The 250,439-nt window shown below is 36.0% G+C and overlaps 12 protein-coding genes and 2 long non-coding RNA genes across 20 annotated transcripts; 8 read left to right on the top strand and 6 right to left on the bottom strand.

Annotated features, from left to right (window-relative positions):
* Nucleotides 1–23,512: 23,512 nt before the first annotated feature.
* Nucleotides 23,513–32,583, bottom strand: LOC148959301 (uncharacterized). Its single transcript, XR_016144153.1, has 2 exons — nucleotides 30,602–32,583; nucleotides 23,513–23,834 (listed from the first exon to the last, which is right to left on the bottom strand). It is a non-coding gene; the product is annotated as an uncharacterized LOC148959301 (long non-coding RNA).
* Nucleotides 32,584–36,821: 4,238 nt separating this feature from the next.
* LOC135687431 (uncharacterized) lies at nucleotides 36,822–42,948 on the top strand. Its single transcript, XM_065203991.2, has 3 exons — nucleotides 36,822–37,591; nucleotides 40,017–40,215; nucleotides 41,467–42,948. Exons 1-3 carry the CDS (start codon nucleotides 37,330–37,332, stop codon nucleotides 41,618–41,620), a joined length of 615 nt encoding a protein of 204 aa, XP_065060063.2. The 5' UTR covers nucleotides 36,822–37,329; the 3' UTR covers nucleotides 41,621–42,948.
* Nucleotides 38,438–39,222, top strand: LOC148959300 (uncharacterized). The gene is made up of 2 exons (XR_016144120.1): nucleotides 38,438–39,147; nucleotides 39,181–39,222. It is a non-coding gene; the product is annotated as an uncharacterized LOC148959300 (long non-coding RNA).
* A 722-nt stretch (nucleotides 42,949–43,670) lies between the features above and the next one.
* Nucleotides 43,671–81,614, bottom strand: LOC135687395 (GTP cyclohydrolase 1). 6 transcript variants are annotated; one of them, XM_065203956.2, is made up of 9 exons: nucleotides 81,498–81,541; nucleotides 81,131–81,230; nucleotides 78,412–78,492; nucleotides 75,053–75,268; nucleotides 72,126–72,235; nucleotides 68,066–68,121; nucleotides 67,667–67,698; nucleotides 65,958–66,042; nucleotides 43,671–44,072 (listed from the first exon to the last, which is right to left on the bottom strand). In XM_065203956.2, exons 3-9 carry the CDS (start codon nucleotides 78,425–78,427, stop codon nucleotides 43,946–43,948), a joined length of 642 nt encoding a protein of 213 aa, XP_065060028.2. In that variant the 5' UTR covers nucleotides 78,428–78,492; nucleotides 81,131–81,230; nucleotides 81,498–81,541; the 3' UTR covers nucleotides 43,671–43,945. The 6 variants fall into 6 exon arrangements, with proteins under 6 accessions (XP_065060028.2, XP_065060037.2, XP_065060015.2 ...); XM_065203965.2 differs by lacking the exon at nucleotides 81,498–81,541 and adding an exon at nucleotides 75,640–75,745 and having other exon boundaries at nucleotides 81,131–81,376; XM_065203943.2 differs by lacking the exon at nucleotides 81,131–81,230 and having other exon boundaries at nucleotides 81,498–81,614.
* Nucleotides 81,615–87,173: 5,559 nt separating this feature from the next.
* LOC135684646 (radial spoke head protein 9 homolog) lies at nucleotides 87,174–91,830 on the top strand. The gene is made up of 6 exons (XM_065200285.2): nucleotides 87,174–87,486; nucleotides 87,953–88,124; nucleotides 89,521–89,650; nucleotides 89,843–89,931; nucleotides 90,998–91,058; nucleotides 91,601–91,830. The coding sequence occupies exons 1-6, from the start codon at nucleotides 87,260–87,262 to the stop codon at nucleotides 91,759–91,761; spliced, it is 840 nt and encodes a 279-aa protein (XP_065056357.1). The 5' UTR covers nucleotides 87,174–87,259; the 3' UTR covers nucleotides 91,762–91,830.
* A 3,656-nt stretch (nucleotides 91,831–95,486) lies between these two features.
* On the top strand, nucleotides 95,487–97,059 carry LOC135684637 (uncharacterized). Its single transcript, XM_065200272.2, has one exon. It carries the CDS (start codon nucleotides 95,600–95,602, stop codon nucleotides 96,473–96,475), a length of 876 nt encoding a protein of 291 aa, XP_065056344.2. The 5' UTR covers nucleotides 95,487–95,599; the 3' UTR covers nucleotides 96,476–97,059.
* A 72-nt stretch (nucleotides 97,060–97,131) lies between these two features.
* Nucleotides 97,132–102,078, top strand: LOC135684657 (tetratricopeptide repeat protein 9C). Its single transcript, XM_065200296.2, has 4 exons — nucleotides 97,132–97,659; nucleotides 99,095–99,147; nucleotides 100,364–100,487; nucleotides 101,467–102,078. The coding sequence occupies exons 1-4, from the start codon at nucleotides 97,377–97,379 to the stop codon at nucleotides 101,556–101,558; spliced, it is 552 nt and encodes a 183-aa protein (XP_065056368.2). The 5' UTR covers nucleotides 97,132–97,376; the 3' UTR covers nucleotides 101,559–102,078.
* A 3,060-nt stretch (nucleotides 102,079–105,138) lies between these two features.
* On the bottom strand, nucleotides 105,139–144,117 carry LOC135684618 (uncharacterized). The gene is made up of 33 exons (XM_065200256.2): nucleotides 143,407–144,117; nucleotides 137,683–137,752; nucleotides 133,582–133,707; nucleotides 132,722–132,871; nucleotides 129,252–129,307; nucleotides 128,613–128,731; nucleotides 128,172–128,241; nucleotides 127,601–127,673; nucleotides 127,029–127,096; nucleotides 125,337–125,437; nucleotides 124,887–125,021; nucleotides 123,914–124,011; nucleotides 123,429–123,509; nucleotides 122,377–122,499; nucleotides 121,829–121,948; nucleotides 119,743–119,794; nucleotides 118,713–118,957; nucleotides 118,136–118,281; nucleotides 117,567–117,665; nucleotides 116,966–117,058; nucleotides 116,382–116,486; nucleotides 113,953–115,653; nucleotides 112,857–113,087; nucleotides 111,729–111,760; nucleotides 111,311–111,381; nucleotides 110,569–110,648; nucleotides 109,737–109,799; nucleotides 108,708–108,804; nucleotides 108,314–108,356; nucleotides 107,654–107,733; nucleotides 106,947–107,024; nucleotides 106,407–106,484; nucleotides 105,139–105,501 (listed from the first exon to the last, which is right to left on the bottom strand). The coding sequence occupies exons 1-33, from the start codon at nucleotides 143,457–143,459 to the stop codon at nucleotides 105,400–105,402; spliced, it is 4,839 nt and encodes a 1,612-aa protein (XP_065056328.2). The 5' UTR covers nucleotides 143,460–144,117; the 3' UTR covers nucleotides 105,139–105,399.
* Nucleotides 144,118–145,697: 1,580 nt separating this feature from the next.
* Nucleotides 145,698–162,045, top strand: LOC135684630 (proton-coupled amino acid transporter 1). Its single transcript, XM_065200264.2, has 10 exons — nucleotides 145,698–146,530; nucleotides 147,541–147,618; nucleotides 148,635–148,725; nucleotides 152,974–153,062; nucleotides 153,741–153,827; nucleotides 154,309–154,393; nucleotides 155,391–155,651; nucleotides 158,819–158,985; nucleotides 159,478–159,644; nucleotides 160,594–162,045. Exons 1-10 carry the CDS (start codon nucleotides 146,445–146,447, stop codon nucleotides 160,920–160,922), a joined length of 1,440 nt encoding a protein of 479 aa, XP_065056336.2. The 5' UTR covers nucleotides 145,698–146,444; the 3' UTR covers nucleotides 160,923–162,045.
* Nucleotides 162,046–168,689: 6,644 nt separating this feature from the next.
* On the top strand, nucleotides 168,690–175,864 carry LOC135690340 (uncharacterized). The gene is made up of 6 exons (XM_065207861.2): nucleotides 168,690–169,446; nucleotides 170,888–171,074; nucleotides 171,906–172,102; nucleotides 172,492–172,651; nucleotides 173,407–173,552; nucleotides 174,583–175,864. The coding sequence occupies exons 1-6, from the start codon at nucleotides 168,977–168,979 to the stop codon at nucleotides 174,692–174,694; spliced, it is 1,272 nt and encodes a 423-aa protein (XP_065063933.2). The 5' UTR covers nucleotides 168,690–168,976; the 3' UTR covers nucleotides 174,695–175,864.
* Nucleotides 175,865–176,303: 439 nt separating this feature from the next.
* LOC135690330 (uncharacterized) lies at nucleotides 176,304–193,694 on the bottom strand. Of its 2 annotated transcripts, XM_089110452.1 has the most exons (15): nucleotides 192,739–193,694; nucleotides 190,025–190,125; nucleotides 188,778–188,855; nucleotides 185,701–185,844; nucleotides 184,836–184,954; nucleotides 183,676–183,781; nucleotides 182,590–182,903; nucleotides 182,050–182,241; nucleotides 181,699–181,781; nucleotides 180,935–180,968; nucleotides 179,933–180,046; nucleotides 179,009–179,137; nucleotides 178,439–178,562; nucleotides 176,982–177,056; nucleotides 176,304–176,584 (listed from the first exon to the last, which is right to left on the bottom strand). In XM_089110452.1, the coding sequence occupies exons 2-15, from the start codon at nucleotides 190,055–190,057 to the stop codon at nucleotides 176,489–176,491; spliced, it is 1,641 nt and encodes a 546-aa protein (XP_088966578.1). In that variant the 5' UTR covers nucleotides 190,058–190,125; nucleotides 192,739–193,694; the 3' UTR covers nucleotides 176,304–176,488. The 2 variants fall into 2 exon arrangements, with proteins under 2 accessions (XP_088966578.1, XP_065063923.2); XM_065207851.2 differs by lacking the exon at nucleotides 192,739–193,694 and having other exon boundaries at nucleotides 190,025–190,714.
* A 1,047-nt stretch (nucleotides 193,695–194,741) lies between these two features.
* LOC135685299 (DNA-directed RNA polymerase II subunit RPB9) lies at nucleotides 194,742–207,601 on the bottom strand. The gene is made up of 6 exons (XM_065201198.2): nucleotides 206,990–207,601; nucleotides 199,187–199,241; nucleotides 198,252–198,325; nucleotides 197,659–197,733; nucleotides 197,086–197,137; nucleotides 194,742–195,656 (listed from the first exon to the last, which is right to left on the bottom strand). Exons 1-6 carry the CDS (start codon nucleotides 207,061–207,063, stop codon nucleotides 195,597–195,599), a joined length of 390 nt encoding a protein of 129 aa, XP_065057270.1. The 5' UTR covers nucleotides 207,064–207,601; the 3' UTR covers nucleotides 194,742–195,596.
* Nucleotides 207,602–208,662: 1,061 nt separating this feature from the next.
* Nucleotides 208,663–219,847, bottom strand: LOC135685269 (proton-coupled amino acid transporter 1). The gene is made up of 9 exons (XM_065201152.2): nucleotides 219,570–219,847; nucleotides 218,232–218,322; nucleotides 216,446–216,534; nucleotides 215,337–215,423; nucleotides 214,675–214,759; nucleotides 213,478–213,741; nucleotides 212,809–212,975; nucleotides 212,064–212,233; nucleotides 208,663–210,559 (listed from the first exon to the last, which is right to left on the bottom strand). The coding sequence occupies exons 1-9, from the start codon at nucleotides 219,773–219,775 to the stop codon at nucleotides 210,240–210,242; spliced, it is 1,479 nt and encodes a 492-aa protein (XP_065057224.2). The 5' UTR covers nucleotides 219,776–219,847; the 3' UTR covers nucleotides 208,663–210,239.
* A 2,031-nt stretch (nucleotides 219,848–221,878) lies between these two features.
* Nucleotides 221,879–223,421, top strand: LOC135685290 (metalloendopeptidase OMA1, mitochondrial). Its single transcript, XM_065201186.2, has one exon. It carries the CDS (start codon nucleotides 221,983–221,985, stop codon nucleotides 223,264–223,266), a length of 1,284 nt encoding a protein of 427 aa, XP_065057258.2. The 5' UTR covers nucleotides 221,879–221,982; the 3' UTR covers nucleotides 223,267–223,421.
* The last annotated feature ends 27,018 nt before the right edge of the window (nucleotides 223,422–250,439 follow it).

The following is a 250,439-nucleotide window of genomic DNA, read 5'->3' as shown; positions in this document are numbered from 1 at the left end:
GACGACGGGACTTGGGCCCTGAAACGTTCAAATTGTTCAGTCAAACACTTTGCCCTTTTAAAAGGTTTTCCAAATTTTCCAGCAAATCCAACACGCAGTTGAAACAAAATATCTTGATATTAAGCAGTGTACACTTCCTGTGCACCTTTTCCGTATAGATAAAGAAAATTGGGATTTTTCTTTTTCGCAACTTCCAACATCATCCACTGTCTTCCCATTCCAGCAGTTGTGCGGCACAGTAATATAACATAGTGTTTACAGACTTTTCGTGCCGCACAAATATGTGAAAACTTGAACTTTGATTGGTTAGATTTGGTAAAATATTTGCATAACAAAGAGCCCTGCATATTTGTGCGGCACGGGCGACATGCTTAAAAATCATACTGTTTACGGTCTAGGATGGTCTTTGAATTTTTTCTATATTGAATTAAATCGTAGCATTGTGCGTGATATCGACCAAGTTCGGTCCTGTGTTTATTGTGTAAAAAGAGATAAATGTATTATCTATAAGGAGGGAAATACAAGATTGTGGTAAACATGATTGCCTTATTTCAATGACTAAAGACTAAAACTATATTCTGAAAATCTGACGGTCTTCCGTGTAGGCAGGGCATTCCTCTGAACCATCGACCGCATTGCCTAACCTTTGTTTTCTCGGCTGATTATGGAACAATATGGTATAATGAATTATTTAAGCCCTTACAACATTTTCAAAAATTCATTAAAGTCACGTTACCGATGACGTCAAAAAAGTTACGTTTCCTAGACTCAAAACCATTGTAACTTCTCAAGTATACGTCTGACTTCAATATAAATGCTAGATTCGGGCTCGCCTGAAGGAAAGCTTTCTAATGATATATACACATCAGTATTTTAATGATGTCAGCAATTTTCAATGATGACGTCATCACTCTCAAAATGGCCGTCGAACAGTACATTTTTAGACAAAAGCTCTGATCTAATCAACTGCATTTCTGGATCGTTTTGTGGCAATGTTTTGTCAGGTAGTTATTCTGCATCACTCAATTTAATGTTTAAATCCTCGAATTGCCCCCTCCCCCTCAAAAAAGCCCCCACCCTAGCACTACAAAATGTCAATAAGCCCCCTCGAATAAGCCCCCACTGCTACCATAAATTCTCGAATGGGACCCCTCAATTTGATGATTTTTGCCATCTGAGGTTGCCTACGGCGTTTTATTGAATAACCACAACAATTCATACGTTTGGTAGTAATTAATAAAATGCTCATAAAGAAATTGCTATTAAAATAAATGACGTCTTTTACTAATGTCTTCTTAATGTCTACAATAATTTTATAACCCCCCTCGTATCAGCCCCCCCCCCCCCCCACGAATATGCCCCCATCCAAAAATATAAGAAATAAATAAGCCCCCAGGGGCTTATTCGAGGATTTACGTTATATATTTGCCTCAAATCCATTTACCGCCAGAATCCTCCGACGAACTGAGGTCATAAACTTCCCGTTCACTCTCTAGTTCATCAGAAAGTTCAGTGCTACTTAGGTCAAAGTCTACCTGGTCTGTTGTTTCCTTGTATTCGTTACTAGCACCGATTTCGTCGACACTACGGGCCTATTTCGGTACCTCAGTACATCTCTTGTATTTCTTTGGAGCAGGGAGATTTTCACTGCCACTTTCGACATCTGCCTCAACGTCTTCTGAAAGTCGGCTCTTGTTTTTCCGTCTTGACTTCAAAGAAGGAGGCAGCAAGATTTTAAGGAAGACTCTTCAGAAGACCCTTCCAGCCACAACTTTCGAAAGAAAGTCTTGACGGATGGTTCTACGCAACGCAATCAGCAGTAGGCTATCTTCTAGGAATGTGAATCAGAAGGGAGTTAAATGTTACTTTCATTTTGTTATACATTTTTAGTCTTGTTTCCACATAGCTTCTCTTGACCTTGTCAGAATACATTACCATTTGAACAAACTTCTGAAAATCTTCTATATCGCTATCACTAACCACTTTTCCTTCTCCAAGGCTGTCAAGCAGTTCAAGGTATCGCGGGCTCTTGATGACTGTCTTCAGCAACCTTACCTTTCCTACGTTGCGGAAATAGGATTTAGAATTACACCTAGATAAAGCATGTAAAGCCTGTAGATTAAGGCAAACATCTCTTCCGAAATGGGAACCATTTGCGTTTTACATGGAGAAAAGCAAAAGCCCAATGTGTCTTCCTTCAGAAATCAGTCTTATGATATCAATTTGCTTCTAATTTTGATATAGGAGCTCGTGGCATTTATATCCTTGCAACATGTTTCGGTAGTACACTTCTAAATGACCTCTTGGCCCTGGTTCACCAACTTATACCCAGCTTCAGGAGCAACAAATTTGATAAGGTTGCGCGTCCGCGCTCGGTACGTTGGCATCGGCTTGATGGAGCGAACTGCTACCACTCCGTCTACTATCCAAACGGCAGACTTCGGAGGCATGTCTTTGATCCATTGCCACTCTTCGAGCAAGAGTCGTTGCAAGTTACTTTGTCTGACTGACACAAAGTTAAACCAGCTGTAGCGATAGCAATTGAAAGAGGAACGCTTGTCATGGGATGAGTGAATGCCTCTTCCAGACTTCCTGTCTTCAAAATGAGTAGTTAAAGGCCTGTTTTTGTGTTCCTTGGCCACGGTAGGTGTCCCCTTGACCTTTTCCAGATCTGCCTTCAGCTTTGATTTTTTTGATCGGCGTGAAGAATTAAACGCTGCCATTAATCAGGCGATCATTTGTGAAGCGATGCATATTTCCTTCTCCTATGATCGACGCTGCAAGGAGGTCAGTAGAACTTTATTGTTCTAGTTCTTCACCAGTTAAAGTCGATTTCGCAGGTGTAACAAAAAAAACCGATTGGTGCCATAGTTTCGAAGAGTTCTCTAAGGCTACCATTATGCTTCTGAAGGAGCTTTGTCCTACCTGGAATGCTGTACTTGTGAATTGATGATGACTTTACGAAAAAGTATTTTTTCAGAGCCTCTCTAAACTTGCTGTGAATGTGGGACGTAGCAATCCAAGTGTTAACCGCATTAACGTTTGCTGAAGCCAGACCTGTATGGACCTGCAGTCCCTTTATCTTCTTGATTAAATAGCTCTGTATGTAAATCGCAATGAATTGCAGAGAATTTGTTTTGAAATTTCCGCCAAATTCTTTTTTGTTCCAATCTTGGAATGCTGTAGTTTGTTCACCCTCACCCTGTAATGATTAAAGTGCAATGGAGAAGCAGATGTTGGTATGTCCAGTAGCGGGCATAGTTGATGTGATTCAATGCAAATGTAAGCAGAATCATATTTCGCACTGCTTGCAAAAGTAGCTTAGTGTTGCTTTTCTGCAAAGCTGCTACCATGCTCAACAAAGCAGACAAATCCTCCAGTTTAGTGATTTCAAGCGACTTTTCACTTTTTTGACGATTTTCAAGAATCAACAGTTTTTGCATCAATCTGCCATTGCTTATGGGCATTGACTGTGTGTGTTTTTTTGGAAAAGACGTTGGCGAACCCATGAGTTGATGAAAGCAACCCATCAGCACCTTGATCTGACTATACAAGTCAGCATTCGTTCACATAATTTGGTTCATCTTTGCCTTCCCCATTTCATCCGCATGAACAAAAACATGAAATATGTCAAGATCATATCTAAGAAAGAATCAAGGTATATTCCTTGCATACTGGATAGACAGGCACCTTATGAGTGATTGGCAAGGTATCTAGCCCTGTCAGAGGTATTAAATAAAGGCTTTAAAGTAATAAATCATATAATAACTGTTTCCTCCTGTCTCCTGGCAATGCCAATAATCTAAGCCCTTGGCCTTTGTGCAAAGCTCGATTTCGTACCGACGGCTTCAGGTCCGGTCTTCGGAAACAATTATTGTAGATTTAATTAATAAAATTAAAAGAATAATAATGAAAAACTGTGGATGGCGAAGGAGCAGCTTTTTCTCCCTTATAAGAAAGTGTCAAGCAAAACCATGCATGATGTCAAATTGCGATAATGCCAAATTGTGCCTAGCAAAATCAGAGTCAGCTCGCTGGTCGACGGCCATTTTGAAAGTGATGACGTCATCATTGAAAATTGCTGACATCGTTAAAATAGTGATGTGTATATATCATTAGAAAGCTTTCGTTCAGGCGAGCCCGAATCTAGCATTTATATTGAAGTCAGACGTATACTTGAGAAGTTACAATGATTTTCAGTCTAGGAAACAGAGCTTTTTGACGTCATCGGTAACGTGACTTTGATGAATTTTTGAAAATGTTGTAAGGGCTTAAATTGTTCGTTATACCATATTGTTCCATAATCAGCCGAGAAAACAAAGGTTAGGCAATGCGGTCGATGGTTCAGAGGAATGCCCTGCCTAGTGCGACCTGTGCGACACCCTGAATCCGCCCCTGTGCACAAAGGTATATGAAAAAGAGGGAGGGGGCAAGGATACATTAAGGACCAATAGCAAATGATTTTGCAAAAGTCCTCCGTCGTCAGGTTTTGAAATATCCCAAGTTTGAAGGTGAGAGCTTATTTAGTAGCAGCAGACAAATCTTGTAGCAAATAAGAAACACCGCAATACAATACCGTGATCCTCGAATTACCCCCCCCCCTCGAAAAAGCCCCCCCCCCTTCGAATAAGCCCCCACCCTAGAACTACAAATTGTCAATAAGCCCCCCTCGAATAAGCCCCCCTCAAATAAGCCCCCCTCGAATAAGTCCCCACTGCTACCGTAAATTCTCAAATTGGAACCCTCAATTTGATGATTTTTGCCATCTGAGGTTGCCTATGGCGCTTTATTGAATTACAACAAACAAATTCATACTTTTGGTAGTAATTAATTAAATGCTCATAAAGAAATTTAACAAGGAAAGTAAATGAGGTCTTTCAATAATATCTTCTTGATGTCTACAATAATTTTATAAGCCTTCCCCCTCGTATAGCCCCCTCGAAAAAGCCCCCATCCAAAAATATATCAAAAATAAATAAGCCCCCCAGAAGGCTAATTCGAGGATTTACGGTAAATACACGTAAGTTAATGAAGGCTAATATTTCGCCCCGGCATACGGGGCTTCATCAGGGCCAAAAAACTTCATTAAAGTTTTTTCCTCTATTTGAGGTTGGCGAGTGTGCTTAAAAATGAAGATATATTGGGATAAACCCATTTCTGTCGAGGCAATACCTGCGTCAGTGGAGGCTTATTTGAGAGTGGGGGCTTATTTCACAGAAAGTATATTGGGGTGGAGGCTTATTCGATGAAGGGGATTATTCGAAGATGGAGGGGTAAACACAGACGCAGTGCAGACAATGCAAATGCAAACACGTCTGAAGTTGTTTGATAGCGTTCAACGTTGATGCCGATAAAAATTAGGAGTTATGTTGGATTTCAAAATCCGAATTCGGAATGCAACATTGAAGATTGACATTGCGACAGGCACGTAAATAATAGGAGCGTGTGGGGGCCTGACACCCAACCCCCCTCAAAGTTTGGAAAATCTTATTGCAGTTGGAAAACTAAATAGTTCACTTGGAATTTTTTCTTACACTTATGACCAAATATTTGACGGGGGTTAAGTTGAATTAAATAATTTTGAACAGGCAAGGTGAATTTCCGGATAACATTTCTAAATCTTACTATCAGTATTAATTGAGCCTGCAGCTTTGAAAAAATTATATTCTGTATAGAGCAGAAAAAATGAAAGTAGGAATATTTTTAGAATTTACGAGTAGTCAAATTACGAGAAAGTGGGAATATTTTAAGAATCTTCCATTACTACAAATTTTCAACTCTTTTTGACGAGTGTATGCTAAGCTCAGTGGCGGACACTTGGGGGGGGGCGAGGGGGCGACCGTCCCCCCTACTTTAGAAGACAATGGTCTTTTGTTCTAGAACAATGGGACATGTGACGTCATCTTATCAAAACAATAGGCTTGCCCCCCAATATTTGAACAAGTGTCCGCCCCTGGCTAAGCTCTCCTTGTTCCTTGTAGACTTCTTTAACGCTCATCATAAATTGTTATGATAAAGCTGATGAGAAACCACAAAGCATTGCAGAAGCTGCAGCAGAATTATTTGATCAAAGAAGAGTTTCCATCTTACGAATCTTACGGGCAGATGCACTTGCCCCTAGATCACCATTTTCAGGTGCAAAAAACGAAGGAAATTTAGCTCTCTAAAAATTGGAAAAAGTTTCCTTAATAAAATAAAATAAAATAAAATAAAATAAAATAAAATAAAATAAAATAAAATAAAATAAAATAAAATAAAATAAAATAAAATAAAATAAAATAAAATAAAATAAAATAAAATAAAATAAAATAAAATAAAATAAAATAAAATAAAATAAAATAAAATAAAATAAAATAAAATAAAATAAAATAAAATAAAATAAAATAAAATAAAATAAAATAAAATAAAATAAAATAAAATAAAATAAAATAAAATAAAATAAAATAAAATAAAATAAAATAAAATAAAATAAAATAAAATAAAATAAAATAAAATAAAATAAAATAAAATAAAATAAAATAAAATAAAATAAAATAAAATAAAATAAAATAAAATAAAATAAAATAAAATAAAATAAAATAAAATAAAATAAAATAAAATAAAATAAAATAAAATAAAATAAAATAAAATAAAATAAAATAAAATAAAATAAAATAAAATAAAATAAAATAAAATAAAATAAAATAAAATAAAATAAAATAAAATAAAATAAAATAAAATAAAATAAAATAAAATAAAATAAAATAAAATAAAATAAAATAAAATAAAATAAAATAAAATAAAATAAAATAAAATAAAATAAAATAAAATAAAATAAAATAAAATAAAATAAAATAAAATAAAATAAAATAAAATAAAATAAAATAAAATAAAATAAAATAAAATAAAATAAAATAAAATAAAATAAAATAAAATAAAATAAAATAAAATAAAATAAAATAAAATAAAATAAAATAAAATAAAATAAAATAAAATAAAATAAAATAAAATAAAATAAAATAAAATAAAATAAAATAAAATAAAATAAAATAAAATAAAATAAAATAAAATAAAATAAAATAAAATAATTCAATCATGTCTTCTAAAAAAACTGGGCCGAACATAAGACTTACGTTGTGTTCAATACAAAATAACAATTTTTGAATCAGACGGTATCGTTACTTTCCCTCTTCCCAAGGACATGATTGAAAGGCTATAGAATAAAATCGAATATAATTCTTTGTTGATAAAAACATCCAAAAGGGTTTGGAGATCAAAGGATATTTCGTTCTAGATAGCTACTTTACCAAGAAACTTAACTATTACACATGCAACTGACAAAAGAACATTAACGCTTTATTTCTTTGGTAATTTTATATACATGGACGTTCTTTAAGGGCGATGATATGGATTGGTATTCACAAGTGTGACAAAATAATTCAAATCTAGGAAGCAAAAACAAGCATTTAAAAAGAAGGTAAGTCAAGTATTTTGGAAGATGGGAAGTATCTGGAAAACTACCCTGGGTACCAGAGCCACAAAACTCCAAGAGCGGGAATAAAAGATAGGAATAGAGAAGCGGAGAAGCGGAGAAGCGGAGAAGCGGAGAAGCGGAGAAGCGTTTATCTGAAAAGATTGAAATATCTTTTTTCCAAATAGCTTTCTATCCCCTGGTATCTTTCTTCAAAGCTAGAGGCTCATTTACTTGGCATAATGTCTACGTGCTCGAAATTTGGGGCTCTGGTACCCAGGGTACTGAAAAACGTTTCCTCAAAAATACTGGTGTCTTAAAATAGCGATGGATTATAAAACACGGGTGATTACGAAAGAAAACCAAGTTTGCGATCAGGGGCGATGCCAAAAATTATTTTTGGAGGAGTACGGAATTGTTTTTGCTGACAAAAGGGCGTGTCTCTCTTCTTAAGGGTGTGGTTGTAAGATAGATAATCTTATATGCTGCTTTTATGCTTTTCTATTAAAAAATTCATAATTTCGTGCCATACTTTGAAATTTCAGCTACTACAGAAATGTTAATGCGTTATAATTGTTGCAAAAATGTTACAGGGTGGGAAAAAATGTCTTCTTTTGCTAAGCAAAATTCTTTATGTACCGACTGACAAAGTGTTAGAGGGTGTTACCACGCCCCTAACCCCCTTTCGGCGACGCCCCTATTTGCTATACCAAGCACATAGCCAAGAATATAAAAACTTAGATATTTAAAAATGAAATTTGTACTGCAAACGTAAAAAAGGTGGTTTACTTTTGCTTTTTTGCCTGGCATACAGATGTACTCAATCGCTGATCAAATATTCATATAACTTTCGAAAGAATATTTGTTAGAAATCCTAACTAACTTTCAATATAGCAAATCTTAAATTATTACAAATTTAAGCATCTCAATGAAATTAAATGTCAACTGTTAAAATCGATTGTAAAACAGAGAGGTTTATACACCAAAAAGCAAGCAAGTAAACCTATATGGGCAGCACACATTTCTTACTGTAAATATGCCAAGCTGAAGATTTAGCTTTTTTGTAGAAGCCATAATATAGCTAAATTACCTCATATTTAAATAGCAGTTGCAAAAATACACTGCTTTACTTATGACGAATACAATAATTATATCACTTATGTAAGACTTAATTCCAATTTATACTAAAAAATTGAGAAATAAATTACAAATAAAAGGATAAATTTAGCATTATTCTTTCAAGGACATAACTCTTAGATAGGTTGGTTAATCAAGGGAGAGACTGCCATAAATAAATTATTTTTTTTCCTATGATATAATTTTCTATAAATTCCACGCTTGTATAAAAATTTTCAATTTAAAGCGAATTTCTTTATTTTGATCTGGAAACATCAAAGATTATTAAAGGCTGAAATTTAAAGAAAAGATTTGATACTATAAACGAAAACCTCGTTACAGATGGCAAATAAACTCTTCTCTCACCGATGTACAAATTGTGCTTGTTTCTTCTTATTCTCTTTTCGCCCAGTTTGAAAGCACGATCTTTACCCCCATCTTGTTTGTAATGCAGAAACCACGCACCGGATATCAAGTTTGGAATTACGCCTAATATTTCATAAGATTGTGCTAGATTTGCAAAAATTATGCTATATTTCAAATCAAGGCCAACGAAATAGAAGCGCGGAAGGGGCTAGATGTCTAACTGGCCATAATTGCCCATTGAGCTGGTGAGGCAAAATCACTCAAGCGGTAAAAGGGCAAAAAGACGATTCCGCATAAGGGCTCAGTACGGGAAATTGCAAGTTAGACGAAGAAAAATCAAGATTATTCAAAATTAGCATAATTTTGAACTGTTAATTATACCTTGCTAGCTTGCCGTATTAATTTCAAAAGTTTTAAGCCATTAATTGTGTTGTTAAATGGGATTTCAAGATTTTTGAAATATTTATTGCTGCGGTGCTCGTACGGCCCACTCTGGCCTAGGCAATGTTTACCTTTTCAGGAAGGCTGTTTTCGGGTTTATTTGCAAAAAAACTAAATATAATTTTAAATTTGGGCTTATTTTGTATTTTATAAGTAAAATGGTAGATGTAAGCAAGTACTCTTATATCATTATGACAACTTGTGAAAAGAACGCTCCCCTACTTCGGCATATGACTTCTTGGAAAAATTTCAGATGTAAGGAGTGAAAAATTTTATGATAACTATCCATTTCAAGTTTTTCCTATGACAAGACCTTCCCTCTAACATTCATCAGCAATCAGACTTATATTTACGGATATCAGGATGTTGTAGGAAGGGGGCGTGGCTGAATCAGAATTGAAGATGACCTTTTTTAACACGGTTCCCTAATGTTACGATAAAAAATTAACACAAGATGTTGTCATAAGCACGACATTTTTGTAAATAAGCCCAAAAATAATCTTCCAAGAAATATAAATGTTCTCTAAACCAGAGTGCACTTATCAACGCCACGGTAAAAATTTCAAAACCCGTGTACAAACAAAAATTAGGGCATAAAACCTTCTAAATGCACACAGTAAGCTGACAAAATATGAGTTACCACCCTAAATTAAATAGATTTTCTGAAATTTTGGGTTTCGTTTGCCAGCTTCGGAATTTCCCATACTGAGCCCTTATGCGGAATCGACTTTTTGCCCTTTTACCGCATGAGTGATTTTGCCTCACTCGAGAACAATAGAGTTAGACATCTAGCGACCCTGCTCGAGAAAGAGGCTAATGCATGCTCAGAATATCAAAAGTGGCCAGAGTTGCAATTTGGCCTTTTTGACTGCCCAGTGCACTCATTCTTCGTAAACAAAATGGCAATTTAGATCCATTGTTTGATAGCCAAATTTATCCATTTTGGCAGTTTCTCGAAACCCCTTGGCCGTCATAAATTGATTTGGCCGAAGAAGCTAAATTTGGCTGAATTCTGGCGGCATGTTGCATAAAACAACGAAAATGCAAAGGAAACAAAATTATTGCACAGATAATATTCAAAAAAATTTAAAATAATTTCAAAATTGCAAATGATGAATGATGAAACAAAGTAAAAGATAACAGACAGTTTTAGATAAATGCAAGTGAAAACTTTTGTAACCAACAAAGAAAATTTTGATTACGGTATCACTCCCAATAATTAGCAAAAGTTTAGCTTTTTGTATACTGCGTTTAGCTGGCTGCATTTGGCTGCCAACCACAAAATATGTGGCTGCCAATCATTTAAAACAACTGGCAATATCCTGAAGGTGGAAAGTCACAATTTACTCCCAAAATGAAACCACAGCTGCTGGTGTGAAGTGTTTTCATTTGGTAACGATAGACAATGGAAACAATGATTATTTTAAATGATATCAGAATTATGCCAGAGTTATGCTAGGTTCCAAATTATGCTGGATTATATGCTAAATGACGATCTTTGGACAATGTTATGCTAATATTACGCTAGATCAGGTCACACTGGCACCAGCCCTCAAGGGAGTGGCTGGAACGGGACTAGAAGGCTTGCCCCTAAATTTTTTTTACGGCCACGCTCTTTGAAACACCGGAAAAAACCCCTTTCAAAAATATTTGCTCCTTTCTGTCCTTATTCATAAACATAACGATTTAGAGAAGATTTCAATTAACATAAAAATGCAAAACCGAGTTAGATAAAATACAAATTTGTCTTTGACCATACAAGATAAAGCACCATGGAAAAGAACAAAAACGTGTTCCCAGCAGAACTGCTACTAATGCGTTCGTTAGCGTAAACTTTAAATGCATTTTCTAACCTATTATTGCAAAAAAATTGGGGAGGACTATAGTCCCTGTTATGCAACATTCCCAATTGAATGTTCCTCCCACCTCCCAGCTTATCATCGTTCAGCTGTTGTAGCCTTGAGAGGAATCTTTCCAGTGCTTCTCCAATTTAAAACACCTTAATTGAATTGCTTTATAACTTTTTCTGAAATCTACTGAAAGATATCACATAAACCCCAAAATACATTACGAGCAGGAGATCATAATATCGGTCTTGGTCTCTAGGCTCAGTGTCTTTTTTGAAGCAAATCATAAAAGCAAACTAAATTGAGATGATGTCTTGAGGTCAAAGCTGTATACAGAGCCCATCTTACTTCAAAATAGCACACAACAATATCATAAAGCGCAATTGATTTTTCTCCGCATGTGCTGAAGCTTCGAGCACTGAAGTTTCTTATTTCTTCTTTATTGTCCATTGTTTTTTTTCTTATCGCAATTTTCTTATACAAAATGAGTGTAATACATAAGGCTGGGATTGTGCATTCACTTAAAATTGAAAAAATGTTCCCATTTTTTTCTTAGGCGTTTGGATGGTATTTTATGCTGCACTTTTAAGAACATGCATTATTTACAAATACACACTTTCAATTACAGTTCCACGATGTCAATTTACAACTCCACAAAGTGAGTCAGATCCACGCTTATTTTAGGCCCTGGTATAACATGTGAGTACCGAAAAACACTGAGAAATGGTGCCTCCCTAGTTTGCCCCCTCATTGTAAGTTGTCTTTATTTATGTTTTGAGCTTGTTTAGTTGCCCCAAATTACAAGTTTAGCAAAACAAAAGTAAATATTTTATCTGGAACTTTGGATTCCCCTCCAAGGTGCCAAATGAACACAACAGTTACAAAGAGAACAAAAACCTCATTTTACTACATCGTAGGGGTTACTCTAAGAATTTCCCCAAACATGTTCTTGACACATTTTTATTTAGTTATCTGCTTGGGTTGGCTTCGAAGAGACAGTCAATTTTGTTAGTGAGTCGGTCCAACTTGTCCTGACACCCCCATAAAAAATTATCATATTTGGGATCCTGTTCTCACGTGGGGGTCAGTCTATCCTTGACATAGAAAGTTAAAAAATATAACATCATTACCAGATTGCCAATCTTTTCAGAAAAAAAGACAATAATGATGGTTATGAAGGGCGCCATTTTGCTTTTTGCCCTTCCAGGCGAAAAAGGCCAGATCGCCTCTGAGTAGAATCGATGCTGGAGAGAATAAACTGACACAAACAAAGGAATTAACTTTTTTTTACAGATTGTCTACTTCCTCCTTCCCTCGGTACCTCGTGTTGCACTAGCTTACTTGTAACAAACAGAGCGTTCGAATCAGGGGTGTCTTCCTAAAAAGTTGGGAAAGGGGGCTTTGCTGTAGGAAACATCTAGAAGCCAAACCAAAGAACACATCCATGCTCACGAATTGCAATTTGTGAATGAAGGGGAGGAAAGTATGTAAGAGTCGTTGGAGAGGAGAGTATGATCCAGTGAAGTAGACTTTCTGTCAGTTAACCCAATGACCTCTTAGAATCACCTCTGGGCAGACATTTTGTTGGTCGAAGAAATTTGCAATCTATTATACGACAAAACAAACAAGGATAAAATGCAATTCTACGTCTGAAAAGATTTACTGTTCGTGTTACATCGTTTTGAAATTTTCTCAATTTTCACTATAGCATGCATATATTAATTTTTTTATTCGATATTTTATTATATTTATTATTCATGAGCTGTGATGTTTTGAATATTTTTGTAGCCAAGATTTATCGTATGCAATAGTTACCGGAGGAAGGTTAAGGACTTTTTCATTGGTTTTGGGAAAGCGTTTCACTGTGTAGACCACAAAATACTGAAACAGAAATTGATAGCAGCAGGGTTCACAGGTCAATTACATCAGATGATTGAGAACTACTTGGAAAACAGACAACAATACGTAGAGCTAGATGGAGTAAAGTTTGATATGGAAATATTTTCAGTCTGGTATGAGTTGGTTTTCACTTTAGGCTGGACACCATTAGCACAATTTTCAATAGGCAAGCGGCACTGATTGGGTAACCCAAATATTCATGTGCTAGCGTTTCTGATTGCCATAGAGATTGACATTTCCTTTCTGTGAAACAAATATTTCTCCAAGTAAAGGTCAATGATGAAAAATTTCAAGATCTTTATTCGTATAAAAATCTCTCGTTATCATCTACTCTACTTTCTGTGAAACAAATATTCTTCCAAATAAGGGGCAATAATGAAACATTTCGAGATCTTTGTTCGTATAAAAATCTCTCCTTATCATCTACTCTACTTTCTGTGAAACAAATATTCTTCCAAATAAGGGGCAATAATGAAAAATTTCGAGATCTTTGTTCGTATAAAAATCTCTCCTTATCATCTACTCTACTTTCTGTGAAACAAATATTCTTCCAAATAAGGGGCAATAATGAAAAATTTCGAGATCTTTGTTCGTATAAAAATCTCTCCTTATCATCTACTCTACTTTCTGTGAAACAAATATTATTCCAAATAAGGGGCAATAATGAAAAATTTCGAGATCTTTGTTCGTGTAAAAATCTTTCCTTATCATCTACTCTACTTTCTGTGAAACAAATATTCTTCCAAATAAGGGGCAATAATGAAAAATTTCAAGATCTTTGTTCGTATAAAAATCTCTCCTTATCATCTACTCTACTTTCTGTGAAACAAATATTCTTCCAAATAAGGGGCAATGATGAAAAATTTCGAGATCTTCGTTCGTGTAAAAATCTTTCCTTATCATCTACTCTACTTTCTGTGAAACAAATATTCTTCCAAATAAGGGGCAATAATGAAAATTTCCAGATCTTTGTTCGTATAAAAATCTCTCCTTATCATCTACTCTACTTTCTGTGAAACAAATATTCTTCCAAATAAGGGGCAATAATGAAAAATTTCGAGATCTTTGTTCGTATAAAAATCTTTTCTTATCATCTACTCCACATTTTGTGAAGGAAATATTTTTCCAATCAGAGGGCATAATGGAAGTGTTAACGATCTTCATTCCTCTAAAGATCCTTCCTCACCATCCATTCTTCACTTTCCTTGACCTTCCGGCAGAGGGCTAGGCAACCGGGGGGAAATCATGGAATCCCAGATTCAAAAAGACGCACAAACATTACGATTATGACAGGGCATGAATTTCACAAATAAGAGCGAGCAGCTAGTTAGAGCGGGATTAATATTTTTTTCGGGGGACTTTCATTTATAAAAAAATGACTTCAAAAGACAAAAGACATATATTAAGAATGTTCCTTTTTCGTGATATTTCTATATTCTCAACGTTCTAAACTTTTCTGAGTAATAAAAAATGCGTTTAACCATTAAACAGTTTAAATTAATTTAACCATTAAACAGGATAGAAACCATTTTTACTTTGGTAGGGTAAGTCTTTGCTAGCTTTCAGCTTATCGCTCGTGTCGAAATTTAAAAGTAATTTTTCGTATTGCCATGAATGTTCTAAGTTTTCTTCATGTTTTCTCCTTTTTTCTGCGGGTTCTTGGATTAATTGCAAAAACTTAACTATTAAGGGATATTTAATGGTCCAAAGAAAAAGCACTATCATTCAAGAGAGACAACACAGGGAATATGCACAAAAATAGGCAATATTCGAAAATCACCTTCCTAAATTATCATTTTAACAATTGGCCATAATGACCGTTAACGTGCCCATACACAATTGCCAACTTTTCAATAATTTTCTTCAACAGTGTAGTGCTAAATTAATTTCCCAAAGTGCGAACCCTCTCAATAATTCGATATCAGGCACTCGATATAATTCGCATTAGTCAAAAGTAAAAAAACTAATATGGTTTATATGGCTAGCCATTCAATTGAATAGTAGTTACACAGTTGGCAAAAATATATGCGAGTCAGTTTGAAAAAAGTGCAAGCTAGCCAGGTTTGTATTGACACTAGGCCTTCTCGTTGCTGCCACATTAATAATATTGCTGTCAAAAACACGAAATACACATACGTTTGAAAAGTATTGCACCACCCGCCACAAAATGGCAGCACTGTCGCTAAATTTTTTAGCTAACCGAAATTTAAATAGATATGACAAGTTAAATTAATGTTTTAAGATTACTGTTTTGGTGGAAAATAAAGGAAAATTTTTCAGTGAATAGTGTTGAAAATGAAAAAAAAAATTACGCTTGATACTTTCTTATTTCCAAACCATGTCGACCACTGCGAGAACACGAAAAGCGGGCTGTGATGATCGGAGTACCTGTAAAATAATTGCAATAAAAATGCTTTTCTCAGCACGAGCTTGTAAGATTTCATTAAGGCGAGCTCGGAAACATTCACTTTCTGCTTGGGTCTTCAAAACTGTTAATTTTCTAGACCGATATTAAAGAATTTCTTAAAAGTCTTGGTAGCACGTTTTTTACTGCATCAGGCCTAATTTCGAAGAGCATTTTGTAGCATCTTGAAAGAAAATACCAAAATTTATGCGATAAACAGTCACAAACAGAGACACGCAAATGCTCCAAAGGCAGCAAAAGAGTCCTCATTAAAAACAGCTGTTAAAGTGCCATATTCTTCAAAATTCATGATGATCATCATCTGTGATCTTGCAAATGTTTTTTAACTTCATAATATGGCATAAAAAATTACCTGCCTCAAAAGTTTTTGATTAAATTTAGCCTTACAAAGTCGTACAAAGGTTTTAAAGCTTCGAGACTGGCCAATAAAAAGTTTACATTTTTGATATTTTAAAAATATATTTTTTTTCAAAATTTAAACTTGAAGTGTTTCCAATGTTTTGAAGTTATATTTGATTGGTTTTGAACATTAAACTGACTTCTAATGGCTTCACAAAAGTGGTTTGAATTATGAAGATAACATTGTTTAAAACTCCGTCGCCATTACGCGTTTGTTGAAGTGGTGCAATTCTTTTCGAAGATAAGTGTATGTTCTTGTGCAGATTTCCGAAAACCATGGAGAATTTGTTGATCGCTTTCGATGCATTAATAACGACGATTTAAGGAAACTTTGCAATCAATCTCAATATTGCTCAATTCGCGAAGATTATTTGCTTTTGAAAGTTTTCAATTTTTTTGAAAAATGTAACTTGGGGCAGGGACGCACCGGGAAGTTTCCCGGTGTCCCGGTGGGCCAGTCCGCTTTCCTGTGAAGTTCTTTTTTCATCGGTTATTCCAATTTCCCGTGAAACAACTATACTCCCAACTATGGAGTCAGATGAAATGTCAACAATATCTTTTCTTGTAAAGATCTTTTTCCATCAGTTTTCAACTTCTCATTTAAAACATATTCCTCCAATCAAGGGATCAGAATGAAAATGTTTATGATCTTCTTTTGCGCATAGGCCTTTTCTCGTGGGACAACTCAATTTTATGTCAAACAACTATTCTTCCAGCTATGGATCTAGAAAAATTGCTAACGATCTTCTTTATTGTAATGATCTTTTCTCATCAGCTATCTGAATTTCTAGTGAAAGGGATATTCGACCAGAATGAAAATGTCTTTGATCATCTTTTGCGCATGGGCGTTTTCTCATGGGACAACTCAATTTTCTGTAAAACAACTATTCTTCCAGCTATGGAACTAGAAGAATTGCTAACGATCTTCTTTCTTGTAATGATCTTTTCTCATCAGCTATCTGATTTTCTAATGAAAGGGATATTCTTCCAATTAAGGGACCAGAATGAAAATGTCTTTGATCATCTTTTGCGCATGAGCGTTTTCTCGTGGGACAACTCAATTTTATGTAAAACAACTATTCTTCCAGCTATGGAGCTAGAAGAATTGCAAACGATATTTTTTCTTGTAATGAACGTTATTCATCAGCTACTTGAATACTTGAATTTGCTACTTGAATTTCTAGTGAAAGGGATATTCTTCAAATAAAGGGATCAAAATGAAAGTCTTTTTGATCATCTATTGTGTAAAGAATTTTTTTTCTTGCAAATCAAACATTCTTCCAAATTACCACTGAAACACATTTTGTTGCATCTGATAATTAAAATTCTTTTTTTGCAAGGATCTTCATCTGTCAGTCATTTCAATTTTCTTTGAAAGAAATAATCTTCAATTTAAAGGATATAGAAATGTCTTTTCTTGTACGGGATTTGTGCTTTAAAAATCTATAGAATTTACATTTTTTCTCTATAACATCATTTAGCCCAGTTTATGATGTCATGTTTTTTATAGTACTGTGATTTGTCAATTTTTGCCAAAATATTAACTTTTCATCCCAAAACTTATAGTTTGTTTAGAGCAAACGGTGATTTAAATAAATTTTAATAACTTATTTTTGCGGAAAAAGAATTTTATGGCAATTTCTTTAATAGGTAAGTGTATTTTTTCGGCAAGAAATGAGAGGTGTTAAAAAATTCAAGACGGGGTGATTTGTAGCTCAAATAGCCTGATGCATATTTATCAAGCCTGATGTAATTGGACTGGAGCAAAGGCTAGATGTAATTTGAGATAGGTAGTTTAAGAAGTTATTATCAATCAAGCAGATTTTTCAACAATTCAGGATAATATAGACTGATATTTAGTAGTAAAAGTTGAGCGATGCGGTCATGAAATACCTTTTTATTCTTCTCCACAGAAAAATATAAACGAATTCAAATCTGATTCTGGACTTCAATACTCCATTCTCACTTTAAAGCTTCAATTAATATTTATTTATGCCAGAAGGTACAAATCAAAGCTTTCTAGAGAGTCGTTTCTTAAAAATTGGTGGTTGCGTAAGATAGAAATACAAATACTTATTTCTAATGCCACAGGACATTCCCTCTACTACTTTTTTCAGCTCTATTAATCTAAGTCATATTGATTCAGTTCCTCTCGTTCGTTCCAAATCTAGAACTTTCCTCCTCCATTGCATCATCATAACACATCCTTAATCAGCAAATTTAATTTTTAAATTTCCTTTTGTATAAAAGTATCTTAATTTGTAAGAAAGTCAGTAAGTTTCCACTTTCAGTAAAGAAACACAATAACACAATTGAGTTGCTTTCATTGAGTTGATGGCCTAAGGCAGCGCAACCCCAGAATTGCATTGAAAGATAAATCGCAATTAAAGTCTCAATCTATATAATCACTTCGAAAACGATAAAAACCTAAAAGGCTGGGGCCTTTTTTGTTTTGGTCATCCATATAAAAATTTTAGTATAAAAATTTAAGAAATTTTAAAAATTCAACCATATAAAATTCCTTAGCTGCTTTTCATGAAAATGGCCACGAAACGATCGGGACTATTTGCTCTTTGAGAAAGATTTTTTGAGCTCATTTTCTCACCAGAATTTAATTGGCTGTAAAATTTCAATGCAAACTGTTTCAACTTAGGGCCATAACTGTTTCCAAACAAAATGTGTTTTGAATTTTGTATTACAAACGGAAATTCTTTAACAGTGGAAGCAACCTTTGAACGCATTCTAAATAAAAAAAGTGGTTGTCGTAAACTAAAATTTGCACAATTAAAAAAGCGTGACCTTATTATAGGTTTTTCTTCAAAATATAACCTTTTTGCTATTGTTCACCTTAACATATGTAATTGCTATTTTCAATCGCTTCACACAGGTACCTTATTTCATTCATTTTGCTTCAAGCAGAAACCTAATATCATTCATATCGCTCCACACAGGAACCCTAATTTTATTCATATCACTCTACACTGGAACCTTATTTTTATCACGTATTCATTGTGTTTTGTTGTCTAGTTCTATTCATCAAACTACAGGGTCTCAATAATCATCTTCTTTCGTGTTGCAATCGATGTCTCTGTTCAACTTTGAAGATAATTGCTCCTCTTACTTTCTTTTTGCAAACATCAAAATCATCTGCGCAGTGGCACGCGCTTTGCTCTCATCAGTTTTGCTGATATTTAATCTCCTTATATTCAGGACGCCCAATTACCGTGTAGTTTCAAGAAGCTTTGCATCTGTTCATTTCAACTCGGTTTCTTATTGACTGTTTTTAATTGCTTAGATAATCATATTTTCTATTTACATGAATGAATATCAATCTATTTTCAAACAGCCATTCATTTTTTAATTTCTATATGAATATTGTTTTCATACTTTGCCTTGCGACATGTATCTTTGAAACTTCATTAAATAAACTTCTTTAATTCCTTTTACCATTGGTTTTAGAAAATGAACATTTTACTGTTTTCTTAGACCTTACAATCTATTAGGTTCGGTTTTACTTTCTTCAGCAGAAGACAAGAAAGCTTTTTACTTTTATCATTATCAAGTTTTATGCACGTTTTCATATTTTTTTAAAACATATAAGAAACTATTTTAAATTACCATTTTTAAGAAAGAGTCCAAAAGTTTTTATTTTGTTGATTTTTCTTTGGAAAAGATAGAATACTCTGGATTTCAATCTGCTTGGATTTTTTGGTGACAATTTGCGTTTATGTTCTTTGTAATGTAAAAGAAGCAGTTTTAAGTCCTGAAATTAAGAAACTAATTAAGAAACTTTTAGAAATTAAAGACCAAAATTTGGATGCTAAATTAAGAAACTTTTGGTTCTTAGTCCTGAACCAAGTTTCTAATAAATTTAAAAACAGTGTAATCATTTTTCATTCTCAATAGACAAACATTCACCTGAATCGCTTTGGAACAGCATGCCAAATTTGCCTGCGGATAAAAAATGAGTTTACCTGTTTGGAAAAGTAAAAATCATATAAGAACCTTTAAATATCAACAAGGTTTAACTTTCGTCCCAGTTTTATGTTTCAACTTGACCACTGGTATTGTTATTTGAAATTCACTAGTCTCTGTCTAAGCTACTAAAAATCTACTAAGGCTCGATCCGGGATAAATTTTAAGTATAATTTCTTCAATATAATTTAATCCCTGATCACGTGTTTTGCGAGCTCTCAGGAACCAATATGTTTACCGCTATCACTGCTTCCATAATCGATTCGTTGACTTGATGGCAAAGACTTTCGTGGTTATTACTTGCAGCTTTGGCTCAGTGCTAGGATGGCTCATCGGTTGGTCTGTCACTGACATGACAAAACTTTGGCTAAAAGTGCGGGGATTCGCCAGCTCTCTGAAATTCAAAGTTAGCATTGAATACTTGGTAGAAGCAAGTATAAAAATTTACAATAAAACTGCTCGCAGATTTTGTTAAATTTGCGTGACCTAATATGTTAAAACATTTAAAAAAATACCATTATAGATGTTTATTATTATGGATATTATACATATGTGACTAAATTTAAATTATTTTGTGAGCAGATTCTTTTCCCTCCTTTTACAGGGCTAATTGTAAAATAAGTCTTTTAGCACTAACTTCTAACCCTGTAAAAGTAATATTAATTTTGGGAAATACCCAACAAACTTCTATCAAATATCAATTCTATAATTCAGGTGGTTATCGGGTTGGCTTTTGACAGTGACACGTTCGTGCCGTTTTGGGGTCTTGAAATTAGTCTCAATGCAATGATATATTCTTCTAGTTTTATTGATTTTTTTGGATTTGAATTTTCCATTTTTGTTTCGCTTAATTCAGAATCGTCGATGTTTTCGAGGTCCGAGATTTGTAGCAAGTTATCTCTTGGCTAGGCAAGGGTAGGGTGAGACAAATCACAACTGAAGGGCCCCATGCTATTTTATTAGCAAAATCCAAAGTGGCTAATTAACGTAGAGGGTTGCTGAAGGTTTTAATCCAGATGTGGCGTGCAAGGATTTCTCACAAAAGCAGCTGCTTTGACAAAACACGTATGGTTGATATTTTTCACGCAGAGAAAACTGCTCATCAGCTAACGAAGAGTGTCACAGTAAACAGATTTTGCGTTGGTGCATGTCAAAAAAGCAATGAATCATCACAATAAGCATGAAAACTTCCACATTCACTGGTACAGGATTGGTCATCGTTTGGAGTACCTTCTAAATCAATTTTGGGGTATTGATTTTGGCCAAATCAAATACGGTCATAAATTTTATGATTCATTTTAGCTTTTATTTTTAGATAAGATTTGTTAAAAGAAAATAAATATGTTTCCACTTACTTGGTTGAGATGCTGAAATTTTGGGCTCGCATTAAATTTTAATCTCAAATTGGAATTATATTTAAGGGTATGCATTTCATATGGTAACTGAAATTTGGGGTAAGGTATTTTGGGAAATTCAATAATTTTAGGGTATTTCTCATGTTTCAAATAGCACACTCGTCCTGCGCAAGGTACTTTATGTCAACATGTATGTTTTCATGATTCTAATGTCCATTATAGTGATTTTGTAATGACATAAAATTAAAAAATTCATGACTTGACCTGATTCTATACAATACAGATATCGAGACGTAACTTTAGATTAGATTTATAACAATTTGAATTACTTGACGCATTTCGTAAACCTTAAAACCGATAATATTATTTACCTACTAATGTAAAAAGAAAAATAGCAAAAATTTTCGTAAATAAAAATCACAGACATAGCCAGAAGGAGAAGGAAAATACTTGAGGCTCTCTTTTCGGGGAATGTATCAAAATAATGCTACCCCGAGTATGAAATGAAAGACGATATGAAGATTGGTGAAGCAAAGGTGATATGAAGATCGGTAAATCAAAGACGATATGAACATCAGTGTATGAAAGATGATATAAAGATCAAATTTGAGCCATGTTAGAGGCAAAGACACTTACATCTTTCTTCAGCATAAAGTGACATTCTCGACCTCTTGAAGGAAACTTAATGGCATGAAGAAAAGCATAAACCGGTAAGCAATATCTTAATAGGTCAATTAAATAAAAAGAAATATTCACTTTCTAAAACACATGGGAAAATGAAGGAAAGAAAATCATTTACCTTTTACAGCTAAAAATGAAGACGTGGCAGCTGGAATACAAAAGTTAATTGCATTCCTTACTGAACCTTACTGCCATGTCTCAAGGTTGAGTATAATGATGATATCCATAATGAAATTAAAAAATGAATGGATATTTGAAAATAGATTGATATTCATTCATGTAAATAGAAAATGTGATTGATAATTGAAAACAGCCAGTAAGGAGACGAGTTGAAATGAACAGATGGAAAGCTTCTAGAAACTACATATTAATTAGACGTCCTGAAGATAAGAAGATTAAATATCAGCAAAACTGATGAGAACAACGGGTGTGCCACTGCGCAGATGATTGTTAGTTTGCAAAAAGAAAGTAAGAGGAGCAATTATCTTCAAAGTTGAACAGAGACATTGATTGCAACATGAAGAAGAAGATTATTGAGACCCTGTAGTTTGATGAATAAAGCTTGTCCTTCAAAGTCAATGGATACATGAATAGAATTAGGTTCCAGTGCAGAGTGACATGAATAAAGTTGGATTCCTGTGAAAAAAGATTGAAAAAAGTAATTGCTTATATAAAAGTAAACAATAACAAAAAGGCTTTTTCTGGAGGAAAAATTTTGATCAAGTCACGCTATTTTTGTGTGTAAAAAGTTGTAATTTGATTGCACAAAGATACGAATGAAGACAGCAAACAAGTTATAATAAAGTCAAAAATAAACTAGACTCTTATGTAAAAGGGGAAATGGACATTCTTTAATAAGAAAATGAACAAATATGGTACCAATAACTGTGTGAATTGCTATTTTAAAATGAACATTTGATTTTACTCTAAAGTTGAAAGAATATTTGGTCATTGATAAATTGAAATGAAAGACAAAAGAATAAGTTTGTGTTGAAGAGGCTTGCTACCACCCTTATACTGACCTTATTGTAGGAAGCATTTATGCTTTACACTGGAAATGCAAAGGAGAGATAATAGGAAAGTAATTTAGCAAATATGCCAGAAGATCGCTATCATCATTGATTTGACACTTCATTCAATAAACCTCTTTAATTCATTTTTCCATTGGTTTTAGAAAATGAACATTTTACTGATTTCATAGAACTTACAGTCAATTAGGTTCGGTTTTACTCTCTTTAGCGGAAGACAAGAAAGCTTTTTACTTTTATCATAATCAAGGTTCCTTCCAGTGAAATCTCGAGAATGTTACAGAAAGGCAAAGTTTTTTTTATATCATCGAAAGAAATAAAGCCAAGGGATATTACTTCAATTAAATCAAGTAGTGATCTTCTTTGAACAAAATGTTAAGAAACTAGAACAAGGATGTCCAAAAATTTAATCTTGATTCGCTTTTACGCAGCTTGCAAATTTGCCTGCGGATAAAAAAATGAGTTTACCTGTTTGTGAACGAAAAAATCATATAGGTACCTTGACATAACAAAAGTCAACAAGGTTTAACTTTCAACTTGACCACTGGTATTGTTATTTGAAATTCACTAGTATCTGTCTAAACTACTAAAAATCTACTAAGGCTCGATCCGGGATAAACTTTAAGTATAATTTCTTCAATATCATTTAATCCCTGATCACGTGCATTGTGAGCTCCCAAGAACCAATATGTTCACCGCTGTTACTGCTCCCATAATCGATTCGTTGACTTGATGGCAAAGACTTTCGTGGTTATTACTTGCAGCGTAGGCTCAGTGCTAGGATGGCTCATCGGTTGGTCTGTCACTGACATGACAAAACTTTGGCTAAAAGTGCAGGGATTCGCCAGCTCTCTGAAATTCAAAGTTAATATTGAATACTTAGTAGAAGCAAGTATAAAAATTTACAATAAAACTGCTCGCAGATTTTGTTAAATTTGCGTGACCTAATATGTTAAAACATTCAAGAAAATACCATTATAGATGTTTATTATTATGGATATTATACATATGTGACTAAATTTAGATTATTTTGCGAGCAGATTATTTTCCCTTCTTTTACAGGGCTAATTGTAAAACAGGTTTTTTAGCACTAACCCTGTAAGAGTAATCTTAATATTGGGAAATACCCAACAAACTTCTGTTAAATATCAATTCTATAATTCAGGTGGTTATCGGGTTGGCTTTTGACAGGGACACGTTCGTGCCGTTTTGAGGTTTTGAAATTAGTCTCAATGCAATGATATATTCTTCTAGTTTTATTGATTTTTTTGGATTTGAATCTACCATTTTTGTTTCGCTTCATTCAGAACCGTCGATGTTTTCGAGGTCCGAGATTCGTAGCAAGTTATCTCTTGGCTAGGCAAGGGTAGGGTGAGACAAATCACAACTGAAGGGCCCCATGCTATTTTATTAGCAAAATCCAAAGTGGCTAATTAACGTAGAGGGTTGTTGAAGGTTTTAATCCAGATGTGGCGTGCAAGGATTTCTCACAAAAGCAGCTGCTTTGACAAAACACGAATGGTTGATATTTTTCACGCAGAGAAAACTGCTCATCAGCTAACGAAGAGTGTCACAGTTAACAGATTTTGCGTTGGTGCATGTCAAAAAAGCAATAAATCATCACAATAAGCATGAAAACTTCCACATTCACTGGTACAGGATTGGCCATCTTTTGGAGTACCTTCTAAATCAATTTTGGGGTATTGATTTTGGCACAATCAAATACGGTCATAAATTTTATGATTCATTTAAGCTTTTATTTTTAGATAACATTTGTTAAGAGAAAATAAATATGTTTCCACTTACTTGGTTGAGATGCTGAAATTTTGGGCTCGCATTAAATTTTAATCTCAAATTGGAATTATATTTAAGGGTATGCTTTTCATATGGTAACTGAAATTTGGGGTAAGGTATTTTGGGAAATTCAATAATTTTAGGGTATTTCTCATGTTTCAAATAGCACACTCTCGTCCTGCGCAAAGTATTTTATGTCAACATGTATGTTTTCATGATTCTATTATCCATTATACTGATTTTGTAATGACATAAAATTAAAAAAAATGATAACTTGACTTGATTCTATACAATACAGATATCGAGACCTAACTTTAGATAAGATTTATAACAATTTGAATTACTTGACACATTTCGTAAACCTTAAAACCGATAATATTATTTACCTATCAATGTAAAAAAAAAATAGCAAAATAAAAAGACTTGAGGCTCTCTTTTCGGGAAATGGATCAAAATAATGCTACCCCGAGTATGAAATGAAAGACGATACGAAGATTGGTTAAGCAAAGGTGATATGAAGATCAGTGAATGAAAGATGATATAAAGATCAAATTTGAGCCATGTTAGAGGCAAAGACACTTACATCTTTCTTCAGCATAAAGTGACATTCTCGACCTCTTGAAAAAAAACTTAATGGCATAAAAAAGAGCATAAACCGATAAGCAATAGCTTAATAGGTCAATTAAATAAAAAGAAATATTCACTTTCTAAAACAAATGGGAAAATGAAGGAAAGAAAATCATTTACCTTTTACAACTAAAAATGAATACGTGGCAGCTGGAATACAAAAGTTAATTGCATTCCTTACTGAACCTTACTGGCATGTCTCAAGGTTGAGTATAATGATTATATCCATAATGAAATTAAAAAATGAATGGATATTTGAAAATAGATTGATATTCATTCATGTAAATTGAAAATGTGATTGATAATTGAAAACAGCCAGTAAGGAGACGAGTTGAAATGAACAGATGGAAAGCTTCTAGAAACTACATATTAATTAGACGTCCTGAAGATAAGAAGTTTAAATATCAGCAAACTGATGAGAACAACGGGTGTGCCACTGCGCAGATGATTGTTAGTTTGCAAAAAGAAAGTAAGAGGAGCAATTATCTTCAAGGTTGAACAGAGACATTGATTGCAACATGAAGAAGAAGATTATTGAGACCCTGTAGTTTGATGAATAAAGCTTTTCCATCAAAGTCAATGGATACATGAATAAAATTAGGTTCCAGTGCAGAGTGACATGAATAAAGTTGGATTCCTGTGAAAAAAGATTGAAAATAGTAATTGCTTATATAAAAGTAAACAATAACAAAAAGGCTTTTTCTGGAGGAAAAATTTTGATCAAGTCACGCTATTTTTGTGTGTAAAAAGTTGTAATTTGATTGCACAAAGATACGAATGAAGACAGCAAACAAGTTATAATAAAGTGAAAAATAAACTAGACTCTTATGTAAAAGAGGAAATGGACATTCTTTAATAAGAAAATGAACAAATATGGTACCAATAACTGTGTGAATTGCTATTTTAAAATGAACATTTGATTTTACTCTAAAGTTGAAAGAATATTTGGTCATTGATAAATTGAAATGAAAGACAAAAGAATAAGTTTGTATTGAAGAGGCTTGCTACCACCCTTATACTGACCTTATTGTAGGAAGCATTTATGCTTTACACTGGAAATGCAAAGGAGAGATAATAGGAAAGTAATTTAGCAAATAAGCAAGAAGATCGCTATCATCATTGATTTGACACTTCATTCAATAAACCTCTTTAATTCATTTTTCCATTGGTTTTAGAAAATGAACATTTTACTGATTTCGTAGAACTTACAGTCAATTAGGTTCGGTTTTACTCTCTTTAGCGGAAGACAAGAAAGCTTTTTACTTTTATCATAATCAAGTTTCCTTCCAGTGAAATCTCGAGAATGTTACAGGAAGGCAAAGTTTTTTTTATATCATCGAAAGAAATAAAGCCAAGGGATATTACTTCAATTAAATCAAGTAGTGATCTTCTTTGAACAAAATGTTAAGAAACTAGAACAAGGATGTCCAAAAATTTAATCTTGATTCGCTTTTACGCAGCTTGCAAATTTGCCTGCGGATAAAAAAATGAGTTTACCTGTTTGTAAACGAAAAAATCATATAGGTACCTTGACATAACAAAAGTCAACAAGGTTTAACTTTCAACTTGACCACTGGTATTGTTATTTGAAATTCACTAGTATCTGTTTAAACTACTAAAAATCTACTAAGGCTCGATCCGGGATAAACTTTAAGTATAATTTCTTCAATATCATTTAATCCCTGATCACGTGCATTGTGAGCTCCCAAGAACCAATATGTTCACCGCTGTTACTGCTCCCATAATCGATTCGTTGACTTGATGGCAAAGACTTTCGTGGTTATTACTTGCAGCGTAGGCTCAGTGCTAGGATGGCTCATCGGTTGGTCTGTCACTGACATGACAAAACTTTGGCTAAAAGTGCGGGGATTCGCCAGCTCTCTGAAATTCAAAGTTAGCATTGCATACTTGGTAGAAGCAAGTACAAAAATTCACAATAAAACTGCTTGCTGATTTCGTTAAATTTACGTGACCTAATGTGTTAAAAGATTGAAGAAAATACCATAATAGATGTTTATCATTATGGATATTATACATATGTGACAAAATTTAGATTATTTTGTGAGCAGATTCTTTTCCCTTCTTTTACAGGGCTAATTGTAAAACAGGTTTTTTAGCACTAACTTCTAACCCTGTATAAGTAATATTGATTTTGGGAAATACCCAACAAACTTCTATCAAATATCAAATCTATAATTCAGGTGGTTATCGGATTGGCTTTTGACAGGGACACGTTCGTGCCGTTTTTGGGTCTTGAAAATAGTCTCAATGCAATGATATATTCTTCTAGTTTCATTGATTTTTTTGGATTTGAATTTTCCATTTTTGTTTCGCTTCATTCATAATCGTCTATATTTTAGAGGTCCGAGATTTGTAGCAAGTTATCTCTTGGCTAGGCAAGGGTAGGGTGAGACAAATCACAACTGAAGGGCCCCATGCTATTTTATTAGCAAAATCCAAAGTGGCTAATTAACGTAGAGGGTTGCTGAAGGTTTTAATCCAGATGTGGCGTGCAAGGATTTCTCACAAAAGCAGCTGCTTTGACAAAACACGAATGGTTGATATTTTCACGCAGAGAAAACTGCTCATCAGCTAACGAAGAGTGTCACAGTAAACAGATTTTGCGTTGGTGCATGTCAAAAAAGCAATGAATCATCACAATAAGCATGAAAACTTCCACATTCACTGGTACAGGATTGGTCATCGTTTGGAGTACCTTCTAAATCAATTTTGGGGTATTGATTTTGGCACAATCAAATACGGTCATAAATGTTATGATTCATTTAAGCTTTTATTTTTAGATAACATTTGTTAAAAGAAAATAAATATGTTTCCACTTACTTGGTTGAGATGCTGAAATTTTGGGCTCGCATTAAATTTTAATCTCAAATTGGAATTATATTTAAGGGTATGCATTTCATGTGGTAACTGAAATTTGGGGTAAGGTATTTTGGGAAATTCAATAATTTTAGGGTATTTCTCATGATACAAATAGCACACTCTCGTCCTGCGCAAGGTACTTTATGTCAACATGTATGTTTTCATGATTCTAATGTCCATTATACTGATTTTGTGATGACATAAAATTTTAAAAATTCATGACTTGACCTGATTCTATACAATACAGATATCGAGACCTAACTTTAGATTAGATTTATAACAATTTGAATTACTTGACACACTTCGTAAACCTTAAAACCGATAATATTATTTACCTACTAATGTAAAAAGAAAAATAGCAAAAATTTTCGTAAATAAAAATCACAGACATAGCCAGAAGGAGAAGGAAAATACTTGAGGCTCTCTTTTCGGGAAATGGATCAAAATAATGCAATCCCGAGAATGAAATGAAAGAGGATATGAAGATTGGTGAAGCAAAGGTGATATAAAGATCAAATTTGAGCCATGTTAGAGGCAAAGACACTTACATCTTTCTTCAGCATAAAGTGACGTTCTCGACCTCTTGAAGGAAATTTAAAGGCATGAAAAAGAGCATAAACCATTAAGCAATAGCCTAATAGGTCAATTAAATAAAAAGAAATATTCACTTTCTAAAACACATGGGAAAATGAAGGAAAGAAAATCTTTTACCTTTTACAGCTAAAAATGAAGACGTGGCAGCTGGAATACAAAAGTTAATTGCATTCCTTACTGAACCTTCCTGGCATGTCTCAAGGTTGAGTATAATGATTATATCCATAATGAAATTAAAAAATGAATGGATATTTGAAAATAGATTGATATTCATTCATGTTAATTGAAAATGTGATTGATAATTGAAAACAGCCAGTAAGGAGACGAGTTGAAATGAACAGATGGAAAGCTTCTAGAAACTACATATTAATTAGACGTCCTGAGGATAAGAAGATTAAGTATCAGCAAACTGATGAGAACAACGGGTGTGCCACTGCGCAGATGATTGTTAGTTTGCAAAAAGAAAGTAAGAGGAGCAATTATCTTCAAGGTTGAGCAGAGAGATTGATTGCAACATGAAAAAGAAGATTATTGAGACCCTGTAGTTTGATGAATAAAGCTTGTCCATCAAAGTCAATGGATACATGAATAAAATTAGGTTCCAGTGCAGAGTGACATGAATAAAGTTGGATTACTGTGTAGAGCGATATGAAAGAAATTAGGTTCCTGTGAAAAGAGATTGAAAATAGTAATTGCTTATATAAATGCTTGTCAATAACGTGATTGTTTTTTCTGAAGGAAAACTTATAATCAGGTCATGTTTTTTGTGCGTATAAAGTTGTAATTTGATTGTACAAAGATGCCCATGGAGACAGCAAACAACTGACAAAATAAACTTCAAATTCAAAAATAAAATTCAAAAATAAAGTAGGCTCCTATGTAAAAGAGGAGATGGATATATTTTAATATGAAAATGAACAATAATGATATCAATAGCTGGGTAAATGGTTATTATAAAGTAAATATTTGAGTTAACCCTAAAAGAGAAAGAATATTTCTTCATTGACAAATTGAAATGAAAGACAAAAGAAGAAATTTTTATTGAATGCAGCTCAGAGATAATAGGGACTTTTCTTATAAAAAGTGCAAAGAAGATCATTACCATCATTAATTTGACACTTCTGCGAAAAATAGATCTGTTTCATGTTGAAAAGAAAGACAAAAGAAGATATTTACTTTTAATAAACGGAGAAATTGTTACAGCAATTATGCTGAGTGGATATTTCGTGTGTTTTGTTTCATTGTGGAACTAAAACGAAAGAAAAATAAAGATCTTTACTTGGAAGAGACAGAAAAACGGTTGATACAATATTTTCACTGACACTTAAGTGCCAATTGACTGGTGGAATTGAAAAATGAAAAAAGAAGGCAGTCACTTTGAGAACATGGAAAGTAAGATTGATTCCACTAATATCCTGGCACTTCATCAGGAAGTATGTCTGTTTGCTGGTAAAATTTCGAACGGAAAAAAGCATTCTTATTGTGATAATGGTTCAAAAGAGATTCAATACATGGAATGGCCGTTGATTGGGCAATTGAAATGAAAACCATATCAAAAGATCCTCAGTGGGAAATTGCTCCCATTTTTGAAGTCAAGGGAAGGCATTCAATTGAAATGGACAAATTGGAGTACAACGAGGTAATTGACTATTTTACGAATCTTTAGAACTCATCTTCAAGTCAAGCGTGAAATTCAAAATCTTGGAACTCAGTTCTTAGTATACCTTTGAATTTCAGCATTCAATTTCTCCCTCGAAGCGGCCTTCTCTCGCTCACGGTGCCCAATCGAATTTTCTGTCATTAATAATACTAACCAGGCTTTAAACCGAATCGTAAAGACGAAAGTTTCTAAGTTACGATTCCCTGCATTTGTCGTAAGGAAAACTTCGATTGTTTGCACATGGAAATGATTCCAGATTCTGCTTTCAAGCTGTGCAAATAATTTTCAAACTTGGTTACCGCAACATCAGAACAGCATTCTGGGTAAATATCTGTTTATGAGATTTAAAAAGAATAAGTTTTTAGCCCCTAGCGATTAATGTTCTAAGGTTATCTTATACTAACTTTAGCATATACCGCAAATCCTCGAATACGCCTTCACCTTCAAATAAGCCATTCTCTTCAAGAACCGTGGATCATATTGCAGATTGAGGGGTCTAAAATGTTTTAGGGGGCTTAACATGCTAAAACAAAGAGCAAGGCGACTTTCTGTATGGTTTAAAGTACATTTTGGAAATTATTGGGGGGCTAAAGCCACCTCAGCCGCCTCGGCTCCCTGCTTCCGCGGTCTTTGCCTCGAATAGACCCCCACCAAAAAGTATGATTTATGAAATATGTGATCCTCTCCTTCAGAAGAAAAAACTTCATATAGGTTACCACCTTACTCAAAGACCAATTTCACAAGATATAGCTGTATTCACTATTTTCAACTGTATTCACTAATTCCTGTCCCATTTTATATCTAAACCTTACATTTTTCTATCTTTTCGTTTTAGTTTTTCGACAAGAATAGTTGCCATTGTTTTTGCAGTTTGTTACATCCTAATATTTTGAACATAGCTGCACTTTTAAATAGTACAGAACAGAAAAATTTGCGTTGGAAATATTTTTGGCTGCTGCTAAATTAGCCCCCACTTTCGAATAAGCCCCCCTCTTTGAATAAATCTCCACCTGAAAATATATTTTGCGAAATAAGCTCCAGGGGGGCTTAGTTGAGGACTTTCTAAGGAAAATACAAGACAAAAACCGCTACACCGAGGTAAGATTAGCCTCAGACGAAAAACGAGAAAGAGGAAAAGCTATTTGTGCTTGAAAATTTGCTCTCGTGCTAGCAAAACAAATCAGGTTTTATTAAATAAACAGCTGTGCCACTAAAAAGGTCTAGTCAGGAATAACTGTTTTTTAGTAGTCTCAAAAGCAATGGATAGAATGTTGTTCAGAAACATCAATTTTGAAAAAGACCGACATTAAGAAACTTCGAGCCTCAAATACTCCAGAAAATAGGAGCATCTAGCCTCGGCTTGGGCTCTTTAAGAGACTGTAATTTGATATTAAGAGGGGATAGCTTATTAAGGATTATCAAACTCCAATATCGAATAAAAAAGAGCATTGAAATTGAATTAAATCTTGTGAATGTCTAGTTTTTTAAATGTTCAGGTAAAGGTGTGTCATAGTATCGAAGCTAGATGGCAATGTGGAATAGGTCCTATCATGTTTATTAGCAAAACGAAATGTCAACTAGGCCCAGACTGCACAGAGACACCGAGGGAGTTGTAGGGTAAGGAGGTAAAGAGTCAAGCAAAGTGCCACAAAGGGGGCAAAACGGTAGCAAAGTAAACAGAATTATCAAATTTAAAAGGGGCAAGGAGTAACCGCCGAACCATCGATGTGTGCCCCCTGCTCTGGAGTAATTGAGAAAGCAGGCTCTTCACATGAGGTGGTCACTGCAAATTTCACACGAGCATGCGTGTTTGCATACTTCTATTTTTTAATTCACTAAACAATGGCAGAATAATATTTACCAAGGTTCCATTGCTGACACCTGAAGCAAGATCAGATATTCCGTTTATTAAGGCACTGTTTCAACAGTTGAGCAAACAAATAATAAGCCAGGACTGTTCAAAATCCCTTTTTTGTTTTGTCTAAGTACCCTTTGTGTTACTTGGATATATATACGTACTCATAAAGTCTGTACCTCGGCTTCACCCGATTCGAAGACCCCTGAATGCAAACAAGACCTTCCCTTTGATGATGTTATATAGTCTGTACTTAGGGGTGGGGGGGGGGGGGGGGGCGGGTGCATAATCAAAAGCGTTAGCGCATACTTTCTTTAAAACTCCTTCCTTTCGATTTCTCAAAGAACTTTCTGTAACAAAATAATGCAACAAAATATAAAGACTCTCTTTTTTTACAAAATAACACATTCATCTTTTCAGCAAAATTCTACTAGCATGAAAACTATTTGAAAGTTTCTCACAGAGGGGGTGTTGTCTAGCATTTAGCCAGACCGTTTATTTATTTCAGTACATGGCAGATCATGTTTGAAGTTCCAAGGGTTGTCAGGCTTGACCAGTTATAGAGTTGCTCGGCCAATGAGTATTAGGGAAGTCACATAGAAAGGTACAAACGAATTAATAACTGTACCAGAACCTCTTAGTATTTTGCATTCAAAGGATTTTTTCTAAGTTCCTATGCAAATTCACAAGCTTAATTTAATTGTCACAGACATTATGCTTAATTTTTCAAAAATCCGAGGCTACGTTGTTCTTAATTTGTTCATAAATAAATAGAGTATAAGCAGTGCGAATGCTAGCTTTTTCGCTCTAGAGTGGTGTTCAGGCCTCAATTGCCAACAAAGTGAGTGAGACAGCCTCCATTTGCCGGCAAATTTGACATATTCACTGAAAAAACACCTACACATGTTATTCATAATTCTTATTCAAAATTACATTTTACAGTAGCTCAGCCTCAGCTTGTTCTTAATTTGTTCGAAAAATTTTGACCAATTTTGAGGCTCGTCTTCTTATAAAGCTATTCTTATAAAAAAGAGTTTAATATAGTCTGCGCGTTTTTAGTTTATTCATTTGGTTGCCATGGGCGAAAAGACGTAAATTAAAATGTCATAATGCTATCTATTTTGACTTAGTCCTAAACGGGTTTAAAATATTCGCACATAAGTCCTAAACGGGTTTAAAATATTCACACATTACTGGAAAAATCTTCGGCAGTAAAATTGACACTCAATTAGGTGTTTCTTATTTTGAAGGGAATTAATCAATCAATTAGATCAGAATAGTTAATTTTTGTCAAATAACTTGCTCTTGAATAATTCATTCTTGATTTGAATTCAAATAATTCATAGCTAAGTGTTCACTCGACTACACTTTTATCAGCTTCAGACAAAACAAATACGACAGTGCCTTTTCTATTCATATCAATTTTACAATTAATGATTTCCATTAGAATCACGAGTGATAAACTTTCCGCCTCTTGACTTCACTAATTGAAAATCAAGAGCAAACTGCACAAATGCAAAAACTTATCGATTTTCTGATTGCTTATTTGAACATTTGTGTAAATAGACGATAGCTTTATCGTTGATACGAAAGCCATTTGTGTGGATCAAATTGTTTGCTTTTCCCGTTTTAGAATAGAATTGACATTAACAAATATTCTGCAGGAGGGCTAATTTTTTCTAACTTTTTTGCTTGTAGTGTGCTGTAGCCGCACAAGAAATACACCAAAAAGGACCATATCATAAGGCCTAAATTTGGTCCCCAGCAGCGGATCTTCCGTTTGGCCTTGTACCAACAAGAAAGTCATTAATATAATAAATATTAACATCTGAATATTGTTCATAAGAATATTGTTCATAAGAATATTCAGGCTCAGAATAATCCGATTTTTAAGGATATTATTAAAATATTGCTCATTTGTGACTCTTTTTCCAGCACTTACCTGCTTTGCCATTTTCATTACAGAAAATCGCATGAACGCCACAACTCATCTGCTCAAAAAGCGTGGTTTCTTTTTGCTGCCCCCCCTCTGACATAATATCAGATATAGAAATTCAAGAATACTTTAAGAATATTCAGGCACAAAACGAGAATTTCTCAAGAATATTGAGGCTGGACAAAATTTATGGTATTCCTATAAAAAAAGAGTGAACCAGGCAACTTGAACATCTAAGGAAACTTTGCGATGAAACCAAATTTAAGCGATATTTAGGTAACTTGGTACCTTTGTTGAGTTTAAAAACTTAGAATGTTTTTAGAATGAGACTCACTTCTTACAGAGGAGGCTGCCGAAGGGCATCAAAAATTATAAGAACAAATTATGAACGTGTATGTGTGTTGCTTAAATTATGGTTTTTAAACTCAACAAAGATATCAAGTTATGGTTTTGCCGTATAACACAAGGGATCTCGTAAAATCATTGGCTCAAAATACCAGCGACCAAAAGCATAAATTCAAGGTGCTCATTAAAAAATGACTTTAAACGCGACTTGAACCGCTTAACCTATATACAGAAGTGATTACAGCAGCAAATGATATTCTATTCACACTTCAAAGTTCGCCAAACCCCACTTATTTTGAGTTGGTAGAAAATGCATCAACTGTGCAAGGAAAATAAATTTTTCGCAAACATTTCTCAAGATTCAAAGTTCAAGCATTAATCAATAATTCATAAAAAAACGCGATTCGTATTGTAACCAGAATGTTCTATTGCATAGAATGTTCAAATCAACGGAATTGATAATGAGTAATAGACAAATGGGACATTTTATGATGCAATGCAGCAAATCTTCGACAAGTTTCCTTCGAAATGTTTCGGTTCAGGCTTGTTGTCAAAATCTTTAGGCATAATGATAATGCAAGAAAGCTTTCTTGACAAACAGCAAAAGTTGTCGCAAGAAGCCAAAGGACTCTTTCAAACAAACAGGCATAAGCAATTTCTTGTTGAAATAAGTATTAACGGCGAATGCATTTGTTCTGCAATCATGACAACGCTTGTATCTTGAAGCAAGCTTTTAATAGCACTATTTTCATCTCTTGTGTGTTACTTCTCATCTTCTGAATTGCTTCTTGCAAACAAACAAACGCGTAACCAAATTCATCTGGTTCAATTACACTTCTGTTTGTTATGATAATCGAGAAAAAATTAGTTTCAAATGAAACAAATTTCATTGAATCTCCACATCTCAGTTTGTAATCTTCAGATACGAAATTGATTAACATATCTACACGACACGCGATTAGGCAATAGGAGCTGAGTAAAGTTTCTAATACTCTGACAAACAGCTTCGACGCCGGCGGCACATTTTATTAATAATCCCTTTATCCAAGTGAGCCAGTAAACAGAAAAGCAATCGAAGTAACATTATCCTATATCAACTTTGTTATATGAGGAAGAAAGTCAGAGACACTGATTCATCTGGCAATTCATCCTTCTTGTTATGAAAGAAAAAGCAAAAAATTGTAGGGTTAGGCACAAGGGTTTTTTTCTTTAATTTTCTTTCCCGTAGCAATCTGTAAAATACAATTTTTCGCTGGGATTGTCAAAGAGATAAAAAGGACGTACAAAAGTTCACGATAATGAAAAATCCTAATATTGAAGTAAAAGATGTGGAAGAAAAAGACAATGAAAAGCAAGTCAAAATATTCACAAAAAGATAAATTGTAAATAATTTTCAATAGATACAAAAGAAACAAAGACTATTACACAACGATGAAGTGCATCCTGCTCTACATACCAAGATTCGGAATTTCTGGATAAAAAAGGATTCTATGACCGCCTTCGATAAAAGTCCCATCAACTGTTACCAAAAACTAGTTAGAAAAAGTGTCAAGAAAGATTTGTTGATCAAATCGTCGAGAGCTTGAAGAAAACAATTTAGCTTTTATTCTTGAGACTCACAATTTAAGTAGATTATTTCAGGAAGATTAATTCTTCAGAAGAAAAATATCTTACCAGAAATCAACATTCAGAAGTTGTAGGCGCCTAAAGTTGCAATTCTATTTACTTAACAGAACACATAAAATTTGAAAACGAATTAATAAGGAAAACGAATTAAAATATAGCAAGTTCAAATCTTAGTCAAATTTTGTGACAGAAAGCATTGAAACTAGTGCAGCTTAGAAAATGGATCAAATTTCGCAAAATAAGTGGCATAACCAGGACATTTATGTTGGTTCTTCCACCGAGGTGAACTTTGATCTGTAAAATAACAAAAACAACAATGCACTCTCTTCTGTTTGACAAATGCCCGTTAGATTGCTTTTGTTGAGTCAGTAATTGCATAGGAATATGTGTAATAAACTGTGCCTTGATTTTTTTTAGGCGACGTACTTTCAGCTGGGACAACATGTTTACTCAAACTTTTTCGGTGCTTCAGCTTCATTAATTCGCTTACTTAACCGATTAGTATTTAAGGACTGATACTTAATTGATTTGAATTAGAAACTAAGCATCTAGTCTCGAAGCACTTGTCTCTGCAACGGTGATAATCTGTGTCAAGAATTCTTAAAACTGTTGCGTGACAACTTTGAGAAGACAAAATCTTCTAGGTTGTAGAGGATAAAGAAGAAAATAAGCCTAAATTGTTTAATTTCGAGGAGATATAAATCATATACCAAAAAAGAAAAGTAACAAAGACGTCAAGACAAAAGAAAACGTGGCCTTTTTGTCCAGTTCGATGCGAATAAGATATGCTTAACAATTAAAAAGAGCTGTTTATTCGACTTCTTGTACAAGAAGATCCATTGACTGCTTTGCGAGAATTGACAACAGAAGAAAATTGCAGGTCAAGATTGAAGTCGAAAGAAAGATATCCATTGTGGAATGATATATTTCCCACATAAAAGAAGGAACAAGAATCTTGAACCAAACGTGCTCCATTTGTATACTTCAGAAAGAAAATATCAGCTAGCAGAAAACTGAAAATATTCTGAAAATGCAGCGGAAGCCTTTTCTTTCTATTGATGACATTTTAGAATCCAACCCAGTACCAAGTCAATATTACACGTTGAATAAAGAACGACAAATTGCAAACAGACGTAGATTTTTCAAACAGCCATACAGAAGTGAGAGCAACTGTAAACTAAGAAAAGTGACATTTGTACCATGCCATTCAACATGCTGCTGTGGCAAAAATCCACAAATATACAGGCGAAATCCATTCCTGTACCAGCAATACTTAAATTTTGGCAACCTGGGTAAGTTTATGGTTGATATGTAACATGCCTAGCTGCACGATACAACGAAGCTACAATGCTGGGCAGGAGGTGTTGGGATCCCACACCTCCTTACCTTGCAATGTAATTAATGCAATGTAATTAATGTCGTGTTTTTAGCGATCCGTGTGTAACATTGAAAGCAAGAATGACCCGAGAATAAACAAGTCTTTACACTTTATACGAAAAAATGATTAAGAACAAACACGCATATTAGTTGGTGAACTTCGTTCGTTAAGCTATCAGAAATCGATCCATTTCCGTTCCGTCCAAACCTAAAAAACAACTCTACTCCAACTCAACTCAAATCTCTCTTCTTACGTCAATCTCCTACAGTGTTTCTTTGTTACTCAGCAATACTGTTATGTTACGGATTAATACTTTCTAATTGGAAAGCCAACAATATGTTATTGCATCGACGCGTGAAATTCAACAAACGTTAATGATAATCATAACAAGAAATACTGCAGCATACTACCTTCCCATCTTTATCATCAAAGTACCTTTCCCTATTTTTAAAGATAGCAGAGTAAGGGAGGAGGACGGATCTACATAAATGCTGATCTACACGAGTTGGTTAGCCCCCCAGAAAGCTGTGTTCAGGGTTTTAGGTGTTCTAGATCTATTCATCGCATTTTATTATAAAACTCAAGGCACGTTTTCTGTTATGGGTTTTCCAGTAAGTGTAGGTCGTTAAAGAACATTCTTGTAAATTAGCGAAGCTGTAGCAGCAAAATAAGTGACAGAAATGGCTCGAAGTTGCGAATTAGGTAGGTGTGGGTAAGCAAATATGTTTCTAGTTAGTTCGGATAAGGTAACCCACGCACAGGCACGTAAATAATAGGGGGGCGTGGGGGGCGTAACGCCCCCCCAAAGTTTGGAAAATCCAGTTACAGTTGGAAAACGTAACGGTTGACTTGGAATTTTTTTCTTAAGACCAAACTTGTGAATTTTATATTTTAAGAAGTTTTTTATTTTAAATATAAAAATTCTAAACATTAAAATTCACAGGCTGAAGCTGACCCATCCAATCGTTTTCTATTGTGAATCCCGTCTCCACTGGATCCAAATTGCACACTTGCCCCGTTTTCTTTTTCTTTCTTTCTGACGGGAGTTGAATCAAATTACGAACAGGCAAGGTGAACTTACGGATAAGAAACTTGAAACTTACAGTTTGGAATAATAATACCCGCATTGATCAGAAAATATTAGAGTGGGAATTTTTTTAGAAACTACGAGTAGTTAATTCAATAAAAGATTAAGAATCTTTCAGTACTAAAAATTCTCAACGCTTCTTATAAAAAACGAGTTTATGCTAAACTCCCCCTGTTATTTGTTAATGTCCTTGAGTCCTTATCATAAATTCCTATGACAAAACTGCTGTGGAGCAAGAACACATTGCAAAAACTGCAGTAGAAGTATTTGATCAAAGAAGAGTATTTCATCTTTCGAATCAGGCATATGCACAAGTTTGTTCTCAAATCATCATTTCAATTGTAAAGAATGAAAAGGCATTTGGCCCTCTGAAAAGTTTAAAGGTAGTTTTCTTCGATCAAGAACGAAAATAAAAGGCCCAAATTCTTGGTGCTTCTATATCGTGAAAAAATGTATTTTAGATAAAATTGATCAATTGATCTGAAAGAATACTACTAATCATTAAGTATATCTAATACTGGTTTTGCTTAAATGTTGCTTTACTTCTTACAGTATGTTTAATGTTTGTTTCATGTTAATCAAAATTTAGAGATTTAGGCTTTTATGCTTTAGGCTAATTATTGAGTAAAGATTTGGTAATTATAAAGAAAATAGAACTATGGTGCTCGGGCTATTTACAAATATCAATTTGGTAGGTACAACAGATCTACTGGTCGAATGAAAAATTTATCACTTGAAGTTGGAATTTTCATACTTCCACGCCCCCCCAAAATTAGCAACTTGTTTTCGTCCCTGCCCACGCATACTAATTTTAGTGGAAGTTGTTTTGACTAGCAAAATGCCATTCAAGCAATGGAAAATCAGGTAAGAATTTGAAAAGATAGGAGCAGCAAGGATGTATTTCGGTTGGAACAAAGGGCACCATCTCTTTTGTGACGTTTGCACATCTTGCGTTTCTTAATTTCTCTAATCTGCTCTTACTTCCCTTTATTTTCAAAAAAGCGAGCGGAAATTAGCAAAAAAGAACAGGTTGTCGTGTATGGGACATGCCACCTTAAAGATGCGTAATTAAAATCAATCTCAGAATAACTTTCAGTGAAGCCTCGCTCCCAGCAAAACCTCGGAACCATGAATTTACAAATCACGTCATCACCTCATTCTTCTTCAGCCATCTTGTCTAGGGTTCTTGGTCGATAGAAATTCTTGTATGGAAAATTTTCTAAATTATTACGATATTTTTTTCTTTTCATAGCGAGCCAGTTATATTTCCGAAGTCATTTTATCAATCAGCCGAAAAAGCGAATGCGGGCATCGTTTTCACATGACCAAGTGCTTGCCTTGCGGAAAGTCTTTGAAACGAAGAAATACCTCGGCAACACGGAACGGACAGAGTTGGCAAAGCAGCTGAACATGACGGAGCAACAAATAAAGATATGGTTCCAAAACAGAAGGTAATTAATTACTAAAACAAGGATCTTTAACGATGGATGTTTCAACGGGTATCGAATCACACTCGCATTTATTGTGGATTCTTACGAATAACACGATTGGCATTTGCACGATAGAGAAGATCGAAAATTTTTTTTGCAAGTTTGTACCACATGAAATTGTGAACCAAGGAAAGTAAATAGGTAAAATCATGAACATGTCAGGCTCTTAAAATTGCTTTGCAATAATGCAAACTAGGCTTAGTCAAGTGTGCGAAGAAAAAACTTTTTGATATGGAGGAAAGAGTTGAGGACCTTAAAGAATGGATGGACATAAATAACAGACTCAGTGGTCCTTGGCAATGACTTCCAGTCTTTTCTTCGTTAGAGACATTGACTCAAAAATAAATCGTTAAGTTTCAGCCAAACTGAGTACAGTAATATGCAAAAAGAAAACGCGAAAAAAACTATTATTGAAATGAATCTTCTTCGTTCTCTAAGTAAACAATCTTGCCAACTGATAATTGGTCATTTAAATGCATTTTGCGTAACACACAAACCCAAGTGTAAGTGATCTGTTTACTGTAAGCAAAAAATATGACCCAACAAAATAGTATAAAGCTTTGCCAAAATATCAAGCCCTGCAGTTCTATTAAGCGTTACGAATTTTAGATTTTAGACATATGCTTCCGTCCATGATAAACGCTGGACAACAACATTCATCCGTTTTAGATTTGTCGCTCTTCAGCTGACATTATTTTCTATTTACTTCCACAGCTGAAAACATGAGCCATGATGCTTAACTATTCTTAATAGAAAATTTTTATTGCTTTCAGGTTTCGAATGTCAATGCTGATAACATTACCAAATATGCATCACTTAGCTATTTCTTTATTCAACACTCAACAGCTTAATGCAATGGCGGCGCCAGCCACTAAGCTCTGGGGGGGGGGGGGGGGACAAATCAAACAAATTTAAGCCACGCCCTTTTAACCACCAGACACCAGAAAACGCCCTTTTACCAACAGGAAACGCCAATTATATCCGAAGGGAGAGCCTATGACAAACTTTTGTTTGAAAATTGGCAGTTTGAAAATCATAGGATTATATCACAAAAAGTACGGTGTCAAAATATTACCCCTCTAGTCCCCCCCATGGCGCCGCTACTGGCTTAAAGTCTAGGAAGCTTTGACCTTCTGATTGTGCATTTCACACCATTTTGTTCAAATATATGTTATGCTGTACTTTCTATTTACATATTTTCAACTATTGCAGATACAAGGAGAAAAAACAGCAAAAACTTGACGAGTTGTTAGAAGACAGTGGCGCGATGGAAGTGTTTGAGGATGACAGATTTGGAGAAGGAAATTCAGCAAAAGGCTATAACTTTGATACTGATAATGATGATTATCTAGAGGTTATTGACTAAAAATGAGCACTACGAAGTAATAAAGCTTATGGATGTTGTAAATAAATAGATGGAGTAAGTTAGACGATGCTATTTGAAGTTGAAAAATGAATTTAACAGTGAATAAGAATATGATGAATTTTAGAGCAAGACAGCAATTTAACTGACTGAATATTATCTTGAAGTGAAGAACGATAGAAAATTTGAAATTGCCCTTATGACTGGTTGGCAACTCTGCGATAATTTGGGCTTGTACAACAGCAACTGCAAGGAGTACGTGTGCTGACACATGAGATCATCTGACAGCTTGGTCTATTTACCACACTGTTTTACCAGTGACGTCATAATATTTTAAAATGGCCTTGAAAAAGTATTTCAATTTTGATCAAAGTTTACTTTTTTCAAATTGCTCAAAAATATTGTTGTATCTTTGTCCCACTTTATCAAAATCTTTCATTGACCGTTGGTAAAAAGGTAAGATTCAGCAAGATAGGAATAAATTTGATGTTAAAATTAGTATTCAGAAAAGATAACAGCTTGACAAATCTTCTAAGAGAAAATTACATGTATGGATTGTAAGAAATGTGAGAAGTACTACAAAGCCATACGTTCGTCAGTCTTTCTGTTGGTGTACTTCACTTCCTAGCAGCCAGAAACAGCCAGAAAGAACCTAGCATCAGATTCTTTCCGAAAGGAGGAAATTCATCCATTTTTTAAAAAACAAAAACTAACTGAAACAAGAACCTAAAGAAATTACATTCTCAGAACTTGCAAGACTCGGATTTAGGAATTCCAACCGTCATCAGATTCTGTGCAAAACATTTTTTCTAGGAATATCACTACCAAAGGACGTTCGTTTCACCTGTCAGGCCAAAGATTAGAGAAACCTTTTGGCTGATAAGGGCGTTAATTCAAAACAGCATGAAGCAGTGATATCATGGCGGTGTCTCAGTTCATCTGCGCTGTCATTCATTGCTCACCATGGGATACAAAAACTTGAAAATAATTAACAATCAATAATTTGAATTGAATACTTTGATACGCTTTCAAAATAAACATTACGAAACATTTCAAAATAATTCTTCATAAGAAATTGTTTGTCTTAGATTTCGATTTGCAATCTAAATTTTAGTCTGGTTTTTTCATGGTCAAGTTCCACATAGACCTTCAAACTTTTTCTTTAAAAAATCTTCCTCACTGGACCTTGACACATAATTTGCATCTAGAATGAATTTTTGGAGCGAAATTTAAAACTTTTATACGGGCCAAAAATATTGACTGTTTTTCCAAACAAAGCTATTTACTTGAAGCTGTAATAAAACTAAATGCATCATCCCATCTCAAGCAACTTACCTGAATCTGTCCTAAAGACAATGTTCGGGCTGGCATGATTTCAAGAAAGGAAACAGTGGCTATAGCGAAATTGCAATCTTCTCTTACATAAGAAATATAAGTCGCTCTTCTTTACGTTTTTCAACAAGCTTGAGGGAAAAGAAAACTTCAACATGGGTGCATTTTCTATGGTCGTCGCAATAGAGCTTCTGTACAAGCCATTCGCGCAAGATACAGGCATTCTGTCTGTGGTTTAATCAGGTACCTTGAGCAACCCTTCTGGTTGGAATTCTTTTACTAATTCTAGGCCAATAAATTCCTGGCGATGTGCTCTTTCGTGTGAAAGAAGCATAAATCACATATGGAAACCAACAGACGTGAATCGGCACTGACTAAGTTGGTATGGGAGACTGGCATTTGGAAAGAACGCAGCTTCTTTCGATACCATTGAAGAAATTTGAAGGCTGACCGAAAATCTTTGATAAGGCTCCATTTCGAATTTCCAAAGTTTTCTCAAAATCCCATGCATGCTCAAAAGAACAATTTCCCAAAATATCGTAATCCTCGCATCGTCCTCTCTTGTAAAAGCCCTTACTACCACAACAAAAAAATTTTTACAATACATGATGTTACTCCCATGACAAATAATATTGAACGAAAAATATATTATAAATTTCTAACCACACTGTGAACACGATGCCAAAAAGGTCGAAAAGAAACTCGTTAAAAAGCACAATAATTTTTCAATTGTAAAAAGCACTATTTCATGTCAATAGTTTCTTGTTCCTTTGACTTCATTTTTAAGGATTAATGGCTTGGTAACACAAATCCATTATTAAAACATCACCCACAAAATAAGAGTATACAAATCCATAGCAAAATACCTAATATAATATAATTAGCTATACCATTTCAAAAAGGCCTTTAATTGGATAATTTCAAGCGGCCTACACACCGTTGTTAATAATTTGAAAAAATTATCTGGCTAAAGAAGCTAAAATATCAAAGATCTTGCTACCGCCTTAATAATGTCAGGAATTCATCCCTACTTCTCGGGTCATCCCTCAAGGTACCCAGCATGCAACTTGTTACCGTCATAGCGCCAGGTTTCTGAACTCCACGCATTACCATACACATGTGACTAAAAGAAAAAGGGCATTCGTAACAAATAATCAAACTTTATTAATAATTACGGACATGTATTTCATTGCATTTTATTTTGTGCACCAATATAAAATTGCACTTGTTTTATGGATGAACCGATTATCGCTTATGTTGTAGAAGGATTTATGTCCCTGTTTTCTAAAAGGTCTTTAAGGTTGCGGTTAAATTTGCAGCGAGGATCAAAGCCACCTCCAGTTCGTAATAAATTGGAAAACGTTGCTACTTTATCTGAGTTAGATAGAAAAATTGATATTTAATTTAATTTTGATAAAATTTGACCGAAATCGAATGTTGCAATAACAATTGCTTCTAGACTTTCTCAAAAGCAGTTTCTAACTAGTTTCCGAGCAGTTTATCAACTCTGGGCACAAACGTAAACATATGATTCACGCCCAAGGAAAGCACATGTATAGAACAAGCGTTATCGTGAGCACACTCGAAACCAGGAGGTATTTCACAGCGGCAAAACAGCCCAGAATAATCATCCATTGAATAATTTATAACACTGTAGCGTATTAGTACAACTTTGGATGCAACAATACAAATAATAAATTTAAGATACAAAAGCAAAAATCAAAATAACGCTATATTCACAAACTGTACACCACAGGACTATGATAAGAATTAATCTTTCTTAAAACGTTCAGGTGCAGATCAAAAATATTTAAAGAGAACGTTGGCACCTTTTATTCGTCCTTCCTCTTATGTTTTTAATCAACATCTTGACATATTATTTTTTTAAGATATTTACTTTATACGATAATATTTCTTTTAAAGCATTTTTCTCAATTGTCTATATCTTTAGATATTACTTTTTATCAGAATGAACGGCAAGTCAAGATAGTGGCAGACATTTACACGATCATATTCAGGTAAAATTTCCATCATATTTTTTATGTGATCACAGACTGTGATCGTGTAAAAAACCTTAAAAGTTGTTTTAAGTTTCACGAAGCAGCAGCAATTAATCTTTTTTAATTGCCTGATAATTTGCCATCACAGATTTTTCATTTGACCAGCGATCAATTCCTGCTGCAACTTCAAGCAACTTTTAAGGTCGTTCACACGATCACAGTCTGTGATCACATGTAAAATGTGACGGAAATTTTACCTGAATATGATCGTGTAAACCGGCCTTTAGCATATATACAATTTCTGATAAGCTGTGGCCCAAAAGCAAGCTCCAGCGGTAGTATGAACAACTTAGCGGATGACGCAACCATTAGAGCAAATGTGCTATTTGCTGGTAAACATTGACAACACGATTAAGAAGCCATTAATTGTTTGAAGATTATTCACGAGAAGCGAATATCTGAAGCCAAAACGAAACATTAGTGGATCAGATACAGGCAATGTAAAGTTTTTAATTAATTGACATACACAATCAAGATGGTCGAAACTATCATTGTTTCGATTATGGCAACCAATCAAAAATCGCAGAGAAGAAGGAAGCAATAAACCTAGCCACCAAGACAGCAAGCATTTTAATGCGAAAGGTAGCCATTCTCTAAAACTGGGCAAAGTTGATTTTCGCTACAATGACAATTGTAGACAAGATAAAGACCCCTACGGGAACAATCGATTTAGTGGAAAATCCTGCCATTTAACCATTCAAATTCAATATTGAAAATTCTGGTTGCCTTGAAAGCAGCGTCGAGACAAAAAAGCAAGAAAGAACAAAAGGAAAAGGCAAAAGGAAGAATGAATAAGAGGAGCCAAAAACGAAGAAGCAAGAATGATGAAGCAAGAGTAAAGAAGCAAGAAGCAAGAATGAAGAAGCAAGAAGCAGGAAGCAAGAATAAAGAAGCAAGAAGCAAGACGCAAAAAGTAAGAATGAAGAAGAAAGAAGCAAGAATGAAGAAGCAAGAATGAAGAAGAAAAAGCAAGACGCAATAAGTAAGAACGAGGAGGCAAGATACAAGACGCAAGAAGCAAGAATGATGTTGCAAAAAATAAGAAGCAAGAATGAAGGAGCAAGAATGAAGAAGCAAGACGCAAAAAGTAAGAATGAAGAAGAAAGAAGCAAGAATGAAGAAGCAAGAATGAAGAAAAAAAAGCAAGACGCAATAAGTAAGAACGAGGAGGCAAGATGCAAGACGCAAGAAGCGAAAAAGATGTTGCAAAAAATAAGAAGCAAGAATGAAGGAGCAAGAATGAAGAAGCAAGACGCAAAAAGTAAGAATGAAGAAGAAAGAAGCAAGAATGAAGGAGCAAGGAGCAAGAATTAGGAAAAAAAAGAAGAAGAAAAAAACAATAATAAAGGGGCAAGAATTAAGGAGGAAGAATGAAATAGCAAGAATAAATAAGTAAGAAAAATAAGAATTAAAAAGCGAGAATGACGTAGCAAAAATGAAGTAGCAAGAATGAAGTAGCAAGAATGAAGAAGCGAGAATGAAGTAGCAAAAACGAAGAAGCAAGAATTGAGAAGCGAGAATGAAGTAGCAAGAATGAAGCAGCAAGCAAAATTCTTGTTTTATGGACTGATTTTCTCGTGGCTCACAACTATTTCAGTGTCTTTTCTGATGCAGGTAGTTAGAGGAGATATAAATCAGCAACATATAACAATTTTTTGGGGCTTTTGAACAGAACTTTAAAAAATTTGGCTCTTTTAGTTTACGCAGTTACGGGGGGAATATAGCAGTGGCTTGTCGTGTTTTTATGAGTTGAAAAAGTATGTGCTTGCAATGTTTATCTTCATATAAATTAGAAAGAACTATTTGAGTCTATTATCTAACAATATAGACCATTTAAAAGATATAATTCTTGAGTTTTTCTGTCTGTCGTTTAGAACCAAATATGGCATGAGTAGAAAAGAGCGAATTTTTTTATTTAGTTTGTCAATTTGAATTTGTAGAAATGAAATTTGATTTGAATCAAATTTCTTTTCTTTTGGTAAGAACAAATTAGTAATCTTTGTCGTGAAAATGTACCCCGAAGGTATTTTGTAGGCCTAAACTAAAGATACCGAGTGTGGTTTTGAAATAGTCTAAAAATATCAATGATTATATAGAATCAAAAATTGGTTACTATATTTAAACTCTGTTATTAATATCCAAGCATTGAATTATGACCTATTTTCAGCCTTTTCTAGAGTTAGGCCTAGATATTTCATAGCACTTTTTGTAAACCAAGAAAGAAAAAGTAACTAAATCACATCTTTGTACAAATGTGTTAAGAAAATAATGCATGAAGTGGCTAAAAATTGTTGCTGGATTCGTTTTAAAATAGATCAATCATTAGTTTCTGGAATTTCGACGAGACAGAAAACACCACAGCAAGCACCACGACTGTAAATACTTGGATTTTGCGAAATTCGGCTTATACTTCCAATATAAACATCAATTCATAAATTTAAGTGCAGTATAAGGCCACTCACCAAATTTCACATCGATATTAGAAAGAGAAGTGAACGAAATCAATCCTTACTTTTACCAAATTTATAAGGGCTCAGTATGGAGCAAGTTCCTTTTTGCCACTATTAAAAATGGCGGAAGTAAACAAATTTGCCTCACAGCTTAAGCCTTGGCCAAACGATTCGATCTTTCGCTCGATTTTTCACTCAACTTTTCACTGACGCCAACAAAATGAAGGCGCAAATAGGTTGCCGTGTTTATCTTACGTGCAAATATCCTTTCACAATCACTTGACAAACGCAAGCGAAATAAGACCATGTTCGTTCGTTCAATGCAGGAACCGCCATTAAGTACTTATTTCGATTAAGCAAATTACAATTTTCAGGCAAAATTTTGTCTCTTTTGATTAATTCCATTCTTAAAATGGAATTTATCACTTAAAAAGGTCCCCTTGACCTCGAGGCCCCAGGGTAGTATGCTTCCTTACCCAGCATAAGAGATGATAACTGCGCATGCGCACACTAGACTCACTCGACAAGGTGGCCAAACGATTCGATTTTCATTCGACAACACCTTTTTCACTCGATTTTTTTGATAGAGATCAAACTTCACTCGACATCATTCGACGCCAATCGACTTGCTCGACAAAGTGGCCAAACAACTCGATTTTTTGTCGAGTAAAAAATCGAGTGAAAATAGAGTCGTTTGGCCGGGGCTTTACCTGTGAGTTAGACATCTAGCGCCTTCGGCGCTTCTATATCATTGATTTGTTAGGAGTACTTTGCGAACGAGGCGTTATTTTGAATCAGAGGCATGGATTTGAAGGATTATTGCAGTGGACACCCATCGCATGCAAGGTGTTGTTTTTCAACTTCAGCCCTGAATAGATTATGCAGTTTAACAAGATTGATTTAGTTTTAAAAGGAGGAGATGATTAAAACAAGGATAAGCAAATACCCACGGACAAATGCTGGCCACCAGTGTAATTTGGATTAATCAACACTCTACGAATAAATGTTTTTGCTACAGCAGTGCGATTTCAATAAGATTAATAAAACCAGCAGACAAATCTTTAATGAAACTGTATTGCAGTATCGCTCATGATATTACAAAGTGACGTCAGATTTTCCATCAAGCAAAATAAAGAACAAGGACGACTAGAGAGGACACAACTGCACCGAAGGAACATTAAAGCAATTACTTTAAAGACTGAGAAGTAGTAATAAAAGCACAACGTTCGCAAAGACAGCTGCTGAAACGCTACAGACGCCATTTTGTTTAGTAGTTGATGGGCTTATCTCCAGAGCTATAATGGGTGTGTGGATTGGGTTTGGGTTTTATGTTTCACAGAACCAAAATCATTTCATTGGAATATGTTCATGAAAAGAATATAAATATACGGTCTAAATAATGTCATTAATTTCGCAACAACTTTGAAATATTGTTAAAGTAAATAATTTGTTTGATTTGATATGTCCTTGTGAGAAGGTCTTGAATTGGTATCGAGAAAAACCTTAAGTTGTCTTAAAAATACATTAATGCATATCATTGGCATTTCACTTAAATGAGCGTCAAATTTCTAGATCAGATAGTGCCAGAAAGGGACACGTGATCATATTTTGGAGTGGGATTGGGGGGAGGTGGCTTTAGAAATATTGGGGATAGAGTCCCCCAAGCGCCGGTGTGACTGGTAAAGCGAGAACAGAGTTGTCTTGCTATTACATAGACTTAAAATTTTTTACTTTAGATAACCGCTTCTTGATGTATAGCACAGAACGGTTCCAAGTTTCTACTCGGAGTTTCACGCTGACTGGATCATCAGGTAACATGGCGTATACAGCTCTGCCTATAAAACATCGAGCACTTTATGATAGCTCGGTGAACAGTAATTTTCATTACTTTAGTATTGATAATTAATGTGATATCTCAAATTATTCTAAAGTGAAAAAATGTCTTCGACTGCAGAATGAAGAACATAAAAGCTAATATTTATCTATAATTTTTTGTTAGAAAAATCGCTCTTGATTACAAGGTAACTATAAATTCCTAAAAATCGATACTTAACATCTCGTGTAATGGTCTATAAACACGCGTGTTAAATAATGAACGAGGATAGAAACGCAAGATACCGATTTCACGATACTTTGTTATGTAACATATGACACATGCTTGTCATTTTGAAATAACTTGGTAACACCTCGACTAGCAAACAGCGAGATGTCAAAATGAGCGCTCACATGTCAAGTCTTGTTATCATAGTTTAAGGTAATTATCGTTTCGAAAACAGATTGAAGAAGCCATCCTTGTTCATCACCTGAAAGTAAAACTGTTGACTTCTTTTCTCAAATCGTTCAAACGTATCAAAACCTGGACAATTTTTACAGCGATCACGTACCGAAATAACAAGAAACAAGTTACGTCTTTTTCAATTAAAAAACGCGATTAAATAACATTTGTCAATGGACAAGGCTTGGAGAAGCTATCTACATAAAAATAACACTTTTTGTTTCCTTATGTAAGCAGGATTGGCTAGACCTTAAGGTATCGAGTTTTGAGACACTGGATATTTGACTTCTTCGATATTTTCTCAATCTTTTGTTCGACTCCTTTAAGATCAAAGTTGTGAAGACATAAAGAAAATATTTTGCCTTTTTCAGGCCCTTCCCACTCCCTCAATTATTCCAATCATATTCTGTCACTTGAGAGTTCAGTATAAGGCATAGAAGGTTCTTCATCAACTAGAAAGGGTTCAAAACTTTGGAGAAACCAAAGAACTTCCAATTATGAAAGGGAATAGGCAATTTAATAAAGCGTATGAATACATTTTGTGACCATCAAAAATACAATTTGTGACCACTGCACCAAGTAAAGCGCATTCATCTTGTACCTATATTAAATAAATTTCTTAATAGAATATTTTCCGGAGGAAAATGAAAAGCTTTAAGTCCGAGTTACGATGCTAAAAGATAAAGGGTTCTGTATGCTAGAGGATCCTTGTTTTTCTTTTGAGTTGCTGACGTTTTCTCAACCCGAAACAAAATAATTAGAACAAATTTACTTGCAACAATTCACATAAACATATTTTTTATCTCTAACCTTGACACGAATATTCCTATAATAAAGGCGATAAAAAACACCACGACGAAGCAGACAATGGCGCTGTGAAATATCAACATCAGCAAAAATCTCGAGTTTTAAGGACGACAGATGCAAAGCATGTGGCAGTGTGAAGCTTTTTTACAGAAATTATCTTGATCACATTTTCATTTATGTGTTGTAGATAAGTTCAGAGGAGAGATCTGCGTTCGCTTCAAGCCTTAATAATTGCATGCAGCGCACCTGCGTTATGTGTGAGACACCTGCTTGATCACAAGAGAGGTTAAATCCCCTCTCAATAGCTATTTAAGTATCATGCATTGTCGACAAACCACAGTTTCATTTGCTAAGAGCCGAGAGGTTAGCTGAACTTGAAGAGACTTTCATACATTTCTAGACCATGACAAGCCCAATACTGAAGACCTTCTTGTCTTGGACAAAGAGAGGGACGCAGAGCAAAGAAAGGAGAAAAAGTGGTGAATCCAAAAAGCTGAAAAGAAGCTCATCGCGTAATTCTTCAGGGTCTGATAATTCGGATCACTGCAGCCAATTCTCAAGTGGCAGTGAAGAAAGTGTAGAATATTGGTCACCATCCTGTCGAATGATTCGGAGGCATGCAATCTGCGAGGAAAACCTACGCGAGTATTATACATACTGGTGTATTGGCGATACACACAACCAAACAGAAGAACACCTTCGAACGAGCCAAACAAATCAGAGAAAGGAACGATAACACATGTGATTTGCTAGGATTTATCGCTTTGGATTGGAGATTCATCCCTTCGCGTAGTTATTGGCCAATTGACAGGGGCTTCGAACACTTTGAAGTGCCACGAAGAAGAGAATCTGGCGGGATATTTGCAGACAGGCAATCCCATAGACAATAACCGCAAAGACAAAACAAAAAACATTAGAATCGCACTATGCGACTAAACTTCCCGAGATCGAGGAACATCCAAGAAGTCAAACTGTAAGTTTGAAGTTTTTAATGCAAAGTTTGGGAAAGAATAAAATTCATTTTTGTAATTATGTAGCTATGTAAATTTCATCCAGTAGTTTGTCATGTTGTAGTAAATTAAAACGAATTTTGAATGCTGCAAGTATGGTGCTTTGGTTAATGGAATGAGATTTTTTAAAGAAATATTGGCGATTTTCTGCAATCTCTCTACATATTTCCTTGAAGCAAGTAAGAAAAGGTGCAAATATCCACTCTGATGTCGCAGAACATAAACTGTTAAGCCTAGAAAATATTTTCAGGGATGTCTACTAACATACTACTTTTAAGAAAAATCAAAGAGCAGCTTTGTCGTTTGCAAAAATAACATGTTCACTTGCAGTTTGAATATATTCGATATGGAATTTCAACATAGCGAAAAATGGGCTCGAAATATTTCTTGAAGAACAAACTAAACAACGAATTTCAAAAACACTTTCAAGATACAAAAAAGGTTTCTTAAAAATGCATTCAAAGCCTTAAAATAAGAGTGAGGTCATCTTCTGATACTTTGAGTCTTCGAGCCATAACACTTGGTTGGTAATATAAGAATATTCGAAGAAATTCCGCAAAAGCTGAACATTTTCTGTCGCGGAGGTCTTCAATTAACCCAGTAAAGTTTGACTTCAAAAGTTTAGATTGCTATTCATTTGACAGAATACATTAGAATACATTTCACAGAAAAGATAAAGGGTAAACAATATTAAAAATGGCCTTTGTAAAGCTCCGATTCTTGATGGCTTCAATTATTAAATAGCAAATCTTCCAAAAATATAATTGTTCTATCATTTGAAAACTCTTCAGTCATAGCAAATTTTCTTTCTTGCTTTCTGCTTTGGCGAAAATAAAGTTACATTTTGACAGCAATCTCAATTTTCGACCAAATCACTGGAATTATTGTGATGACAAAAAAAACAGAAAACTCAAAATAAAATTTAAATTATTTCCAAAAATTGAGAATAATTTCTTTTCCATTTGATTAAAAAATGATCACTGCTCAACACTGCCAAAGTTGTAATAAAAAGTTCAGATTAAATTATTTATAATTTGTGATAAAAAATAAGACAAATTTTATATGTCAAATACAAAATACATGAAGGTTGAAAAAATGATCGATGTCTTATTTTAAATAAAACCATTAAATTCATAAAAAACAAACACAAATTTCAGATAAAAAATTCTTGAAGCTGCACATTATTTCCTCGTTGCCAATTCATCAGTAAAATATGATAAATGTTGTTTTCATCATGCGCTAAAAATGTACCTCAAAAAAATTCTGCCATCAAAATTTACAAATGTGCAAGTAATTGTATTAAAAACATGCTTTCCATGAAAAGAAATAACTTCAAAACAAATGGTAGCTTTTTTAATTCATAAGTTAATTATCTATTTCAAACTGATTATGACAAATTAAATTTTTTGGCCATATTCAAGACATTCTGTTGATAGGCGGAGATCTTATTCATCTATGTTGCTATCATGGTTTTAATAAGTGTGATGGCATTGCCAAAGACCAGTGCTAAATGGGGCTCACGGGGCAACCGCCACGGCCCTCTTTCTTTCGGCAGTATTTGCATACAATCGTGGTGAGAAAAACCGCAAAAATATTTGTAAACATCGATGACATCAAACATCGAAACAAGATGCTGGATTATCAGATCTGTGGAGCCATGCACGTAGTGACATTGACTTTAGAACGAGACTACTTCAAAATGTCATCCTTTTAATTTTCCAACAACAACAACCTATACACGCCATGAGAAGGGCATTTTCAAAACCAAATAAATGGTGTTACATTATATGACTGTTATGCTTTATTGATGTCCATAATAGATAGTTAATGAAGTCGTGTGATCGTGTGATATTTTGATTTATCACAAAAAGATGAAACATCTTATTTGATTAAAAACATCTAAAAAGCACTTAATATTAATTTTTGATTGAACGGCTTAAAATTTATTTCGCTTTTCGGTATGAAATACAATATAACTTTATAGCAAGGAATTATGAAAATGAAACTCTCAAATAATGTGAGGGTAATGATTTCTGAAGTCAAAGACAAAGAAGTAACAAAGATGCTCGAAGGGTTTTGGTTTTAAATGCTTTGGTTTTGGTAAGAAGAACGAATTGACCAGTGTGGAGGCATTTTATAGTTGATGTTGAAATGATATCGATATCCAACGGGTTATGACGTCAATTAAAGGCTTTCAGTGACAGGAAACTTGTACAAGACTGGTCTTTCCATTCAAAGGACAACAGGAATCAACTTAATAATTAACACTCATTTGTGGCCTCTGAGTCGTACAGACAATTAGGTACGGATTATCAATGTAAATAGTTTTCTTTAGTCCTGAATCAAAGACTGGGTCACCTGAGAAATAATTCATTCTTTCCTGAATGAGGTCGTAGAGATAAAATATGCTTCATCAGAAAAGCATATCTTGAGGAAAGCAAAAGGAGGATAGGATATATAAGTAATAAGATGAAAGCCACGGAGAAACTAAAGTTAATCAGCCTCTGTTTGAAAAATAGTTGAAGTCAAGAATGGTTTAACCAGTTACCCAGTTGACGTTGCAGATGAAATATGAACCATTTCATTTCATTTTATTTTCATTAATTTCATTTCAAATGTTTAAGGAGGGTAGCCCTTCAGCAATGCTGATTTTCAAGGGGCCCTCCACTTAAAATACTTACAGAAATTTTTATAAAAAACAAATTATCCTAATTACAATTCAATATTTACAATCTAAAATAAATCTTATTTTAACTTGAATTTAATTTTAATAATTATACTTGAATTTAATTATCAACAGGGGCGTAGCTAGCAGTGGAGGGTGTAGGGGGTGTTACCCCCCCCAAATATCTCATAAATTCGTCGGTAAATCTTCAATTTGTCTACAAAACTTGTTTTAGAAAGAGCAAAGAGCACCTAAATTCTTCTCAATCTTTTTGTTCGTCGGTAAATTTTTCTATTGATGACCCTCCACCCCCTAGTGTGGAAGGTCAAGCGACGCCACTGATAATCATCGTTAAATGAATCTCAACTATATATGAAGTTAAAGGTTCAGCTCAAATAAATACGAACAAAAGTAAAGAAGAAACCCATTTTTATCAAAGGTACTGTTGGCTTGTTCTACGCGTACAATTCAAACTTAAAATTACACAGCTGTTTTTAAGGGTCGTGGCTTCTATTTCGTAATAATCGTTTCTTGTTTCAGCTCTGCCAACAAAGTAAGCAGAAACTGGCTCTTACTAAGACAGACAGGTCAATATTAACTTTCATCCCATAAAAAGATAATCAGAAAGCAACCGAACGAGGTTTGAGCCAAAGAAATAGAGAGTCATAAGAATAAATGAGGATGGATATAAGGAGAAACAATCTGGGGTATAGGAGATTCAACAGGGATGACAAGGAATGAAAAGGAGGAAACACCATATGACAACCACTGCAGCAGGTCTCAATGCTGTTTCAACGTTCTCTGCATTTGGGTAGGGTGGGGGACGTATGGCAGAGGGAATCGCAATGCATCTTTAGGCATACATTTGGCATTTTTTGGTATACTTTTTGTATACTTTTAATGTACTTTTGGAATGGTGCGTAAAAAGCTTTGCACTTAGAACTGGTAAACATTTATGATAATAGCATGATTAGCCTAGCAGGCATTAGAGATCGAGATTTATAATTTTTGTAAGAGCTGTAGAATAGATCATAAGGAACATTTTAGTCTATACAGAAGAACGCGAACACGAGTTGACAGTCAAGTTTGGGAATGCACTTTGAGACTGACTGAATTCGCGCTTTAAAATGCAAACATTTTGCGTATCTATTGCAAGTTTTAGCTTAATTTAAAGATGGACAAAAAGTATGAAGTGATCCTTTTTAAAATTATTGAGTACGGTCTGAAATATTTGAAGATAGCTAAAATATGATGCACGGCACAGAATATAGTGCCAAGCATTGAGTGAAGGCAAAGGAATAACACATAAGGAAAAAGCAACACTCAAAACTGAAAGCCTCTCTTTCAGACTGAAAACAAGCAAGAAAATGAAAAACGAAAAAATCTTCAATTTACCTAAATTCAGTCAGTGATTTGCTAAAGTTAATTAATTTCACGTTAATACCCAATATTCTCCGTGTAAAACCTGCTATTAATCAAATGTTTGATTCCAACAATTTGACAACCTATATCAACCATACATTCCGGATAGAAAATCAAAAAGGATAGTTATTTAAAAAAAAACTAGATGGGCAACACTTCTTTAGATAAGAAAAGAATTACCTTATGTCTAATCAAATACTATTCAGGGCACCCTGCCTGCTGTTGTTATTATAACCCCTTTAATGATTTGGAGAGTCCCCATCTTTCAGAAATTGACAATCTATGCAATACAAAGTTGTGTCAATTTGATAGGACGCCCAACCATTCATCTCCTACATTATACCAGCTTTTCCTAGGTAGAAAACGATTTCTATAGAAATACCAAAACGCCTCACAAGGAAGACTAGTAAAACTAAATCCACGATTATGATAAGAGTGCGTGGAATTCTAATTTGTAATATATGGATTCGAAACAAAGAAAAATTCCATAAAACCGTTTACTCTCTCCACTTTCTATAATTGCTTCCCAGCAACCACTGTTCACACAACCACTCTTGCCTAACTCAAGAATTTCTCAAAATGGCATTGGTTAAGCATGGTGCTTAGACAGATATGACTGAAAAAGTGCAGATAATAGTTGAAGTATGAAAAAGTTAAGGTAAGGTTGGCAGCATAAATTTACCTATGGATTTTCTGCAAAATTAGCAATTTTGGCGATGAAATAGAAGATCGATAGTAATGCAATGAAAGAGAATTTCGAAAAGCTAAAAAGAGTACTTTGAAGGCCTACCACACCTGTCTTGCGAGATTATCCATAATGGGCAACACGCGTGGGCCTTAAGACCAATTACAGGCCTCGTTAACGCCAAAACGCTGAACAATGTGCAGTTAATTATTGTCTTCCAAAAGTACAGCAAGTCGACTTGATAATTAACCAAAACTTTGGAGACTAACCGTAGCGATATAATCATTGCGAAATTGGCTAGAAAAGACTCCTACTTTCACGGCTCAATTGTTATTCAATGATCTCATCAGGGTCTCAGGGACAGACTGCAAGGGCGGGATCTCGACAACACAAGTTTCCAGCTAACTGAAACATTTTCGACATTTTCTCAATGGATTCCATGTCCTAGCAAAGAGGGGCCAAAACAGAGCCAGACTAATATGCTTAGAATAGAAATGAGAAATGATCGTAAATAATTAAAAAAAAGGAAGCAAATTCCAATGGAAAAATCTGCTGGACACAACAAAGCTTTCTGTCACAACGCCGACATATCACGTCAGCTTCTACGGATGCAGTGACATGAGACTGTACTGAATATGATGAAAATCGGTTTGTGTTCATTGCTAAGTCTCCTAGCATGGTTGATCGGGGTTTGGCAAATTCTTGAAGAATAGGGTTGGTGTGTTGTATCTAAGACGAGTGTTACCCACATAAAAGGGGCGATTTAAAGAGAATTCCTTTTAAGAAGGGGTTCCCGTTCTGTCTTTTAAATAAAGGAAAAGAGGCATCACCACCCCCAAAAAACTGGGGTGGACAAAAAACTTTTACTTGACCACGATCTTCAGACTCTTGGGAAATCTGGGAAATGACATTTTTAGTATTTATGATCTACTTCGAAATTTTTGAAAAAGCAACTTCGAAATTGATCTGATCAACAACTAACCACCTCCCCCCCCTCCTGGTCTATTTTACAAAAAGGATCTACTACTGCGACGGTAAGCTGGACGTAGTAACAAAAATATATGATTTACTTCTCTCTCTAAAACTAAGGCGACAAGCACACTTTACATACTGCAAGAATTAATGCGTTACTTCGGTTGATAGAAACATTTTATGGTACAAAAAAAGAAATTAGCAAAAAGCTTCGCTTGACGTCTTAGACAAGATTATATCGATTCAATTTTAAAGGTAACCACTTAAATCATTTTTTACAACTTAACTTTTTGTAACATAAGTCAAGGTTGCATAATTTTAGAAGATCGCTTGCTTGAAGAAAATATTCTACAGATCTCAGTTACATTTATGCAAGACTTTCTGCGACATGCACGTGCCCAATACGCGTGATACAGTGCCTTTCTAAAGCAAAGAACAGTCTTTTGGTAGTAAATGCTCTTTTAACAAAGAGTAAAGGAAAATCTGGGAATCGTAATAATACTAAAGCACGAATAATGAAGCTATAATAGTTAACCATAGCATTGCTGAAATTGGTCTCTTATTGTGCCAAACAGGAATTTAATGACGACTGGACACCGGCTGCCAGAGACACAAAAGCTAGTTTGCAGGAAGGGTTTGGACAGCAAATAAAGTAGGTTTTGTTGATAAAAACCAAATTTTGTTTTCTTGCTCGTTCAATTGTGAAATAAATCATCGTTACCTATAATGGCGAGGTTATACTTGATTCTTGAAGAATATGGTACGAGCTCTAACACTGCACTTAAACAGTAGTATCACAGGAAGATCTCTAATAGCATGTTTTTGTCTTAAGAAAAAGACTGCTTATGGCTGTTTCTGTATCAGTAATGCAATGTTGCGTTGAAATGAAGAAGGTTGAGGCGATAAATTGCAGAGTATCGGACGAAAAGTACTTCAGTACGATATGTGTCGCGTTTCCGTGCAGTCTTTAAGTTTTGAGGTACCAAAAGCTTATTTGACAACAATGAAATTCGAACCTCTGGCTGTGACATTTAAATGTGATGGTACCTACTTAAAATAATAATTAGAAACATATTTTAATTTCTTTCTGGAAAATTGGCATTTTTTTAGTTTTTTAAAGATTTTTTTTCATGGATTTTTGTAAGGTTTAACTTGACCTTTATCAGATATTACTTGGAATGTCATGAAAATGTGTTCAAAAAATGACAAAAAGATATTTTATAGCAATTACATTTCTTATAGCTTTTTTATTAACAAGTTAATAGTTTTTTAATATTTTGTATACTCGGGGTCACAGATGTTTTGAAAAAAGACTAGTGATTTTTTGGAAAATAAAATTCGAAAAATCTACTTTTGAATACCGCACTTTGAGAAGCAGCTTACAAAAGTTTGTATACTGCCTGACTTCGTTGTAGCTTCTCCTCCGCTAAGTTTATTTTACTACAACAGTATGCTAAACAAGTTACTACGATGATTTACTTTTAACAATCGCTGAAAGCTAATGAAAACACAAGTAAACAGGTAAACCAAGAGATGTATTCAAACAAGGCGTATTCGTTATCCTGATATCAAGATTAGACAGTTTAGAAATAAATTATAGGTAAGGTCAATCGTGGGAGCCATTGTTAAGACACATGTGTACACTTGAGGCATAACTTTTTCAAAAAAACCTACAATCTTGGACAGTTTGTGTTTATATTTTGTGCACATGCCCTCCAAGTTCCTCACCCCTTAGTTCCTGTTAACCAGCTCAATAGTTATCTTTTTTTAAAATACACACTAAAAAGTATATTTGAATAAGGGAACTGGATTTTGATGCTGGAACATTGACTATGCTTGCTACCTGGGCCCACTAAGCAGAAAACGGGTTGGGGAGGAAGGGTAAAAAGTCTAAGAGGGGGGGGGGGCGAACATGCTAAATACAAAGATCAACAAGAGGCTCAATTGTATAGTTTGAAGTACATTCTGCATAAAGCTGAGGCTGCCGGGCATGTGCTATACCTATATGTTTGTGTGAACAGATGTGGCCAGGCTATATGCATCTTACACAGAGGATCACAACCATGATCTCGTCATTACGGAGCTAGGAGCAATTCAGTTGAGCATCAGTATTTCGAAAAAGCTCAAGATCAACTGTCAGTTCAAGGAAGCAAAGCACATTGCTAATACTCGCAAACCTAGGTCGAATATTGCCACTGGCAATGATACAAGATGAGTACAGTCCTGGCACATCAGCAATGAATGGAAAGTCGTTTCGATATTGAGTTGAAAGACGAAAAGAGCTGTAATGATGCTCGACAAAACAAAATAAAAATATAAAGAAAATTAAATGTTCTCCGTAAGGTATTTTCTTGCACAATCCAAACTCTTAACTACAACTCTATCAACTCCCTACTACAAAGTTACGCCTCCCTTTTCTCCTCTAAAAACGCGTGTTCTCCTCTCTCTTTTCTCTGTCTCGTTCCAGGCCTCTCAATGTTCACTTCCTCAGAGAGCCTCTGAAAGTCATAAAGCTTCTGGCCTGCTTTCTGCACAAAACATTATCTTTGGGCGAAAACTGAAAGTCACATCATGTCTGCTTGCATAGGAATTGTCTAGTTTCCATACTGCTCAACCTGTGAGAGTAGGGTTAGGGTTAGGGTTGGGGTTAGGGATAAGGTTAGGATTAAGGTTAGGGTAAACTAATTACGTCATCAGGTCGAGAAGTATGAAAAAAGACAGCTCCGTATGCTTAAGATCTTAAAAAGGCGACTGGCATCGTCCATAATTATAAGTTTAACTTCATCATTGCGTTCAAGAACAGCCGATGAGGTGAAAACACATGCAGATATTAACATACATATCATTTTCTGACACATCTTTGATTTTATCAGGACGGGCAAAGTGCTCCGATATCAAAAACAGCACGACAGCATCTCATTTATAAGACAACGCATTCATTTTATGACATCACATAGAATTCTGCGTCGACATCTAAGATTTTCGATAAGCTTTGCCATAGAAAATGCCACAGCCAAGTAGAAATCATTGTTGACGATAACGCCATATAACAAAAGGAGCATACGGAAACTGACTTGTGTTCGAGTGGATTCATGAAAGTCTGCATATAGTGTTCTCCATGACGCACATTTAGTGTATTCCTTTACCCGGGGAACTTTCACATACACTGCTATGGGATGTGCCATTTTAAGGAGTACCTTTTTTCAAGTAGACAATAAATTTTGGGGTATACATTATGGTAAAATCAAACAGTTGCGGCGTTAGCCACTAGAAATTCGCTTCCGTTGTACTTAGAAGAAGAAGTGTATTTTCATCCTGTGCGTAAATTTTAATACCAACCAGCAAATCATATTGATGGATTTTGACAAAAATTTTCTGGACTTTCTCAGAACTCAGTTGCTTTTTACATTTTTTCTTCGAATACTGAAGCTTCTAATTTTTTGCTTATTGTCCAGAACTCTTTGCTTATAGCGACTTTCTTTTTTTTACTGACAAGGTACAAACCTCTTCAAGTATTACGCTTATCGAAAATGAAAAGTTTATTACGAATGACAGTGAAATAGCTGAGATCCTTAATGAATTTTTTACAAATATCACAAAGACAATTGACATTGCCCCTGGTGAATGCATTCTCAATTCGACAGACCATTTGCTGGATCCTGTTGAAATTGCTGTTGAAAAATATAAACATCATCCCAGCATCCGCAAGATTAAGGATAAGGTAAACCATGGCACATTCTTCGAATTCAAACCAATTACAATGCAGGCAGTCAATGATGAATTATTGAGACTAAATACAAAAAAAGCGTCTACAATTGAAAGTATTCCTCCGCGGATACTGAAAGAAAACGAAGACATTTTTGCACCATTACTGACGACAATTTTCAATAATTCATTGCTCCAGAAAACGTTTCCTGAAGATCTTAAATTAGGAGACATAACTCCACTATTCAAAAGTGACAAAACTACAGAAAAACGAAACTATCGACCTATCACCGTTCTATCCGCATTATCAAAGGTCTTTGAACGGCTTCTATATGCTCAGATGGTCGACTTCGCGGATACGTTCCTAGTTCCCTACTTATGTGGTTTTCGGAAAGGTTTCAACACACAGCATGCGCTGTTGAGATTAATGGATATCTGCAAGAATTCCCTAGATAAAAAAGGGGTGGTTGGTGCCTTGCTAATGGATCTCTCAAAAGCGTTTGATTGCATAGACCATGAGCTATTAATTGCGAAATTAAATGCCTATGGTTTTTGTAAAGATGCTCAATTATTGATTTATAATTACCTGTCCGGTAGAAGACAAAGGGTAAAATTAAATGGTTCATTCAGCACTTGGCGAGAAACCTTTGCAGGTGTACCACAAGGATCAGTCCTTGGGCCTCTTCTCTTTAATTTATATATTAATGATTTATTCTTAATGGTAACTGATACTGCAGTATGTAACTTTGCTGATGATACTACGATTTTTGCAGCTGACTGTCAATTAGATAAAGTTTTAGAACGGCTAGAAACTGATGCTCTTATTTTATCAAAATGGTTTCCAGAAAACTTTATGAAATTGAATGCAGGGAAATGTCATCTTCTTACTTTTGGAACAAATCAAGATGACTTTAAGATCAAAATCGGTGAGGCCATTGTTGAAGAAAGCTCTGAAGAAAAACTGCTAGGGGTGATAATAGATAAAAATCTTAATTTCAAAAGTCACGTCTCAAATTTATGCAAAAGAGCCAGCCAAAAACTGCATGCTCTTGCTAGAGTTTCGCCATTTATGGGTTCTGATAAACTGCGTCTCCTAATGAACAGCTTCATAAAAGCTCAGTTTAGTTACTGCCCACTAATTTGGATGTTCCATGACAGATGTCTGAATGCTAAAGTAAATAAAATCCACGAAAGAGCACTCAGAATTGTTTATAAAGACAGTCATGCTGACTACGAAGCATTGCTGACTTTGGATAATGCAGTATCAATTCACCAACGCAATCTACAGTACTTGATGATAGAAATATACAAAACCAAACATAACCTGAACCCTAGTTTCATGAGTGAGATTTTTGAAACAAGAAATGTACATTATGATTTGCGAACTAAAAATAATCTTTGCATTCCAAAAGCCAGGACAACTTCTTATGGTATAGAAACTGTGAGATATTTAGGTCAAAAACTGTGGCAAACACTACCTCACAGTATAAGAGAGTCCCAATCATTGGCAACATTTAAAAAAGAATTAAGAGCACACCCTATAGAATGCGACTGTAGATTGTGTAAAAAATTTATTGCTGGGTTAGGTTTTATTTAGAACATTATACCTTAAACATTTTTAATATTGTATCATATATTTTTATTTCATACTAACTCTTATTAGATAGTTGGCCTTAATTAGCTTCTTTATAGCTATCAACCGTTCATTTAGTACGCCAACTTTAAACAAATTATTTATTATTATTATTATTATTATTATATTTTGAAAAAATGAGTGTATCCTAAAACTTCTGAGTATCTGTGAGATGGCCTACTTGCGGCATTCATTTTTCGGTAGTATAACTGCAAGAGCGACTTGGAATGCTGATGCATAAATTATATTCGACCAGTATAAATACTTAGAGACGGTATTTGGATCAATTAAGAGTGTCTAGTTCTATCTTAGCACGTACATACGACAAAGCTTATAATGTAGCACAAAACAGATGTCATTAATGTTTTGAAAATTTCAAAGCATCGTTTTGAAAATCACTAAAAAATTCCACATTAAATTTTTTGGTTAGATTTCTGTTTCACACCTAAAATCAAGGTTAGTTGTAGGTTTCTACACGTGAAAGCAAATTTGATATCAAGCGTCACTCGATATGACCTTCACCGTAAAGTTCCTTGAGATGTTTTCTAATAACTTACAAAATGAACGTCTTGAGAACTGGAAACAACAAAGCCTACATAAAGAACAAATTCTGACTATCTTATACATTGTTCCGACTTAGCTGCATAGATAAAAGGAACCAACACACAGCTGAACTTTGATAATGCAATGAGTGAATTTTACTACCATGCCATGGTAACAGCCGTTGTTTGCAACAAAAGAACACGTTAAGGGAACAAGTTGTTGGCAAAGCAGGCAGGCAACTGTTGTTTTCGACATAGAACCACTGACGCAAATTAAAAATATGCTGATTCGAGCTATGCGGACAAACAATAATGTTTTCCATGGTTATTTTCTTCCTGTACAAAGAAGGCCCATAGAAACTTTCTGATGACGAATTTTTGAAGACTTTTCCTACAGACATGACTTGATTTATTAAATTATATGCGCTAAAATAATGCTTAAAAAATTTGATGGGGCGATAAGTGTTACCTAATGACGAGATGACGTAAAAAGAAATCAATCAGCTATCTTACAGGCAATAAAAAGGAACAAAGAAAACGTAAAAACATGAATATTTTTTTGTACATTCATATATGAACTTGCCACAGTTGATAAAAACAACTAAAAAATATAGGGCGAAATAGTCCTAAGTTGACGTGATATATGACGTAAACAAGCAATAAATCTACTAATATCAAAATTTTCTTGATTCAATTTTCAAAAGCTTCCAGAACAGCGCCTAGATGATGATTTTCAATAGTAGATCATTCTAAATACCGCAATGTGTTATGGAAAGGGGCGACCGAAAAGTGTTCAACAAGCAATAGGGATTGTCAACAAAAGCTACAAAGATTTAATGGTTTATGGTTTGATAATAATAATCGTAATTTACTTGAATAAATGTCAATTTTTCATGATGAAAGTACAGGAAATATTGTTTTTTGGTAAATGATACGGCTTCTGGTTAGACTAGAGTTGGGAGGGTGGGAGGGGGGCGGGCTTTGAGTTTTAACTTGGTCTAACAAGTATAATCTTAAATCAAGTCCGGTATTCGGCGAAAAAAGCGCCACTGTCCAAGAAGAGAAGAAATAAATAAAAACTAAAGGAAATTGAAGGGAAGTTCCCAAAGAAAACCCTATCTTACCGATTAAAAACTTTAATGTATAGGAAGATATGACAAGATTAGTTGGTAAGGTTGTAGAAAGCCCAATTAACATGTAAACAGGAAGCGCTGGAAAATTTCAAGTGAAAGCAACACAAACATACTTTTTATGATTACGAATCACTCAATGCCTGCTTACTCAAACTACTAGACGAAATAACTGGGTGCTGATCAAAGGCTGTCCTTCAATCAGTGGCGTAACGGAGATGTCTTGGGCCTTTAAGGAAAAATGGGACAGGGCCACTTTTTACGGATGCAAGAAGGTTTTATCTAATTGTGCTGAACCTGTCAAACACAATAGCAAGACGTAAAAATGATGATTTTTCTTATTAACTGAGTTTAGGGGGGTGATTAGTTAAAGAAATAAAAGAACATTAAAGTTTTTGGAAATATGGTTATATCGAGCGAAGTCTTAAAAATATGGATTTAAAAGTAATTTGGGGACCTTTTTACTCAGGGACCCTTAGTTATCAAAGTAAAATGGCCTAAAGCATACAGAGATTGTGAAATATTAGAACAGTAAGATAAAGAGGACCAAAACAAGCAAGTATCATGGGCCCTGATAGTGGGCACCTGGCCACTTGTGACTATCGGTAGTGAGCCTCTGGCCACTTTAGACTATCGGTAGCGAGCCCATGGCCACTTGAGACTATCGATAGTGGGCCCCTGGCCACTTGTGACTATCGGTAGTGAGCCCCTGGCCACTTGTGACTGTCGATAGTGAACCCCTGGCCATTTGTGACTATCGATAGTGAACCCCTGGCCACTTTAGACTATCGATAGTGAGCCCCTGGCCACTTGAGACTATCGATAGTGAACCCCTGGCCACTTTAGACTATCGATAGTGAGCCCCTGGCCACTTGAGACTATCGATAGTGAACCCCTGGCCATTTGAGACTATCGATAGTGAACCCCTGGTGACTTGTAACTATCGATAGTGGGCCTACTTGAAACGTACTATGGCTTTCAAATTTTCATTTGAGACGAATTCTGGTACCAATGAAACTGATTGAATTTCTATAAACTTGTGACTTGCAAAGGTTCTTTACCACTGTCTTTGTGCTTGAAAATATCAGTTTCCTTAAAGGACGTCAATTACATATCTAACTGTTCTCTTGATTCTTATCTGGGTGACAGTTTCTGTATTTCTTTTAAAAACAGGAAAAATGGAAACAAAATGTTATAAATCTTTAGAGTACAGGTTACAACCAACTTTCCTTCCAACATTTAACTGCCACTCGGTTTATTCAAATTCCTTACTGAACATTACCATCATACTTTTATTCTACTTATCAAAATATCACGTGAGCTTTTCCCGCCAAAGCAGCATTTTTGGTCGTCTACAGCACATATTCGAATTTTTAGTTTGACATAATATAACCAAAATAACGAATTAATATAATGACGTTTCGAGCAAAGCCCGTTCACTTGATAATGGGCTATGCTCGGAAGGTTAAATAATTCGCTATTTTTTCCAAGTACAATTTAAATGAAATTCCTGGTTATATCAAATAGAAGTATAACGACGATGGTTGAAACTGGGCCGCCATTTTGTCAAAGTGGTGCAATGCCTTTTTAAATACTAAATTTTTCAATTTTAATTGAGTTTTTAGATGATAGTGATAAAAAATTTGACTTACCAGGCTTCAACAATCACCCCAACGCCAGTGGGACTAACGGCTTCTAAAACTGCCTTCGCGATATCTTTAGTTAGTCTTTCTTGAACTATAACGAAAAGGATATGAAATTAAATTCAATCTACATTAGATATAGGCTACAAACAATATATAGCTATATGTAAGCCGGAATTCACGGCAAAGCAACTGCAGTCGAATAAAATTTGGCCGTTTCTCGCTGCTTTTGTGGGAGTCAAGCTGTGGAGATCGGATACAAAACTCTGCAATAACGTTACAAGCATTTAAGAATTTTCATGTGTGATGATGAAAAATAAGTATTTATCTAAAATAGCTTCAAAATACGCTAATAGATTACTTTAATCTTGCAACGATAAATAATCAGGCGAGATACAAATCCGAATCGAATATAACTTCGCAAAAAATTTATAGCGACTCAAGGAAAATTTTGAAAACTGCGACCGCGAGTTAACTTACATGTTAAGCTTCGTTTGAGTATAATGGCAACTAAAATGCGAGCGTCTTTTTAAGAAAATGCATTTTATTCAAATTTAAGAAGAAAACATGTTCCAAAGTATTGTCGTTGTTTTGAAAGTCTCACTGCAGTTTATTGGTAAATTACCTGTAGAAAAACAAACTGGCGTAGCCTAAATCGAAGAGAAATAACATAAAGAGTCGACATATCCTGAGAAGTCACAAAGTTCATTGGAAAAAGCAATCTAGTTCAGAAATTTAGAATGCGTTAAGCGAAAAACAATGCATTTGCCACGCATTACTCAACATACACAAAATCAACAATCGGCGAAATCTGATAAGGAGAAAATATTGTTATGCAGTTATGTCAAAGTTAACAAAAATGTATGAGATGATGCAAAAATTTCCATGTATAACTGAGACAGATTTTATTTAAAGTGGTAACAAATGAATTTTAGTAAATTTGCGCTAAGTCAAAAAAACAAATGGAATGCTGTTCCAATTTCTAAAGTGTTGTTTAAAGGCAGCCTGTCCCCATCTTGATTGGCTAATTCTAACTTGAAAGCCTTGCTTTAAAAGAGGGTCTTCCTCTGCATTTTAAGTGTCCGTCCGACGTTAGTTGTTGTGGGTGAACACGACAAAAGAATGCCTAAGCTATATATCATCAAAGTTGACTCAGACGTTTGACACCAAAACAAACTTAACAGCAGCTCGCTCAGGGAAAGTACGCTATTGTAGTTCTTTATTCTGATTGGTTAGTTGTGCATTAAACCAACGATGCATGAATATCGTGGCCATGAAAAGAGATTCTGAGAACAATGGGGGGCATACTGCCTTAACTGGCAAGGAATACAATCAGTTTTCGTGAATCTACTTACTAACAAGAAAGGGAGGCTGGATCGCCAGGTGGAAAAGAGGCTGGATGAGACCAGCCGCCGGACCCTAGGAATCTTGGGATGCAAAATTTGATAACAATCAATGGGAAGGAACAACGCCCAATGACGAGGATCATTCCATACAAATACATCTAATTTGTAAAATAAAAAGTTTATGATTTTTCACCTCAGCATACGGGGCTCCGTCACAGTAAATACTGCAAGATATAAATTAACTTTACTTCAAGTCTAAATTTTGGCTTTTCAAATTTATACTGGATTGCACCTACAAGTTTTGAGAAATTCCTGTCTATTGCTTATTATAATATATCATAATATCCAAAAAACATAACATCATATACAAACCTTGTAATCGTCGACTGTACATTTCAACTATCCTGCAGAAAAATCAACCCCTTTTCAAACTTCAATCTTCAAGATACACAAAAAACCTCTTTGAATTCTCGTGAAGAAACGGAAAGCTGAAGTATGTTTGGAAATCAAACTGTGACTACTAAGTTTAGGGATTATCCATCATTATAGTACAAGGCACATTCAGCACAAAATAGTTCCCTTTGATGTTAATAAATTATTGGCTCTGTGACGTTGGGATTAGTTAACCTAGGCCCGGGATCAAGAGCAACTCATAGAACAAAATAAAATAGCTTGTAATCAACAGGGCTAAAAAATTACTTTATAACAGTAATATGAATATTTGGATTTACTGTGATTTATAGGACAGGGGTTAGTGATTGTTCTCCATACCTTGCAATCTTGCTAAGGCCGATGACTTTTCTATTTGGTAGATAGCAAACGTGAGCCTGGAAAGAAAGCATATTCTCAGTATAGATATCTATATTACGTACTGGTATTACGTAAAGTCCGATTACAAGGTTTGGACAATTTGTGAAACATTGACTGCATGTAAGAAGGTGCAAGACGATTTAAGGCATTTTATACTTTGCACGTTGTATCGAAGTCAATCATTACTTCGACAGTTGACCACCCTAGTTGTGATAATAATGGCAATAATCTTTATCGTTTGTGACGATACGAGCTGTTTGATTATGTAGTTTTTGCAATTTTCTTAGAGTTGTGTCATCAGCACATCCACAAACAGAGCAACGATATCTAAAATGCAGATCGATCATACTGAAGTACATTCTTTGGATGGTTTTAAATGAAAGATATGTCTCTTAGAATATTTGAGAATTCCTATTTCTGGTGAAACCTTCCCAATTGCAACATTGGTTTGCTCTGCCCAATTTAGTGCTGGATCAAGATATTTTAAATGACCCGTGGATTCAATCTCTTCGCTATTTCTTTAAAAGATGGGGAAATTGGTTGAATCATTGCAACCTAGTCTTCTGAGTTTAGGCACAGTTCCAAGAATCATACCTTGTGTTTTTTCTGACATTAAGAGACAATTTATTACCTGTCGCTACGAACTTAGATTCCGAAGATCTAAGTACATAGTATTGCAAAGGTCAGTGATTGATTTCGAGGAATAGGAGATGCTTATGTCATCTGCATACATTGTGATTTTGGTACTTTGCAAAGCAAACGGCAAGTCATTGATATAGATCACAGGCAGGAGCAGGAGTGGACCAAGGCAGGAGCCCTGGGGAACTCCACATTTAATGTATTGCATTTCTGATATGCTGCCATTTACCTTACTTAGGTGTGACATGTATCAGTCAAGTTCAACGCCTTCCATTTCATAGAAACGCAGCTTAGCCATGAGAATATCGAGGACGACAGTATCAAAGGATTTCTTTAAGCCTCAGGCCCGTAGGCACTGGCAGGGTGGGGGGCAGGGGGCAATGCCCCCCAATAATTTGAGAATATTTTGTTTGAAGACCTTATAACCGCAGCTTGATCTGACAGTATTTATTTACGCAGGTAAAGAAAAAGCTATATTTCTATCCATGCCCCCCCCCCCAATCCAGTTTAGATGTCTAGGGGCCTGAGTCGATAAAGGTGACTCCAGAAAAGAGCCCCTTTGTCGATGTATAGATGCCAGTCATTGGTAAACTATAGTAAGCATGTCAATACGGGGTGAAATATCCCAAAATCCGACTGGTCTGCGTAGAGAAATTCATTTACAGTAAACTAGTTATATAATTGATATAAAACTACTCTTTTAAAATTATTTTAAAACTACATGAATCACAGAAATGGGTTTAAAGATTGAGAATCACGGAGCAATGAAGTATAGATATAACTGAAAGAAACAGCTGATTGACTGAAGGAAGAGGTTGTTTTCAGTAGTGCTGTTATCTCTTCAATTAAAACTGCAGGAAATGGAAACCGCCGACTCATTGGGACAGGAAAGCTTCGGCCAATGATCCCTCTGACTGAGGCATGTCAACATGAAAAAACAATATTATTTCAAAATTCAAACAGAAATCACATTTAGCTGTGATAAAATCGTGCTCAACATAGAATGAAAGACCACATGTGTATAATGGGAAAGCACACCAGACTGTGTAAAGTTATGTAACCTTCTTCGGCAAAACATCTTCTAAATACTGTTAGAATTGCTTTTAATAAAAAACACATTTTAAGGAACAGGTTTAAAGTGCAAAAGGTTTTCCGCACACCCGCTTCCCTTTCCTAATCAAGTTCACCACCGCCCTCCCCCCCCCCCCTCTCAAGGATATGGAGCTCCATACTATTCAACCATAAAAAGAGGACTTCTGTCAAGTTAGGGGTGCAGAGCAGAAGCAACCATAATAACTGCTTCTCTCCCCATTGAAACAGGATACTGAAACAGTGCATTGCCGACAGATCTTTTCACAGCACAATTTTTTAAAAAATACCTTACTTTTGACGAGCCTCGGTATTCTTAAAAATTTCATATTCTGACCCTTCAATAACTTCAAAATAGTTCTATATCATTGCACGTTGTACGCTAACACATGCTTCACGGGTGTACCTCAATTTTTGCGAAAACCACGCTTTTCTTGTTCGCTAAACAAACTTAGATAGATAAGAAATTTAATGTTCGATTAAATATAATCCTTGCTATCACTTTAAATGGATGCATGAATTTCACCATAGTCGTGCCTCCTAAAAAAATGTTATTGAGTTTATTCTTATAAAAAGAATGTGTAGTTGTATGAAAATACACAACATTTCCAACACAATTTCTTACAAAGTATGTCCTCGTTGTATCCCTTCCATTGCCCCCAAATTGGTCAATCACAATTAAATTGCTCATTGAGTACCTTTCAATATTTGAGAACCTTTTACAACGTGAAAAGTAAAAAAAATGATTGGCCCTCTGGTAGTTCAACTATGAGCGGACGTTGGTCAGTTAAAAGTGCGACAAGCCGTTTAGGGGGGAGGGGTAGGCAGGACGGATAGTTCAGTAACGAAGGGCATTGCAGGCACCAAGTTCATGCGCGATGGACTGTTCAGGCATAAAGGAAAGACACGGAGGGAGGGCACGAATGGAGCGCGGGGAATGGAGCGCGGGGAATGGAGCGCACGAAGGGAGGTCACGAAGAGCAGGTATGAAGGCACGACGGGCAATTAAGGCACGGCGAGCAGTAAAGGCGCGACAGACTTTAGCAGGCCCCTTGCGCGGGCTGTTCGTTTCATTCTGATATAAAATTTTCGAGGAGAACCCCTGAAATTTGGTTTGCAAACGGTACCAGAAATCTTAACTTCCTTAATAAACAGGCCTATTGGGCTCAGATTAATTGTCAATGTGCTACCATTCAGAAAGCTGGGTTGCTAAACTTAAAAACTTTCCTTTTTAGCGCTCATCGATATATGAAATGGCAGATAAATGGCGGACATTAAAAAACAATTAAGGTTTAGTCTTGAAAATATAGGTGGTTATTGTGTGATAATGTCTGATAATTGTGGATAATGTAGGTGCAAAACACCTGGCTTTTGGGGTACACGGTAAAGCTGAACAGGTACTTGAGCATAAAAAGCCATACAAGTAATGAATATGAATGATTAACATTACGTAAAATGGATTGAATAAGCTGCTATGCTTTTCGCAGAACTCACAGCAATGGGCGTGACAGAGGGCAGACATTGGGGCTTGAAAAGCAGGTGGTAGCTTCTCAAACACAACCAAGTTAAATATTAATGTTGAAGGCCCCTTTCATAGAGCGATTAGCACAGGCAAAATAATGGCTAAACATTTATGGAAATATCCATTAAGCAAAAATCTGTAAACAAGCATGTGATAAATAGTAGCGTCCGATCCTGTATAATTCGATGATCTTTTTTGTGTGTTTGCCGGATAATTAAAATGATTTTATATCAATCATCAGGGACGCCGGCCGGAGAAGGGGGGCGCGGGGGGTGATCCACTCCTGTTGCCTTTTGATAGGAGGGGCAAGAGGGGCCAGTGTGCCCTTTTGATTTATGTACCTCTGATACCGCCCAATTGTAACAATTCGCATGAAATTTTGATTGCAGTTATAATTCATTAGGACATTTCTCAAAATTCGTAAAATAAATCCTAATGCCAAAAGTTAGCCAATTTTCAAGATACCTACAGAAGATCGAAATAAAATGGCAGTCAGTAGAAGGAATTATTAGAAGCTGGGAGTTATCTTTCAAAGGCTTTTTTACTCAAGCCTGCCCCCCCCCCCTTGCTCTTTGGTCATTCCGGCGCCCTTTCACTCATATTTGACTTTTCGTTTGATAAAATGTTGTGTTTTATGTAGGAGATAACATGTTAGCAGATAGTATCTTGGTGAAGAAGGAAAAAGTTAACAGAACGAGCCATGGAATTTGGTATATCGCTTTTTAGCACGGAAAACGTAAAAAACGGTTTGTTCTGAAAAACAAATCTTACCTTTCCAACAAATGGAACAAGATGGTGCTCACACATCGAGAATAGATCAATATCTTTCACTAAAACAAGCTCATCATGTTGTTCATCAAAGATGGCGTCATTAATGATATCTGTAAATTGGAAATACAGCGAAAAGTAAGAGTAAAGAACATGGAGCTTGTCTCTACGTCATATTAAGCGTGATAAATTTTTAGTATCTCGTTAATGACGTACCGGAGAAAATGAGGAAAAATTTTATTAACCTACCCGTTCTACGAGCCCAGGACCGTCGCTAAACATTTTCACTTAGGGGGTGCCCGTCACCAATTTGCCGACAAACTAGGGCGTGGTCTAAAATATATCAATTTTTGGGTGTGACATTTTCACGCAGTTGATTTTTATTTATCAAAGAGTATGCTCTCGTCAATCAATCATAGCTTCGATTTTCATGTTTTAATATTCTTTGCCTGAGTACCTTCTTTGATTTTACTCTAGAAGTCAAGTCAGCAATGAGATACCCTCATTTATTTATATAGTTCAAAACGTTTGAATAGAACCTTAGTATGTATGGGCAGATCTGACAGGCCGCCGAGAGGTTTTTCAGAGGCCGCATCACCCCCCCCCCCCCCCCCCCTCCCACTAGCGACGGCCCTGTACGAGCACCGTCACATATCTCTCAATTTTCAAACAGGACACAACTTCGAAAAGATTATCAAATAATTTAATCTGGTGCATTTCAGGCATGGGTTTACAAAACCACACTGCATTGTTTACCGCAAATGCAGAGGAATGCAGGCGTATGAGTGAGCGGAGCGTCGTAGTGTAACTGCTACCCCAAATATCACTGCGGAGTAACTGTTACTCCGCTACGCGCTGCAAAACCTATTGTTTACTCTGAACGGTTGACTGACGGGAACCGGCCTAATATCGTACTTTGTACTCTGGTATATCGTTTTTTTTGCATGCAGAAGTTAAAAAGGGTTTTTATGAAAAACACATCTTACCCTTCCAACAAATAGACGAGATGGTTTGAAAATACAGAACACATTAAAGTAATTAAGAAAACTGCCGCTAAGTATGAAGGTTGCGCAAGGGTCTTAAAAGACTTTTTCAATCAAAATAACAAAGTTTTCGTTATAATCAGACCAGTGTTTACCAGACTGTACAGTATTCTTACTGCGCGGGGAAAGCCAGAACAATAATTCTGAAATTTGAGGATAACGAACGTTTCCCCCGAAATCGTGCGCGGAATTTGAAGTAAAGGCTTTCGAAGAAACCTTGTATTTTTTCTTTTTTCTTGTTATCAGAAGTCAGAAGTTTGAATGGTGGAATATTCGCAGGGAACATGACCAGATAAACAAATATTGTGCGCGAGATCTACGGCAGAATCTTAATAATGCGCGGGCGGAATGAAGGATGAAAATTATTGCGCAGGAACGCATTTCCCGCGCAGATCAAACTTTTCTGTCTGGTGTGTTTATAATATGAAAAGACTAATAGAATATAGTCTATATGAACATCGCACTAATTTCGATATCATCGGTTATCGATGACATTAACAGTGGCGTTGTGACGTAATTAGCCTCGTATTTATGTTATGTTGGGCATGCGCCCGGTTTGTTATGTTATGTTATGCGTGAGAATACGAAATGAAGTATTGAAGTTCGAGTTCGGGTGTTCTTTCGTTGTTATATACCGGATAATCATACAGGCGTAGTGTCTATGCATGCTACGCTTGCGGCGCAAGCGAAAAAATTCGTAGACGAATTCTAAAATTCTTGCAACACTTCTATCGGTAATAAATACGTTGTAGTGTAAAAGTCAATGCATAGCATTTTCCGCAATAAACGGTTTCTCTTTCTGGTCATGAGCAGCATGCAGTGAACTCCAGCGCAAACATTTCCTATTTTCCAAGTGAACAGATCGCTTAAAATTCCGAGATTGGAAAAATCTGAAAAACTGAGGCCCCTCCACATCACTCTTTTTGCCAGTCTAAAATAAGAGAAGCATGCGATGCTCCAGTGCAGCTTCAGTGCAGCTCGAGAGAAGCTTTTAAGAGAAGTTAGAATTTTCCGGACTGGAGCTTGCGGTCGGCCTGAGCGCAAGCATTCCCATATGTTTGATAATCCACAACATTTTTCTGCTTATAAGCTGCTTTTTGCGAATATTCTTTGCGTGATACCTCATTCAAAATCTAATTATTTTCCTTTCTTTACTTTTGTGACTGTTGAAAAGAGAAAAATAGTCTAGTCTTTCCGTCATAGTCTATTTGTCATGATCTGCATTCCATAATTCAAGTCAAAAGGCTTGCCAGTATAGTCGGAATTCACCGACCAGGGCATGCGGTAGACCTGAGCGCAAGCCTTGCCAAATAGTTGATGATTTGCAGGGAATAACTTTCTGAAACCATTACACATGAAAGCATCTTCAATTCTAACAACTCTCACAGCCCATTATTGTCATCTTTGTTGACTGTCATCTTCTGTGTAGCAAATGAGCAGAAACTTTTGCAGTGTGTTAACAATTTCGCAATGTGGAGAGCTCCACCTGCGGGAATCCCCACATGCATCATAGCATCAACAATTCTTGCATTAGGTGGGCATTAGGTGATAACATTTTGCAAAACAATTGAGCATTTTTCAAAAACTTCCCATGGGTAATGATTTTTCCCTTGCCCCCCCCCTCCCCCCCCCATCCACTTTCCAATCTGTGTCGGAGTGTCTGTTGTAGAGAATAGACACCTAGATTGATCATATTATCAAGATTAATGTAGAGAATAGACAAAATCATATTATCAAGATTATTATTAATTGCCGCTTTTATTAATAAGAAGCTGAAATCACGATTTCATTCTTCAACATAACCGTATATTATATTCTACCGCATGTCTAAGTTCTGCGCTCACGCTACGCCACTGGACATTAAAGATAAAACTATATCAATTTTACCTGAAAGTGTTTGGGTATAGCCATTGGTGAAGAACATCATGGCCTTGGCAAATCTCTCTGGAGTTTTTACAAGCCCTTCTCTTTCTGGATTTTCACCAACACATTCTAATATACTTTTTACAGCAGATGACATTTTATCGACTTTTGCTTCCATTTCATCCTCTGTATCTTTCCGCGGTGATTCTAAAGATTCTGATGGGCTCCATCCCCGACAACCTGCGCATTTAGAATTAATCATACTGAAATAATTGTCCAGCAGAGGTTTATGCTGGTAAATTCTACAAAATGAGAGGTCTTCCTTGTTATTCATAACCCTTTTGTCATGTAGTGGTTTGTAAAACAATGAAAAATTTGATGCGCAATCTGGGGTTCTTTGTATCTGAGGACTTACGGGAAATGCTTTGACCAATGAATTCCCCAATATCATTATATTTACCTACATCATTGAAAAAGATACACTCTAAAACCACTACAAAGAATGTCACATTTCATCAGCATTGGCAAATTAGTACGAATTACGCATTATTTTAAACAATTCCTCAAGTCAATCTGGCCGTTCTTAATTAGTTTTTTGAAAGCTCGAATACCTTTTTATGGTCTTATTAACTGAATAGTAAAATTCTTCCATAAGCTTTAATGTCTGTAAGATGCTCTCCTGATGGATGTCCTACTTTGTCCTTGTTCAGTCTTTCACTGACAAACAGAATTAATTCAGGTATGAAAAACGTCTCCCATGCAAGTACTTTTCCATACCAAGTTTTAGAAAATGTGTTCTGAGTTTTTCAGTAATTGGATTCTCAGATCCAAGATATCCTCCCTTATCTTCTTTATTTCATAATCTTTAGCTAAAGCGAAATTATGTAGAAATGGGCAACATTAACATACAGGCTAACTATATCAGGAGTTTTGACAGATCCTGTTGTTGAATCATCCCCTATTATACAACCTTTTCATTACCTATTTCAGGTTTTAATAATCCCTTCCTGGTTCAAACCAAACACCAAGTGGAGAATTGGAGCCAAATTGGGTCTGATGCAGCACACAACAGGGCTTATTATTGGGCCTATTCATCATGTTTCTCATATTCTCAAAACTTTTTTGTCAAGAAGTTTCCTTGCTAATATTTTATCTTTTTCTGTAACATTTTGGGAGTTTGTCCATAAATGCCGAAGCTTTTAAAGATCGTTTTAAAGTTATCAGCCACTTTTTGAAAGTAGGTTTTATATAGTTATTAACCACTTCATGAAAAGATGTTATTCAACAGTTCAATGTGTAGCGCTCATCTTGGACAATTGCATTCTAAAAATTTATATTGTTAGGAAATTGCTAAGGGTATATTTAAGGGTATATCAAGCAAACTATTCTACAAAAAGTTAGACTACATTCATTCAACCTCTGCATAAAAAGAGTCTATTTGATTCTGCAGGAAGTAGGGAAATGGCCTCCAAGGAACCCTCTCGTTTTATTGACCGTGAACAATAAATCATACTCAAAGTTTCAAACTGAGTCCATCATATTAATCAATAGATTTATCAAAGGCTTAATTAATCATCATATACCTTTCCTATCATCAAATTAGCAAATATGATTGATTATAAAAGGTTTCCGCGTTTTCCGCGTTTTCGATATTCACCCTCGTACAAAATTGACAACGCGAAAAACGCGGAAAACGCGGAAAACGCGGAAAACGCGGAAAACGCGGAAATCGGTCCCTGCCGATTTCACAAGAAGTTTTCCTACAAAATCCTGTCTGTGCTTGATAAGAAAGCAAATCGGAGACATTTCATCATTACCTTCCCGGTCTAACTGGTGAAAATATTGGAAGATTTGTGCCAACGTAAGAGATGTTCAAGACAAACTGCGTTGTATTCATAACACAGCTTTGAATGGTGTTAGTTGCTCTTGCAGCCACATAATCCGTGATAAACTTTATTAAAGGCTTACTTTATCATTATATACCTTTCTTGTCATTAAAATTAGCAAATATGACTGATTATAAAGGTTTCCGAGTTTTCCGCGTTTTCGATTTTCACCCTCGTTCAAAATCTCATTCCTTTAAAAATAAGTTGCTTTGAAAAAAGCAAACATTTAGTAAACTAAAGCTTTTCGTCTGACACTCTTCAGAGTTTAAAACGTCAGAACATAGAAATAAGTTAATAAAAAAAATAAGAAATAAAAATAAGTTCTTATATCTCAATTCTTGAAAGAGCTCTGTTGCTCTGTTTATGTATTGGCATTCTAGAGGTTTAAAGCAAATTTCACTTTTCCGCGTGTTCCGCGTGTTTCGCGTGTTCGGCCTAAATTTGGCGTCTTCAACAAGAAAAGTACAAGGGTCCCGGAGGAGCTCGCCATTTTCCTGAAATGGGGCAACGATGACATTTTAGGCTATACTATTTAAGCCCACGACAATAAGCAATATGTAACAAAGATTTGGAGCTAGTTGTAGGCGAAATACCATATTGTCAGGCATCCATCATTATTAGGAGCTGCAGTTTTTATATGAAAGCCTTTGCAGAAGGCCTATGCTGGAAAGCTTCAAACTTAGAAAAGATCCCTGGCAATATTCATAAGTTTTTCTTTATCGCAATGCCATGAGATATATATATTGTTAAAGTTGTGTGAAAAGTGAAGAAATGACTTAAGAATGGGGTTTTTTGAAGGTTCCATATACTATGCAATTAAACCTTCGTAGAAATAAGACAAAACACCAATAGCACTCCATCACACGCCTAAAACAGTCTAGGGGTGCAAATTCCACACTTGTGCTAATTTATTCCCAGGAATGTTTGTATTTAGCTTTTTACAAAGAGAAAGATTTGAGTTGAAAGCACAAGGCTACGAAGTTGATCTTAGGCAATATTTTCAATCCAAATGGCCTACACGATGCATTTACTAGTCATTTGCTGTTACTGAAATGCATGATTAATAGTTTGTGAAAAGCATCAACCCCTTATTTATTCTGAATCTGAAATATGTCTTAAAATCATGCATAAGCAATACAACAATTAAAGTTCCCACTTTTTCATAAAACCAACTTCCTGAGCATCAGGTTGGGAGTGAAAACTTTCCTTCACTAGGTAACTGCTAGACAATCAAATTCTTACTGGAATTGTTCACCACTGTGACCAGGGTTCTGTTTTGGGAGACTTAGTTCCATATGTGGGAGACCAATGAAAAAGCTCCTGGTCTCTTACTGGGGGCTACCTTTCCAAAAGGAATTGTCCATTGATCACTTGATAAAAACATTTGCTTTTCTTTGAAAGCGGGTAAAATAAGATGCTCAATCTACTGGTGTGTAGGAGCTTTGAGAAAGGGTAAAGAAAATGTAACTGACTCATAATTTCCTTCAAAATACTTACAATATTCATTCATCATTGATGCAATGAAAATGTCATCCAAAGGTCTATTTTGACAGTGACCCTATCAGTGATGGTATATTCCTAGAATCAAGAGAGTGATAACTGCTGTAAAGAATGATAACTTCTGTTTGATAAAAACTGTGGACCCTTTTTGTTAATAAAAGGGCTTTCACAACAACAAAACGTTTTAGCTATGTTAAACATCTAATACCAGCTGTTTTAAAAAAGAGTGAAACCTAGTCCAAATACTTCCACTACTTCTTCTCCTAAAATATTGGATAAACCTAAATCATAGCAAAATTTATAATACTAAGAAATATTTGCTATAGTATGAAACCATTTACACCCAAAATGATTCTAAATATATTTATATCATATTTACAATCAAATCTTTAAAAAATCATAAATTCTAGTAATTTGATTCTCTAAAAATTAATGTCTGGCTATAGCTTCATTTTGGTTGCTATCAACATTGGTGCAGGCATACTGTTTCAGAATTGCTGTCCTATATCATATAAACAATTACCATTTGACACATCTATCACCAGGGGCACCTTAGAGCAATATTAGATTGGTATTCAAGGTACTAACAATCTACCCGATAAAATGCCACACCCAAAAAAATAAAATCCCCCAAATGCCATACCCCTTTATAAAGCCCTGCAAAGAGGATTTTCAAAATTGGCTCTCAAAATGATGTCTAAGTAGTTTTGATAAATTACTTCCACCTTGTCCACATTCCAATAAAAAATAGCAAGAAACCCAAAACGTCTGTGGTATGCTTTAGATCATATTTAAAATGTTTTACTTTATTTGTTTATTTGCTGAATATCTCAGTTGTCCAGGATCAACTTGCAAGAAAAATAGATCTCGTTTGTTTTATGTACCTTCCGCTTGAAAACAAATGCTTCGTTGCACTCTTGATATACACGTATGGAAGGTTATCGGGCAGTAAAAACTGAGGCCTGCATCCAAGACCAAAGCACGGCCAAAAGCCTTTCTATAAAGCCCCACCATATTCGAAGGTATTCAGTTTGGATTCTGAATAGTGTGGCCACAAAGCTGTGACAGTTTGTGGACTGAGGCAATGGCCAAATGAGGCATTTAAAAATGAAAAAAATAACCAGATAAGGCTAGCATTTTATTCTGATTATCTGTGTTGAACACACATTGAAACTTGCAAATTTCCAAGCAGTATTTGATTCCGAAAACACAAGCTAGACGGGGACATGTACGCTCAAGATATTCGGACAAGTTCTGAATACCTTCACTTTCAAAATTCTTTGTTTAGCCTCACAGTTATCTCCTGTGACTGACGTCAGGGTCAGTCAAAAACAATGCGAAACCTCATCGGAAAACAAAAGGGATTAAGAAGTCTCTATACCCACCGCCAAAACAATATCAAGGGTCATTGATTTTTTTAATGAAACTTCACCCACTTTGTAATGGCATTGTATGTGCAAAAAGAAAATTTTACTTGGATTTTGATTTTGGAACATATTAAAAGCATTAAAAGTTGTTTGGATAAAAGTTGGTATTTGTGAATACCTTGAATACCCCAGCTTGCTGCCTGTCTACCACTAAAAAAATCAGTGTAGAAATGGTATGCTAGGAAAGAAATAAAAGGCAGACAAAGTGCTTGTTTATGCTCAAGAAGGCTACTGTTTTTTACAGCAAATGTGTTAAACATCTGCACAGTAACCTTGCCTCAAGACTGAAGCTGAATATCAAATAGCAATAAAGAACCCCTTCGAAAAAGGGAAGAATCCTGACAATAATAAATTACGAATTTCTGACTCATTACATTATGAGTCTAATCAATTTCAGCTTTCAAAGTTTAAAGGAAAAGCTTCAGGTTCAATTTTTTTGCCTTCTTCTTTTTGATTGGCTTGTCTTGAGTTTCACAAGAGCTTGTCCTACAAAAACATATCTAAATATAACATTCATTTTCCATCCCTTTATTGAGTTATTGTAAATTTAATTCCCACTTTGCTGGAAATTACCCTGGGCAATTCAAAATATTTCCGGTATGTGATTATAGGTCACTGCAGGTTGGGTTGCAAAATTTTGCAGTTTTGCAACCCAACAGGCATCTCATTCTGCAGACCTGTACTGTGGAGTATGGCAGTTTTAAACGAGATCTCTCGTGTAAGATCAAAATTTCAAGTATGCAAGTGTGCACTTTGGTTTAGTGTGCACTTTGGTTTAGTGTGCACTTTGATTTGGTGTGCACTTTGGTTTAGTGTGCACTTTTCGAATGTGCACAAATTGTAAATGTTTGATAGTTATTTTGCTATCATATAAACTATCCATTTCGGGTTGATGCTCCGTTCCGGGTTGATGTCATTGATTTTGTATCTTGCTATCTATGGATATTTCTTAGAAATGGACTTCAGAATTGAAATCTTCAACTTTAAATTAGTTCATGCTTGTAAAGTTAGTTTAAAAAATAATGTTGTTACTTTTTCGCAATTACTTTAAAATGTATAGAAAAAGATAAATCTTGAAAATGGGTTAATTCGCTGTCTGATGGCCCAACGACTTGAAATTTTCAGCACAGGCTAATTTCAACAGGAAGATTCTAATTCTATGATCCATTTTTGGCAAATGTGAAGATAAAAAATTGCCTGGAACAGAGAATGCCAGATTTTCTTCACTTGCCCTAAGCATTAAGACATACCCATACCACGCCCAGATATCAAAATTCCACACCATTTACCAAGTGTGCTGGAATATTTTAGAATAATATCTCGCATGTTGCACTTGCCAAACGCTGCAGTCTGGCTGCCGACTCTCACCACAGCTTGCACCTCCTTCCCCTAGAAACAATCCGTAGTTGGACTAAAAGTATCGTCACCATCGTCCATGGAGTACTTGATCAATAATCTACTTATGCAACTGAAAGCAGTACTATCTGATACTGACAAGACAGAGAGCATCGCATCATCATTCGAAGATTGCCAGTTGGCATTATTGAAAAATGAAAAAGTACTTGGTAAGACAAACCATGACATTGAACTTTAGAGGTCAAAACGTAATAATGTATAACATGAAACAGGATTTATCGATAAATTGAAGAGTTTTACCTGATTCTACTTTACAAGATCCTAATACCTTGGAATGCAACGAGATACTCTTGTTGTTGTTGTTGCCACCTGTTAATCTTCCGTTGTCACGCAAAGAAATTTTGCACGTAGACACTTAGAGAAAAATATTAGATTTCACCGCAATTTCACACCAAGATGCCCGGGTCCATTGTGAACAGGCACGTTCAGTCCGGGGGAAGCGGGACTGTTACATTCCCATCCAGGGGTGGCGCTAGAAACACGGGACAGATTTAGCGGGGGGTGTAGGGGGTGCGACACCCCCCAATAGTTCTGTGTCATTCGGTAAATTTTGTTTCGTTCGATAAAAATCATTTGTTGGTAGTCAGTAGAAATAAATTAAAGCAAAGATTTTGCTTTTTTCAATTTTTATTTTTTTATCAGTGGCGTAGCGGGGGGATATTCTCAAATCTCAAGGGCATCGTCGCAAAAATGTTCTTCTCGCTTCGCTCGCAGGAGAGCCTCTGTATTCAGTAATTTCCCCTCGTTTTGGGGTTTGTATTGAAAAGTCTTTCACGTTCTTGAGACATTCCTCATAAAATAGAAACTAAAATTCTAAAGCAGTCCAATCCTTAAAAAACTGGATTCTGAAATGCTTGTCGTGGCTTTAGCTCCAAGGAAAGCGCACTTGGTTTAAAACTTTTGAATACTGTTAAATTTTTTAGATTTTTGATAACAACTTTAGAACTTTTGATTGCAACTTTGAAAAATCACGTTTACACGTAGAGATTCCTCGCCTTACACAATTCAGGATATAAACGTTAGTGGAATTGTGAAGGAAATAGACAGTTGTAGACTATGGTCAGCCACCTATGATCATAGGTGTACGGGGTGAGTTCAGGTAAGGGGGCTGAAACTTTTTTGCCCGAAAAATAATAACGCCTAAAATTTTACGGAGTATACTTAAACACATGTGAGCTTCTAATATTAATCAAGAAATGATTAGAATGCAACGGCATTAAAATAATGTTAGCTCTAATTAGCATTTTTAAAACTTCACACATTTTCATTAAAAAAGCGAATCTCTTCCACGACAGCGACCAAATATTTCGATTGTTCTATCGACATCTTTTTGTGAACATGATTTGTCTCATTTTCAGCAATTCACAAACATTTTTGCTTACTTGCCTATTCTTGTGAGTATTGAACAGTTTGTGTTCTATTTCTAGGTAGTCAGAAACACAGAATCCATTTGGTACACAGTGGTTGAATTCACTGCATTAGTTTGATAACCAAAGGCCCCGACCAAAAGAGGCCCGAGGTGCGAGGTACGTCCATATCTTTTAAAGCTTTGCTCCAGTTCAAATAACTTTTCAAAACTTTGAAAGTTATTCAACTGAAACTTTAAAACTCAGTTCCCCCTAGCTAACCAAAAAATGATTCTCATTTTTATCCTTTTCCATTGTGTTTGACATGCTCCACACCATTGAATGTGATCTTGCTGCATTCCGCAAATAGAAGTCCCGTTGCAGCTTTTGGCTTAGGGCCTCTGTTATGCCAAAGTGATAGTCATTATCACTAAATCGCGCATATATTTTTTCCAAAACTTTATCCATTACGTGTAGAATCAACTGAACAGAGCTTTGCTTTCTAGATGGGTTTTGGGGCCTTTATCCTTGCAAAGAAAATAAGTGTCTTCTCCACTGCCTTCACTGCACTGCCTTCACTGCACTGCCTTCACTGCACTGCCTTCACTGCACTGCCTTCACTGCACTGCCTTCACTGCACTGCCTTCACTGCACTGCCTTCACTGCACTGCCTTCACTGCACTGCCTTCATTGACTCACACTGACAAGCCCAGTGCGTTGCGCTTTGTCCCTATTACCTCTATGACAGTTCATATTCAACTTTTCTCTTGAAATTTCATGCTTTTTGGCCTTGGCCTCAATGAAATTATAGATACCTTGAATTACACCAAGTCCATATCTCATTGACTCACTTTCTGCAAGATTCAACTTACGTCCAAGGCAGTGGACATAGATGCTCAGCAGAGAACAGTCCTCCATTCGCTTTGACAAGCCCAAGAATTTAATTTAAGACTATTGATGCATTTGCAAACAGGTTTCTACATACGCTTTTAAGCCCAATTTGTACAACTGCTGAAGACTGAGTTTTGTAAAATTTAGCAAAAAACTTCCTTTGGAACACCATTCAGTGCAAAACTGACACAAACTGATTTTATTCGTGCTGACGAACGTCGGATGTTTCATAAATTATGAGAGCATAGTAGCCGCTTTCGTTTACTTCTTCAACAATCTTTTCAAGCATTTTTGGGCTGTTGCTGTTCTTGTCGCTTTTTGTGTTTTTTCACCAACAGATTTGTTCTTAATTAGGCTTGATATCAACTTCATCTTATTCAGCATATCGGATTGTGTACTTGTACCAAACGTCATGCTATTATCATAACATGCACAATTCTACTGCTATGCGTCTGCACTATCAGGAAACTCGAGAAAGCAAGTTGTTTGACAAAACGAAAAGTTTCCACAGCCATAACTTTTTGCTTATAGGTCAGATCACATTGCTCTTTTTAAATCTTTTGCTCAGTTTTGCATGCTCTTTCTGATAGTATCCTCAGATTTGAAAAATTCGAAAGTTGAAAATTTGGTTGACCGTGCATTTTTCATGCTTCCGGAAACGCATTTTCCGGTCATTTGCCAGAATGTTCCCAGGGCTCAAAATGATCAGTGGCCAGAAGCGGACTGGCCCACCGGGACACCGGGAAATTTTCCGGTGCGCCCTTTGCCTCCAAGTTATTTTTTCAAAAACTTGAAAACTTTCAAAAGGCAACTATAAAACTAAAACTGATTACAATCATAAATTGACCTCCTGTCTAAAGTACATTTCCATGAACAGTTAAGAAAATTCATAGACGACGAAATTTTGATTAGCAGTTTCTACAAGCATTTTTTAAAACCTTGAGATAACATATTTTGTTTTGAAAATGGCTTTGAAAAAAGCAAAAAATTTTAAACATACTAAATATTTTTCGTCTGAAACTCTTCAGAGCATATAACGTTAGAATAAGGGTCCAAAAGAACAAGATGGATAATTCTATCCACAAATAGGTATGTATTCTCCATTTTGTTCTTTCCGACCCTTGTTCTTTCTTACGTTTTATACTACAAAAAGGTCCATACAAAAGAGCTTTTAGTATGTTTAATATTTTTGCTTTTTTCAAAGCCATTTTCAAATTTAGTAGCGCCAAAAAATTGTTCATATTTTTTTTATTGACAGCAGTAACTGTGGTAGCAGCCAGAAAACCTACTTTCACTTCCAACCCTCTTTAGCTTTTAATTTCTTCAAGCAAGTGCGCAATACTTGAATTAATTCAATATCTGTTGAGGGGGTAGTAGGGGTTTTCACTAGCTAACTAGCACACTGTTTGTGAAACCCACGACCTTGAATAACCATATTAGTTTTTTGACCTATGATTAATGCGAATTATTTCGAGTATCTGATATCGAATAACTGAGAGGGCTCGCACATTGGAAAAATTAATTGAGCTCTTTACCTTGTGCTTTTTCCAATCAAAATGGTTATAACTGGATAAAACTATCGATGTAGTGGCCATTGGGTATGGTAACGTTCCCATATTACGTAATCAAAGATGGGTTGGGGAGGGGGGTTTTCACAATCGGTAACAGTCATTATGGCTATTTCTTAAAACTTGTTAGAATAATTATATAAGGAGAAGGGGATTTTTCAAATAATACAGTTTTTGATGACGTAATATGTGCATATTCCTTGTGTTGTCTATCTTGAATGATAGTCCTTTTTCTTTAGGCCATAAACTATCCCTTAATAGTGAAAACTGCTCTAGGTATGATAGAGGAATACTTTCTAAACGTCCTGTTGTTGGCAAGCTATTTTACTTTGCAATTCAACTAAAATCTCCTATGCATCATGCTTTTTGTACGTTACAACCAGGAGTTTTGTACCCTAAAAAAAACTATGACTAATTGAAGCCAAAAATCTTGACCAATTTTTAAAAAACTCTATGCAAAATTTGTTGAAGATTGATGCCCTCATGTAAGAACCTTATGTGAACTTGATGGAAAGTTAAACCGGCTGTTTTGATAAAACTGGTTTTAAAGTTTTATCATTAAAGTATTCCAATCTTCCTTCAAACTTTTGTCCCAGAAAAGAGACTGTGTCTTTTCTTAAGAAATTATTTATACGTTTTACCATGTCTACGCACAGTTACCCATACCGAAGGAGCCATCAATCTGCAAAATAATCAATTTGCGCAAAATGGACGGCAGCAAGATCTGTTAAAATCCATTTGTCCAAGATATGTTGTCAGATATTTTTCGGACAAGTCTACATTTTTAAGCACATATTCAATACCTGATCATAAATCATATCATTTGTAAATGATTTGCAACTGTAGCGTGGAAGCAGGAACAACACAGTCATTAGGCTAGCAGGTGTTGAGGTACCTCTTTCCGTTTTTTCAAAGATATGCTGCAAAACTTTCAAAAATTTATGAGAATGAAGTGATGTATTTCGTCAATTTTTTGAAGATTTCGAGATCGAGTTTAATCGAAAAAGAATCTCGTCTCCTAGGCCAGAGCAGTTGCTTTCTTTGTAAAATCTTGGAAAAAAGTGTCTCGCTAGGTGAAAAATGGCTTTGGGCTCTGGTCCAACTTTCAATATCTATCATTTGGTATCATCATTCAGGAACGGTCTTAGGGACTGTGGGGCGCGGGGCCCTTGTTCTTTACAATTTGTTTCTTTTTTCTTAGATGTAGGGCCCCTTTTGGCTACCATAATCGTGGGGCCTGGAGCTATGGTCCGCCTGGACCCACCTTAAAACCGCCGCTGTCAACATTTGATACCTAAAATTGAGGGCAATACATCATTTGATACCTACCAATTTTATTAGCCGTGTAGACGTTTCAAATACGGTCAATTTGACTGAGAATCTTCTTCATGCCAATGCCAATTGTGAATACAAAACTTTGATTTTCGAAATGGGGCATGTTCTGACATTCTAAATAGGGTGATTTAAAAAAATTTCCGATGGCCAGCCCCCGACCCCCCATTTTGTTTCCTATGACAGTGTTTGCAACAAACTGATTCTCAGGTAAAGCAAAGTTTTTCCGAGCCCGTATTACAAGACCAAAAGTTATGCAACTTTAGCACCTATTGGCGCCCTTTTGGCTAATTTCCCGGTTGGTCAAATGGTTGCCAATCCGCCACTGTCAGTGGCCTCTACTCTTATGATTTAAACTTTAAAAACTTCGGTTACCCAGTTTGCTAGATTGTTATGCAAAATTCCCTGTCTAAAAGCGCTAAGGGTTACGACCACTTGATTTTTTCATCTCAGAGTTTTTAAAACATGTTCAAAATGTAGTTTTTCTTATACTTTATGTTTTTGGAGAAGGCTGTTGCCCGAATTTTGCCCGAATCTAGGGGGGCTGACAGTGATAATGGCTACGCATTTGATAGGTATGACAAGCCCTGGGGCAAGACAGCAGAAGAGACTTTCCTGTCAGCGATGCGAGCAGAAAAAAATTGCGACCACCCCCTTTGGTTTAGCGCATAACTTGGTTGTCAATGATATTGTTTTATTGTTTGTTGTCAATGTTTGTTGTTTAAGACTTCGAAAGAGAGGTTGATGTGAAAAGGAGGGTGAAATGATATCGAGAACTGAGTAGTGTTGCTAGTGACAACATACTAAACGATTTTGAAGCCAAGGTGGAAGAATTTATCTGAAAGAACAGGTTGAGTCGATCAAAATGGACGCAGAAGCACTACACCTTGAAGTAGACTATGTTGCCAGTAGTGGTGTCATTCTAAGTGTTGAACAGAAAGCAGCTTTACAGTCGTCTCTTATTATTTTAAAGACACAACAACAGCTTTTAAAAATTCAATTTTGGGGGAAAATTCTTGGAACAAAAACAGACTACTTTATTGTACAAGGAGTTGGAAATGACGAGCTTAAAGAACGAAAGACCCTTTACAGGTTAGCCAAGATTATTCGATCTACGCATCTTAAGGCTTGAAATCTAGAATTCAAATTGTTCATGTGACAAAATAATCATTTTCATACATCATTGGAAAATCGGGCAAGTATGATTTCTTATATCCGATTTTTCTGACAATCTTAGCTCAAAATATTGGGTGCATCCCTAGGTGTAAAGTGTGCAAGACCACAGAATCCGTATTGAAGTATGCAGTTAAAATTTTGATGATATTCATTCTTCAGTCTTAATATTGAATCTAGAATTTATTTGCCATTATAGTCATGATCATTTAGTCCCCCATTTTTTGAGCTGAAAACCAGGGGTCCCAGGGGGCTTGATTGCTGGAGCTCCAAGAAAATAACACAACATATGCAGGATGAAAAACTGGCCCCTGAAACAAAGTAAAAAGCAGCTTTAATGTTAAGTTTCAAAGCTTTATCAAAAAGAAAACTTTCAAAATTTCAGTACTGATTGCATAAAATGGGCTCAACTGCAGTTGCCTGAAGAGGAAACAAAAAGGAGATGCCTCCTAATCAAAGGAAGGTTTACAGGAGATCCATCACACGAGTATGAATATGTAGAGCGAAGTACAGAGGCTGATGATGGAGAGCAGGATGAAGAAGAAAATACAAATATGGTATGAGTTTCCTTTTAATGAAAATTTTTATTTGTCTACTGTTTAATGCATGATGCAATATAAGTGGTATTTACATACTCATCTCAAAGTTAACTTAGAACCATCCAGAGGTGGCGCCAGAAATCTTCCAAAAGAGGGGTTGGAGCTTCCGACAGGGGGGCTAAAATGACTAAAATAAGCAGTTTTCGTGCGTTTTTTGTCAAATTTGCTCCGACATTAACCTAAAATTTCCTCTGATGGAGGGGCTAGATGCTTCCGACAGAGGGGCTGTAGCCCCCTAGCCCTACCCTTGTGCCACCACTGGAACCATCTTGTTCTCTACACCAAAGCCTGATTATATTTAAAATATACCAGATGGTAAGATGATTTTTAGGTCCATAGTCAAATGGCAGAGTATTCAAGATGCACACAAAAGTTTGTTGTATGTAGAATTGCTGATAAACAGTTCAAAATTGCAATCAAACCTGGCAATTGCCTTATCATGACATAACATGAATGTTTACATGCAGCTAATTTTGTTGAAATAACTGCACATGCAGGATCTTCTTCAGAACTACCTGCAGTGTGGTCTATAACCATACTTTCCTAAGAGAGGATCCCAGTCACACAGCTGCAAGGGGTAAAATTCCGTGAGATTTTTGCTTTGGCAAGAGAGGACATTTCTGAAAAGTAGGCAACCTTAAACCAGTTTAAGTTCAAAGAATCCCATCATGTCTTGAAATATTCGATTTTGATGTGTGTAGCTGTGCCGTCACAGAATGTAGAGCTTTGGCATAGGGTGGATGCCTTTTTTTATCTATGACAAACATTGATGCCCCAAGAAGGCGATGTGCACTTGTATCCTTTTGTGCAAAGTTTGTATTTTTATGCAAAGTTTTTTCAGTCCATCGAAGGCACAAATTTCTATTAGTAAATTTAGTTAAAAATGAAAACTTTGCAATATTACGATTAGTCCAAACTGTCCAGTAAATTTTAACAAACACTTCTGCTCCTTGTTTACATTGATGAAGTTAATTTTTATGTCAATTTTGCTTCCTGCTTGCTGAAAGTTGCTATATCCTAGCTGTAAAAGTGGCTTTTGTATATTTGGCATCATCACCCTTAACCAAAGGAATATTGTGATTAATACAGAAGAAAGAGCCGTAATCATTTGTTTTCTTTCATACAACATACAAAAATGCAAAAGCTTTTCACAGTGGGCACAAACACAAAATTTGTTTGATTCCAGATTGGTTTTCCTATTGAACGCTAGTTGTTTCATCCAAACAACTTTCGCTCAACTGGCAGGTTGCCACATGAGATGTGCTGTATGACACAGCCATTTTGATATGTAGAAGTGAGGAATTTGTGTTTAATTTTAATCTCTAACTTAAATCTTATTTCGTTTTTTCTACAGGTTTTGATAAAGGAAGAGGATCGTTTAGCCACTGTCATAACAGCTATTGACCAGGAAGTTGCCATTGTACCAAGAGGAGCATATATCAGAGTCCCCACTGGTGAAGTTCGAAAAAACAGGATGTTTGAAGGCAAGTCAATATCTTATGTGAAAAGCTTGATTTAATGTGAGCCCTAGAAGTTTACAAAATTTCCTCTGTTTACCATGATTGTTATCCAAAGTCACTTCAGTATCATTCAAAGGAAACTTTATCATTGATAATATTGAAATAATTTTCATTAACACTAAGTTAGTCTTTTAAACCATTCTTTCACCATTCTAGGATTGTCACCTGCTGAAGCTGGAAGACTTTCATCGTATTTTCATTTCAGAGAACCAATATTTCTTCAAGAAAAATCATTGTTGCAAAAGGTAGACATTTTTCTTTCTTTCTTATTGCCTTTTTCAACCAAGGTCCCTCAAAATTTGAAATGTTTTTGACATACCTGTTCAACAAGAACATAAATTGTTATTTTTATTCTCATCGCAAAATGCAGTCTATTAAAACCAGTGAAACATTTTCAGTTACCAAGAATTTCCATCCCATGGTCTTGTATTTATTAGCCAGAATTTGAAAGCAGAGCTGTCTCTTTTTGGCCACCCTCTGCACGCTACTGGGTGATTCCACCAACCTATTGTTATTAGCAAAGGGTGTAAACCTAATGCCCTGTTTACACTACACAAACTAACCTGGGTTTGCCCCACATTGAAACTAACCCAGGTTAGATTTTTGTAGTATAAACACAAACTAACCCAGGTTTACCCCAGGTTAGTCAACCGATTTTGAAAGGTGGGTGCATCCTTGGTCGAACCTGGTTTAGTTTAGATAAAGTGTAGTGTAAACGCAAACCTGGGTGAGCCTGGGTTAGTTTCTTCATGAATCATGTGCAGCAACAGAAATGGTGCCAAATGCAAAACAAAGCAAAGTGGAATGGAAAGTTTTCTCATTTTATGAAGCCCATCGCATAGGCTTCATAAAATGAGAAAACTTTCCCATGCTTGGTATAATTGTTTTTAGAGTTGATTTATTGTATTCTGTAAAGTTCACAAACTATATACACATCAAAAACCCATTATTTTGTTTATCCTTGCCTTTTTTTGTGTTGCACATGCGTCATTATCAAACTAACCCAGGTTTGCCCTTGATTCTGTTTACACTACAGTATCAACAGTTTAAAGTGTAAATGCATCAGGGCTTGATCTGGATTTCTTTTAACCTAGGGCAAACCCAGGTTAGTTTGTGTAGTGTAAACAGGGCTTAAGATTTTTAGAGCATCTTTTCATTATATTTGCTTTTGTAGTTGTTGATTGATAGCTTTGGATCTAATGTGCTTGTGGGTTGCTCTCTTTCATACTTTGCACTTTGATAGCTTTAGATCTAATTTGCTCTCTTTCATACTTTCTATGCACTAAATTTCATTCTTTCTTGTTTGTACAGGCTGATCTTGATAAGGCCATTGACTTTCTGGATCCAATCGATGCTGACATTCCTCAAAATGGTTAGTTTTAACCTTTTTTGGTTAGAAATGTGCCTATTTATGTTCATTCAAAAGTACAAAGGTCTTGATGGAATTAATTTAGGCATCTGATGAGATCCTATTTTTCACTTAAAACTGGACCATTTGGGTTCAGGGAAATTGCTGCAAATTCTTCTAAACTGTCTTCTTTTCCTAATGTTGTTTGAATTTTGGTGCATAAAGTGGATCTTTGTCAGATGGAATTGTACAGAGGGGTAATACCAAGGTACTGCAAGGACCAGTCCCTCCCCCAAACAATTTCATGTGGTATGATATTGCCAACAAATAGGCCAAGATCCTTAAGGATCTTCAATACCAGAAGTTCATCCCTCCCCCATCAAAACATGTCTAGAGGTTGAATTCTGTCGAACTATCAGTCACCAAGGGGTGGGGAATTCTCTGCTGCTAATATGACACCAAGTAAGTTGTGTTCCCCATCAAAATTTTGCATGTATGCCTATATTTATGTGAATTGCATTTTGCCATGTTTACATGCAATCAGAGCATTCTTCCTTGTTTTGCAGGGTCGTGGAGTATTCAATTTGAGCGAGGTAGTGCAATTGTTGTTCTACGCAGCCTTCACTGGCTTGGCTTCACATTCTACCATGTTCCAGCTACCAGGAATTTCGGATACGTGTATGTTGGTACGGGAGAGAAAAACCTGGACCTTCCATTCATGCTTTGAGAAGCTTCTAATCCTAATTTCTTGTATATTATGTAAGATTGATACTCTTATTTTAACAGCTTTACTTAACTGACTTTTATTTTCTCTCCACGCATCTTCATAATTTCGTTAAAAGGAGATTAGCAAATTCGAAAATTGGGCTTGAAGGGCTTGAAGTAGAGAGTGAAGGCCGAAACAAATGATTCTTATTCTTTTGGTAAAAAATGAAGGACAAATTCAAAGAGCATCGTTTTCTGACAAAAATCGTACAAATTCCAAAACATTTTGAAGCTCTTAAAAATCATTCGGTTTACTAGTATTCGAAGTGTTGCCTTTTTTACTTCATGCTTGGGTTTTATTTCTACTTTAATTTCCTTGATATCACCCTATCCATGCACTCACCTATTCTTAAAAAAACTTTTTTGAAAGGATGGAAAGTCAAATAGCATTTACAAAACTGCTCCACAGCGTTAAACATAATAAGTTTTGTCAGATCGTATCCGCCACTCGTCAACTGAAAGGTCCCATTTTCCTGCTTATGTTCAAAGATTTTAGCTACTTGTTTACAATCGAGTAACACAATGAAAGACGACGAAAGGAACATCTACCGTCTTGTGTTGAATATCATTGAATATATTAATGTTTTTATAAATGTCGAATTCAGCCATTGATTCGTTAGAGGCACAGCAAAAATTGTCCACAGGTTCATGTTCATTCTTTTCTTTATTCATCCAACCCAAAAGTATCATTTCTTACAAAAGCTATCGATTAGAATATAATGGGATCAAAGATACATCTTTCTCGCGATACCTAAAGTTTTTCTTCAGAGATTTCAATTAAGGAAATTAGCGCATTTCTATCTATAATTTCTATCTTGATTACTTATAAAGGGCAACACATATGCAAGTTTTGCATACTTTTGCGAGAATTAACAAACTTGATTTTCAGATTATGATAACTAAAGACTTGTCAACCCAACATTTTCAAAATCTGGAGGTTAAGATTTTGTCTTAAGACAAGCAGGAAGATTTGGCCAGAAACACGGAGAATACGGGAAATTTCTGTATTATGCAATCAACATACCTGTATAAGGTTGTGCTGGGCAAACAGTTAACGACAAAATTTATAACGACAACATTTCTTCTTAATGAATTCTATTGTCAGTTAATTCTTAAGCACTAACAAAAAATTTTGTCTCGAAGAATGTCATTTCTATCATTTTTATTATAAGAATACCTCTGCTAAAAGAAAGTAGAGAAACAGGGAGAAAGTTTTGATAAAACCGGGAGTCTGGGGAAAGCACGCAAAACCAGGAGTCCCCGCAAAATCAAAAGATATGATAGGTTACGCACGCACACACAGTTTCGTAGAAGGCCCTGTGTATGAGAGTTGCATATCTTTCAAAATAGCTCCTTTGTTAGTTTCGCATTTTTTTTGCCCTGCTCATTTAATTTTATAATTTGGTTGTGTTATGTACAGGATTTTGTCTCTCTAGAATTTTGTAGAATTCTGTATAGAATTTATGTTTAGAATCATTCACTTGGTTTCCGAAAACATGTAACAGAAATTCACTGATGAACATTTTTTACCTCTCTTTGCACATCAAAACCACTTGTCCATAAGCTTTTTCCAATTCCTCTTCCTTCATCTCTCGTTTATATATGAATATAAACCTGGTTGATATTTAACTAACTCTTTAATATCTTTCGTCTACATTTCTAAATGAAGATCATATCAAACATGCCATTGTAATATGTAACTCGTGAGTCACGACCATTTAATGTTGATCATAAGGATGAAACCAACGGGGTTTTTCTTAGGCTGAGTGAAGATATCCATGTTTTTTTCCGAAATTGATTTGAAATTTAATTTGATCTATGAATAATTAGCCGTTGAGGGTTGTATAATTTGTTAAGTGATTATCTGCTTGATCTATAATTAGAGATAATGTTCGCTGCAATAGCACTCTTTTATCCTTCCACAAACACTTGCAGGGAGCAGTTGCAACAAAACTTAAATACTTAGTGAAAAAGGTAACGATATTAGCAAGAACGTATTTATTATTGTCGCATTAGAAAATCCATCTATTCTCTTTTTTGTACCAACAGGACAACGTGCAAAAAAACCATTCAATCATTCATTCATAAATATAGCCAGCAATACTTAGTAGACTCAAACATGTTAGAAATAATGTCTTTACTCCCTTCTAATTATTATATTTTGATGCAAGCAAATGTCATGCTGGTCATCTGCTAGAAGTTTATCAAAACTGATGTCAGTAGAATGTCAGTCAATCTCTTTTGCAACATGCTTTTAAAGACAGGGCTGTCACTAGCTATTGTGTTCAAAGGTGTCCCCAGGTCCCATTTGCCGAAAAAGTGGATAAGGCTTCCTTTACTCCCATATTGCAAACTTCCCCATTTTTGCAAATGAATTTCTGCATTGGAGTGTCGCATCCTCAATGCCCATAAAGTCACAGTAATGTTTACAGGTATACATCTCAGCAACTCTAGCTAAATCCTAACAAAAGCATTTGATTTTTCTCATTTTTTCAAAGTTCATCAGAGGACCATATGATTTGGCATCGGCCTGAACTTGCTTCCTCTGGTTTTTAAAACTCTGTCTTAAAATAAGTTTCCCTAAAATATTGTTAAAGCATCAAAAATGGACATGTTATAAAATGATCTAGAAAGAAGGCCTTGAAAAATTTTCTTGGGCCTTCTTCAACTGAAAATAAGATTCTGTTTGTCTAGATCAGCCCATGGTTTTCATTTGTGATATACGATCATTCAGTACCAAGATTTTTGTTAGATTTACTTTCAGTAAAGCTCGGAAAAATTAACCCAAACGAATATTTTGGAAACAAATTATTATTCTTCCGAAATTGTCAAACGCAAGAAAAAACACTAGACTTTTAAAAACATTGCTTATAAGCATTGAAATAGCAAAAAAATCCCTTGATATTTCAAAGATATCAGAGCATGAAGGCCTGCCTGAAGCGTAAAGAGAATCCCTATTATAGATCTTTTATCTACAACAATTGTTTACGCATTGCTTCATCTAAAACTTATTAATAATCATTTTCAACCTCTGGTTCTTCTTAATTTTTTCTAAATAAGAACCCCATCTCATTGTCACTTATTTTTCTCATTCAAACTCTAAAACTCAAGAAAAAGTTCCAGACTGATCCTTACATCGAATGTTTTCTATTTCTTTCAACTATCTTCTTCCAATCGTACTAAGATTTCCAAGTTCGGTATTTGGAACTCTGGACGTAACCAACAGATTTGCTTCAATGGGCTAAAAAAATAACATGGTGACAAGATTTCCCTTTTAATTGTATCCAATCATAGCAGCTGTCAATTTCATTTTTAGGTTTGTCTGCCCACCGTGAAAACATAACCGAATTTTTTTCAACTGAAACCAAAATTAATTCACCGAAACTTTTGGTACCGAATTTTGGCACTAGTAGTAGCCGTAATGGTGCCTGCACGAAAGGAAGCGGTCAGCTTTTCGAAAGGAAGTACGTAAATCTTTCTTTTTTAAATCTTTATAGTTTTTCTTAGGAATATTCTAGATAGTTTGCCAATATCAGTCAATATAAGTTTATAATATTATTTTTATCGGTACTGTTTTGGGATAAAAACAATAAATTTTTTGGACTGTTTGGCTACTTCATCATATCAGTCAATAAAAAGTGCATAAAGGATCATTAAATGAACAAAGAATGCATGTTTGGAAATTAAAGTGTGAAAAGAATTACGCATGAGTCAAAGCAGTGCTGAGGTTTTAAGCCCTGAACAAAACTGCGAAGGAGCCAAAGAGCCACAACAGCAACACCATATATTTGTTATGGTTGATGAAGGAATCGAAAAGTAGAACGATGTTTCGAGGATTGGTTTGTTATGAAAGTGAAGATGAAATGCAAGATGACAAGGCTACTAAATGTACTGACTTGAGTGATGATTCTACGGAGGAAAATGGGAAAGAATGTGGTTGTGAACTGAAGAAAGAAACTGAAAGAAACGGAGAAACTGCGAAACAAAATGACTGTCTTGAAGAAAAGAAAAGCAGACATGATTTAGGTTTACAAGATAAAAAACAAAAACGCTTGGAAAGTTTCAAAGAGCGACTGCAGAAATTGAAAAACAAACACCCTAGTGTTAATAGTAACAGTGTTAGCATTGCATCAAGACACGATGTTGCCATAAAAATTGAGAGACCAAGAGACTACTGCTCAATGAAAAAAAAAATTTCTTTGAGCTATTCACCCATTTTTACAAAGAGTGCAAAAAATTATGAACTTGGGAAAATAGGTGGAGCCTCTAAAAGCAAGCAATCTGAGGAGAAGTCGAAAAATGTTGATCCAATTGGCAAGATTGTGAAAGATGTTTATACAAAGCAAAAGGTGAGGAAATGTGATTTTGATGTTATACCACAACTGCAGTGTCAAGATTTCCAAATATGTGAGCAATATGATCCACACGGAGCCAAAAAGAGCAAGATTGAAAAGGAATTAGATGAAGCAATCAAGCAAAATGACCTCGAGCTTGCAGAGAAAATTAGTGATGAAATCTCAGAAAGAAACATGGCCAAAAATATTTCCCAATCGTTTAAAGCAAATGAATTTTTGGAACAAAAGAAGTTTGCAAAAGAAAAACAAGATAGGAAAAGAAAGAAGCTAAAATGGATGTTTGATCACAAAGAAAGATGGGAATTGAAAGGAAATATGTGAATTGATTTAGTGTATATGCTTATAATATTTGTTTTCAATTTTTTCTTGTACAGAGTTATTTTGAATGCACATTGAATATCAGCAAAGCTGTTTATTTATCATTAAACAGGCAGAAGAGCTTATCTGTGTATGAATTTTCATAGTTAAACCTGGCTACAGCTTATTTCCATTTGGCTCAAAGCCAAATCTTTTTTCAACTTTGAAACTGAAATAGTCTCTTCTTCACATGCTTGTCCCTTCACAGGGTTTTAATCTGTGTAAAGTTTAGAAATTTTGGAGGGGTACTCAGTAATTATCTTTTAATGGCAAAAAGGATGTATTTCACTCTTTAGGGGAATGTTAATGATATGAATAATTTTATTGATATCATTTGCATACAGATTTTAGTGGCAAGGACTGGGGCCCACACATTTCAAGTGACTGGAAAATGATAGAGATTTTAAAAATTCAGCTTTTAACTTCAAGATAAAGACAATATGAAAGTAAGATAAATAAAGTAGAATTTTACATTCGATAAAATTTTTCGTGAAAATTTCCAATTTTATCATCCTTTTTGAAATTCTTCGACATTTTAGGAAATTTATATCTTTAACACTTGCGTGAAAAATAAAAGATCGCTCTCCCCCGGATTTCTCTGGCGGTAGGGCCTCGGGAATGCACTGTGGCTTGAAGGCAACCAAAACACACTGATCAGTGCCAAAACATTTGTGTTGCTGCTGCGATAGATGGTGACCTCGTTTCCGAGTCATTTTACGTCATTTGTAGCGGGAAGAAAGAAAGTGAATGTTCTGAAGGGGAAGCGCAAGTGAAGATTTAGGACCGTAAATGTTTCATGTTTTGTTGCATGTTTAGCCAATAGAGTACATTTAGATCTATGTTGATTTATCGACTACATATTTAAATGGCAGAGGCAGAAAAGCCCGCCACGACAATGGAAGAGAAGGTCGAGAAAGCGTTAGGCCTAAAAAGTGAAGGCAACGAACACTTCAAGAACAAAGACTATAAATCCGCCATTAGGAAATACCACAACGCACTACTTTATGTTAAAGGACTTTTAGATCGTGCAAAGACTTACCAATCATTAGGAACCGCTTTGCCCGAAGTAACGATGCAAAGTCCCCCAAGTGACGAGCTTGAAGAGAGGATAAAGGATCTGCAGTTAACGTGTTACAACAATTTGGCAGGCAAGAAACCAATTTTACCAATTAGCTTCTCAAGACAAATTTAGAAAAATTAATTTTTTTATGGTTTTCGACATACACTTCTTCAAAATATTAGTCAATGTTTAAATGTTTTACCATGACCATGTTTGATTAAAAAGTTAACCAAAATTCTTTCTTCACAAGCTACAGGCCCACATCAGCTAATGTCCACCCATTTAATGTCACTTTTTACATGCATTCACACTATACTTTACAGTCAGGAAAAAGAAGACCAAAATATGCAAAATTTACTTCTCAATTTAGCTCGTTTTACTAGCAGTCAAAGTTTGATTCTGTCAAAGCTTTTCACTTGAAATATTGTGTCAATTATAATCAGAGTCTAAGCTGCAGAAACCTAACCCAAATTAAAATATCTTAATTATGTCTTGTGAAATTACCATGCTCTTAATTAGTTTTAGGGAAGAGCTCAATTTTGTAATAAGGAAGACTTTGAAGGACCAACTTTTGCCAAAACTTGATGACAATTTCATCCCCTCACTCAGTCTTTTGGTAGTTCACTTCAATCTAGCCCTTTGGTAGTTCTGAACAAATTTCCTTCTTATCATAACTGTCATACTTCTGTAAATCTCAGTTGTCCATACAAAGGGAATATTCCAAAAAGGCATAGAGTCACGTTGCCCATTATGGAACAATTCAATTTTTTCATGAATTCTTACTGTGCAATGATAAAAATAAATATGAAGGAGTTTAGGTTTGTTTATCTTCAAAAAACTGGGGGATAACTTTTTTTTCTTTACTCTGAATTTAAAAACAAATGGCTCACATAAGTCTGATTTGATACTGAAGAATGATAAAGGTAGCAGGAAAGAAGACAGATAATAATTCCTGGTTTTTCTCCATTGTGCGCTTTTCAGCATGCCTAAATTTGAGTCATTCCATAAGGGGTGATGGCCTAAGTTTTTCACGATGAAAAGTAGCCTGTAGTAATGTTGCTAGTGCAGAAAGAGAGAAAAGCCGATAAGACTGTCTTTACACAAGCATGTAGGTTATACAGCAAAGAATGTGCTTGCAGTACTTTTATTTTATTAGGAAGTATCAAAAAGCTGAGGAAACAATTTTTGCTGAAATCGTTCCATAAGGGGCAACGTGACTCTAGTTTAGTCTAGACCAACCAAGGTACAAACAGCTCATGATCCAATCCAATCAAATCATTAAGCAACTGAGTTCATGCCAGCATTTCATCAGTTATTTTCACTACCTTGCATGCAACAACATTATGTATATTATATATATTTGCTTGTGCTACAATAATTGTTGATTATTAATATTTTAATTATTATTGAAAAGGTATTATCTTACCTGCTTCATTATCAAAATGATATCTGGTTAACAAGACAATGCTCTGGATTGATTTACTGAGTATTTGTATGATAAAAGTTTTTATTTTTATACCTAGCTTGTCTTCTTAAAACTGAAAAATATGACCGCGTTTTGGATTACTCGAACAAGGTAAAGCAACAGTTATTAAGTATTCACCTGATTAAGCATCAATGCATTCATTAAAGTGCAAACAACGTCTCCTAGAATGTTGAGATTTTTCAATTACCTAACAGTGATGATGTAAGAGTTTACAATTACGTTGTTAAAAGTTTACCTACTGGTGGTGTGGATGAGTGTTAAAAGCATAGGGCTCATGATCTGAATTGCAAATGGCTTTGTGTCTCTTTTGGGTCACTTCCACAAGCTCCAGCCAACTCGGTTGGCCAGTCTTTTGAGGTCTGTATATGAGCACCTAAGTAGGGGCATCAGGACTGGGGATAGATGGTTGTCACAATCCTCAATAGTTGCTTGAAAAAAATTTTAATCAAGGTCTTTTCTGCAGAAAGAACATTTTCGGGATATTAGAGATCTCCACATCTTAAAATCAATAAAGAATAAGGCAATGGTAGTTGCCCTGTTGGTTATTCTCTTGATTATATTCCCTTTAAGGTAGACAAGAATAGGCCTTAATAATTTCAAGATTTCTTGTTGGTACTCAATCTTAAAAACCATGCCCTCTTTATGTAGTCCTTCTAGAATCTTTAGGCACAAGCCTCAATTGCTTGATTTCTTCATCATTTGCCTGCTTGCTTGTTTGCTTCCATGCTGGCTCATACCAGAAATATTGAACCATAAACTTGATATTAGAACCAATGATTATGCAATTTTTACTTCCCTAGCTAACCCAAAATTTTTAATGTAATATATATTTTTGGTTTAGGGTAATGGCTGTGACATCAAAGTTTACAATTTTGACACATTTTATTGCAACCCTAAGATCTAAGATGCTTTTTAGAAAGCTGAGACAGGGAGAATCAGCTTGAAATATTAGACGAAAAATAGAGTGAGAGTATCTAATTTTTTGAATGATGATTTAATCTATATATGTTTGTTGCTTAAAAAATTTTAAAATCTTTTTCGAGCTTTTTATCCAAAGCTCCATTGTCCCATATACTATGATACATTTGTACCATGTCTTTGCAAGGCAAAAAACCTCTCAGACTCTCTCACAATGTCTCTCACAATAATGTGGCTCTTTCAACGAGACACAGATTTTATCCACAAATTTTCATATTAATATGTTAATGACATTGACTATTGGTCTATTTGTTCTGTTCTTTTTTCATTTTATGGTTTCCATCTTTCCCTATTGTCTTAAAATCATGGTATTGACATTATTTGAAAGGCACTTGGTATCGAATCAAAGAATACAAAAGCATTGTTTAGGAGAGGGACAGCTTATTACCATCTCAAGAACTTCCATGATGCTGAGAAAGATTTTACATACATCCTGGAGCTTAGTCCAAAAGGTACACATTCATTTATTGATCGTAAAATTGATAATCATATTTGGAAGATGTTGAAAAATGTTTTACCTTAATTTTTACATCTATGCAAGCATGGGAAATTTATATTGCCTCAGAAATACTGTCTTGTATTGATTGTGGTATAAAATAGCCAAGCATAGCTATCAAAAGCCAACTATTTATAAAAGCCAGCAATGGGAACGGCTCAAGAATAACGGAAACTGAATGATCAGAAAGCTGAGACATACGAAAACGGAGTAGTGGAAACAAGGATTCAAGTAGTGGAAACAAGGATTCAATGTCAAACTTCCATTTCTGAAAAAATATATTGATGATAGATTGTACTGTCAATTTTAAAGCTGTTTTTGAAATTTCAATGAAACCTTCATAATTGAACCTGCTAACAATACACACTTCAAACCCAACATTCCTTATCTTAACAAGACAACTTTTGACAAGCTAATAAATATGACCATCCAAGAAAATATTTGTTTTTTTCTACTAGACACAACATATTAAGCATATTCACAATAAAACTAGCAACAAATTTTTCATTTCAAAAGAACAGCAAATTATGGGCAAAGATATATAATATGGATAAAGAATGATTAGCATTCAGCAGGTACAGAATGCTATAAGGGCTGAAAAAGCTCAGGAAAAATACTTTTGGAAGTGCTTTGTGCAAGTGCTGGCTATAGTTGGTGCCGCAAGGAAATTCTGGAATTAGCCATGTGAAAGCTAATACCTTCCTGAAACATAACAGCAACTTGGGTACAAACAGGTGTCTGCTGTGTATATGAAACTGTAAAATCAGGTTTTTCTATGGATTAGTTAAGTTTTTACAAGACATAAAGTTTGGATTGCAAGTATAAAAGGCAGTAGAATCTTTTATGTCGAGTTATCTCTAATATTCAAGCAAATCTTGTATCAATTTTTAAAAATTTGGACTTTTTATTAATTTCCTCAAAATTTTTTTCTATAGAGACATCTGTTCAGAAGTATTTGAAGGAGATAGAACTTCAGAAAAGGAATTCATTGGAAAAACAAAAGCAGATGTACAGCAAAATGTTTTGATGTTTTTCTTGCAGAAATTCAATGTGGTCATGTATAAGAGACGATTGTATATCAATTTTATAAGATCAAACCAATTTTTGTTGGAATCAAAAAACGCATTCATTTACTAAGATATACTAGTTTCCATTTAGCTGCAAGCAGCTATTGAACTTGTTTCATTTAAATATTTACAATGACAAATTGTTTTTTTTTTGTAATTTTAACATGGTTTTCATGATCGACTCTTGTGAAGATCTTTGACAAAAGTTTCTGTTCAAATATGGTTTTAGCACCATCTTCAAAATGGTGGATTGTTTATTTCAAATACCAGTAACGTCCTTGTAAAGTTTGTCTATGAACACAGCCAAACAAAGCACAATTGGTTATGGAGGATTTTATGGGTAAATGTCTCACCTCTTTCTCCTAAGCTAAGCACATAAGCATATCAGTGTGTCTAGGTCATCAAGTAAATCAAGGATGTAATGTTTTTCTAATTCAAGGTATTGGCCATACATTAAGGTATCAGGCATGGATCCTGTGACAGGGTAGTTCAGTTCAGTTCATTCGATTTTAAAATATAAAAAAATTATATCTTAAAATGAATGACAATTCTGAATCCAGGAACTTTATAATCTGCTGGCAGCGTACATGTTCATAGGTGTAGTAGACATAGAAGCTAGGAAGGCTGCGGACCTGCCCCCTACATCATGATGAATTTATCGCACTTCAGGCTATATTTGAACAGGATCCATACAAAACCACCCTAAATGTTAGCATCCGCTACACCAATGCATATATTAAGTAATTTACCACCTTTATCTCCCTTAAATAGTTTCTTGTCAGAAGTTGTATTTCTTGTCTAGAGTTTCTTTTTTCCACTCCCATAACTGTCAACAGGGAAACATTAATCTTTTAGGTTTATTCTTTGCACACTGTTACTGAAGATTAGCTTTCATTTGTCTTGAGCATTATTCGTAACTAATTATTATTTTAAAGATATGTCACTTCATATGCATTGAAGAAGGAATATTCTACTAGAAAATATTTTAATTTCGCCTGAGGACGTATAAAACTGCAAAAACCTCTGCCAAAACATTGAAGTATGTGATGCCAACCTGCCATCGATTTTTTGCTTAACTGTAACAATGACAGGTATTTTAACGTGTATGGAGTTAAGGATATGGCGATGACATTCATTGACGTAACAATTGCTTTTGAGAGTATTGTTGATAAAGTTTTACATCTTAATAAGTATGGAATCGTCAGTCTTGAACGATTGATCGATCGTCAGTCTTGAACATAACATACATTTTTGGTTTGCATTAACTCTGCAGAATTGCATTATGTTATTCACATGTGATGCAATTGGCAACAAATCAGAATAACATCATCCAATTCCGGCGAAGAAATGGTGAAGTTAGATGACATCAACAATGGAGTGCGACAAGGCTCTAGTCTGAGTCCTCTCATATTTTTTGTCTGTGTTTATGAAAAATGAAAATCGCGTTACCATGTGTGGCAACAGTTTCAAGAAAATAAGAAGTCTTGAAATGTCATTATCACTCGAGCATCTGATGTAATTTATCTACCGAGAGTTCAAAAGATTTCCGACATATGATACCCCTTCATTTGCTATTTTCTTCTAAGAAATCAAAATCACTGGGAAAACTAGGTATTTAAGACTCTAACTGGCGCAAAATCTCCCTTGGAACGGTTATACTATATTTTTGTGTGCTAAGGTTTCCCGAACTTTATGATTTTCAATGTATACTAAGAAATTGATACCCCTAGAATAGAGTTGAAGTAGAGATATGTTTTTGCTTGTGCAAAATAACATATCATATCTATAAGTTTTTAATCACTTTGTCATTATTCCGGGCAGTTAAAAATACATTTCTAGTATCAACATCTAAGCTTGATTTCTGAAACCAAATCATAATATAGCGAAAATGTAAAAGATGTTGTAAATAACACAAGTTACGGAACAACAGCATTTTTATCCATTCTAGTTGAAAGGAGAATCTGGAAATTCGCACCGCATCACCTGGACTAAAAGCGTTTTTTCTAAATGGCGATTCTAACGCCTACAATCCTTGACAGAAGTTCTTGGTCGATGCAAGATTTCGGTAAAATAAAATTTTCCGGCCGTAAGATACATAAATACCACCACTCTCCCTCTCCCCCAAAATAATGTTGGTTGAAAAGCCTACTATTACCCTAGCTGATAAACTGACATTGGACAAATTTCAAGCTTTAAAACTGTTGTTATTCAACATTGTTTCAAGGGAGAGAGGTTGATGCTACTGAACTAATACGAAATTGTAGCGTAGTGTACCAAGACTTTTGGCAAGCATTGTAGATGTTTATTTCGGGAAAAGCCACGAATATTAATGCTGTGTAAAAAACATGTTTAACTAATTTGAGTAATTTAGAAGTTAACAGATATTCAAATAGATTTTATGATTAGTGGGTTTCTGACGACAGACACAGTACACTACACAGTCGTTTGAGACTTGAGAATTCTACGAGGATGCACTCACACGTGCGAAAGTAAAGGTTTCTCATATGGCAACCGATGATAATATAGAATTTTCAATTCTCTCTTATCTTCATGCAAGAACAGAGGGATAGCAGGGTATGCGTGTACGTGATGGTACAATAAAGATGAGTTTCAAATTCAGTAAGGCTTATTATTTGAAGTCTCAAGGTAGAGTAAAATCTGTTTGAATTACTAAATGTTTGAATAGCAAAAGGTTTACCGATATAGAAATAATTATAAAGGGGAAGAAAGTCTGCATGATTTAGGAAAAAATAATCTGACTTCCATGGGTATCTGGCTTTGGGTGCAAGTATTAAAGCCTAGCGAAAAGATAACTGTTGACAATGCTTTTTTTCTGAATACTGTCCCAAAGTAAATAAATTTAGCTTCCTTTTTCAAACAAAGACGTCAAATCCATGAGGGAATTAAACAATAACTCGAAATAAAGGAAAAACACAACATGGACCAAGAAATGAGCTGAACCAGGCAATAAAAGTTTTGTTCATTTCCCTTGGTTAAAAATTAGCAGTACCTAGGCCACAGTTTGCACACACAGAAAAATTCACGCAGATTCAAAATGTTCGCTTTCATGGTTAAAACAGCTTCACTACTGGTATTGTAAACAATTCAGATAAATTTATTCATAAACAAATGTATCGTAATTTCATCGAAAATATTTATCAGCACCTCGACTTGAATACCTACAATTTATGATTTTTTTCGAGATGCATCAATTAAATATTATTTACAGCTGCATATTAATAAAATAATAAGTTTATAATGATTCTTTTAAACCTGCAAATAGAGTTCTAAAGTGTGACGTCATCAAAAACCTTTTTTTAGAATTTTTGAATTTTAACCACATAGCGTAAAAGATCACCATGAAATACTTTCAAATACGCAAAAGATCACAATGAAAGATTTGAAGTTTGCTAACGAATCACTGTTATTTTGGCTCAGTTCATAAAGTTATGAACAGAGACCAAAATACAGAGGTTTGATGGGGAGAGAACCAATAAACATGTGGCCATATCTCTGCCATTTCGTAATACACTTGCCTGATTTTGCAAGTTTAGAGGTATTTCATGATGCTCTTTAAGGTTATGGGATCCAAATCAAAAAATTCTTAGAAAGATTTGTGTGACGTCATCACTTTAGAACTCTATTCTTAAAGCATGAATTTAATGATTTTTTTAATTATCATAAAAAGTTTTCCCAATTTTAGATTTTATAAAATATGAGGTGGATAGCGATTCCTTATATATAATAACTCCAATATTTTTGCAATTTAATTGTTTACTAATATGTCGATAATTGTTAACATTAGTTTAAAATGAGGTATGACCTCAGGTATGCGATGCTCAACGGCAGCCTCTTGCACAGGAAATTCAACAATGCGTTGGGCAGCGACCCTCCAAGGTTCACCTTAAAAAAATCAAAACAGAAAATTACAAGCAAATGAAGATGCAGTGAGCAAGTAAAGTTTACGTTAACTTAGCAGATTTATAATAAACTAAAGAGCTTTCAAATATAACAGCTAAAGTGCTTAATCTTTAAACATGTCTTATGCTTCATGAGGCTATAAAGGGGATGATAATCACAAAGAGGGTATTATGAATGGTCTTCTTTAGATCCTGAAAAAATTACATTTGATTTTGTTTGTAACAGAGGAAAACAACAGTTTAAAGCTAATTATTTAATGAAACAAAGAATATCTGATCAATAAACTGTTACTAAAGCAATTGATTTTTGCAACATTAAGCCCCCCACTTGAATTGTTGTACGATCCATTGATTAGATCCTGCTTTTGGTAGAATAGCTTTGATTTCACAATTGAAATTGTAGGTGGAGACATACTTTTAAGGAGGTTCGGTGTTTTTAGACAGGTTTTAAACCTTCAATGCAGTGAAGATTTCAGAAGCCTTATGTTTTTAATGAAGTATCAACTATTGAAAAATTGTATTCCGTTAGCTCGGACCTTCAAAAAAGGTAAGGACATGGTCCGACTTAGCGAACAAATATCTGAGTTGTGAAGCTGTTTAATGTGAATAATGTGAAAAAGGGAATAGGAAATCAGTTCGAATCAGAGAAAGTCAGAGTTATCCTGGGCAGGGCTCAACTGGATTCAAATGTACCAACAAGCATTTGGGAAAACATCGTCTTCATTACCAAAGAAAAAATAATACTGTTGTGTTGCTGCGCTTCACTGCATTGCTGGTATGCAATGTTGATTCAATATTTTCGATGTAAATACAATTTATAAAAATGTATCTCAACCTAGACTTGAAACCACACTAGCAGGTTGCTACGAAGGCAGAGAAAATAATTACCTTCACTATATACCACACCAAAGACCATTCATTGCAATCCACAAAGTGAGGCTCGACAGCCCAACCACTTGGAAGGAGCTTTAAAGAGATTTCAGAAAGAACTAGTTAGAAAGACAATATGAAGCAAATTCTAATGCTAGATAAAAATATACGCCGTAAGATGAATTTGGGTTAAAAATGTTGCTCCACTGTTGCCTCTTTGTTGGAAAGAAATTTCTATCAACATTTTATGACTTGAACCGAGAAAAAAGAACTTTGGTTTCAATATTTCAAAAATTTTAGAAATAAAGAAATTCAATTCAATATCTGTTTATATACACTGCAGTTGCTACGTAACATAAACGACTCAAGGAAAGTATGGACCTGTCTAGCTTGGGCCGTCAACGAAAAAGTATAGAAGTTTGCCAATGACAACAATAAACGGGATGGTTGATGTCATCCTTTTAAACCAAACGGTGTTAAGCCAAATGAAACGATGAACAAAAACATCAACTCAATTAACAACGTCATTTTGTTCGTTGATATAGTCAAGTGACCAACCTTCATTCGAATGATGTTTGGGAATTCAGGACAGTCGGGATGTTCGACGGACTGTGACGCGGCTATCATCATGTCACTCTAAAGATTAGAAAATACAAAAAGGTAAAAAAGGTAAAAATGATAAACTTATCCAGTTCTACAAAAACGTTTCATAGATAGATCATAAGAGGTTCGTTCCAATGTTGACAATAATTCCTAAAATAACAAGACGTTACGAAGATTTTCTTTAAGAGACTTCCTTATCAGAAATTACATGTTTTTCAAGTTGCTTTCGATTTGCAAGACCGAAAAGCCTATTCTCATTAGATACTTTACTACATACGATACTATATAATATACTATACACTATACAATTCGTATACGATGCTATTTACTATACTATATACCGTAATATGTACTTTATAATATACAATACTATATACAATACTATATACTTTACTATACACCATGCTATACACTTAAATATATACGATACTGTATACTATAATTTATGCCATACTATGTACTTTACAATATACAATACTATATATCATACTATACACTACACTATTGACAAGACTGTATACTATAAAATATGCCAAACCATGAATTTTACTGCATACTATACTCTATACCATACTTTACACCATACTATTAACTATACGGTATACTATCCAAATACTATACTTAATAGCAGTCCCTTAATAATAGTTCAAGTGATTGTTTACCTGGTCTCGTTCGGAGTGAATTATACAGGAATCCCGACTATGCCTCATGACGCAGACTCTACCCTCATGACGCATATAAACTATAAAGAAGATATTGATGATAACTCAACCAAGCAAAAATAAAAACTTCCCTTGAAAAACCAAAGGTCGCAATCGTAAAATTAAGTTTTTGCTGAAAGCTACAAATTATTTACTTCAAGATCATTGATAAAACACAATGTTGGAAGGACATAAAGAATGTCAAATTTAATTGCTATTATTATGCTGTAATTCGATTCAAATATGACGAGCACACGCTCAAACACTCGCGGAATCCATACATCTGATGTCTAGCAAAAGAAACACTCTCGAATCAAAAGACTTGGAGAGTGAAACAGTTACAACCAGCAACTTCTGAATAATTAATGCATTGAAACACAGCCCCTTCCTTCAAAAAATCTTGTTTCAGGTTTTAACAGCGTACAAAGAAAATATACCTATTCAAAAACTGGAAGACGCCTTTCCCTTACAGTAGTGAATCTGGCACAAAAGATTATCCATATGGAAGGAAAAAAAACATGTTTTTATTCTTTTATACCCAATGTTTAAGAAGAACAAAAGCCGAGTTAAGATTCAGGATGCATTGGCAGCTTAGTAACAAAAAATGTTATCAATCCGTACCAACTTTAAGATTATCAGCCACATGTTCGACAACGTTGATTTTCTAAAAAAAAGACAACAAATGACTACAGTTAATCCATTGTGATTTTGATTCTTAGTTCACAGTACCGGATTTCTTAGTGATCATATTGATCTCGCCATGCTGTGATACGTTGTGTTGCATAACATAATACAGAATTTACTCATGAATAAGAGATGCAAATTCAAAAATGGACTTGTACGCGTAAATAGCCAGCAAAAAATTCAAAGCAAGTTATTCAAAGCACACGAGCTATAGTCTTTTGACTGATGTAACGTGTAATTAAGTGAAACTTCAAAGGCATCAAGGTTTGGTGCCGTTTCAGTAGTTTCTTAAAAGACGTGGGTGTAGGATGAATTCGTAGTTTGTAAATACCTTCAAAAGATTGTCATAGATAAAACGGGACAGTGGATTTCGTACGGACTCCCAAACAACACGAGGTGCGACCTTGATCACACCACAGCCAATGAAGCTTAAAAACAATGATATCAGGTTAAAAATAGCATGAAAAGTAGCAGAATCGAATAAGAGTGCTTTGAAAAATTCTTTAATAATGTCAATTATGTGGTGTTTTGAAAAATATGTATATGACAAAGTTATGAATAATAATGACAATTTGGTCATGATGAAAAATAATATGTTATCATATTGTTTTTTGCTGAATATTTATAAATCTGTTCTGCTAAATTAAGGAGTATTAAATTAACAATAAATTTGTTAAAATTTGACAAAATGCATCATAATTTTGATAAAAATGCAGCAATTGCCAGCCAATTTAATAATAATGCCTAGAAAGACAGTAAACAACGAACAAATGATAATCTTTAGAGAGCATCTTAAGTGAAAATAGATACACAAATAGATAAATAGATATACAACATGTAAAATGGTTTGTATTTGGTCAAAATTTTTGGGGCTCAAAATCTAAGGTTGTTTGAGACTAATTATTCATGGGAAGGGTGGGTGTGGGAGCCATTTGCAATGATTATTGCACTTAATTTGATTTAGATCAGCGATTTCTACACTGAGTGTCTTTGTAAGTATCACTTTACAATAAGGGAGCACCAGGAGTCGGGGGAGGGGGGGGGTTGTATACTGGGGGCACGTGCCCACATTTTTGGCAAAATGCTCTAATCCATGAATTACAAGCCTCTTCTTCTAAGGAGTAGTACCCTTTCCTGTCGGCGCCCCCTGCGACTTTGAATCGCACCCAAAGTTCCTGATTGCAATTGGTATTATTTGTGCATGCTTAGTGCAAGAGTAGCCAGTCAAGCCAGTTTTGAATTGATGGTTGAAGCATGAAAAGAATGTTATGATGATAAGTAAACTGGAGCCTTTATATTGTTATATTCTTTGATAACTAGAAATGGGTCGGTGAGCAAGCAGGTTTAAATTAATATTTACCACTGAACGCCGTTCTTCAATATCTTTCTCATGACAGTAACATCTTTGTCTCTTCCTAAAGGTCTAGACAGATGAAAATTGACTCGTGGTAATGCTACGAGATTCTACGGTACGGTTACACTACAGGAGGCTAAAAGTTTTGATAACATCGAATTTTTGGTGATCACGTTTCTTTACCCATGCTTTAAAAGTCTATGTTGAATAACATTAGACAGACTTTATAGATTAATAAGGGACGCGAATGTGAACAAAAAAGGACGAGAATACGTAAATAGTCTGCAAAAATATAAAGCAAGTCCTTTGAAATCACTATCTTGAAGCCGAATCTGATTTGCTACCCAATACTAACAATCGAAATAAGAAAATATTCGTAATGCTATCCTAAAACGATAACAAGCCACAAAAAGCTAACTTTGAAGGCGGGATGGTCTGTGAGAAATTTAGTTCCGTGGTAAATTGAAATAGTATTGAATGCTCACAACATAAAACAGACAACAATAAACTTCAAAAGATGGGTGACCCTTTGATTGAATAACATCACAAGAAATGGGGGGCTGGGTGGGGTTGGGGGTTGGGTGGGGATTACTTTCCGTCGCACAAAGATGTCTATTGTTTCAGAATTTGCTGCCACAAGGCTTTTATAACAAAAAAAGAAATTATGAAATAAGCTCCTTGCTATTTGAGACTTTTCTGTGTATTTTCCAACCATGTCCCGATCTGTTATTGGGTGCGGGTGTTTTCCTATTTGTTAGTGCATGCTTAAATAAATGAATGATCGATTTTTTTAACAATTTGAAGAAGATTCTAATCGGATTATAAAATTACGACTTACCTCCAGCCGCCACATAATGGAGATTCTGAAGGGTCTACACCCTGTTCAACGAGATCGAGTGCATTTGAAGCCCAGAACACCTGTAAAAACAAGCAAATAATGTGAGTACCTTGATGTCAAGCAGAAGTGTAGAAAGGTTCTTTATAGTTGAAGGGCACAACAGTTCATGGACACAACAGTTGTGAGGAACATCAGTTGCAAGCCACAGCAATAAAAGGGCTCTATAATTACCCTTTTTTTAAACGAAAATCAAATTGACCTCATTAATGTTGTGTCATTCACCAGGAGTATTAGAAAAGTAGAACAACATAGTAGACGGGCCCTTTTTTTATTCTTTTCTATTAAAATCATATTTCTACACGATATCCCACCAGAAATTCAAGTATAAAGCTAATGTGAAAATCTAATAATGCAAGAAAAAAATTTAAAACTTATAAAAATTTAATACTATGATTGAAATAAAGTAGATGTCTGATCTTCCTGAGACTCGTGTTTTAGTTCGGGATTCCTGAGCTCTTCAAATGTGTTTTTAATTTTCGTTTGTCCTGATAGATCTATTGGTAAACGAAGGGATCTCCCTTAGTTCTATTAATACTTTGTACCAAGCATTAAGCCCATAGGGAAGGAATCCTTTTTTGTACTCTCATGCTTACATTTTGGGTTTCTAGATTTCTATTGTTTCATGTGTTATAACTAGAAATTTTAAGTGGCTAAAACCTCAGTGTAAATAATGAAGCAATACCTCTTTCTGCACATCTGCAGCAGCCTGGTTGCCTAAAACCTTCATCATAATCTGCCTTGCTTCTCTGTATTCTGAAATGACAACAGTTTCAAGCAATGTAGCAAGGTAAATGAAAAGGTTATTTTGACAAGGAGGATATTGATGTATTTAGAATAAAATGAGTTCATCGTACAAGTTCACGTGGAAAACGCAAGAGGGCTCGTCAACTTTGAGAGTAAGAGAATCCGGTCTTGCTTGTGTCTTGTGCTACGCAAGCATCCCATAATGCATTTTCAGACAGTCTGATATCAATTCTGGTTAATCCGTAAAGTTTACTGCCATTGTTTGGGTCGTCACCAGGACAATTTGTCACGCTCGCAAAGGCTCATTGTTAGCAATGAGTCTTTAAAGATATTTGTATCATAATTATCCTAGTTACCTTTGCCAATGATGACATAATCCTCTTTGCATCTGAACGAAGAAGAGAGCGCGTTAATAATGATGTATTCAATTTTGAAATGCAGTTTTAAGCGTTTTAAAATTAGCTGCTAGGGATAAGTTCAAAACGTACCCATGCGTGTGAGGGGGGGGGGGGGGAGTACAATTTCTATTGAGTAACTTTATAAAAAAGGGTTGAATATTAACTTAAAAATCATAAATGCATGTAAAGAATATCCTTTAACTTTTTGGTATATAAGTGAACAGCCTCGTTGACCCATGACCTCTTGTCAGTGAATCAGAGAGCTGAAAACCGTACTAGCTGCTCTAAAGTAGGAAGGGGTGTCGCGAATTGGTTGAAGCACGACAACAAAAAACTCACAAGGTTTGATTTTCCATTTCCATCTATTTTTTCCAACCAAAACCGTACAGCGATAACATAAAAAACCACAGCGAAAGCTCACGCCCACACTCTTCTCCTCACAATCACCCGTTCTACTCGATCCCCTCTTTTTGTCTAACAAACAATAAAAAGGTTAAAGGTTATCCAGAAAAATATCAATTGTCTAGTTCTCTTGTGTCCTTCGCAGTAACGCACGCCTCCGCGACAGGGGGTCAGAAAATGAGGAAGTTTGGCTGTACGCAATTCGATACCCCTTGCTGAAGGTAATACATGTGCTCTAACTACTACTTGAAAAAAGATAATACTGTGTCTTGCTTATTATATATAGTTGCAGTGGCGTACCCAGGGCCGTAGCAGTGGGGGGTCTGGGGCATGGCCCCCAGAAGCTTTTTGGACCACGCCCTTCAAACACTCGCAAATGCGGGGAAACACCCTTTTTGCAAAATTTTCCCCCATCATTTGATTCATTTCAGCTATGGTAAATAGCAAAGTATTTTACAATTGTTATTGACACAAGCATACAGTATACTACCCCCCCCCCCCCCCAATGAGTTTTACATCGTTTTTGGACAAATCTCGAGGACCATATTTTAAAAAAGTGGGGGGGGTCCGGACCCCCCTATTCCCCCTTGGGTACGCCACTGTATAGTTGGCATGGAAGTAGACGAGAATGTTGAAGTAAAGACAGTGGAATGGATAAAAAAGAATTTATGGTGGCGTTCGTACTTAAGTATATCAATGTATTGTTGTCTTTCTTCTTCTAATCTTTCATAAAGCTTGTTAATATCTTGATCACATTCCTCTTTTTTGTACTCAAGTTCCTCCATCTCTAATTCGATTCTACAATCTACAGCATCGTCATAATCATCAAACTCATTTGAAGTGCTCTTTAGCCTTTCTTGCACATTACGTAGCTTCTGTTGAAGATTTTTGCTTTCCTTCACTTTTGTCAACATCCTGAAAGAAACACCCTCATAATACACATCAAAACCAAGAAACGAGAAAAAACCGTATGTAGCAATCATATTCAAACTACCATCAATAGTAGAAATTATATCCCAGAAGAAATTTCGTTTAGCTCGACAATAAAGGGTTCACATGGCTCATTTATAACAGTATTGAAAAAGCAGTAGAGAAAAACATAGAATTTCAGCGAAATATGAATGATGAGCGAAATTTAGTACTTTGTCATCTAAACAAACCAAATAAAATTTTTCTCATCTAATCCCTTCAAAGTGCATAAAATTCAGGAATATATGATCATATCCTTAATTGGCCACTAGCTTGTACATAAACACAATAAATTAAACTGAGAAACTTCGGAGCCAATAAATTGCAATGCTATTGTTTTTAAAGATAATTGATTCTTATAAGAGAAATAAAGTCTTGTATGGATACCATTTTCAAAGAACCACACAAAATTTGCAGTGAATTCTGTCAATCCTTATTGTCTGTCAAGCGCTGAACATGATTCTTACCTTTCTACACTGAACTCTTGTGCAATATCAAGTGTGAATCAAATGTTAAAAAATGGCCATGGGAACAAAACATTGGACCAACAGTTTTCAACAATGGTAAAACTTTGGGGAAAAATTCAGGACCCAAGGACACACTCAATGCCAAAAATGAGTTTCTTTTAAAAACTGAATGGGCCCCAATTTTTTTAGGCCTTCCTTGTTATAAGTTTCTAAAGATGTGTCGGTTAAGCGTCAAAAGAACCAAAACCACATGACTTAGCATATGTTCTCAGCCAAACGCGACTGGATTTAATTAATCTCTGCAGGAACTTATGACAATTTACAATCGAAGGTAAGTAACTTACGACTTCTCAAGATCTTCTAATTTCTCTCTGCTTTTTGCAAGAAGATGTGCTTCCTTTGACAAATGCAGCGAAGATTTAGTGGGATCTTTGCCTTCAGAAACTGCAATAAGTTGCTCGACACTTCTGGATATCTCTTGGTAATGCTTTACTCTGGATAAGTCTGAACGAACTTTTCGTTTTTCCATTTGATTTAAAACCTTAACCTGTAACGATGCCTCTTTTTCCTCTACCTCTCTCAGCCTTGCATTCGTCGTATCCACATCTTTTTTCAAGACAACAAGCTCTGACTCTTTTTCGGCAATTTCTTCAAGGTTGTAAATCTCTACAGACTTCATTACGCAGTCAATAAACTCATTAATGCCCGCATATTTGTGTGCCCTGGAAAGGCCGAACCCACCCCAGCTCGTTCTATGCAATTCTTTAATCTCGGAAGTCGCATCTTTCAGACTAGCTTGCAATGACTTTTCGAATAAATCAGCCACTTTTACTCTCGATTGGAGAAGCTGCTCTCTCTCTGAATTAACGTCAGATTTGATTAGCTCCCCATCGCAGTCACTTTCCCTTGCAAGAGCTGTCAATCTAGCTTGATCATCCTCTATTCTTCTTTCTATTTTCTTGCAAAGATCTAACGTATCTTGCTTCTCTATACTGTACTGATCTGCTTCCAAAGCCCTTGCATTTTTCAGCTCTAAGATCGACCTTTCAGCATCCTTTATCATATTTTCATATTTATCTTTCCTTACTTCTAGCCTCTCGCATTTGCTGGGAGTCTTAGACAAATTTCGATGCCAAATATCTGCAGATATATGCTGCATTTCATCTTGTGTCCCAGTTTCAAACGCGTTTTCAAATTCAAACATCGTTTTTGCACTGTTCTCTGCCGCCATACCAACTTCCTGTTCAATATGCAGCGGACTACTGACACTATTAACGTACCTCAAAGTGTGCACACGGCCAGAATCTGCCCTCAAACGTGCTTCCTCGGGAGACTTTTCTTGTTCAATAAGATTTTCAGTAAGAACCTTTTGGTCCTTCAGTTCTTTCAGCAATGTAAAACCTTGCTGCAATCGCTCTGCATACTTTTTCTCGCAGACATCTACTGATGTATCAATATGTTCTAACTTTTTCTCATTAATAAGAAGAGCTTCTTTATGTCTTGAAAGGAGTTCCGCAAGGATCTTTCTCTGCTCCTTATTATTGCTGTCAGGACGCTTTGAGCGAACAGGCTCACTTTTCACTGCTCTTAATTTACCTTTTCCGTTTTCCTTACCAAGGTTTGAATTTCTTTGCTTCTTTTTTTCTAACTCAATACCAAGTAAACAGTTTTCATAAAGGTCCATTTTCTTCCAAAATTCTTCAACTTTACTCCGTATTTGAAATTTTCGTTTTTGAAGATCCCTTTCCAATTCCGGGGACGCACGGGTCTTTTTTCTCATCGATTCGACGATCCGATCAACATACCCTTCTACAACCGCTCTTCTTTCAGCCTTCTGCACCTTCGAATTGTCTTTGCATTCCATTAGTTCTACATCTGCAGTCTCCATGTTTTCTTGATGCTTTTTTAGCAAGTTTTCCAACTTTATTTTCTCTTGTTTCAATCGTTCCATTTCTTGATCTGCTTTTCTGCGAAATTGCCTGTCATTTTCTATACGATCCACTTCTTTTTTTCTATATTTGTTCATCATGTCACGCACAACGTTTCTGCAAAATTAAAGGTCAAATTAGCTGACTTCTCGACTACGAAACAACAAAATGCAAGGCAACTAGAAAAATACTGAGCTGTTGTTCGGGGTTGGGAGGCAGTTCATATTATGAGCTTTTAAAAGAGAAACAATAACAAAAAAATGTGGAGGCTATTGATTCTTGAAGCATCGAGGTATCTGCATTTACGTTTTGGCCTATGCTAATAAAAAAAGAAAACTTTATAAAAGAGAGTAAACAGAAAAACAAAATTCAAATTTTATAAAATGGCACTGTCTGAAGATTCATTTCAAGGAAATGGCCAATTTTTGCTTGCAAACAGAAGTAGATTTGAAAGCTGGGTGTTTTCAGATTGACGACAGCTTCTCAAAATGAGGATTTGCATTTGCCCTCAGAATGAAAATTCCAATTTGACTTACAGATTTCCATTTACATGGCTGTATCTTACGCATGTTGGCAAACAGAACCATAAAATATGATCACACTAATAAAAATTTTCTGATCAAGTAATTTCAAGTGCAAAAGAAGCGTTTTTTCTATCGTCTTTTTCCCTGTTATGAATATTACATGGACTTAAAGCTTGATTGTAGGAAAACAGTTGGAAAATTCAATTGCTGAAAAAAATTATCATTATAACTATATGTAGATTTAAAGAAACCCTTTTTTAACAAGACCTTTGCTTATTATCAAATATTCCTTAGAATTGAAATTTTCGAATTGCTTGTTACCTCTTCTCATCGAAATCCTCCGTGTTAAAAGACAAGGTTCGATCAGCCAAAGATATTCTTCCAGCAAAAAGGTGCTTATCGCCGCTGTCGCCCTGTGACCATCGCCTGAAATAGATAACAGTAAGTATGTGTCATGGGAAATTGATATAGCGATATTTTACGACTGTAATAGTTACATAACGATATTTTATGACAGTAATATGACTGCACTGCATACGGTGCAATGCACTGCTGTGGTGCACTGCATTGCACCGTACCGTACCGTACCATACGGTACCGTACCAGACCGTACCATACTGTACCGTACCATACTGTACCGTACCAGACCGTACCGTACCGTACCATACCGTACTGTACCGTACCGTTCTGTGCAGTGCAGGGCAGTAAAGTATTGTACAGTACAATAGTATAGTACAGTACACAAGTACAAAACAATGCAATACTGTGGAGTGCAGCATGTGCCTTAACCGAATTTCCATTCTCATTCGATCTGCAATTATTTATAAGCGATCAATAATTATATATAAAACAAACATTTTATGCATAATTTTGCCAGAACGAAATAAGTTTGTTAAGATACTTACCGGAAATTTTTTGAAACAGGAGTTGAAGTCCGAAGTGGTGCTTTTGTCACTTTGGGTGGTGATTCTCCAAACTTGTCAAAAGAATCTTCAAACCTTGAATTATCAAAATCAAAGACAAAATCCGATAAAAAACAAAGTTCAGGCTTAATTAAAGATAATGCATAAAAATATCTAAGGACTGCTATGATCTGGTCAGTTCATGAGTATTTTATACCGTTTATATAGAGCTTTGAACAGTTTGATGTTCGTACTAAACGACGGTTCTGATGACCACACAAAAAGCAAGACTTGAAGTTTCATATTAAAAATATCTTGCTCTATACCACAATACGCGTGAGGTTTTCATTGGCTAGAGCCGAGGACTACAGCTTCCAGGTGCTGAGGTTTGAATCCTTTAGAGCAGGTAGAGTCGCCACCTCTCTATACTTCCAAGGGTATGAATCACAAGGTGTGGTCATATCAAGAGGAAGGACCAGGGCATTGCTAAATAAACATAGATCATAGTGGCCTAAAAACTACCTTGAGATGCTCGCTAGAAACAATAACTAGATTCGTTAAGAAAAAATGTAACAAAATGATATGTGTCACTCTAAAAAGGTACCTGCTTGTCTCTGGCAACAGGGGAGAATGTGATGCTGTTCGTCGCAGTTTCGGGTGTATTGGGCTTGTCTGCGACTCGGTATTTAATGATGCTGCTCTTCTGTTGAAAAGACAAACAAAAAATACTATTTTGTGAAACCACTAAGGATATCAAATGTTAAACAATAGGCCAAAACTGACTTGGAGTAAAATTCTAACCACCAGGGTGCCCTATTATTGCCATTACGTATCATGGTCCGGAATACAAACACGGTTACAGGATCCAAAAATCAATGATAAAGACCACATCAATCCAATAAAACTAAAAACTAAAAACAAATTTCGCAGCTAGATTAGAAGTTCGCAAAAAACCTTCTTTAGAGCCTTGCATATACATTGATTGATGTAATGTAAGTGTATATAAATTAAATGTTAACAGAACAGCTGTAATGCCATTTAAAAAGAACAATTCTCGCAACTAAGCTGACGATCTCCTATTTTATACAAGTAAATTTCTAGATCATTTGTTCATATTAATATAGCTATTTTGATTAATAAGAAAACTTTCATAACAACAAAAAATTTACTCACCTCTGTTTGCCATCAAAATCCGGACAGCTGACACTGGAGATGACATCCTGCGGTGTCAAATTTTCATTTTCGTTAAGATCCAGGTCATCATCCGGACAGCTGAGGCCGGAATCTAGACTTCGGTCTTTGGAATAACTCATCGAGAACTTCAGGGTAAGAAAACACAATGCAATAATGATGTGAAACCTTTTTAATTTGAATAGAAATATACAGGCCCGCCATGGGGGGGAAGGGGAGGGGGCGCAGATTATCCCCGATACAAGCGGTTTGCGGCTTAGATCAAAATATATAACAAAGCTTTTAAAAATTAAAACAACAATTTGAATTATAGCCATAAGAAGTTATTTTAATATTCTGTGGCATCTGATGGTGGTATGTATGAAGGATGAGAGTTGTTTTTAATGATGAATTTTTTTAAGTGATCTTGCTAAAGGGGAATAAAGTTAGGAGAGGCAAAAAAATTCCAACAAAACATACACAAAAGGAAAAACTTTTCGACAAACCAAAAAGTTTCAGAACAGGGAGGGACTTTACGGGGAATGAAGATGTTGAAAAAATTGAAATGAGCGATGCCTACCGCGAGAGAGAAGTTTCCAGACCTCCGTTTCTCAATCAGCAATTCAGCCTCCTTTGGATTATTGAACCTGAATTTAAGACAGTCGCCAAATTGTATGATATCTCCTTGGTTCAATTTCTGTTCACCTTCTGCGATATTTCCGTTCACATAGCACTTTGCCGAGATAGGTTTTATTAAAACGTCAGTTCCATTTTTGTTGACGATAATCAGACAGTGCTCTTTTTCGATACCTGAACCATATAACGCTAAAATGCAATTTTCAAAAATATATTCATAAACTCTGTATGAGGAGGGTTGTAAGACAGTTGAGAAGGGTATGTGCACCATGAGAAATGAATGCGCACCATGAGTACAATAGTTGAATTCATTCATTCTGTGACTCTATATGCGTATATTTTGTCCTACTTCCAATACAGAGTGTTGTCAGTGGCTAAGCTAGGACGCAGATTAGTGTCAATGGGAAAATAGCCAAGTTCGTCTTGAAGCGAATTGCAAAAACGTGATTGTAAAATTTGGCTAGTACATGAAAGCATCATCATGAAAATGCGCCTCTAGAGGAATGACCATCTGGCAAGAAGCATCCCCATCCAACCAAGAGGGATATCTCACCGAGTTTTTGAGCCAGCTAATCTCAACAGCTGAGCATTAGGCCATCTGCAAATCTGAAATTGTTTGCAGTGAAACTAAAATCCAATCGGGTACATAACTGTGTGTAAAACAGGACGATTCTCAGTTGCAACTCCAAGTTAATCAGTGAAAATACAGTGTTGGAACTTAGAATCGTCCTTTTCTACGCACACGCCGTTTCGCTCTACCTACACAGTATATGTAGCAGACCGGTAAGATTTTAGTTTGATAAACAATACAAAACCTAAGAATCAATGAATGGCTTATGCCAGAGATAATCTGTTTTATTTGTCTTCCCGTAATCTTTGTGTCTTTTATAAGGTTAATCTAAAACAATCTTTGTCTTTTCATAAGAATAAGAGACAGCTTCAATTTTTGGTCTTAAAATACTGGAATAGCCTACCAATTCCTTGCTCTTCTGTCAAATCTTCAGACCCTATGACAGTAACTCCATTCTAGAAGAAAGTCAAACGAACATGAAAGTCCAGGATTTATGCTTGGAAATAGCGACCTGCAAACTCAAAGTATGATTTCAGGTCTTAAAAATACATATTTGCAATGGCCTTTACAAAAATTAGAAAAATTAGATACCAAAAGCAATAATGAATCAAGACCATATCTTCACAGGATGGCTCTTTACCTGGTCGTTAAATACTATGCAATGTAAAAGTTACTAATATGATATTCCTAAGAAGGTACAAGAAACAATGTATATCTATCTGAAAAGTAAAGATTAGATAGTTTGACTAAATGGTGATTTAGAATCTAAAAAGTAATAATCAAATAGTCAAATTTTGACTAAAAAACTTAAAGGACAAGTGACACGCTTTTGGCGCCAAATTTTTTTCTTCTTTTAACTTAAAGTAAAATGCTGTATGAGAGTGTCGTTGAAATATTTTCCCTTTCTGAATTTCATTTTCCTACTTAAAAACCCTTTTCAAATTGTGGCGGGAAATGAATCACGTGACACCGTGACGTAGATTGTGATAATTTATATTGTATACAGTGCAATATTAACGTTTACAACACGCTTCTAAACGAATTCAGTTCGTCTGGACCTGTCGCGTCGTGTTTCATAAACTCTCTATTAATTACAGGAAAATTCCGAGTTATCACAATATACGTCATAAGGTCACGTGATAAAAAGCAAAATCGTGCCCCCTACAGCCCCTGATTAGAATTTTTTGTTCTAAACCATGCATAAAAGATTCAAAACTTAGAAAGTTGGACCACAAATAAAAAACTGAAAGTGGCATTGTAATCAATCACAATTGGAATTGTTACAAAAACAGCTTTAACAATTAACAATGACCAAAGTTTTGACCACCATTCAGTGGTTTCATACCAGTGTGACCAGATCTAGCATAATATAATGCTTTTAGCATAATATTGGCCAAAAATTGTCATTTAGAATAAAATCTAGCATAATTAGGAATCTAGCATAACTCTGGCATAATTTTGAAAGTTCTTAAAAATTCATTGTTTCTATTAATCCGTTGTCTATCACCACCAAATGCAAACACTTTACACCAGAATGTGTGACTTTCCACTTTCATGGTTTAGCCAGATGTTTGTAAAGGTTGGCAGCCAAATATTTTATGGTTGGCATCCAAATTCAGCCAGCTAAATGCAGTACACAAAAAAGCTGATTTTTTGCTAATTGTGGAGAGTGATAGTGTAATCAAAATTTGCTTTGTAGGTTACAAAAGCTTTCACTTACTTTTATCTTGCATTGTATGTTATCTTTCACTTTGTTTCATGTTTTTTTTTGCAATTTTGAAATCATTCTAAACAGATTTGAATATTATCTATGCCAAAAATTTATTTTCCTTTGCATTTTTTGTGGTTTTTTGCAACATGCTGCCAGAATTCTGCCAACTTCTGCTTCTTCGGCCAAATCAATTCATGACGGCAAAAGGGATTGAGAAATTTGGATGTCAAAATCATTGATCTAAATTGCCTTTTTGTGTTCAAAAGATGGCAATTTTGAGTACACTGTGTTTTAGAGGAGTGGTCAAAAAGTCAAATGGCAACTCTGGCCACTTTTAATATTCTGAGCATGCGCTAGCCTCTTTTTCAAGCAGGGTTACCTTGATTTGAAATTTAGCATAATTTTTGCAAATCTAGCATAATTTTATGACAAATTTGGCATAATTCCAAAATTGAGATCTGGTCACACTGTTTCATAAATTGAAGATTGCAGCTTTAAAAAGAATATGGGACAATAGCCTTCCACCTAGATAAAAAAATTTTCCATCTTCCCCCTTGCTCAAATGAAAATGCACTTTTAGAAACTTGATGCAGAAAAATTTCCATTGAAAAATAGCAGAAAACGACCGATCCGTTCTCAAATTTTTGTTCATTTTTAGAAGAATCAGTTGGGCCATTTTTTGCAAAAAAATAAAAACGTCATTGCCCTATCCAAACCCCTATATTATCCCATACTATCCCATATCATCCCACTGTCCCATATTATCATTATGACTCACTTCTAGGCGATAGATGACGATTTCTGCACTCAGCGGGTCGACATCAATGCCAACGAGATGTGGCTTCTCTGATATCAACAACGTTTGCCTCCCTCTCCTCCGCATGATCAGCTGCTCTTCCTATGTTAAGAGACAGACACAAGCGTTGTAAATTATGGTGAACAAGGGAACGTATTCTAAGGGGCAAGCTAACCCCCGCCCCCTTCTTACGGTCATAGAACATAATTAAAATAGATGCGCCTGGTCTTTTATTGCAAGTACGGGGGAGGGGCGGAGCATTTTGTTTCCTTAATTTCTTTCTCATCTTCTTGGCCTGAGCTTTAGCAACTAGGGCACCTAAGAAATATTTACAGAGAAAAATAAGAAGAAATAGTTTTTGAACAGGTTTTAAGTGGCAAAAGGAATATTTTTATACCTAAAATAATTTTGTTCTGTTTATAAAAGAAAATTTCGTTATTCATCAGTCGACTGAAAAATAGTAATTTGTTTTATCATGGTATGATTTTTACTTTGAGAGGGCAATTACAAAAAACAAAGGAAATATTTACCTGACATATTGTTTGTGTCTCATTCCATTTGTTTTTCCACGTTTGGATAAGCTCTTCGGCCTTTTGCTCATCTTCTGCCAGTTTAGCTTCGATAGCTTCATTAACAGTCTTTGAATAAGAATCCTAAACAACATTATAAAATCTTTAAACGCCAGTTACAGCCACACTTCTATGCATTTAATTTGCTAAGCAAAGAGGACAGCGAGCACATGAAACTAGTCACATTTATAAGAGATTAGTTCTTGAAAGTTATTCTGTTTATTTTCACTGTTATCAATTTTTAGTTTAATGATTCTTCAGCTTGTAACAGCTTATAATGCAAGAGATATCCAAACACTTAGTTTTGGTTAAGATTAGAATCTTCCGTTATGATTAGTGTAGATTGGAATCTTTTCTTTTGATAACAAGCCTGTTCTACGATGGATAGGTTGGTCAATACATAAATATTATTCACGTTGTATAGACAGCTTTCAAAGATAAGAAAGCTGTTTTTAGATTCTGGGGTTTTGTAAGTATCTTGGAAGTTGAAGGTGATAGATGAGAGTTGATAGAGAGGAAGCGGAAAATGGGAAAGTGGGTAGCTTAGATTGAGGTATGAGCAGTGGCGGACACTTGGGGGGCGAGGGGGGCGATGGCCCCCCAATACTTTAGAGGACCATAGTCTTTTGTTCGAAAACAATGGGAAATGTGACGTCATCTTATTAAAACAATAGGCTTGCCCCCCCCAATATTTGACCAAGTGTACACCCCTGGGTATGAGGTCCCTGTGTATTGTGATGAAGAAGAGTTGTTTGCAGTTAGGATGATCTCTAAAGATAAAAAGGTAGTTTCTGGGTATTAACAGTAATTTATTTAAAATTCAAGATGACATTTGCCATAAAATCTTTGCATTCGAAACAGATTAAAGGCTCTACCGCAACCAGCATGCGCAGCGGCAGCTGTCTTGAGAAATTGATTGTGTTTTGTATTTTCATGCAGTATTATTTAGTGCTTGTGTTATAATTAGTTACGCATATTACCCAATAGTAGACTATTGATATCGAATCAATTACCTTCGCAGAACTGTTTAGAATCATTTCCTTCAGTCTTTCTATTTCGGCTCGCAGTTCTCTAATGAGCTTGACGTTCGGATCCTAAGAGAATAAAAAAACATTGCTAAAAAATTCTTCTTGAGACTGGAATAGCTAAATGTGTGAGAAATCATGCTACAAAAAGTTGGGGAAAAAGAAATGAATCGAAGAGTATTTTTCTTTTAATTGTTTATCCCGAATATCTCTTGGCGTTTTAATATGAATTTGTACTAGGAGCACCGAACCCATGCATACAAAGTGTCGAAATGCGCCAAAAAACTCAGACACGCCAAAGAACCACTAGCAACCTTTGGTGAATGTGATAATCGTTCGTTGGGTCTATACGCAAATCAAATGGAGTTGTGTTAATCTAAGGAAGAAAAGCAGTATACAACCACATTAACAATATATAAACTAGGCAGTGCAACCGTTTTAAAATAAAAAATATTCAACACTGCATATACTACCTCGTTGATTGTAGGTTTGTTAACAATCTTCATAGCACGGCTAGCATATCTAAGAGTGCTTAGGGTCTCGCCATAATTCACGTCTGCGGGGGAAATTGCTACAAGGCAAAAGAGGCGTGGTTATCAATGATAGTGCAGCTCTCAACCATCTTAGGCCAATACCTTAGTAACTTGAAGCAAATTAGCAAGATCGCAATCGTGATTCAAAATATTTGTATCGATCCAATACTATAGCTAATAGGAATTGTAAGACAAATATGCAAATAAAAATAATGGTAACATTCGTTGTGTGAATGGCTGTATCCAAATAATAAACAAAAATCTTGAAACTATGCCTATTTGCAGCGTTCGAATTTTCAGAATACAGAACTGATATTTTGCTACATTTATTCGATTTACAACCAGTCCTTTGAGTATATCAGATCTTCGAAAACTATTTAAGCCAAGAAAGACGCTATTTGGTGTATAGAAAAGGTCGGTTCTAGGCTGCTGCTCCAAGTTTCACGCTTAATGGAAGCATCAGGCATCTTTATGACTGACCGGTTCACAGTAACTTTTATTGAGCTAAAAAGATGTTTGGTATAAGCAAGTGCGTGCCTTGAATTTACGATCAAAATACACAAACCATCATTTGCAAAGAATTTACAATGATAAAATATGTGATGTGGAACAAACAGAAACAAATTAGGTCTAAAAATTGTTTAAGCATTTAGGGAAGCGAGTTACTGTTACGGAGATTGAAAGGTTACGGAATGGAATGGAAAACGGGAAAAGGAAGTATAAATGAAAGAAAAAGTTGAAAATAACAAATATGTATAAATTGTCATTCATTTCATGGAAACGCATCATTGTTACCGCCAGTTTATATTGGCTGAAATGCCAAGATAAGGAAACGAACGCTTCCGTCAAATTTCCAGGCCTGATATACATTTTCGATTTAAAAGTTCTTGTCTTAGAAGACATTAAAAATTACCTGCAATCATTATTGTCTTTGAATTGCCCCCAAGGCTGTCTTTCAAAAGCCATGTCAGGACTGAGTCCCTGTATGGTACAAATGTAGACTTTCTGAGAGAACCAGTGGTATTGGAAAGATTTATCGACTTTTCAGCTGGAATCAGAAAGAAATCTCTGCTATCAAGTACTATACTAGATTTGTAGCTAGGAAAAACGTGCATTTAAGGCAAGCAGCAAATGCGAAAGAAACACGTTGGAAATGCCGCTCGTACTTCAGCTGGAAGGTGGCGAAGAGACGAAAATTGGAGAGGTCAGAAAAACTGGGTGCTTGATTGGCTAAATGAAATTTTATGTAACCCGTTAAGGAAGAAGGCATAGGGTCTTTCATTGTAATGTATAAAAGACAGAATAAATGTAATTCGTGAAAAGAAGCTATTATCATGAAAAATATTGAAATACCCCAACATACCTAGTGCTGAAATGACTAGTCCCAGAGTTGAAAGAGACTTGTTAATGCTTCCACCTTCTTTTAGCCGCACCCCAGTTGCACCAGAGGCAGATGCTCTTTCGCTGTTAGAAGAATTGGACTAGCTTTCAGTAAATGAACTAAAGCATTCACTTGACACATGTATCCAGGGCTATCAATACCTCTCGCAACACTACTGGTGGCAACTAGCAGTCAGAAACCTAAAACCTATTTCTAAGAAAGACTTAGTTCACTTAGATAGACCTGTTCATGTACTCTAGTACAAATAAATTTTTATTCTCTATCTCTGATCTGCAGTGTGACAAGATCTAGTATAATATTAGGCTTTTAGCATAATTTTAGCATAATAATAATAATTTTAGCACTAGCCTCTTTTTCAAGAAGGGTGGCTTTGGTTTAAAATTTAGCATAATTTTTGTAAATCTGGCATAATTTTATGACATAATTTATGACATAATTTTCGGCATAATTCAAAAATCAAGATCTGGTCACACTACTGATTTACTGCTCGTTCTATTTATACACCTTCTAAAATCTGGTAAACAAAACAAGACGTTTGTAAGTCACAACTCCGAGTTTCACGCTTAATGAGATTACAAGACAACTGTAACTTACAATCAGAACCACAGTGTTTTATATACCAAAGTTTGTATACCCAGGCCTGTACAGAAATGAGCCCTCTCTAACAGACCGGTAAACAGAAGTTTACAAAATCACTGTTATACTGCCAGGAGTGATTAGTAGACAAATGCAACAGTAACTGCTCCGAGTTACCAATTCTATGTTATGGTGCAAATTCCAAAGGAAACAACGAAAAGCTGATGGGTTTTAAACGTGATATAATTCTCAGTATGTCAAATTTTAATGGGTGACTCTGTTTCAGTTGTGCTTAAACTCATGACTACATATATCGTTTTGCATTTCTAGGAACACAAAACTACATTTAACGGCATCTTTCCAAGTGTAATGCAATTTTGTAAAAACGAGCGTATTAGAATAATCATCGAAAACCAAGTTTTGTACTCCATAAGGAGAATAACTTTCTGCAGTCTGGAAAACATGATAGGCTGAAGGCTGATAGTCAAATGACTGAATTTGTGACAAAACTTTAACAGAGATTTCTAGAAACATATAAACAGGAACGCAGAAAGGTTTTTAGGGGCCTGGGAAAAATGGGACCAACTGGATTTCTGCTGTTGTTTTCATAAAAGAAAAGCCGTTCACCGTAACCAGTTCAACTACAAGCAATGTTCTACATAAAATAACGTCATTTCCGATTGTCAATTCCATTTAGATTTGATTGGTTAACTTAAAATAGCAAGCCACACCAAAATTCTGTTGCCTGCAAATTTCATGTAAAAATCTTGATACAAGATATTTTTGGCCCCACTCAGCACGGGGCATGGGGAAATATGCCCCTTAACTTGTATAATTGCTTATAGATTGATAAATCGCGTGAACCATTAAATAGGCCATCTTTTGCAAAGATGTTGTGCTACAAAAAAGCAACCTTTATTTGTGAGAATCTTTGAAATAATTCAAAATGCAACAGGTAGAAGTCACATTTTGGCACTAACAATATGGCTCAGTCTATAGCACAGCGAATACTACACCTTCATCTGAAGAATATTTTAAAATAGGTTCTTAAAAGTAAAGTTTGGAAAATGCACTAACCTGCCGGCTAAATCGACGAGATTCAATTTGCTCACAGTTTCACTTGGAACATTTTCGGAAAATTTGGCCTGAGAATATTAAATATGTGACATGATAAATGCAAATTGGCATTCAATTGTTAATAGGTAATGTGCAATTAGAACGGGTACCCATTTGCATCCTGGTGGCCTTGGACGATTGTCCAGATCATGAATTCTGCCTAGACCCGAGCCAACAATCCCATGTGCTGCAATCAAGTGCACTTTCAACGAGGCCAGCTCTAAAGAGTGATGGTCGAGTAAAATCTTTTGATAAGAGAAGAAAATACTTATGCTGAGTCATTTTCCTTTGAAATTTTATTACTACAGATAACTGTATGTTGTGCGCAAGAAATTTATACAAATTTAAGATTATAGTTCAAACGAATGTTGCATTTTTTACAGAACCATGGCTTTCAACCCTGGTAACAAACCGCCAAGATTCACGCAGGTGCCATTGTACAGTTTAAAATATGATCAGTTTTCGAGTGACCAAATATATCCTCTGATGAGGGCATGTTAACAGTTTCAAAAAAGCTTATTACTTATTCTTACCTGAGTAAATTTAATGCAGAATATAGCATGAGATCTGCTACTGGTATCGTTCATCATTGTTGAAGCAGTGACTCTGATAGGAAAAATAAAATAAAATAAAAACAGTAATTCAAAACCTACAGAGTTGCGCCCCCTCCCCCCTCTCCCCCTTTCCTACTAGATCAAAATTTTTACTGACACATGCAAATAGCAAATGCCTACCGCAAGGAAGCAAAAGCTACAAAAATAACTTTTTATATTTCAAGAAAACTTAGAATCTTACTTTCATTCTCTTACATACACAAAGAAATAAATAAAAATGAGAACACAACTTCAGGCAACCATCTCTTAGCATGAAAGCAACGTTCATCAACAAGCCAGAAAAGACAGCCCATTTCTCTTATAACAGGCATCTCCATACATTGGAAAACATCATTTCTGTTCTGTTTTCATACAATTTTAGTAGTGAACAACAGAAAAGGAGCCTCTTTCTATCACAGAAAGACTCTGGTTCCATAATTCCTTCTTGGCCTTTCTGGCAGTATCAAAACTGCTTTGAAAGTGTATAAAAAATAAATGCAAATCCTGATACCTTGCAGCATTCCCAATGTTCATGAAGTGTTCCATCTGCGCAAAATCTGACACTGGGTGAACGGTAACTCCTGTATGACAAAATGTGTCACAAAAAAGTTGTTATCTAATTTGAGAAATAGGCGAGTCTATACAGCGTGTACAGCTCTGCCTAAACGGCATCGACCACTTTATGACCGGTAAAGAACAATTTTTATTGATTTCAGAGAGAGACTCTACTTCACAAAATATCAAATCATTCTTTAAACTGTTCCTTTTTATAGAAAATCGCTGTAAAATACATAGCAATCACGCATTTGCCCGCCACATCCTTGGGCAACGATGTCCGAATCCGTAAGAAGCGCTGTAATATTTTATATCTATGAATGAATCCGGTATGGATAAATCCGGGCAGAGGCACTAAACCGGTTTTCAAGAGATGTAATACGAATATACAATATACCTTGCACAAAAGGCCCTTCTTTTGGGTGCTCCCTTATTCGAAGATTGTCCGGCTTTTTGTCTTTGGACCGGGCAGACCTCAGCAGATCTCGAACTTGCTCGTTGTATATTTCGATATAGCTAGAAATAAAGAAGGTTTTATAGATTAACATAGAATTTTTCGAAAAGGCATGTGCCTATACTACATTCAAAGTCCCCTTGAAACCATAGAACTTGGAAAGAAAATTTCTGAGTACGGTTGTTTAACTAGAACTTTGGTCTTAACTTCACATCTTGGTACTGCTTACATTTCAAAACAATGTAAAGTTTGTGATTGCCTAAATGTAATCGGAGTACCTATTGGCAATCAATTGATGTATAGAGTATTATCATTTTGCTTTAAGGTACCTAGGCCTTCTTTCCCCGCCCCGAACCATAATTCTAGTTCATATCATTAATTGCTTTGAATGAGGCTCGAGCCAGTAAAGGCGCCATGAAACAGTCTGTCCACAATGGCGCCATGAAACAGTGTAATCCACTACGCCAAAGGAGCAACATTATGTACTAATGGGTACCACCACGCCAAAGGAGCAACATTGTGTATTAAAGGGTATCGTCATCGAGTTTTTAATGTTTCATTATAAGAATTTTGAGAGCATACCTAATTTCAACCCTTGACGAAGTTTCGCTGGAGGAATCCAAACTTGTAAACAGCTTCTGCAAAAAAATAACATCATTTCACTTCCCTTCCATCGAGTCTAGAATAGACGATGTCTGGATAAACGAGGTGGGTAGAAAGTTAACCATATCTCAATATAAAGGGAGCCATGAAGAAATCAAGGGTCGGTGGAAAACTTCCTAAACCGGGGAGGGTGAGTTGGCAGTCCAATTATATTTGAGATCGAAGAAATACCTTAAAATAAGGCAAATCATATTTATAACAGAAAAAATTGTAAAAATATTTAGTTCTTGATAATGATTTTCTTGAAGGGTCCAACGTTAATAAACGAGGATCTGGAATAAGGATACCCTAAGCGAATTTTCAAAAGATGAAAAGCGTCGAGGGGGACGGGACGAGAGTGCCAACTTTGATTACAGAAATCTAAAGAAACTGATGTTACATTTCTAAATGATAATGGGTAAGAATGGGTTTGAAAGATTTGATGGATGGGATTTAAAGGCACAACAAGACGAATGGGTTTGAAAGATTTGATGGATGAGATTTAAAGGCACAACATGACGAATAGGTTTGAAAGATTTGATGGATGGGATTTAAAGGCACAACAAGACGAATGGGTGTGAAAGATTTGTTGGTTGGGATTTAAAGGCACAACATGACGAATAGGTTTGAAAGATTTGATGGATGAGATTTTAAGGCACAACATGACGAATAGGTTTGAAAGATTTGATGGTTGGGATTTAAAGGCACAACATGACGAATAGGTTTGAAAGATTTGATGGATGAGATTTTAAGGCACAACATGACGAATAGGTTTGAAAGATTTGATGGATGGGATTTTAAGGCACAACATGACGAATGGGTTTGAAAGATTTGATAGATGAGATTTTAAGGCACAACATGACGAATAGGTTTGAAAGATTTGATGGATGGGATTTAAAGGCACAACAAGACGAATGGGTTTGAAAGATTTGATGGATGGTATTTAAAGGCACAACAAGACGAATGGGTTTGAAAGATTTGATGGATGAGATTTAAAGGCACAACATGACGAATGGGTTTGAAAGATTTGATGGATGAGATTTAAAGGCACAACATGACGAATAGGTTTGAAAGATTTGATGGTTGGGATTTAAAGGCACAACAAGACGAATGGGTTTGAAAGATTTGATGGATGAGATTTAAAGGCACAACATGACGAATAGGTTTGAAAGATTTGATGGATGAGATTTTAAGGCACAACATGACGAATAGGTTTGAAAGATTTAATGGATGGGATTTAAAGGCACAACAAGACGAATGGGTTTGAAAGATTTGATGGATGGGATTTAAAGGCACAACATGACGAAAAGTTTTGAAAGATTTAATGGATGGGATTTAAAGGCACAACATGACGAATAGGTTTGAAAGATTTAATGGATGAGATTTAAAGGCACAACATGACGAATGGGTTTGAAAGATTTGATGGATGAGATTTAAAGGCACAACATGACGAATGGGTTTGAAAGATTTAATGGATGGGATTTAAAGGCACAACATGACGAATAGGTTTGAAAGATTTAATGGATGGGATTTAAAGGCACAACATGACGAATGGGTTTGAAAGATTTGATGGATGAGATTTAAAGGCACAACATGACGAATGGGTTTGAAAGATTTAATGGATGGGATTTAAAGGCACAACATGACGAATAGGTTTGAAAGATTTAATGGATGGGATTTAAAGGCACAACATGACGAATAGGTTTGAAAGATTTGATGGATGGGATTTAAAGGCACAACATGACGAATGGGTTTGAAAGATTTGATGGATGAGATTTAAAGGCACAACATGACGAATGGGTTTGAAAGATTTGATGGATGAGATTTAAAGGCACAACATGACGAATGGGTTTGAAAGCTTTGATGGATGGGATTTAAAGGCACAACATGACGAATAGGTTTGAAAGATTTGATGGTTGGGATTTAAAGGCACAACATGACGAATGGGTTTGAAAGCTTTGATGGATTGGATTTAAAGGCACAACATGACGAATGGGTTTGAAAGCTTTGATGGATTGGATTTAAAGGCACAACATGACGAATGGGTTTGAAAGCTTCGATGAATGGGATTTAAAGGCACAACATGACGAATAGGTTTGAAAGATTTGATGGTTGGGATTTAAAGGCACAACAAGACGAATGGGTTTGAAAGATTTGATGGATGAGATTTAAAGGCACAACATGACGAATGGGTTTGAAAGATTTGATGGATGAGATTTAAAGGCACAACATGACGAATGGGTTTGAAAGATTTAATGGATGGGATTTAAAGGCACAACATGACGAATAGGTTTGAAAGATTTGATGGTTGGGATTTAAAGGCACAACATGACGAATGGGTTTGAAAGCTTTGATGGATTGGATTTAAAGGCACAACATGACGAATGGGTTTGAAAGCTTTGATGGATTGGATTTAAAGGCACAACATGACGAATGGGTTTGAAAGCTTCGATGAATGGGATTTAAAGGCACAACATGACGAATAGGTTTGAAAGATTTGATGGTTGGGATTTAAAGGCACAACAAGACGAATGGGTTTGAAAGATTTGATGGATGAGATTTAAAGGCACAACAAGACGAATGGGTTTGAAAGATTTGATGGATGGGATTTAAAGGCACAACAAGACGAATAGGTTTGAAAGATTTGATGGATTGGATTTAAAGGCACAACATGACGAAAAGTTTTGAAAGATTTGATGAATTTGATTTAAAGGCTAAGAACCTTTAAATCTAATTCTCGAATGTTGGAACGTTGCGGGGGAAAACATCAAAACGATATGCGAAAACAACGGTGGAAATTTGAAATTGGAAAACGATGGAAAGAAAAATATGAAGATAGTGCAAAGAAAATGGAAGATTTGAAGGAACCTGAGTTCAAGGGAAAAGGGTTTCGAATGTCGGGAATATTACGGGTAAAAACATCAAAGCAAAGACATCAAAAGCACAGTGCGAAGAAAAAAAGCAACAAAAACTTCAATTCCTTGAGTCCAATGTGAAAATTTCGATAGGGGAACGTATTAAAAAACGATCGCAAAACAACGTGAGAAAGAAATAAGATTCCAAGGAAAAGGGTTTCGAATGTGGGAATGTTATGGGGAATGAGTGAATAACGGTCAAAGGATACAATTTTCGCATAGGATTTTTGAGATCAGGGATTATTAGAGGGATCTTTAAAAGTATTTAATTGCAAAAAGGCTTTAGGAACTAAAATGTCCTGAGTGACGAAGAGAAGGGTATTCTAAAGCTGGATTATTGGAGAAAGAAACTTAAACTGAAGTAAAGAGTGCGTTTGTGGGCAGTTCATCCTTGTAATCTGATTCAAAGGCCCGGAAAATTTTCCATTGTCTTAAAGGGTTACACTAGTAGTTGGTAGAAATATGAAAAAAGATGAACAATAAAATTGTCTTTACCTCCGATATCCTCGGAATGAGACCTGTATTCTTTCCACTGCCCATCATTGTGAAGGTTTTGCCCGCTCCTGTCTGTCCGTATGCAAAGATGCAGGCATTGTAACCAAGCAAAGCTGACTGGACAACATCTTCTCCCAAGTCTCTGTAAATCTATTAGATAGAAGCAAACAGTATTAGGGAATTCTTCTTTAACATCGAGTTTTGAAAGAATGCTGAAGAGTTGACCGTATGCACCTAAGAGAATCATGCTTCACTTGGTGCATCAAGAATAGAACTAACCAAATTTTCTTTGCTTGAAAAGTAGAGATTTTTGACGCAAATAATGCAAATAAAAAATTTGTTTTCGGTTTTTGATTGATAAATCAATGTTTTGAGACATCCACGATTATGTATCATGAAAAACCTGGTACATACTAAGTAAACAATTGGATGTCAAACTAAGTAAAAAATGGGGTTCAAGTGCTCACTATTTTTGACAAAAAAACTCAACGTAATCCTAATCAAAGTTAGGTTTCTGGAAAGTTAATGTGCAATTTCAAAATTTCGCGATTTTTGCAGAACAAAATTGTCTAATAAAACCAGAGACGATTAAAATACATTTCCGGTGAGGGATTCAAGAGGGAGACAACAGGATATCATTGGGGGTTTGGTAGTGGATGGATGCTAAGACAAAAATTATCCTGAAAATTGAAGTTTTATTAGCAATACCGTTAGCGAAATCAGAAATTTAAAATGACTTATTTCCCTTAGTCATGAATCAAATCACAATAAACTCTACACTAATAGCTGCTGGGGCTCGCTTCCCCTTTCATTCATCATTCATTCCCATAATACTTTTTGATGAAATCTTGTAAACAAACCTGATCCTGTCGTGTGTAGTGTGGATCATTTTCAGAAACTGACCAATAGGCATAGTCGAATGAAAACTGCTTCTCATAGAAGGGATTCTTGACAACATGTTGATCCAAGGACAAATCATGTTTTACCTGGAGAAGAAAAAGTTATATTTAAATAACTTTGGCTACACTCAGCTATTAGCAGGGTTATAAATAACATAAGCACTTATTGCACGAAATTTATTCTTGAGAGAAATGTCTACTGGCTCCAACATGATCTGCAATAATTATTTTGACTGTTGTGGTGTTATTTGTTTACATTTTAAGAGCTTTTTCTCATTTTTCTTACTTAATTTCGTTTCCCTAGCACTAAAGACTTCCGTTTAATCTTTCTCCAAAAATTATGTTGGCAATTTAGGTTAATATAATTCTCAGTGCTGAAGGAACGATGGAGGTATTGAGAGGCACCATAGGTTGTATAAAAGAAAAGCAAAAAGGACTTTTAGATTTTTGGGGGTTGGCACGAATGAAACTTTTAGGGGGGGATAATTAAAAAGAAGTTTCAAAAAGGTTAAAAATACTACTCATTCGTAAATATTAGCTATTTCCTAACAATTGAAAATGGATGTTAAAGTATTTCAAGACGTTTCACAGTGATAAAAACTACTATTTCATAAATAAAATCCTCTACTACGATAAAATATCAGAATGTTTCAGCATCAAATCTGAGTTTCTCAGCAGGAAGAACGAAATATTAAATAACACATTATGAACAAAAAGCATTAGGTATGAGAATACAAATTAAACTAACAAAAAAATGATAAAAAAACAAATAAAATAATAATATCATTAGATGAATATTTATTGAAAGATATGAGGAGAGAGTATTTGTCCAAGTAGCAAACATCCTGCATAGACAGTGTGAAAGATAAGCATGACCCCCTCCCGCTAATCAAACGTATATACGCTCCAATGTCTACCAAGTGTGGGGGGGGGGACCATACATGCACACTATACAACTTGTGTTTCGGCGTCTGATTTAATGTCTGTGGCCTGAATTACAAATATCGGGGATCGATAAAAATGATCAGAGCTCCCAACTAATCAAACCTAATACTAAACTAGGAAGGTGAGGTGCAAGTAAAAAGATAACCTTGATATCAATCTTATAGACGTGAATTTGTACTAAAAATGTGGATTGAAATTTCAACTGACAGTGAGCTTCTAAAAATCATCAAAATCAAAAGAAGGGGGTATTTCAGTTTGAGGAATGACCTCGTTCTATATATACAATTTCATTTTGCAACAAACGTAACCTTTAGATGGCTCTTTAGCACTCATGGGATTGATGAGCGGTTACTCAAAATGTGAATGGAAGGCTGTGCTTTAATCACTTGTAGTTACTTAAATATAAATTGGGCGTGGTACTTAAATATAAATCACTTGTGATACAACCTCTGAAATTTCGCCAACAATATCCCATATACAGAGTAAGTTATATGACATTATACAGAAGCGCCAGATTCGCCAGATTCGCTGACCATCTGATAAGGCTCTCTGTTTATAAAGCTCATTACTTATTAATAGCGATTCCATGCAAATACAGACACCACATCTTTTGAAATATGTTTGTTCAGAAGTGAGCAGAAGAGATTTGAAACCAAATAAATATCACAAGAAAATAAAAAAACCTTTCAAGCAGATGTAAGCAATATCTGAAATAAATGGAAAGGCGGATAATAGTTGCAGGTGAACAAATAAAAGAAGGATGGCAATTAAAAATTATTTTCCATTATCGTCCAAATACTAAAAACAGCTGACGACAACGTTATCACTGTTTAGACGGTGAAATTTCACTAGAAATGGAGGCTTTATAGCGAAAAAGGGGCTTTGGGAAACGTAAGGTTTGAAGGTCGAAATATGTGTGTAAAAGCCAGCTTTTGTCCTCAAAGACTTTGGATGGAAGTCTGTGGAATACTACTGGGCTGCATTTATGAATGTTGCAGCCCTTAGTCCTGAACTAATGGGGGTACCATGACGTGGTGGCTTATTTATATCATCAAAATAACCATATAAAGGATAATTATAAAGAATGATTTTTATCATGCCAATCTGAAGAAAAATGGCTTAATTCTACATGGAAGTTTTGTGGAAAGAATTTGCATTAATCTTAAAGGTTGATATCACTGCTGTTTTTGGTCTTTCTTGACGAAAGGTCTGAATAGCTATAGGAATTATGTCTGAAAGCATATTTTTAAGTTGAGACGAAGACCCAGGCTTTTTATCAAATTTTAAACTTTAAACGAGGGCTGTTGAAGATTTCCAAAATAGGCCTTAGAAGCACGTCAACCAAGAATTGTCCGCTGTGCTCAAAACATATTCTTGTGACGTCAACACAAAACATGTGACGTCATCACAAAACTCAATCTACAAGAGGGTCATATTGTGCTAGATCTGAACCCAAACTCGAACTCAAACCCGCATTTGGATTCACCGTAGGCTCCAAGGTCTGCCTGTTAGATTATTTCTTAATTTAGATGAAAAATTGAAAATGACAAAAAATGAAAAATTTGGCCTAAAAAGCCAATCGGGCAACCCTGTTTTCCATCTCCAACGCACAAATTCCAGTCAAACAACACCCAGTCTCATCATCCAGTCAAACATCTCCAATCTTTTTCTATTTTTACATGTTTCTGGCAATTTTAACTCCATAATCTTCCTTGCTACCCCCTCACCCCCCCCCCCCCCCATTTCTCTTCTTAACACCTGCCCCATTGTCTCCTTCTTATAGTGCTCAGCCGCTGTCTTATCATTCCAATCCTGATTAGAAATTTCTTCATTTTTCAGCTTTCTATGGGCGAGACCCTTAATTCGTCACCACTTTTCAACAAAACCACATTTCTAACGCTTCAGACTCGTATCTATGCAATAGCACTGACCAGATATAAACTTTAACAATCGCTTTCAAGCACCCTATCCTATCTTCCTTGATAATTTGATTGACGAGGCCTCATTCAAATAAACCTTTTGTCGAAACGATTATGATATGTGGCCTAGGGTGGTAGAGTCTCCACAATTCTCTACAAAGTACCCAGAATAGTGATATGGTCACCCACAAGATAGAAATTTTCTGTTGCACAATCTTTTGTTATAGCTGGCTGGGAAAGGACAGTGGTTGTTATAGCTGGCTGGGAAAGATAGTTTTAATGTGAATTGGTCTGATTTGATTGGTTGTTTCACAGAAATTTGGGCAAGGGTGCGATTGTCTTGCTTCACATACCATAACAAAGGGCAAATTCGCAAAACACCAAAAGGGCAGACAAGAAATTATTATCTGAAACTTGATCAGTCCTTTGCCCATATAAAAATTTTTGGTACACATATCAAAACAGATAGACTTTGTTTTATGCAATCACTATCACCATGTTTATTTGTACGTTTTCAGATGAGACATTACATGTCAGTGACCCATATTGTAACTAACGTTCCACAGCGTTCCACAATCCGTAACGCAGCGTTCCACAATCCCTGCAAACTCACAATAATGATTACCAAATTGTATCCAAAAAAGTAAATCCCGGTGGTGAAATTTTGTAACATACAGGCTGTCTTTCCTTGATCAATCAGTCTAGTCTAGAGCCTATTTCAGCTTGAAAAATTATCTTCTTTGGGGTTTTGCTGCATTTGACCTTTTTACAGAACATAGTCACCTCAATTTAGGTTTCTAGGATAATGTACTTCATATACAGTGTCCAGAGATGTGCGCACTCTTACTCCGGACAAAATTTTCAAGCTTGCGATACCTTTATCAAAAAAACAAAGAAAATAAAACGGGTTTGGGCGTGGTACTTAAATATAAATTCATTGCCTTCTTCATGGAAATTGACTGAGCTCTGTTTATAAAACAGTGATATGTTTTCCGGACTCTATTTGTACAACAGTAACAGTAAAAAATTCTCTCCATGAGAACTTTGCCTTAATTGCGGAAACGTCCTCCCTGCGAATCCCTATCACCACAGTCCCCTCAAGGGTGCGAGCCTGTATCGAACCGCTTTTCACAATTCACGGTTATCGTTTTGATTGCAATTTTCTTTGTAGAGATGAAAATGAAAGCAACATACTGACCTTTTTATTCACAATCTTCACGCTTTTGTCTTCCATCGACAGAATAATCTCAGCACCCAAATCTATCTCCCTGTTGACAATAAAAAAAATTATAGACAGATTGAGCAATGGTACAAGTGATTCAAAATGATTCTGAACTAATAAATTCACTACTTCAAGGTACATAGCTAAAATCGAAACAACATCGCACAATGGTCGGGATAAAGGCAATGGTCTTCGAACATCAACGTCCATTAACAAGGTCGGGTTCACCAACTCTATTCAGTTACAGACTTGCAAGGAATGCTGGGATACAACTGCACCTAACGCCTATCCTTCCATCTGCATCCAAGGATCCCTCGATCTGTTTTAAAGCTTCTCAATCACCGTTAAGGGCCCCTTAATCTCAAGGGAAGAATCTCTGGGAAAGTGATGCCTGTTAACACCTTACACCATATCCCCCTCTATAAACAATCTATAAAGGGAAGATGAATTTTAAGAAGAAAATGTTCCCATGTCACTTGTATGATTGTCACACAAACATACAGCTTTGCTCTCAGAGCTGCTTCTTTTTGGAAAGGCATGAGGAATGTGGAACCTCCTTGAACTAAAACTTCGATACATTGGAGGAGTTTTTTATATCGAAGGGTGCTACATCAGCGACTTTTGAAACCTGTAGGGAAATAAAGGATGACTTGCCTACTGTCAGTAAAAGGAACCTCGGTGCCCTTAAGCTAACAACAGCCCCGATCGCAGTGGGGAAAGTGGCTGAAACAATAGTAATTTGGAAAAAAACTCAAAGAATTCTTAGGCATTCTGAATCTTGTGTCCAGAAACTGTCCATATTCAGCTATACGACATTGACATTGATAAAAAAGGTCGCAGCAGCTTTGGAAGTAAGCTTTATTCACATTCAGTTTATCCTAATATGAGGAGATGCGAAAGACCGAATCGTGCGGGATTTATGCGAGCACACTGTATTGTTGTGTGAGCCTGAATAACACTAAAGTCGACCTAACTTTGCAAGCCTTTCTATCAAAATGAAACCACAAATAGATAAACCTAAAAACATTAGCGAAGAATGATTGTAAACCGAACAGGAAAGAACATGAAAAAAGATTTAATTTAAAGCTTTAATCAATCAAAATCTCTATCAATTATTAATATGATATTCCAACAGTACCCTGAGTACCAGAGTCATCTAAGTTTAAGTGCGAAAATAGACGAGAAGAGCGGAGGAGCGGAGAAGCAGAGAAGCGGAGGAGCGGAGAAGCGTCTGAGAATAAAGAAAGAGCATAATGCTCGACGTGTTGATGATCCGTGTTGAATGAACATTACTGATTTACGGTAGAAGTGAGAGATTACAGGTAATAAACAGTTGTAGGCGAGGCTATAAAAAATTGCATAACTGGCGCGCATGAGGAAATCCTAGAATGGCTGGTTGTATGGGATGCTACGGCCGGTTGATGATATTTTGTTTGTTATCCTCTCAAAAGATGCCTCGTCACGACGCAGAATTCTCATTCTTAATTATGTATTTGATAACACATAGAAGGGTAATGACAGTGGAGTTAGTCTCTTTAACGGGTACATCGCCAAAGTATTGGCTTCATTGCTCAATATATACAAGACAGGTTTTGCTTTTCCGATAGGAAAACTGCACACAAAAACAGCTGGCAGTTAGGTAGACAGAAAAAAGCATTGCTTATTAGCTGATAGAAGACTAAGAATTCAATCATGATAGTGGCAACCATATCGTGCTAGTTCATCAATATAGAGTGGTGGTAATAATGAACAGTGGCACAATCTGAAGAGCCGCTGGCGTTCGAGCAGAGAATTGGGGGGGACGGGGTAGGAAAATCTGCGTGCTATTTAAATACACAGCCCAGCTCAAAAAACCTTTGATTTTGTACTTCCTCCGGGGATCGTCCCTTAAAGCCCTAGCCACCTTTAGTTGTCTAGATGATATACTAGTATCTCTTTGTTATACGAATAACGGCTTAACCCCATTAAAGGGTCATGTCAGCTCAATCTGTGATCCATTCAAGATGGAAAAAAGTGATTCCGTATCAATGACACTGAGAGGAGTAAAGTTCGCACATTTGTGACCGGTGGTCTCCTGTTTCTATTCATATTTAACGCAGCTGGTCAAATTACAGCGATATGGCCATTAGTGCAAAGTAAATAGATAAGTGCGGCCCCCTGCCACCTTAACCTGTATCGCCCCTACTCCTGCCCCAAATCTTTCTTTTTTTTATCGTCCCCTAACTCCCCCCCCTACAATTCATTCTTATGATAGCATTAAGTTGAGGAGAGGCTTAAAATGATTTCTCGACCATATTTCACACGCTTGCTGGATGTCATGGCAATGAGACAGCGAATAATAAAATGATCTAGAAATTGATAGCAATAATTGTTTTTAACCAGAAATACAAAAGCAACACTTAAAAGACAATTCATCTAAGGAGGCCTGGTTACTAGGCTTCAGCAAAGCACCGAGGGTCGAATTCAAGCTTACCAGATGGGTATAAAAATGTACTGGCTTTGTGAAAGACTGCCATATAATCCTGAATTGCTCAGTTAGTAAAGAACTTACTAGAATTACAACAGGATAGTCCTTTTACACGCTTATTTATAAGGAACCTACCTCAAGGCCTAGTTCCAAAAGCACCTTATTCGTAGACCTCAAATCATCAAATTGTAGTACCAAAAGTTCCTTAATAGTTCCTCAATTTACGCTACACATCAAGTGCCGTAAAAAAATTGTACAGAAACAGGAATAACATAAAAATATGAATTTTGCCTTTACTTGTGGCTAGAACTCAGGAGCAAAAACACAAGAAGGCTATGTATAGTGAAAATCTGACTTTCGGTGTTTTGACTACAATAAGCCTTAACACTCAATAGAGAGAGGGGTGAGACAGCATATGCAGAAACTACTCAATGAAGCACTTGACACACGAATAGCAAACAATCTATGCGAGTATTGGCTGCAAATGAATGGAACCGGCTTTTTAGTTCTTGATGCTTGCAGTTATAAACATTTTTCGAATTGAAAAGTTCCTTAAGGATTTCGTTTTAAGCAGTATAAGTTCTTCAAATATTTCGGCCTTCTAAATGTAGGTTCCTTATAAAGATGTTCCTTATAAAAAAAGCGTTAAAAGCATGCTTATCATGGGTTCGCAAAGTGGATTCGGACAATATACTTATAAAAGACTTCCAATAGAAATTGGTTAAAGAAAATTCTGTAAGTCACAAAAAAAGCAAATCAAATAAAAACAATGTTGTTTTGGAAACTTTAAAGACAAAAAGCAAAATTTGAAAGGAAGGCTTTTTGGGCCACTGTTTTCTGAAGATAAGCAAAAAAAATTCATGGGAAATATTTTACAAAGCTTTGTATGAGATAAATTTTGCGAACATATTCAAAGATCAAGATATTCAAAGAATTCTGCACAGGTGACCCTTAAATACAAAAATTATCAAAACAAAGAAATCATACTAATTTAGCGACAATTGTTGGGTAGAGTGGCAAAATAACTGAGAAGCTTTGACATTATTTGAGAAAATGGGATATATATTATTTGGTTTTTGTATCGATACGGCTGTAGTAAGATGATCAATTAAACTTCGGATAAAAGGAAAATCAACCATATAGTATGTTGTCAAGATCAAATACACTCTTTTTTTATAAGAACCAGTAATTTTAAGTTCAGGCTGACTTTTCTTAATTTTTTCGAAAATCTGAGGCTGGATTGTTCTTAATTTGTTCTTAAATTAAGAGGGTGTAAGCAGTGCTATTGCTAGCTTTTTCGCTCTAAGAAGGTGTTCAGGCCTTTTTTGCCAACAAAGTGAGTGAGACAGCCTTAATTTGCTGACAAATTTGAATATTCACCGAAAAAGCCTACACATCGCTAAAAATCCTCGATTTTGAGAAAAAACGTTGTTTAAAATTGCATTTTGTAGAAGCTCAGCCTCAGCTTGTTCTTAATTTGTTCTAAACTTTTGACCAGTTTTGAGGCTCGTGTTCTTATAAAATTGTTCTTGTAAAAAAAAGAGTGTAACACGATTGTGGCGAAATGAAAACGAAATGTTTGAGAGAAAGGCACAGTTTTTATAACTTTTACTCGTGCATCAAACCGGAATGAAAGATTATTTTTATTTTTTAATGATTGTCTTTTCTGTTCCTCGAAAAATTTCGTGACCATGCTTTTAAGTCTAGCTTAAAACACATTTTCATGGGGCACTTTGCCCACTCTACCCCTCCCCCTCTCGGGGGTCCTGGTCCCAAACAAAAATGTATTATTTGATGTACCAAAAAGGGGTATGAGTCACGGACAACAGAACCTAGGTTCTGCTGTTGGACACTCCCAAATGGGGCCAACGTTTCCCCTAATAGAGTGAGTAGAGGTAGCGCTTTATAATTTCACCTCTCGATGAGCCCAGCTTCTCAGTGTCCAATAAACCCCTCGGAAACCAGGTAGCAACAGATACAAAAGCAAAGAGGGCACTTTCTGTGGCTTTTTTGCTAAAAAATCCTGTCTTTTTTGTTATTTCAAGATCTAATTTGGAGGCCAATTATGCTCGTAGGATACTATAAGTGCAAAAAGAAAACAGAGATTATTCAGAACACCACGTGAGAAACAAAATGAAAGTGACCTTTGTTTCGATTTTTACTGCATTTGTGTGGCGTTTTAGAAAATGTACTTAAAAACCAGTTCGATTAGGGATTTGGTTAATGACTTTCCCTTCACACCACAGACACGAGGTCCAAACAATTGTGTAGGGTACTTTAAAAAACCTTCTTTTGTGCCAGGCAGCGACCTAGTAGGCGTTAGGTTTGCAAACAATATATGTATTAGTAACTGCCATAACAAGAGGGTGCGAAAATATTTTTTATTGTAAATTCTTTACATATAATTATGGCCTCAAACCACGGTCAAACGCTGCTATGCAAAAAATTTGGTCTAAACTTCAAAAATTCAGACTCTTTAGTTGCATGTCGTTGCAAGTCAAATGTTTACCCCCAAAAATATCTTAGCACTAAAGGAGGTTAACACTAAAAAACCAATGTGTGAATAGAAATAAATGAAAAAGAAAAGAAAGGAGATAAGAAGTAGTCACTACCATCTAGTCACAGCCTGAAACTCAGACGGAGGGTGGTTTGCGTTCCACTTGCATATTTTGTGTAATTAGCTACAAATAAGTCGCATTGGCTATATTTCGTGCAAAATTTGGTAACCCTGCCAGTTTCTTTTTGAAATGACATCATCATTGAGACTCGTTGAACAATAAAATGACCCCAAAATATCATGCTAAAACAAAAATTGAATATTATTGGCTTCCAAACATCCGGATGTATTTTTCAGTTGCTGTGATTGTGTCTCCTCGAAAAAATATACCAGAAAAAATAAACAGCCCAGAATAATGAATTGATCTACACCTGCACCTGCTAAATTATATTTGCTCGTCCCCATTATTCTTCGGGTAATGTTACAAATTTGCAAAACTTCTAAACGGAAAAGATTTCATTGGGTATTGACTATTTTGTGGGCTGGGAATGACCATAGAAACGAAAGTGGTAACACGTATGGTAAGAATAAAGTACATTGCATCTTTCTCTGTACTTTCCACTGCGAAAAAAATTGTGCTGTCATAAAAACAAGTGTGGTTAATCAATTAGGCGCCTGTATTCTTCAGAGGTACGCAGGTAAATGAGAGAAATGAAAAATTAGTCACGGTTCGTACCTCTTATTCAATGGTCTTGCCCTAACGGCAACCTTCACACTTGAACCTGCCATCAGCTCCGGTAAACAGTCTCTTTTGACCGCCTGCAGTTTACTAAATACTATACGAACTGTATAAAAGTATCAAATTCCATCCATCTGGCCCTTGAAAACAAACAAGGAACTAGTATCTCCGTGGCAGTGTCTTGCCTGTTTACATCAGTTGGGCCTAGCCAGAAGCACTTCGTACAACACGTGAATCACTCCAGTCATAAATTTCGCTCTGCAAAATTCTTTCCGGTAGAATGATATCTTTTTTAACGAATAAATGTATCAAAACCTTCCCCTTCTTTCTAAACAGCCACGTCGTTTCTGGAGTAGGTCCACTTATAAGTTCGTTCCCGCAAGAATGATTTTGCATTTCCTCTCCCGCGCTATCACGTGATGGCAAGTACATTTGAACAATGCCCCTCTCGAATCGTTCTAACACTTTTGATATATTCAGCCCCCCTTGGCCCTTGGCCCTTCCCTGTTAGACTTTCCTTCCAACCCGAAAGAAAAAGTAGCGTCGTCGTCATTAAAATATACCTAAAATTATTTCTACGAATTTGCATCCTGATAAGTATCACAAGGATGGTATCCTTTCGAACAATTCCAATGTTTCATTTTTCCAAATCCTACTGTTTGGCAAGCGGTAAAGATGCAAAGCATAGAACGAAATAACTCCTTCCTTCCGCAGAAACAAAAATTGAAAGTAATCTTTGTAAGCAAGGCAAAACCTAGAGTATAAATTGTCTCTGACCAGGGGGTGCCATTCAGTTTGAATCTAATAAATCTAATCTGTCTACCTAGTAAATCTAATTACTTTCTTAATTATGCTATTTATCTCAACCTGTAGAAGGCAGAAATAATTATGTTAATTATTTTTTTCTTTTAATATATAATTTTTAAAATCCCTATGGAACTTTTCATTTTTCAACATTTTTATCAATGCAAACAATCAAAACTAGGAAACCCCTCATTTGGAGTGAAAAATCGAAGGTGCGAAAGTGTTTCGAGTTTTTCATTTTCCGTTTTGATTGAATTTCCCACTTTTTCATACATCAAACGCCTTTCTAGTTTTCTTTCTGTTTTTCATCTTGCTTTTTTTACAGTTAAGAATCTACCGACAAAAATTCAGAATTTCAGTGGATTATGTGCAATTTTCATGGCATCAAATGCGAACTTGAATTTAGAATTCTATCAAAAGAGGTCCAAAACTAAACCAGAACTTTAAAAATTACAATGCCTGCCACAAGTCTTGGAACACTGACGTCGATGTCCAAGGTCAGAAAGAACAAAAAATCATTCCCTCTCCCCTACAGAACAATATGTTGGTTTACTATTTGTCGATATGTCGGGACAATATGAACAGAACAATATGTAGGGTTATGATTTCAGGAAGCATTTTTTTGCGCTTCTTTTATGATATTTCTCTAAATTATCAACATTGTTTTAGGGGGAATGGAGGCGGAAGTAGTATTTTGTTCATCAAAGGAATGAGAATGAAAGATATCAAATGCAGCGTAAATTGCTGGGTGTTCCAAGTACTTTTGGCGGGCATTGTAGGCTTCAAGCTAGCCTTTCTGAGCCGTTGATTACGTCATTGATTTGCTTCCCATTGAAATCGATTGTGCAATAATATAAACTTCCTTGTTGAATTGTGACATCAGAGCAGGAGAAAGTAAAGCCTAAAAGATGCCGTGATTTCGAATTGAATAAAGGAAGTTAAACAATAGTGATTTCCTTTGAAAGATGTGTACCTCACTATCCCGCAGGTGTGGCATCGGAAACTCCACGTACAGGAACCTCGTAACCTAGCCTCGTAACCTAGCCTGAGATCTAGCTCAGACAAGAAGCGACCCGGAATCCTGGAAAAACTTGAGCAGGGGCGGATCCAGCAAAAAACCTGACTGAGTTCCAGGCCAAGGCTAGGGACTTTCAGATAATGCATTGATCATTGTGCATAAAGACAACATCAATATTAATATTTATGCATTTTGGTACCATTGAGGGGAGCGGGGGGGAGGTAGCTACTATCTATTCACTAAATCTAGATTCTAAATTTCTTTCCGACAAAAAACAGTGCCTCTGTTAAAAATAGGTAGCCAATCAACTACAGGCCATTGTACAGCTCTCTTACAAATATGGTATCATTTCCGAGTTCCATATCATGTTATTAATGAGTTCCATCCGTGTTCCAAACAAAAACTTCATTGTTTCAATTCATTCACTTCCGAGGCACAAAACGTCTATTTCCGAGTTCTAGGAATGCTGTTGTCCTCCACAGCGTCTGGAAAATCGTTTCCAAATCACGACAGAGAAGAAACTGGCAATTTTAAGATTTTAAAGAGACTGTGATAAAACTTAGAATTTTCAGGTTTCACTTTTTAATTTAAATATTACTTGTTTCAGGCAACACTGTTTTTAGCTGTATGTTGGAAAACTGACTGAGTTCTGTGCACCAAGGAACTCAATCTGGATCTGCCTCTGTTGAGCTTAAGACCCATTATGTGGTTGTTTGGGCCCTTTAGTGAGATCTTTATGGTCTTTTCTTTACTTTGGCTTCCTCTTAAATTTCGGGTGACGATTTCGGCAGAATATTCACAAAATACCGCCAAATTGGCTTTTTAGGTAACTATGTGATGGTATATAGATCAACTTTAATTCAAAGATCGTGACGACGAATATAACAAAGCCTGACTGCAATTCATCGAATATTTTTAGGGAGTAATCTCGGCTGTTTACAGGCCTCATATCTCCACATCTCATGTAAAATATTCCTTGGTGAATTGCTTGTCACCTCCCGGCCACGGAAGATTTCGGCCAGCCGGGTAACTCTGTGTAAACAGGCCCCAATACTGAATGTTCTAAGGCTCAAACTGAATGGCACCACCAGTAAATATGTGATCGGCTGACCTGTCGCACTTTGCAAAATGGCGGGCGGTTTGTTTTTGTAGCAAGAAACATATATTCTTTATTCACTTTTAAAAACTTCTATTTGCCAAATTTCGCAAAAAAATGGATACAAAAGGACAGCTGGAAGGAAAGGATGCCTATTCTAATGGTTCTTTGGACGAAGACGATGACACGACACCCTTCTTGAGGTAGGCCTTAAAAGGCAGCTTTTTGATTAATCAGAATCAATGACTGAACTTTAATCCCATGTAAAAAATCGTATAATCAAAGATGTTAATTATTCTAAAAAATTCGTTAGACACTGCTAGAAAGCCTTTTTTCAATTTCACAACACAGACAGTATATTACATTTGTAGATTTTTTTATTTACTTTAAAAACCATTTTGTCTCAATTTTGCAAAAATTTGTTTGCATAAAGCGAGTGCGTTGCCTTTCTGTGAAAGAAATAAAATGCCAGCAACTTTTATCGCACGATTTAGAAATAAATTCATAAGAAATTCCTTGCTGTGATATAAATTTTGAACCGTGACAGACCGCCAGATATTTCGCTAGTAACTGCATCGAAATGAAAATGCAGATGTTTTGTAAAAATTATTTTTGATTTATATACGATTGACAAGCAGATCATTTAATGTTAACTTTGACAGCCTTGAACAGCGATTGTTACGAGCTCCAATCTTTTTCTGATACTTTTTAAGTAATATCTATTCTGCAGTTTTTTGTAGCTTCAGGAAACAAAAAGGAACCAATTCATTTTTTCAGCAAAGAAGACACCATACAGTTATACGTATTAAAGTTCCTTGTAAAACAAGCAATCAACGTGATTACAACATTATTAGTTAGGTTATGCTAGGTTTTCACCACAAACCTATTTAGATATGTCAATGACGTCACGTGAAGTTTCCTTTAGCTCACATTTGGCAACCTTTTAAATTGTTTCTTACATTCACGCGAGCTTACGTTGTTTATCGACCTTTGGATAGCCTTATTAGTCTAAGTAACGGACTCCTAAAGTTATTAATAATACACAACTGCCTTTGTAGCTTTTCATAAAACCAGGCTAGCCTATTTTCAAAAATTTTATACTGCTAACATCATTAATTATTTTTTTATCTAAATCTTCACTTTGTTACACATTTACAGTTTGTTGGTAGACATCTTATACCTTTATAAAAATACCATCTTAAACTTTGAATAGCGCAACAGAAGCACCAAGTCCTGAGGAATCAAGCGATAAATCCATAACCAAAGATCTTCAGAAGTCTCTTATGCTAGAGTAAGTTCTTCCATACTTCTAACGATGTTAACTCTTCACACGTCGTAAAACTGGAATCTGGCATACAAAATTTTTATGTCAATTATACTTAAGATGTTTTTGGTGCTTGTATATATTGTAATCTTTATTAAGGGTCGTCAGTCCGTTCATAATCTCAAACAGTCATTAAGCGAGTAGCTGTCATTATACTTTTTAAAAACAAATCCCAATTTTACCCAATTTTCCTACTTTTTTATTGACTTTTTACATCAACTCGATATTTTGGTTCATACAACTCATGCATATATTTTGGGTTCACACAACTTGTCTTTAACTCTAGGGTTGCCCGTTTTCCTGCCATAGTTTATCCAAAATGATAGATACAGTTTGCTGTCTGAAGAATACTATGATAATCAAAATGATAGACACATCTTATATTACTGGGAGCACTGACAATTCCGTCTCTCCAACAGTGCATGAAGTTTCCCATCCTGGGTGCCAGAGCCTCAGAGAGTCAAAGGATGAAGAACGGGGGAAGGAATGTTTCTTATAAAAAAAGAGTGTATATGCCAATGTTCCTCGATCAATCTTTGTTCGTATCCTAAAAGTGATTCCTAATCGCGCGTAGCCCTCGAACAAGTGATTCCTAATCGCGCGTAGCCCTCGAACAAGTGATTCCAGATCGCTTACGTTGTAAGCGAGAAGGAGGTTGTTGAACGATGGATCCAGAGCCTGGTCTCTCTCCTTTCCTCTTTCATTCTCCTTCGCAATTCCTTCCCCCGTTCTTCATCCTTTGACTCTCTGAGGCTCTGGCACCCAGGGTAGAAGTTTCCACGAAAACAAAAGTTTTTTGAGGTGTTTTCAGATAAATAAATAGCATATCGAACAAAGGTGTACGAAAATTTATCGGGGTGAAGTGGGACCTTGACAAAACGGTGACCATCCACTCTATCCTGAATCCCAGCGAAAATTCGATTTCCAATCTGACCCAGAAGTTGTTAGCAGACCCATATTGCTATAGTTTGTTTCCGTTTTAGAAACTGGCAAACGTCAATGCATATTCTGAAAGGAAACATTGGAACCGGCATACTTGGCCTGCCAGCAGCTGTTAAGCACTCTGGTTTAATTGTAAGTGTTTGATTCACACATTTTAACAATGAAACTTATTCTCAAGGGAAGTGTTAACAGAACATTTCTTTAAAATCAACAGGCCTATCTAATTTTCCAGTCATAGATCATTAGGTATACACTCATATGCTTTTGATGAATCAGTTAATATTGTCTCTACTATATCCTACACAAGGACAGTGGCGAAGCTGGCCTTAAGACTGTGGTTATGCTCTGTATGGAACAGAAAGCTGATGGGGCTCTGGGGGCGTTGCCCCCAGGGAAATTACACACAGCCACACCCTATAGATGCTTGGAAAAGTGGGGTAACGCCCATTTTAGTATATTGAAACAAAAAGCTCTTGTTTAGATCGCAATCAATTCTATCAATGACTTCAACATCTAAATGCTTTTTCCACCCCATTCTCCAGTCTTGTGTTTTGGACATATCTTTGGGAACATGTTTTTGAAAAATTGTGCATTTGAAAACCCCCAACAAACAATACTGATCGCACTGAAAGAAAATTGGAGATGAGAGAACATTTTATCTAAAAATATTTTTACAAAATCTAAACTTTTGATAAATCAGCTTATTCAAGTCAGCAATGGCTATGAAATATCTATTCTTTTACTATTAATTATTGACACTTTTGATGATGTTTCTGAATTAAGATGAGTTAGGCAAGATAAGCCCTCAATGATAGGTAGGCCCTTCCTTGTTTATGATACAGGGAATTGTGGGGTGTTTGTTTTTTGGTTCAGAATTTTATACTCAGCTTCAATTTCATAAGCTGAATTTTTACATATCTAAAACAAATGGATCAAGGATAGTACTGTTTAGCATATATAAAAAGTTTTGATCCCTGTATTGGAGTTATAACATGCCATAAACATCAACAAGTTGAGTCCAAGTCCAACATCAATGGCTTTCCTATAAATTTGGTTGTCCATGTTTAAGAAACCCCATAGTTTTCCTGGCAACAGAAAGCCTGGGGAAATCAAACTGCACTGAGAAGGTTGGCTGTGTGGAAGCCACATATATAGTGTGATTAAAAATCATTTCTAAATTCTATCCATCAGCAAATTATGGTCAAGTTTCCAATAACAGGCAAATTCCAGAGCACAATTTCATTATCAGCAACAATGGTGTAATATTGAATAACAGGCAAATTACAGGGTACAATTACATGTATTAACAAAAGTTATAGAGTAATATTGAATAAACAAGCAAATTTAATCCCACGAGCAAGAGGTTTTGGTGAAATACTGAATACACAGGCAAGTTTCAAGGTACAAGTTCGTCCATCAGCAACAAGTCATGGTATGATCAGCAATGTAATGGTAGGATTCTTCATCGATAAGGGTTGGCCTTTTGTTTTCAATTACAATTTTGGTTTATAATTACTTTGCTCAGCCACACGCAAGTGATCCCTGTAGCAGTTAATAAACAATATATTTCTCGGAAATTGCTTCGATTGAATTTTCCCACTCCCTTGCAGCAATGTTTCTCTGCTCACGAATAGACCTTAGATACTTCATGTATGGAAGATTTAGAGATTTAGGTTGGTCATGCTGAAAAAATGAGCATGACTTGGGGTCCAAAACGGGCCAAAATAGCATGCACAAAATAGAATTCAGCCAATCAAATCAGTGCTAGGTTTATAATTATAATGACGAGGTCATGCTATTCCAAATGAGCATGACAGGGATACCTACTGAAAAGTCATTGAAACTAAGCCGACTCACAGGAGCGGTTGGGCTCTCTGAGTAACGAAACTGTATGGCTAACCAAAGAAACCAACCACAAGGGACCCAGATGAGGAAGGGCAGTAGAATAGACTGGACGAAAGGGGTTTTGAAAGTACTTTTTCAATAAAGAAAAGTTTTAATCGTTATAATAAATGTCTTTAGCTCTGAAAATTTTTAGTTATGCTCAGCATGACCAGCATGACCGCTAGCTTCCCCACTGCGCAAGGAGCAATTTTTCCAAGTTTTAACTACTCGAAACAGATCACGTTGTATGCTATATCCTTGTCAAAAGCCAGCAAGTTGGTTGGAACTGCAGTTGGCAGGTCCATGTTGATTTTATGGTGCTTTCAAACACTTAGTAGTTTAGCTTATACTTTATGCCAGCAAGCTATGATTGTAGTTAAGATGAAGTCGGCAACAAAGTAAATGTTCCCAAACATGCGATGTCATTCTAAATAGAAAGGGGTCCGGGGCCCTTGTAAATATAAACATAATATAGCACTGACAGAAATTTGATACCTTTTGGTATCAAAATAGGAGGTGAACACCGAACCCCCCTCCCCCACCCTTTATTTGTGCTAAAACTTTGCATTATTACAACGCTACTTTTGAAGATACGAAAAAAGAAAAATTGCTGTATAAACTGTACCAGAAAGCAAGCTGTATCAGATTAACTTAATGAAGGCGGTCAAATAGCCGCGACGTTCTTTCGGATAAAATATTAGCTGAAGGCAAGAAATAAATAGTAAAAAATGGTGGAAAAAATGGCAGAACTATGGAAAGAGTCAAAAATCGAGACAAAATTAGGAATCGGTCTATTAACCAAACTAAAAACCGAGCCAAATTGAAATTTTTTTGTAAAAACGAACCCAGGCATTCTCTTAATCCATCGACGCTTACAAGCAATAAAAGTTTAAACATAAAGATCACTTAATGTATCATTGAGAAATGCAAGAATTTATTTATCGAGATTTGTATGGATACATACCGGATAAATCAATTTTAATTGTTAAACAGTTTAGTACGATGTATCATGCTCTATTCTGTCATTTTTTTCATTTTATGTAAATTCTCAACTTTTAAACAATGTAAATCAAGTTTTAACAAGAGGTACTAACTTAATAAACTAATACAGAATTAATACAATATAGTAAGTCAGAATATATAAGTTGAAGAGGACATATGAAAAGAACTCTGCGAGAGCTTTCGAGCCATGTGCTCTCATTTACCACAATAAGTTATCTTTGGGTATACCTGATATTATTAGTAATAATCAACAGAATTTTTAAGTATACTTTAAATGATAATAAGATGTTGGAGTGGTAGGGGGGAATGGAAAATAAATGCAGAAAAATGCAGTCAAGGGATCTTTTTCCAATAGATATATCCATCAATCATTAGGCTTCTAATAATATTTGTTTGTAACGTTTAGCAAATAATTTTTTGGTTGTAGAATTCCGTGTGTCAGTTGGGATATTATTCAATAATTTGACTCCTGATGTTGTTATAAAGTTATGTTTATATTTAGTCCTAGTTTTTGTGAAAGAACATTTGCCAGAGGTTGCTTGGCGTGTTTGTAATTTGTCTGTCTTTGGATAGTTCAAAATAATTGCTGAATAAATCTTCACAGCGCCCTTAGGATATGTCAAACTTGAATTTGGCGCATTCTAGGTTATATGTGTCTTCTAAATATTATTTTCTTACAAAGTGGCCTAGAGTGTGCAGTTTGTTTTTCAAAGAATATGATCCTTGCAGCTTTCTTAAGGCTTTTGTTTAGAGGGTCAAGTATTGTAGCACAGGCCCCATTCCAATTTTTTGTGCAATAGTTGATAAAAAGCGAAACAAATGCATTATGGATACTACGTAAGGTGTCCTGTGGTGTATAATGGCTCAGCTTTGCAATATATCTATATTTTTGCTAATTTCTTATTTACATATTGCATGTGCTCGTTCCAAGTGTGGTTTTTAACAATTAATGTTTCTAAAAATTCAACACATTCAGATATGTGTAAGATTTCATTACTTATCTTTAACTTCATATTTCTAGATAGTTTCTTCCAATTGATAAATGTTGGTGTTTGAATAAAAGAGACTTAATGTACTAGTTGGTTAGGGCTAACTTTTATTCAGCTGATATTTTATATGTATACCAACTTAAAGGAATAAAGGAGTTTGAAAAAGACAATGCTCCACTTGCGCCAGCAGCTTTACTGGCATCTCCAAGACTTTTAAGTTTTAATCCATATTTGTATGTTTGCGTATCCTGCTACACAACTAAGCAACATACCGAGGTCATATGCTAAAGCGATTTATATCAAAGCCTGTCAACGCAGTGTTTGACTGGAGAAAGGACTAGGCACCACCCTATTCCCGGGACTTGATCGTTTCAAGAGCCTCCTTTCAGAAGATTTTAAGCGAATACAAGGTTACATGTTTTGATGCATAGCACTGTAAACGCGTAGCACACAAAAAAATGAACCATTGCAATTTGCGCTTTTTACTTTTTCCATTAAATTTTAGGTTGGTCCAATATGCTTGGCTCTTCTTGCAATCGTTGCTGTACATTGCATGCATCTGTTGGTAATCTGCAGCCATGCCATTTGTGTAAGGTAAAACGATGCTTCAAAGCAGATGAGAAATTACAAGTTGGAGTTGAAGTCTTCTAAAGACTGAGCAACCCCCACCCTTCTTTGAGTAAAAGCCTTCTCTTCGATTATAAGACCGACTTTCGCTTATCCTTTTTTGGGAGCTTGTAAACGCACCAAGCATATAAACACTCTGGAGCTCTTTTTGAGAGCCAGATTTTGCGTAGTGGTTTCGTGAACGAAAGATTATTCTACGTAACTCATGAAAAGAAGTTAAAACTGAACCCAGTATAATGGGTCAGTAGTGCGAACAGGGCTTGAGTAGCAGAATCGATTCAGTTGTTGGTACCGTGGCTAATTAATGAAAGATGCTTTCACACTTTCACTTTGAATATATCAGACGCAAATGAGTAATTAAGTGAATCATAGCTTTCGAAAAAACGCCATTGTGTAGACAGAAGGAGTCTACTTTCTCACTGGGACTCCAGTGGTAATTTTTCTATAGGCACCCGGCACTGATTGGACAACTATATTGAGTTTTTCTGAATGGCCTATTTCGACCAATACCTTTCTAGATTTACCTTGGGGACTCTAGCCCGTGAAGCATCTAAAACATTGATCTCCTTTTTGTTTAGAAAATTTCTAATCATTGTAAAATTATTGCACTCATTAGACGTATGAGATACTAATCCTTTCCTCTAGAACCAAAATGACATCTTGTGATTACGGGGAAGTAACGGAACAAATTGTAAAGGAAGGTTATGGTGCAAAGCATGGAACGAGAGCAAGGTATTCAACAAATATTCTTTCTTCTGTAAAATGCCTGGAAAATTTGACAAATTCCTTTTATCGCTGACAGTTTTGAAAAATCCGGCCTATTCCTGAAAATAGCCGCATGTTCCCCCTTTTTACATTGAAGAAACATTGACGGACATATGGGGCTGTAAAAAACTGGTCCTGTGAAAACGGTTCTAGAAATTTGCAAGTAAATATATGGACAACTTTTTCTTTCATGACATCAGTAGTAGCAGGCTTTTTGTAAGGAAGTTCTATCGATGCTCAGCTTTTTCAGCATTTCACAGCACTGTAGTTTAACCCCCCCCCCCCCTACACACACAAACACACACCCACCGTAACAACGGCACTTAATTATCTTCGATTCGCAGAAAGTGGCACAATTTTGTTCAGTGAAGTTACGAAAACGGCTGTTCCCGTTGTGGCTCTATATGCAAAGCCTGTATTATTAATACATAAGTGTTTAACATTTTAGGTGCATTCTAGACACGTTTATATGTGTCACTCAACTGGGGTTCTGTTGCGTGTACTTCGTTTTCGTTGCAGAAAACCTTCACCAGGTATTTAAGCTTGCTTTCATTTTTTCTCTCTGCTTATTTATGTAAAACTGTGTCAATTTCGCCTTGGTCAAATTTGGTTTTGAACTTAAATGCAATTTAGCCAAACAAATATTTCTATAAACAACCTTCACTAAACTTTTTACAACAATAAATGTTTTTTGAAACACTCCTGAATAGGAAGTATCTGAGGAAAGTGCCAAAATTTTGGCGGTTATTAAAAACAGGCTTTCCCTTCTTAAGCTTCTTGATTTTAGAAGCTTTTTATGTTTTTTTGTTAATGAATCAAACAAGATTTTTAGTAGTTCCATGGTTTGATAAAATACATCAATAATATATATTCAAACGCAGCGAAAGTTTTAGGGACTGCGGGTCCGGGGCCGAATACAATTTAGAAATGTCTAAAAAATTATAGATTTAATTTCCCTTGCTTTTTACTTTGGACAGGCCTTTTACCGCGTACCTAGCGAGAGAAATGTAGAATTAACTTTTGCTGGCATGCAGAATAGAATTGTCTGCATCATGGATCTTCTTTTAATAACACAAGACTAGTAAAGGCCGACCTTAACTTCAGCCATTCGTTTGCTCGTGCGCGTGCGCTATGCAATCTCCTGATCTGATTGGCTCCTCTCAGACTGATTGCGCAAACTCACAATGGAATTAGGATGGTGCCAGTGCGAGGGAGAAAAAGGAGATTGAATCGGAGGTCGGCCTTAACGGTCTCTAACCAAAGTTGAAAATTGCTAATTTGCTAAATTGCTCTCATCCTTCGGTATAACAAATTTGCTTCACTTCTTAGCTACCAGGTTTTCAGAGGGTTGATAACAAAAGTATTAAGCTCTAATAAATTGACATTGCTGTTCTTAATGTCATTGAAAAATAGCTGTATATATACGCTGCTAATTTATCTAATGTTCCTGAATTCAAAACATGTATGCTTTGCTCCCTCATCACTTCGCTAAATCTCCGCATAAACCGCTAAACTATTGTTGTTTTCTAGCTGTTCGGTTTAATCGACGTTCGCTACTGGACAATGGTGTGTTTTGCTCCTGTTCTTATAATATCCCTTATAAGGGAACTCCAGACAATATCCTACCTTTCAACAATAGCAAATGTACTTTGTCTTTTTGGACTGGTTGGTACCTATCAATACTTGTTTTTCCATCTGAAGAATCCCAACGATTTCCCGGCTCTTGCGCCACCTAGAGAATTTCCACTTTTCTTTGGAATTGCTGTTTTTGCCTATGAGGGCATTGGAATTGTGAGTACTCTTCCATAAATTGTTATTTGTTAAGTAGAATCTTTATAATGGTTTTAAACTTGCATCTCTTCCAGATAAGGATATCTTAAAGTGAATGTAGCTGTTGAAGGGGTTTTAAAGTATTTTCGTATTTTTTCGACAATAAGAGCTAGTTTGAAATCTTGAAAGAAATACACTCATTTTGAGAAATTCAAAAATTGGTCCTATGTCATAGCAAAATTGGTCCTATGTAATAGCAAAATCACAAAGTAAAATTCATTCTAATTAATTCCCTTTTTCCAAAAGATACTCTGCTGCAGGTAGGCTGCAAGTAGGCAGTGACGGGGCTGCAAAATATAATGCTTCTGAAAATAGAATCTAGTTCGTAATGTGATAATGGGTGTAGTTATGGGCACGATCAGACAAAAAGCAGAAAATTATAAGAACGATCAAAACAGCTTCCTTATATTTTAAACAATTTTACATAAAGTAGCACAATCCATAGCGTTAGGTTCCTTTTCAGCAGTTCATCGCCAATCTTTATGTAGCGTGGCCTCCATCCCTTTCTAGTCCTATGATCTTCCTGTTCATACCGCTAAGACTCTGTGGACAATATTCAAAGAAACGGGTTACCTTTCAAGGCAGTTCAAAGTTTCGGGCTTTTCTTAACATATGAACTGCATCTTTTAGTCCAGATATTACTCGCGGTTCTTTTCAGTCCAGATATTCACCATTACATATTCTAAGGCGGCTCTCCATGCCAGGAATCAGCTTTTATCCTTGCAAGCTCTTAGATAAGACAGACAGAAATAATGTTTCGGGAGTTCATTTGACAAGTTTCAATGATTTTTGAAAAACCATTTTCATTCTACTTAAAAAAACCGAAGAATTTGACCTTGGCCATATCGTGAATATTTCTCAATGAAGCTAAAACGGAATAAAAGACATTGATACAATGACACCAATTGTGTGGTTTTGTATATCTGTATGTGGTCAGATAACGAGCCCAGATATCTGCAAGTTCAGATTTGTGATAAGCAAGAAAAATAGGCGGCAGCATTTGCCATTTTTGTACAGTTCGTAGAAGCAATAAAGTTTTCAAATTAGCTTTGCCTTCAAATGTCATTAATGCAGAAAAGTTACAAACTGATCCACCCTTGTCAACAGTTAACGACATTCATTCGCCGCTCGAGCAAGTCATCTGTAATTCTTCTCGCAGATATGAAACTCGAGCTTGAGCCTGAAGAAAACTCTTTTTCAGATTTAACATAAGGCACGAGTTTGTTTAATGCCAGCAAGCTTCACTGCATAAATCGAATTCGTTGTAGCAATACAGTGGAATCCCGATATAACGAATCCCGGGTATAACGAACAATTTCCAGTTCCCTTCAGAGTTTGTTATATCGGGATTACCCTGGGTACCAGACTCGCTATCTATAAAATAAAATAGAGAGTCTGGTCTAGTGCGCCCCATTCTCGTTCTGGTGTGCTGATATTAACCAATCAGGAGCGAGTGTACAGATTTCTGTACGTTCAAAGGTCACAGCACATTTCTATTCTGTGGTCACAGCGAAACAATAAACTTAGCTCTGGTGTAAAACATTGAACAGAACACAACATAAATAAATGCTAGCGACTGTAGCGATTTAGTTTGAAGATGCTGTTAAAACTGTACTCAAAGAATATTTTCCGCATGTTGTGGAACTGAACACAGAACAACATTGAAAGCCTTGTTTGTAGAGAGAAGAGACACCTTCGCCATATTGCCAACTGGCTTTGGAAAGTCTCTGATATTTCAGGCAGTGCCTCTCAGAAATTAGGCCTTGTAGTGAAATGCAGTAAATAAGAAACACCGCAAGGCGCCGAGAACAAACAACAACAAACACAAGTAAATCAGTTATGGCTAATATTTCCCCCGGCATACGGGGCTTCGCTTGTCATATTTGCCATATTTGCTGTGGTGAACTTCCAACGTGATGATTCTAACCGCCGCGGTGTCCAAGCGCGCTGCCTTCACAGTGAGGAAGTAGACTGAAAGTACACACAATTTATGTGGAAAATTACAAAAGACTTATTTTTAGTTGTATGCGAAATTTAACAATGGTTAACATTTAATAACTGCATTGTGCTAACTTTAATTTCATGCTTCGCATATGCTTTTTGCTGCCAAGGCGTTTTACACCTGATTTGATTGGAATCTTGAGGCAGAAAAGTCTGTTATCACTGTATTTATAATGTCAACTTTACAGAACTATATAAAATACATTGGCTGTAAGATTTCCCAAAACTCCTCTGACTACTGAGTATCTTTGTTATTTATCCGACAGTTTTGTTTCACAGGCCTAGTCTGTTAAATAGACTTCAGTTCTTTCAAGTAAGTTCACCAGAACGAGAATGGGGCGCACTAGACCAGACTCTCTATTATTTTATATAGTGAGTCTGGTACCCAGGGTATATCGGGATATGTACAGTAAAATATTATCGTAGACTCTTCCTTGTTCCTTAACCATCTTTCCCTTATCTAAAAAAGTGAACTCGTTTTAACCTTTGCATTCGCTTGTGCTTTGAAAAATGTGTGGCTTATTTTGACGATGACAACATTCCTAAAAAACTTTTGTTGCTTGAAAAAGTTGCTTGAAAAATGAAAGTGTAGCAGCAGAATTAGTTTTGATTTTCTTTTGAGAGCAGTCAAGACTTTGGCAAAAAATACGTCAATTTACCGAGATTAGACGACCGGCTTTATACCCAGGGTATCACACCCACCCCCTCTATAACTTCTGGTTTGAGTGTACAGGTGATTTCGCGGGCAAAGAAATTGTCTACAACTGTCACAAACTGCATACATATTTATGACCCACCCCGTTAATTTCAAAATTAAACAACTTCTACTTCTTGCTTCTTTCTTCGAGACGACTTTTGCGACCCTCTCCCCGACACTGATATAGGCTGCAATTGTAGAGCGTTTGAATAATAAACAAGCTTCCTCTGTTGTCTCAAATATTTATCCGCCTCTTCATTCAAAATTTATCCATTTATTTATTCTATCGCTAATGTAATGATTAACATGCCAAGTGATTACTATCAATCATGTGATTGGTCCTGTTAGAACCTTGTGCTTTTCAAAACACAACACCCCTGCTTAAATGTCCTTTCTTCACATTCTCTGATACTCGCACATTTCTCAATAGGTGCTGCCAGTCGAGAACAAGATGAGAAAACCTAAAGACTTCTTTTGGGTCCTTGACTTCAGTATGGGCTTTGTCGCATTGTTATATATAACAATGGGATTTTTCGGCTATCTAACCTTTGGAAAGGACATTAAAGGGAGCGTTACACTGAATTTACCACAACTTCCGTAAGAAATGGGCTTTTATGTTTTACATTGAGATTAGATATTATGAAAATAGTAAGTTAGAATTATGCTAAATAAATTGGACCCTCTGCTATACATTTATAATGTGAATTTTGTAAGTACTCTAGCAGTGAACATCAATCAGACTCGTGCCCTTCCTATATGCAAAAACCTCTAGGAACTGCTCCAGTTTAGATGCCGGTCAGGTGAAGCTTTATCGTACTATATGTTGACGACTCCTTAACAGGCCGGGTTCGGTATAAGGAACATTCTTTTCTCATGCAAAGCGTTTTGATGTACACAAGATATTAATAATTCCAATGCTGGATGCTACAAGCTTTCAATCTACACAAAAAACCAACCTACTTCTCTAATGCTACAAAAGCTTTTTTAATTACACTAAAGTTTAGCGTAATTCTTTTAATAACAGTTATTAGCTTTTTCTCTTACAGCCAATAATTTGAAAAGTAAACTAGAATTTCAACTATGTTTCAGGTTCTACGTCATAGTAAAAGCATCATACATGATGGCAATATTTTTCACGTATTTCATCCAGTTCTACGTGCCAATACAAATAATGGTACCTCCACTACAGAAAGGCAACGAGAAATGCAAACTTGGAATCGATGTATTCATGCGAACAGCAATGGTCACGCTCACTTGTAAGTCTTTAAGATGACACAGAAATGAGTATTTTTGCATAAATACCAATTTAAGGCCGATCTTCACTTCTTTTTATTGCAACCGTGACCGTGGGCATGCGTCTTTTCAGATCGTCTTCATCGCAGCGAAAACTCTACGTTCCTCCCAAGGCGATTCGTGCAAACAATCTGTTAAGACCTAACCTTCCCAGGAAATCGCATAAACAAGCTCGAACAGGCAAAAATTGGAAGCTGAGTTGCCGATTCACTGAAACTAGAGATTTATCTGAATGGTTAGATGTTGGCAAAGAGAAAGGAGTTTCTTTTGCATTTCTGTGACACCCTAATATGAGTATATAATATAATATGAGCTCTAGGGAAATTGGAAGCTTTATGGTAGTTCTTCCGCATTATCTTTGAAGTCACTACCTGAATATCATAGTTCGGCAAAAAGGTGAGGGAGCTATAGCCCTTCCCACAGCCACCCCCAGGTTCCGGCGGGCTAATAAAAGAGAACTTGAATGATTTACTAATTTTTCAAAGTTATAATTTTTGCAGGGGTGAAGCAAAGAAAGACTTTTCGGAGGGGTATAGAAGTTGTTTTGGGAATGTGTATCTCCTTAAGGGTGTGGTCGTAAGATATGCTCCTTTTATTACAAAATTCATACTGCAGTACCATACTTTGAAAGTTCAACAACTACAGAACTGTTAATACGTTACAATTGTTGCAAAAAGTTGCAGGGTGAGAAAAAAAAATTCTTCTTTTGCTCGACAAAATCCTTTGCCGATGTGCCGACGGACAAGGTGTTGGGGTACATTATCCTCCGTACCGCCCCTCTTTTGAGATACCCCCCCCCCCCACTTTTGACGGGATGCAACTTTCAATAACATAGAACAGAGCTTTGACAACTCTTTTGCTCCATATGAATTTTTTATGTGCTTTCAGAAAATACTATTATTTCCATTGCAGGCGCTTTGGCAATTTCTATTCCACAATTAGATAACTTCATTGCATTGGTCGGTGCAGTTTCCAGTTCCTCTATAGCTCTTGTCTTCCCACCATTGTTACACATTCTTTGTTTCTGGAAGTACGGCATCAGCAAACTAGAAGTTATAAAGAACATTTTCATAGCAGTTATAGGGGTTACTGGCTCTATCCTTGGGACGATTCTATCGGTGGAAGCAATCATTGAAGGGTTTCACAAGGAGCATCACGTGAAACCACCTGTCAAGGCCAAAGCACCTGGAGAATTCTTTGGTGTTCTGCTGGCACAGTGGAATTCAAGCGTATGGTGGTAGCATCTAGGACTGTTCGACTCTTTGCATAGATCGATTTACCGGTGTACGACTGACTGTTTTCTCCGATGACCGGATCGGGTAACAAGAGCGGTCAAATTCCATACTTCATTCGGTTGCTCTCTCACAAGTCAAGGAACTGATTCAAGTCCATAAACTTAGGAACGTTATAGCATTAAAATTTACGGTTCACTTGAAAAAGATTTGCAACTTGAACATAAGTATAAATGATATAATTGAATCTACACTTTGAAATAGATATTTCTAAATTAAATTCATGATGAAAAAGATTATCATTGCAAAAATAAATAAAATATTTTTAACTGGGTATGGAATAGGTGTGGACCGCAAAGAGTAAGCTTTTACTGAGAAGAATAAGCATTGCAGAGTTATTTCGAATTTCAATTCGTTTCTTTCCTAAAGGGAAACATCCTATCAATCAGTGGCGTAGAGAGAAAAATTTACAGGAGGTGCGAGAATTTTAGTTTTTTCACAAAAAGCTAAAAAGCGTTTTTTTCCTATATTTGAACATAACATAACAACATCAGTTCTGAAATAAAACAAGATGTAAATCTTTATCAATTATTCAAATCAAGTCTCAAATCATGCGAATTAAAGAATATTTTAAGCATATTTTATTAAAAAAGATTGCCAATTTGTGTCAGAACTAATAAAGAAGTCGTTTAATTCAGCTTTGAAATCTTCCCTTTCGAAATGTAACAGTAAGATACAAAACAGCAGTTTAGCTTTACAAGGGGGTTTCTCGCCCCCTTCGGCCCCTTCCATCTACGCCAATGCAGCCAATTTTCCAAAAAATAATTCATACGAAGCAACAGTTTTATCTTATGACCAACAGACACTAAGGTACAATAAAAACTCATCGACATTTTTATGTATTTTACGATGATACTAGTCTTACTCACCACAATATTATGCAAAAGTAATTTTTAAGAATATTTCTTAATTTTCAGTCAGATTGATAAAGACAAAAAATTATGGTTTTTTATTTGCATTTTTTAAGGTTTAAACCACGAATATGTATTTGTACTTATATTTATATATATGTATTTATATTTATGATATAGGTCTGAGTTTACAGACCAAAGAGGATGGATCTGAAAAGTGATTGGTGATTCTTTTTGTAGCGCCTCTAATAAGGTGTGTGTATTGTAGCCGGAAGTGTACCTAATGTGGCCGGAAGGAGAGAGAAGGGGGATGGTGGGGATGGGGAGGGGGGATGGTGGCGGGTTTCCGATACGGTTTATTGGTTGGTCGGTCCAGTCTTTAGTTAGCAGGTACAATCATTAATTTGTCAGTGAATTTTTTCTGGTAGTCATAGTCAGTAAACTTGCAGTAATGCGAGAACAAAGGGAATCTATCCGTCTTCAAAGGCAAAAATTTCCTTTTTCATGTCCCGCAATTCCCCTAGCTTGCAAGTTCTAGTTTTTCCCAATTTTTTGGCCTCTGGGTATGTAATTTATTACAGTATAGATGCAAGTAAGCAAACAAACAAGCAAAATGAATCTTTAGACTTCAGTTAAATTATTGTGGACTTGTTTTATCATCAGCACCCAATGCCTGTCAGTCCTGTTGGAAACAAAAATGTTTCATAAAAAGTTCCTCTGAATACATCCAATTATTTTCTTTCCGAAATCAAATTATTTTCAAATAGGTTTGGTGTTCCAACGAACCAATAGCAGGAAAGCTAGAGATTTTAAAACAAGTTTTATTGGGATACTTGTCGAAAGTCTGATAATTGTCCTTCTATTCAAAAGTAAAGTATAGGAAAGAAGCATGTCTCAATGAGGATAGTTTTGATTGACCCTTTACACGAGTAGGGGAAACAAATGCCAAAAGACTGTTCCATTATACTACAAATAAATTATTTGTGCCTGAATATAATTAACGTAACTTACTCGTTAATCATTTTTCTAGTAGCCATTGCAACTTGCAGCGTAGCTCTTTTGAAACATTTCCGATAGTGAACAACAAGACACTTGGAATTCTTCAAAAGAATGAGCAGCCTACAGTATCACATATATTATCATCTTGCAGTATCACATTGAGTGAACAACCTACAGTATCACATATATTATCATCTTGCAGTATCACATTGAGTGATCAACCTACAGTATCACATATATCATTATTTTACAGTATCACATTGAGTGATCAACCTACAGTATCACATATATCATTGTCCTACAGTTTCACATTGAATGAACAACCTACAGTATCACATATATCATTGTCCTACAGTTTCACATTGAATGAACAACCTACAGTATCACATATATGATTATCCTATAGTATCGAATTGAGTGATCAACCTACAGTATCACATATATCATTGTCCTACAGTTTCACATTGAATTAATAACTTACAGTATCACATGTATCATTGTCCTACAGTTTCACATTGAATGAACAACCTACAGTATCACATATATCGTTATCCTACAGTATCAAATTGAGTGAACAACCTACAGTATCACATATATCATTGTCCTACAGTTTCACATTGAGTGAACAACCTACAGTATCACATATATCATTGTCCTACAGTTTCACATTGAATGAACAACCTACAGTATCACATATATCGTTTTCCTACAGTATCACATTGAGTGAACAACCTACAGTATCACATATATCATTGTCCTACAGTTTCACATTGAGAAACAATCTACAGTATCACACATATCGCTATCCTACAGTATCACATTGAGTGAACAACCTACAGTATCACATATATCCAGGGACGAAAATAAGTTGCTAATTTTGGAGGGGCGTGGAAGGATGAAAATTCCAACTTTAAGTGAGAAATTTTTCATGCGACCAGTAAATCTACTGTACCAACCAAATTGATCTTTGTAAATAGCCTGAACACCATAGTTCTATTTTCTTTACAATTACCAAAACCTTACTCAACAATTAGCCTAAAGCAAAAAAGCCTAAATCTCTAAATTTTGATTACCATGAAACAAAAATTTAAACTTACTGTAAGAAGTAAAGCAACATTCAAGCAAAACCAGTCTTAGATATACTTAATGATTAGTAGTATTCTTTCAGATCAATTGATCAATTTTATCTAAATTGATCAATTGATCAATTGATGCAGATCTATGTATCTAAAATACATTTTTTCACGATATAGAAGCACCCAGAATTCGAGCCTTTTATTTTTGTTCTTGATCGAAGAAAACTATTAACACTTTTCAGAGGACCAAATGCCTTTTCGTTCTTTACAATTGAAATGATGATTTGAGAGCAAACTTGTGCATATGCCTGATTCGAAAGATGAAACACTCTTCTTTGATCAAATACTTCTACTGCAATTTTGCAATGTGTTCTTGCTTCACAGCAGTTTTGTCATAGGAATTTATGATAATGAGGCAAGGACGTTCACAAATAACAGTGGGAGTTTAGCATAAACTCGTTTTTTATAAGAAGCGTTGAGAATTTTTAGTACTGAAAGATTCTTAATCTTTTATTGAATTAACTACTCGTAATTTCTTCTCCCACTCTAATATTTTCTGATCAATGCGGGTATTATTATTCTAAACTGTAAAGTTTCAAGTTTCTTATCCGGAAATTCACCTTGCCTGTTCGTAAATTGATTCAACTCCCGTCAAAAAGAAAGCAAACGAGGCTATTGTGCGATTTGGATCCAGTGGAAACGGGATTCACAATAGAAAACGATTAGTGGATGGGTCAGCTTCAGCCTGTGAATTTTGATGTTTAGAATTTTTACATTTGAAATCAAAAAACGTCTTAAAATATGAAATTCATAAGTTTGGACTTAAGAAAAAAAATCCAAGTCAACCGTAAAGTTTTCCAACTGTAACTGGATTTTCCAAACTTTGGGGGGGCGTTACGCCCCCCACGCCCCCCTATTATTTACGTGCCTGCATATATCGTTATCCTACAGTTTCACATTGAGTGAACAACCTACAGTATCACATACATGATTATCCTACAGTATCAAATTTAGTGGACAACATACAGTATCACATATATCATTGTCCTACAGTTTCACATTGAATGGACAACTTACAGTATCACATGTATCATTGTCCTATAGTTTCACATTGAATGAACAACCTACAGTATCACATATATCGTTATCCTACAGTATCAAATTGAGTGAACAACCTACAGTATCACATATATCATTGTCCTACAGTTTCACATTGAGTGAACAACCTACAGTATCACATATATCATTGTCCTACAGTTTCACATTGATAAACAATCTACAGTATCACATATATCGCTATCCTACAGTATCACATTGAGTGAACAACCTACAGTATCACATATATCGTTATCCTACAGTTTCACATTGAGTGAACAACCTACAGGATCACATATATGATTACCCTACAGTATCAAATTTAGTGGACAACCTACAGTATCACATATATCATTGCCCTACAGTTTCACATTGAATGAATAACTTACAGTATCACATGTATCATTGTCCTACAGTTTCACATTGAATGAACAACCTACAGTATCACATATATCGTTATCCTACAGTATCGAATTGAGTGAACAACCTACAGTATCACATATATCATTGTCCTACAGTATTACATTGAGTTAACAACCTACAGTATCCCATATATCATTGTCCTACAGTTTCACATTGATAAACAATCTACAGTATCACATATATCGCTATCCTACAGTATTACATTGAGTGAACAACCTACAGGATCACATATATGATTACCCTACAGTATCAAATTGAGTGGACAACATACAGTATCACATATATCATTGTCCTACAGTTTCACATTGAATGAACAATCTACAGTATCACATATATCGCTATCCTACAGTATCACATTGAGTGAACAACCTACAGGATCACATATATGATTACCCTACAGTATCAAATTGAGTGGACAACCTACAGTATCACATATATCATTGCCCTACAGTTTCACATTGAATGAACAACCTACAGTATCACATTTATCGTTATCCTACAGTATCACATTGAATGAATAACTTACAGTATCACATATGCTGTAGACTGGCAAGCAGATTCACAGTGATACACATATATCATTATTCATTATTACAGGTGTTATCAAGCAGGGAAACTAAGAGCAGTGAAACAGATTTGCTCAGCATCGTTTTTCGTATGCTTTCTACCAGCTGACGTTGTTAGATCCGCTTTAACAATGGAGGGTGCAAGTTGCATTAAAGTGAATGCCCTGGGTTAAAAGTTGAGATCTCAAAGCATTTCCATCTTGCCAAAAATAGAATTGTCAAGTGATGACGTCACAAAATCTATTTTTAGAATTTTTGAAATTTGTTCCCACATCCTGAAAGAGCATCATCAAATACCACTAAAATCTGAAAAATCAGTTAAAGGTATTACGAATTGGATGAGATATAGCACAAGCCCTGCCTTCATCAAACCTCTGTAATTTGGTCTCAGTTCATAACTTTATGAGCTTGGTCATAGCTCCCCTATTTTTGACAAATTTAACTGATTTTGCATGCATGGGAGTATTTTATGGTGTTCTAGAATAATTTTTTGTGACGTCACACTTGAGAACTCTATTGAAGGCATTCCTTTAGAACAAAAACTTGATGACAATTTTAGGGATTCATTTCAAACCTTTAGAAATTGCGCTGGGATTAAAATTTTTGCATCACACAATATTTGTTAATTATAAACTTTAAGATCTGACAATATCGCCCTGTGTAATTAATGTATTCTTCTTATGTTGAGCTATTATTTTAAACATGGGCTCCGGTGCTCCGGTGCAAATTGGAAAATGACCAAAGGAGAATTCGAACAACTATAACAAAAGATTTTGAAAAAAGCTCAATTGTTTTGCAAAGAACGTCGGAGGCCCTGCCAAAACAAAACAACAAACAAGAGATTCACAGAGCCTAGAAAACATGGTGGTCACACTCAGTCACTACGTAGGAGAAGTCTCGAGAGACTCGTAGCAAGTCCAGCTTGAGTTTGGAAATTATCTAAAAGGCTAATGTGTGGAAATATTTTTGGGGAAATATACAGCGTATTCTTGGGGACTTCTTTAATTTGGCCTTTTTCATGAGCATTTTGGCCTGAGTTTGTCACCCGTCTGGCCTTCTTTTGTAAATCCCATATGGCAACCCTTCCCTAACCAAGGTTTATTTTTTGTGGTTTTTGATGGTATTATCCAGTAGCGGTGCCAGCCACTAGGCTTGGAATGGGAGGCGGGATCACAAAACAAAAATATTTAGGCCACAGGGCTTGTAACGCCAGAAAACGTCGTTCTACCAAAAAGAAACGCCAATTGTTTTCAAATAAACTCCCGTCACAAAAGTACGTTGCCAAATATTCTTCCCACAACATTTTCCTATCCAAATTAGAGGAAATACAAAATTCATCCTCCCGAGAACTGGGAGAGTGGGGTGGGGGTGCGCTACGTGGCGCCGTTATTGTCATTGCCTAAAGAAATTACAATTCACTGATTTATCAAAATTTTGTTTTAATTGATAACTTCGTCGATAAGGTGATACTTAAAGGCATTGAGTCATGATAAAATGGATTAGGTATACCCTAAGTGCCAAAATCCGCCGAGTCATGGTTTTCTTGACTGTGCTACTATTGACGGCTATTATTGGTTGACATATTATTGGTTGATCTGGAACTGTTAACAACGGATGCAAATATCACATGAAACAGCAACGATCACGCCGAAACCAAATGATCCCCTATAGAGAAGGCCTATTTACCATGACTCAATGCCTTTAAACCAAACCTTGATATCATCACACACACGTAACAACAACAAACATGAGATAAAATACACAAAATATTTATAATAAATGGTTCCCAGTCAAGCAACTTCCATAAACTTTCGAAATTTCTAACCTATTATTGCAAAAAAGTGGGGGGGGGGGGGGTTATAGCCCTTGCTAGCCCAATGGCTGCGCGGTGCCTGACTGTAACCATTCACGGGCGTTGTGCCCGGGGTAGAGGGGCCAGCAGGGGGCGTGGCCCTCTCTGTTTTCAAAATTTGACGAATTTTCGGAAAAATCATTGTTACGTCGGAAAATTTTGAAAACTTGAGCTGTGTGTAAATAGGAATAGCAAAACGAACCTTCTAGCTACATAAATAACTTGGCCTAAAGTGCTTTCAGTTTTGTCAAGGGGCAATTCACTTTTATCAAGATAATACTACATTTCCACAAAAACAAAATGATTTCTCAGGATGGACCAATTTCTGCCATAAAGTGACTGGGTGGTTGGATTTCGTCAGCTAAAATCGGTTAAGGAATTGGTCAATATTAGATTATGGGTTTTTACTTTCGAATAGGCAAGAAAACATCAATAACTCCGCGGTAAAGTAAAAGGGCCTTGCTCTGCTCTAGGGGGTAACACAAAAAAGGAAAGGGTGCGGGTTTTGATACTCTGGAATTTTAGCTGAGATGATGAAGTTGGGGCTCTTAAAGAAGTTTGGAGATATGTTTTTGTCATTTGAAAATACTGCTTTTCTAGATATTTTAGGGTTTTGGCTCTGTGTGAAAGGACAGAATTTCGTCAAGGAAACTTTTGCTTGTTTGCTGTTTGAATTTCATTTGCGTGCTTGACTTTCGTTCGCACCTTGGCCAATTTCCATGTAACATCCTGTCTTGTGATCAGCTCCTTTGTTCTGTTTTGTATAACTGTCCTGATTATCTTAATTGCTGTTGAGTAAAGTTTTGTTGGCTTTTTTGAGTAATTCAGTCGTTGAATTTGGTCGCTAAAGTTTAGACGTGATGTTAACGATAGGATAAAAGGAACTGCGGAAGAAAATAAAAGGTGGTGGAGACGCTATTTTCACTTTTCTTTTTTCCTCCGCATCCCCTCCTATTTTCCGCAGCTTCAATATTTCTACCTCACTCCCCACTAGCAGGAACACAAATAAAATTACAATGATAAAGTCACTGAGCCGCAATTCGCTCTATCAGAAGACAAACATCATGTGATCAGATTTTTGGTGCGACACTGCTGACAAGGCTTTCCTTTCAGTTTCAGCTGTTTTACTGATGATAAAAAAATGGACAGAAAAACCTCGCAGGAAAATGTGCACCGCCCAATGAGTAAGCGTATAAATCTTGGATTCTGCCATATTAGTTCATTCTGGGCTAACCTTCTGTTTGCAGTAATTGCAGTGGCTGGTCAGGTTGGACAAAATGTTACACTGCCGCTATGGATCGACTCAACAAACTCCGTCTCAAGCAACTCAACAGGATACACACCTACAGTGGACAGTTACTTCGTGGTTTCATTTGCAAGCCTGCTATTTGTGATCATATTCGGGATAGGCAGCCTAGTTATTATCGCTATAAAACCAAATTTGATCGGGGAGACCGAAAAGAAATTCCCGAAAAAGCTCCTGGCTCAAGTGGGCATCTGCGATGGTTTAAATGGTCTTTTAGTTGTGTTTGCAAGCAGCGGAAAAAGGACTGCCCCATATCTTCAAGCTATTTTGGGGAATTTTCTCATACCTATCACTTTGGCGATAAGGTAAGGCGATTAGATTTGTTATTTTCTTGCCTTTCTCAATTTTTATGATTACGGGCTAAAAAACGATGTGAAGTTGTGCTGCGTTGAAAACCTTGTCAATTAATGTTGTTTCTCTTGACGGCCAGGTCAGAGGCGGCGCCACAGGGAGGACTGGGAGGAGGTGGTATTGGACAAGCTTCTAATTTACAAAAATCCGATGAGAAAATATGAAGGTGGATAAAGTAAGGTCCATATTCTAAATCAACAGATAGTGTAGATGATCATTTGGCATCCCACATTCTAGAATTTAGAGCATAGGTACTGCCCATTTAGAACATGATAAGCTAGTAGCATACAATGAATCCATACTGCATGGTGCATAGCAGACACCACCACACTTAGAGCCACAATTAAAAAGTAAAAGGTTATTTTTATATTATACACTTGTGACACTCATGTCCCTCATGTGATACACTTGAGACGCTCAAGTCAAAGAAGTCCTTATGGAAGTAGGATCGTAAAGTCTTGTTCTACTAGAAGTAAATTGCGAGCCCAATTTGCCTCCTACATTCTTTTTTATAAGAACCAGTAAATTTAAGCTCAAGCTGACTGTTCTTAATTTTTCGAAAATCTGAGGCTTGATTGTTCTTAACTTGTTTTTAATTTAATAGGGTGTAAGCAGTGCAAGTGCTAGCTTTTTGACTCAAGGGAGGTAGTCAGGCCTCATTTGCTGACAGGAGTGAATATTCACCGAAAAAGCACCAACACATGGCTCAAAATTCTCGATTTTGAGAAAAAAAAGTTGTAGAAGCTCAGCCTCAGCTTGTTCTTAATTTGTTCTTTACTTTTTACCAATTTTGAGGCTCTCGATTGCCCAGTACCCGTTTCTTATAGTCAGTTTCTTGTAAAAATCTCAGTGTTTTCATTACAGTAAACTTCAAGAGCCAAGAATAAGATAAAAGCCAATTGTTATTTCTAAGAACTTGTAATAAATGTTGAAGAAGGAAGTCATTGCCCGTTATTTCCTTGTACTGGAATTTCCCAGAAATGTCGCTATCCTACCCGAGAAACCGAGATAATCAGCACAGGCGGGATTATTTCTTCCTCCGTTCAAGGACTGAGATAAATGTGGTTGGGGCTAAAGGACAGGTCGGGGATAGATATCCGCACAGGTCGGGGATAAATACCTTTTTTGTCTCGGTCCTTGCCTTTGTTCGCACCCAGTGGAGTCCAAATAGGCTAAATCGGAGATATCCGGCGTGGACTAAAAATTATTCATTGTTTTTTCTGTTGCTCTATTGTTCACACGAGAAGCTAACTGGATTAATCAGCTACTAAACATGCCTTTGTGAATTTACTCATTGTTCATTTTGCTTCCATTTTTCACCATTTTTCCACCTCATAACTTCAGCAAAGCTGAATTTCTATATGATAAGAATTACCCAATATTTTGTCTCTTTAGATTTCTCATCCTGAAAAAGAAACCGACTTTTCGAAAATTAATTTGTGGAATGGTCGTTGTTCTTGGCTTGTTCATCTGTTTATTGCCAACAATTTTCCCAAAAATTGACCCCAAAAGCAAGCAAGATCTGGGGGGCGCATCTGGAGCTGCTGGTGTTCTATGGCCAATGTGTTTTATGCTTGGATTTGTGAGTAGATATTGTTGTGAAATGCATTGATTTGTTTTTATTAAAATGGTTTTTATTGCTTGTGCAAAGGCTCAAATTTGCAGGCCTGAATGTTTCTGAAAACACAGCAACAAAAATATAAAGAAATGTTAGAACTTTAATAGCGACAAAAAAACTTTATAAAGTTTGGAAAAGTTGTACCAAATGAGTGCCTGCCGGTCAATGGCTGTTCCACTCCCATAAAATGTGTTACGGTATTACAAGCAATTATTGCACTGGTGCATAAGAAAACCAATTATGAAATAAATAGTGGTGGGTAGTTTTGATTTGGGGGGTTGGGGGCTGGATTAAAGCAACTTCGGTACAAAATATTTTGCTACCAAAGTGTTTTTTTCTACGCCCTTAGAGTCGGTGGGTCTACAGATAAGTTGCAATCAATAAAATCAATTAGAGGTTTAGCTGCACCATCTATGTCGTCATGTCAGAAAGATATTCAACTTCACTATTATAATTTTTCTTATGAAAAACAGGGAAGAAGTCTTAACGAACAGTGTGCAGTTCAAAAATAAGAGTTTGGACACGGTATGCGGTAAGGGACAAAAATGGTCATTTTCTGGGCCAAAGGAGTGAAGTGGTGTTTTTACGTAATCAATTTTGTCATTCAGGCAGAGCGTACATCAACAAAAGGAAATCGCTAGCTTTTATTTGTTACAATAATAGGGGAATCTCGAAGTATGTTATCAAATCAAACTTTGAATTAGATAAATCATCTGTAGATCAAACTTGAATAGTATTTGAGTACTTTTATTATTCAAATTTTTCTGGTAAAGAACTTTTCTTGCTCTTATTCAGGTTCCAGCAGCAATAATGAATGTTATTGAAGAAAAGAGCCTCAAACTCGAGAGTGCTACTTCAAGGCGGGGTATCAATCTTGTCTATTTTTTGTTCTGGACTTCAGTTTATCAGTTGTTGACTGTTGGGCTGTTCTTTTGGGCTGATATCATACCTGGTTTTGGCAATTCGAAGGACATCAGCGAGTTCGCACAAAAGTACGTAACAATTGTCTTAAATCACTGTCTGCTTTGACATTTCTGACTTTACCCACATGGCAAAATTGACTTGATTTGACATGATATTTTTTCCACCTAACATAACAAGACTTTGATTAAGTTGCTTTAGTTTTGCTTAAATTTAAATTAAGTTTTGGTCTGACTGTTGAGCCTGCCTTGTCTTGCTTTGCCTTGCATTAACTTAGTTTGACTTGACTCGACTTGACTTGACTTGACTCGATTTGACTTGACTTGACTCGATTGGACTTGCCTTGACTCGACTCGACTTGACTTGTCTTTACTTGACCGGACTCGACTTTATTTTGCTGCTATAACTTGACACGATTGTTACCATCTATTACAAAAATATCTTATATCAATTTCTTCAGCTGGTGGTTTGGAGTAAGATGCTTTTTTGGTGGCGGTGGATGCACTCCAGTAAGTGGGACAAGAGGGACAATTTTCATCACCATGTATGTGCTGTCTTATGTTGGTGGTGGCAATCTTTTGAGATATGCTGAAGGGGCAACATGGCTAGCATTGGTCACAGTGAGTGTCTTGATTTTAAAAATGCTCCCTCTTAAATATGGCACGTGAATTGTCACATTACATTCTCTATAATGTTCAAGGAATAACCTGGGAATGAAACATTAGAACTTGGAGGTGGACTACATGACCTAAATTTACAAAGCATTTACAAAGCAGTACCATTGAGCATGGTGGTTGATTAGTCCATACTTTGGTTTGTTAGTCCCTAAAATTTGGTACAACTAATTCTACTAAGGATGGATGAAAATTGATTTATTCATGAAATCAGCAGGCTTAAAATTTTGTGGCACATAAAAGATGCAACGAGGCATTTCTTTACTCAGAAAGGCGTTTTCTCAAAATGCCCGGTGAACAACAAAACACGCCACTGATTGTTGATTGATAACGTCTCTCAAACAAGATGTTTGTAATGCACCATGATTCTTCAATCGCTTAAATTCTTCAAACACAGATTTAAGAACTTCTCCCGTAATCTTTAAAGAAATGCCACGCCAAACATCAGGATACATAAAAAATTTCTCAATCGTTTGTCATAGTCATAATTCGACACACCCATTCAACACATTCCGTGTTGGATTAAAAGTGGATTGGACCGAACCATTATAGTTGCATTACTGAGTTACATCTACTGTATATTTCTGTATATTGTTTCAAGATTAAACTCGTCCCATCTTTAGCTATAGAAGTGAGTAGAAAGGCTTGTTATTCTCACGTAAATTTTTTGAATTTAAAAGCAGTATATCGTGTTCTTTTAGTCCCTGGTAACCCCTCTTGGATTCGTCTTTTGGACCCTGTTCAAAGAGTCTCCTTTTGGATGGCACCCAGAAGAGCACATAAGCACTTGGTTCAGTATTGGTGCCCTTGTGATAATGGTGCCATCTATCTACATATACAACACTGGGTACGTATCAACTCTTGCACATTCTTTGTCTGCTTGGAAAAATGCAGATTCAGTTGCCTTCGCGAATTCTAGTAAATTCTTAGTCAGAAGTTGAGCTGAAACAATGCAATTTTAAGAAATAATATATATTTGTGATTACACTTTTGGTGTATAGAAGAGGACGGTTCTACGGTAAGTTGTTACCCCGTGTTTCAAACTATATATGATCGTCCAGGCACCGTGGAAAAGGTGGGAGCTAGGCCCTTCTACTTCTTGCCAAATTTGAAAAAAATAAGAAATGAACCACAAGTCAAGCCTTTTCGGTTTTAACTCCCCCCTTTTTCAGATCCCCACTCAGTTTTCTTAACGCTCCTCGGTGCCTCTATTTAGTTGTTATCTCCCTGGAGGTATTGGGTATTTCAATTCTTGTAGTTATTAACTAGAGGGAAATTTTGTATTTATTTACTGGCGGCTAGACAATAGAAGCTTACTTTGTGTCAGAATTTTGAAATAAGATCTTATGTTTCTTTTAGGATAGAATTCTTGATAGAATTAATAATAGCAAATTTTCCTTCTAAACATAACTGACACCTTGAGATTTGTTAGACTAGGCCTCTGCTCCTTTTCTTCTTGACAATTTGATAAAAAAATCCTTTCTTATTGACCATTTGCAAAACACAACTGAAAACGCATGAAGAATTATGCTCAAGACATCGTACTTGTCTTCTTTAATAAACAAAGTAGTCATTTAATTGTATTAATTTTTGCTCACGAAACAATCCCCTGGATCAACCCCAGATTCTTTCCTTCACTTGTGCTTTTGCTCAAAAAGTTTTTTGGGTAGTCAAAGATTGGAAGCACGTGCTGCAGGGCAACATTATAGGATCTGTTTTCAAAGAGAAATCAGTAACAATTGCCCTGCCTTTGCTACAAAAATTGGGTATTGAGTGTAATTCATGATTCAAACGAAGCTTAAATTGCATTAAACATCTTCTTCTATTAAGTTTTAAATGACGCGAGCTTTCTACAACGAAACTGCTTTCTCTTCCAGGCCTCCAGAAATAAGCATGGAAGTTGACTTGAGGTATGATGAGAAGTATCGTCACGTCAATGAGCCTGAGAATGATGACAAAGCTAGCCTTTTACCAGAGCCAGTGCTCTGATGATCTTGACATCACACGAACTTCATAGATTAGCACATTTCTTATTCTTTAACAAGTTGATGTAATACTGCATTACTTGCCAGAGATTTTGGTACACTAAAGCCAGATTAACACGAGACGAATTTTTCGTGCGAAACGAATCTTTCGTTGCGAATGCGTGAAGTATATGCGCAGAAGTAGATATAAGAAAATTATTTGCGAATTCGTAGAGAATAATTCGCTTCGAAAAAAGTAGAAACTATTCCTACTTTTTCGCTATGAAATTTTTCGAGTTATGAAATAAACAAATCAAAACAGCATTTGACAGAGCTGACTGCTGTTTTTGTCCCTGATGGCCTATTCATTTCCTGTTCCTCGTACACAATCCATGCAAGTGGATTCATATCAGATTACTATTCCTTTAAATTTGAATTTCAGATTGACGAAAACTGGCTTGAAAGTTCCATCGTTCACAAATATGTCTGAAATAAACGATCGGCAAGAATTTCTTAAAAACACTGAACTGCTTATTTACTTGCTCAACAGCAACTTTTTCAGTCATAAAAAACTCAAGATCGGTTCGATTCATATTAACTAACAGGATCTCACATGTTTGCGCAAGCTTAGATGGTGACATTTGAAAGTATTTGAAGAAGTATTACTGGCCATGTTAACGTAAATCTCTTACTGAAAGATGACATCTCCTTTTCTGAAGACGTTCTAAATACTTTTTCTAACCCAGAATCGCATTCTTGCTGTTTTCCTCTCTTTTTCAATGGAACTAACTTGAAATTATTAAGTTTTCTGGTAACAGCATTCCTCGGACAGTCGCTATAGTATTTTGCTATATTTGCAGGAAATTCGCATAATAATTTCTGAACTTCGAATTCGAGAGAAAAATCCGCAGCTAAAAGCTTCGTCGCGAAAAACTCGCTTCGCGCGAAAAATTCGCTTTGCGTGAAAAATTCAACAACAGTGTCTTCCAAGGTATTTTAGCAGTGATTTTAGACAGAAAATAAAGTAAGGAGGATTAAAATTTGTTAATTCTTAATTTTTTATTTTGTTAATTGAATTTTAAAGGCGAATATAATGATAGTTGAGTAGGAGTAAATTCTCGATTATTTGTATTTTTCTCAACAAAAGACTGTGTGCATTTTTTACAACCTTTTCTGCTTTGTGAGGTCCTAATAAGCTTTTTGATAAATCAACCGCTGAAATTACGCATGCAGATATGCCACAGATATACGACTAGTCCATCACAAAATTTTCTCATTCGGAAAATTCCCACATATCAACCAATTTTTTCGCTTAAAACTTTAATTTGCTTTGGGATTGTAAGTTGAATCTTAGTCAAGATTCAAACTAAGAACCTGAGTTTAAGATCTGGAAGAAGGTCGAGACATTTAATCAGAATCTCAAACTAGAATCTGTCATAAGATTTTAATGAAGTTGCTGATATCTACAATGATGCTAAGGCTGTAGAACATGTAGGCCAATACGAAAAGGTCCAGCCTTAAGGATACCCTGGGTACCAGACTCACAAGAACCTTTTGAGTTTGATTAGTAAGCAGCAATGCTGACCTTCCATCAATATAAGTAACTTATACTTGCGTTTCTCTAAGAAGACGACTTCATAGATGCGCTTAATCTGATTTCGAATGGTAATGTATCATTCGCTGGATATACTCAAATATGCAATAATGGTAATTTTCATTTAATACGTATAATTTTTACATTTCACTGTAGATTGATGATTATATTTGCTTTAATAACAGTCCAAAATGAGTATAACAATGTTACTATTCGAATGTGTTCTCACTCCATCAAAACATTGCTTGTAATTAATTTTCTGCTAAGCATCCAATCTTCGAGAGCATGCTCTGAAACTTCCATTATCGATGAAAGAAAGAACTACAAGTGAACGATTGCAGTACAAAGTAATGAACATAGGCCTTATGAAATATGAAAATATACGACGAAAACCTTATTAAAACGAGGCAAATGTTCCCTTTGAAGAACGAGGCAACTGCATATAGCCCATAGCTGCACTATAACTAATACTGCCAGCGATTGCGATATATGTCTCTCGCTACAAAATTTTGTTATTGTTGTAAAAACACAGCAGAGTTTTGCCGTTGACAAAGAACAATTATATAACTTGATTTGGTTGTATCGCTAGCCTAACGACAAGTTCTAGCAAGCCATATGAAGTTTGAATTTATCTGATTCACCTAACGCATTGGAAACTTTGTAGGCCTACTCGAAATGTTATGAAAGGAAAGGAAAATTGAAATGAAGCAATAAAAACCTTAAGAGCTTCTTGCATTGACAATCTGCACAATTCATACACAGGAAGAGACATGACAAGTAAACACAGTTTTGCCTGAAAAGGAAATAGAAATTGATTGGTAAAAATTTGCTAAATTATGATACACTAGAATAGATGATAGTATAAGGACCTCTCCGAAGACCTCCCTTTTAATACAGAAACCTATATCTTACAAGAACCGATTTACTCCCTGGAAGAGGACACTCTTTTTTAGTTCTTAGTCAGAGATAGCTCAAATTACGTAAGCAGTTGCAAAGAGTTTCGATTTTACGAAGGTTTGCGTTGGAAAAATATGTCGTCTTTTGTGTGCATATTACCTTGTTTCCAAGTCGATTGATTTGCACTCAAACCGGGTCATAACAGCAAACCTGACATTAAAAGTTCCAGGAGATTGTTGTAGACATTTTAGATACTGGTGGTAAATCAGTGAGAGGGGAAGCTTCTTTTATCATAACAAAGCAGATTTGCCTTTCTTGTTTCGAATTTTTGCTTTGGCTTCTGTAACTTCGAATAGTGGCCCTTCTTTCGAGTGTTAGAATACTACATGATCTTAATAGAGGCATACCAAAGGAACAAATCATTGAATGATAAAAGTTTTCTTCCAAGTCTTTTGAATTGTGATTTTAAATTTTCTTTTAAGATTTGAATTTGAGCTACGATACTCCCTAGCATGTAAGTGGTATCCAATAGTGAGAAGATACGATTTTTCACTAGATTTATGAAAAAATAGGCTAAAAGGTCAGTTAAGTAAATAAAGAAAAAGTCTCTGTAGCAAGCTGCTCGACGGACTCCAATGGAATGCTTGCGACGAAATGGCGATCAAATGTAGAAAGTTAGGAGCACCGCTAGGGCCTGAGAACAAACAGCAACGAACTGCATAAAAAAGGTCATCTTGGAAAAAAGATTATTAACTTTCAAATCTATTCTATCTAGGTTAGCAGACATTGTGTTTGTTCTCTGTGATCTTTCTAAAAAAAGCTCAAAATGAAAAAGCTTTGTACCACCAAGATAAAATAAGAAAACTAAGATAGCCTAACTAAAACCCCTCGATTTACGTCACTTTTCGCATCCCGATTCTCCGTAGAGTAGAACGGGCTCTGCTGTCAAAAACAAGACCACCTTTGACAAGAGCAAGCTTTAACGAGGCGAATAAGCTGTTGCTCTTACATTTTTGTCATGTTTTAGTACGGTTTCTAGCTACTTTCCTTCACGAACTTCCGTGTTGTGTATGGTTTTGCATGTCCTTTTCAGGGGCGAAGTGACTTCGAATCGATTCATGATCTATTTTTGGTATCAAATTTTATTGTTCTCAGCTATGCGTGTCGATAGAACCCATTGTTTGAGCGCTTGAACAATAGTTCAAATATAGATTATTTCGTCACTTCGCTTCCGAAAAGGGCTTACAAAACACGAAATTTTATCTGAGTACCACTTACTCTGAGGTGTACAATAGTTGAAAGCTCCATTCGAGTAAACTGCAATAGACTTTTCACTTCTGATGAAACTTCGTTGTCATTGTCCAGCTTCAAAGAGCTTTGTTCATTGCACAATAGCTCGTACCTATACCAAAAGGCAATTTACTCTTTATTCAAAGCAAGGCATACCAGCTAAAACATTGGTTTAACTTCTCAGAAATGTAGTATTACATGCAGTAGGGATGGGACAATCATAGGCACAATCAGCATCATAATCAATCAATCAATCAATCATCATAAATCAATTTTGACAATCATGGTTCCCACGAAATGCATCACCATATAAGGCATTCGGCAGATACTTACGTCAACCGTCAATCAACTTTTGGCCAATCAATAAACGTGTGAGGGGAATTACGCAAATTGATTGGCCAATTTTGATTGACAGATGGTTTAAGCCACTTGAGTAGCTGTCGAATAATTTTAAGATGTATGGTCATGATGAGGAGAGGATTTGAATGAGAATACAATCTGAATATGTTATGGGTGTTAAGAAGAATTATAAAGCAAAAGAATCATGAATGTATTCACCATCCCGTCGGACATGCGTTGTCAAGACTTTCGCGGCGTTGCAACTCCCTTACTTTGAGTCGCATGTTTTTCAAGTCTTCTTCATGAAATATTGAAACCTCCAAGCAGTTGAATCGCTGTCTTAAGTATCTGATAACATGAATGAATAAGAACGATAAATGAAGCTTTCAATGGTACAAATTTCAAAATGGCTTTGAAAACAACAAATATTCCTAGACATTCAGATATCCTCATAGTATAAGAAATCAATCATTAATGTGAATTGAGAAAACAAATGCCCAGATTTGGACAGAAATAGGCGAATACCATTGTGAGAACACGATAGATACTGCCAAGGCTACCCAAGCAGTCATGACCAAACTTTCACTTAGATCAACGAGAGCTCTCCAGAGAATTCCAGGCATAGAAACCCCAAGGTATGGTCACAGAGGAAGGACGAAGATACGGTAGATAAGCATAGCTTCTCGGTGTCCTAGAAGTACCTTTGGTAGCTACTTAGAACAAGATAAGCATGGCTTTGCAATAGTGATAAAGAGATGCACAATAGCGGTACAGCTGTTTTAGTATAACTTTTTCTAGTTTCCTTCCGTTCTTCTTTCTATCATCATTCTGTTTACCATTTTCGTTACCCTAGCAACCATGAGCAGTATCTTAAAGAGTATCCTCTGAACTGCCACTTCGTTTTGGGCAAAAACTGCTATGCAAAGTGTACAGGCATATCTTTATAGATCTAGCTGCTATCTTTATAGATCTAGCTTCTTGGGTTGTTTTATGTTCTTTCTCTAGAATTCCCTTTCATTATTTCAAGCCTTATCTTCTACCGTTTGTTATGAGAGTCTTCCCAAATTTAGCGTTACCATTTTATGAAGACGGTCTCCATAATAACTAGATCTTAACAACATGGAAAAATTAATCATTTCATACCCAACTCTTGTGTGCAACTCTTTCTGCAGCTTTTTAGCGTGTCTGCTCTTCATGCTGACAAAGGCCTTTTTTGTTTGTTTCAGTATGTTCTCCACATCTTCAGGCTGTTTATTCCTTTAGAAAAGATGCAGAAAAGAGCCAGTCTTTAAAAGGAAGACCTGATACTGCACGACGCTATTGTTTGGGCGACGAACTTATATTTGTTCGCAGGTCCGGTGGCTTTCAAAACTCTGCATCATATGCACATGCGCAGTTATAATCGATGACGTCATTTCACATCATGTAATCTATTCTGTGTAGGAACATTTTCGGCTCTTATGGGAATAAGCAAGTCTTGAACCAATAGGCAAGGAAAATTTAGAGAAATGAGTTCTCATGAGAAGTTTGAGAATAAAACTCTGGTTTATATGATGCAACTATGATATATAATGGTTTGATTAAATGATTTGAAGGGCAAGAGATGTAAATTTTGTCTTCAAGCCTTCGCCCGAATGTGCATATGATGCACTTTCTCGTTGGCTCGAACAAATTGACATCATTAGGCCAAGGCTGATGTACTATTTACTATAAGTATATTTATATATTTATGTCAATGACAAACTTTATATTACAAAAACAGTTCTGTCTTTCACTTCAAGAGAAATTAAACTTTAGAGAATAGAAGGAAAGTAAATGTTAAAAATAGAGGCAAAAGAAAAATATAAGCCCCCATGTCTAAGAAACGGCTAAAGAAAATCTTAAGGTATCTTCTTCTCCAAAGAATTTTTGGACATTATGCTTCACTGAACCTGCAAATTCTTAAGCCTGTACTTTACCTTTCAACTGTGTATTGCAAAAATCTTGAAGTTTTTTCCATCGACAAATGTGACTCATAGAGCATTTTATAGATGGAATACGAATCATTTTAGATATCCATATGTGCTGAATTATATGTTATCATGAAATAAATAAAAAATAATGGGAAAAACAATTACAAAGTGTATATTTTTTACGGTAACTCACTTCAATTCCTTTGCTTTACGGCTGTGTTTTGTTTCTGAAAACATTAGAATACATTACAATATTGGAGTGAAAATTTTACTGACAGATTAGGATTATGATAAATTTTGATAAACAAGTCAGCATAGTAGTACATCTGTAATTTCTTGATAGATGGATTCATGAAAACATACTATATTTGAGCCTACAAGATAGCGAGCAAGGAAATCATTCTATGAAATCCTCTTACACTTTGAATTGAAATATGATTATTTTACTTGAAAATTCTTAGAATTCCTTTTTTGCTGATGGAAAACTCGTACACTTTCTTGGAGAATGAACGGCCTCTCATGAGCTTTCGTTAACATTTTGTCCATACACTTGCAGTCTTAAAAGAATAATCATTAGAGAAAAGGGGTGTATTTTGAGTTTGTTGGGTCGCTGCGCCAACGCAGTGTGAAAATTGCAAGCATAAAACAAGAAAGGTTAAATTTCAGTCATAAATAACACTACTACGTGTTCAAGCTATCATAGATATGTTACCACTCGTAGCATTAGCCAGAAAACATTCAGAGCATGTTTACAGCCACTCTTTATTCTTTCTCCATGCTGAATTTTTTCCAAAGCATAATGCTCAATCTATTGCTTCTTAAACGATTAGCCCTAGGCATTAAAGCTACTACGTATTTCCTGGCCCAACAAGGGCCATCAAGCCATCATCTGTGGTGAAGAAAGGAAATATAAGGTTTTGGAAAATACTTAGAAATTTATTTAAAAATATATCGTACCTTCTCTTCGGGCTTCTTCTTGAATAACTCTCTGCCATAGAGGCAGGTCGTAATTACCCTTGTTTTGGTAAATAGCGCCTCTTCTACAAAGTTTTCAAAAAAGCATTATTGCTAGCATCTCTTATAAGAAATTATTGACTTTACAATTAAACAGCTTTTTAGACCTTTGATTTCTCGTTATTTCAACGTTTAAAGATATTTGGAAGATAACTAAGAACATTCAGACAAGCAGAAACAGGGATGAAGATATTTAAAAAGTCGCTAACATTAATTATCATAGTCTAAACTTTATTGCCTAAATTTAATCGAAACAATAATGAATGAAAAATTCACAGATATTAAATGATTTACCGAGGCTTCAAAGCTGTTCGAAAACTTGCCAAGAATGAGCTGAACTTCCCACCCTTGCCGAGGCTCAGCTGGTCAGTGGGGAGACTTTCGTTCATTTTCATTTGTTCAGCTTGTGGAGAGAGTACGCTGTCCAAACCCTCGGATCGGACGCCATGATTCAATGCCGCTAATTTTGAGGGTGAAATCTTTATCCTGCAGAAAAAACGAATGTTTTTATCTGAAAAATGTTGTTCAATGTTAGACATTGCAATTTAAAACTGGCTGGATGAATGTCATAAAACCCATAACTTTGGATTTTCAGCCTTTCCATTTATTTTGTGCAAAGCTTTTCCCAAAGACAGCAAAAAATTTTCAAACTCTTTTATTTAAATGCAATGTCTAATTCATCACCAACGTTCTTCGACACAGAAATCCTAGCCTGCACGTTCTATCACCCCTCTCATGATTCATATATCTATCTTTCTATTCTAAATACATATCAAAATTCACTCAATTCCGGTATAACGCAGAGACCAGATGCTTCCATAAAACGTAACGTACCCGGTTCTTGTCAAAGGTTGTCCGGTCTTTATTCCAGTGTCTGCAGTGTTTAGCCGGTATCTACTTGTCGATGATTCGCAATCGTCAGTAGAAGGAACAACTGTCGGCGCCCTTCCCAACACCAGTGATGGAGGGCCTAGCGAGCCAGTTTCACATGAAGACACATTCTGCAGTTTTAGGCTACGATGGTTGGGGAGAATCACTGCTGGCACGGCAGACAGGCGTGGCATACGGATTGACGCCGGTTGAGGCTGCAGTAGATCAATACCAACCTCTCGTTTGAGAAACTGCAATGTTTCTCTCATCAGCGGGTTCTAATGTTCAAATAAGATAACAATTTCAGGAAATGCCAAAATCGAAGAAATACCATAAAGCACGGATGCTTAGCAGGAGAATCTGCATTAATTTCAAGAGCTTATTTCAGAAAATGCTAGTCAAATTGAGATTTAATGGAAGCCAAAACCTGCAAATGCAGATTAGGTTTTGTTTTCAGTTGCTATGTGAAAAGGCGTGGCACTCTAGCTATGTCACTTAGAAGACGTATATATTCTCAATATTTAAGTTCAGGAATTTTACGTTCTCTTCCTTGCACAATCTGCCTGGTTCCCACTTGGTCGTTTGGGTCGTTTGGGTCGTTGGAAAATACCCAAACGACTGAAAAGATTTAGTGGAAACATACCTGCCAACAACCCAAAAGACCCGAAAGACTCAAACGACAGTTGTCGTAAAGATTCTATCTCCGCGACCCAAAATACCCACGCATGAATGATTTTTGCAAGTGGAAACCGACAAACGACTCAAACGACTCAAACGACCCACGCTTTAGTAACATTTTCTTCAAGAATAGGGGGTTTTCTTGTAACTGCGTGTTTGACTAGAACAAGAACAAGATAGCTGAATATTTCATGATCTGACTTGAAAATCAAATCTATGTTAAAAATCATATGATATCATGTTTTTTTAGTATTTTATACAAAGAAAGAAACATATTAAGTTTTTTCTGAAATGTGAATATCTTATTAATACTTTTATTGATTTTTTTAAATACTACAGAACAGGTTAATGATATGAGTTCCCATTTTTTACCTTATTTCGAAGGTCTCTGTTTTTCATGTTCAAAACACAGCAGAAAATTGTCCTCAAGCACCTTAGTTTTGCTAAAAAATGCTTCCTTGCTTTGCTGTCTGGCTCTCTGCGAATGTAAAAGCGTTTCATACCAAATTCAAAAGAATATACGACACATACTAGAAGCGTTTAAACAAGTGGTTTGAGGTGGGAAGCGTATTTCAGTAAGCTAGGAGATCCCAACACAGTGTAATTTCAGTGCGCCAACTAAAAAAAATTTATATGACTGGATCCATACTTTGACAACACATAAAATGATTTTGAATTCATGGACTATAGTAAGGCAGGATTCAAGAGAAGATTTGCTTTTTCGTCTCTTTTTTGCTGGTATTTGATATGAATAACGGGCAGTGCAAACAAGCAAATACTGAAAAGTGACGAATACAGTTGCTTTATGATGGCGTCACAGAGAGGTAATTTTCATACTGTTAAACACAGGGCACATTCTGTAAATAATTCAAGTCAAGGGGCATGATTGATATACTTACTGCTAAACGGGATATAACTGAATAGAAATTTAATTCTGTTAGTGAAGAGTGTTAATCCAAAGTATTACAGCCATTTCGTAACAGCTGTAGCTGATTTTGTGCATTTTGAGGAATATCAGTGTTGTATCAGGTCATAGGGCTAATAATGAAAGCCTTTAAAAATCGATTTAATGTTTTCTTCGAATTGATTTCATGATATCATGGATTTCATGATGTGATTTCGTGGAACTTTGAAAAATTGATTTCATGATATCTTAAAATTTGAACTTTACTTGAATGCTTTTTTGACTTTTGAGCGAACTCAGTTCTGATAAACAAACTGTGATGCAAAAAATTTTGCAAATGTATTAACCATTTTCGTATCTAGCTGTTTATGTAGCGGTATAAAGTACATTTCTGTTCCATCAGGTAAAGGTTCTGGGGCTCGAGTACTTGTATGACCAAACATTCACCTAGAGTGAGGGAACCTTCCAGATCTCTCTATGTATAGGTATAGGAATCACGAGGTGTGGTCACATCGAGAGAAAAGACGCTGCTCGATAAGCAAACCTTCACAGTGTCCTGAAACTGCATTCGAATGCTAGGTAGCAACAAATACAAATCTCTGTTCCAACAAAAAGATGAAAAACTAACCCTCTACTTCTAGAACCGGATTCTGAGATACTGTCCTTTTGAATCAAATGATTTGGTGTCTCCATTATTAATTTGCCTCTTTTCTGATTTCCGTTGCTTTGTCTTCTTTCTATGGCTATCTTAAAGAATAACAGAACAGAGAAATAAGTAGAAACTACAGTAAAAGGGGCAAGGCAAGTAATCGAAACCTAACACTGATTGTCATTCAGTCAAAAGTGGATGATAATGACAGCAGAGTCAGGAAAACGTTACGGTCGCACGGCCACTGACCGAAGGAAGATCCACGAAAAACAATAGAAGCTCATATGACACACCCAAGCCACGCCCACTTTCAATTTTTTGTGAGGAAGGTTTGCCTTCTGGGATGCTTTTGTCTGGAGAAAGGTTAACAACATTTCTGGATTTGGAAAGACAGCTACATAATGAATAGGTGATTAGTTTTTACAAGACAATTCCGACTTGTTACAAAACAAAATGCATTTTACACTGGCTTACACTGGCTCTAGTACCAGACTTTAATAATCTTGGTCAAAATATCAAATTACATACTTATAATTTTCAAGTCTAAAATCACCATCAAAGTATGTTCGAGCATACTCGCATAGGCTCGGGTAGTCTCGCGTAGGCTTTTGTTGGCTCGGGTAGTCTGGAGTTCGCTCGGGTATTCTTGGGTTTGCTTGCGAGGGCTCAGTGTGCTGGGTAGTCTAAGGTTGCTGCAAATTACAAACTAAAATTTTCGTCGACCACCAACATAATCTAATCGTCGCATTTCCTTATTCATCTCTCCAACATCTTTTAGCAGCTCCCTCATATAATGTTCTTCTCAGAAAATGACAGCTCTCGATAATAAAGCGAGTTGTCTCACCTTTGAGGTATCCCCAAGACAATCAATCAGCGGTTTTCCAGCCTTTAGGTAGGCTATTTTTACCTCAGCATCATTTAAAAGCTCCCTCACTGTCTCAAATCCACTGTCAATTGATTCATTATCATTTTGCTTCTCCTTGTGCTTCTATAACACAAATGAAAGCTAGCTCAACAAATATTTTCAAAAAATTCACTTCAAAGGATTATAATTGAGCTCTTTTATAAAAACATTATATATATATTATATATATGTATTTCTTGGTGAACCCACGTTCTTGCAAAGAACCCGTTCGCACTATAGCTTATTGCAATGACATCATGTAAAGGTGAACTGACAGGTAAAATTAACTTGACCTCAAATGAAACCATATCGAGCATAAATACTTAAGACATTATCAGTTTTTTAATATTCAACACAGCTTTCGAGTTATTGAGTGTCAAAGTAAGCCACCGAATATTTTTGAAATAATTTCAAAATTGCAAATAATGAATAATGAAACAAAGTAAAAGATAACAGACACTTGAAGATAAAAGCAAATGAAAACTTTTGTATTTGATTACGCTATCACTCCCAACAACTAGAAAAAATTTCTTTGAGAAAGTGCTTGATAAGCATGCACCGATGAAGAAAAAATGCGCAAGGGCCAATGATGGTCCCTTCATGAATCGAGTTCATCGTAAAGCTACTATGCTGCGTTCTAGGTTTAAAAATAGATATAATAAAAGCCGCACAGCTGAACATTGGGAAGCGTTTCGTCGACAGTGTAATTTGTGTGTCATATTATTTAGAAAGGAAAAATGAAATCTCTATAAAAATTTGAATACTTCTGATATTACTGACAGCAAGAAATTTTGGAAAACTGTAAAACCTGTCCTTTCCGATAAAAGTCGATCGAACTCAAATTTTCCCCTTATCGATAATAATACGATGATTTCCAATGATAAGGAAGTTGCAGAAACCATGAACGATTATTTTATATCGATTACTGACTCATTAGGTCTGAACAGCTACTTTAATTAACGGCTACTTTAAATTCCAAGAGGTTACTTTGGAACAGATGCACTCTGAAATTGAGGGGCTTAATCCTAAAAAGGCAACAACCTTTGGAAATATACCCACGAGAGTACTGAAAAACAGCTCTGACATTTGCTCCGAATCGTTGAAGCTTATTTCAATAACTGCATTCAAAATGGTGTCTTTCCGGACCTATTTAAACTAGCAGTTGTCACTTCCCTTCACAAATCGGAGGAGAAAACCAGTAAGAAAAATTACAGACCGATGAGTATATTACCAACTGTTTCAAAGGTTTTTGAGAGACTTGGATAAACAGATTATTGATTATATGCAATCTTATTTATCGTCACTTTTATGCGGTTTTCGTGAAGGGTACAATGCGCAGCACACATTAGTTCGGATGCTTCAAAAATGGAAAACAAGCTTAGACAGGGGAAAAAATGTTGGCGCAATCCTAATGGACCTCTCGAAAGCCTTCGATTGTATTAAACATGACCTCCTTATAGCAAAACTAGATGCTTACGGACTCAGCCATTAAGCACTGTGTCTTGTTAACAGCTTCTTGGAAAATTGGCATCAGAGAGTTGAGATTAATGGATCATTCAGTACCTACAAACAACTGTTCCTTGGTGTTCCGCAAGGATCATTTCTTGGTCCCCTCCTCTTCAACATCTACATAAATGACTTACTTCTCTCCTTAATGGATACGGATATCTGCAATTACGCGGATGATACAACTTTATATGCGTGCGATAAAAATCTTAATAATGTACTTGCAAGGCTAGAGAATGACTGAAGTATAACTATCCAATAGTTCGCTGATAACTTTATGAAGTTGAATACAAACAAATGTCATTTACTTATTCTTGGCAGAAGTTCTAATCAGCAGGTCAAAGTAAATTTAGGAGATTCTATCATAGAAAACTCGGAAGAGGAAAAGCTACTAGGTGTTGTGATAGACAAAAAACTCAGTTTTGAGACGCATATCAGTAAGTTATGTAAGAAGGCTGGTAGCAAACTCACCGCCCTCGCTCGTATATCTGGATACATGGACGCTGATAAACTTAAAATCTTAATGAGAGCTTTGGTAATTAGCCAATATGAATACTGTCCGCTGGTCTGGATGTTCCACAGTGGCACTTGAATAGTAGGATTAATAGAATACACGAAAGAGCTCTGAGAATTGCATACAAGACGGTGATTCTAGCTTCAACACTCTGCTAGAAAATGATGACTTGGTAAATATTCATGTAAAGCACCTGCGAAATCTTATGATTGAAATGTTTAAAACAAAGGGAAATACCAACCCTCCTTTTATGAGGGAGATTTTCTGCGAGCGTCATGCTGTTTATAATTTGAGAAATAATAATGAATTTATGGTACCAAGGGTAAGAACAACCATTTATGGAACCGAAACTATCAAATATAGAGGGCAGCGTCTTTGGCTCTCTTTACCTCAGCACATAAGGAATGCTCAATATCTTAATGAGTATAAGAAAGAAATTAAAGCTGGAATGGAACCGACTGTACATGCAAAATATGTAGGACGTTCGTGCCACAGCTTGGTTTTTTGTAATTCTTTCGTTTTAAATAGCTCAGATTTTTATAGTACTACCCTCTAAATTCTGTTGTTAATGGATTATTATGTACATAAAATTTTATGTATTTAATCTCGTATGTATTTATTTGATGTAGTAGTTTTAACAGTTGGCTTGGATTAGCTCATTTCATTGTAAATAGCCATTTAATGGAGGTTTGCAACCTTGTTAATAATCACAATTTACAGTAGCTCAGCCACAGCTTGTTCTCAATTTTTGACCAATTTTGAGGCTCGTGTTCATTTGAAATGGTTCTTATGAAAAAGAGTGTATATTCATAACTGCGCCGCCTCTTAAATACCGGAATTTTTTACAATAACGAAACATATAATTATACAAAACCAAGAACCTACGAGCTATGAAAATAAAGCATGATTGCCTTCTTTGCGCATGATCATAAAAGTCTTCTTGGCTATTTCTATGAATTAAAGTGGCAAATGAGATAGGTATTTTTCTATTTCTTACCACTTTTGGGATCTTCGAATCGTTCTTTTCTTGCAAGTTATCGGGTTTCATCTTCTGAGGTCTGAACAAAAGTTTTTTCTAGCAAAAATTGGAGAAGAAATGTTAAAGAGGGAAAGGCGGTGATAAGAGGGGCATTTATTTCAAAATCAACAAAGAAAAAAAACGTCAATAAATTGTTCGCAGGACCTTAAGACGAAATAAGGTTAATAAGTCATAGAAACAATTTATTCATAAAGCCTATTGGATTTTTAGTCACCATTCTGATTATTTTGATTAGCGGTCTTCATAACGTTGCCTAATAACCACACGGAGTTCCTCCCTGCCACACGTAGGTGGCAGGGGGAGAAGGAAATTAAGGAGCACGAAGAAAGGAGTGCATGATATAGATGGATATGTCACGATACCCCCCCCCCCCCCTTTTCTCCATTCATTTAGATATATCTTTTTATTCTTTCGTCATCAAAAGTTTGCTTATTTTAGTTTAGCCGCTCTTTCCGAATCAGTTTAATGACTAACTTTGATAACATCGTTTCAGCTCTACCTACGTCTTACCCTCGTTTTCATTCCTTCTCGGTATCTACTTTTAGTACATGACTTGGTTGTTTTTCTTACATTGTATCGTCGCTAAAGTTTATATATCATGTTAGTCACTTTCCTGTTTTTCTTAAATATTATTGGTTAAGCCTTTGACGTGTTTCCGCGTAGCTTTTTATTTGAACAGTAGTTTGTAATTAGAATTTTAACTTGTGTTCCATGTCTTACTGGAGTCATGTTTATTATTGATTTAATGAAAATGTTGATGTGAAACTTGTAGTTTTCTATACCGCTCGAGCCTGACTGCCCTTCACAGAAGGGTAGAGTTGAAAGGTGAGTCGTTGCTGCTGCTACTTAATCATTTTAGTTTGATATTTGAATAGCTAAAGATAGAATAATAGAAAGTTAACTGATCTGAATCGAGTGAATTTAGAATGTACACAAAACGTATTAATCAACGAGATTTAAATAACTGTGGGACATACATTTACATTCTGAGCTTTTCCACTGCTTAATCAAAAAGTTTCTTTCAAATTTTCAGAGTTTTATCGTGTTTAGTAGGCCCAGCGGACTATAGACTACTCGAACAAAAAAGTGGTAAAGGAGGCTGGGATAGAGAGATGGGGAATTGTGAAAAGAAGATGAAGACGGAAAATGGGGGCAAGGGGGGTTTTGTTATTGGGTATGTTATTGACGTTTCGTCTTTTGCTTACCTCGGGCTCAAAAATGCCACCAATATCCTTCATAGCGTTAACAACCAACGACTTTGTATTCAGTTCTGTTTCTCCAAGTTCTTCATACGGTTGAGCGAGAGCTGAAAAGAAACCTTGAGACTTATGCCCAGCTCTCCGGTAATAAGTAATTTTCCAGTCGTCAACATCACGTATAACAGAGGCGTTCGCATTTGTCCTTTTTGCAATTTTTTGCCCTTCATATGTGGGTGTTTCGGCACCGAGGAAGCCTTGTCTAATCATTTTCGCGATTTCCGTCGAATTTTGCGATGCCGAAGAGTACGTCGTCGAGGTAAAGTTATACATGATGAGCAATTTAGCCGTCGAGTAACCAAGAATGCGTTTCACAAATGTATGTAAAATAACAAAGCAACGATTGTTGAGTTTTTTGTCCTTTATTTCTATGAATACATGTCCTTTGTATCAACAGTCTGGTGTGACTACGTCGGCGTACTTCGGGGAAAATTCGAAAGTCGCGTAACGAATTCGACAGATTTGCACTTCTCTAGCCGGATGCAAACAACAATAAAAGCTAAAACCTGAAGGGAAATCCATTCTTTGAAATGTTTGTGATTCTTCGACGGTAGTTGTTTGTAACAAAACATGCATAATTTTTTGGAACCATTTTTATCCGTTGTTTCAATTATTTTGAGAATTATAGTCACGAGCGATTGATTTGTTTATAATTTAAAGTATTTTGGAAAGAGCTTTCTATTTTGATAATTTCACCTTTATAATTTGCTATTATTGTTTATCTTGTTTTCAACCTCGAATGGGATACGATAAGACAAATTTCAGCACTGTTTATATACCAATAGGCTGCCGGTTTACAAAATGAAAAAAACACAGAAAGTACTAAAACAATGTATTAACATAATGTTACAAACATAATGTTTTTAATTAGCGATGCTAGACAAATTGTTTCTAATGTCAAGGTCACCCATTTCACCAATAGGGACCGGATCTAGAACCTCTAATGCAACTTACTGCATTTCTAAGTAAAGAAAAACTCTTTTTATTTATCCAGGCAGAGGTTTCACTGAAATTTTGATGATGTTTTTCTGCAATTAGTTCCGATACATGATAAGATCAGAGGAGTAGAAGTTCCGTTTTCTTGGTTCATAACAACCTGCTTGTATTTTCTCTTTTTCACCAGCTCTATCGACCTGAAGGTTGCAGCTAAGGTTTTGCAGCGATAACTAGGAGGGAAAGGGTAAAATACACCCACATCAACAAATTCTCTTTGCATACGTTGTCAAAACCTCTTGCACTCACATCAGCACACAGTTTTGCTATTGTTGTTTTGTTTGGGATTCATTGACTGATTAATTGAAAAATGCGATCGAATGATTGTTTACAATTGATTGATTGCAATATGGGATTCCTGACCCAAACGATTTTGAACACAATAACAGTACAGTAAATCTGATTAAACATTTTAGTGTCAAAGTCAGCCATTTCATCAATTAGGATGCTATGTTGTTGTGATCGGTAGTAGTAGTACCACGAATGTAAACAACTAGTAATAGGGGTACCACGGAGGACAGGGGAACACGCCCAATCAATTTTGTATTTAGTCTAAATTTGGTGCGAAAATGTTGGGGGAGGGGTAATATTTTAGCAACCTTTTTTCTTTATGAAATCCTATGATTTCGAAACTGCCTTTTATGTAACCAAATGTTGGTCAGGAGCGTCCCCTTTGGGTAAAATTTGCGTTTCTTGTTGGTGAAAAAGCGCTTTCTCGCGGTAAAATGGGAGTGGTCTTAAAATGCTTGTTTGCCCCTCCCCCCATAGCCTAATAGCTGGCGCCTCCCCTAATAGCTACAATTTTTTATAAACAAAAATACCAAGATGAAATGGTAGAACTAACATAGTGTAACTAAATCTCCTCGATAATATCCTTCGCAAGAATTCCATTGACGTATCGCTTGTATAAGAATTTTATTTTGCTTATAAAACATTAATAGTGTTTAATTGTTACTGCTATTCGCTTAATAATGAGGATGCCTATCAGTACAATATTTGACTATAATATTCTTCTGTTGCTTCACTGGTCACTTTGCAAAAGGCCCAAAAATGGAATGCTCTATGAAATTTCTCGCTTACCATGTAAATAAATGCCTGAAGCTAAGTCCACAAATGCTTTTGAAACACAAATAAATTGAAAGAGTCTCTCCGTTAATTTCTTTCCTTTCATCGAAGTTTCATCTCAACATTTCATTACTTTTATTTCATAAAAGATGGCAGGACAAAGTTTTAAAGAAAGTATATTGCATGCAACCTTAGTGTACAATGCCCGTCAAAAGTATTTGGAACACCCAGCAATTTGCGTTGCATTTGATATTTTTAATTTTTTTCCCGAAGAAAAATTACTACTTCCGCCCCTTCCCTCTAAAACAATGTTGATAATCTAGAGAAACACCACAAAAGAAGCGCAAAAGAAAGTTCCTCCTAAAATTCTAAAATTCGAACCCGTTTGATAGTAAACAAACATTGTCCTGCAGGGGAGAGGGGGAGATTGATTTTGACCTTGGAAACAGACGTCAGTGTTCCAAGATCTTTAGCAGGCATTGTAGATTCTTTTAAACTGATTTAGTGAAAAACCTCCTTTCTGGATCTAGTGTAAACGCCACCTTTTACAGCCGTTTAACAAATTGTGAATTTCGTCACTTCTAGCGAAAATTCATCAAAATTACCTGCAAAACACAAATGAAAAAGGTCCCAACAACCTCATCGACACATATTGCGAAAATAGCAGAGTAGAATAAAAGCTCTTAACACCATTTTGCCATCTGCAACAGAGAATCAAATAACGAAGAATTATTAAAAATTATGGTATTACATACAAAGTTGAAACGATTCGTTAGAAGTTTGGTACATTTTGCAATTGAATGTAAATAAAATTGTATTTGATTATAATGCTCAAAGAAATATAGAAGAGTTTATTAGAGTATTAGGAGTGTTTGTAGAGTGGTGGGGAAGTACCTTTTTATACGAGGGGCAAATCATTCTATAAAGTGTACGCGACTGTCGTGACTATTTTTGATTAATTAGATTATTTTATGGATAGTTTGGAAAATGTACCCACCAGATACTCTTTCGGCTGGAGAAATAAAACAATTTTCAAAAATTTTAACGAACAATTGCTCGTATTTTTCAATTGTAATATTTCAAAATACATCTAGTCTCAAAATTCTTGCCAGGTTCTGGAAGGGGTGACTTGCTTATAGATGAAAAGAGGTTTAGTTTTATTCAATAAATTTTGAAATGATTGTTGAATAAGGACTTCAAATAATGTCCAATTTATGGTGTGTGGCTTCACTTTTCCCTAATCAAGGCTCACTGCAGCAATTGGCTTTAAACATAACTGGATAAGTAACATTCGGAAAATAGAAGCAGCAGATTTAAGATATTACAACACCTCTATTTTATCCAATATTACCCAATACCGTTCCTATAGTGTCCATTATTATTCAATATTATCCAACATCATTCCTATATTCTCCAATATTATTCAATATTATCTAACATCATTTCTATATTATCCAATATTATCAAATATTTTCCAATTTCATTCCTTTATTATCCAATATTATCCAATATCATTCCTATATTATCTAATGAGTACTTTCCAATGTTGTTTCAAAGAGGCAATCACGTCTATCGTGACTTTTAAGCACATAAATTGTGTTGCGGAAGTTTTGTAAATTCTCATTTAAATAATATTGATATTGAGATAAATTGTGAAATAACAAAGTTCATCATAATATTTAAACAAGAAATATAAATGTGGCATCAAGGTGAAAACAGACATACCAATTATAATGCACGAGTTTCACTTCAGCTAAAGCTAAACATAAGAAACAATCTCGGGGCACCAAACGATGCATCATATTCCAGCTCCTGAAGAAACACCTGCATTTTAAAGATCATGCTAAACACTCTTGAGTACTACCGTCTCCCCCGTCCTTGACACTTAAATGCAGACTATCTAAGAATCAAATGGGAATTCAGTACGTTTTATGACCGGGGGGAGGGATTGGGTAGCGGTGGTTAAACGCCAACCTAGCTTAAAACCCGCAAATAGGCCGACTACCGATTTCCTCCAATAAGTTCTTAGTAGAGACGGTCGATCATAAAATCAGACGCTTATAGACCGGGCGCTTATAAAATCGATGTCGGACGTTTATTAGATCGAGGCAATTATTTCAAACTGCGGCGCTCAATTGCAACTTTGTAAAGATAGGGTGAATGCCTATGGTAGAAGACGCTTAAAATAGTTTGGGTGCTTATTAGAGGAAATGTGTTAGCTTCCACCAAGGCATATCGTGTAGACGTATGATTTCAGGCTACATAATTTATCTTTGAAAAAGGTAAGCTGTATATACAAGGTATAGCTGTATGTAGGTTTTGTACATGGCATTTTCTCGTTATTGCGCAGTTTATATAGACCCGTGTTTTCGTGGATATTCTGTTATGGACGTACGAAAAACGAATCAAAGCAAAAAGCCACCAACTCTAAACTACGAACTATTTTAGCTACATTTAACAAGATAACCGTCTTTCAATACACTGATTTGAGTAAAAATTAAAGAATTCGCCCACTGTTTTAAATATTTCAACCAATAGTTCAGCCTGCGTTAGGAGATCTCATGAACAGCTTCTTAAAAGATTAATACCCAAAGACTTTGTAATCTCATATAGATTGTGTTATAAAGTATATTTACGACAAGTGAAGAAATCTTGAATTTATAATGACATTAGGATACAAACGTATTTAAAAAGAATAGTTTTTTAATTCGATTTTCAGTGTTGGTTATAATGACTTTTACATTGCATAAGAAAGTGTGATGCTCTCAACCGTTTAATTTAGGCAACATGTGCAAGGCTAAGCTAAAAGAAGCGTCTTGTGAATTAAGAGATAAAAATTACAGTATTCAAGAAAGCTTTAAACAGATTAGTTATTGAGGATGCCAAAATTACACAAAATAGATAAGTTATATGGTTGATACTAAAACAGTGATTTGCTCTCCTTGCTTAAGAGTGGAGCCTTTCTTTAGTAGAAATTGTCAATTTGTAGCTCTAAAGAATTTACAAGCACAATTAATGGCTTTCGGTTAGCTAGGTTGTTACTAATCACTTCATGATATCATGTTGTTACCTCACAAAATGTAGAAAAACTTTTAGCTAATATCTCAGCTTGCTCATATTCTATCCCTGATGACGGAGGCATCAATTGGAAAAAGCAACTTGCAATGAAAATTCAGAACTTTCAAAGAATATTCTGACTTAGAAATAAGATAACATAATTTACTACAAGACTGCTTGGTATGACATATTAAGGATTCATTTTCATCAACACCTAATAGATGTTGCAAGGGATTAGTTTTTACAGAATACCTAAAATGTCATCATACACGAGTCTTTCAAAAATTCCACCTTCAGTGACACAAGTATATCTGCTACAGAGGAGACTGAATTCAGGTGTTTTTCCTTTAACCACGTGCAACAAAGCACGATTCAAATGCTGCTCAATAGAACTTTAGAATCCACTTTACTCAGACCATTTGTGTCCACAGTTTGTTGCTGTACAAACATAGTAAAGCCTCATATGCTGAAAAGAAGCACAGAGATGCAGTTAATATGACATTTCAAGAATTAGGGCCAAGGAAATAACCTTGATACTATATCTGGCCCCTTGATCTCACCTTTATCACTTCCTTTGTGAAAAAAATAAATCAATATTTTTCTTGTGATAAAAAAATAAACCCTTGTAAATAAGAAAAAGATTGATCCTAAAGGTGTCATTACCCTATTCTCTTTAATGAGCTTTCTCTCTCCAATACACAGCCCTCTCTAATTGACCCCCTCTCTAATGAGCGCTCCTCTCTAATGAGCACCCCCTTTTGAGAAAAATTTGAATCACCACTCTTTTTTAATGAGTGCCCTACCCCCAAAATAAAATTATGAAAACAGATGGAGACAGCAAATCAACGCAATACCCATCTTAGAGAAAAACATAAAACCGTTGATGTCTTTGCAAATACTGACAAAAACAGATGATATCCATTTCAGATATTCAAGATATCACACCATAATTTATGCAAATTGGCGAAGATGTTCATTACAGAGAATACGGTACTTCGTGTTTTGAGGCACCAATAATGATAAACAAACATATTTTTCTTTGAACTTTCAGCCTTGATCAACACAATTTTTAAAAAAAAATGTTTTTGAAGAACTCCTTGACATTTTGGAAATTCAGCTACAGATCTAAAATTGCTCAAGAGGGTATCAAACAAAGTGGGGATAACAATTGTGAACAATTGTACTAACAAAGTCGTCTTTTTGCCAATTTGATACCTATCTACAAAAAGTTCGTTTTCTTTCTAGGACTCTTTAATTAGGTGAAGGGTAAGCCGTCAATGATTGGTTAATATCGAGGTAACAATTCAACACACTATTTTTTTCTCTAGTTGGTTTGTTCTGAATTTTGGGTGGAAAAGTATCAGGTTACAGAGCCATTGGTCCCAGAAAGCATTTTTTGGTCCCATGAAAAAATTAAGAAAGATACAAAAACTCCACAAAGAAAGAAGTCACAAAATGAAGAAAGAGAATTAGAAAAAATAGATTAATCAGTAAGCAATGATTAATTTATCATAGTTTTAAAATGTAGAAATGACTTATCAGATATTACAATTATCAAACTAAATGTGATCATGTAAAAAAGTTGCTACAGAATGCAAATTTGAAAAGTCAAAGTAAAGGACAATTGTCAATAGCAGTCAACTGCTTGATAGGCTGAATTTATATACGGCAGTTGTCTGTACTGCTAGAATGTGGCACAGAAATTATTTGTTATCTTTTCTAGGACCCAAGCAAGAAAAAATTGTCCACACCTTGCATCTTTCCTTACCTTTTTGGCCATTATCCTTTGCAAATACCTTGAAGATAAACATTCAAGCAGAAATATTTTTAAGTGATAATCCTGTCCTAACAAAAACCGACTTGTCTTAGCATTTGTTATGTAATTTGGTACTTACATCTGCTTTGCTTGACTGTGACTGGAAGAAAACTGCTTCGTTATGACCGCACCTGTAAGAGGATTTTAATGCTAAGAATTTATGGTAAAGGACTAAGATAATGTACCAGATAAAATTGATTAAACAAGTAATTTTTTAAGTAACCTTCTTGATTTATTGCTGATTTTTTACTTCCCTTTCTCTGCATATTATGCTAGAGATTAAAAAAAAATTTTTGCTTGCAAATAATAATTCCAAAAACGTTCATGATGTTGTCACTACATTTTAGAAACCATTGACTGTTTTTGAGATCTATTCAAGGCTATCTCATAGCATTCTCTCAGTTAAACTCCTTTCAATTATTTTCCCGCCAATTGAAGATTGAAGCATTCTCAAAGGCTTTCAATTCCAAGCATATAAGCTTTCATGCTAGCAAGTTGGTCCAGGCAAAACAGATTATTATATTACTTAATCTGCAAAATCCCACAAAGGTGCTCAGCAAAAGTACATTTTATTAACACACAGAGAACTTTTGTGCTTTTGTGCACAAGATAGAAGTTCAGGTATAGGAATGGGAATTATAATATCGCTCACATTGGGCAGGTGTGTTCTTGTGTTCGTGGTAATGTTGGATCTGCCACAACATCTGCAATTATCTGGGTCAGCTCACTATGGAAAAAACCATTTAAATGTTAAGGGAGTGACAGAGATATGTAGCAAAGTTACATATCTAAAAAATAACCACTGAGCCAGAATAAAACATTTCCCTTAAAAAATCAAGAAACTTTGCATACAGTTTTATTTAAAAACATACATTGTTATAGATAATTAACATATAAAAGCTAGCTACAATTTGCTGTCCATGTTTGTTGAATTTAAACCAATAAAAATAAATGAAATATCAAGTGATTATCCCTCAAATCACAAGTCCCACAAAGGTGCTTGATGGGATTTAAATTGCAAATGAGAATTAATGAATTGAGTGCAATAAAGGCTGCAAAAGGTGAGGATGTAGAAATGAAAATGGGTAATAGCCGGCTCATCATAATTCAGAAACAAACCAATGGATTGCAAAGCAAACACAAAAATTCCAAGGGCAGGTAGAGGCAAGTCGAAAAGCTTTAGACACAATCAAATACCACACAACTTTAACAAATGAGAGAGTTGAAAGGGAAAACTAGGCTTACTTGACATCATGCACAACTCTGTTCACATAAATACAGCTATTAGTTGCCCTTTCTTGATAATCACAGTTTCGGCACTACGAACAAATATTTTTACATGAAACATACATTATTAAAACAATTATCATTGAAAAGTAAAGGAAATCTTATGTACACCAGAGGCAAATGTGTACTTTTTAGAAAATATCCCTCATCGAATTAAATTGTGGGTATTAGAGACAAATTTTACAATCAGTGGAATGCTGAAAAAGATATGACTGGATTCCACAAAGTCCTTTGGATTTATACAAAATAAAAATGATTTGACAAGTTTCACGAAACATGATTTCACATTATGTCTGGTTGGCTTTTTCAAAACATTAATAAGGTTGGGTTTTTTTCAGATGCAAGATTTTCAGATAGATTTGCATCTCAGTACAAAATTCATTAGGCAATTTCAAATTGCAAACTAATTGCACATACCATATTCTCTCTTGCATTCCCACTGTAGGTTTATTGATTCTACCTCCTAATCTACTGCAGGATTATTACAGAAGCAGGATTATCAGAGGTGGGATTAATTTTTCAAATATGCTTCTAAAAAGCCGGCTTAAATATTCAACAGGTTCACTTGTGCTTTGGCAGAAGTTTGTTTCATTACCCAGTTTTGTGTATTGTTTCCATTCTGTCTAGATGTTGGGGCTTGATAATTAAAATTGTATTCTTTTTACCCAAAATTGTTACCTAAGATTTGAAATTTTACGCAATATTATTAAATCATCTACTACCATGAAAACAGCAATTTCGCATTCCACAAATAGAGTAAAAATTCCTTCAAACCATTAAAAACAACAAGCCAAAAACTCTTGCAAAAACATTAAAACAAAAAATAATATCTTATAAGATAATATCTTATAATGCTTTTCATGCAAAATGGCTTCATTAAAAAATGTACTTACAGCATAAAGGAGAATCTTGTCTTCTTTATTTTCTTTTGGGTACAACATATTATTGCTACAAAAGACAGTTAGTTTCTTCATAAGTATCCATCCTTCTTTGCCAGTGGCATGAAGGAAAAAATCATTACTTTCATAGAATCTTAAACGCTTCTATACAATTTCCATCTTAACGCATCAGTTCCCATGGAACATTATGGTTGATAATCTACATAAAAGTTCAATTTGGAGCTAGAAGCTGTATGAGTTGGCAAACCACACGCAAATAAACGATTGTTAAATTATAGTGTATTTATAGATATTTACAGTGATGCAAAGTAGTAGATTACGAACTACTTTTCTGTATCATTATGTTAGTTTTAGCAACTGGTGTAAGGGTATTGTTCAATTGTATTTAACAGTTATCGATAAATTAATTAAAACTGAAAATTAAACTCAAACTTTACCTCGATTCCAGCAGGGGGTTGGCCATAACATGTGTGGGAAATACAAAGTCATGCCTGGCCTGGTTATTTCTTGTTTTAAGTCGTCAGTTTGGTGAAATAATCGAGATACAATTGTACCTAAGAGCTCACGCCAGACATAAGCCAATAAACAATAGAAAGACAATGTGGAATCGTTAGTCTACGCCGGATATCCCCACTGGCCTCAGCCATAGTGGGCCGGAGCTGTACGGCTCATGCAAATTGTACGGCTCATGTCAAATATGTACGGCTCATGTCGAATTTTCAAAATCGATAAGCAAACACAAAACCGTAGCCAATGCACAATATTAATGTATCAAAATGTTCCCCTATCTTTCAAGAATAATTTCCAGTGTTTTTCGAACAGTTTAATCGCACAACTACCTAAGAATTTTCAAGAATACTACCACGACATCTTGCGATTCGCAAACAAATAATGGCTCCCACGGCTAAGTGTCGACCTAAGGTGGCTTCGAATATGGGGATTCCCTCTGTTCTAGCAACGAGCAAGTAACCTCAAAAACAGCAAGATTTCAACCAAAATAAAACCGTTTTTTACAAAATTATTATTGGATCCCCGTGCAATTCAACCTTTTTAACAAGTTTATTTAAAAATATTAGAGTTCTGAGGGTTGCATTAATCACCCACCATGTTCGGGGTCGACACTTAGTTTCTGGCGGAGCTGGCTCCGTGTACGGCTCATGCAAGAACCGAAAATTCACGCTAACGGGTGAAGTTAAACCGTTTTTTAGAAAATAAATGATGGATCCCCGTGCAATTCAACCTTTTTAACAAGTTTATTTAAAGAATTTAGAGTTCTGAGGGTTGCATTAATCACCCACCATGTTCGCGGTCGACACTTAGTTTCTGGCGGAGCTGGCTCCGTGTACGGCTCATGCAAGAATCGAAAATTCACGCTAACGGGTGAAATTAAACCGTTTTTTACAAAATAAATGCTGGATCCCCGTGCAATTCAACCTTTTTAACAAGTTTATTCAAAGATTTTAGAGTTCTGAGGGTTGCATTAATCACCCACCATGTTCGGGGTCGACACTTAGTTTCTGGCGGAGCTGGCTCCGTGTACGGCTCATGCAAGAATCGAAAATTCACGCTAACGGGTGAAGTTAAACCGTTTTTTACAAAATAAATGCTGGATCCCCGTACAATTCAACCTTTTTAACAAGTTTATTCAAAGATTTTAGAGTTCTGAGGGTTGCATTAATCACCCACCATGTTCGGGGTCGACACTTGGTTTCTGGCGGAGCTGGCTCCGTGTACGGCTCATGCAAGAATCGAAAATTCACGCTAACGGGTGAAGTTAAACCGTTTTTTAGAAAATAAATGATGGATCCCCGTGCAATTAAACCAATTTAACAAGTTTATTTAAAGATTTTAGAGTTCTGAGGGCTGCATTAATCACCCACCATGTTCGGGGTCGACACTTAGTTTCTGGCGGAGCAAAAAAGCATGGATTTGAAACTTTTCTCTGGTAATGGTCAAAGCAAAGCTGCATGCCAATACTCGAACAGCTTACCAGTTTGTCATCAGACCAAAGAAATACCGCGTTCAGATGACGAATTGCACTCGTCGTTTGAATCATTTAAATCGGTTGATATACAAGATAGTAACGAATTAAACAAAAATAGGGAGAATATTGTGAAGTGTGAAGGGGATGATCCCATCAATGGCATCAAAGGCTCGTTATCAATTTTGAGCTAATTTAGACCCAAGTACCTTCACTGTAGCGTGCAGTGAAGGTGGCACCAGAAGGTGCAGCGAAAGTGCTCATCATCTCCATTGTACATTATGCTTTTTATCCAGATTTGGTTACGTTGAGTGAAGATAAGCTTTATGAATTGGCTTCTGATGATAAATACCGAATTTTATCAGAGGAAACCGTGAACAGTTGCTTGGACCTTAAGTACGGTTGTAATTTTTATAACCATCCACTTGTTGTGTCATGGAAAGATAGCAACTATATTAATTTATCCGTTTATAACAGCAAATACATGAACATACCAATTCGCTCTCGATGTGTCGTTTCCTATAATAGTTTATCTGGTCGTCTGGACTGCAGATGTCAAAATAAGAAATACTTCTGCATTCACAAAGCTGTTTCCCTTTGGTATTTGTATGAAAAAAATGAAATAAAAGGCTTAGATTTAGGACACGATAAGCAGCTTGGTACTGAAAATACGCAAGAAATCAACGACGAAACATGTAAACAACCTCAAGATTTGTTGTATCCACCAAAGTCAACAAATGCTGTAGAAAATATGATAAAGTATTCCCTTTCAAAAAAAACTATTCCTTTCCCGCTCCCAGATGAATTTGTTAAGGTATCAAAAAAGATATACCAAGATCTTTTAAACCAATTGAGACTGAATGCCATATTTGTAAGACAAAACTGAGCCGCCCAGTTAGGATAACCCGGAATGCAAGAGTATTGACTCTAACAGGATTTCTAGATTCGATCGAAACCTTTTTTGCCAAATGTGAACAATGTGACAGTTACTATAGATATGAAGAATATAAGGATGGGGTCCACAATTTTGACGATATTTTTTTGACAGGGCTAGACTTCTGCAATCTCCTGCGTGAATGCTTGAAAAATCATATGGCGGTTGGAAAAGTATGTGCAATTGCTGAGGGATTGCTGAAGACAAAACTCGATAGTAATTTAATTCTAAATTCGTATTTACATTTTGAAAGCCTTAGCAATCGCACGTACGAATTCAACTGTGTCGAATGTGGCTATTACCCACATATTCTTATAGCCGACGTTAATCGCAAAGTCGCTTTTAAGTACAGGGAACCCGATGAAAAAACTGAGGAACAAAATTATTCAGAAGCAGATGAAGTAGATTGCAAAAAGTTTTGGGATGATGTTACAATGGAAATGGTGAGCAGGGGATGTCGAGGACGCAAGGTAAATGAAATGACGGTATCTCCTAAATTATCCAATTGGGCTCCATATATTGGTGAGAAAAGTAGAATTGGCGACGTTATTTATAATTCGGAGCATCAGAAAGTTCATGCCGAAAATGACGACATTGAAATAGAGTGTAGGGAAATGTCGGAAGAACGTCTATTAGAAACTTTATTTGAAAGCACGTCCAAAGAGGTCAGGTTACTTGCTAAAAAACTAGGAGTGGCCGCAAAAGGATCAAAATTAGATATAATAAATCGTATTAAAACAGGTTTGGGAAAGAATAATATAAAATTCAATAAAATTTTTAGGAAAATGTTTGGGTTTTCTGGTGGATGGTTGACAGTCGCATGTCAGCATGGAATTATCTATGCCATTAAATTTCTGCTTCGTTCCGAGAGCCCCCGAGATTATTTAGATATTTTACGTGGACTCCGGCATAGGCCAAACATATTTATAAATGATATGGCCCACATCGTATCAGCATTTGCCAACAGAAAGTTCAGTGGATTTTTCTCACCAGACGATGGCCGAGCCGCGTCAACAGATGAGAATGTGCAAATGGCAAATGACGGAACATTACAGGTATCCTTTCCTTGGATAAATTCAGATTGTAACACAAACAGAAATTTAGAACCTAATTTTCACCCAGTAACAGGTAGTGCACACCATTTAGCACTTTTCGACCCACTCCACGAAAAAACACCTCTAATGAAGTCGAAACTCTCCGCCGTATAGCTTGTGTTAAGGAACTTTCGGGTCAAATCAATAGTCAGGTTGCAGAGCAAATCCACGGCTCGTTTAATTTAAACAGGTATTTTTTAAATAAAATGTCACCATCCAACCACATTTTCATGTTTCGCTCGATTATTGATTTAGTGAATGAATCTAGAAATCTAGTTGTCGTTTCAGAAATGGAAAAAAGGACCAAACTCAACGTTAGGTATGACCTCTTTGGACGCGCAATATTTTACCATACAAGTGGAAAAGGGAGGGATTATTCTGATTTGACAAGAGATAAATGCAGTGACAGACAAGATTCCAATGACAAATTCTTCGAATCAATGCGATCCAATGATTCCAACAAGGGACCCAACGAGGCACAATCTAATTTTTTGACTGTTGAAGAGCCTGCTTTAGTCCCTGATTACGAAGAATTTGTCAATGGATTCTTGCATGAGGGCAGTGCAAAGAATTGGACTTCCTCGCCCAGTGGTGTCAATAGAGGTAAGGACAGCAGTAGGGCTTCCTCGAAATTACCTTCTCCTAACCAAAGTTACACTGCAATTTCAACAAATGAAAAATTTTTTCAAATAACAGAAAACAGCATTCTTGCTGATAACATAGATGATAGTATTGTTTTTGTTACCAACGACGAAGCCGGAACAGCTAAGAGGTTTGACGAAAATACAGGTAGTGGTTGCGGACATGATTTCGTACATGTTACGTCATTTTCAAGTGAAAATAAGGTTACATCGTCCGATCATGCACCCTTTGATCTCAACGAAAATCATCTGCATGATATTGATTTGGGTTTGCCAGTATCCTCTTCGATTATCAATGCTGCCATGGGTGTAATGCGGCGCGAATTCCAAAATGTGGAAGGACTCCATCAAATATCTGACTTATTGACTGTTTGGGGCTCTGGCTTTTAAGGAATCATCTTTCGAATAATAAAAGAGAATGCAAATATGATATTTCGATCGAGGCTTATGCGGCAAGGCTTAGGCATCCAAAAAACGACAAATTTGAGATTCATGTTGCTGATACGGTTTCCAGTCTTAGAGATTCAGATAGCGGAATAGCTGCCATATTCTTTGCACTATGTTTATGTCGCAAAATGGACCCTCAAGTAACACATTTCAATTTAAAGAACTTGAGAAAACATCTCATTAAAGCTTTAAGAAGCAAAACATTTGAAGGCATACAATTTGTTAACTCTCCCAGAGAGTCGTCAGGAACTAAATTCATCATTAAACCTTCTTTTTATTGCCACTGCAACTTGCCTGACATGAAAACTAAAATGATTTGTTGTTCCTCTTGCAAATCTTGGTATCACTGTGATTGCGAAGAAGATATTCACTCATCCCCATGGCTATGTAGAAAATGCAAGAAATTGAAGCGTCCAATTAAACGTGTTTTGAGTGACAGCGATGAATATGACAACATGACATTGCTAGAGAGATCGCACAAAAAGGCAAAGCGGGGTGTTAAGGCAACAACTAGAAAAAAACGGCCATGTAAGAAAAAAACTGTCAAAAAACCAAGTTTTAAGGAACTTCTTGACAAAGTCAAATCTATACGTCCAAAAGATAGCTCATCGTCAAACGAAAGTGATTGTTAACTGGTGGGAAATGCAGTATCTTTCGTCAAACTGGTACAGCAAGATTAATCAAATGCTTCTTGTATTCAGATGGTTAGCTTTATGTAAAATCATTGTATTTTGGTATGGGATATTAACCCAAGAACAATACCTGCTAAAAGTCTTTGAAGCAGAAAATAAATTTACATGAAGTTTGATATAATATTGCTGCTTTTTGTACATACGTGTTATTAAAAGTCGCAAAGAGAATGTCACTAAATGAACTGTTTCTCAAATAGTTGTAAGTAGAACTGGAAGAGCGAAAACGAAATTCTTCCATGTATATCTTTGGAGTTATCAACGCGAAGTTATCGACGATTGCAAATGTAGTTATCGAATTGTTATCGACGAATTTATCGACGATCGTAGTTATATATAACTTTATTAGAATTGAAAAGACTTATTCTACAAACACTTTTTATCATCTAGCTCATGTATTTCTCTTCTTAATAAAGAATATTGATCATGCATGCATTTACTTGTTTCACTTTCCTGTCTTTTCAAAAGATTTTCGCAGTTGATTATTCTCCCCGAACATGGTGGGTGATTAACCCAACCCTCAAAACCCTAAAATCTTTAAATAAACTTGTTAAAAAGGTTGAATTGCACGGGTACCATTCCAGCATTTATTTTGTAAAAAACGGTTTAACTTCACCCGTTAGCGTGAATTTTCGATTCTTGCATGAGCCGTACACGGAGCCAGCTCCGCCAGAAACTAAGTGTCGACCCCGAACATGGTGGGTGATTAATGCAACCCTCAGAACTCTAAAATCTTTAAATAAACTTGTTAAAAAAGTGTAATTGCACGGGGATCCATCATTTATTTTGTAAAAAACTGTTTAACTTTACCCGTTAACGTGAATTTTCGGTTCTTGCATGAGCCGTACACGGAGCCAGCTCCGCCAGAAACCAAGTGTCGACCCCGAACATGGTGGGTGATTAATGCAACCCTCAGAACTCTAAAATCTTTGAATAAACTTGTTAAAAAGGTTGAATTGCACGGGGATCCAGCATTTATTTTGTAAAAAACGGTTTAACTTCACCCGTTAGCGTGAATTTTCGATTCTTGCATGAGCCGTACACGGAGCCAGCTCCGCCAGAAACTAAGTGTCGACCGCGAACATGGTGGGTGATTAATGCAACCCTCAGAACTCTAAAATCTTTGAATAAACTTGTTAAAAAGGTTGAATTGCACGGGGATCCAGCATTTATTTTGTAAAAAACGGTTTAACTTCACCCGTTAGCGTGAATTTTCGATTCTTGCATGAGCCGTACACGGAGCCAGCTCCGCCAGAAACTAAGTGTCGACCGCGAACATGGTGGGTGATTAATGCAACCCTCAGAACTCTAAATTCTTTAAATAAACTTGTTAAATTGGTGTAATTGCACGGGGATCCATCATTTATTTTCTAAAAAACGGTTTAACTTCACCCGTTAGCGTGAATTTTCGGTTCTTGCATGAGCCGTACACGGAGCCAGCTCCGCCAAAAACCAAGTGTCGACCCCGAACATGGTGGGTGATTAATGCAACCCTCAGAACTCTAAATTCTTTAAATAAACTTGTTAAAAAGGTTGAATTGCACGGGGATCCAATAATAATTTTGTAAAAAACGGTTTTATTTTGGTTGAAATCTTGCTGTTTTTGAGGTTACTTGCTCGTTGCTAGAACAGAGGGAATCCCCATATTCGAAGCCACCTTAGGTCGACACTTAGCCGTGGGAGCCATTATTTGTTTGCGAATCGCAAGATGTCGTGGTAGTATTCTTGAAAATTCTTAGGTAGTTGTGCGATTAAACTGTTCGAAAAACACTGGAAATTATTCTTGAAAGATAGGGGAACATTTTGATACATTAATATTGTGCATTGGCTACGGTTTTGTGTTTGCTTATCGATTTTGAAAATTCGACATGAGCCGTACATATTCGACATGAGCCGTACAATTTGCATGAGCCGTACAGCTCCGGCCCAACATCGCTCACTGGCCTAAGTATCAGAATATTCTGATACTTATATATAATTGTATCTGGATTAAAAAATAAGGAAAACTCACCATTCCTGGCAAAAACGTATGCCAACAAATGCACTGTCACTGCTGTCAGAACTTCTTTCGAGGAAAAGATCCATTTTGTCAGTGGAGAGCGTGAAGCGCAGGCAAGATGGCCTGCCTAACAACTCTTTTAGACTGACCTCGTATTCAGCGCTGGAAAAGGAACTGAGGGAACTGAGAACTAAAGAAGTATAATTGATGAGGTCTCATTTGATTCCTCAGAATTCAAGAAAAATTCCTTAGATTTATGAAAACGTGTCTTTTTGTAAAAGATATGGTCAAAACAACTTTGGCTATGGAAATAAGTATCAAATTGAATTAATTCATCTACATTAAGGGACATGTCATAAAGTATCTACGACTGGGGGCGGAGGATATGTAAATTTATCCAAAATAATTTTCATAGCCCCATGGCCCACTGTGAAAAGGCATATGTTTTTCATGAGCCATGTCAAAACTTCATGGTTTATTTATCAGCGAGCTGATAGCATTTAGTTATCTAGCTAAATGTTTCATTTTGTTTGTATGTTTTCATCATGACATTAAAATCATTGCCACAGGAATATCTTGAACCATTACGTGTTTACACTAATTCACGCTGGTCTATTGTAACTAAATATGTATCTACATGAAACGAACTCTGTTGTAGCTCAGTTCGTGGTACTCTGTTGAAGACCTCTTTTTGTTTTTATGAAGATACTCCCAGGAGCAAAATCATTATCGCTATTTTCACTGTCATCATCATCATTGTCATCATCTCCCTCTTCGTTGTCATCATCATTGCAGACTGTTGCACGAATAACAGTGCCCTTACCTTGAAAAAGAAATTCCCTGAATCGATCGCAAAAAGCTCAGAAACAAAGTGCAGAAAGACCAGGCAAGCAGAAAACAAGAAGAAGACTGAAACAAGGAAAAATAAAAGACTTTCTGTAAAATGCATGGAAATTCGCAAGATTTTTGCACCACACCACACATCAACTTTGATGAAGTAGCAGCAAAAAGGTACAAGTGACAGAAAAGAGCCTCAATAAGGAAAGTGCCTCAGAACTGTCAGTATGGTTTCACCTTGATGCAGTTAAGGATTCATTGGAAAGTGATTATTTCGACAAGAAAGCAGAAGTGTTCGTGAAAAGGCTATTGGACAACCTAGAAAGTCTGAAAGCAAGTGGATCAGTTTTGCATGTGGGTAGGAAGAAGGCAAAAGAGGAAAAGGACAAAAGTAAACAGAGAACAATATTTTCATGCTTTCAGAAAAAATGGAGGCACCCTAGGAAAGTTTCAGCAGTTGTGAAAGTTCATCTTCAGATTCTTTTTGAAAGTTCTAGAACTTTTAGTTGGATTTGCTCAAAAAAACTTTGTGACCCATTACAAATTTGCAAATTTTTTTGTGGCCGTATCGCTCGCTGTTAAAAGTTTAATACTTTCATCAACAATCCAGCATTCTATCTTAGTTTCCAAATCTTAGTTGTTAGAAACAGTGTCCTTATGTCGACAGAGGCACCTCCTTCTTCAGTCTGATACCTTAAAAAATGTAATCAGAAGGAATTTTTAAAAGGTGATATTTTTCATGGAGGACGTTCCACTTCTTTCAAGAAAGAAACATTAGCGATTGGAGCTTCCTCAGTTTTCTTCTTTACCGCGGCGGTGTGCAAGGGCTATGGTGCAGCTTTAAGCTTTTCAAGGCTAGATTTTACCAAGCTTTTTGAACTGGGTAAACATTTTTCACTGTTTTGAAGAAAGTAACGGTAACAATTTCAGCAGATTTTAGCTGCGGCTCACATTGAACGAAAGGGTTTCATACCAGGCCAAATTTCACCTTGCCAAAGAACAAGAGGAGAAATCACTATTTTTAGCTTGTGATAGAATTTTTCCATTTCGCCCTTCCTGATCCCTCTTTATCTATGCCATTGGGCCGACAATACATTTCCTTTGGTTTCAACCCTCATAAACTTTTTTCATTTATACGAAACTAAACTAATTAATAAGGAAAAGATGACGCGTTAGGAAAAGAAAAGTTCGAGCAAAGTGAAAAAGATATTAGGGGGCGGTAATGCAGCCCCCAAAATGCAAGGTCACGCTTAACAGCGAGTTATTTGACGGAATAGGTTACTTGGAGATAATAACTGACAAGCTTTTAGAGGCTTTAATCTAAATACTTTAGAAGCGTTTATGATGGATAACAACTTACAAAGAAAGAAAATGATGCTTAAATATTTATGAAGCATTCTGACACTTGCGGAGGGGATATGCTGGGAAAGATGGCACAAAATAGCAGAAACATAGCATACTGAAGTTTTTGTCCGACACTCTTCACAGTATAAACGTCGGATGATGACCGAAAGTAAGCTGAAAATTTATATTCAAGGAGAAAGAAGCGATAAAATATAACAAAATTTTTGAAATTGATTTCATAGTGCTTCTATCAGACTAAAAAGCAAAGCATTGCATTACAAAAAACCATTATCAAAATTTCAAAACGATCTCTACAGGTTTAATGGTCAAATTTAATAAGAAATAGCGTTTGAAAAATGGCTATTTGATATGCCTTTTTCAAGTAAATAGGTAATGAATTGAATCTCCTAAAATATAACTTGCTACCCTATTAAAAATCCGTTTTGAATAGAAAAACACCTTCGTATCAGACATTTAATAAAAATGCTCTTCTTAATCATTTCTGCTTTTTCATATACCTAGTTGAATTGAGTATGGGCGATTAATCTGACTCCGTAGCCTTGCGATTAATCTGACTCCTTAGCCTTGCGATTAATCTGACTCCTTAGCCTGGCGATTAATCTGACTCCTTAGCCCTGCGGTTAATCTGACTCCTTAGCCTTGCGATTAATCTGACTCCTTAGCCTTGCGATTAATCTGATTCCTTAGCCTTGCGATTAATCTGACTCCTTAGCATTGCAATTAATCTGACTCCTTAGCCTTGCGATTAATCTGAGTTCGTAGCCTTGTGATAAATTTGCGTCAAAATAAAGGGAAAACTGGAATGGCAAGGAATACTATGATTTATAATTATGGCCTGCATGGTCCTCCGTTAAAAAATTGTGGAAATGGCCGGTATCCAAGTTTGATATTAATACGAGGATCAGGGGCGTAGCATCTGGGTCCTCCTCCAATGCCCCCACAGTGACTTTCATAGATTTTATCTTGCAAGTTCCACTAGGACTCAATAAGCCAAATCTTGATGTCCCCCCCCCCCCCCCCATCGAATTGGTCATGCTACTTCCCTGAAGCTAACGCATTTTTAAACATAGTCTAATGTTGTCCTGTTTGTCGTCATGCCGAAGGCTAGACCATCCGGCCTATGCTTTGCTGGAGAAATATTTCGGTCATTTATGATCGCGTTTACTGCCTCATATGTTCCAACTATAGCACCGATTGTGCCGATAACCATTATAAAGATGTTCTTAGCAATATTCAGTTTTGTGACAAAACGATGGCGATCATCCCATATAACAAGCAAGTGCAAAAGCGAGGGAAACACGAAGAGAACCGCGGATCCAGCAAGACTTCCAACAAGTGCTATGCTATTGCCGAGTTGTGGTACACCGACTGCAACCCCAACTGAAATGGAAATTGAAGAATATTTTAGATGAGTGATTAAAAGAGTTGTTTAACTTTCAGATATTTTGAATAACGGAAATATGGTAAGATTTTGATGAAAAGGTGGAAAGTTTTAGACATACTGCTGTTTGTATTTAATGATTTGGAAGATTTCAAAGTAATATATTGAAAAATTATAGACAGGCTGCTCGACACCGACGTTGGTAGGGTATGAGTGAAGCGAGAAATCCTTAACCATCAGGCTTATCTGGAAAATACGTAGAAATCGACCTAATGAAAATTACTGTTTACCGGTCTGTCGTAAAGTGTTCAATGAGGTATAGGCAGATCTGTTCATGCTATTTGGTGTATAGAACAGGACAGCTCTAAGTTGCTATTTCACGCTAAATGCGATCATCAGGCAACTATTCGTAGAAATGTACCCAATTAGCCTGTTACTTGAAACAGCCTATATATTTCATATAAACCAGAATCAGATATAGGGGGAAAATTTGCATCTTATATTAAATTTCAAGCATATTATCATGTGAGTTAGAGGCTGATAGATAAAGTAGGATCGTTAAAGGCAGCATGTCCCCCATTGTTCTCAGAATCTCTTTTCATGACCACGGTATTCATGCATTGTGGTTTAATGCACAAATTACCAATCAGAATAAAGAACTACAATAGCGTTCTTTCCCTGAGCGAGCTGCTGTTAAGTTTGTTTTGGTGTCAAACGTCTGAGTCAACTTCGATGATATATAGCTTAAGCTCAATTCACACTAGACGCGTTTTTTTTGCCGCTGCCCAAATAAGGTTCGCGTTTTTTGACGAATTGCGTGCGCATCGCGTTTTTGGGGCAATGCGTCACGATGCGGCAAAGTTGGATTTATCCAACTTTTCCGCTATGTGCCGCATCAGAACAATAGAAAAGTTTTGTAAGCAAGCTGTTCTTCTTTCTTTGTAAACAATAGCGGGACAAGAGGCATGACCGGGCTTTTGAAAACACTCAAATGGCGTTCTATTAAATTGGTGCCTGAGCCAATATCGCTAAAGAAACACTATTTCGTACAAATATTCTTGAACTGCAGAGTACGGTCACACAGAATGCTTCCCTCGAAGCTTTTTGCAATGACTATTTGAAACAGATTTTCGCTGACCCGATAAAGATAGAGCGTAGAATGAGCCAGGGCAGTGTTAAATGAAATAAATGTACAGAGAGCAAATCCGAGTTTCATCTCAAGAGACCTAAACTGAAATCAAGTCCAATATCACTGCTATTGTATTTTTTAAAAGGAAACGCAAAGTGACGCACTAGATATGAACGCTTGAATTCCATTCTTGAAAAACGCTGTGTGACGCGCCGCGACGCGCCGCTTCTAGTGTGAATTCAGCTTACCCACAACAACTAAGGTCGGACACTAAAAAGGCAGAAGAAGACCCTCTTTTAAGGCAAAGCTTTCAAGTTAGAATAAGCCAATCAAGGAGGGGACAGACTGCCTTAAATCAAGATCAGCATACTTACACGTGACACAGACACAAACAGTCCTGAAAAATACATCTGCTACTTTCACAAACTTGAAAGGGCTAAAGCGTCTGACAGATGGTATCATTATTGTCATAGGCACATAGAACTGTATGAAATAGGTGCAAAATATTGCCAATGCATATACACTTTGGACAGCAATGTGAAACCTAAAAAAGATTTCATAAACAGATAAAAACAATTTATGAAGTGGCTTGAAAATTGAGCATATGGCGAGCAATGGAAAATTTCTTGTTGGGAATAGAAATGCGTGAAAAGTATAACAAATTGATAAAATAGACAAAAATATTTTCCATTAAACTTTGGAAACGGCCTTGGATTATATCCCAAAATTAAATAATTATCGTTTTCACAATTTTACAAAAATTCGGCCCGGCATGGATAATTCGAGCTTTCAAGAAAGAAAAATTGGTTCGACCTATCTGAAGACGGAAAAACAGGGGTAATTATGAAGGAACATTTATTTGAATATTAAAGAGGGGAAAATTTACTTGAATAATAAAAAATTCGCATCGGCAAAAAAATCAGTTGACAGTGTTATAATGGAGGTGCTTTATAATAAAGATGAAATTATTTTTAGAGTAAGAGAATCTCGTCGATCTATTTTTACTCTTGACAGAATAGGTCCTCTAGAGAATCATCAAGATATGAAATTAACCACCACAAGAACTTGGCTTCTAGCAGAATATAAAGAGAGGTCGCATTAAGGCAATCAATAGCTTACCCTGTCTCTGACAGGTTCAATGTGACACTTCCTTTGATTGAATCAGGGTAGGCCAAATACCCAAACAGTCCAACAGCAATGTATAAAATGACAACAAATATAATACTACAGTACATCACAAAGACAAAATCTTTTGGTTTCTTCGCCTTCTTTTCGACAGGCAGTATCTAAAAAACAAATGGCATTAAACTTACGACACTAAAATCTTTGCTTTACCTTTGGTGAACTATTCTTAGATAGGACTAATTGACTCAAATAACACGGGGCAAAAGGAAATCAATCTTTCGTTGTTTCATAACATACTCTATTAACAGGGCCCTCACCACAGTGGTGGCCAGAGGAGCCACGGCATCCCCACGATTTTGTGAAATAAATAGTTAGAATTAGCTCAAATTATTTGGATAGATGAATCTGTAAATAACAACAAAAACATTGAACCAAAGTCCACAATTACAACAGCGTCAGCAAAATTTTTGTCCTTAATTGGGGCTAGAGACGGTACGAGGAAATTTTCATCACACTGCTGGCCCCTGGGCCCTCAAGTTTAGGGACAGTGACGCAGGCCTTGAATAGCAGTTGCCGGTAAATAATAGCTCAACATTTCAAGTCAATGGTCGAATATAATTGAAAATCGTCATGAATATTATGCAAGCATAAAGATAAACTCACCACTCCAATGCCTTCAAATGCAAATACTGATTGTCCAAAGAACAAGGCAAAAGTAGAAAAACTGTTGAAAAGTGGTAGCTTCGTGGGATTGGAAGCCAATGGAATGACGTTATAAAGGACACCAAAAAGGCCAAACAGGGCAAAGAAATTGGCAATTATTGATATGTATGAGATGAATGTCAGATGATCAATAAAGCTGAAACCAAGAAAGGCTGGAAGAGAAATGGCAGCCCAAATTTTCACTGACAAAGATTGGCCACTTATCTAGAAATGAAAAAAAAACACTTTTGCACCATTCACGGCTTGAAACGTCGTGTTTTTAACAATCAAACTATTTTACATGCAACGTACATATTTTTATTAGCATACACTTAGACCGACTAAAGATAAGGGCCAAATTTGAGATGAAGCTACAAGGCATTAAGGCATTCACATGCAGTTTTGCGAGAATTCAGCTGATTTGAAATGAAAATCTGTTCACTGGCTATAAGATTAAAATTACTAGGTTTGAACGCTAATAACAGCAAACTACATCAATTACACAAATTACACAAGACAGCAAACTAAAGATTACCTGAGAATATTCCAGCTCAGACGTATTTTACCTCATGCAGCGGCAGACAGTTAACTGTTTACTGGGGAGGGGGTGTACAGAAACCCAGGGCAGAAGGTTCCAGCAAGATTTTCCATGACCATTCCTCTTGAAAACCATGGTCCAAGCCCCTTCAGAATGTTTTATCTATTGTTTTTTGTTAGATTATTTAAAAAGCTCTTCTAAATAGCACTTTATAAGATACTCCAACATTGCTAAGAAACTCTACTACTAGAATGGTATTTTTCCAGCAATTATTTGTAGATGGGGATGTACTCTTGTTTCTGGGAAATAAAAATATTTTGAAAACCATTTTTGTTGCATTGTATTTTTAGAGAGAATAGAAATCAACAGTTAGGCTGTTTTCAATTTGCTATCATAAACATTTTTAATCTGATTAAGTTATGCCAAAGGCAAAAATGAAAAAAGTTTGATCAGATTTCATATGGAAATGGAAGGTTACAAATGGGTCCTTTTTCTAGACTAGGAACTGTGAAACAATGTCTTTGTATCAATGAAATTTAGAATCAAAACATTATTCCCATATGCCAATGGTGCAACTGAGATGAAACTAAAACAAACAAAAATATTGTAAGATTTTTTACCCTGTAAAGGTTGTCAGCAACAAATAACACATAGACACAACAGAAGCCAAGTTGCACAAGGCAGAGGAAAAAGTTAACCAACATGCTAAAAATTAATAAGACAGATTAATAAAGACAAATTTGCAAAATGGATAGGATATCAGTAATAAATTATTGAAAAAACTAGCCATAAAGGGCATTTATGTTCGGAACATGTTGCCACTAGTAGTAATTGGTAACACAAGTTATTCCTCTTTAAGCCTAGCTACTAAGAGAGCCTTCTGTAAGGAATTCTTCTCCTACATACAATCATTTTTTTCATGGAGGTAATAATGTAAAAAAGTTATCTTTATGATTTCTTAAGTAATATTTGTATTTGTATTATTTAATTACTTAATCACTTATTACTTAATGTTTGTACATAATCTATAACACATTTTATTTCATTAAAGAGTTTGCAAAAATTACACTTTATTGTCATAGCTGTATGGATAAAGATTTAGTCTCAAAATACTAAAAAGATATACCTATAATTGATAATTAACAGGATATCTAATTGTATTTTGCGCTTCTGGGGAAGAGTAATAGGTAAACCTTCATTCTGTATCAACAATTAAAATATTGCATCAGTCTTTTGGATTAACATTGGAATTTATTAAGCTCATTTAAATCAATCAACTCACCTGGCAGCATTCTTCCACTTTTTACAGTAATGTGAAAAAACCAAATTTGTTAGTTCACCATAATCCATGCGTTGGGAAACATGATTTCTATAAGCAACAAAATTAAACAATTGGTTTTTTTCTAATATATATTTGTACAATAAAAGAATTTAAAAAGGTATTTCTCAAAAACAAAACAACTTTTCATTCCTCAAGCCTTGCTCCTAGAAAGTATTGGCGACAGACTGCATTGGTCTCCTTACATTGATTATTCTGAAACTCAAAGTTTGGGAGGGTTGAGCAAAAATCAATCTCTACTCTTATGACTCTTCCACTCAAAAAAAAGTATGAATGCAGATTCTAAAATTTGCCAACCCACTTTTGTGAAAAACTGGTCACATGGATTTAATTAACCAATCATGAATAAATGATTTCAAGCGTGTTTTCTTGCTATTGTTTTGTTGTCATGTCAGAACACTTTTTCTTTCATCATTATGGAAGATGGAAGAAGGGGTAGGCAACACGTTCCAAACTCTCATGACTTTATGGTAGCAAAGCTTTAGAATAGCCCACAATTCTTAAGCTCTAAAAACAAATTTGTGACAAGTGTGAAATGCCATATTGAAAACAAATGGATATGTTTTCATTGTAATGAGATAGAAATGAATGTGTAGTATCTACACAGAAACAATGCAATTCTAAACTCGTTGCATTTTCAAATAATTGCATGTTCAAAAATTCTAATCTGGAAGGTGCCTTCAAACTTGTGTTTCTGATTACACAATTACTATTTCAATGTTAAAAACTCTATGGGAGATATGCATATTAATGATTTTACAATATGTGAAACTTAGTTTTCTTTTTTCAAACAAAGAATTTCCATGACATAACTTAGGTAGAAACGAACTCTGTTTATACAGATAAAATGACTAGAAAATTCATTTAAGTGTTACAGGCTTGGTCATAAGACTTTCAGCAGGGGGGCAATAAACAACTCTCCATAGCAATCTCCAGGTAAGCTGTAGCTCCCCTCCAGCTTTTGAGGAGAGCCTGGAAGGGAGCAAGAGCCATGGTTCTCCTCAAATGGCCATCAAATGGCCAGGCTTTTGTAAAATTGTTGGCCCACCTACCTCTTTGCCATTGCTCTACTACAAATTACCAACAAATGCATATTGTGCAAACTCAACAAACCCATGAGTGACAGAACTGCTGGTCCAAGCTAGAACAACAAAAAAATTATCGGATAAACAAATGAAAAGAAACATTCTGGTCAACAATACTTGAAAACCAGCTTAAGCTAGCAGTATCAATGCTTGAACTTCTATTGGCTTGTTCTGTTTTACAAGTTGATCAATTCTAATGCTGAAAAAATTGAAGGATTAAAGCAGAATCAAGTCAGTTAAGTAGGGGTAAGGGTAGATACCAATGAAAGGAAAACAATAACTAATGGATTTCAGATTCTCATAGCCATTTCAGAGATGGATCCCATTTTGGAATAAGATTTTACACAAATGTTGCTTTTAATTTGCTTATATGGAATTTTCCTCAAGACTTTCCCAATAAACAAGCACATTTCAAATGAAATTGGACCTACCATGTTCTGATTTCAGGGGGTCAGGCATAATTTATCCTTTTCCAGGCAGGACTAATTAAGACATCTGGCATGAAAATGTAATTGGTAGGAAGTTTTGGGTTGATAGGCCTTGAAACCAGTTGCGGCTCATGTATTGGGGCTAGTGGGGCTTGGCCCCACCAAAGATTTCCAAAAATAAGTTTTAGATTTATAAACGTAAAGAAAATCAACATCCTTTATTATTTAGGCACTGTTCACTAATTTCATTTGAGTTTCAACATTTGTCCTATCTCCAGTTTGTTTAGGTCCCAATGCCCGTGGTTCTTTTAAAAACTAGACAAACACGCATATCAGAATACATCTCCTGAGCTTTTGGGGCTAGCCCAAAACTAAAAGAGAATGCACCAATCAAGTATTCTCAACTATTCTCAACTATTCAATTGATAACTGCATTCTGATTGGTCAATTCTGCACGAATCTGCATTCCTTTGGGGCTAGTTTCAACTAGCCCCAAGTAATTCAATTCAACGGTAGCTGAATATTTGTTGTTATGATAGGCAATGTTGATCTTGAAGTGGGGCACAGCATAGTGGTGTGTATTTGATGACTCGCATTTTCAGCTTTAAAACTTTGAGGTAAAGCATACAAGTAAAGTCTTCATCAAAATTTCTTTTTTCCATCCTCAAACAAAACTCAAAATGGGAGGGTTAGGCTGCTGCAGGCCTGCATATTTCCAATGAAGGCTTTCAATTTGAACCAGTTTAGCTTCACAGCATATGACAATTAATTAATGAAAAGTTTGAGCTTTTTGTTCTGTTAAAATTCTTAAATTGCTATAATACGCAAAGGATATTGTCTATGAGTTGGCCATATTCAAGTTGTCTATGTTTTTATGGACATCACCTTTGAGCTCACCTATTTTGTGAAGAGAGAAATGGTCCAGCAGACTTGAAAAAATGAAGTTAAGCTTACCAACATTAAAAACAAAGTTTATTTCTTTGTTTATTTCAAATTACACATAATTAATAGTGGCACTTGTTGTTTTCAATTAAGACAACAAAATGATAATATGGCCTTGTTGATTGGAGGTAGTAAAGAATGGAAAGGTGATTTATTATTCTTGATGTTTCGTGTGTCGATGGCTTTAGATTTGGAATATTATGTCATCAGCCCCACTAGAAATATATATACCCCATGAGCCATCACTGCTTGAAACAACCCTGAGATAGGTATCCCATCTAAATGAGTACCAAAATTTTTCCATTAGAATGCAATTTTACTCAACTGATATTACTTATTGGTATAACTAACAAAAAACAGCCTGAGAATAAAAAGTAACTTACGGCTAGACCAGCATGCTTGATTGCAAGTGGTAAACCAAGGATTCCAGTTCCAATACTTCCTTTGATCAAATTCACAGCAACTTGCCAGTTTCTATAAGAGAAATTATTAAAATAAGTTTTGATGAATCAAATGCTTAAAGTACTCATAGAGGGGGGCACTCCCATACTTGGCCTGACAGGGTGTGTCATGGAACAGAGCATCATTTTCGATAAAAATACTGGGACAGGGTGTTTAAAACTGCATTAAAATTCTGAAACAGGGTATCAAAATTAGTGAAATTTATAAACAAAAAATACCGTAAAAGCTCTTTAAGCCCCTTTTACAGAGCAGGAAAAATTCAAAATAAGTCTACCCTTTCTATTAAGCCCCCTCTCTTTTGTAGGTCCCAATGTCAAAGAAAGAAAACATATGCACTGGGTGGGTCTCTTGAAAAAGGTGATGATGATAAGATCATGTGCATTAAATACAGCCCATGAAAATATTCACTTGTGCCCCTTAGAAGTCAGTCTAAATTTGGTAAGATGATGCACTAGACCGCCGTTACCAACAGATGATACCATAGAAGTAGAGCTCTCTGATTGGCTAGTCAACTACATGTAAACAAACTAAAGCTCCTATTGTTACAAAATCTGCCCTTGTTACTATGAGGAAGATGAGGACATTACAATTGATTGATTTTAAGAAATTTTGAAACTGTTAGCAAAGTTTTTTGAGAACATTTGTATTACATTTTCATAAGAAAATGGATAAGAGCATTTTTATAACATTTTTTTCCAATTATTAATAAGCCCTCACCCCAACCCTCTGCTCTAATAAGCCCTCTCTCTTTTAAGCCCCCTCTAGGACTGAAAAATAAATAGCCCCGGGGGCTTAATAGAACTTTTACGGTATATGAAAACAGATTCCTTTGATTTTTAGAGTTTTCTTACAAAGGGCATGTTCCAGTTACATTTGCTTGTGGTAAATATCATTATTGGATCAGGTTTATTCTGGAAAAATTGGGTTATATTTTGGCATAAATTTTGCGGGACAGGGTATGTTTTTTGTCATGTTTTTTATGGGAAAGGGCCAGGGTGCAGATTCTCGCATACCCCTTCTCCCCCACAGGTCGCCTAAGGTCCAGAAACTCTCTCCTACCAATATGACATTCAGCAAAACATGTTCCCTATCCGGACCGCGAGCAGCGGTACTGAAATCTAAAGGAAAACACTGTAAAGTGCAGTTTACGAAAAATTTCAGTATTCAATCTACAGTGTCGATATTCAGTCTGATCGGTAAGATATTCAATTGGAAACCCTGGAACTAAGAATCACAAATGCAAAATAAAGCAGACTTACTCGAGTCGGTCGTCTTTAGGTGCTCCTGAAACTTCGATTGTGGGATCTTCAACAGTATCTTGGACGATTGCCGCCCCGTAGCGCGAGTCATACCCGTAATTTCCTTGGTAGCTTTGACTTCTTGAAATTTCCTTGCTGTTGCCACTTATAATCAATGGATCCTCCTCTGCAGATTTTTCGGATTGGCCTGCATTTATGGGTGGCATTTTGCAATTCTACGAACTGAACTCTCACTCTGTCCTAGAGGGTTCCAGATCCAGATGATGCACTGTCCCGCGTGACCTTATCTGCAAAGTCATGTGATCGCTTTTTGACGGACACATGATGGCCTGACTTGAAAAATAAATGGGGGCACCAAGAAATTGTTGGAAGTCCAGTATGGTGTCTTAGGGGTTCTCTTGCAAAAATTGTCTCCACCAGGGATAGGTATAATAAACAAAGTAACTACGTACAGTTTTCAGAATGATTCATGTGATGTTCAGTGCCTCTATAAGAGGTACACTCATTTTTTTATAAGAAACAAAGGTCGATGTTGAGTACTCCAGTTTCTTAGTGTTCTGGAAATTTCAGTACTTATTGTTTCTTAAGAGTTTCTTAATTATGATGCCATGAATGATGTTATGAAATTTTCCTGACCCTTTTTATCACGTCAAGAGAATCGCGTCTGTTCCGATGCTGTATTTAGATGTGGGAAGTATATTTGTATCCCTTGTGTCTTAAATTCTAGGCCAACAGGGCAATCTTGTTCTTGGATTTTATAAAATATTGTTGTTCTCAGTTTTATCACGATTTAATAGTTTCTCAATTTTTTTGCTTCGAGTACTGAAGTTTTTCAATTTTTACTGACTGTCTAGTACTCGTTTCTTATACCCAGTTTCTTATAAAAAACGAGTGTCTTATAAAAATATGGAATAATTGAGAATTTTTTGGGGGGGATGTAAAAATTTTGGCCTTTTAGTTTTAAATATGAAATAACTTTGGTTCCTAGTATGAAATATGAAATAACAAAATAACTGAATACCTCTTTCAATGTTGTATGAGAATTATCTATTTGATAACAACATTGACTCAACTCAAGTGACTAGTGAACTGTAGAGCTGATAAGATACCATATTACGCCTTGGTTGTTCTTTCAAATTTTTCAACATTTTTAGGGGCACTCTTTCAAAGGAGGCGTTTAAAAAATGCATCTTTTCGTATTTCGTGTTTAGGAAAAATACCGATAGCATAAAATTTACCGCAAATAATTTTGGCTTATATCATCTCAGATAGTATCAAATAACATCATAAAATGTTTTTATCTACATTAATTGTTCCACATCTTTATACTATGAATTCTTTCTAAGACCACTAAGCAACTGTTTTGTAAACGATTTAAGTTGCAGGATTGATTTGCTGATAACATCTGTTCTGTTTTGTTAACATTAGAGGAAATCTCCAAAAAGATATTGTTCATTCTTCAGACTTTTATCTGAAGCTAGAAATGTTATCCGCGAAGTTATTATTCACATGGACAAATTAGAAGAAGCACAGAATACTTGAGATGAGTACGTAACCAACCTTTCATAAGGTCAGAAAAGGTTGTTTCTGACCAAAGCTTTGAATTCAATATGGCTATGGGACCAATAAACCATGTTGAAAATGATTATAAATTATATTTTTCGACGCAAAATGAAATAACTACTATTAGATCAAACTATAAGGAAATATCACGAAAAGCCACGAACACGCAACTGTAAAGAGAACTTGACCCACTCCAACTGTTCTTTTTTCAAACTCGATGAGTTTGAAAAAAGCCTTAAAAGATCCTCTCTGTAGAAACATGTAGTCAATCTGTAGTATTCAATTTGATACTTTTTGATATGGCCAGAGTTGCTGGAGCGTACTTTAACAATATCTTCAATAAAAACAGGAAGGGACAGGGGGCCATGCCCCCCACTTTTTTTAAACACAACAGAGCTTTTTTAAAATCTGTTTTTATTATTGTTAAAATCTCCCTTGGTCCCCCCCCCCCACTTTTCAACCTGCGTCGGAGCCCATGCAAAAAGGCAAGTTTTCGTAGATCTGAGGAAATTTTCCAGACACAGCGGAGCGTTTGAGAAAAGTGGGAGGTCTAAAAATATGGGGGGGGCTAAAACCAAATAAAATGAAGCTGGACTGGCGATTCATAGGCTACTTTTTGCATTTTGTGGCAAAAAGTGGGTGGCTAAAGCCCTCCAAGTCCCCCTGCTCAGCGGTGTCTGTTTTCCAAGAACTGAGGAATTTGTAGCGAAAACATTTGCTTCTAAAGAGCTTCTAAAGTGGAGAAGAGGTTAACAGAATGAAAATGAGATTACTGTTTCAAGACGTTGTTTGGTTTGGTTTGGTTTTTTGGTTTTATAGTTCAGTTTGATAGCTTTGCTTTCAAAATATAATGAATATGCATCTTGTGAGGACTTTTGGCAGACAAGTATGGCAGAATTCATACAATATCAAGAATTCCCCCGTGAAATGGATAGTTTTGAGTCATCGCCTGGCTTCAAAAGGCGGTGTACTTGCAACCCATACCAGGCATAGTTGTGTGCTAGTTTCCTATACCAGTTTTAGAACTTCCAGTAAATTTGGTAAGCGGCTATTGATCGAAAATCGAATTTCATTGCTTCAGAATACACACAGGATTTTTCACACTAGTCAGTATCGCCATGCCATTCCTGTGATAGGCCCGTTGTTGCTCAAACTAGCTTCTCCGTTGTCACGCATTAGCGCAGTTTTACTGGGCAGACAGCTTCGTAAATGGTGGAGAAGCTTACCAGAAAATCAGAGAAAAATATTTTTTCTCGGTGTCCGAAGGAGAACTGACAAAATCATAATTATAGTCTTCAGCACAATAGGACTGTGTTTTGCATATTACAATTACCACCTAGAAGAGAATGATTTGACTGGAAGAAAGCAGCTGATGATCATGAATGACCACCAAATCAAGGAAATAGCAGAGAAAGAATTTATTGCTTTGAGTAAAGATTTAGCAGACTCTTATTTACCAGCCAATCATCCAAGTCATATCAGAGTGGCCAAGATAGCAAAACAAATTCTTAACAACAATATCTGTCCAGAAGTTACAAATAAGTCATGGAAAATAATTGTAGTTGACAGTGATGTTATAAATGCATTTGTTCTTCCAAATGGTGAAATTTTTGTTATGACTGGCATGCTAGAGGCAGCACAAAATGATGATGAACTAGCAGGCGTATTGGGTCATGAGATAGCTCATGTCCTACTAAAGCACCCAGCAGAACAATTGAGCTTCAGTGGTTTTGCAAGCATATTTAACTTGATAATCATTACTTTGTTATGGACTGTTATTCCAACAGATGCTATTGCCATTTTCTTGAACCTTCTTGAAAGCAAGTTACAAGATATATTGATACATTTACCATACCAGAGGGATTTAGAAAAAGAAGCTGATTGTATTGGACTATACCTTGCAGCTAGAGCTTGTTTTGATGTTAGAAAAATATCAAATTTTTGGAAAAGGATGGATAAACTTGAAGAAGACCAAAGCCCAGCTGAGTGGCTTTCTACCCATCCCTCTCATTCGAGGAGAGCAAACTGGATAGAAGATTGGATGCCTCAAGCTCTTGAAATGCGTAGGAGCAACAAATGTCCAGAAATGATACCATTTTATGAGAGAGTAAAACATGTACTTGGAATCTTGTAATAGTTTTTATTCTTTTTTTTAATCACAACATTTAGCAAGATCAAATTCAGCACCAGATTCTATTGAATCCGAGATAATAAAAAAAAGACCAATAACAAAAGACACTTTTTGGATTGGATTAAGGTTTTTGTGATTTTTGCCAATCTTTTGTAACAGACAGTCGTCATATCATGAATTTTTTCTTCAAAACGTTTTCTTTAATCTACATCGTGTTGCTAAATTTCCTTGACAAAATTATAGCACATTGATTATACAAATTATAGCCAGTCATTATTCTATGATTCATAGTTTATTCAAGCAGCTCCATGGCAAATAAGATGATCAGCAACAGTCCTATAACAGAATTTAAACACAGGAACATAATCCATTGCATAGCTATAAAGCTTTGTACTTATTCAATATGCATGGATTTATAAACGTTCATCTGTAAGCTCAATAAATTCTTGAAACCAGTAAACCCAGTTCTCCTGAATTCATGCAACAAATTTTGCTCCCTTCTCCTTTCTTCACAGTAAGTGAAAAAAACAGTGGCTGATGTTGAGTTTAAAGGGGATATGGCTTCTAATTTTGAATTTGCCAAAACTCGTAAGAAATATGGAATCATTAAGAAAAGGACATTTTTCAGTTTTCCCAATGAATTAAGCCCCCCTTTCAATTTGTATTTTTTGACAGATTTTTCTACTACTGTTTCCAATAAAAGCTTTTCTCAATGTTGATTTCTATATATCTTTTCTTTTCAGCCTTTTTGATAACTTCATTCTTGAGCACAGTATCAGGCAGTTTTCCATCTGTTTTGATGTATTTTCCAGCTTATATTTTTCGTGTTTTGAGTCTAGTAGAAGTTCATTCAGATGCAATAGTTACACTTGTATCAACTGCCTACATATTTGGGATTATGCTTCCCAGATAGTTCTCAGAGTCATTACTATATAGCATAAAAAGCAAGGGTCCCAAGTATGAGCCCTGTGGAGTTCCAAATTCAAGGTTGCTTTTGCTAGAACTAGATCAATTCAAATTACAGAACTGTTCCCTACTGGTCATGTAGAATGTTACTATTCTGAAAAAATTTAACTCCATTTCTATTAAAGCACTTCCTGTAAAATTCAAGAAAGCTACGACAAAGCGAGAGAGATTCTTTGAACAATTAAAGGTTATCAATACTTTTTAGATTGTAATCATTCTACTTTTAAACATGAATATGTGAAATACTCATATCATATCAGCAAAATGCTCAATGTTTCCTCTTACTTTTACATGAAAGCAATTCCGGTTGTTTGAAGAGTTTCAAAGTCCTTCGTGTGGCCATTGTAATACGCGCAAGACATCACATTTCCCTCTTGCTCTTGATTCTGGAATTCCATAGGTATGTGTCGAAACTTTCGAAGCTCGCCAGCCAATCATTTGTGCACTTGTTTTAGGAAAAGGTTCCTTTTTGTCGTCAAGTTTAGATATTTTGCAGTTTTCTTCGCTTGACATTTCCAGCCTTTCCATATACTTTGGTGATGATTCCTGCAGCTGCAAAAACAAAATAAAAATAAGCCTGGAAAATTGTTTAACAATACTACCATCGATTCACTGAACTAGGAACAGTGCCATATCCAATTCTATTTTTCGGTCAAACCAAACCCGTGCATGCATTTTGTATGGTTGAATCGCAGGTTGTATAGCAGAATCGCAGGTTGCTATCGGGCAGCATTTACTGGAAAACCCAGATTGTGCAAAAAACGATAATGGCGAAATGTTCGGATTATTGATAAAGCCTGATCGTCGTTCCACCTAGCAGTTTTGGAATCTATCTACATAGGCACGAAAAACCGCTACTGTGTAGACAAAAGGAGTTCGTTTTCACCTTAGGACTCCATTGGTAACCTTCTAAAAATAGGCAAGCGGCACTGATTGGTCAACCTCAACAGTAATGTGCTAGCATTTCTGATTGGTTTATTTCGATCCACAACTGGGTATATATATTTCCTAGTGTAGAGTTTTCGATCTATGTTCTGACGTTTTAAACTCTGAAGAGTGTCAGACAAAAAGCTTTAGTATACTAAATGTTTGCTTCTTTCAAAGCCATTTTCAAGTTTTGTACCACCAAAAGATTGTTTGAAATTAAACTCTTCTCGTGCTCTTCTACCCAAAGTTATCGGGACATTCATTTCTTTGCCCCTCCCCTCTTCCCCTGGAAATCAATCGCTATGACATCCCTGGATCTTAGGTTACAAGAGCAAGGTAATTCGATGCGCTTTCTTGTTAGAATAAGAACGACATAATAGAGAATACTATCTATTCTTTGTTAAATAAAAGTTGCTGTCTAATTGCAACGATCGACATGAATGCAATTCACTTTAAAATGTTTCTGGTAGCTTCTCTTATTTGCATGGAAGCAAAATCAACAAGAACGGCTCGTTCAGTCAGCATTAATGATGTCAGGCAAGTAAAAACTGAGCTTGGCAAAATCATGAAATGGAAGGATATGCCAACAGAGGTTGCAGAGTGGCTCGCTATTCTCAACAAGCACATGTATATTTTGGCTTGCCTGCCTGTAGTTAAAAGGGGAAACTGTTATCAGACACCCGATTATTGCAGCGTGGAACCGGTTAAAATAGACGGAAAGCCTCTCAAAGTTCGCATTTCAGTCTGCAAGGACCCTATAAGTATCGTCCTACACTATCGTATACCCATGCCGACATGGGCGAAATTGTTGTTGGATGTCGACTTTCAGCCAGTGCGTATCGTGTTTGATACCAAAAGAAAATACGGGGTAACATTAGTGAATTCTGAATCTACTGTTAGAGTGAGAATTCGCGGTATCGGTCTTGGGGTCTTGAAAGTCACTTTGAAGATAAACGCTATGCTGCGATGGGATTGTACCAAACCAACGAATTTGTACCAGAGGTTGTTTTATAACACACAATATGACGATGGAGAACCAGGCCATGACTTCAACAAGGTATTTTATAAGTTTCGAGTTCGAGTGGAATATAAGGTTAAAAAGATTCCTTGCTTTTGTTACCGGTGCCGCAGGTGCGATGATCTCGTTAACAAGCAGGGTCATATTTATAGTGGTCCTGAATCCTGCAATCGTGAAGTTTCAGGACCATTATCGCAAATTAGTAAAGGTAATCTGCGTCGAGGAAGCAAGATTTACAAGAGATATTTTGCAAGGTACGGTCACTGCCAAGTGAAAAAAGACAAGTCTAGCATTGCATGGTTGGTTTACAAGTACAACTTTCTCAAAAATCCAAAGAGATTTGAACCAGGAACAAAGCTTATTTTTGCTGGAATAAAGAAGACGAGAGAGAGAGCAGATCTTATGGCCTTTATGAAGGACAAAACATTTATTTGCTCCTCTCAAACAAATGATCCTCGCCATTAAATGATTTTTTGCTCTTTCCAAAAGCATTGTTCTATGGTTGTTTTTTCTCTTCATTACTTATCAAAATGATTTGATAAACACTGTTTCAAAGTATTTTTCCTCTGGGCAATACCCTCAAGCTATGGAAACCATCCTCATGAAAACCACAAAAGCGATAAAAACTATTAAAGCCAGTAGTGTGGAGCCAAAAAATGTAGAGGGGGGCGATAGAGCTTTTTCTATATCGTATGCAAAATGAACGATTTAGTTGTTTATCGTTTGCATGGCTTCTCAACATCGATTTCTTTACACTTCCACTTTTTCTAGGGTTTAATCATTTCCCAATGTCTACCTGTTACTTGAGTAGAAAAATTTTGAAAATAAAGAATTTAAAGTAGAAATATTTGCCAGCTTTTTTTGAGTTTTCAGTGATCAAGAGGGCTATTGAAGTACACATGAATGCAAATGTCAAAAATTAATATCGGTTCAATCAAAGATGTGACACTGGCACCCAGAAAAAAGAGGAGGGGCACAGTCCTCTGAGGCTCCCCTCTTCTACCGCCCTGCTTGGAACTTAAATTTATTTTGTTTTAGCTGCCACACGCGGTCGTTGATCGTGTGACTCAGGGATGCCGTCCTAAAAGGTTGAGGGGGGAGGGGTTGTGATAACTTCACCGATCATCTTCAATCTTCAATCGTTAACTCCTAAAGGCTTTACAACCAATCATCATAGTCAATATACATGCATTTATTTCAAAGTTCTCTGTATATGAAATCGTCCAAATGATTCACTGTCTCCAGATCTGTAGCATAATATAGGGTTGCCAAAATAGAATTCCAACCAAACACAGACTCGCTTGTCATTCGGGGGCAGCTAAACACACCCACCCCTCCTCATCAACGGCCATTGACGGCGTAGCATATTAAAGATTGATGGGGCTAAAAGGTTTGGGGGCCTAAATATGCTAAAAACTAAGAGAAAGGCGTCTTTTGTATGGTTATAAGTACATTTTGGAAATTATTGGAAAGTCCCCCGCACTTCCGCGGTCCCTGTCCATGGCACCTTTGGTGTAATTGCCATAGATTCTGTCCCTAATCGCAATGGCCCTGCAGACACACGACATATATGAAAGTGGCTTAAGGGGGCTAGGGGTCATGATGATTTTTAAGTATTTGCTTTTCTAGCTTTTTAAACGTGGCTTTAAGAAGGCTATCCTGAGTAACAGAATCCTGAGTAAGGCTGCTTTATGAATCCGGGGATAAAGTGTTGTAGACGGCTGTGGTGGCAAATAATGAGTGGTGCAGCGGAGGGAACCCTGTGACTAGTTTTGAACTATATTTCTGAGATTAAATAATAGAGACTCTGGCACCCAGGGTACAAGAAGACAACACAAGAGGGGTTTCATCATTAGGCAAACCAGATATCCCGGAATGGTTTAACATTCGTCGCGTCTCTTCAATATTTTGATACCGATTAATAGTTAGATATCCATGCCGATGCTAAAGATTTAGTTAAATAAAAAAACCAATATTAATACATTTCTGATTTCTTTGACATCTAAATATTAGAGGCAAATGCTGCATGTAAATTGTCAGGAAACGTTTCTGGCTGGAGAGAGAACCTGGTTGTCTAGAAGAAGTGTTGTCGCTAGCTATTGTGTTCAAAGGGGGTTTCCAGGTCCCATTCGCCGACACAGTGGGTGAGCAATCTTTTATTTGCCGAAAAATTCAAAAACTTGCTGACAGATTTTTTTCAAGGGGGATGTTACCCCTCACGCCTCCTATAGGATGGCCCTGTCTACAATCCCGAACAAAAATAGTCGAGACTTTTCAAGAAAACTTTATGTTTCCTCTTTCCTTTGAAAAACAGCTTCCTCAATGTTGAATGCATGATTTTGATGCAAAAATGATAGAACTACAAATCCAACATTGCTTCAGGAGGAAAGGGGGAATTCGAATTTACAGGGGCAAGGTAAAGTAGAAAATTACAAAAATTGCATTTTGTCTCAACATTTTTGTCCGGGATTGTAGAGGCACCTTTTGTCTTTTTTAGCTTGCTATCCAATCGTCCATCAGCTGGTTGACAATAAAGGCCTCACCTTTGCTTATGAAATAGATACTAAGACTCCAAAACCAGACAACCATTCAAAGATGCCGTCAAAATGATACCAATTCTGACTATCGTAGCCAATGTGGCTGTGCTTTTAACAGCCCTTAAAGGAGCTGAGTCGAATCAACATGAAAGTAGTCCTTTATCTGTGATAAGTGAGAGTGATGTGAAAAAGGTGAAAGCTGTATTCGCTAATGTTATGAATTGGCCAACCATTCCAGATCACCTCGTCGATTGGCTGACAATTCTAGACAAACATATGAACGTTTTGAATTGTATCCCAGCAGTTAAACTTGGAAACTGTTACATCTCGCCGCGTTATTGCAGCGCAAGTTCAGTTAGTATCAATGGAAAAGCTTTGCTTGTCAAATTTTCAATCTGCAAATCCCCATTAAAGATTATTATGAACTATCGGTTTCAAATGCCAGGTTGGACAGATTTAATCTTCGAAAGAAACTTTGATCCTGTCGTGATTTCGTTTAAAAATTCTGGACAAAGCCTCAAGCAATTCAATGTGACTGCTTCGGGAACATTCAAAATGCAAGGGATTCGTTTGGAACTGATAAAAGTTATCTTCAGGATCTCAGGTTCGCTTACTGACGACTGTAAAAGGCGGCCATTAATCTTGAGGAACGGAGATCAAACACCCAGAGGGCTTGTTAGCCGACTACATTATAGCTTTGGCACAAGAGTTGAGTTCAAGGTCATGGATATGTCATGTTTTTGTTTTCGTTGCTACTATTGCAACAATCCAATCAACGATAAAGGATATATTATAAGCAATGAGAAAGACTGTCAAAATGACAGCTTTTTCATCAAAGGAAATAAAGAAATAGGTAGAAGAGTTTTTGTCGCAAGAATATCACAATTTGGCTGCAAGGTATCGCCCGGAAAGACAGATTCCAGAATATTGCGAAAAATGTCACTTTTCTTTCAGAACCCTAAAAAATATCAGCCAGATACAAGGATGGTATTTCCTGGGATTAAGAAGAAAAGAGAACTTTGGCATTTGATGGCCTACTTGGCAAGCAAACGAGTAACATGCCCAAAATTTATCTTTGACCCAAACATTTAAAAAATTTAAGCAGTATTTAAATCATATTCTGATATTCAGTTCAGATGAGAGATCTCCACTTACCTACATCACGGGAAATAGTAATACGTATTAATATTTGATTAGCTGTAAAACCTTTAAAGTACAACAATATTGAAAGATTTTATAAAACGTTTTGCAGCATACTAAATATACTTCATTTTACAAAAATGTTCATAGTAGGAAACCAGGGACGGGCACTTGGTCAGGGGGAGCAAGCCTATTGTTTTGATAAGATGACGTCATATTTTCCAATTGTTTTAGAACAAGAGACCATTGTCCTCCAAAATATTGGGGGAGACCGCTTCCCTTGCCTCCCCCCCAGGTGTGCGCTGTATGAAACATTTATTATACATCTAAGTTCAAAACAAAATATCCAAATGTACTAGTGATTAAATTATTTTACAATTTTTGATGCTCTCTTTGGAGGAACCGGCCCTGTTTCGCTTGGTACCCGTGACCCTGAAGGACCTCTCACAGCAAAAACGTTAGTACACGTTTATTCCCTATTAAGTTCGGCCTAGGTATGACCTATCCCAATAAAACGATGTAGAAATTCAAGATATATATGGTTTCAAATTTTATATATTATCTATCCTTTACGCCTAAAAGCCAACTGACTAAATAAAATTATTCTTCCTTTAAATGACAGGTTAATGTCCAAGCGTGCATCTAACGAAAACACAACATTTTTTTCTGGAATAAAAGTTCAAGAATTTCCAATCTCTGAATTTTAAAGCAAATGCTAGTCCATACTTGACACACGAGAAGAAGCAACTTGCTTCATTTCGTTTAAGGTTTCATTTTAAAATTCTGCTTCTCTTCTTCCTTGACATTGTCGTTTGAAGAGGATCAATAACTAAGCAACCGAAATTGGCAATCGCATATTAATGCTAAATAATGTTAGATACTTTGGAACACAACTTGACAAATATTTTGCGGGAATAGGCATAGAGGCTTTACGTTCATTTAGGTTTCTCACATTTCCGGTTTCCTAATGTATACTAAGAAAATGCTTTCAAAACGTACGCTTACAGCCGTATAGAGATATTGTTGTGCCCAAACTTTCATTTTTCAAATTGATTCTAGTTTTATCACAGCCCCCTCGAAAACAACCAGTCTTGACTGATGGGGCTAATCATGCATAAAAAATTAATTACGGTATGCGCAATTTATGTAGCAATAACTTTTTCGTGAACTATTTTCTAACGGCTTTTAGAAGGGTTGAGGGAAAACTGCAACACCCAATATATTTTGTTAAGCTTTTGCAAGGTTGCAAAAAGGGTTGAAGGGTTGCGAAAAGCGTTGAAAAAGGGTTTAGCAGGAAAAATTTTATGGATCTTTATTGAGTGGAAAGGGCTTTAAGTTGGTGTTTCACAAGGCTCAGTCGGTCGTCCGATGCTTTTTATAAATAATTTTGCTTGTGATAAACACAACAGTTTGTAATTGTCACCGCTGATAACACCAAAATCTATGCATGGCAAACAGATTGCACCACGATTATCACAAATTAAGAAACAAAGACATTGACGTAACAATTACGATCGGAACTTCAAAGATATAATAAAATGACTGTAAAAATTTGTGAAAAAAACCAATGGTAATTGTCCAGTGGTTTGGATGTCTCATGGAAGGAACATTGATTCAAAATATAAATCGAATTCAGGAAAGAGCATTGCGGTTGGTATGAAAGGAAGGTTGGACCGAACTGGGAGAAAAAGTAATAATTTTGAACAATCACAAGTGGACTCTGCGATTTAACAATGACTGAAGATTATAAAGCAAAAAAGAATTTAGACTCGGAAGTGATGAAAGATATTTTTCTTAAGAACCGAAACAGGTCTAGTGGTAAACATTTGCAACTGCCAGAGGTTGTGACTTCAGCATATCGAACAGAAAGTATCTAGTACACCTACATTTCGTGGTTCTCTTTATCAAAAGAAGTAAAATGTTCCAACAATTTACATTGGTGGTAATCGTGATGAGGCTTTATAAGCATTTAGAAATATTTTGCACTTCATTCTTAAATATTTGTTACTTAATTGAAACAAGGACCAATTGACGGTAAACATTTTCAAAATACATATATTCTGACTGAAAGAATTTTATGATCCGCTGACAGCGAATACATTCGGCAATTAGTAGCAAGGTCAGGTAAGAAATGATCAACATTTGCATATGATACAGGAATAAAGCAACTGTGAACATTTGAAATTTGGGTTTTTTTAGTTATAGATCCTAATACTGGATGAAAATTTGTTTATTCGTGTTTGATCTTTTAAGAAGAGCGCAGAAACATCAACGAATTGGAAATCATCTGATAATTTACTTTAATCAACTAAGAAATTAAAACTCTCTGAAATATGAAAATAGTAGTTGGCTGCATTGCATTTTAAACTTTGATGGACCCAATGGTGGCGCAAGCCACTACGATCTGGGGGGGACAAAACAAAACAAATTAGGCCACGCCCTTTTAAGCATCAGAAAACGCTCTTTTACCAACAAGAAATGACAATTTTACATAAAGGGAACGCTTGTAACTAGCTTTTGGCTATGGAAAGGCAGTTTGAAAATCATAGGATTACATCACAAGAAGGATGCTGCTAAAATATTACCTCTCCCCCGACATTTCCTCATCGAATTTAAACGAAATACACAGTTGATCCTGCCAAGAACTGGGGGAGACGTGTCCCTCCCAGCCCCCCTCCCCCGGGGTGCGCTACTGGATGGACCTGTTTTTATCAAACTGAAAGATAATTCAAATAACATATATTTATCGTATGCCAGAGATGTTATACCCTGGGTACCTGAGTAAAGATGTTAGAATAATTATTGGAAATGATTTGGTAAGATAGAAAAACCAAAGCTTTATAAAATTTAACATATTGGAGAAAGTCAAATTATGTGTTCAACAAACAAAACAACTATTTTCTGACTTGAATGCTAATGTCCTTGACTTAAGCCGATCTCCTTTGTGATGTGTTTTAATACTTATGTATTCATACACTTCTGAAAACTGTTGATAAATTTCTGGATAAGACTTCTTGTAAATTTCTGGATAAGACTTACAGAGTATCAAAATGGAACTGTTTTGTGATTTAGAGAAACTTTTCCCTTCATCAAGTCCTCTTTGCAAGCCAACGTCCAGGTTTTTCCCAGCACCTTTGTTAAGGTTTATGTCACGAAGTTTGGAGCGTAGCGTCATTGTAGGCAAATAGCATGGGAAACTCCTTGAACATGTTCATATTTTTGAAGTGTGTATAGATGAATCTAATGTAAAATCCTTCTTGTATCGACTGGACAGAACTTTTTATAAGCTTGTTTTTAGCCCTTTTCTTGGAGCTGAAATTTAAAACGTGGAGCTTGATATGAGATTCGTTGAAGCTGGAAAATTCAAACATAACAATAAAAACTCTTTCTTACTTTCTTATTAAATTTCGTTCGAATGAAACAGTTTTGATTGTCATAATCAGATGATGCTGCTGATTCACCTTGTCTTATGAAACACGACAAGACTCGTTACTTGTTACGATTTTCTTGATCAGTCGCCTTGATAAATCATTTTCTACAAATGTGTATAAAAATATATACTTCAAGCCAGGAACCAGCATAAAATCATTTTGCGCTAGTATATTACATAATCTAAGAACAGATGCAAATCATGATTGCCAAAGAGGCTGCCGATTTGAAGCTGACGGATAATGGTCATTTTTTGCATAACACGCAGCGCTATTCAAAGGCTAAAAACTCCTTTTCACACATGACAAACAAAACAATAGAGGAAAAGACTAGCAGAGTCAAGCAGGCGTCTTTCGAGACTGCGTTGGAGCGCGTTCTTTCACACTAACTATTGCCGAGCCTCGATGTTCCTAAAAAGTTTTGATTTTGAGCACAAGACTTTTCTTGAATTTTTCTTGGCTGAAACGAGCTTTCAATTTGCCTTACGATCAAAGAAAACAATTCATAACTTCTTGGATGTGTTGCTTCATCGTAAACTTAAAAAGTAACAGAACAGAACAATAAACTTGCTATTAATACACCAAATCCAGTCACTGAATAAAACTGAAGAGTTAATTTATTACATAATGGATGAGTGTATAGCGTGATAATGACATTTTTTTGCTTTGTGAGAAAAATTAGATAAATAAAAAACTTAAGTCTTTGTGAACTTGAGCCTGGCATTATTCCTAAATCTTAGTGATTTTGAGCCTCAATATTCTTATAAATTATATTTTTGTAAAATAAGTGTGTACTGAAACAAAATAATATGCCTTCTTCACCTGCTCACTACTTGTCCCTTTAGTCCAAATTGTATTTGTCACACTATTGTTATCTTACTGTGAGACAAAATAGCGCTAAGTGTCTGTTGTACTACCAAGGGATACAGAGCGGCTACATCAGAGACCCTCCTGAGGTTATATTGAGCTATTTATAGAACTGCAATTTTTCCCAAGGTGCCATGGGGGCAGTTTCTGTGATGGATTTATCGAGTTGGTTTATAATAGGCTAGTGTGTTCAAAGAAAAGATAGAGCGTGTCTATGTCTGCAAGTGTACTGGACCTGTGTTTTGTGCGAACCTTCCGTTTTAGGTCCGAACTGTTATGTAAAATCTATATTACTTCCCGTTCCAACATTTTTAGCAAAATCCTGATACATCTTGCTTTTAGTCCGTCGTTCATTTTCGAAGCAAATGCAGCTACTCGAGTTCGTAAACCTTCGATAACATTGCCCCCGTCTTTTCAGTATAGTAAGGAAGATTTTCAGGTATTAAATTGCTGAACCCCCGTTTTTTCACAAACATAAAGTTGATCACTGCACATTTATGCACTTACATTGCTAGGTTAACTTGACAAGTGGATGCGAGTTAATAGAGGCTTTGATACAATACTGCCTGCGTGAAGATTTCAATGGAGTACAGTTGCATTCCTGCGTCGACGGGAAGTTTTTCTTTGATACTAATATGCCTGGCTCTGCCTTTTCATGTGCTCATTTCGAAGATTCTTGCCAAAGACCTCGAGCTCACTTTACCACGACACAAGATCCTTTTTTGCCTTTCAATATCTGATGGCTTGCAGATTGCTGTAACGGCCTTTTTCACCCTGCTTATGAGGGCTTTCAACTTGACAACAGCTTCCATTACTTGCATTTTTTTCCGAAAATTGGTACTCTTCAACAGTGTTGTAACAATCATTGTATCCAGCCTCGCTCTTGTAGCATTATCAATCGAGCGCTACATCGCCTGCGTTTACAGCTTCCATCTCTATCAAGTTCTGACAAATCGTAGAATTTACATAATGCTGGCAATCTTCTGGGTATTGGGAGCTGTGCTTGGAATATATACAGTTCTAAGTGACGACTTGTCAAACAAACGAACTATTGTAGGCGAGACCGAGGTGTTTCAAATCATCGCCACCATCTTCATTATTCTGACAACAATAATTATAACTGGAGTTCAAGTGTCACTCTTTAAGCTGAGCCGGTCTAAAATGTCAAAGGTTTGTCCAAGTGGTGCATATGGAAGTGAAGCCGAATACTCTGAATTGTGGAAAAAACAGATAAAAGTTGCTATTGTTGCTGGACTAGTTGTGTTGGCTTATATAGTTTGTATGGCACCTTTATCGATTGTCTTCACCCTGGAAATGTGTAAAGCTCTCACTGTCAGCCCATCATTGCGAACAAATGCTGTCGCATTTGCAATGGCCAACACGCTTCTCGATCCGTACATTTACGGCATTGGGATTCTGGATACGCGAAGAGCAATCAAGAAGCATATTATGGGCGTCGTCAATTTTTTCCATAACTGCATCTAGTCGCAAGTGAACATTGCCGGCATCTTTTAACATATTACTTTTGATTGCATTCTTTGACAGAAGCTCTAAATGCTCTGAGAACTAACTCACAAGAGTGATATGACTTGATATTATATATAACTTGTTAAAGGGATTTACACCATACAAAAGCTAGGGCCTACTACATCTTGTAAAATATGTCATATATCAAACGCTGAACTTCAAATTATTCGTTTAGTTACTATACAGACAAAAAGGGGTCAATTGCTGTATAATTGTTATAACGCTTTTTGTGTTTTCGCTTTAAAGTTCAATATGCTGTAGCATATCCGAGATCATTATCAACAACGTAACATTGTCTTTTTATTGAACACGACTTGTTATTCATGGAATTAAGTAATATGGAAGAGCCTAGACCAGATCCTTGTGGTGTCTCAAGTACATTACTAGCTAAGATAATAATTCGTTGACTTAACAATTTCGTTGTTGATAACGTAAATTTGAGTTAAACAAAATGAAAACCGTCATACCATTGATGAATTGTGGATGTGTTGTCGGCTTTAGTTTATCAAATTAGATCAGATATTTTGCAGATTTCATTTAAAATTTGTGGCACATGATTCAAAATCTGCAACTTGAGCAATTGAACCGAAATTTGTTTGGTTTGCCATGCAAGTTATTTAGAAAACGTGAAGACCAATTAGGACTTTCTCTGACCGATTCTCGATTCTCGTTTCAAAAAATTTTGCATTAATTCAGAATTTTGCACGTTTCCAGCTCTGATAATAGATAGGTTCAAAGATATCGTAGCCGAACTTGTGTTTTTTGTTACTTGGAAAGCAATTCTCCTTGGGATTAATGATGTCCATTGTATTGAAAATGTAATGCTCGTGCTGGGGAATTATGAAGGGGAAATGGAAGAAAAGGATTTTGATAAGTAACTTCTTCACTGCAAAACAATGGAAGATTTTAGAATTTTAAAGACATTTAGCTGCTCTGTGCTATGTTCAGAATATGAATTCCAAATATAAGTTTATAATGTTTTCGCTTGAATAAGAATCCTGTGCCTTATGGTATCAGTTTAATCCCGTTTTGCGACAAGTGCATGAAATTTTCTTGGTAAGAAATCAGTTCATAATTAGCAAGGTATGTAAGAGAATTGTTGGTCTCCTGTTTTATAACATTGATTAGTTTTGATATGATATCAGCTACATAGCTTACAAGAGATGTATTTGTCAAAGTAGAGCAGACCTAAGAAGTAGTTTGAAAGAATGTCTCAAGCCAGTTTCATGGGGCACCCTAGATAAAATGGAAGAAATTTTGCAAAAGCAAGATCATTAGTCGTTAGCATCCGATAAATCTATAAATATTGTCCTAACAATATAGTCATTATCCAGTTGAGGCTTTAAGTCCTGACGCAATACAGTTAGGACATCATGTGCACCTCAAGTTCTCTTGTAAGCACTTATGAACATAGACAAATGTCCGTCTTCTTGAGAAGTGTGTTCTGGTTCATAGCGGGAAATAAGCCTCTACCACTGTCACTTTGCACCTGGTTTTTAAAATTTGAAAACCCAAAGGCAGCTGCATATGTTGTAAACTCTAGCGATTTATTTGTTTCTCAAGCTGAGATAACCTTCATTTCATAGTATCCCGAGCTGCTCGCTGTATCGATTGGATGTGAGATGGGCCATAAGCTTTTTGTTCACATAGTTTTTATCCCAGACCCATATTGATTTTGTCTTTATCCACAACCAAACGTTAATATTGGTATCATAATCACGCAAGACCCTAGCTATCCGCAAGAATTGGAGAGCGGCTATCCACAGAGCAGATTTAATCAGTAAGGATTGGGGAGGGGGTGTTACATAGTGATTGGATTTTGGTGCCACACCCTTCAGGTGACTGGGAAATGATGGAAACGCCCATTTCAAAAATTCAGCTTTTAACTTCACGGCAAAGAAGATTAGAAGATAAATGAAGTAATTTTTTTGTACCATTTTGCTGCTACTGACCCCCAAAAATGCTTTTTACCGAATCAAAGCAAAATTTACCGAAACAAACAGAAATATTTGGGGAAGGTGTCACACCCTCTACACCTCCTCTAGTAAATCCATCCCTGGCTATCCTAACAAAATTATTTCACTTAGGAGACAGGCTTGAATTAGTTCGGATAGCAGTCTTGTACTGCGTAAGCAATTTTACACAAAAGTGGGAATTCTGGCTGAAGTTTCGAAGTTGTTGCCTAGAAACGACCTCTCAGTGATTGTTCTGCGCATGTGTCAGGATACTGAATTTATCTTGCACAGTGTTCACACACACAACTCGAACCAATGCGAATTGAATTTATTCAATTAGATTATAAGTCCAACCATTACCTCAATTTGACTGAGGTCCTAAATTGAAGTTAGAAATTATACGCATTGGATAAATTCATCTTGCACTTTCGTTTTGTTGCCATTCATTCAGACTTTTAATTTCCGTTAAATCGTGATCCTGGAAATTTAGCCTTTCAGCAAGATGGACTAATTTCAAAATTCCATTTGGATTTCCTTACTACATCAAAGTCATAAGGTTTTTGCTGACTACACCTCTCCTATGTAAATCCAATTCAACGGGATGCCACTGTACATAATAGCAATAGATTAACATGAAAACTCAAATAAACAAAGAATTCAAGAAGCGATCAAAGTTGAAAAACGAAGAACTCAAATGATTGCCTGTTTGGCATAAACCATTGAATTAAAGAAATAAGAATACGCTCCCCTATTCTAACAGCATTGGAGTAGCGGCGGATTCTTTTGAGAATAATTTCACGAGATGAGCATTTCATTCTTCCATGCAAGTTCTGAATTTGCTTCACTGGATTGTTTTCGGTTTGTTGAGTAGCTACGGCTATTTTGAAATGCTCGACGTATGTGTCACTGTTCCTATATATCAGAAAACTACAAAACTAACTATTAAAGTTTCTAGCAAGGCTAATTTTTTCAATTGATGCTATATAAAGGGCATCAAAATTAAGAAGCTCTTAAAAAATAACTATTTAACATTGTAAAGAATTAAGAAGTTTGAGTAATGGAGAAATTGATCAATGTTGAACCACTACCCACTGCGAGGCTCTACTGGGATGAAAGGAAGTGTACGTGGTTGAATCACGTGATCACACTACAAAAAGGAGTGGTTAAGCCTAGCGCATGCACGGAAGTGGGTCTGCTAAGTCGCATTGCCAGAGCAAATCAAGTCACAATCCATCCTTAAAGCCATCTACCATGCAAGTCAACAATGAATTTTCTCATGAGAAAATTTTCATCAGCGACTCTGAATTTCACATGCTTTGCAATGTTTTGCAAGAATCTCGTTCGCGTTATCTATCAAGCCGCGTTAACAAACTCAGGTAAAAGTACAGGATTATTCTTGTTTCTTTGTGTATTTGTTTTTTGTATTTGTAAAAGTACAGGATTATCCTTGTTTCTTTTGCATACAGATGTAGTTGCAAAATAACTAAAATTGCGTGAAAGCTTGACATTTAGAAACATTTTCCGTGCTTTCACAACTTGATGTTTCTTAAATTTACAGCTTATAGAAAATATGAGAAATCTTGGCAGATTTGCATAAATGGCGTCGTGAGAGATTTTAGTGAAAGCTGTTTTAAGGACATCTGCTCGTTATGTCGCTAGTCTCTATCGAGATATTTTTCGTGGCTAAATCATTTGATCACATTTGATCACAAGTATATTACAAATAACCTTGCAGTTTATCCTTAAACTGTTCAACTTGCTTAAGATCGTCCCTAACTTGCCACATGCCACCACCTTAAATTTTATACTGTTTTATTAGTACACATGTTTATAGTTAGATGTATGTTTAAGTTTCACGAAACCTTTTTCTCTTTTTTTATGATTAACTGTCCCAGGGTACTTGCTCTCTGGGGTATCGTCCTTCGTAACATTGTAGAGTAATTTCCTGTATGTAAAGTATTTCGTGATATGTACTTGTAAAATTTTTATTGGCTTGTATATATATTTCAAAAAAGTTGATCATTGCTTGGAATTTTTGTTAAATGTAATCAGCGATACCAATAGATGGGGAGCCCTATATGAACCGTTCTAGACACATTAATTCTAATCAGGCTTTCATGGGTAACAACATTCTAGGTTTTGAAAAACAAAATTTTCAGTAATGAAATAAAATAAATAAAATTAAAAAACAAAATAAATATTTACATGGAAAAAGATGTACTCTTGTGGATAAACCTTTCTCTCTTTCATTCGTCTTTACAAGTTGCCTGCCCTAGCCTAATATATCTTGGAGGAGTATTAATCACAGTTGCGAAAACCAGTCGGAAAGACGAATGGCAGTGCTTGGAATGATTGTGAATGAAATGGTGAAAATACCAGGGCAAGTAATCTGTTAGGCACAGAGGCTAGTGACAACGGTCAAAACAATGCCTTTCAAGATGCTCCTACTGCAATATTTGAAACAGAGAATTTGTGGATAAGTAAAAAGTCACCTGAACGGTAAGAAGTCATCAACTTCTTGTTGTAGTTTGTACAAGGGTAATAGATTTGAGATTTTGAGATTTTCTGGCTTTCAGCATCTAAGAGTTGTATTGAGGCACCAAGTAGAACGGTTTAAGAGGACGAGAGCGTTTATTACATGCATGCTATGTCAGCAATAGAAAAATAGAAATTTTGTGCCCGACAGTCTATGTTCGGCTTCAAATTGCAAATGGAATTCGTGCAGATGACAAAGATAGGCTAGAGACCGTGAGCGTTGTAGATCACTTACAATCATCTGTACATGAAGAAGCAACTCAATGTAAGGAAAATGATAAAGCATGAAGCTTTATGTCAGGCTACCAACCACCTGCCTCATTGTACCTTTAAAGATATCAGTTTACCCTAGGAGAGATGCAATGCAATGGATAAACAGAGATGAATGAGTGATAAGCGGTTGACTAAAATGTCTTCGTGATAAACGAAGACTAAAAAATGAGGGTCCTTTAGGCTATTTTCCCTCCTAGTAGAAAATTCTTAAAAATTATCCTGAATAAAACTGCTTTAAATACTCTTTTACACTTTTTTTATGAGAAAGTTTTTTCAGCCCAGCCTTCAGATTTTCTAAGCTATTTCCTAACTTCAACACTTGAACTTTCTTGACAATTTCTTAAATCTAATTTTAAAGTTTTACATTACTGAGCCTGGGCAGTGACAGAGAAGATGAAATGCTACAAATATGCTATATTTCCCTAAAAATCTGCAATTCTTTGTTCTAAAAAAAATTGGACACCGTCTATTTCGTCTGGTTCCAGAGGCGGACTGGCTAATTTTTTTGGGCCGGGCAAATTTTGATCAAACCGGCCCACAAAAATAGCAAATAAAAAGTTCTTCGGAAAATGCAAGTAAATGTTAGTCTGTAAGGAAAACAAGTTTTTTAATTCAGTAATTTTGTTCATGGATGAATGCTGGTTAACAGAACATGGTTAGCAGAACATGTTAAAATAGTAAATAAACAAAATAGTAAATAAACAAAAATTTTAACTCATTGGTTTGACTTTTTTCTAAATACAGTAACTTTTATGTTGATAATGTGATCGTTCTGGATGTCATCTAACAGGTGTTTTTCTAAGACATTAACATGAAGGACTCCAGGTTTGGCTGCGAAAAATTTCTACGTAATCTGTTCTTTATTTATCTAAAGTGGAAAAGCTTCTATCACACTCCAATTGTGACAAATAATTTTCTAATCCTCCGGAAAACCACAATGATTTTCAGCAGCCCAAAGATATCGATTTGTCAATTTCTGACCCCAAAAAGAAAACATGGGCACCCCTGTTGAAATTTTATCGTGTAGCACCACACCCCTGTTGGGCGGGGATCCATTTGACTTATGATAGTATATGCCTAATAAACTTACCATAACTTGTATGAGTTTATTGAAAGGAGCAAGAGCAAGACCCTGTTGTTTTTTGTGACGTTTGTGGCTTTTGCTTGATATAAAAAGCTTTGTATCGTAGCTGAATCCCTTTTTAAGTCTCGCAGCTTTTCCTCACGAAATCTCTGCGCACCATCTTTGGTTGAAGCCTTCTTGCTCTTCCCTTGTTCTACGTATGTCCTCTTCATTGCTTCACATCACAAAGCAAATCGCTTAGTGAACTCTAATTTTTGAACTTTTAAATTTATTACCTTTAGCAATAGCAAATGTGCTTAGGCAAAAACACGACCAGCTTCAAGCAAAAGCTAAGTAAAAAGACATCAGGGCAGGTTAAAATCTTATGTATCGCATTGAAACAGGGGTGTTACAGTTTAATATGTCGCCAAAAAGGAAATACCGTCAAGAGAAAATATGACAAGATGTCAATAATATGTTTCCTGAAGAAGTGTGTTTGGGCTGCGGTGACAATAATGAATTCATAATTTTGATGGTTTTGGAGTACTCGCGTGTATATTTATTCTTTCCCACAAAGTCTCTGAAAATTCAAGGCAAACAGATCAACGCGTGGGTATACTTTTTTGCCTCGCATTCACTTTTTAAGCTAATTTATTTTTTTGCACTTTTATCAACCGGCCCTTAACCCGACCGGCCCCTCGGGCGATCGCCCGAATAGCCCGACCAGCCAGTCCGCCCCTGTCTGGTTCAATATAGATAGTCATCGAAACCATCGTTAAATGCCAATCGAAGTTTTCAAATTCGGAATATCTAAATTTTCCAACTTTCTTAATCTGAAACGTGCAAAGTTGTGCCAAGGGACAGCTACTTTATGTTTCAAGAATCCAGTCCTTTACTTTTTAAAGATTCTGAGTCTCAGCCTGAACAACGCATCTCTCAGATAGAAATTGAAAGTGCTGCTGTCGCCTTTGTAATAAAAAGAAATCACATTTACTTGGACGGTCTGCCACATTTTATTGTTAGCATCGGTCATAAATCCGTTCTACCCATGTATAATCAATATAAAGTGGAACTGCCTGCAAAAATTCTTCGGAACAAGTTGAAACTTCAGGAATAAAATTATACCTTTGTGCACGAGCCCGGGGCCACCAACCCAGCTGATTACCTCTCCCAGCACCCAGTGAGAGGCTCAGACATGCCTACTGCACAAGCAAACTTGGTTGCAAAAGAGCTAATATATGCTGATGTAGTTAGTCCGGGCAGCACTCCTAGCTGCAGTGAAAAAAAACAAATTGTCAAACTACACTAGAGAATGAGACATTGACACTTTTTGAGTCTATGATTTGCAAAGGATATATCAAAAACGAACATCGCCATCAATTAAAACCATACATATACGTATTCTCAGAGCTATCCAATGTAGATGAGCTGGTGTTGAGGGGCACCCGCATTGTTGTCTCTGCCACTTCTACGCAAATGGTTGTTACGCTAGCCCATGAAGGCCACCAAAGGATGGTTCGCACAAAGCAATACTTACGCACCAACCTCTGGTTCCCAAATATGGACCAAATGGTTGAAACAGAAGTAAAGAAGTGTATGGCTTGTCAAGCAAGCACAGATGTCATTCAAAAAGAGCCTCTTAAACCCGCAGAACTACCATCAGAGCCTTGGTCACGACTTGCAACCGACTTTTTTGGTCCTTTACCCACAGGAGAATACATTCTAGTTGTACAATGCCTTTATTCAAGACTTCTGATGGTTGAGGTGGTGTACAGTACTTCAGCTACAGCTATTGTGCCAGCCCTAGATAGAATACTTTCAACAACAGGCATCTTTGACATAATCACTAGTGACAATGGGCCACCATACAACAGCCAGGAGTTTAAAGCCTATTCCAACCATATGGGTTTTCAGCACACACAAAAAATCCCTTACAGTCCTTGGGGTAATGGCATGGTTGAGAACTTTATGAGAAATCTGGGGAAAGTGGTACGTACCGCACATGGAGAGCAACTAAACTGAAAGCAGAAGCTGCAGACGTATCTCAGGGTGTACAGGGCCATTCCACATACAATGACTAAACATACTCCAGCCAGCCTTCTTTTCAACGGTAGACGGTACAAAACACGTATTCAAGCACCCACTAGCAAACGACTCCTTCTCTATGACAGCGAGGTGCGCACCAATGATGCTATGAGTAAAGACGCTATGAAACAAGCTGCGGATAGTAAAAGCTATGTCAAAGAATTAGACATTAAGGAGGGTGATATAGCTCTCTGTCGTCAAGCAAAACATGATAAAAGAACAGTCCCATTTCACAGTGAGCCAATGGTAGTGGTGATGCGGAAAGGACGCATGGTAACAGCAAGAAATGACACGAGAACTCTCACAAGGCATGTTGCTTTCTTTCAAAAGCTCCAAAGTGCTGATTGCCAACAGCAGATAAAACAATCTTCGGACTATGCAGCACATCCTACTCGGCAGAATACATGTGCACACCAAAGTGGAGCAGCAACACAGATAGAAGAGGACGAGCTGCAATCACAGAGAGAAAGACCAGACCGTGTGAGGCAGTTGCCAGCAAGGTATCAGAACTGTAACTTTGCACTGATTTTAGTGTGAGCCAATGAATATTGTAGCAAGCAAATAAACAAACAAAAATCTTATTGACACTTTATGATAATTAGTTTTATTTTCATAATAATCTTGTTATATTCTATTTGTCATTTGTTTTGTTTTTATATAGAAGAAATGTAATGCAAATGGCTTTGAAAAAAGCAAACATTTAGTAAACTAAAGCTTTTCGTCTGACACTCTTCAGAGTTTAAAACGTCAGAACATAGATCGAAAACTCTACGCTAAGAAATATATATACCCAGTTGTGGATCGAAATAGGCCAATCAGAAACACGAGCACATGACTGTAAAGGTGACCTATCAGTGCCGCTTGCCTATTAGAATATGTGCCGACGCTTTGTACCGGAGCGAGCTTAATAGCCCACTATTCCCAGAGGAAGTATTCATTGAACTGATGGAAACTGCAACACGTTCAGTTGAATTCAGCTTTAACAATGAAATGTACGAACAAAAGGATGGTGTCGCTATGGGTAGCCCTCTGGGACCTGCCTTGGTCTTCACACAGCCCTACATTTTACATTTGAAAAGGAAGAAAATAACTCCTTGCCATTTCTGGATGTTTTGGTTGAAAAATCTGACACTGGATTTCTCACCAGTGTATACCGTAAACCCATATTTTCGGGGTTATGCACTCGATGGAGTTCGTTTTGCCCAAAACAAAGAAAAATCAGCCTCATCAAACGCTCACACATAGGGCACTGATGATTTGTTCCAAGTCTAAACTCGACTCGGAATTTGAAAAACTAACTAAGATTTTTCTGGAGAACGGCTATCCAGAACATGTTATTTCAGTTTACATTAAGGAGAAGATAGGAAATTTCTCGGCTGACGTAAAATTTGGTCCTCAAAAGTGCCCGGTCTATCTAAAACTACCCTGGATCGGTAACAGCTCCCTACGTTTTGAAAGCCAAATAAAACAGGCCATAACAAATTGTTTCTTCGCGGTTAACCCACGTGTTGTTTACAGTACAAAAAAGGCCCTTCCGTCCATTCAAAAGGACTGCGTTCCTGCCACAAAATAAAGTTCTGTTGTTTATGAATTTACGTGCCAGTGTGATTCTGGCTACGTAGGACGCACCACCCAAAGATTGGAGGATAGGATAAAACAACACGTTCCATCTAATATTAGAAACAAAACACATCCCCAAAGAGAACAGCCACCTCGGTCTTGCAAATCCAAAATTACTACTAAAACCTGCGATCAGGGCCGTAAATCCCGGGGGGGGGGACGGGGGGGACTGGACCCCCCCCAAAATCTGGAGCAAAACGATTTTTTGGAGAAATTACCATCATTTTTCTTGAATGAAAAAAATCCCTGGTAGCCGGGTTATAACCAAACTGCGTTGTTCTGTGTTATTGCAACAAACCTCAGCCACTAAGGTTATTTTTGTAAGCAGAGTGGTTTTTATAATTTTTACAAGATAAAAACTTACCGTTTTTTACCGTTTTTTACCGTTTTATTTTTGAAAACAAAGTATGAAATAAAAAGAGAGCAATCTGTCATTTTATTTGACCTATTTACTAACTTACTTACATACATTTCTATTATTTGTCTATTATTTGCTTTAATTTAGTAAATCACTTTTTGTATCATTCAAATGTATATATTTTTTATGTGTAAACATGGCCTACTGAAATCAGTCAAAATAAGGAAGACGCACATTTCTGTTCAGAAAGTAAATTTCTACCAATCAATACAACAGCGTTCCATAATACCCCAAAGTCAGACACTAAGGTTTAAGCATGACTCTTCCCCTCCAAAATTTCACCCAATAAACAATAATCTGTGTTCTTCTGAGAAACGCCGAACTTTCTATCCTGAGCGATTCTAGTATTTTATTAAATTTAGTCTGGGGGATGCTTTTTTAGCCTTCCTAGAAGGTAAAATTTCAAAAATTTTCTTCCGCGTCGGACCCAACCATGGTGGGTCCTCCTACGACAGTTAACTTGATTCTTAGCTCCCAAGGTTCAATTTCTTCGGGCCGTCTCTGAAAAATGTTATCCATCCAATTATAACAACAAGTCCATGTACTAAGGAATATCTGTAAATACCTTCTATAGAGCAGAAAGTCTTGAGAAATCCAAAATATTGACTTTTGTTTTTAAAGTAATTTGCCCCTCAACTGTTTCCATAACACATAACACATACCCTTGTGGTGCCATGGCCACTGCATACTTTATATTCATTTGCTCTGCTGACCCCCCCAATTCACATGACAGATTCACGGCCCTGCCTGCGATTCTGCTATCGGGCAGCATTTGCTAGAAAACCCAGATTGTGCAAAAAACTATAATGGCGACATGTTTCGGATTATTGGTAAAGCCCGATCGTCGTTCCACCTAGCAGTTTTAGAATCTATCTACATAAGCACGAAAAAACCGCTACTGTGTAGACAAAAGGAGTTCGTTTTCACCTTAGGACTCCATTGGTAATATTCTAATAGGCAAGCGGCACTGATTGGTCACCTTTACAGTCATGTGCTCGTGTTTCTGATTGGCCTATTTCGATCCACAACTTGGTATATATATTTCTTAGCGTAGAGTTTTCGATCTATGTTCTGACGTTTTAAACTCTGAAGAGTGTCAGACGAAAAGCTTTACTTTACTAAATGTTTGCTTTTTCCAAAGCCATTTACAAGTTTTATACCACCAAAAAATGTAATCTACTAAATCGAGGCTGCATATTGCAACCTCATTCTGTTATAAGTGCTATAAGTGAAGTATGTTGCGCATATTGCATAGTCTACCAAGACTAAGACTCTTCAAGAATGGATACTTTTCTTGTAACCCCATTGACTGGCAGTTGCAGTGCCTATTTCAGCAATGTTTTTATCAAGGCCGTCCTTGTAATGTAGTTTAGGTGTTCGTACGTACTGTTTTAGATAATTTGTTTTTGTAAGTTTTCATACCGAATAGAATAAAAAAAATACCTTTCTTGAAAGCTGCATTTATTCTTGTAACCTTCCATTTACCAGGGTATGTTTTTGTTTCCAAGACTTTGTTTGCAATTGAACCTATGCTTACACAAATTGGTTGTTGTCCAAGATTTAATTCTCTGGCTGTGATATCATCAGTTCCACATGCTTTATTTTGATCAAGTCTGCTGCATTTCATCTCAATGTCATTCGGCAGGCATAGACTTATGCTACCAAAAGATGGCGTAACTGTACTAATTAAGCTATGATCATTTTCTGCATCTTCACTTGAGAAAGTCTTTTCTAGATCTTTCCCTATTCTGAGAAAAAATTCATTGAGGGCTTCTTCTTTTTCTTTTTCAGTGTGTAAAACTTTATCCTGCACCGTTAATGCACCTATTTTTGGTTTTTGTTCATGTTTGCCATATCTTTGTACAATTTTCAGAACTGTTTGTGATCTTTAGCCTCAGACATACAGTTGATCCAATGATTAGCTTGTGCTTTTCTGATTTCTTTTCGAACTCCGCTATGTAAAGTTTTATAGCTATTCCAGTCATCTTTTTCCTTTATCTTCCTAAACTTTTCTAGTGCCTTGCATCTCTGATTCATTAGTTAACGAATATCTCTAGTTATCCAGGGAAGTGATCTTTTCTTATCTTTACTTGTCCTGTAGGTATTTGCTCATTAACTATATCTTTGTACAATTTTTCCAAAGCCCATACATGATCATCAATGTCTTCAAAAACTGAACATACTGACCAAGGTGCATTTTCCAAATCTAAATTGTTTTCTAAATTGATTCGTTTAGAATTTTTTACTTTTTTGAAAACTGGTTTCTTTTTCAACCAAGATTTTATAGACACCATAAATTAGACTGTGGTCAGAAATGCCCAAAGGCCTAACTCCCGACTCTTTAATAAGCTGTAAAATACTTTCTCACTAAAAACGTGTATTATGTTTGCTGCTAGTATATCCTATATATTACCTTATTACAAATACCAGTAGTTTTGGCTTTTCAGGCTGGAATTTCAGGCTCGTGTTCTTATAAATTTGTTCTTTAAAACAAAATATAAAGCGTTTGCAACTATTAACGCAGCATTGTTGTGCAGCTTTGTAATTGTTTCTCTTTCTTTCTTTTCATCTTGTTTAATAATCTTTGTTTATTGATTTTCGTTTGTAGTGGAATTTTAAAACGAAATGAAATGAAATGAAATTGTTGCCATTACAAGATGCCTCGCCTCCACAGCTACCTGACGCCGATCCCTTCATTTGCACAAAACATTGCTACTTATAAGAGCGACCCGCGATTTCTCTAACACACTTTACAAACAGCAATGTATAAAGATATTAACGAAAATATTAGTTTATAGATCCATTCATCTCTCTTACCCCCAGCTTTTAAGGACACTATTTAAATACGCCCGTAAAAACTCCCGTAGCAGATTAATCCGATCTTCTAGGTAGTTAAATCGTAAAAGACACATACCTCTTTGTAGATATCAGAGAGATAACCCCACTTCTCTGGGCACTTGGTTTGTGCTAGAATTTCCCGTTGAATGTGGTCCTTCCTGAAATAAACATCATTTCAGTGCGCAGGTAGAACAAGTTGAAGGAAAATCTATCTGATCTTGTTCCATGGCAACAGATTGAAAGAAACCCTCTACATTCATATCTAAAGAATATCAGGATTTTAGATTTCACCACATCTTTGGTGAAATTCTCGTGTTTGTGGTCAGCTTTAATGCACGTCTTATATCATCTAGGCGATTTCCTTCGATCCGTGAAACAAAGATTATTAGCACTAAACTTCTAAAATTGGTTGGAATTTGCCAAGGTATGGACAAAAAGCTAGGTTATTTCGTCGGTTGGTTTTTTTTATGATCATGGATATTCTATTAGGGAAGAAAGAATTAGCAATGATATAAAAATTCTTTTCTTTTATGTAATGCAATCAAACACAAGAAAATATTGTATATTTCCATCATAAATTCCTTTCTCTGAACCCATTTAAGGCAATCTGTCTCGTTGTGGATTGGTTAACGAGAACAATAGCTGGAACAATAGCCTAAACACAAGTCCAGCGCTCCGCCATATTTTTTACAATGCGATGAATTAAAGGGGGACTGGAAACAATAAAAAATCCCTTTGTTCTTATAATCAATCAACGTCGTGACAAATTGCCTCCTGCAGACGTCTTGGAACACTACACTAAACTTTTGAATATTCTCATACACATCTCTTCTCCTCCTCTGAACGATGTTTTCAATTTTTTATGGTGGCTAGATGTGGTCCAAAAGATCGTCTTTAGACTTTTTAGATATTCAACTGCTACCAACATTGTTTTGGGGAAGATGGGGAGCTGTGCCGGTGTACAGTTAATCTTTTCAAAACATAAGTAAAAACAAAAGGGCGTTCAAACTTCTAAAGACTTTTGACAGGGATTGTTGCTTGTCATTTGATTTTAAAAATACCGAGACAGAAACATTTTATTTGTTTTTTTGTTCAGAGACATATTAGGGTCGTGTTTTTCAATAAATCACCTCCGTAGTATAAATGAAAGTCTAAGTTAAAACGTATCTTTAAAAAAGGTTCTAATTGTTGCAAATTTAGGCCCTTGACTAGATAGTAACCAGCTTTGTGCATAATTCACGTTTCTTCAATTTCCTGTTATGTTAATATTGCCGTGTCATGTCACTTTTGTAGTATAACAAAATCAATTAATATTTGCATTTTTCTACCTACATGAATTAATTTGTAGTCACATTTTCTATCTTTCATTCGATACATAATTGAAAAAAAGATCAATTGGCACTTTTGAGTTTGAAAAGGTATTTCTGTGATTGTTTCAACTCTTTTTATATTTTTTGTTGACTCTAAATAAGCTTGAATTTTCATGTTAGTTCTCTACCGGGGAAATTTTGAAGATCATACCATTTGGAGCAGCAGCGAAACTGTAAATACATTTCTCCTGTCTATTCCTATACTTTATTTAAAATTCTTCAGTTATTTCAGAGTTCATGCTGAAGTTGCATTTGCAGCCAAATTTAAGATGTTTGCATATCGAAAATAAATTGAGTGCACTAGTTTCTCGGATAGACTGGAAAGCTGGACTGCAGCAAAATCAGATAACTTTCCATCGACACTTCTCAGTGTACAAATCATTGGATTACGAGCAAAAATTCTTATCCAGAAGAAAAACTATGACGACGCAAATATATTTCTATCGATAGGAAGATTTGCGCGTTTATTCTAGCCTTTTCTTTGTGAGTTTAACAAAAAACAAACATTGAAATATTTACCATATTTCATCGTTATGCACTATATTGTAGATCTTTTTAGACTCCATCTTTCTGCAGTAGTTACCGATTGAAAATCGCAAGCTAGTGATT

Source organism: Rhopilema esculentum, chromosome 10, assembly GCF_057945365.1.
Source record: "Rhopilema esculentum isolate cy_ngs chromosome 10, ASM5794536v1, whole genome shotgun sequence".
Classification (NCBI taxonomy): domain Eukaryota; kingdom Metazoa; phylum Cnidaria; class Scyphozoa; order Rhizostomeae; family Rhizostomatidae; genus Rhopilema; species Rhopilema esculentum.
Note: the sequence above shows the minus strand (reverse complement) of the source record. Positions and strands in the feature narration are given on the sequence as shown.

Coding starts and splice junctions, on each gene's coding strand:
- LOC135685290 (XM_065201186.2), top strand. CDS start 221,983: ATGAATATGCATCTTGTGAGGACTTTTGGCAGACAAGTATGGCAGAAT.
- LOC135684630 (XM_065200264.2), top strand. CDS start 146,445: ATGGATACAAAAGGACAGCTGGAAGGAAAGGATGCCTATTCTAATGGT. Junction 146,531..147,540: donor GACACGACACCCTTCTTGAG/GTAGGCCTTAAA, acceptor AACTTTGAATAG/CGCAACAGAAGCACCAAGTC. Junction 147,619..148,634: donor CAGAAGTCTCTTATGCTAGA/GTAAGTTCTTCC, acceptor TTTCCGTTTTAG/AAACTGGCAAACGTCAATGC.
- LOC135684618 (XM_065200256.2), bottom strand. CDS start 143,459: ATGGCAGGTTCAAGTGTGAAGGTTGCCGTTAGGGCAAGACCATTGAAT. Junction 127,674..128,171: donor AACATTGGGAATGCTGCAAG/GTATCAGGATTT, acceptor TTTTCCTATCAG/AGTCACTGCTTCAACAATGA. Junction 117,666..118,135: donor GATTTTGATGGCAAACAGAG/GTGAGTAAATTT, acceptor TCTTTTCAACAG/AAGAGCAGCATCATTAAATA.
- LOC135685299 (XM_065201198.2), bottom strand. CDS start 207,063: ATGGATCTTTTCCTCGAAAGAAGTTCTGACAGCAGTGACAGTGCATTT. Junction 197,734..198,251: donor AGAGTTGTGCATGATGTCAA/GTAAGCCTAGTT, acceptor TTTTTTCCATAG/TGAGCTGACCCAGATAATTG. Junction 195,657..197,085: donor CACAGTCAAGCAAAGCAGAT/GTAAGTACCAAA, acceptor GCTTCTTTTCAG/CATATGAGGCTTTACTATGT.
- LOC135684646 (XM_065200285.2), top strand. CDS start 87,260: ATGGACGCAGAAGCACTACACCTTGAAGTAGACTATGTTGCCAGTAGT. Junction 87,487..87,952: donor GAACGAAAGACCCTTTACAG/GTTAGCCAAGAT, acceptor TCAAAATTTCAG/TACTGATTGCATAAAATGGG. Junction 89,651..89,842: donor AAAAAACAGGATGTTTGAAG/GCAAGTCAATAT, acceptor TCACCATTCTAG/GATTGTCACCTGCTGAAGCT.
- LOC135687431 (XM_065203991.2), top strand. CDS start 37,330: ATGCAGCGGAAGCCTTTTCTTTCTATTGATGACATTTTAGAATCCAAC. Junction 37,592..40,016: donor CTTAAATTTTGGCAACCTGG/GTAAGTTTATGG, acceptor TTCTTTTCATAG/CGAGCCAGTTATATTTCCGA. Junction 40,216..41,466: donor ATATGGTTCCAAAACAGAAG/GTAATTAATTAC, acceptor CAACTATTGCAG/ATACAAGGAGAAAAAACAGC.
- LOC135690340 (XM_065207861.2), top strand. CDS start 168,977: ATGGACAGAAAAACCTCGCAGGAAAATGTGCACCGCCCAATGAGTAAG. Junction 171,075..171,905: donor TGTGTTTTATGCTTGGATTT/GTGAGTAGATAT, acceptor GCTCTTATTCAG/GTTCCAGCAGCAATAATGAA. Junction 172,652..173,406: donor CATGGCTAGCATTGGTCACA/GTGAGTGTCTTG, acceptor GTGTTCTTTTAG/TCCCTGGTAACCCCTCTTGG.
- LOC135684637 (XM_065200272.2), top strand. CDS start 95,600: ATGAAGGAATCGAAAAGTAGAACGATGTTTCGAGGATTGGTTTGTTAT.
- LOC135685269 (XM_065201152.2), bottom strand. CDS start 219,775: ATGCCACCCATAAATGCAGGCCAATCCGAAAAATCTGCAGAGGAGGAT. Junction 218,323..219,569: donor CCTAAAGACGACCGACTCGA/GTAAGTCTGCTT, acceptor TTTCTCTTATAG/AAACTGGCAAGTTGCTGTGA. Junction 215,424..216,445: donor AGTAGAGCAATGGCAAAGAG/GTAGGTGGGCCA, acceptor TGTTGCTTATAG/AAATCATGTTTCCCAACGCA.
- LOC135684657 (XM_065200296.2), top strand. CDS start 97,377: ATGGCAGAGGCAGAAAAGCCCGCCACGACAATGGAAGAGAAGGTCGAG. Junction 97,660..99,094: donor GTGTTACAACAATTTGGCAG/GCAAGAAACCAA, acceptor TTTTATACCTAG/CTTGTCTTCTTAAAACTGAA. Junction 100,488..101,466: donor CCTGGAGCTTAGTCCAAAAG/GTACACATTCAT, acceptor TTTTTTCTATAG/AGACATCTGTTCAGAAGTAT.
- LOC135687395 (XM_065203943.2), bottom strand. Junction 68,122..72,125: donor TTGTTCCATTTGTTGGAAAG/GTAAGATTTGTT, acceptor CTTTCTTTCCAG/GCTCACGTTTGCTATCTACC. Junction 44,073..65,957: donor GGGGTGATTGTTGAAGCCTG/GTAAGTCAAATT, acceptor TTTTTCTTTTAG/TCACATGTGTATGGTAATGC.
- LOC135690330 (XM_065207851.2), bottom strand. CDS start 190,348: ATGTATAACTTTACCTCGACGACGTACTCTTCGGCATCGCAAAATTCG. Junction 180,047..180,934: donor CGTAAAGCAAAGGAATTGAA/GTGAGTTACCGT, acceptor TCTTTTCTAAAG/GAATAAACAGCCTGAAGATG. Junction 177,057..178,438: donor CAACTATTGTACACCTCAGA/GTAAGTGGTACT, acceptor TTTCCTTTTCAG/GCAAAACTGTGTTTACTTGT.